The sequence below is a fragment of the Mchenga conophoros genome, linkage group LG7, assembly GCF_057382185.1.
Source record: "Mchenga conophoros isolate Kocher_MC1m ecotype Shallow Benthic linkage group LG7, M_conophoros_male_GT1.1, whole genome shotgun sequence".
NCBI lineage: Eukaryota > Metazoa > Chordata > Actinopteri > Cichliformes > Cichlidae > Mchenga > Mchenga conophoros.
The window spans coordinates 60,311,774-60,600,131 of record NC_140532.1 but is presented as its reverse complement, the minus strand read 5'-3'; the positions used below and the strand labels follow the sequence as shown (position 1 = coordinate 60,600,131).

Here is a 288,358-nt window from a genome sequence, read left to right as displayed (position 1 = left end):
ACCCCCGGGCCTCGGAAAGGTGCCGGTCCGCGAGAGTTGAGGCTCAGTTGTGAAATGTATGGTTTTCAGGGTTTTTATCGGTATTCAGAGTTATTTTGTTATTGTTTTTATCGTTAACTCGGTGTCCCTGGGTCTTTTCAAGTGTGTCATAAATAAATCTTCTTTTTTTCCGGTACCGGTACTAGTTTTATTTTGTTGTATTTATCCGCGACACCTTATGAAAATATTGTCGGGCATAAACCGGTCCGTGGCGCAAAAAAGGTTGAGGACCACTGACTTAATGCATGTTTCCTAATTATATACGTATGGGCCACTAAAAGGAGAAAATGAGCACGCAATAAAGTGGACTTGTTAGGGAGAGATTGCCACCAGAGTTAAAACACTCCAACTCAATTTTGATGATAGAAACAGCTAAAAAATGAGCGTTTTGTTGACACTGATGACAAAATCCTGATCAGATACAGACAGACACATGCATACAACACACACTACTGCTCAAAAGTTTGTGGTCAGATTCAAACATTCTTGTCTTAATTTTAAAATTATATTTGCTATAACATAAAATTAGGCAAAGTTTATCAGAAATGTTTTCACAGATGTGTGTTTAATGAATCATTTATGTTAAATCACCCATGATGCATTAGGAAATGTCTACACACTTATACATGGGCCCATTTTTAGTAACCATCACTCCTGTGTGGACAGATCACATGGTTATAAACCAGGTGAAAATTGACTTCAAACGTTTGAGCTGTAGTATAGCTTGATTGCAATGATAGTGTATAGTTATCTATTACAGAAGAATATATAGAAGTATGAGGACAGGGAGACACTGTAAAAAAGTTATGAGCTGTCTTGCTGCAGAGAAAGTGGAGTCTGTCATCCTTGAAAAGCTCCCAAGATAGGCAGCTGGCAGGTTGAATGATGCTCTGCCTCTGTGGTCAAGTACAGACATAGGCCTTAAGCAACCATGAGCCACTGATAAGTGTGACAGATTAGGAAACATGCATACAGTTCATTAGTTAGACTCCTATGAACCACTAATAGGAGAAAATGAGCACGCAATAAAGTGGACTTGTTAGGGAGAGATTGCCATCAGAGTTAAAACACTCCAACTCAATTTTTGATGATAGAAACAGCTAAAAAATGAGCGTTTTGTTGACACTGATGACAAAATCCTGAACAGATACAGACAGACACATGCATACAACACACACTACTGCTCAAAGGTTTGTGGTCAGATTCAAACAGTCGTCTTTTTAATTAATAATTTACATTTACTTTTAACATAATATTACATGAAAATGATCAGAAATGTTTTCACAGATGTGTGTTTAATGAATCATTTATGTTAAATCACCCATGATGCATTAGGAAATGTCTACACACTTATACATGGGCCCATTTTTAGTAGCCATCACTGTTGTGTGGACAGATCACATGGTTATAAACCAGGTGAAAATTGACTTCAAACTTTTGAGCTGTAGTGTAGATTGCAATGATAGTGTATAGTTATCTATTACAGAAGAATATATAGAAGTCTGAGGACAGGGAGACACTGTAAAAAAGTTATGAGCTGTCTTGCTGCAGAGAAAGTGGAGTCTGTCATCCTTGAAAAGCTCCCAAGATAGGCAGCTGGCAGGTTGAATGATGCTCTGCCTCTGTGGTCAAGTACAGACATAGGCCTTAAGCAACCATGAGCCACTGATAAGTGTGAGAAATTAGTGCACTTAATGCAGCGGTCCCCAACCCCCGGGCCTCGGATCGGTGCCGGTCCGTGAGTCGTTTGGTGCCGGGCCGCGAGAGTTGAGGCTCAGGTGTGAAATGTATGGTTTTCAGGGTTTTATCGGTTTTCAGCGTTATTTTGTTATCGTTTTTATCGTTAACTCGGTGTCCCTGGGTCTTTTCAAGTGTGTTATGAATAAATCTTCTTTTTTTCGGTACCGGTACTAGTTTTATTTTGTTGTATTTATCCGTGACACCTTAAAGGCCGGTCCGTGAAAATATTTTTTGGCATAAACCGGTCCGTGGCGCAAAAAAGGTTGAGGACCACTGACTTAATGCATGTTTCCTAATTATATACGTATGAGCCACTAATAGGAGAAAATGAGCACGCAATAAAGTGGACTTGTTAGGGAGAGATTGCCACCAGAGTTAAAACACTCCAACTCAATTTTGATGACAGAAACAGCTAAAAAATGAGCGTTTTGTTGAAACTGATGACAAAATCCTGATCAGATACAGACAGACACATGCATACAACACACACTACTGCTCAAAAGTTTGTGGTCAGATTCAAACATTCTTGTCTTAATTTTAAAATTATATTTGCTATAACATAAAATTAGGCAAAGTTTATCAGAAATGTTTTCACAGATGTGTGTTTAATGAATCATTTATGTTAAATCACCCATGATGCATTAGGAAATGTCTACACACTTATACATGGGCCCATTTTTAGTAGCCATCACTCCTGTGTGGACAGATCACATGGTTATAAACCAGCTGAAAACTGACTTCAAACGTTTGAGCTGTAGTGTAGATTGCAATGATAGTGTATAGTTATCTATTACAGAAGAACATATAGAAGTATGAGGACAGGGAGACACTGTAAAAAAGTTATGAGCTGTCTTGCTGCAGAGAAAGTGGAGTCTGTCATCCTTGAAAAGCTCCCAAGATAGGCAGCTGGCAGGTTGAATGATGCTCTGCCTCTGTGGTCAAGTACAGACATAGGCCTTAAGCAACCATGAGCCACTGATAAGTGTGAGAAATTAGTGCACTTAATGCAGCGGTCCCCAACCCCCGGGCCTCGGAAAGGTGCCGGTCCGCGAGAGTTGAGGCTCAGTTGTGAAATGTATGGTTTTCAGGGTTTTTATCGGTTTTCAGCGTTATTTTGTTATCGTTTTTATCGTTAACTCGGTGTCCCTGGGTCTTTTCAAGTGTGTCATAATAAATCTTCTTTTTTTCCGGTACCGGTACTAGTTTTATTTTGTTGTATTTATCCGCGACACCTTAAAGGCCGGTCCATGAAAATATTGTCGGGCATAAACCGGTCCGTGGCGCAAAAAAGGTTGAGGACCACTGACTTAATGCATGTTTCCTAATTATATACGTATGAGCAACTAATAGGAGAAAATGAGCACGCAATAAAGTGGACTTGTTAGGGAGAGATTGCCATCAGAGTTAAAACACTCCAACTCAATTTTGATGATAGAAACAGCTAAAAAATGAGCGTTTTGTTGACACTGATGACAAAATCCTGATCAGATACAGACAGACACATGCATACAACACACACTACTGCTCAAAAGTTTGTGGTCAGATTCAAACATTCTTGTCTTAATTTTAAAATTATATTTGCTATAACATAAAATTAGGCAAAGTTTATCAGAAATGTTTTCACAGATGTGTGTTTAATGAATCATTTATGTTAAATCACCCATGATGTATTAGGAAATGTCTACACACTTATACATGGGCCCATTTTTAGTAACCATCACTCCTGTGTGGACAGATCACATGGTTATAAACCAGGTGAAAATTGACTTCAAACGTTTGAGCTGTAGTATAGCTTGATTGCAATGATAGTGTATAGTTATCTATTACAGAAGAATATATAGAAGTATGAGGACAGGGAGACACTGTAAAAAAGTTATGAGCTGTCTTGCTGCAGAGAAAGTGGAGTCTGTCATCCTTGAAAAGCTCCCAAGATAGGCAGCTGGCAGGTTGAATGATGCTCTGCCTCTGTGGTCAAGTACAGACATAGGCCTTAAGCAACCATGAGCCACTGATAAGTGTGACAGATTAGGAAACATGCATACAGTTCATTAGTTAGACTCCTATGAACCACTAATAGGAGAAAATGAGCACGCAATAAAGTGGACTTGTTAGGGAGAGATTGCCATCAGTGTTAAAACACTCCAACTCAATTTTTGATGATAGAAACAGCTAAAAAATGAGCGTTTTGTTGACACTGATGACAAAATCCTGATCAGATACAGACAGACACATGCATACAACACACACTACTGCTCAAAGGTTTGTGGTCAGATTCAAACAGTCGTCTTTTTAATTAATAATTTACATTTACTTTTAACATAATATTACATGAAAATGATCAGAAATGTTTTCACAGATGTGTGTTTAATGAATCATTTATGTTAAATCACCCATGATGCATTAGGAAATGTCTACACACTTATACATGGGCCCATTTTTAGTAGCCATCACTGTTGTGTGGACAGATCACATGGTTATAAACAGGTGAAAATTGACTTCAAACTTTTGAGCTGTAGTGTAGATTGCAATGATAGTGTATAGTTATCTATTACAGAAGAATATATAGAAGTCTGAGGACAGGGAGACACTGTAAAAAAGTTATGAGCTGTCTTGCTGCAGAGAAAGTGGAGTCTGTCATCCTTGAAAAGCTCCCAAGATAGGCAGCTGGCAGGTTGAATGATGCTCTGCCTCTGTGGTCAAGTACAGACATAGGCCTTAAGCAACCATGAGCCACTGATAAGTGTGAGAAATTAGTGCACTTAATGCAGCGGTCCCCAACCCCCGGGCCTCGGATCGGTGCCGGTCCGTGAGTCGTTTGGTGCCGGGCCGCGAGAGTTGAGGCTCAGGTGTGAAATGTATGGTTTTCAGGGTTTTTATCGGTATTCAGAGTTATTTTGTTATCGTTTTTATCGTTAACTCGGTGTCCCTGGGTCTTTTCAAGTGTGTTATGAATAAATCTTCTTTTTTTCGGTACCGGTACTAGTTTTATTTTGTTGTATTTATCCGCGACACCTTAAAGGCCGGTCCGTGAAAATATTTTTTGGCATAAACCGGTCCGTGGCGCAAAAAAGGTTGAGGACCACTGACTTAATGCATGTTCCCTAATTATATACGTATGAGCCACTAATAGGAGAAAATGAGCACGCAATAAAGTGGACTTGTTAGGGAGAGATTGCCACCAGAGTTAAAACACTCCAACTCAATTTTGATGACAGAAACAGCTAAAAAATGAGCGTTTTGTTGAAACTGATGACAAAATCCTGATCAGATACAGACAGACACATGCATACAACACACACTACTGCTCAAAAGTTTGTGGTCAGATTCAAACATTCTTGTCTTAATTTTAAAATTATATTTGCTATAACATAAAATTAGGCAAAGTTTATCAGAAATGTTTTCACAGATGTGTGTTTAATGAATCATTTATGTTAAATCACCCATGATGCATTAGGAAATGTCTACACACTTATACATGGGCCCATTTTTAGTAGCCATCACTGCTGTGTGGACAGATCACATGGTTATAAACCAGCTGAAAACTGACTTCAAACGTTTGAGCTGTAGTGTAGATTGCAATGATAGTGTATAGTTATCTATTACAGAAGAATATATAGAAGTCTGAGGACAGGGAGACACTGTAAAAAAGTTATGAGCTGTCTTGCTGCAGAGAAAGTGGAGTCTGTCATCCTTGAAAAGCTCCCAAGATAGGCAGCTGGCAGGTTGAATGATGCTCTGCCTCTGTGGTCAAGTACAGACATAGGCCTTAAGCAACCATGAGCCACTGATAAGTGTGACAGATTAGGAAACATGCATACAGTTCATTAGTTAGACTCCTATGAACCACTAATAGGAGAAAATGAGCACGCAATAAAGTGGACTTGTTAGGGAGAGATTGCCATCAGAGTTAAAACACTCCAACTCAATTTTTGATGACAGACACAGCTAAAAAATGAGCGTTTTGTTGACACTGATGACAAAATCCTGATCAGATACAGACAGACACATGCATACAACACACACTACTGCTCAAAGGTTTGTGGTCAGATTCAAACTGTCGTCTTTTTAATTAATAATTTACATTTACTTTTAACATAATATTACATGAAAATGATCAGAAATGTTTTCACAGATGTGTGTTTAATGAATCATTTATGTTAAATCACCCATGATGCATTAGGAAATGTCTACACACTTATACATGGGCCCATTTTTAGTAACCATCACTGCTGTGTGGACAGATCACATGGTTATAAACCAGGTGAAAATTTACTTCAAACCTTTGAGCTGTAGTGTAGATTGCAATGATAGTGTATAGTTATCTATTACAGAAGAATATATAGAAGTCTGAGGACAGGGAGACACTGTAAAAAAGTTATGAGCTGTCTTGCTGCAGAGAAAGTGGAGTCTGTCATCCTTGAAAAGCTCCCAAGATAGGCAGCTGGCAGGTTGAATGATGCTCTGCCTCTGTGGTCAAGTACAGACATAGGCCTTAAGCAACCATGAGCCACTGATAAGTGTGAGAAATTAGTGCACTTAATGCAGCGGTCCCCAACCCCCGGGCCTCGGAAAGGTGCCGGTCCGCGAGAGTTGAGGCTCAGTTGTGAAATGTATGGTTTTCAGGGTTTTTATCGGTATTCAGAGTTATTTTGTTATCGTTTTTATCGTTAACTCGGTGTCCCTGGGTCTTTTCAAGTGTGTCATAAATAAATCTTCTTTTTTTCCGGTACCGGTACTAGTTTTATTTTGTTGTATTTATCCGCGACACCTTATGAAAATATTGTCGGGCATAAACCGGTCCGTGGCGCAAAAAAGGTTGAGGACCACTGACTTAATGCATGTTTCCTAATTATATACGTATGGGCCACTAAAAGGAGAAAATGAGCACGCAATAAAGTGGACTTGTTAGGGAGAGATTGCCACCAGAGTTAAAACACTCCAACTCAATTTTGATGATAGAAACAGCTAAAAAATGAGCGTTTTGTTGACACTGATGACAAAATCCTGATCAGATACAGACAGACACATGCATACAACACACACTACTGCTCAAAAGTTTGTGGTCATATTCAAACATTCTTGTCTTAATTTTAAAATTATATTTGCTATAACATAAAATTAGGCAAAGTTTATCAGAAATGTTTTCACAGATGTGTGTTTAATGAATCATTTATGTTAAATCACCCATGATGCATTAGGAAATGTCTACACACTTATACATGGGCCCATTTTTAGTAACCATCACTCCTGTGTGGACAGATCACATGGTTATAAACCAGGTGAAAACTGACTTCAAACGTTTGAGCTGTAGTATAGCTTGATTGCAATGATAGTGTATAGTTATCTATTACAGAAGAATATATAGAAGTATGAGGACAGGGAGACACTGTAAAAAAGTTATGAGCTGTCTTGCTGCAGAGAAAGTGGAGTCTGTCATCCTTGAAAAGCTCCCAAGATAGGCAGCTGGCAGGTTGAATGATGCTCTGCCTCTGTGGTCAAGTACAGACATAGGCCTTAAGCAACCACGAGCCACTGATAAGTGTGACAGATTAGGAAACATGCATACAGTTCATTAGTTAGACTCCTATGAGCCACTAATAGGAGAAAATGAGCACGCAATAAAGTGGACTTGTTAGGGAGAGATTGCCATCAGAGTTAAAACACTCCAACTCAATTTTTGATGATAGAAACAGCTAAAAAATGAGCGTTTTGTTGACACTGATGACAAAATCCTGATCAGATACAGACAGACACATGCATACAACACACACTACTGCTCAAACGTTTGTGGTCAGATTCAAACAGTCGTCTTTTTAATTAATAATTTACATTTACTTTTAACATAATATTACATGAAAATGATCAGAAATGTTTTCACAGATGTGTGTTTAATGAATCATTTATGTTAAATCACCCATGATGCATTAGGAAATGTCTACACACTTATACATGGGCCCATTTTTAGTAGCCATCACTGTTGTGTGGACAGATCACATGGTTATAAACAGGTGAAAATTGACTTCAAACTTTTGAGCTGTAGTGTAGATTGCAATGATAGTGTATAGTTATCTATTACAGAAGAATATATAGAAGTCTGAGGACAGGGAGACACTGTAAAAAAGTTATGAGCTGTCTTGCTGCAGAGAAAGTGGAGTCTGTCATCCTTGAAAAGCTCCCAAGATAGGCAGCTGGCAGGTTGAATGATGCTCTGCCTCTGTGGTCAAGTACAGACATAGGCCTTAAGCAACCATGAGCCACTGATAAGTGTGAGAAATTAGTGCACTTAATGCAGCGGTCCCCAACCCCCGGGCCTCGGACCGGTGCCGGTCCGTGAGTCGTTTGGTGCCGGGCCGCGAGAGTTGAGGCTCAGGTGTGAAATGTATGGTTTTCAGGGTTTTTATCGGTATTCAGCGTTATTTTGTTATCGTTTTTATCGTTAACTCGGTGTCCCTGGGTCTTTTCAAGTGTGTCATAAATAAATCTTCTTTTTTTCTGGTACCGGTACTAGTTTTATTTTGTTGTATTTATCCGCGACACCTTAAAGGCCGGTCCGTGAAAATATTGTCGGGCATAAACCGGTCCGTGGCACAAAAAAGGTTGAGGACCACTGACTTAATGCATGTTTCCTAATTATATACGTATGAGCCACTAATAGGAGAAAATGAGCACGCAATAAAGTGGACTTGTTAGGGAGAGATTGCCATCAGAGTTAAAACACTCCAACTCAATTTTGATGACAGAAACAGCTAAAAAATGAGCGTTTTGTTGAAACTGATGACAAAATCCTGATCAGATACAGACAGACACATGCATACAACACACACTACTGCTCAAAAGTTTGTGGTCAGATTCAAACATTCTTGTCTTAATTTTAAAATTATATTTGCTATAACATAAAATTAGGCAAAGTTTATCAGAAATGTTTTCACAGATGTGTGTTTAATGAATCATTTATGTTAAATCACCCATGATGCATTAGGAAATGTCTACACACTTATACATGGGCCCATTTTTAGTAGCCATCACTGCTGTGTGGACAGATCACATGGTTATAAACCAGCTGAAAACTGACTTCAAACGTTTGAGCTGTAGTGTAGATTGCAATGATAGTGTATAGTTATCTATTACAGAAGAATATATAGAAGTCTGAGGACAGGGAGACACTGTAAAAAAGTTATGAGCTATCTTGCTGCAGAGAAAGTGGAGTCTGTCATCCTTGAAAAGCTCCCAAGATAGGCAGCTGGCAGGTTGAATGATGCTCTGCCTCTGTGGTCAAGTACAGACATAGGCCTTAAGCAACCATGAGCCACTGATAAGTGTGAGAAATTAGTGCACTTAATGCAGCGGTCCCCAACCCCCGGGCCTCGGAAAGGTGCCGGTCCGCGAGAGTTGAGGCTCAGTTGTGAAATGTATGGTTTTCAGGGTTTTTATCGGTTTTCAGCGTTATTTTGTTATCGTTTTTATCGTTAACTCGGTGTCCCTGGGTCTTTTCAAGTGTGTCATAATAAATCTTCTTTTTTTCCGGTACCGGTACTAGTTTTATTTTGTTGTATTTATCCGCGACACCTTAAAGGCCGGTCCATGAAAATATTGTCGGGCATAAACCGGTCCGTGGCGCAAAAAAGGTTGAGGACCACTGACTTAATGCATGTTTCCTAATTATATACGTATGAGCCACTAATAGGAGAAAATGAGCACGCAATAAAGTGGACTTGTTAGGGAGAGATTGCCACCAGAGTTAAAACACTCCAACTCAATTTTGATGATAGAAACAGCTAAAAAATGAGCGTTTTGTTGAAACTGATGACAAAATCCTGATCAGATACAGACAGACACATGCATACAACACACACTACTGCTCAAAAGTTTGTGGTCAGTTTCAAACATTCTTGTTTTAATTTTAAAATTATATTTGCTATAACATAAAATTAGGCAAAGTTTATCAGAAATGTTTTCACAGATGTGTGTTTAATGAATCATTTATGTTAAATCACCCATGATGCATTAGGAAATGTCTACACACTTATACATGGGCCCATTTTTAGTAGCCATCACTGCTGTGTGGACAGATCACATGGTTATAAACCAGGTGAAAATTGACTTCAAACGTTTGAGCTGTAGTGTAGATTGCAATGATAGTGTATAGTTATCTATTACAGAAGAACATATACAAGTCTGAGGACAGGGAGACACTGTAAAAAAGTTATGAGCTGTCTTGCTGCAGAGAAAGTGGAGTCTGTCATCCTTGAAAAGCTCCCAAGATAGGCAGCTGGCAGGTTGAATGATGCTCTGCCTCTGTGGTCAAGTACAGACATAGGCCTTAAGCAACCATGAGCCACTGATAAGTGTGACAGATTAGGAAACATGCATACAGTTCATTAGTTAGACTCCTATGAACCACTAATAGGAGAAAATGAGCACGCAATAAAGTGGACTTGTTAGGGAGAGATTGCCATCAGAGTTAAAACACTCCAACTCAATTTTGATGACAGAAACAGCTAAAAAATGAGCGTTTTGTTGAAACTGATGACAAAATCCTGATCAGATACAGACAGACACATGCATACAACACACACTACTGCTCAAAAGTTTGTGGTCAGATTCAAACATTCTTGTTTTAATTTTAAAATTATATTTGCTATAACATAAAATTAGGCAAAGTTTATCAGAAATGTTTTCACAGATGTGTGTTTAATGAATCATTTATGTTAAATCACCCATGATGCATTAGGAAATGTCTACACACTTATACATGGGCCCATTTTTAGTAGCCATCACTGCTGTGTGGACAGATCACATGGTTATAAACCAGGTGAAAATTGACTTCAAACGTTTGAGCTGTAGTGTAGATTGCAATGATAGTGTATAGTTATCTATTACAGAAGAACATATACAAGTCTGAGGACAGGGAGACACTGTAAAAAAGTTATGAGCTGTCTTGCTGCAGAGAAAGTGGAGTCTGTCATCCTTGAAAAGCTCCCAAGATAGGCAGCTGGCAGGTTGAATGATGCTCTGCCTCTGTGGTCAAGTACAGACATAGGCCTTAAGCAACCATGAGCCACTGATAAGTGTGAGAAATTAGTGCACTTAATGCAGCGGTCCCCAACCCCCGGGCCTCGGACCGGTACCGGTCCGTGAGTCGTTTGGTACCGGGCCGCGAGAGTTGAGGCTCAGGTGTGAAATGTATGGTTTTCAGGGTTTTTATCGGTTTTCAGCGTTATTTTGTTATCGTTTTTATCGTTAACTCGGTGTCCCTGGGTCTTTTCAAGTGTGTCATAAATAAATCTTCTTTTTTTCCGGTACCGGTACTAGTTTTATTTTGTTGTATTTATCCGCGACACCTTAAAGGCCGGTCCGTGAAAATATTGTCAGGCATAAACCGGTCCGTGGCGCAAAAAAGGTTGAGGACCGCTGACTTAATGCATGTTTCCTAATTATATACGTATGAGCAACTAATAGGAGAAAATGAGCACGCAATAAAGTGGACTTGTTAGGGAGAGATTGCCATCAGAGTTAAAACACTCCAACTCAATTTTGATGACAGAAACAGCTAAAAAAATGAGCGTTTTGTTGACACTGATGACAAAATCCTGATCAGATACAGACAGACACATGCATACAACACACACTACTGCTCAAAAGTTTGTGGTCAGTTTCAAACATTCTTGTTTTAATTTTAAAATTATATTTGCTATAACATAAAATTAGGCAAAGTTTATCAGAAATGTTTTCACAGATGTGTGTTTAATGAATCATTTATGTTAAATCACCCATGATGCATTAGGAAATGTCTACACACTTATACATGGGCCCATTTTTAGTAGCCATCACTGCTGTGTGGACAGATCACATGGTTATAAACCAGGTGAAAATTGACTTCAAACGTTTGAGCTGTAGTGTAGATTGCAATGATAGTGTATAGTTATCTATTACAGAAGAACATATAGAAGTCTGAGGACAGGGAGACACTGTAAAAAAGTTATGAGCTGTCTTGCTGCAGAGAAAGTGGAGTCTGTCATCCTTGAAAAGCTCCCAAGATAGGCAGCTGGCAGGTTGAATGATGCTCTGCCTCTGTGGTCAAGTACAGACATAGGCCTTAAGCAACCATGAGCCACTGATAAGTGTGACAGATTAGGAAACATGCATACAGTTCATTAGTTAGACTCCTATGAGCCACTAATAGGAGAAAATGAGCACGCAATAAAGTGGACTTGTTAGGGAGAGATTGCCATCAGAGTTAAAACACTCCAACTCAATTTTGATGATAGAAACAGCTAAAAAATGAGCGTTTTGTTGACACTGATGACAAAATCCTGATCAGATACAGACAGACACATGCATACAACACACACTACTGCTCAAAGGTTTGTGGTCAGATTCAAACTGTCGTCTTTTTAATTAATAATTTACATTTACTTTTAACATAATATTACATGAAAAAGATCAGAAATGTTTTCACAGATGTGTGTTAAATGAATCATTTATGTTAAATCACCCATGATGCATTAGGAAATGTCTACACACTTATACATGGGCCCATTTTTAGTAACCATCACTGTTGTGTGGACAGATCACATGGTTATAAACCAGCTGAAAACTGACTTCAAACCTTTGAGCTGTAGTGTAGATTGCAATGATAGTGTATAGTTATCTATTACAGAAGAATATATAGAAGTCTGAGGACAGGGAGACACTGTAAAAAAGTTATGAGCTGTCTTGCTGCAGAGAAAGTGGAGTCTGTCATCCTTGAAAAGCTCCCAAGATAGGCAGCTGGCAGGTTGAATGATGCTCTGCCTCTGTGGTCAAGTACAGACATAGGCCTTAAGCAACCATGAGCCACTGATAAGTGTGAGAAATTAGTGCACTTAATGCAGCGGTCCCCAACCCCCGGGCCTCGGACCGGTGCCGGTCCGTGAGTCGTTTGGTACCGGGCCGCGAGAGTTGAGGCTCAGGTGTGAAATGTATGGTTTTCAGGGTTTTTATCAGTTTTCACCGTTATTTTGTTATCGTTTTTATCGTTAACTCGGTGTCCCTGGGTCTTTTCAAGTGTGTTATGAATAAATCTTCTTTTTTTCGGTACCGGTACTAGTTTTGTTTTGTTGTATTTATCCGCGACACCTTAAAGGCCGGTATGTGAAAATATTGTCGGGCATAAACCGGTCCGTTGCCCAAAAAAGGTTGAGGACCGCTGACTTAATGCATGTTTCCTAATTATGTACGTATGAGCCACTAATAGGAGAAAATGAGCACGCAATAAAGTGGACTTGTTAGGGAGAGATTGCCATCAGAGTTAAAACACTCCAACTCAATTTTTGATGACAGAAACAGCTAAAAAAATGAGCGTTTTGTTGACACTGATGACAAAATCCTGGTCAGATACAGACAGACACATGCATACAACACACACTACTGCTCAAAAGTTTGTGGTCAGATTCAAACAGTTGTCTTTTAATTAATAATTTACATTTACTTTTAACATAATATTACATGAAAATTATCAGAAATGTTTTCACAGATGTGTGTTTAATGAATCATTTATGTTGAATCACCCATGATGCATTAGGAAATGTCTACACACTTATACATGGGCCCATTTTTAGTAACCATCACTGCTGTGTGGACAGATCACATGGTTATAAACCAGGTGAAAATTGACTTCAAACTTTTGAGCTGTAGTGTAGATTGACTGCAATGATAGTGTATAGTTATCTATTACAGAAGAACATATAGAAGTATGAGGACAGGGAGACACTGTAAAAAAGTTATGAGCTGTCTTGCTGCAGAGAAAGTGGAGTCTGTCATCCTTGAAAAGCTCCCAAGATAGGCAGCTGGCAGGTTGAATGATTCTCTGCCTCTGTGGTCAAGTACAGACATAGGCCTTAAGCAACCATGAGCCACTGATAAGTGTGAGAAATTAGTGCACTTAATGCAGCGGTCCCCAACCCCCGGGCCTCGGACCGGTACCGGTCCGTGAGTCGTTTGGTACCGGGCCGCGAGAGTTGAGGCTCAGGTGTGAAATGTATGGTTTTCAGGGTTTTTATCGGTTTTCAGCGTTATTTTGTTATCGTTTTTATCGTTAACTCGGTGTCCCTGGGTCTTTTCAAGTGTGTTATGAATAAATCTTCTTTTTTTCGGTACCGGTACTAGTTTTATTTTGTTGTATTTATCCGCGACACCTTAAAGGCCGGTCCGTGAAAATATTGTCGGGCATAAACCGGTCCGTGGCGCAAAAAAGGTTGAGGACCACTGACTTAATGCATGTTTCCTAATTATATACGTATGAGCCACTAATAGGAGAAAATGAGCACGCAATAAAGTGGACTTGTTAGGGAGAGATTGCCATCAGAGTTAAAACACTCCAACTCAATTTTGATGATAGAACCAGCTAAAAAATGAGCGTTTTGTTGACACTGATGACAAAATCCTGATCAGATACAGACAGACACATGCATACAACACACACTACTGCTCAAAAGTTTGTGGTCAGTTTCAAACATTCTTGTTTTAATTTTAAAATTATATTTGCTATAACATAAAATTAGGCAAAGTTTATCAGAAATGTTTTCACAGATGTGTGTTTAATGAATCATTTATGTTAAATCACCCATGATGCATTAGGAAATGTCTACACACTTATACATGGGCCCATTTTTAGTAGCCATCACTGCTGTGTGGACAGATCACATGGTTATAAACCAGGTGAAAATTGACTTCAAACGTTTGAGCTGTAGTGTAGATTGCAATGATAGTGTATAGTTATCTATTACAGAAGAATATATAGAAGTCTGAGGACAGGGAGACACTGTAAAAAAGTTATGAGCTGTCTTGCTGCAGAGAAAGTGGAGTCTGTCATCCTTGAAAAGCTCCCAAGATAGGCAGCTGGCAGGTTGAATGATGCTCTGCCTCTGTGGTCAAGTACAGACATAGGCCTTAAGCAACCATGAGCCACTGATAAGTGTGAGAAATTAGTGCACTTAATGCAGCGGTCCCCAACCCCCGGGCCTCGGACCGGTACCGGTCCGTGAGTCGTTTGGTACCGGGCCGCGAGAGTTGAGGCTCAGGTGTGAAATGTATGGTTTTCAGGGTTTTTATCGGTTTTCAGCGTTATTTTGTTATCGTTTTTATTGTTAACTCGGTGTCCCTGGGTCTGTTCAAGTGTGTCATAAATAAATCTTCTTTTTTTCCGGTACCGGTACTAGTTTTATTTTGTTGTATTTATCCGCGACACCTTAAAGGCCGGTCCGTGAAAATATTGTCGGGCATAAACCGGTCCGTGGCGCAAAAAAGGTTGAGGACCACTGACTTAATGCATGTTTCCTAATTATATACGTATGAGCCACTAATAGGAGAAAATGAGCACGCAATAAAGTGGACTTGTTAGGGAGAGATTGCCACCAGAGTTAAAACACTCCAACTCAATTTTGATGATAGAACCAGCTAAAAAATGAGCGTTTTGTTGACACTGATGACAAAATCCTGATCAGATACAGACAGACACATGCATACAACACACACTACTGCTCAAAAGTTTGTGGTCAGATTCAAACTGTCGTCTTTTTAATTAATAATTTACATTTACTTTTAACATAATATTACATGAAAATGATCAGAAATGTTTTCACAGATGTGTGTTAAATGAATCATTTATGTTAAATCACCCATGATGCACTAGGAAATGTCTACACACTTATACATGGGCCCATTTTTAGTAACCATCACTCCTGTGTGGACAGATCACATGGTTATAAACCAGGTGAAAATTGACTTCAAACCTTTGAGCTGTAGTGTGGATTGCAATGATACTGTATAGTTATCTATTACAGAAGAATATATAGAAGTCTGAGGACAGGGAGACACTGTAAAAAAGTTATGAGCTGTCTTGCTGAAGAGAAAGTGGAGTCTGTCATCCTTGAAAAGCTCCCAAGATAGGCAGCTGGCAGGTTGAATGATGCTCTGCCTCTGTGGTCAAGTACAGACATAGGCCTTAAGCAACCATGAGCCACTGATAAGTGTGAGAAATTAGTGCACTTAATGCAGCGGTCCCCAACCCCCGGGCCTCGGACCGGTGCCGGTCCGTGAGTCGTTTGGTACCAGGCCGCGAGAGTTGAGGCTCAGGTGTGAAATGTATGGTTTTCAGGGTTTTTATCGGTATTCAGAGTTATTTTGTTATCGTTTTTATCGTTAACTTGGTGTCCCTGGGTCTTTTCAAGTGTGTTATGAATAAATCTTCTTTTTTTCGGTACCGGTACTAGTTTTATTTTGTTGTATTTATCCGCGACACCTTAAAGGCCGGTCCATGAAAATATTGTCGGGCATAAACCGGTCCGTGGCGCAAAAAAGGTTGAGGACCACTGACTTAATGCATGTTTCCTAATTATATACGTATGAGCCACTAATAGGAGAAAATGAGCACGCAATAAAGTGGACTTGTTAGGGAGAGATTGCCATCAGAGTTAAAACACTCCAACTCAATTTTGATGATAGAACCAGCTAAAAAATGAGCGTTTTGTTGACACTGATGACAAAATCCTGATCAGATACAGACAGACACATGCATACAACACACACTACTGCTCAAAAGTTTGTGGTCAGTTTCAAACATTCTTGTTTTAATTTTAAAATTATATTTGCTATAACATAAAATTAGGCAAAGATTATCAGAAATGTTTTCACAGATGTGTGTTTAATGAATCATTTATGTTAAATCACCCATGATGCATTAGGAAATGTCTACACACTTATACATGGGCCCATTTTTAGTAACCATCACTCCTGTGTGGACAGATCACATGGTTATAAACCAGGTGAAAATTGACTTCAAACGTTTGAGCTGTAGTATAGCTTGATTGCAATGATAGTGTATAGTTATCTATTACAGAAGAATATATAGAAGTCTGAGGACAGGGAGACACTGTAAAAAAGTTATGAGCTGTCTTGCTGCAGAGAAAGTGGAGTCTGTCATCCTTGAAAAGCTCCCAAGATAGGCAGCTGGCAGGTTGAATGATGCTCTGCCTCTGTGGTCAAGTACAGACATAGGCCTTAAGCAACCATGAGCCACTGATAAGTGTGACAGATTAGGAAACATGCATACAGTTCATTAGTTAGACTCCTATGAACCACTAATAGGAGAAAATGAGCACGCAATAAAGTGGACTTGTTAGGGAGAGATTGCCATCAGTGTTAAAACACTCCAACTCAATTTTGATGATAGAAACAGCTAAAAAATGAGCGTTTTGTTGACACTGATGACAAAATCCTGATCAGATACAGACAGACACATGCATACAACACACACTACTGCTCAAAGGTTTGTGGTCAGATTCAAACTGTCGTCTTTTTAATTAATAATTTACATTTACTTTTAACATAATATTACATGAAAATGATCAGAAATGTTTTCACAGATGTGTGTTTAATAAATCATTGAAGTTAAATCACCCATGATGCATTAGGAAATGTCTACACACATATACATGGGCCCATTTTTAGTAACCATCACTGCTGTGTGGACAGATCACATGGTTATAAACCAGGTGAAAACTGACTTCAAACCTTTGAGCTGTAGTGTAGATTGCAATGATAGTGTATAGTTATCTATTACAGAAGAATATATAGAAGTCTGAGGACAGGGAGACACTGTAAAAAAGTTATGAGCTGTCTTGCTGCAGAGAAAGTGGAGTCTGTCATCCTTGAAAAGCTCCCAAGATAGGCAGCTGGCAGGTTGAATGATGCTCTGCCTCTGTGGTCAAGTACAGACATAGGCCTTAAGCAACCATGAGCCACTGATAAGTGTGACAGATTAGGAAACATGCATACAGTTCATTAGTTAGACTCCCATGAGCCACTAATAGGAGAAAATGAGCACGCAATAAAGTGGACTTGTTAGGGAGAGATTGCCATCAGTGTTAAAACACTCCAACTCAATTTTGATGATAGAAACAGCTAAAAAATGAGCGTTTTGTTGACACTGATGACAAAATCCTGATCAGATACAGACAGACACATGCATACAACACACACTACTGCTCAAAAGTTTGTGGTCAGATTCAAACTGTCGTCTTTTTAATTAATAATTTACATTTACTTTTAACATAATATTACATGAAAATGATCAGAAATGTTTTCACAGATGTGTGTTAAATGAATCATTTATGTTAAATCACCCATGATGCATTAGGAAATGTCTACACACTTATACATGGGCCCATTTTTAGTAACCATCACTGCTGTGTGGACAGATCACATGGTTATAAACAGGTGAAAATTGACTTCAAACGTTTGAGCTGTAGTGTAGATTGCAATGATAGTGTATAGTTATCTATTACAGAAGAACATATAGAAGTATGAGGACATGGAGACACTGTAAAAACGTTATGAGCTGTCTTGCTGCAGAGAAAGTGGAGTCTGTCATCCTTGAAAAGCTCCCAAGATAGGCAGCTGGCAGGTTGAATGATGCTCTGCCTCTGTGGTCAAGTACAGACATAGGCCTTAAGCAACCATGAGCCACTGATAAGTGTGAGAAATTAGTGCACTTAATGCAGCGGTCCCCAACCCCCGGGCCTCGGATCGGTGCCGGTCCGTGAGTCGTTTGGTGCCGGTCCGCGAGAGTTGAGGCTCAGGTGTGAAATGTATGGTTTTCAGGGTTTTTATCGGTATTCAGCGTTATTTTGTTATCGTTTTTATCGTTAACTCGGTGTCCCTGGGTCTTTTCAAGTGTGTTATGAATAAATCTTCTTTTTTTCGGTACCGGTACTAGTTTTATTTTGTTGTATTTATCCGCGACACCTTAAAGGCCGGTCCATGAAAATATTGTCGGGCATAAACCGGTCCGTGGCGCAAAAAAGGTTGAGGACCACTGACTTAATGCATGTTTCCTAATTATATACGTATGAGCCACTAATAGGAGAAAATGAGCACGCAATAAAGTGGACTTGTTAGGGAGAGATTGCCATCAGTGTTAAAACACTCCAACTCAATTTTTGATGATGGACACAGCTAAAAAATGAGCGTTTTGTTGACACTGATGACAAAATCCTGATCAGATACAGACAGACACATGCATACAACACACACTACTGCTCAAAAGTTTGTGGTCAGTTTCAAACATTCTTGTTTTAATTTTAAAATTATATTTGCTATAACATAAAATTAGGCAAAGTTTATCAGAAATGTTTTCACAGATGTGTGTTTAATGAATCATTTATGTTAAATCACCCATGATGCATTAGGAAATGTCTACACACTTATACATGGGCCCATTTTTAGTAACCATCACTCCTGTGTGGACAGATCACATGGTTATAAACCAGGTGAAAATTGACTTCAAACGTTTGAGCTGTAGTGTAGATTGCAATGATAGTGTATAGTTATCTATTACAGAAGAATATATAGAAGTCTGAGGACAGGGAGACACTGTAAAAAAGTTATGAGCTGTCTTGCTGCAGAAAAAGTGGAGTCTGTCATCCTTGAAAAGCTCCCAAGATAGGCAGCTGGCAGGTTGAATGATGCTCTGCCTCTGTGGTCAAGTACAGACATAGGCCTTAAGCAACCATGAGCCACTGATAAGTGTGACAGATTAGGAAACATGCATACAGTTCATTAGTTAGACTCCTATGAACCACTAATAGGAGAAAATGAGCACGCAATAAAGTGGACTTGTTAGGGAGAGATTGCCATCAGAGTTAAAACACTCCAACTCAATTTTGATGACAGAAACAGCTAAAAAAATGAGCGTTTTGTTGACACTGATGACAAAATCCTGATCAGATACAGACAGACACATGCATACAACACACACTACTGCTCAAAAGTTTGTGGTCAGATTCAAACATTCTTGTCTTGATTTTAAAATTATATTTGCTATAACATAAAATTAGGCAAAGTTTATCAGAAATGTTTTCACAGATGTGTGTTAAATGAATCATTTATGTTAAATCACCCATGATGCATTAGGAAATGTCTACACACTTATACATGGGCCCATTTTTAGTAACCATCACTGCTGTGTGGACAGATCACATGGTTATAAACCAGGTGAAAATTGACTTCAAACCTTTGAGCTGTAGTGTAGATTGCAATGATAGTGTATATTTATCTATTACAGAAGAATATATAGAAGTCTGAGGACAGGGAGACACTGTAAAAAAGTTATGAGCTGTCTTGCTGCAGAGAAAGTGGAGTCTGTCATCCTTGAAAAGCTCCCAAGATAGGCAGCTGGCAGGTTGAATGATGCTCTGCCTCTGTGGTCAAGTACAGACATAGGCCTTAAGCAACCATGAGCCACTGATAAGTGTGAGAAATTAGTGCACTTAATGCAGCGGTCCCCAACCCCCGGGCCTCGGAAAGGTGCCGGTCCGTGAGTCGTTTGGTGCCGGGCCGCGAGAGTTGAGGCTCAGGTGTGAAATGTATGGTTTTCAGGGTTTTTATCGGTATTCAGAGTTATTTTGTTATCGTTTTTATCGTTAACTCGGTGTCCCTGGGTCTTTTCAAGTGTGTCATAAATAAATCTTCTTTTTTTCCGGTACCGGTACTAGTTTTATTTTGTTGTATTTATCCGCGACACCTTAAAGGCCGGTCCGTGAAAATATTGTCGGGCATAAACCGGTCCGTGGCGCAAAAAAGGTTGAGGACCACTGACTTAATGCATGTTTCCTAATTATATACGTATGAGCCACTAATAGGAGAAAATGAGCACGCAATAAAGTGGACTTGTTAGGGAGAGATTGCCATCAGAGTTAAAACACTCCAACTCAATTTTTGATGATAGAAACAGCTAAAAAATGAGCGTTTTGTTGACACTGATGACAAAATCCTGATCAGATACAGACAGACACATGCATACAGCACACACTACTGCTCAAAGGTTTGTGGTCAGATTCAAACTGTCGTCTTTTTAATTAATAATTTACATTTACTTTTAACATAATATTACATGAAAATGATCAGAAATGTTTTCACAGATGTGTGTTTTATGAATCATTTATGTTAAATCACCCATGATGCATTAGGAAATGTCTACACACTTATACATGGGCCCATTTTTAGTAGCCATCACTGCTGTGTGGACAGATCACATGGTTATAAACAGGTGAAAATTGACTTCAAACTTTTGAGCTGTAGTGTAGATTGCAATGATAGTGTATAGTTATCTATTACAGAAGAATATATAGAAGTCTGAGGACAGGGAGACACTGTAAAAAAGTTATGAGCTGTCTTGCTGCAGAGAAAGTGGAGTCTGTCATCCTTGAAAAGCTCCCAAGATAGGCAGCTGGCAGGTTGAATGATGCTCTGCCTCTGTGGTCAAGTACAGACATAGGCCTTAAGCAACCATGAGCCACTGATAAGTGTGAGAAATTAGTGCACTTAATGCAGCGGTCCCCAACCCCCGGGCCTCGGATCGGTGCCGGTCCGTGAGTCGTTTGGTGCCGGGCCGCGAGAGTTGAGGCTCAGGTGTGAAATGTATGGTTTTCAGGGTTTTTATCGGTATTCAGAGTTATTTTGTTATTGTTTTTATCGTTAACTCGGTGTCCCTGGGTCTTTTCAAGTGTGTCATAAATAAATCTTCTTTTTTTCCGGTACCGGTACTAGTTTTATTTTGTTGTATTTATCCGCGACACCTTAAAGGCCGGTCCGTGAAAATATTTTTTGGCATAAACCGGTCCGTGGCGCAAAAAAGGTTGAGGACCACTGACTTAATGCATGTTTCCTAATTATATACGTATGAGCCACTAATAGGAGAAAATGAGCACGCAATAAAGTGGACTTGTTAGGGAGAGATTGCCACCAGAGTTAAAACACTCCAACTCAATTTTGATGACAGAAACAGCTAAAAAATGAGCGTTTTGTTGACACTGATGACAAAATCCTGATCACATACAGACAGACACATGCATACAACACACACTACTGCTCAAAGGTTTGTGGTCAGATTCAAACTGTCGTCTTTTTAATTAATAATTTACATTTACTTTTAACATAATATTACATGAAAATGATCAGAAATGTTTTCACAGATGTGTGTTTAATGAATCATTTATGTTAAATCACCCATGATGCATTAGGAAATGTCTACACACATATACATGGGCCCATTTTTAGTAACCATCACTCCTGTGTGGACAGATCACATGGTTATAAACCAGGTGAAAACTGACTTCAAACCTTTGAGCTGTAGTGTAGATTGCAATGATAGCGTATAGTTATCTATTACAGAAGAATATATAGAAGTCTGAGGACAGGGAGACACTGTAAAAAAGTTATGAGCTGTCTTGCTGCAGAGAAAGTGGAGTCTGTCATCCTTGAAAAGCTCCCAAGATAGGCAGCTGGCAGGTTGAATGATGCTCTGCCTCTGTGGTCAAGTACAGACATAGGCCTTAAGCAACCATGAGCCACTGATAAGTGTGACAGATTAGGAAACATGCATACAGTTCATTAGTTAGACTCCTATGAGCCACTAATAGGAGAAAATGAGCACGTAATAAAGTGGACTTGTTAGGGAGAGATTGCCATCAGAGTTAAAACACTCCAACTCAATTTTGATGATAGAAACAGCTAAAAAATGAGCGTTTTGTTGACACTGATGACAAAATCCTGATCAGATACAGACAGACACATGCATACAACACACACTACTGCTCAAAGGTTTGTGGTCAGATTCAAACTGTCGTCTTTTTAATTAATAATTTACATTAACTTTTTACATAACATTACATGAAAATGATCAGAAATGTTTTCACAGATGTGTGTTTAATGAATCATTTATGTTAAATCACCCATGATGCATTAGGAAATGTCAACACACTTATACATGGGCCCATTTTTAGTAACCATCACTGCTGTGTGGACAGATCACATGGTTATAAACCAGGTGAAAACTGACTTCAAACTTTTGAGCTGTAGTGTGGATTGACTGCAATGATAGTGTAGAGTTATCTATTACAGAAGAATATATAGAAGTCTGAGGACAGGGAGACACTGTAAAAAAGTTATGAGCTGTCTTGCTGCAGAGAAAGTGGAGTCTGTCATCCTTGAAAAGCTCCCAAGATAGGCAGCTGGCAGGTTGAATGATGCTCTGCCTCTGTGGTCAAGTACAGACATAGGCCTTAAGCAACCATGAGCCACTGATAAGTGTGAGAAATTAGTGCACTTAATGCAGCGGTCCCCAACCCCCGGGCCTCGGAAAGGTGCCGGTCCGTGAGTCGTTTGGTACCGGGCCGCGAGAGTTGAGGCTCAGGTGTGAAATGTATGGTTTTCAGGGTTTTTATCGGTATTCAGCGTTATTTTGTTATCATTTTTATCGTTAACTCGGTGTCCCTGGGTCTTTTCAAGTGTGTCATAAATAAATCTTCTTTTTTTCCGGTACCGGTACTAGTTTTATTTTGTTGTATTTATCCGCGACACCTTAAAGGCCGGTCCGTGAAAATATTGTCGGGCATAAACCGGTCCGTGGCGCAAAAAAGGTTGAGGACCGCTGACTTAATGCATGTTTCCTAATTATATACGTATGAGCCACTAATAGGAGAAAATGAGCACGCAATAAAGTGGACTTGTTAGGGAGAGATTGCCATCAGAGTTAAAACACTCCAACTCAATTTTGATGACAGAAACAGCTAAAAAATGAGCGTTTTGTTGAAACTGATGACAAAATCCTGATCAGATACAGACAGACACATGCATACAACACACACTACTGCTCAAAAGTTTGTGGTCAGATTCAAACATTCTTGTCTTAATTTTAAAATTATATTTGCTATAACATAAAATTAGGCAAAGTTTATCAGAAATGTTTTCACAGATGTGTGTTTAATGAATCATTTATGTTAAATCACCCATGATGCATTAGGAAATGTCTACACACTTATACATGGGCCCATTTTTAGTAACCATCACTGCTGTGTGGACAGATCACATGGTTATAAACAGGTGAAAATTGACTTCAAACTTTTGAGCTGTAGTGTAGATTGCAATGATAGTGTATAGTTATCTATTACAGAAGAACATATAGAAGTATGAGGACAGGGAGACACTGTAAAAAAGTTATGAGCTGTCTTGCTGCAGAGAAAGTGGAGTCTGTCATCCTTGAAAAGCTCCCAAGATAGGCAGCTGGCAGGTTGAATGATGCTCTGCCTCTGTGGTCAAGTACAGACATAGGCCTTAAGCAACCATGAGCCACTGATAAGTGTGAGAAATTAGTGCACTTAATGCAGCGGTCCCCAACCCCCGGGCCTCGGACCGGTACCGGTCCGTGAGTCGTTTGGTACCGGGCCGCGAGAGTTGAGGCTCAGGTGTGAAATGTATGGTTTTCAGGGTTTTTATCAGTTTTCACCGTTATTTTGTTATCGTTTTTATCGTTAACTCGGTGTCCCTGGGTCTTTTCAAGTGTGTTATGAATAAATCTTCTTTTTTTCGGTACCGGTACTAGTTTTGTTTTGTTGTATTTATCCGCGACACCTTAAAGGCCGGTCTGTGAAAATATTGTCGGGCATAAACCGGTCCGTTGCGCAAAAAAGGTTGAGGACCGCTGACTTAATGCATGTTTCCTAATTATATACGTATGAGCCACTAATAGGAGAAAATGAGCACGCAATAAAGTGGACTTGTTAGGGAGAGATTGCCATCAGAGTTAAAACACTCCAACTCAATTTTGATGATAGAAACAGCTAAAAAATGAGCGTCTTGTTGAAACTGATGACAAAATCCTGATCAGATACAGACAGACACATGCATACAACACACACTACTGCTCAAAAGTTTGTGGTCAGTTTCAAACAGTTGTTTTTTAATTAATAATTTACATTTACTTTTAACATAATATTACATGAAAATTATCAGAAATGTTTTCACAGATGTGTGTTTAATGAATCATTTATGTTAAATCACCCATGATGCATTAGGAAATGTCTACACACTTATACATGGGCCCATTTTTAGTAACCATCACTGCTGTGTGGACCGATCACATGGTTATAAACAGGTGAAAATTGACTTCAAACTTTTGAGCTGTAGTGTAGATTGCAATGATAGTGTATAGTTATCTATTACAGAAGAACATATAGAAGTCTGAGGACAGGGAGACACTGTAAAAAAGTTATGAGCTGTCTTGCTGCAGAGAAAGTGGAGTCTGTCATCCTTGAAAAGCTCCCAAGATAGGCAGCTGGCAGGTTGAATGATGCTCTGCCTCTGTGGTCAAGTACAGACATAGGCCTTAAGCAACCATGAGCCACTGATAAGTGTGAGAAATTAGTGCACTTAATGCAGCGGTCCCCAACCCCCGGGCCTCGGACCGGTACCGGTCCGTGAGTCGTTCGGTACCGGGCCGCGAGAGTTGAGGCTCAGCTGTGAAATGTATGGTTTTCAGGGTTTTTATCAGTTTTCACCGTTATTTTGTTATCGTTTTTATCGTTAACTCGGTGTCCCTGGGTCTTTTCAAGTGTGTTATGAATAAATCTTCTTTTTTTCGGTACCGGTACTAGTTTTGTTTTGTTGTATTTATCCGCGACACCTTAAAGGCCGGTCTGTGAAAATATTGTCGGGCATAAACCGGTCCGTTGCGCAAAAAAGGTTGAGGACCGCTGACTTAATGCATGTTTCCTAATTATGTACGTATGAGCCACTAATAGGAGAAAATGAGCACGTAATAAAGTGGACTTGTTAGGGAGAGATTGCCATCAGAGTTAAAACACTCCAACTCAATTTTGATGACAGAAACAGCTAAAAAATGAGCGTTTTGTTGACACTGATGACAAAATCCTGATCAGATACAGACAGACACATGCATACAACACACACTACTGCTCAAAGGTTTGTGGTCAGTTTCAAACAGTTGTTTTTTAATTAATAATTTACATTTACTTTTAACATAATATTACATGAAAATTATCAGAAATGTTTTCACAGATGTGTGTTTAATGAATCATTTATGTTAAATCACCCATGATGCATTAGGAAATGTCTACACACTTATACATGGGCCCATTTTTAGTAGCCATCACTCCTGTGTGGACAGATCACATGGTTATAAACCAGGTGAAAATTGACTTCAAACGTTTGAGCTGTAGTGTAGATTGCAATGATAGTGTATAGTTATCTATTACAGAAGAACATATAGAAGTATGAGGACAGGGAGACACTGTAAAAAAGTTATGAGCTGTCTTGCTGCAGAGAAAGTGGAGTCTGTCATCCTTGAAAAGCTCCCAAGATAGGCAGCTGGCAGGTTGAATGATGCTCTGCCTCTGTGGTCAAGTACAGACATAGGCCTTAAGCAACCATGAGCCACTGATAAGTGTGAGAAATTAGTGCACTTAATGCAGCGGTCCCCAACCCCCGGGCCTCGGACCGGTACCGGTCCGTGAGTCGTTTGGTACCGGGCCACGAGAGTTGAGGCTCAGTTGTGAAATGTATGGTTTTCAGGGTTTTTATCGGTTTTCAGCGTTATTTTGTTATCGTTTTTATCGTTAACTCGGTGTCCCTGGGTCTTTTCAAGTGTGTTATGAATAAATCTTCTTTTTTTCCGGTACCGGTACTAGTTTTGTTTTGTTGTATTTATCCGCGACACCTTAAAGGCCGGTATGTGAAAATATTGTCGGGCATAAACCGGTCCGTTGCGCAAAAAAGGTTGAGGACCGCTGACTTAATGCATGTTTCCTAATTATATACGTATGAGCCACTAATAGGAGAAAATGAGCACGCAATAAAGTGGACTTGTTAGGGAGAGATTGCCATCAGAGTTAAAACACTCCAACTCAATTTTGATGACAGAAACAGCTAAAAAAATGAGCGTTTTGTTGACACTGATGACAAAATCCTGGTCAGATACAGACAGACACATGCATACAACACACACTACTGCTCAAAAGTTTGTGGTCAGTTTCAAACAGTTGTCTTTTAATTAATAATTTACATTTACTTTTAACATAATATTACATGAAAATGATCAGAAATGTTTTCACAGATGTTTGTTTAATTAATCATTGAAGTTAAATCACCCATGATGCATTAGGAAATGTCTACACACTTATACGTGAGCCAAATTTTAGTAACCATCACTGCTGTGTGGACAGATCACATGGTTATAAACAGGTGAAAATTGACATCAAACTTTTGAGCTGTAGTGTAGATTGCAATGATAGCATATAGTTATCTATTACAGAAGAATATATAGAAGTCTGAGGACAGGGAGACACTGTAAAAAAGTTATGAGCTGTCTTGCTGCAGAGAAAGTGGAGTCTGTCATCCTTGAAAAGCTCCCAAGATAGGCAGCTGGCAGGTTGAATGATGCTCTGCCTCTGTGGTCAAGTACAGACATAGGCCTTAAGCAACCATGAGCCACTGATAAGCGTGAGAATTTAGTGCACTTAATGCAGCGGTCCCCAACCCCCGGGCCTCGGACCGGTACCGGTCCGTGAGTCGTTTGGTACCGGGCCGCGAGAGTTGAGGCTCAGGTGTGAAATGTATGGTTTTCAGGGTTTTTATCGGTTTTCAGCGTTATTTTGTTATCGTTTTTATCGTTAACTCGGTGTCCCTGGGTCTTTTCAAGTGTGTTATGAATAAATCTTCTTTTTTTCGGTACCGGTACTAGTTTTATTTTCTTGTATTTATCTGCGACACCTTAAAGGCCGGTCCGTGAAAATATTGTCGGGCATAAACCGGTCCGTTGCCCAAAAAAGGTTGAGGACCGCTGACTTAATGCATGTTTCCTAATTATGTACGTATGAGCCACTAATAGGAGAAAATGAGCACGCAATAAAGTGGACTTGTTAGGGAGAGATTGCCATCAGAGTTAAAACACTCCAACTCAATTTTGATGACAGAAACAGCTAAAAAAATGAGCGTTTTGTTGACACTGATGACAAAATCCTGATCAGATACAGACAGACACATGCATACAACACACACTACTGCTCAAAGGTTTGTGGTCAGTTTCAAACAGTTGTTTTTTAATTAATAATTTACATTTACTTTTAACATAATATTACATGAAAATGATCAGAAATGTTTTCACAGATGTGTGTTAAATGAATCATTTATGTTAAATCACCCATGATGCATTAGGAAATGTCTACACACTTATACATGGGCCCATTTTTAGTAACCATCACTGCTGTGTGGACAGATCACATGGTTATAAACAGGTGAAAATTGACTTCAAACTTTTGAGCTGTAGTGTAGATTGCAATGATAGTGTATAGTTATCTATTACAGAAGAACATATAGAAGTCTGAGGACAGGGAGACACTGTAAAAAAGTTATGAGCTGTCTTGCTGCAGAGAAAGTGGAGTCTGTCATCCTTGAAAAGCTCCCAAGATAGGCAGCTGGCAGGTTGAATGATGCTCTGCCTCTGTGGTCAAGTACAGACATAGGCCTTAAGCAACCATGAGCCACTGATAAGTGTGAGAAATTAGTGCACTTAATGCAGCGGTCCCCAACCCCCGGGCCTCGGATCGGTGCCGGTCCGTGAGTCGTTTGGTACCGGGCCGCGAGAGTTGAGGCTCAGGTGTGAAATGTATGGTTTTCAGGGTTTTTATCAGTTTTCACCGTTATTTTGTTATCGTTTTTATCGTTAACTCGGTGTCCCTGGGTCTTTTCAAGTGTGTTATGAATAAATCTTCTTTTTTTCGGTACCGGTACTAGTTTTGTTTTCTTGTATTTATCCGCGACACCTTAAAGGCCGGTCCATGAAAATATTGTCGGGCATAAACCGGTCCGTGGCGCAAAAAAGGTTGAGGACCGCTGACTTAATGCATGTTTCCTAATTATATACGTATGAGCCACTAATAGGAGAAAATGAGCACGCAATAAAGTGGACTTGTTAGGGAGAGATTGCCATCAGAGTTAAAACACTCCAACTCAATTTTGATGACAGAAACAGCTAAAAAAATGAGCGTTTTGTTGACACTGATGACAAAATCCTGGTCAGATACAGACAGACACATGCATACAACACACACTACTGCTCAAAAGTTTGTGGTCAGTTTCAAACAGTTGTCTTTTAATTAATAATTTACATTTACTTTTAACATAATATTACATGAAAATGATCAGAAATGTTTTCACAGATGTGTGTTTAATTAATCATTGAAGTTAAATCACCCATGATGCATTAGGAAATGTCTACACACTTATACGTGAGCCAAATTTTAGTAACCATCACTGCTGTGTGGACAGATCACATGGTTATAAACAGGTGAAAATTGACATCAAACTTTTGAGCTGTAGTGTAGATTGCAATGATAGCGTATAGTTATCTATTACAGAAGAATATATAGAAGTCTGAGGACAGGGAGACACTGTAAAAAAGTTATGAGCTGTCTTGCTGCAGAGAAAGTGGAGTCTGTCATCCTTGAAAAGCTCCCAAGATAGGCAGCTGGCAGGTTGAATGATGCTCTGCCTCTGTGGTCAAGTACAGACATAGGCCTTAAGCAACCATGAGCCACTGATAAGCGTGAGAATTTAGTGCACTTAATGCAGCGGTCCCCAACCCCCGGGCCTCGGACCGGTACCGGTCCGTGAGTCGTTTGGTACCGGGCCGCGAGAGTTGAGGCTCAGGTGTGAAATGTATGGTTTTCAGGGTTTTTATCGGTTTTCAGCGTTATTTTGTTATCGTTTTTATCGTTAACTCGGTGTCCCTGGGTCTTTTCAAGTGTGTTATGAATAAATCTTCTTTTTTTCGGTACCGGTACTAGTTTTATTCTCTTGTATTTATCCGCGACACCTTAAAGGCCGGTATGTGAAAATATTGTCGGGCATAAACCGGTCCGTGGCGCAAAAAAGGTTGAGGACCGCTGACTTAATGCATGTTTCCTAATTATATACGTATGAGCCACTAATAGGAGAAAATGAGCACGCAATAAAGTGGACTTGTTAGGGAGAGATTGCCATCAGAGTTAAAACACTCCAACTCAATTTTGATGACAGAAACAGCTAAAAAAATGAGCGTTTTGTTGACACTGATGACAAAATCCTGGTCAGATACAGACAGACACATGCATACAACACACACTACTGCTCAAAAGTTTGTGGTCAGTTTCAAACAGTTGTCTTTTAATTAATAATTTACATTTACTTTTAACATAATATTACATGAAAATTATCAGAAATGTTTTCACAGATGTGTGTTTTATGAATCATTTATGTTAAATCACCCATGATGCATTAGGAAATGTCTACACACTTATACATGGGCCCATTTTTAGTAACCATCACTGCTGTGTGGACAGATCACATGGTTATAAACAGGTGAAAATTGACTTCAAACTTTTGAGCTGTAGTGTAGATTGCAATGATAGTGTATAGTTATCTATTACAGAAGAACATATAGAAGTCTGAGGACAGGGAGACACTGTAAAAAAGTTATGAGCTGTCTTGCTGCAGAGAAAGTGGAGTCTGTCATCCTTGAAAAGCTCCCAAGATAGGCAGCTGGCAGGTTGAATGATGCTCTGCCTCTGTGGTCAAGTACAGACATAGGCCTTAAGCAACCATGAGCCACTGATAAGTGTGAGAAATTAGTGCACTTAATGCAGCGGTCCCCAACCCCCGGGCCTCGGAAAGGTGCCGGTCCGTGAGTCGTTTGGTACCAGGCCGCGAGAGTTGAGGCTCAGGTGTGAAATGTATGGTTTTCAGGGTTTTTATCGGTTTTCAGCGTTATTTTGTTATCGTTTTTATCGTTAACTCGGTGTCCCTGGGTCTTTTCAAGTGTGTTATGAATAAATCTTCTTTTTTTCCGGTACCGGTACTAGTTTTATTTTGTTGTATTTATCCGCGACACCTTAAAGGCCGGTCCATGAAAATATTGTCGGGCATAAACCGGTCCGTGGCGCAAAAAAGGTTGAGGACCGCTGGCTTAATGCATGTTTCCTAATTATATACGTATGAGCCACTAATAGGAGAAAATGAGCACGCAATAAAGTGGACTTGTTAGGGAGAGATTGCCATCAGAGTTAAAACACTCCAACTCAATTTTGATGATAGAACCAGCTAAAAAATGAGCGTTTTGTTGACACTGATGACAAAATCCTGATCAGATACAGACAGACACATGCATACAACACACACTACTGCTCAAAAGTTTGTGGTCAGTTTCAAACATTCTTGTTTTAATTTTAAAATTATATTTGCTATAACATAAAATTAGGCAAAGTTTATCAGAAATGTTTTTACAGATGTGTGTTTAATGAATCATTTATGTTAAATCACCCATGATGCATTAGGAAATGTCTACACACTTATACATGGGCCCATTTTTAGTAGCCATCACTGCTGTGTGGACAGATCACATGGTTATAAACCAGGTGAAAATTGACTTCAAACCTTTGAGCTGTAGTGTAGATTGCAATGATAGTGTATAGTTATCTATTACAGAAGAATATATAGAAGTCTGAGGACAGGGAGACACTGTAAAAAAGTTATGAGCTGTCTTGCTGCAGAGAAAGTGGAGTCTGTCATCCTTGAAAAGCTCCCAAGATAGGCAGCTGGCAGGTTGAATGATGCTCTGCCTCTGTGGTCAAGTACAGACATAGGCCTTAAGCAACCATGAGCCACTGATAAGTGTGAGAAATTAGTGCACTTAATGCAGCGGTCCCCAACCCCCGGGCCTCGGAAAGGTGCCGGTCCGCGAGAGTTGAGGCTCAGGTGTGAAATGTATGGTTTTCAGGGTTTTTATCGGTATTCAGCGTTATTTTGTTATCGTTTTTATCGTTAACTCGGTGTCCCTGGGTCTGTTCAAGTGTGTCATAAATAAATCTTCTTTTTTTCCGGTACCGGTACTAGTTTTATTTTGTTGTATTTATCCGCGACACCTTAAAGGCCGGTCTGTGAAAATATTGTCGGGCATAAACCGGTCCGTGGCGCAAAAAAGGTTGAGGACCACTGACTTAATGCATGTTTCCTAATTATATACGTATGAGCCACTAATAGGAGAAAATGAGCACGCAATAAAGTGGACTTGTTAGGGAGAGATTGCCACCAGAGTTAAAACACTCCAACTCAATTTTGATGATAGAAACAGCTAAAAAATGAGCGTTTTGTTGACACTGATGACAAAATCCTGATCAGATACAGACAGACACATGCATACAACACACACTACTGCTCAAAAGTTTGTGGTCAGATTCAAACTGTCGTCTTTTTAATTAATAATTTACATTTACTTTTAACATAATATTACATGAAAATGATCAGAAATGTTTTCACAGATGTGTGTTAAATGAATCATTTATGTTAAATCACCCATGATGCACTAGGAAATGTCTACACACTTATACATGGGCCCATTTTTAGTAACCATCACTCCTGTGTGGACAGATCACATGGTTATAAACCAGGTGAAAATTGACTTCAAACCTTTGAGCTGTAGTGTGGATTGCAATGATACTGTATAGTTATCTATTACAGAAGAATATATAGAAGTCTGAGGACAGGGAGACACTGTAAAAAAGTTATGAGCTGTCTTGCTGAAGAGAAAGTGGAGTCTGTCATCCTTGAAAAGCTCCCAAGATAGGCAGCTGGCAGGTTGAATGATGCTCTGCCTCTGTGGTCAAGTACAGACATAGGCCTTAAGCAACCATGAGCCACTGATAAGTGTGAGAAATTAGTGCACTTAATGCAGCGGTCCCCAACCCCCGGGCCTCGGACCGGTGCCGGTCCGTGAGTCGTTTGGTACCAGGCCGCGAGAGTTGAGGCTCAGGTGTGAAATGTATGGTTTTCAGGGTTTTTATCGGTATTCAGAGTTATTTTGTTATCGTTTTTATCGTTAACTTGGTGTCCCTGGGTCTTTTCAAGTGTGTTATGAATAAATCTTCTTTTTTTCGGTACCGGTACTAGTTTTATTTTGTTGTATTTATCCGCGACACCTTAAAGGCCGGTCCATGAAAATATTGTCGGGCATAAACCGGTCCGTGGCGCAAAAAAGGTTGAGGACCACTGACTTAATGCATGTTTCCTAATTATATACGTATGAGCCACTAATAGGAGAAAATGAGCACGCAATAAAGTGGACTTGTTAGGGAGAGATTGCCATCAGAGTTAAAACACTCCAACTCAATTTTGATGATAGAACCAGCTAAAAAATGAGCGTTTTGTTGACACTGATGACAAAATCCTGATCAGATACAGACAGACACATGCATACAACACACACTACTGCTCAAAAGTTTGTGGTCAGTTTCAAACATTCTTGTTTTAATTTTAAAATTATATTTGCTATAACATAAAATTAGGCAAAGATTATCAGAAATGTTTTCACAGATGTGTGTTTAATAAATCATTGAAGTTAAATCACCCATGATGCATTAGGAAATGTCTACACACATATACATGGGCCCATTTTTAGTAACCATCACTGCTGTGTGGACAGATCACATGGTTATAAACCAGGTGAAAACTGACTTCAAACCTTTGAGCTGTAGTGTAGATTGCAATGATAGTGTATAGTTATCTATTACAGAAGAATATATAGAAGTCTGAGGACAGGGAGACACTGTAAAAAAGTTATGAGCTGTCTTGCTGCAGAGAAAGTGGAGTCTGTCATCCTTGAAAAGCTCCCAAGATAGGCAGCTGGCAGGTTGAATGATGCTCTGCCTCTGTGGTCAAGTACAGACATAGGCCTTAAGCAACCATGAGCCACTGATAAGTGTGACAGATTAGGAAACATGCATACAGTTCATTAGTTAGACTCCCATGAGCCACTAATAGGAGAAAATGAGCACGCAATAAAGTGGACTTGTTAGGGAGAGATTGCCATCAGTGTTAAAACACTCCAACTCAATTTTGATGATAGAAACAGCTAAAAAATGAGCGTTTTGTTGACACTGATGACAAAATCCTGATCAGATACAGACAGACACATGCATACAACACACACTACTGCTCAAAAGTTTGTGGTCAGATTCAAACTGTCGTCTTTTTAATTAATAATTTACATTTACTTTTAACATAATATTACATGAAAATGATCAGAAATGTTTTCACAGATGTGTGTTAAATGAATCATTTATGTTAAATCACCCATGATGCATTAGGAAATGTCTACACACTTATACATGGGCCCATTTTTAGTAACCATCACTGCTGTGTGGACAGATCACATGGTTATAAACAGGTGAAAATTGACTTCAAACGTTTGAGCTGTAGTGTAGATTGCAATGATAGTGTATAGTTATCTATTACAGAAGAACATATAGAAGTATGAGGACATGGAGACACTGTAAAAACGTTATGAGCTGTCTTGCTGCAGAGAAAGTGGAGTCTGTCATCCTTGAAAAGCTCCCAAGATAGGCAGCTGGCAGGTTGAATGATGCTCTGCCTCTGTGGTCAAGTACAGACATAGGCCTTAAGCAACCATGAGCCACTGATAAGTGTGAGAAATTAGTGCACTTAATGCAGCGGTCCCCAACCCCCGGGCCTCGGATCGGTGCCGGTCCGTGAGTCGTTTGGTGCCGGTCCGCGAGAGTTGAGGCTCAGGTGTGAAATGTATGGTTTTCAGGGTTTTTATCGGTATTCAGCGTTATTTTGTTATCGTTTTTATCGTTAACTCGGTGTCCCTGGGTCTTTTCAAGTGTGTTATGAATAAATCTTCTTTTTTTCGGTACCGGTACTAGTTTTATTTTGTTGTATTTATCCGCGACACCTTAAAGGCCGGTCCATGAAAATATTGTCGGGCATAAACCGGTCCGTGGCGCAAAAAAGGTTGAGGACCACTGACTTAATGCATGTTTCCTAATTATATACGTATGAGCCACTAATAGGAGAAAATGAGCACGCAATAAAGTGGACTTGTTAGGGAGAGATTGCCATCAGTGTTAAAACACTCCAACTCAATTTTTGATGATGGACACAGCTAAAAAATGAGCGTTTTGTTGACACTGATGACAAAATCCTGATCAGATACAGACAGACACATGCATACAACACACACTACTGCTCAAAAGTTTGTGGTCAGTTTCAAACATTCTTGTTTTAATTTTAAAATTATATTTGCTATAACATAAAATTAGGCAAAGTTTATCAGAAATGTTTTCACAGATGTGTGTTTAATGAATCATTTATGTTAAATCACCCATGATGCATTAGGAAATGTCTACACACTTATACATGGGCCCATTTTTAGTAACCATCACTCCTGTGTGGACAGATCACATGGTTATAAACCAGGTGAAAATTGACTTCAAACGTTTGAGCTGTAGTGTAGATTGCAATGATAGTGTATAGTTATCTATTACAGAAGAATATATAGAAGTCTGAGGACAGGGAGACACTGTAAAAAAGTTATGAGCTGTCTTGCTGCAGAAAAAGTGGAGTCTGTCATCCTTGAAAAGCTCCCAAGATAGGCAGCTGGCAGGTTGAATGATGCTCTGCCTCTGTGGTCAAGTACAGACATAGGCCTTAAGCAACCATGAGCCACTGATAAGTGTGACAGATTAGGAAACATGCATACAGTTCATTAGTTAGACTCCTATGAACCACTAATAGGAGAAAATGAGCACGCAATAAAGTGGACTTGTTAGGGAGAGATTGCCATCAGAGTTAAAACACTCCAACTCAATTTTGATGACAGAAACAGCTAAAAAAATGAGCGTTTTGTTGACACTGATGACAAAATCCTGATCAGATACAGACAGACACATGCATACAACACACACTACTGCTCAAAAGTTTGTGGTCAGATTCAAACATTCTTGTCTTGATTTTAAAATTATATTTGCTATAACATAAAATTAGGCAAAGTTTATCAGAAATGTTTTCACAGATGTGTGTTAAATGAATCATTTATGTTAAATCACCCATGATGCATTAGGAAATGTCTACACACTTATACATGGGCCCATTTTTAGTAACCATCACTGCTGTGTGGACAGATCACATGGTTATAAACCAGGTGAAAATTGACTTCAAACCTTTGAGCTGTAGTGTAGATTGCAATGATAGTGTATATTTATCTATTACAGAAGAATATATAGAAGTCTGAGGACAGGGAGACACTGTAAAAAAGTTATGAGCTGTCTTGCTGCAGAGAAAGTGGAGTCTGTCATCCTTGAAAAGCTCCCAAGATAGGCAGCTGGCAGGTTGAATGATGCTCTGCCTCTGTGGTCAAGTACAGACATAGGCCTTAAGCAACCATGAGCCACTGATAAGTGTGAGAAATTAGTGCACTTAATGCAGCGGTCCCCAACCCCCGGGCCTCGGAAAGGTGCCGGTCCGTGAGTCGTTTGGTGCCGGGCCGCGAGAGTTGAGGCTCAGGTGTGAAATGTATGGTTTTCAGGGTTTTTATCGGTATTCAGAGTTATTTTGTTATCGTTTTTATCGTTAACTCGGTGTCCCTGGGTCTTTTCAAGTGTGTCATAAATAAATCTTCTTTTTTTCCGGTACCGGTACTAGTTTTATTTTGTTGTATTTATCCGCGACACCTTAAAGGCCGGTCCGTGAAAATATTGTCGGGCATAAACCGGTCCGTGGCGCAAAAAAGGTTGAGGACCACTGACTTAATGCATGTTTCCTAATTATATACGTATGAGCCACTAATAGGAGAAAATGAGCACGCAATAAAGTGGACTTGTTAGGGAGAGATTGCCATCAGAGTTAAAACACTCCAACTCAATTTTTGATGATAGAAACAGCTAAAAAATGAGCGTTTTGTTGACACTGATGACAAAATCCTGATCAGATACAGACAGACACATGCATACAGCACACACTACTGCTCAAAGGTTTGTGGTCAGATTCAAACTGTCGTCTTTTTAATTAATAATTTACATTTACTTTTAACATAATATTACATGAAAATGATCAGAAATGTTTTCACAGATGTGTGTTTTATGAATCATTTATGTTAAATCACCCATGATGCATTAGGAAATGTCTACACACTTATACATGGGCCCATTTTTAGTAGCCATCACTGCTGTGTGGACAGATCACATGGTTATAAACAGGTGAAAATTGACTTCAAACTTTTGAGCTGTAGTGTAGATTGCAATGATAGTGTATAGTTATCTATTACAGAAGAATATATAGAAGTCTGAGGACAGGGAGACACTGTAAAAAAGTTATGAGCTGTCTTGCTGCAGAGAAAGTGGAGTCTGTCATCCTTGAAAAGCTCCCAAGATAGGCAGCTGGCAGGTTGAATGATGCTCTGCCTCTGTGGTCAAGTACAGACATAGGCCTTAAGCAACCATGAGCCACTGATAAGTGTGAGAAATTAGTGCACTTAATGCAGCGGTCCCCAACCCCCGGGCCTCGGATCGGTGCCGGTCCGTGAGTCGTTTGGTGCCGGGCCGCGAGAGTTGAGGCTCAGGTGTGAAATGTATGGTTTTCAGGGTTTTTATCGGTATTCAGAGTTATTTTGTTATTGTTTTTATCGTTAACTCGGTGTCCCTGGGTCTTTTCAAGTGTGTCATAAATAAATCTTCTTTTTTTCCGGTACCGGTACTAGTTTTATTTTGTTGTATTTATCCGCGACACCTTAAAGGCCGGTCCGTGAAAATATTTTTTGGCATAAACCGGTCCGTGGCGCAAAAAAGGTTGAGGACCACTGACTTAATGCATGTTTCCTAATTATATACGTATGAGCCACTAATAGGAGAAAATGAGCACGCAATAAAGTGGACTTGTTAGGGAGAGATTGCCACCAGAGTTAAAACACTCCAACTCAATTTTGATGACAGAAACAGCTAAAAAATGAGCGTTTTGTTGACACTGATGACAAAATCCTGATCACATACAGACAGACACATGCATACAACACACACTACTGCTCAAAGGTTTGTGGTCAGATTCAAACTGTCGTCTTTTTAATTAATAATTTACATTTACTTTTAACATAATATTACATGAAAATGATCAGAAATGTTTTCACAGATGTGTGTTTAATGAATCATTTATGTTAAATCACCCATGATGCATTAGGAAATGTCTACACACATATACATGGGCCCATTTTTAGTAACCATCACTCCTGTGTGGACAGATCACATGGTTATAAACCAGGTGAAAACTGACTTCAAACCTTTGAGCTGTAGTGTAGATTGCAATGATAGCGTATAGTTATCTATTACAGAAGAATATATAGAAGTCTGAGGACAGGGAGACACTGTAAAAAAGTTATGAGCTGTCTTGCTGCAGAGAAAGTGGAGTCTGTCATCCTTGAAAAGCTCCCAAGATAGGCAGCTGGCAGGTTGAATGATGCTCTGCCTCTGTGGTCAAGTACAGACATAGGCCTTAAGCAACCATGAGCCACTGATAAGTGTGACAGATTAGGAAACATGCATACAGTTCATTAGTTAGACTCCTATGAGCCACTAATAGGAGAAAATGAGCACGTAATAAAGTGGACTTGTTAGGGAGAGATTGCCATCAGAGTTAAAACACTCCAACTCAATTTTGATGATAGAAACAGCTAAAAAATGAGCGTTTTGTTGACACTGATGACAAAATCCTGATCAGATACAGACAGACACATGCATACAACACACACTACTGCTCAAAGGTTTGTGGTCAGATTCAAACTGTCGTCTTTTTAATTAATAATTTACATTAACTTTTTACATAACATTACATGAAAATGATCAGAAATGTTTTCACAGATGTGTGTTTAATGAATCATTTATGTTAAATCACCCATGATGCATTAGGAAATGTCAACACACTTATACATGGGCCCATTTTTAGTAACCATCACTGCTGTGTGGACAGATCACATGGTTATAAACCAGGTGAAAACTGACTTCAAACTTTTGAGCTGTAGTGTGGATTGACTGCAATGATAGTGTAGAGTTATCTATTACAGAAGAATATATAGAAGTCTGAGGACAGGGAGACACTGTAAAAAAGTTATGAGCTGTCTTGCTGCAGAGAAAGTGGAGTCTGTCATCCTTGAAAAGCTCCCAAGATAGGCAGCTGGCAGGTTGAATGATGCTCTGCCTCTGTGGTCAAGTACAGACATAGGCCTTAAGCAACCATGAGCCACTGATAAGTGTGAGAAATTAGTGCACTTAATGCAGCGGTCCCCAACCCCCGGGCCTCGGAAAGGTGCCGGTCCGTGAGTCGTTTGGTACCGGGCCGCGAGAGTTGAGGCTCAGGTGTGAAATGTATGGTTTTCAGGGTTTTTATCGGTATTCAGCGTTATTTTGTTATCATTTTTATCGTTAACTCGGTGTCCCTGGGTCTTTTCAAGTGTGTCATAAATAAATCTTCTTTTTTTCCGGTACCGGTACTAGTTTTATTTTGTTGTATTTATCCGCGACACCTTAAAGGCCGGTCCGTGAAAATATTGTCGGGCATAAACCGGTCCGTGGCGCAAAAAAGGTTGAGGACCGCTGACTTAATGCATGTTTCCTAATTATATACGTATGAGCCACTAATAGGAGAAAATGAGCACGCAATAAAGTGGACTTGTTAGGGAGAGATTGCCATCAGAGTTAAAACACTCCAACTCAATTTTGATGACAGAAACAGCTAAAAAATGAGCGTTTTGTTGAAACTGATGACAAAATCCTGATCAGATACAGACAGACACATGCATACAACACACACTACTGCTCAAAAGTTTGTGGTCAGATTCAAACATTCTTGTCTTAATTTTAAAATTATATTTGCTATAACATAAAATTAGGCAAAGTTTATCAGAAATGTTTTCACAGATGTGTGTTTAATGAATCATTTATGTTAAATCACCCATGATGCATTAGGAAATGTCTACACACTTATACATGGGCCCATTTTTAGTAACCATCACTGCTGTGTGGACAGATCACATGGTTATAAACAGGTGAAAATTGACTTCAAACTTTTGAGCTGTAGTGTAGATTGCAATGATAGTGTATAGTTATCTATTACAGAAGAACATATAGAAGTATGAGGACAGGGAGACACTGTAAAAAAGTTATGAGCTGTCTTGCTGCAGAGAAAGTGGAGTCTGTCATCCTTGAAAAGCTCCCAAGATAGGCAGCTGGCAGGTTGAATGATGCTCTGCCTCTGTGGTCAAGTACAGACATAGGCCTTAAGCAACCATGAGCCACTGATAAGTGTGAGAAATTAGTGCACTTAATGCAGCGGTCCCCAACCCCCGGGCCTCGGACCGGTACCGGTCCGTGAGTCGTTTGGTACCGGGCCGCGAGAGTTGAGGCTCAGGTGTGAAATGTATGGTTTTCAGGGTTTTTATCAGTTTTCACCGTTATTTTGTTATCGTTTTTATCGTTAACTCGGTGTCCCTGGGTCTTTTCAAGTGTGTTATGAATAAATCTTCTTTTTTTCGGTACCGGTACTAGTTTTGTTTTGTTGTATTTATCCGCGACACCTTAAAGGCCGGTCTGTGAAAATATTGTCGGGCATAAACCGGTCCGTTGCGCAAAAAAGGTTGAGGACCGCTGACTTAATGCATGTTTCCTAATTATATACGTATGAGCCACTAATAGGAGAAAATGAGCACGCAATAAAGTGGACTTGTTAGGGAGAGATTGCCATCAGAGTTAAAACACTCCAACTCAATTTTGATGATAGAAACAGCTAAAAAATGAGCGTCTTGTTGAAACTGATGACAAAATCCTGATCAGATACAGACAGACACATGCATACAACACACACTACTGCTCAAAAGTTTGTGGTCAGTTTCAAACAGTTGTTTTTTAATTAATAATTTACATTTACTTTTAACATAATATTACATGAAAATTATCAGAAATGTTTTCACAGATGTGTGTTTAATGAATCATTTATGTTAAATCACCCATGATGCATTAGGAAATGTCTACACACTTATACATGGGCCCATTTTTAGTAACCATCACTGCTGTGTGGACCGATCACATGGTTATAAACAGGTGAAAATTGACTTCAAACTTTTGAGCTGTAGTGTAGATTGCAATGATAGTGTATAGTTATCTATTACAGAAGAACATATAGAAGTCTGAGGACAGGGAGACACTGTAAAAAAGTTATGAGCTGTCTTGCTGCAGAGAAAGTGGAGTCTGTCATCCTTGAAAAGCTCCCAAGATAGGCAGCTGGCAGGTTGAATGATGCTCTGCCTCTGTGGTCAAGTACAGACATAGGCCTTAAGCAACCATGAGCCACTGATAAGTGTGAGAAATTAGTGCACTTAATGCAGCGGTCCCCAACCCCCGGGCCTCGGACCGGTACCGGTCCGTGAGTCGTTCGGTACCGGGCCGCGAGAGTTGAGGCTCAGCTGTGAAATGTATGGTTTTCAGGGTTTTTATCAGTTTTCACCGTTATTTTGTTATCGTTTTTATCGTTAACTCGGTGTCCCTGGGTCTTTTCAAGTGTGTTATGAATAAATCTTCTTTTTTTCGGTACCGGTACTAGTTTTGTTTTGTTGTATTTATCCGCGACACCTTAAAGGCCGGTCTGTGAAAATATTGTCGGGCATAAACCGGTCCGTTGCGCAAAAAAGGTTGAGGACCGCTGACTTAATGCATGTTTCCTAATTATGTACGTATGAGCCACTAATAGGAGAAAATGAGCACGTAATAAAGTGGACTTGTTAGGGAGAGATTGCCATCAGAGTTAAAACACTCCAACTCAATTTTGATGACAGAAACAGCTAAAAAATGAGCGTTTTGTTGACACTGATGACAAAATCCTGATCAGATACAGACAGACACATGCATACAACACACACTACTGCTCAAAGGTTTGTGGTCAGTTTCAAACAGTTGTTTTTTAATTAATAATTTACATTTACTTTTAACATAATATTACATGAAAATTATCAGAAATGTTTTCACAGATGTGTGTTTAATGAATCATTTATGTTAAATCACCCATGATGCATTAGGAAATGTCTACACACTTATACATGGGCCCATTTTTAGTAGCCATCACTCCTGTGTGGACAGATCACATGGTTATAAACCAGGTGAAAATTGACTTCAAACGTTTGAGCTGTAGTGTAGATTGCAATGATAGTGTATAGTTATCTATTACAGAAGAACATATAGAAGTATGAGGACAGGGAGACACTGTAAAAAAGTTATGAGCTGTCTTGCTGCAGAGAAAGTGGAGTCTGTCATCCTTGAAAAGCTCCCAAGATAGGCAGCTGGCAGGTTGAATGATGCTCTGCCTCTGTGGTCAAGTACAGACATAGGCCTTAAGCAACCATGAGCCACTGATAAGTGTGAGAAATTAGTGCACTTAATGCAGCGGTCCCCAACCCCCGGGCCTCGGACCGGTACCGGTCCGTGAGTCGTTTGGTACCGGGCCACGAGAGTTGAGGCTCAGTTGTGAAATGTATGGTTTTCAGGGTTTTTATCGGTTTTCAGCGTTATTTTGTTATCGTTTTTATCGTTAACTCGGTGTCCCTGGGTCTTTTCAAGTGTGTTATGAATAAATCTTCTTTTTTTCCGGTACCGGTACTAGTTTTGTTTTGTTGTATTTATCCGCGACACCTTAAAGGCCGGTATGTGAAAATATTGTCGGGCATAAACCGGTCCGTTGCGCAAAAAAGGTTGAGGACCGCTGACTTAATGCATGTTTCCTAATTATATACGTATGAGCCACTAATAGGAGAAAATGAGCACGCAATAAAGTGGACTTGTTAGGGAGAGATTGCCATCAGAGTTAAAACACTCCAACTCAATTTTGATGACAGAAACAGCTAAAAAAATGAGCGTTTTGTTGACACTGATGACAAAATCCTGATCAGATACAGACAGACACATGCATACAACACACACTACTGCTCAAAAGTTTGTGGTCAGTTTCAAACAGTTGTCTTTTAATTAATAATTTACATTTACTTTTAACATAATATTACATGAAAATGATCAGAAATGTTTTCACAGATGTTTGTTTAATTAATCATTGAAGTTAAATCACCCATGATGCATTAGGAAATGTCTACACACTTATACGTGAGCCAAATTTTAGTAACCATCACTGCTGTGTGGACAGATCACATGGTTATAAACAGGTGAAAATTGACATCAAACTTTTGAGCTGTAGTGTAGATTGCAATGATAGCATATAGTTATCTATTACAGAAGAATATATAGAAGTCTGAGGACAGGGAGACACTGTAAAAAAGTTATGAGCTGTCTTGCTGCAGAGAAAGTGGAGTCTGTCATCCTTGAAAAGCTCCCAAGATAGGCAGCTGGCAGGTTGAATGATGCTCTGCCTCTGTGGTCAAGTACAGACATAGGCCTTAAGCAACCATGAGCCACTGATAAGTGTGAGAAATTAGTGCACTTAATGCAGCGGTCCCCAACCCCCGGGCCTCGGATCGGTGCCGGTCCGTGAGTCGTTTGGTACCGGGCCGCGAGAGTTGAGGCTCAGGTGTGAAATGTATGGTTTTCAGGGTTTTTATCAGTTTTCACCGTTATTTTGTTATCGTTTTTATCGTTAACTCGGTGTCCCTGGGTCTTTTCAAGTGTGTTATGAATAAATCTTCTTTTTTTCGGTACCGGTACTAGTTTTGTTTTCTTGTATTTATCCGCGACACCTTAAAGGCCGGTCCATGAAAATATTGTCGGGCATAAACCGGTCCGTGGCGCAAAAAAGGTTGAGGACCGCTGACTTAATGCATGTTTCCTAATTATATACGTATGAGCCACTAATAGGAGAAAATGAGCACGCAATAAAGTGGACTTGTTAGGGAGAGATTGCCATCAGAGTTAAAACACTCCAACTCAATTTTGATGACAGAAACAGCTAAAAAAATGAGCGTTTTGTTGACACTGATGACAAAATCCTGGTCAGATACAGACAGACACATGCATACAACACACACTACTGCTCAAAAGTTTGTGGTCAGTTTCAAACAGTTGTCTTTTAATTAATAATTTACATTTACTTTTAACATAATATTACATGAAAATGATCAGAAATGTTTTCACAGATGTGTGTTTAATTAATCATTGAAGTTAAATCACCCATGATGCATTAGGAAATGTCTACACACTTATACGTGAGCCAAATTTTAGTAACCATCACTGCTGTGTGGACAGATCACATGGTTATAAACAGGTGAAAATTGACATCAAACTTTTGAGCTGTAGTGTAGATTGCAATGATAGCGTATAGTTATCTATTACAGAAGAATATATAGAAGTCTGAGGACAGGGAGACACTGTAAAAAAGTTATGAGCTGTCTTGCTGCAGAGAAAGTGGAGTCTGTCATCCTTGAAAAGCTCCCAAGATAGGCAGCTGGCAGGTTGAATGATGCTCTGCCTCTGTGGTCAAGTACAGACATAGGCCTTAAGCAACCATGAGCCACTGATAAGCGTGAGAATTTAGTGCACTTAATGCAGCGGTCCCCAACCCCCGGGCCTCGGACCGGTACCGGTCCGTGAGTCGTTTGGTACCGGGCCGCGAGAGTTGAGGCTCAGGTGTGAAATGTATGGTTTTCAGGGTTTTTATCGGTTTTCAGCGTTATTTTGTTATCGTTTTTATCGTTAACTCGGTGTCCCTGGGTCTTTTCAAGTGTGTTATGAATAAATCTTCTTTTTTTCGGTACCGGTACTAGTTTTATTCTCTTGTATTTATCCGCGACACCTTAAAGGCCGGTATGTGAAAATATTGTCGGGCATAAACCGGTCCGTGGCGCAAAAAAGGTTGAGGACCGCTGACTTAATGCATGTTTCCTAATTATATACGTATGAGCCACTAATAGGAGAAAATGAGCACGCAATAAAGTGGACTTGTTAGGGAGAGATTGCCATCAGAGTTAAAACACTCCAACTCAATTTTGATGACAGAAACAGCTAAAAAAATGAGCGTTTTGTTGACACTGATGACAAAATCCTGGTCAGATACAGACAGACACATGCATACAACACACACTACTGCTCAAAAGTTTGTGGTCAGTTTCAAACAGTTGTCTTTTAATTAATAATTTACATTTACTTTTAACATAATATTACATGAAAATTATCAGAAATGTTTTCACAGATGTGTGTTTTATGAATCATTTATGTTAAATCACCCATGATGCATTAGGAAATGTCTACACACTTATACATGGGCCCATTTTTAGTAACCATCACTGCTGTGTGGACAGATCACATGGTTATAAACAGGTGAAAATTGACTTCAAACTTTTGAGCTGTAGTGTAGATTGCAATGATAGTGTATAGTTATCTATTACAGAAGAACATATAGAAGTCTGAGGACAGGGAGACACTGTAAAAAAGTTATGAGCTGTCTTGCTGCAGAGAAAGTGGAGTCTGTCATCCTTGAAAAGCTCCCAAGATAGGCAGCTGGCAGGTTGAATGATGCTCTGCCTCTGTGGTCAAGTACAGACATAGGCCTTAAGCAACCATGAGCCACTGATAAGTGTGAGAAATTAGTGCACTTAATGCAGCGGTCCCCAACCCCCGGGCCTCGGAAAGGTGCCGGTCCGTGAGTCGTTTGGTACCAGGCCGCGAGAGTTGAGGCTCAGGTGTGAAATGTATGGTTTTCAGGGTTTTTATCGGTTTTCAGCGTTATTTTGTTATCGTTTTTATCGTTAACTCGGTGTCCCTGGGTCTTTTCAAGTGTGTTATGAATAAATCTTCTTTTTTTCCGGTACCGGTACTAGTTTTATTTTGTTGTATTTATCCGCGACACCTTAAAGGCCGGTCCATGAAAATATTGTCGGGCATAAACCGGTCCGTGGCGCAAAAAAGGTTGAGGACCGCTGGCTTAATGCATGTTTCCTAATTATATACGTATGAGCCACTAATAGGAGAAAATGAGCACGCAATAAAGTGGACTTGTTAGGGAGAGATTGCCATCAGAGTTAAAACACTCCAACTCAATTTTGATGATAGAACCAGCTAAAAAATGAGCGTTTTGTTGACACTGATGACAAAATCCTGATCAGATACAGACAGACACATGCATACAACACACACTACTGCTCAAAAGTTTGTGGTCAGTTTCAAACATTCTTGTTTTAATTTTAAAATTATATTTGCTATAACATAAAATTAGGCAAAGTTTATCAGAAATGTTTTTACAGATGTGTGTTTAATGAATCATTTATGTTAAATCACCCATGATGCATTAGGAAATGTCTACACACTTATACATGGGCCCATTTTTAGTAGCCATCACTGCTGTGTGGACAGATCACATGGTTATAAACCAGGTGAAAATTGACTTCAAACCTTTGAGCTGTAGTGTAGATTGCAATGATAGTGTATAGTTATCTATTACAGAAGAATATATAGAAGTCTGAGGACAGGGAGACACTGTAAAAAAGTTATGAGCTGTCTTGCTGCAGAGAAAGTGGAGTCTGTCATCCTTGAAAAGCTCCCAAGATAGGCAGCTGGCAGGTTGAATGATGCTCTGCCTCTGTGGTCAAGTACAGACATAGGCCTTAAGCAACCATGAGCCACTGATAAGTGTGAGAAATTAGTGCACTTAATGCAGCGGTCCCCAACCCCCGGGCCTCGGAAAGGTGCCGGTCCGCGAGAGTTGAGGCTCAGGTGTGAAATGTATGGTTTTCAGGGTTTTTATCGGTATTCAGCGTTATTTTGTTATCGTTTTTATCGTTAACTCGGTGTCCCTGGGTCTGTTCAAGTGTGTCATAAATAAATCTTCTTTTTTTCCGGTACCGGTACTAGTTTTATTTTGTTGTATTTATCCGCGACACCTTAAAGGCCGGTCTGTGAAAATATTGTCGGGCATAAACCGGTCCGTGGCGCAAAAAAGGTTGAGGACCACTGACTTAATGCATGTTTCCTAATTATATACGTATGAGCCACTAATAGGAGAAAATGAGCACGCAATAAAGTGGACTTGTTAGGGAGAGATTGCCACCAGAGTTAAAACACTCCAACTCAATTTTGATGATAGAAACAGCTAAAAAATGAGCGTTTTGTTGACACTGATGACAAAATCCTGATCAGATACAGACAGACACATGCATACAACACACACTACTGCTCAAAAGTTTGTGGTCAGTTTCAAACAGTTGTCTTTTAATTAATAATTTACATTTACTTTTAACATAATATTACATGAAAATTATCAGAAATGTTTTCACAGATGTGTGTTTAATGAATCATTTATGTTAAATCACCCATGATGCATTAGGAAATGTCTACACACTTATACATGGGCCCATTTTTAGTAACCATCACTGCTGTGTGGACAGATCACATGGTTATAAACAGGTGAAAATTGACTTCAAACTTTTGAGCTGTAGTGTAGATTGCAATGATAGTGTATAGTTATCTATTACAGAAGAACATATAGAAGTCTGAGGACAGGGAGACACTGTAAAAAAGTTATGAGCTGTCTTGCTGCAGAGAAAGTGGAGTCTGTCATCCTTGAAAAGCTCCCAAGATAGGCAGCTGGCAGGTTGAATGATGCTCTGCCTCTGTGGTCAAGTACAGACATAGGCCTTAAGCAACCATGAGCCACTGATAAGTGTGAGAAATTAGTGCACTTAATGCAGCGGTCCCCAACCCCCGGGCCTCGGACCGGTGCCGGTCCGTGAGTCGTTTGGTACCGGGCCGCGAGAGTTGAGGCTCAGGTGTGAAATGTATGGTTTTCAGGGTTTTTATCAGTTTTCACCGTTATTTTGTTATCGTTTTTATCGTTAACTCGGTGTCCCTGGGTCTTTTCAAGTGTGTTATGAATAAATCTTCTTTTTTTCGGTACCGGTACTAGTTTTGTTTTCTTGTATTTATCCGCGACACCTTAAAGGCCGGTATGTGAAAATATTGTCGGGCATAAACCGGTCCGTTGCGCAAAAAAGGTTGAGGACCGCTGACTTAATGCATGTTTCCTAATTATGTACGTATGAGCCACTAATAGGAGAAAATGAGCACGCAATAAAGTGGACTTGTTAGGGAGAGATTGCCATCAGAGTTAAAACACTCCAACTCAATTTTGATGACAGAAACAGCTAAAAAAAATGAGCGTTTTGTTGACACTGATGACAAAATCCTGATCAGATACAGACAGACACATGCATACAACACACACTACTGCTCAAAAGTTTGTGGTCAGTTTCAAACAGTTGTCTTTTAATTAATAATTTACATTTACTTTTAACATAATATTACATGAAAATTATCAGAAATGTTTTCACAGATGTGTGTTTAATGAATCATTTATGTTAAATCACCCATGATGCATTAGGAAATGTCTACACACTTATACATGGGCCCATTTTTAGTAACCATCACTGCTGTGTGGACAGATCACATGGTTATAAACAGGTGAAAATTGACTTCAAACTTTTGAGCTGTAGTGTAGATTGCAATGATAGTGTATAGTTATCTATTACAGAAGAATATATAGCAGTCTGTGGACAGGGAGACACTGTAAAAAAGTTATGAGCTGTCTTGCTGCAGAGAAAGTGGAGTCTGTCATCCTTGAAAAGCTCCCAAGATAGGCAGCTGGCAGGTTGAATGATGCTCTGCCTCTGTGGTCAAGTACAGACATAGGCCTTAAGCAACCATGAGCCACTGATAAGTGTGAGAAATTAGTGCACTTAATGCAGCGGTCCCCAACCCCCGGGCCTCGGACCGGTACCGGTCCGTGAGTCGTTTGGTACCGGGCCGCGAGAGTTGAGGCTCAGGTGTGAAATGTATGGTTTTCAGGGTTTTTATCGGTTTTCAGCGTTATTTTGTTATCGTTTTTATCGTTAACTCGGTGTCCCTGGGTCTTTTCAAGTGTGTTATGAATAAATCTTCTTTTTTTCGGTACCGGTACTAGTTTTATTTTGTTGTAAAACTAGTACCGGGCGCAAAAAAGGTTGAGGACCGCTGACTTAATGCATGTTTCCTAATTATGTACGTATGAGCCACTAATAGGAGAAAATGAGCACGCAATAAAGTGGATTTGTTAGGGAGGGATTGCCATCAGTGTTAAAACACTCCAACTCAATTTTGATGACAGAAACAGCTAAAAAATGAGCGTTTTGTTGACACTGATGACAAAATCCTGATCAGATACAGACAGACACATGCATACAGCACACACTACTGCTCAAAGGTTTGTGGTCAGATTCAAACTGTCGTCTTTTTAATTAATAATTTACATTTACTTTTAACATAATATTACATGAAAATGATCAGAAATGTTTTCACAGATGTGTGTTAAATGAATCATTTATGTTAAATCACCCATGATGCATTAGGAAATGTCTACACACTTATACATGGGCCCATTTTTAGTAACGATCACTCCTGTGTGGACAGATCACATGGTTATAAACCAGGTGAAAATTGACTTCAAACCTTTGAGCTGTAGTGTAGATTGCAATGATAGTGTATAGTTATCTATTACAGAAGAATATATAGAAGTCCGAGGACAGGGAGACACTGTAAAAAAGTTATGAGCTGTCTTGCTGCAGAGAAAGTGGAGTCTGTCATCCTTGAAAAGCTCCCAAGATAGGCAGCTGGCAGGTTGAATGATGCTCTGCCTCTGTGATCAAGTACAGACATAGGCCTTAAGCAACCATGAGCCACTGATAAGTGTGAGAAATTAGTGCACTTAATGCAGCGGTCCCCAACCCCCGGGCCTCGGAAAGGTGCCGGTCCGTGAGTCGTTTGGTACCGGGCCACGAGAGTTGAGGCTCAGTTGTGAAATGTATGGTTTTCAGGGTTTTTATCGGTTTTCAGCGTTATTTTGTTATCGTTTTTATCGTTAACTCGGTGTCCCTGGGTCTTTTCAAGTGTGTTATGAATAAATCTTCTTTTTTTCCGGTACCGGTACTAGTTTTATTTTGTTGTATTTATCCGCGACACCTTAAAGGCCGGTCCATGAAAATATTGTCGGGCATAAACCGGTCCGTGGCGCAAAAAAGGTTGAGGACCGCTGACTTAATGCATGTTTCCTAATTATGTACGTATGAGCCACTAATAGGAGAAAATGAGCACGCAATAAAGTGGATTTGTTAGGGAGAGATTGCCATCAGTGTTAAAACACTCCAACTCAATTTTGATGATAGAAACAGCTAAAAAATGAGCGTTTTGTTGACACTGATGACAAAATCCTGATCAGATACAGACAGACACATGCATACAACACACACTACTGCTCAAAAGTTTGTGGTCAGTTTCAAACATTCTTGTTTTAATTTTAAAATTATATTTGCTATAACATAAAATTAGGCAAAGTTTATCAGAAATGTTTTTACAGATGTGTGTTTAATGAATCATTTATGTTAAATCACCCATGATGCATTAGGAAATGTCTACACACTTATACATGGGCCCATTTTTAGTAGCCATCACTGCTGTGTGGACAGATCACATGGTTATAAACCAGGTGAAAATTGACTTCAAACCTTTGAGCTGTAGTGTAGATTGCAATGATAGTGTATAGTTATCTATTACAGAAGAATATATAGAAGTCTGAGGACAGGGAGACACTGTAAAAAAGTTATGAGCTGTCTTGCTGCAGAGAAAGTGGAGTCTGTCATCCTTGAAAAGCTCCCAAGATAGGCAGCTGGCAGGTTGAATGATGCTCTGCCTCTGTGGTCAAGTACAGACATAGGCCTTAAGCAACCATGAGCCACTGATAAGTGTGAGAAATTAGTGCACTTAATGCAGCGGTCCCCAACCCCCGGGCCTCGGAAAGGTGCCGGTCCGCGAGAGTTGAGGCTCAGGTGTGAAATGTATGGTTTTCAGGGTTTTTATCGGTATTCAGCGTTATTTTGTTATCGTTTTTATCGTTAACTCGGTGTCCCTGGGTCTGTTCAAGTGTGTCATAAATAAATCTTCTTTTTTTCCGGTACCGGTACTAGTTTTATTTTGTTGTATTTATCCGCGACACCTTAAAGGCCGGTCCGTGAAAATATTGTCGGGCATAAACCGGTCCGTGGCGCAAAAAAGGTTGAGGACCACTGACTTAATGCATGTTTCCTAATTATATACGTATGAGCCACTAATAGGAGAAAATGAGCACGCAATAAAGTGGACTTGTTAGGGAGAGATTGCCACCAGAGTTAAAACACTCCAACTCAATTTTGATGATAGAAACAGCTAAAAAATGAGCGTTTTGTTGACACTGATGACAAAATCCTGATCAGATACAGACAGACACATGCATACAACACACACTACTGCTCAAAAGTTTGTGGTCAGATTCAAACTGTCGTCTTTTTAATTAATAATTTACATTTACTTTTAACATAATATTACATGAAAATGATCAGAAATGTTTTCACAGATGTGTGTTAAATGAATCATTTATGTTAAATCACCCATGATGCATTAGGAAATGTCTACACACTTATACATGGGCCCATTTTTAGTAACCATCACTGCTGTGTGGACAGATCACATGGTTATAAACAGGTGAAAATTGACTTCAAACCTTTGAGCTGTAGTGTAGATTGCAATGATAGTGTATAGTTATCTATTACAGAAGAATATATAGAAGTCTGAGGACAGGGAGACACTGTAAAAACGTTATGAGCTGTCTTGCTGCAGAGAAAGTGGAGTCTGTCATCCTTGAAAAGCTCCCAAGATAGGCAGCTGGCAGGTTGAATGATGCTCTGCCTCTGTGGTCAAGTACAGACATAGGCCTTAAGCAACCATGAGCCACTGATAAGTGTGAGAAATTAGTGCACTTAATGCAGCGGTCCCCAACCCCCGGGCCTCGGATCGGTGCCGGTCCGTGAGTCGTTTGGTGCCGGTCCGCGAGAGTTGAGGCTCAGGTGTGAAATGTATGGTTTTCAGGGTTTTTATCGGTATTCAGCGTTATTTTGTTATCGTTTTTATCGTTAACTCGGTGTCCCTGGGTCTTTTCAAGTGTGTTATGAATAAATCTTCTTTTTTTCGGTACCGGTACTAGTTTTATTTTGTTGTATTTATCCGCGACACCTTAAAGGCCGGTCCATGAAAATATTGTCGGGCATAAACCGGTCCGTGGCGCAAAAAAGGTTGAGGACCACTGACTTAATGCATGTTTCCTAATTATATACGTATGGGCCACTAATAGGAGAAAATGAGCACGCAATAAAGTGGACTTGTTAGGGAGAGATTGCCACCAGAGTTAAAACACTCCAACTCAATTTTGATGATAGAAACAGCTAAAAAATGAGCGTTTTGTTGAAACTGATGACAAAATCCTGATCAGATACAGACAGACACATGCATACAACACACACTACTGCTCAAAAGTTTGTGGTCAGTTTCAAACATTCTTGTTTTAATTTTAAAATTATATTTGCCATAACATAAAATTAGGCAAAGTTTATCAGAAATGTTTTCACAGATGTGTGTTTAATGAATCATTTATGTTAAATCACCCATGATGCATTAGGAAATGTCTACACACATATACATGGGCCCATTTTTAGTAACCATCACTCCTGTGTGGACAGATCACATGGTTATAAACCAGGTGAAAATTGACTTCAAACGTTTGAGCTGTAGTATAGCTTGATTGCAATGATAGTGTATAGTTATCTATTACAGAAGAATATATAGAAGTCTGAGGACAGGGAGACACTGTAAAAAAGTTATGAGCTGTCTTGCTGCAGAGAAAGTGGAGTCTGTCATCCTTGAAAAGCTCCCAAGATAGGCAGCTGGCAGGTTGAATGATGCTCTGCCTCTGTGGTCAAGTACAGACATAGGCCTTAAGCAACCATGAGCCACTGATAAGCGTGACACTACTGCTCAAAGGTTTGTGGTCAGATTGAAACAGTCGTCTTTTAATTAATAATTTACATTTACTTTAACATAATATTACATGAAATTTATCAGTAATGTTTACACAGATGTGTGTTTAATGAATCATTTATGTTAAATCACCCATGATGTATTAGGAAATATCTACACACTTATACATGGGCCCATTTGTAGTAACGATCACTGCTGTATGGACTGATCACATGGTTATATACCTGCAACACATCTGACAAGTGCAAACAGAAAATGGAGTGATCCATCACAAACTTCAACAATTTGCTCTTTTTAATCCACACAATGATTTTGGTTTGTGCTGATATCTTTGGAAAAAGATTTCTTCACTGACAAGTTGGGATCTAACATCACAAACTGACATCTGGTGATACGATGTACCAAATAAAAATGGGCCTCAGTAGATGTCATGGTTCCCTTGCTCTCTTTTGCTGGCCTGCTTCTTTCTCTCTCCTCTTTCGGTGTATGCCTGTGTTGTTGTCCGTGTGCTTGTCTTTTTTAGGGGATGCTCCTCCATCTTCCCGTCCCTCAGTCACTTGTGAACAATCAGCTGATTACTCGCCTGTTCCTCGCGAGGTCTTCATGCTGGCTTCTAAACAACCAGATCATTGCAGTACCAAGGTAACGTATTATGCCACAGTCATGTCACATTTTCCATCAGTTCTTGCCTTTGAATTGAATAGAATAGAATAGAATAGAATAGAATTCAACTTTATTGTCATTGCACATGCACAGGTACAGGGCAACGAAATGCAGTTTGCATCCATCCAGAAGTGCTTTAGTGATATAGATATATTACAATATATATTAGCAATAATATAGATATGTGAGTATATTACAGAAATGGGTCTATTATGGTATGTTATAATGTACACGGTATGAAGTATGTTGTGAATATTCTATAACTATAAGTATGTACAGGCTGTAGTGAGTACAAGCTATGTACAGGATATGAACAGGATATAAATATGAAAAACTATACAGAATATGAAATAAATAACTTTACAGAATCTGGGATATACAGCTATACAGAAATGGGAACTATGCAAGTTGTAAACAGTTGTAGGATTAAAAATTATCGAATGTACAGAATGATTATTTACACAGAGCTATACAGTAGTGCAGTTAAGATAAGTGAGGGTGTAGATAGTTTCTACAGAGGCTGTATAAAGTGCTAGTGGTTGTGAGTGGTGGTTCAGTCCATGTTATTATTGTGTTTGAGGGTACAGTTGTCCATTGTGGGTGTGTGTATGTTCAGTCCATGAGTTTAACGTGGGTCAGATGTCAGGAGGCAGAGTTCAGGAGTCTGACAGCTGTGGGGAAGAAGCTGTTCCGGTACCTGGTGGTCTTAGTCCGGAGGCTCCTGTGGCGCCTCCCAGAGGGCAGGAGGGTGAAGAGTCCATGTGATGGGTGACTGGGGTCTTTGATGATTTTCCCAGCCCTTTTCAGACACCGCTTCCTGTAGATGTCTTTTATGGCAGGAAGTGGTGCTCCGGCGATGCGCTGGGCAGTTTTCACGACCCTCTGCAACGCCTTCCGGTCCGAGGCAGAGCAGTTCCCGTACCAGACTGTTATACAGTTGGTCAGGATGCTCTCGATGGTGCAGCGATAGAAGTTCACCAGGATGTCTGAGGACAGGTGGTTCTTCCTCAGAGTCCTCAAGAAGAAGAGGCGCTGGTGAGCCTTCTTGACCAGCTTGGAGCAGTTGGTCGTCCAGGTGAGATCCTCGGAGATGTGGACTCCCAGGAACTTGAAGCTGCTCACACGCTCCACAGCCGTCCCCTTAATGTGGATGGGTGGATGTGGGTCAGCATTCCTCCTGTAGTCCACGATGAGCTCCTTGGTCTTCTCGGTGTTAAGCAGCAGGTTGTTTCTGTCGCACCACTCAGCCAGACGATCCACCTCCTCCCTGTAGGCGGCCTCATCGTTGTCACTGATGAGGCCAATCACCGTGGTGTCATCTGCAAACTTAATGATGGTGTTGGAACCATCAGCAGGTCTGCAGTCGTGGGTGAAGAGGGAGTAGAGGAAAGGGCTCATCACACAGCCTTGTGGTACACCGGTGTTCATTGTGATGGTAGATGAGCAGCGGTTATCCAGCCGGACATGTTGGGGGCGGTTGGTCAGGAAGTCCAGTAACCATTTGCAGATGAGGGAACTGATACCCAGGTCTGTCAGTTTCCTGATGAGTTGTGAGGGGTGGATTGTATTGAATGCTGAACTGAAGTCTATAAACAGCATTCTGGCGTAGGTGTTGTTGTTGTCCAGGTGTGAGAGGACAGAGTGCATTGCGATGGAGACTGCATCCTCTGTGCTCCTGTTCCGGCGGTATGCGAATTGGTGGGGGTCCAGGGTGGGGGGGAGACAGGATTTGAAGTGTGCTAGGACCAGTCGCTCTAAGCACTTAGTGATGATGGGGGTGAGTGCTACTGGGCGGTAATCATTGAGGCAAGATGGGTTGCTCACTCTTTGTTTCTGTGCAGACGTTTCAGTGTTACGGATCTCCATGACCTTCTGTGACAGTGTCTGAGTGTGCCTCCAGACAACCTTCCCTACCTCTGCCCCGTCTCCTGGAGCCCACAGTGTTTATCCTGTATTGATAACTATCTGCAAATATACCTGTAAGACTTTACCACAGTGTCTCATCATCATTCTGTTGTTTTCATAACAGTACACTGTAGAAATAATGGACTGTCTAATAGGTATTGAGGTCATAGTGAATGTAGTTTATTAGTGTGTGTTGTAGTATGATTTTGTTGTTTATAGGATTTAAGATTAGAAAATAGAAAATAGTCCTGGGATGGGAACAAAGAACTGGGGTGCAGGGAAGTGGGGCAATTAACCCCAAACACAGGACAGTAGCAAGATTTACTGAGGGTGAGGGGCAGACAATTGCCAATGTACATTACCTTAAAAGGAGATGGGGGTCAGGGTGTCAGCACCCCAGGCCACTTTACCAGTGTTTTTCCATTGTGGGGGATTTACTGTAGAAATTGGAGACCAGAGACTATAACTGTAGCTGTTGTGTGAACCTCTTCAGATCAGCCTTTAGAGTAGGACTGCACAGGATGCAGTGTGCTGATCTCCAGATGCATCTGTAAGGAAAATGGGTAATAAAAGGATTGTGTGAAATTTGGAAACATCTCTGCGTGATCTCTACCGAGACAAAAAGAATTGGAGAGTCTCAACAACACTAAGTAGATATTCCACTAAATCTCATTTGTGATTTATGATAAATGTTACCGTTAATTATTTATATTTCTTTACGCTTCTGATTAATTTAGTAAAACTTCTAAACGATTTTTACTGTTGTCAGAAAATAAGACATTTCTAATTCTCTACAGACTTTTGAGCTGTAGTATAGATTGCAATAATAGTGTATGGTTATTGTTTATAGCAGATGAAATAGCAGTATCAGGACAGATACGAGAGAAACGCTCTCGTATTTTAACATTAAACTCATAACTTTCCTTTTTGATGGTTTGCATTTGGCCTCTCAGGGCCACTGCAGTACAGTCATCCCCCCCCCCATTTTTTTTAACTTAACCCAACAACATAGTTGGTTAAATTATACAAAAAAAAAAAATCATATGTGCCCATAAAAGAGGTCAAAATAACAGAACTCTACTCAAAGTTAGCAACAACCAATACTGATACCTCAAACAAACTGACCTCACTAAAGAAGACAACGGGGGAAACTTAAATAGTGGCTGATCAGCCCACAAAAATCACAAAAAGGGGTAAAGCACACAAAAACCTAACTGAGACCAAAACCAGTTATTTATTATCCTGTAAATTAAACCTTATATTTAAAGAAAGACCAATGTGGATGCAGTGTTGTGTGTAAGCCTCTACACTGATATTACCACTGTGTGGCTGTAACTGCAGCCATCACATCGCCTGACCACGTTAAGGTGGTAATCTCTCAGGGGGAAAACAGAAAAACAAAACAACAAAAAAGAAAATAAAATAATGCTCATCAGATTCTAACAATTCAAAACATGACATTTACCTTAACTGGATGACCTATATAATAAATATATTCTAACCCAACAATAGTACTTCACACTATTGCCAATATTAACAAAACCAAAAAGGGTAAGCCAAGTTATTTAAAAAAAGACAATTCACAAAGTCTTGAAAAATAGAAATAAAGAATAAAAATCCTCAATCCACTCTATAACAACAGTCTCCTGCTTCCCTGCAGATCAACACGTTCTCACTCCTAACTCGTCATATGTGCGATGCCCATACAGCATGTATCACTTCTCAGTTATTTATTGCACTTCTTGCTCGTCAGTGAGGCACTTTTAGTGCTTTATCTATTTTTGTGTGGGGACTTGTTATAAATCAGTCTTCAACCTTTAATCTCTCTCTGAAAATGACTGGGATTAAATGCAGTATAATAAACTTTCCTGAACGTGTGTCTTGTCATGATCTCCAGTGCTGCCATTTCATAGGATCTCCTGTCCAGGGCTTCTCAGACGTTGGTTGTTTTTATAACTCCTCTCACCTTCTGCTCTTGTGTCTGCTGTGATAAGCCTTTTATACTCACCCATTTTATTTCCATTTCTGTTTCTCACTATTTTTCTTAACAAGATTAAACCAGAATCAAGGTATGACTCAAGTATGTGAGGAAATTCTACACTAATTGGTACCTGCGGTCTTTCTTCTGTTGCATACCACACCCCAAAGAATGGACACACATAATGCAGACACATTTTCAGTGACCCAAATAACATTCAAACACGCTCCGTATCATAACCTCCTTTTTGTTTGTGTTTATTTTAAGCAGTTGATTTAACATAAGGATTAAAATAGAAAGAACAATCCTTGAAATAACACATGTGTGTGAAATACATAATAAAAAACATAAAATAAATAAAATAAATAACTATGTCAAACCTCCTGAGATCCAGCCTCACAATCACTTGTTCTATGATGACTAAAGGAAGTTTATTTACTTCACAGACCCAGTGACGCCCATTCAGTTTCATTATCCAGGAAATAACAGCTGATGCTCACTTCTGTTTAAGACACAGTCCAATCTTAGGTTCCTCATCCTGAGTGGAACAATGGGTCTATAGAATAGAATAGAATAGAATAGAATAGAATGCCTTTATTGTCACTATACAGTTGTACAGAGCATCTCATACTCAGTGTAAACATGCTGGGGGGGGGGGGGGGGGGGGGGGGGTACAGTTCTGCAGCGCTATGTACATATGGACAGTATTAACATGAGGAAAAACATATATATATATATAAAATGTACAATATACAAGACGTAAGTAATATGTAATAAATAGTGTTATGTATATAAAGTTGAGTATTGCACATGGAATTGGTATAAATAGTGTTATGTATATACAGTGTGAGTACAGCTGCCTTTTTCAGATCATCTCTACATTATATGAGTTGATGATTCTAGCATTACAGATAATGTCTTAATTATTCCAGACTGAGCTGTGGTGAGATCTTTTATTTTCTTTCTTGTGTTTCAGTGACAGCCTTAGCCATCACAGCCGGGCATTTAACAAACCTATTTGCTTATTTATTTATTTTTGTCTCTAAAACTCATAAATACATATCAATACATGTATTCATTGTGAAGCATCCTGATGATCAGTAACCAAGTGTTTCTTCCTGAAACAATTACATGTAACTGTGCTGCAGTGAGGATAATACGATGTAGTATTAGGGCAAAGTTAAGAAAGGTATTATCGATCATTTTGAGAATAAAGTCAAAATGTGGAGATTACAGCTGTCTCAAGGCAAGCTGCCATGGTTGCTACTGTATATCATCTGAGTTGGTGAAACCGTACTTCAGAATTGGTTTTAGCAAGAAGGAAACATGAGCTAAAATAACCAGAACACAACTTTAAAATGCTTTTCACAGGAGTTTTAGCTCATGAGCTAAAACTCCCTGGTTTTAGCTCATAAACGCAGTGTGGTGATAAGTATTAGGTTGTACCAAAAAAGGGCTGGTAATAATAATAATGGATTGCATTTATATAGCGCTTTTCAAGACCCTCAAAGCGCTTTACAATTCCACTATTCATTCCCTCTCACATTCACACACTAGTGGAGGCAAGCTACAGTTGTAGCCACAGCTGCCCTGAGGCAGGCCGACAGAAGCGAGGCTGCCATATCACGCCATCGGGCCCTCTGGCCTCTACTAGTAGGCGGTAGGTGAAGTGTCTTGCCCAAGGACACAACGACCAAGACTGTCCGAGCCGTGGCTTGAACCGGCAACCTTCCAATTACAAGACAAACTGCCAACTCTTGAGCCACGATCTAATGGACAGATGCAAGGTTATCGATGGTTACATCCTCGTGTAATAAAGAAGTTGAATGTTGTATCACACAATGGCTGATCAATTTGTTTCACTAACTCATCTAAATAAGGAATTTTGTAGCAGAAACAGTAATTATAGCAGTTTGTTGTGGGACAGTAATGTCCATATCAACAACTTTTTTCTTGTGGCTCTAAAACTCCATCGTAGCGTAGAGCCTCCCCGTCTTCTCTGTAGCTCAGTTACTTGATCTAAATCCTTGATCAGCTGTGTGCTGAGCTATGGCCCAGTTAGATGTTAATGTGTGTTCTTATGTTGTGTTATAGTGACAGCTGTGTGTACTGCTGCAGGAGCAAGTAAGCAGTTTATTTATCTTTAACTAATTTGAATCAAAGCCCGATCCATGTCTGATACATGTCTTGTCTTCCTGCAGTAGGTGCTGTAGTCACTGCTCCTGCTCTTCTGGGAGCTGCAGGTTTCAACTCAGCTGGAATAGCTGCAGGCTCCTGCGCTGCAGGCATGATGTCGTCTGCTGCAGCTTCTAATGGAGGAGAAGTGACAGCCAGAAGTGTGGTGGCTGTTTTGCAGTCAGCAGGTAAATATATAATTAGATGTTTTATTAGGATTTTAACTTACAACAACATGCAAAAAGAAGAAGTTCATGGCTTTGGGCCTTGGATTCCAGGCCGGAGTTGTGTCCTCAGCCTGTAGTCTGACTTGGACGAAGAAAACTAAATCTTGTGGACCCCATTGCAGTGTGAGTGTGGTGGTTTCTTACTGGTCAATAGTAGACCTTACTACAGTCTTGTACGGGAGTCATTTTGAACCGTACGTAACATTTGACGTTTGTCGACAGGATTTTTATTCAGCATACAAAACTACCTGCCTTAGACTGATCAATATGGCTGATGAACTATCTGAAACCGTTAATATGGTGTGTGTGAATATCAAATAAAGTCTTATGAATCAAATTATGTCAGTCCTTCATGACATGTATCACTTGGTTTTTTTGGAGTGTTTTTTTGGAGTGTTTTTTAATTTTGTCATCCCACATGAAAAATTCCAAAACTGCAGATTTTAGACACTTTAGACCTAAAATGTATATTCATTAGGGGAAAAAAACATTCATTTGTGATAGTAAACGTAAAACAACCTGAAAGACTCCATGTGACAGTCAGAACATTGAGCTTAACAAGTAAGGTCCAGTTATTTGTTTTAACAAACATTTCAAGCACATCCTCTAGTCTATTTGTAGGATTGTTGGCTGTCCACTCAAGAAGTTCAGAATACAAAAAGCAGAATAAGAGATTTTTGACTACCCGACTTCTGTCTGTATTAAGAGTGGCCTTTGGTGTCTTATTTCAGTTGCTGCACATGTCAATTGATTTTGTAACACCAAGACTTTAATATTTGAGACTGCTATTAAGCAGGTCAAAAATGAAATTTCATGCTCATCTGAGGCTACATATATACAAACCCGATTTACTTCACACCACATCATTTTTCATATGTAGGAAAAGGTAAGTTCATCAGATGAAACTTAAAGGATCTTTGGCTCACGTCTTCATCTGGATCAGCGGTCCCCAACCCCCGGTCCGTGAGTCCTTTGGTACCGGGCCACGAGAGTTGAGGCTCAGGTGTGAAATGTCAAGTCAATGAAAGTAGAAAAATGTTTTAATATATATTAATTTTATAGTATTTTGTAAACGTAAACAGGGGTGGCCATTTTTGGCCACGAACAAGCTGAGAGGGAGTTTTTTTGTTTTTCTGTTACTGCACCAAAAAAAAACAAAGATACATAAAACTCATTGATACTTTTACTTATTGCTATGCATCTAACCTCCATCATGGTTAGAAAATAATTCAGTTTGCATGTTTTATTTGGAAAAAAATTGGGGTTTTGTGATTTTTTCCATTTATGAGTTCCTAGGATTATGTGATCTAACTGGTATTTAAAGGGTTAGAATTCTGAATTTGAATGAAATTTTGATTTTCATGAACAGCACTGATGCTAATCTAAAAAATCAAGTAAAAAAAAGTGGAAATTTTTCTTAATATATATGAATTTTATAGCATTTTGTAGTTGTAAACAAGGGGTGGCCATTTTTGGCCACGAACAAGCTGAGAGGGAGTTTTCATGTTTTTGCTCTCTCTGCACAAAAATAACAATGCATTATAATCAATGTTGATGTGAATCAATTACATGACCCATACTCTACTATTAATAATACAAGAAATTTCAGTAGCAACTCAATTATATAAAATTGCAAGATTTGAGGTTGTCTTCCAGCTAGTCGCAGTGGACAAACAAACTGGTGTTTAAAGGGTTAAAAATGTAAAAAGTAATAATTATTTTATATTTATGAAAAGAACTGAAGTTACTTAAAAGCTTTATGCAGATAAAATGGCAAAATAAACATGAAAATAACAGACCTAATCTGTTGGTGGCCACGAACAAGCTGAAAGGGTAGTGATTTTGTACAAAGGCAAGGCAAGGCAAATTTATTTGTATAGCACAATTCAACAACAAGGTGATTCAAAGTGCTTTAGAGAGACATTAGAAACAAAAACAAATAAAAAGTATGATTTAAAATTGATTAAAACAAGCAAACAAACTAACTAACTAAACACACACATTTCACACCTGTTCGCGCGATCTGAACCCTTATCGTAAGGGGAGCTACCAGTCCTTCTGTGGACGAGCTACTTTCTATTTTAAATTCCCTGAATTTAAAATACTCTCTAGACCCAGTCTAGACCCAGCTGGGGAGCTACCCAGAGCTCTAACCCACTTAACAAACAAACAAACAAACAAAGCAGTATGTAAAATCAAAACAGATAAAATCAGAACAGTAGATAAAATCAGTAGTTAATGTAAGTTTTGAAATTTAAGCTTAACTAATTAACAAACAAACAAAACAGTATATAAAATCAAAACAGATAAAATCAGAAATAGATAAGATCAGTAGTTAATGTAAGTTTTGAAATTTAAGCTTAAAAGTGTGGATTTGGTGCTTTATTCAAATGCAGCTGAGAATAGGTGAGTCTTCAACCTGGATTTAAATAAACTGAGTGTTTCAGCTGATCTGAGGCTTTCTGGGAGTTTGTTCCAGATATAAGGAGCATAAAAGCTGAATGCAGCTTCTCCGTGTCTGGTTCTGACTCTAGGAACTGATAAAAGACCGGATCCAGATGACCTGAGGGATCTGGATGGTTCATACTGGGTCAGGAGGTCATTGATGTATTTTGGTCCTAAACCATTCAGAGCTTTATAGGCCAGCATCAGAACTTTAAAGTCTATCCTCTGACGGACAGGCAGCCAGTGTAAAGACCTCAGAGCTGGACTGATGTGGTCCACTTTTTTGGTCTTAGTGAGGACTCGAGCAACAGAGTTCTGAATGAGCTGTAGTTGTCTGACTGATTTTTTAGGTAGACCTGTAAAGATGCTGTTACAGTAATCAAGCCTACTAAAGATGAATGCATGGACTAGTTTTTCCAGGTCCTGTTGAGACATCAGATCTTTTATCCTTGAAATATTCTTGAGGTGATAGTAAGCTGACTTTGTTATTGTCTTAATGTGTTTTTCTAAGTTTAGGTCTGCATCCATCACTACACCCAAATTTCTCGCCTGGTTTGTGGTTTTTAGATGTATAGATTGAAGTTCTCTGGTGACCTGTAATCGTTTTTCTTTGGCGCCAAAGACTATTACCTCAGTTTTGTTTTTGTTTAGTTGGAGAAAATTGTGGCACAACCAGTCATTAATTTCCTCAATGCATTTACCAAGAGCCTGTACAGGGCCTCGGTCTCCTGGTGACATTGTGATATATATTTGTGTGTCATCTGCATAGCTGTGATAGTTTATTTTGTTGTTCTTTATAATCTGTGCCAGTGGGAGCATGTAAATGTTAAACAGAGGGGGTCCCAAGATGGAACCTTGGGGAACTCCACATGTGATACTTGTCTGCTCAGATGTGAAGTTACCTATTGATACAAAGTATTTCCTGTTTTCTAAGTATGTTTTGAACCAGTTTAGTACAGTTCCTGAAAGACCTGCCCAGTTCTCCAGTCGTTTGAGTAATATGTTGTGGTCAACTGTATCAAATGCTGCACTGAGATCCAGTAAAACTAAGACTGGCATTTTTCCACTGTCTGTGTTCAGACATATGTCATTAAACACTTTTGTCAGAGCGGTTTCAGTGCTGTGGTTCTGTCTAAAACCTGACTGGAAGGCATCATAGCAGTTATTCTGTTTTAAGAAGTAACTGAGCTGTTGAGAAACTGCTTTTTCAATGATCTTACTTAAAAATGGGAGATTTGAGATCGGCCTGTAGTTTTTCATTTGTGTCTTGTCAAGATTGTCCTTTTTCAGTATAGGTTTGATTACAGCAGTTTTTAGTGGTTCTGGAAACACAACTGACATTAAGGAAAAGTCGACGATCTGTAACAGGTCTGACTCTAAAGTCTTTGAGACCTTTTTGAAAAAACTTGTTGGCAGGACATCTAAACAGCAAGAGGAGGAGTTCAGTTGACCTAAGATGTCCTCCAGGTCTTTGCTGTTAATCGGGTGAAACTCTTTGATGGTGTTTAAACAGTTTTTCAGTGGACACAGTACATATCCTGGATCTGCTGTTGATGTACCAACTGCTTGTCTAATCTTTTGGATTTTGTCTGTGAAGAATTTGGCAAAGTCATTGCAGGCCATGGTTGAATGAAGTTCAGCTGCCACTGGCACAGGAGGGTTTGTTAGCCTGTCAACTGTAGAAAATAAGACCCGAGCATTATGGCTGTTTTTAGTGATGATGTCAGAGAAGTAGGACCTTCTTGCACTCCTCAGTTGTAAATTATAATTGTGAAGTTTCTCTTTATAGATGTCATAGTGAACCTGGAGGTTTGTTTTTCTCCATCTGCGCTCAGCTTTCCTACACTCTCTTTTTTCATTTTTCACTAGTGTGGAGTTTCTCCATGGAGACTTTTTCCTTCCAGAGATAACCTTCACCTTAATGGGGGCAATAGTATCCATTACATTTAACAGTTTTGCCTTAAAGCTATTGACGAGCTCATTGACTGAACCTTTGGACAGGTCAGGTGTTAATGGGAAGACCTGGTTAAAGATCTCACTACTGTCTTCAGTTATACACCGTTTTGTGATCACTGCTGTTGATATATTTGTGTGGGCTGAGATTTTACTTTCAAAGAAAACACAGTAATGATCAGATAAGCCCACATCAGACACAGCAATGTTTGAAATGCTCAGGCTTGGAGATCAGTAGGTCAAGAGTGTGTCCTCTATTATGTGTGGCCTCTGTTACATGCTGAGTCAGCCCAAAGTTGCCCAGAGTGTTACTCAGGTCTTTAGTCCCTTTGTCCTGAGGGTTGTCCACATGGATGTTAAAATCCCCAACAATAATTACACAGTCGAAATCAACACAGATCACAGACAGCAGTTCACTGAGGTCATTAATGAATCATTTCAATGTAAGCAGCTGTCTCCTGGAAGTTTTCAGTCTTTTGAATATGTGGCTTTACAGCTGAAGGCCCCATCCAAAGTTGTGTTTGTTAATGTTTACAGGCCTCCCAAATGCTGCACAGACTTTTTTAAATAAGACAGCATCCCCTCCTCCTCTCCTGCTTACCCTGGCCTCAATGATACAACTGTAGTTAGGAAGCCAGAAGATTGCATGACGTCGTCATTGAAAATAAGCGCAAACATTCCCACTGATTTTTCTTTCAACATATGATAAGGGGAGAGCGCGAACGCAGTCCCCACTACCAGAAATTATGTAGTCGAGATTCCCACATTTGGGGAATTCGCAAGCTGTCAGCAAAGCCAGAGTGCAATGGCTGAGCCTCGGCCTGAGAGAACCACCTTCGTGATCATGGTATCTCTCCTACCAGGTAAGTATGAATTTTTAAGCTCACGTATGGGGCAGTCTTTCACACACAAACCCTGCACACTCACGGTGCTCACAATCTCAAAATCAACACAAACACAGCCTGTAGGAAGCTGGGACTACACACTATTTATATATACACATGAAGCAGTTTCCAACAGAGCCCCATAAGGTTATTTAGCTTTACAAATACCGGGAGAATTTCCCATCATGCATTGCTGTATCTGCGCAACAAGAGCTAGCTGAAAGATAACTTTTTTCATCCATTTAACCTCCTTAAATCCACCAACAAACCACCAGAAGTTCAGCTAACTCAAAGGTAAAGCACGCTGCTAAACGAGTTTGTCTGATACTCGGGAAAAAGAGGATAAACGCAAAAGTTTTCTAGTTGAAGCACAGTCACTTCCGGTCTTTTCGTTAACTGCTGCTAGGCAACCAACAGTTTCCCGCTACGGTCTCGGAGTATGAACAGTGTTGCTCACGAAAACACGTCTGTGAACATGTCCGTGTGCAACAAACAACCAGAAAACAATCCAAATAAAAACACTAAAAATTTACTCATTAACAACGACTGAATTCACTCAGAGCAACTTTTTGCTTTGGCGGGAGTTTATTACCTGCTAAAGATGGCAGGAAGTCTCAAATCACGCGGGTCCGGCGCACATACACGTCTGGATGGTACAGCATAACCAGGTTAAGACATCTCTAAAAAAATATATTTTTGAGTGTTTTTCAGTGTTTTTAATTATTTGTTTTAATTTTGTTTATTTTCCATTGTTCACTGTGGCCTGATAAACATTTTATCAAAATATATTTCATAAGGCCATCGCTAAATATTTACAAGAAATCAGGCATTATACAGTGTGTAAACTTCAGTGTGATTTGGATGCTCAGCAGAAAATGTAGCCAGATATCAGCTGGGTTTAGATACATTTCAGATAAGAAAACCTTTGTTAGTCCCAGAGTTGGGAAATTCAAATTGTTACTGCAGCAGAGTACACAAGGCAGGAACAAATGAACACACACAGTATACCTAACAGCAATAATGCTATGCAAAAATAGAAGAAATATAGACTAAGAAATAGATAAGTACTTATATATGTAAGTCTATTTATCTATATCCATAGCCATCTATCTATATATATCTACATACATACATATACTTATATATGATGGCCAGAGTCTTTGGTGACATGTATTTATTGTTTCATGGCTGCAGGCGAAGCTGCGTGAGATTAACATGTCAGCAGTGTGATTTATGGAGGGGCTCGGTGAGGACCGGTTTGGCAAGGTGTACAAGGGCCACCTATATGGCACAGTACCTGGTGAGCAGACCCAAGTGGTGGCCATAAAAACTTTAAAGGACAAGGTAGATTCTGCTCTTTGTGAGGAATTTCACCATGAAGCTATGGTCCGTTTCCATCTGCAGCACCCAAACATTGTTTGTTTGCTTGGCGTGGTCATTTCATAGTGCAGTGGTTGGGTGTTAATAGGTATTAACAGGTATTGCACACTGATATGCAAAGACCCCAGTGTGTGAATATGTGGTGTACATTCATTGCTGTTGTGCAGTGTACAGTCTGACAGCAGCTGGAGGGAAAGGCCTCCACAATGTCCACTTGGAACACGGCCTGTCACTGAAGGGTGACCTGTATGGGGTGGGAGCTGTTATCTGACAGGGATAACTACCTCCACTGGGTCAAGAGGACATCTCAGAACAGAGCTAGTTTTCTTGATGAACCTGTTCAGTTTCTTCCTATCCCCAGCAGACCACACCATAAAACATGGACAATACCACCACAGCGTCTGAGGTCTTCAGGAGCTCTCCCTGCTCCCTTCCAAAAGACTTCTCTGTTGCAAATACAACCGTCTTTATCCTTTTGTGTAGATGGACACTCTGTTGTTACTCCAGATCCGTTTATTAATCAGATCACTTATATGAGTCAGCTATCTTAATGCCCATTCTCTGGATGTTCACTGGTGTAGGTGGAGTCCACTACCTGCTCCTTGGTTTTCGGAGTGTTGATCTGGAAGTGGTTCTGCTGGCACCAGTTGACAAAGTCCTCAGTCAGTTCTCTGTATTCCCTGTTGTCCTGTTGTACACATCGAGGAGATGCTCTCATTGCCCACCCATTATTTTAAAATAGAGATAGCCTACATAGTTCATACATATGAGAGACCATTATGAGCCAATTAGGAGAAAGCATTAAATGAGCTGTGGGCCACTGCTGGCACTGTCATCACATTGGAGGGTCACTTTAGTGTTCAAGTAGTATAAAAACGTTTGTCTTTAAACAAGAAAAAACTCACTAATATTTCAGAAAATGTAGTGTTTTGTTTTAATTTTCAAATATTGTATAACAAGGCAAAACTGCAAATGTGAATGCAAATTCTTTTTCCTCAATCTTAATTAACTAAAACCTTTCATTGAATAAAAAAAGAATTGGCACTCAGACATGTGGCAGCACTTTGCTATAATTTTTGTTTTATTTAACAAAATAAAAATGCAGACATAAGTGTACATTTATGTCTACTAGTGAAAATTGTTTTCTTTACAAATAACTCTCACTGAACTAACACAGCCAATCCCTCAACATGGTTTTACTCTCTGCTCATATTGCCTTCATATTAAATAATTTTTTGCTTTTTATAGAAGTTATTTTCACATTGCACTCAACAACAAAATCCCCCGTAACAAAAAGTAACTTCAAGGACCAAAATGCACAATATTTCCTCACGTCAACAGTACGGGTGGCAAGTAGGGGTGATGTGGGCCTCACGCAAGTCGGCCCCGGGCCGTGTGTTTCAGACCGCTGATTCACCTACTGTCACTATAGTGAAATTACTGTTTTTGTTTTGAAAGGTTACTAGTGGATGCTGGCAACCATCTTGGAAGAGAACAATACAATCTGTTGTAAGGCCTTCACTGGAAAATTGTGTATTTAGAATATAATACCAACATGTCATTTGAAGATAACATAGTATTTCAGTGACCAAATAGTATTTGGGTAAAAGTCACTGAATAGTGTTGGAATAAAGTGTGAAATTTGTGAAGAATTAAAATATCCAGGAGCTCAAATTGGATATTTTGTTTCAATCATATTTTATCAACACAAATTGCACAGGTTTATTGAATATGAATAACTTCACCTCAGTTGTTTAAGCTCCTGCCAAAGCAAAACATCTGTGTGCAACCAGTGTCCACTATTGAATTAAGTAAACCCAACATGTTCTTTTTTAGTGCATAATCACATTTAGTGAAATAAACTATTAAACCAGAATTACATATTAGGATTTAGCCAAGTGTTAGGATGTAATGCAGAGTAGTATTTCTAGTAGGCTTTTTTTGATATGCCTGTTTTCATTTTATTTTCTAAATTTTAAAGAAGGCTTTAGAAAGGTCAAAATAAATCTTCTGTAAGGGAGTATCAGCTATTCTAGTAGAATTTATTTTACCAATGCAAGGGTGCATTAGTACCTTGTAATACAACATATCTATTTCATAAAGGGCGAACACAAATGTCCAAAGAGACTTCCTGGCAGCTGCCATTTTAAGTATAACCTCTGGTACGGGCACGTTCAGTTTGCAGCAGCTATACAACAGTGGCCTCTAGAGGTGTTTACACACTATGACCAAATCAGACAATGCAGCACAACACGCAGGTTGCCCCAATGAATTGATTAGGCTGGTAGCAGTGACTTGTTAACTTATCATTTGTCAAGCATATCTCCCATGAATGATATGAAATAATTTAGAGACATAACATTGACATCACAAAGTAGAAGCTGCAATCAGTTTTTAGGAAAGTGAGTTTAATAAGAGTAGGTGAAATAATGCAGTAATTTTTTTAGATTTTATAATCCCTTTATAAATCATGTTGGCTACTGCCTATTTAGCAGTGCAACAAGAGCATTAGACAAACAAACAAATAAATAAACAGTCAGCAAAAACAAAAAAGTTAGTACCCAGGGATAAAAATGTTGAGTATGAAAGGGAAACCTAATGGACAGATGTGATGCCTGAACAGTGGTGGCTTTAAGTGATGTATCAACTTAAACATGCATCCACAGTTTATGTTACATAAGTACGATGATCGGTGGTGACGGCTGGCGCCACTTTGGAAGCAGAGACTGTTGGTTTGAAAGCCTTTAGTGTCTCCTTGTGGCGGGACTCTTATACTGTACTGTGAGATGTCGAGCAGTGACCCCCCCCTGTCACTCTGGCTCCTACCTCAAAGCACACTGTGCGCTGTCGATCTTACGTGCTGCACAATAATATTCAATATTTAGTATTTACTGTTATATTCACATAGATCATCGCGATGATGTTATTTATTATATTGCTCTCTTTTTTTTTGCTCGTTTTCTCTTTTTTCTTTCCTGACAGGTGATCCAGGTGATTGATATATGTATTTTTTTGTCTGTTTGTTTTTCTTTTTTGTCCTTTATCACGTTCCTCTTCCCCGCTGTTTTTCTTTCCCTCTTTCTTTCTCCATTTTCTTTCCCGCAGTCAAATCTGTCCCATGTTTAGCAAGTGAAAATAAAACAAAATAAACAACAAAAGCAAAGGTGAATCAAATAGATCATTAAGGCAAGGCTGGGATGGTCCATTTGGTAAAGTAAATCTGTTGGGCATCTTTCTTTGTCTTTACACAATAATTCTGATGGCAAAAGAACCAAACGGGACACGCAAAAAAAAGAAAAGAAGATGTCGAGCAGTGTCAGTAGTATGCTAGAAAGTGATACATTAAAATTTCTGGGGTCACCATGAAGAGCTTACTTCCTTTCTTGCTCAGTGTGTAAAATGTGGTACTTAATGGATTGAAAAGAAAAATGATGGCACCCTTGTAGTTCACACAGGTGGTGATGATTCAGGGTTTTAATTTGTAAGGTTTGAATTTTGAGCCATCATAAATTTTAAACCAGGAAAGTATAATATTTAACATATGATAAGTCAAAGCTAATATAGCTGCTCATATATAGCTACTTATAATTTGAAGAGCTGCCTACACCAATGAGTAGACTTCCCAGAATGGAAACAGCACTCTTTGTGTGGTTTGAGAAAACAGTCAAGTTGTTAAGAACTCTGACTGAGAAGAATCCGCCTGTGTACAGCAGCAGGCTGCCTTCCTAGAATTTGGATATCCCCCGTGCGCTCGTCTCTGCATTATGTGCATTACCTCTCTTGGAAAATTAAAACCACAGCAGCTTTTTATAGTTTTCTTCATTCACTATCAGCTTACACCAAAAGTCTACTCTGAAGAAGATTATTCAAAACATGCAACACAGTCACCAATCCCAGCAAATCCACCCCTAAGTCAGACTGTACAATACAGAAAATAAAAGAGCTACAGCTCAGACTCTACAGGCTTCAGTTAGCATGTTAAATGTGAAAGCTCAGTTAGAAAAAGACTGAACAAAAACGGCCTGAGTTTAGCAATTAACCAAAGTGACAAACATTGCTCTAAATAATACTCCCCTAATCCAAGTAGTCACCCAAACCTGGACGTGGATTTAGAGGCCTGAGGGCCATCTCACACATTTATTCAGAATAAAACAAGTTTCAATTAAAAAAATCAAAATCTTGTGGACGTATGCCTTTTACATGTTGGTAAAATGTTTAGGATGAGATGGAGATGTAACACTCATGCACCCTGAAAATTATGAAGGTCTAAACATGTATCAAAGGGACTCACTGAACATCAGTGGATTTCTATGGGGCAAACGTACTTAAACTAGCCACTGTGACCATTGAGGCAGAGCAGAATGAATGATACTGATGGGAACTATGAGGGTTTGTAGTTAAATTCCTGCTCTTACACACTGTAAAATCGAATTAGTTAGAACTCAAAATAATTGAGGAAACTCGTTGCCTCAAAAAAATTGAGTAAAGCTTAGCTAAAAATGACTAAATTAGGACAACTTATTTATTTTGAGTACTCTGTACAAGCTCATTTGTTCCCAGAACTCAAGAAAATTGGATCAAGTTTACGTAAGTTGACCAAGTTAGGGCAACTTACTCATTTTGAGTACACTGTACAGCCTTGTTAGTTCCCAGAACTCAAAAAAATTAAGGAAACTCATTGCCTCAAAAAAACTAAGTAAAGCTTACTTAAGATGCCTGTTAGGACAACTTATACAGTGCAAGTCTGCAGTATTAAGAATAACTTGATATTTCTGACTGTACAGTGCTAATTGTTTACTTACTGACAAACATTTCAAGTTCAACTAAATGAAAAAACAATTTGTGGTAACCTGAATATGATTAAAAATAATTAACAACACTTTTTGTAAGGATGTTAAAATCAGACCAACTTTTATTTTCAAACACAACAAAGTATAACAGCCAACATACTGGACACTGTTCTGCTGAACAACAAACAATTATATTGCCATCACTGTTATAATCTTACAATGAAACAAAGTCGCAGATGTAGTTATTCTAAAAATAAGTTTAGGCCTACCACAAGTTTGTTTTGTACTTACATTACTTATATAATCAAAATAAAAATATGTGTTGTTCTGTCACAAGTGCAGTCTCTAATTTAAACAACACATTTGTTTTGCATTCCAACACATGAGCTGGAATGTTGTAATGTTTTAAGGATGGCTTGTTTCCAGTCCAGGCATTACTGCCTGAATGACTATCATGGATCGAGGTGATCCAAATGTAGGTGCAGAAGAAAGTCTTTAACTTCCCTTAAGTACAGTGGCAGTGGATGTGGGTTGGAGATGCAGTGAGCTTGAACCTGCAGGCGACCATCTTCACTGACCACACCATCTGTGACGGAGGACTCATCTCTCCTGGTGTCCTGCAAGCAAACAATCATATTTTTTGGAACATGAACTTAATTGCTTTCTTAAAACATTTTTTTCTGCATTTGGTATAAAACAGACTCCAATTTGGACAATCTCAGGCTCCTTCCCCACCGGAGAGGTGACATTCAATGTCCCAATTGTCAGTCTGGATAGCCCTGACCCCCACCCGACACACAATAATGTCATGAAAGCATCATTTTAAAAAGGGCTATGCAAACATGGCCAATAACTTTCATTCTAATGATGTGCAAAATGATTTGGGCACAAAACAAATTTTGCTGTTAGAAAACTTGCAGACTTCACTATATTCAGTGTAGACCCTCTAAACTAAGTTTGGGGGATGTGATCTTTCAAGAAATGCAGACCAAACTGTTGTTGTTTGTTTACTTACACAGCATGTCTTGTAGAATTAACTGGAGTCACCAGCAACAGCCTAGTGCAGTCATATCTCAAGTCTAATAACAGAAGACAGGAAAAGATCAGTAAAGAAACAACTTCCCCAAACCAAAAAACAAATAAAACAATAAGTAAAACAGGCTGATCTAAAGTATGATTAAAGTTCAGCCTGATTAATATAAATGTCACTGACAGTTGCTAATATATTGGAAAACCAAAATACTTACCACTGAGTTGATGTCTTTCTGTCCAACAGCAGGAGTGCTGGTCCCGAGCCTCAAAGACAGTAAGAAGCAAGCAGAGGGAGAAAAAACAGAACATTTTTCAGAAACCGATTTGATCCTTAATGGCTGTGCAATCATTGTAACATAGAGTTTGCTTATGTTGTTAAATAAAGGCTAGATTTGACATTAATAGATGCCACAGATGTTCAAGGTGCCACAAAGCATGAAAAAATGGACATCTCAGAAAACGTCGGGGCATTTTTGCAAATATGTGATGTCTTGATAAATCGAGCAGATATTTGAACTTTCGACAGCTACATTCTCGCCTGAAAATATCTTAAAAGTTGATTTTGTGACCCAGAAAAAGCAATAAGCCGCGCTCCTCCGCCATTGGCGAGCTTACAAGTACGCACAGGCTCCGACAACCATGGCCGACATATGCGATCCTCCTTTCCCCTAGATTACCCTTTCTGGGTCACAAAATAACCTTTTAAGATATTTTCAGTGGAGAATGTAGCTGTGTAATGCTCAAATATCTACTTGATTTATCAAAATATCACATATTTGCAAAAGTGCTTCCACGTTTTCGGAGAGCTCTGTTATCCACCAGCGCGATAGCTGACCGGGAGGTCAAGGCTTGATAAGAGTCCGCGAGCACAGCTAACTCTTGGCTTATTGTTTTCACACCCCCGAAGAATTTTGTCTGGGCTCTTATCTCACTTTTTTATTTCAAACAATCAACAGAAAATTTCACAGACATATTTTTATATAAGGTTTTTAAGGCTGTGGTGTTAATTTTTAAGTAACATGAGCCCAGCCGCAGCAGCAACGCTAGGCTAACACTAACTAGCTAGCACGATTATAAACCTGGTGCTAAACTAAGAGAAGCCACAAAATCAGTTTGAATAAGAGTAAACATTTACTCACCAAGTCAGTGTATCAGGTAAAGATCCACAGCAATGACAACAATAATCCCTTGAGCTGACGCTTTTCTAGGTTTGCTCAACATATTCCATAAAAAATGCTGGCACCATGAACATGCGGACTGATCCGTGCTAGGGAGGAGGACGGTAGTGACGTGGCATTTTCAAAACACATCTTTCATCCTTCCACACTGAGAAGAAAAACTTCCATCTTACTTAGTTTTTCTAAGTTAAGACAACTCAAATAAATTGAGTTTATCAGCATTTCTGTAGCGGACAGAACCACCTGCTTTAATCTACCATGATGCTCTGTGTTATGTTGTCATGGCAATATGAAGTCAAATAAATACAAATTCATAAACTGCACATTTGAAGGAGGACAAGAAGACAGGCAACTGGAAGAGCTTTTGAAGCAGGAAAACTTTTCTGGATTACTCTTAATTTAACTGGAAATTTTGCGAATACAAGTCAAGGAGGAAACAAGGAGGCAGGTTGGATTATATTTGAGGACAGGACGCATGAAGGAGAAGCATGAGGAGAGAGAAAACAGCAGAGCGATGGTGCAGAGCTAATCGTGAGTCAAGTCGAAGAAGCAAGCATCAAAACTGTGAGTAAACATAACACATAAAGACTTAAAAATTACTGTGCTGATTAAGGAAACATTAAATTTGGTTAGTTTGGGGTCTGCAGCTTCAGGTTTGTGGGTTCAGTTGGTCTCAAAATTGAGGAAAGACAAAAAAATTTCTTTTGAAAGGTTGTTGGAGGATTTTTACTGTAAGAAATATCTGGGTGTGCAACTGCTTTTATTTAAAAAAAAATTTAATTTTATTTAGTCACATTGGAAAGGGAAAATTGGAGGATCGGGACAATAATGTGGCCAGATTTACTGTTTCCTTAATCAGAACAATAATTTTGATCTGAACTAGAAATTTTGAAATGGGTTATTTTCTTTCTTCTCTACTGATCACTGTGTTAAAGGTTGAGTTACTTGTCAGTCTACATTTATGTTAAAGGTAATTTTAAAAAATGCAGTTTATTCGTAATTTTGTAGAAAAAGGCTCCGCACCTATGAAAAAAAGAAAATGGGTATCCACACCCCCAAAATTCCTGTAGATCAGAGTAGCTAAGCCCTGGTTAACTGCAATTATATAACAGAAGATGAAAAATATTGGAATGATTGAAAGAAACAAAGATTGCTTTAGGGTTTGAAGATTTGACTTTCTTATTGAAATAGACGAAAACTAATCCATGTGTGACACTGAGAAAAAAACTGAAAGCTTAAAAGATCTGGAGGTCTGACTACTGTTATTCAAATGTGCAAAATTGTTTTAATGACATTAGAAAGAAAAATGGGATGTTTAAAAAGGTAATATATAAAGATGATTTTTATATTACTTGAAAAAATGATGTTGTTTAGCGCTTTTGTACTTAGAAAAATGCTGGGTCACTAGTAAGCTGAGATTTAATGTGATAAACTGAGGAAAGGTAATATAATCTACACACTCGCTATTATTGTTGCAATCCATACACCACTTAATATTTAATCAATCGTCATTCATAATTGGTGATCTATGCAAGTTTTAAGGAATAATATTTGAATTGAGGTTGAATGATGCTCTGCCTCTGTGGTCAAGTACAGACATAGGCCTTAAGCAACCATGAGCCACTGATAAGTGTGGCAGATTAGGAAACATGCATACAGTTCATTAGTTAGACTCCTATGAACCACAAATAGGAGAAAATGAGCACGCAATAAAGTGGACTTGTTAGGGAGAGATTGCCATCAGAGTTAAAACACTCCAACGCAATTTTGATGACAGAAACAGCTAAAAAATGAGCGTTTTGTTTACACTGATGACAAAATCCTGATCAGATACAGACAGACACATGCATACAACACACACTACTGCTCAAAAGTTTGTGGTCAGATTCAAACATTCTTGTCTTAATTTTAAAATTATATTTGCTATAACATAAAATTAGGCAAAGTTTATCAGAAATGTTTTCACAGATGTGTGTTTAATGAATCATTTATGTTAAATCACCCATGATGCATTAGGAAATGTCTACACACTTATACATGGGCCCATTTTTAGTAGCCATCACTCCTGTGTGGACCGATCACATGGTTATAAACCAGGTGAAAATTGACTTCAAACCTTTGAGCTGTAGTATAGCTTGATTGCAATGATAGTGTATAGTTATCTATTACAGAAGAATATATAGAAGTCTGAGGACAGGGAGACACTGTAAAAAAGTTATGAGCTGTCTTGCTGCAGAGAAAGTGGAGTCTGTCATCCTTGAAAAGCTCCCAAGATAGGCAGCTGGCAGGTTGAATGATGCTCTGCCTCTGTGGTCAAGTACAGACATAGGCCTTAAGCAACCATGAGCCACTGATAAGTGTGACAGATTAGGAAACATGCATACAGTTCATTAGTTAGACTCCTATGAGCCACTAATAGGAGAAAATGAGCACGCAATAAAGTGGACTTGTTAGGGAGAGATTGCCACCAGAGTTAAAACACTCCAACTCAATTTTGATGATAGAACCAGCTAAAAAATGAGCGTCTTGTTGAAACTGATGACAAAATCCTGATCAGATACAGACAGACACATGCATACAACACACACTACTGCTCAAAAGTTTGTGGTCAGATTCAAACATTCTTGTCTTAATTTTAAAATTATATTTGCTATAACATAAAATTAGGCAAAGTTTATCAGAAATGTTTTCACAGATGTGTGTTTAATGAATCATTTATGTTAAATCACCCATGATGCATTAGGAAATGTCTACACACTTATACATGGGCCCATTTTTAGTAACCATCACTGCTGTGTGGACAGATCACATGGTTATAAACCAGCTGAAAACTGACTTCAAACGTTTGAGCTGTAGTGTAGATTGCAATGATAGTGTATAGTTATCTATTACAGAAGAATATATAGAAGTCTGAGGACAGGGAGACACTGTAAAAAAGTTATGAGCTGTCTTGCTGCAGAGAAAGTGGAGTCTGTCATCCTTGAAAAGCTCCCAAGATAGGCAGCTGGCAGGTTGAATGATGCTCTGCCTCTGTGGTCAAGTACAGACATAGGCCTTAAGCAACCATGAGCCACTGATAAGTGTGACAGATTAGGAAACATGCATACAGTTCATTAGTTAGACTCCTATGAACCACTAATAGGAGAAAATGAGCACGCAATAAAGTGGACTTGTTAGGGAGAGATTGCCATCAGTGTTAAAACACTCCAACTCAATTTTGATGACAGAAACAGCTAAAAAATGAGCGTTTTGTTGACACTGATGACAAAATCCTGATCAGATACAGACAGACACATGCATACAACACACACTACTGCTCAAAGGTTTGTGGTCAGATTCAAACTGTCGTCTTTTTAATTAATAATTTACATTTACTTTTAACATAATATTACATGAAAATGATCAGAAATGTTTTCACAGATGTGTGTTTAATGAATCATTTATGTTAAATCACCCATGATGCATTAGGAAATGTCTACACACATATACATGGGCCCATTTTTAGTAACCATCACTGCTGTGTGGACAGATCACATGGTTATAAACCAGGTGAAAACTGACTTCAAACCTTTGAGCTGTAGTGTAGATTGCAATGATAGTGTATAGTTATCTATTACAGAAGAATATATAGAAGTCTGAGGACAGGGAGACACTGTAAAAAAGTTATGAGCTGTCTTGCTGCAGAGAAAGTGGAGTCTGTCATCCTTGAAAAGCTCCCAAGATAGGCAGCTGGCAGGTTGAATGATGCTCTGCCTCTGTGGTCAAGTACAGACATAGGCCTTAAGCAACCATGAGCCACTGATAAGTGTGAGAAATTAGTGCACTTAATGCAGCGGTCCCCAACCCCCGGGCCTCGGAAAGGTGCCGGTCCGCGAGAGTTGAGGCTCAGTTGTGAAATGTATGGTTTTCAGGGTTTTTATCGGTATTCAGAGTTATTTTGTTATCGTTTTTATCGTTAACTCGGTGTCCCTGGGTCTTTTCAAGTGTGTCATAAATAAATCTTCTTTTTTTCCGGTACCGGTACTAGTTTTATTTTGTTGTATTTATCCGCGACACCTTAAAGGCCGGTCCATGAAAATATTGTCCGGCATAAACCGGTCCGTGGAAATATTGTCGGGCATAAACCGGTCCGTGAAAATATTGTCCGGCATAAACCGGTCCGTGGCGCAAAAAAGGTTGAGGACCACTGACTTAATGCATGTTTCCTAATTATATACGTATGAGCCACTAATAGGAGAAAATGAGCACGCAATAAAGTGGACTTGTTAGGGAGAGATTGCCACCAGAGTTAAAACACTCCAACTCAATTTTGATGATAGAACCAGCTAAAAAAATGAGCGTTTTGTTGACACTGATGACAAAATCCTGATCAGATACAGACAGACACATGCATACAGCACACACTACTGCTCAAAAGTTTGTGGTCAGATTCAAACATTCTTGTCTTAATTTTAAAATTATATTTGCTATAACATAAAATTAGGCAAAGTTTATCAGAAATGTTTTCACAGATGTGTGTTTAATGAATCATTTATGTTAAATCACCCATGATGCATTAGGAAATGTCTACACACTTATACATGGGCCCATTTTTAGTAGCCATCACTGCTGTGTGGACAGATCACATGGTTATAAACCAGGTGAAAATTGACTTCAAACCTTTGAGCTGTAGTGTAGATTGCAATGATAGTGTATAGTTATCTATTACAGAAGAACATATACAAGTCTGAGGACAGGGAGACACTGTAAAAAAGTTATGAGCTGTCTTGCTGCAGAGAAAGTGGAGTCTGTCATCCTTGAAAAGCTCCCAAGATAGGCAGCTGGCAGGTTGAATGATGCTCTGCCTCTGTGGTCAAGTACAGACATAGGCCTTAAGCAACCATGAGCCACTGATAAGTGTGACAGATTAGGAAACATGCATACAGTTCATTAGTTAGACTCCTATGAACCACTAATAGGAGAAAATGAGCACGCAATAAAGTGGACTTGTTAGGGAGAGATTGCCATCAGTGTTAAAACACTCCAACTCAATTTTGATGACAGAAACAGCTAAAAAATGAGCATTTTGTTGACACTGATGACAAAATCCTGATCAGATACAGACAGACACATGCATACAACACACACTACTGCTCAAAGGTTTGTGGTCAGATTCAAACTGTCGTCTTTTTAATTAATAATTTACATTTACTTTTAACATAATATTACATGAAAATGATCAGAAATGTTTTCACAGATGTGTGTTTAATGAATCATTTATGTTAAATCACCCATGATGCATTAGGAAATGTCTACACACATATACATGGGCCCATTTTTAGTAACCATCACTGCTGTGTGGACAGATCACATGGTTATAAACCAGGTGAAAATTGACTTCAAACCTTTGAGCTGTAGTGTAGATTGCAATGATAGTGTATAGTTATCTATTACAGAAGAATATATAGAAGTCTGAGGACAGGGAGACACTGTAAAAAAGTTATGAGCTGTCTTGCTGCAGAGAAAGTGGAGTCTGTCATCCTTGAAAAGCTCCCAAGATAGGCAGCTGGCAGGTTGAATGATGCTCTGCCTCTGTGGTCAAGTACAGACATAGGCCTTAAGCAACCATGAGCCACTGATAAGTGTGAGAAATTAGTGCACTTAATGCAGCGGTCCCCAACCCCCGGGCCTCGGAAAGGTGCCGGTCCGTGAGTCGTTTGGTACCGGGCCGCGAGAGTTGAGGCTCAGTTGTGAAATGTATGGTTTTCAGGGTTTTTATCGGTATTCAGAGTTATTTTGTTATCATTTTTATCGTTAACTCGGTGTCCCTGGGTCTGTTCAAGTGTGTCATAAATAAATCTTCTTTTTTTCGGTACCGGTACTAGTTTTATTTTGTTGTATTTATCCGCGACACCTTAAAGGCCGGTCCGTGAAAATATTGTCGGGCATAAACCGGTCCGTGGCGCAAAAAAGGTTGAGGACCACTGACTTAATGCATGTTTCCTAATTATATACGTATGAGCAACTAATAGGAGAAAATGAGCACGCAATAAAGTGGACTTGTTAGGGAGAGATTGCCACCAGAGTTAAAACACTCCAACTCAATTTTGATGATAGAACCAGCTAAAAAATGAGCGTTTTGTTGACACTGATGACAAAATCCTGATCAGATACAGACAGACACATGCATACAACACACACTACTGCTCAAAAGTTTGTGGTCAGATTCAAACTGTCGTCTTTTTAATTAATAATTTACATTTACTTTTAACATAATATTACATGAAAATGATCAGAAATGTTTTCACAGATGTGTGTTAAATGAATCATTTATGTTAAATCACCCATGATGCATTAGGAAATGTCTACACACTTATACATGGGCCCATTTTTAGTAACCATCACTGCTGTGTGGACAGATCACATGGTTATAAACCAGGTGAAAATTGACTTCAAACCTTTGAGCTGTAGTGTAGATTGCAATGATAGTGTATAGTTATCTATTACAGAAGAATATATAGAAGTCTGAGGACAGGGAGACACTGTAAAAAAGTTATGAGCTGTCTTGCTGCAGAGAAAGTGGAGTCTGTCATCCTTGAAAAGCTCCCAAGATAGGCAGCTGGCAGGTTGAATGATGCTCTGCCTCTGTGGTCAAGTACAGACATAGGCCTTAAGCAACCATGAGCCACTGATAAGTGTGAGAAATTAGTGCACTTAATGCAGCGGTCCCCAACCCCCGGGCCTCGGAAAGGTGCCGGTCCGCGAGAGTTGAGGCTCAGTTGTGAAATGTATGGTTTTCAGGGTTTTTATCGGTATTCAGAGTTATTTTGTTATCGTTTTTATCGTTAACTCGGTGTCCCTGGGTCTTTTCAAGTGTGTCATAAATAAATCTTCTTTTTTTCCGGTACCGGTACTAGTTTTATTTTGTTGTATTTATCCGCGACACCTTAAAGGCCGGTCCATGAAAATATTGTCCGGCATAAACCGGTCCGTGGCGCAAAAAAGGTTGAGGACCACTGACTTAATGCATGTTTCCTAATTATATACGTATGAGCCACTAATAGGAGAAAATGAGCACGCAATAAAGTGGACTTGTTAGGGAGAGATTGCCACCAGAGTTAAAACACTCCAACTCAATTTTGATGATAGAACCAGCTAAAAAAATGAGCGTTTTGTTGACACTGATGACAAAATCCTGATCAGATACAGACAGACACATGCATACAACACACACTACTGCTCAAAAGTTTGTGGTCAGTTTCAAACATTCTTGTCTTAATTTTAAAATTATATTTGTTATAACATAAAATTAGGCAAAGTTTATCAGAAATGTTTTCACAGATGTGTGTTTAATGAATCATTTATGTTAAATCACCCATGATGCATTAGGAAATGTCTACACACTTATACATGGGCCCATTTTTAGTAGCCATCACTGCTGTGTGGACAGATCACATGGTTATAAACCAGGTGAAAATTGACTTCAAACGTTTGAGCTGTAGCTTGATTGCAATGATAGTGTATAGTTATCTATTACAGAAGAACATATACAAGTCTGAGGACAGGGAGACACTGTAAAAAAGTTATGAGCTGTCTTGCTGCAGAGAAAGTGGAGTCTGTCATCCTTGAAAAGCTCCCAAGATAGGCAGCTGGCAGGTTGAATGATGCTCTGCCTCTGTGGTCAAGTACAGACATAGGCCTTAAGCAACCATGAGCCACTGATAAGTGTGACAGATTAGGAAACATGCATACAGTTCATTAGTTAGACTCCTATGAACCACTAATAGGAGAAAATGAGCACGCAATAAAGTGGACTTGTTAGGGAGAGATTGCCATCAGTGTTAAAACACTCCAACTCAATTTTGATGACAGAAACAGCTAAAAAATGAGCATTTTGTTGACACTGATGACAAAATCCTGATCAGATACAGACAGACACATGCATACAACACACACTACTGCTCAAAGGTTTGTGGTCAGATTCAAACTGTCGTCTTTTTAATTAATAATTTACATTTACTTTTAACATAATATTACATGAAAATGATCAGAAATGTTTTCACAGATGTGTGTTTAATGAATCATTTATGTTAAATCACCCATGATGCATTAGGAAATGTCTACACACTTATACATGGGCCCATTTTTAGTAGCCATCACTGCTGTGTGGACAGATCACATGGTTATAAACCAGGTGAAAATTGACTTCAAACGTTTGAGCTGTAGTGTAGATTGCAATGATAGTGTATAGTTATCTATTACAGAAGAACATATACAAGTCTGAGGACAGGGAGACACTGTAAAAAAGTTATGAGCTGTCTTGCTGCAGAGAAAGTGGAGTCTGTCATCCTTGAAAAGCTCCCAAGATAGGCAGCTGGCAGGTTGAATGATGCTCTGCCTCTGTGGTCAAGTACAGACATAGGCCTTAAGCAACCATGAGCCACTGATAAGTGTGACAGATTAGGAAACATGCATACAGTTCATTAGTTAGACTCCTATGAACCACTAATAGGAGAAAATGAGCACGCAATAAAGTGGACTTGTTAGGGAGAGATTGCCATCAGTGTTAAAACACTCCAACTCAATTTTGATGACAGAAACAGCTAAAAAAATGAGCGTTTTGTTGACACTGATGACAAAATCCTGATCAGATACAGACAGACACATGCATACAACACACACTACTGCTCAAAGGTTTGTGGTCAGATTCAAACTGTCGTCTTTTTAATTAATAATTTACATTTACTTTTAACATAATATTACATGAAAATGATCAGAAATGTTTTCACAGATGTGTGTTTAATGAATCATTTATGGTAAATCACCCATGATGCATTAGGAAATGTCTACACACATATACATGGGCCCATTTTTAGTAACCATCACTGCTGTGTGGACAGATCACATGGTTATAAACCAGGTGAAAACTGACTTCAAACCTTTGAGCTGTAGTGTAGATTGCAATGATAGTGTATAGTTATCTATTACAGAAGAATATATAGAAGTCTGAGGACAGGGAGACACTGTAAAAAAGTTATGAGCTGTCTTGCTGCAGAGAAAGTGGAGTCTGTCATCCTTGAAAAGCTCCCAAGATAGGCAGCTGGCAGGTTGAATGATGCTCTGCCTCTGTGGTCAAGTACAGACATAGGCCTTAAGCAACCATGAGCCACTGATAAGTGTGAGAAATTAGTGCACTTAATGCAGCGGTCCCCAACCCCCGGGCCTCGGAAAGGTGCCGGGCCGCGAGAGTTGAGGCTCAGGTGTGAAATGTATGGTTTTCAGGGTTTTTATCGGTATTCAGCGTTATTTTGTTATCGTTTTTATCGTTAACTCGGTGTCCCTGGGTCTTTTCAAGTGTGTTATAAATAAATCTTCTTTTTTTCCGGTACCGGTACTAGTTTTATTTTGTTGTATTTATCCGCGACACCTTAAAGGCCGGTCCGTGAAAATATTGTTGGGCATAAACCGGTCCGTGGCGCAAAAAAGGTTGAGGACCACTGACTTAATGCATGTTTCCTAATTATATACGTATGAGCAACTAATAGGAGAAAATGAGCACGCAATAAAGTGGACTTGTTAGGGAGAGATTGCCATCAGAGTTAAAACACTCCAACTCAATTTTTGATGACAGAAACAGCTAAAAAAATGAGCGTTTTGTTGAAACTGATGACAAAATCCTGATCAGATACAGACAGACACATGCATACAACACACACTACTGCTCAAAAGTTTGTGGTCAGTTTCAAACAGTTGTCTTTTAATTAATAATTTACATTTACTTTTAACATAATATTACATGAAAATGATCATAAATGTTTTCACAGATGTGTGTTTAATTAATCATTGAAGTTAAATCACCCATGATGCATTAGGAAATGTCAACACACTTATACGTGCGCCAAATTTTAGAAACAATCACTCCTGTGTGGACCGATCACATGGTTATAAACCAGGTGAAAATTGACTTCAAACCTTTGAGCTGTAGTGTAGATTGCAATGATAGTGTATAGTTATCTATTACAGAAGAATATATAGAAGTCTGAGGACAGGGAGACACTGTAAAAAAGTTATGAGCTGTCTTGCTGCAGAGAAAGTGGAGTCTGTCATCCTTGAAAAGCTCCCAAGATAGGCAGCTGGCAGGTTGAATGATGCTCTGCCTCTGTGGTCAAGTACAGACATAGGCCTTAAGCAACCATGAGCCACTGATAAGTGTGAGAAATTAGTGCACTTAATGCAGCGGTCCCCAATCCCCGGGCCTCGGATCGGTGCCGGTCCGTGAGTCGTTTGGTGCCGGGCCGCGAGAGTTGAGGCTCAGGTGTGAAATGTATGGTTTTCAGGGTTTTTATCGGTTTTCAGCGTTATTTTGTTATCGTTTTTATCGTTAACTCGGTGTCCCTGGGTCTTTTCAAGTGTGTCATAAATAAATCTTCTTTTTTTCCGGTACCGGTACTAGTTTTATTTTGTTGTATTTATCCGCGACACCTTAAAGGCCGGTCCGTGAAAATATTGTCGGGCATAAACCGGTCCGTGGCGCAAAAAAGGTTGAGGACCACTGACTTAATGCATGTTTCCTAATTATATACGTATGAGCCACTAAAAGGAGAAAATGAGCACGCAATAAAGTGGACTTGTTAGGGAGAGATTGCCATCAGAGTTAAAACACTCCAACTCAGTTTTGATGATAGAACCAGCTAAAAAATGAGCGTTTTGTTGACACTGATGACAAAATCCTGATCAGATACAGACAGACACATGCATACAACACACACTACTGCTCAAAAGTTTGTGGTCAGTTTCAAACATTCTTGTTTTAATTTTAAAATTATATTTGCTATAACATAAAATTAGGCAAAGTTTATCAGAAATGTTTTCACAGATGTGTGTTTAATGAATCATTTATGTTAAATCACCCATGATGCATTAGGAAATGTCTACACACTTATACATGGGCCCATTTTTAGTAGCCATCACTGCTGTGTGGACAGATCACATGGTTATAAACCAGGTGAAAATTGACTTCAAACGTTTGAGCTGTAGTGTAGATTGCAATGATAGTGTATAGTTATCTATTACAGAAGAACATATACAAGTCTGAGGACAGGGAGACACTGTAAAAAAGTTATGAGCTGTCTTGCTGCAGAGAAAGTGGAGTCTGTCATCCTTGAAAAGCTCCCAAGATAGGCAGCTGGCAGGTTGAATGATGCTCTGCCTCTGTGGTCAAGTACAGACATAGGCCTTAAGCAACCATGAGCCACTGATAAGTGTGACAGATTAGGAAACATGCATACAGTTCATTAGTTAGACTCCTATGAACCACTAATAGGAGAAAATGAGCACGCAATAAAGTGGACTTGTTAGGGAGAGATTGCCATCAGTGTTAAAACACTCCAACTCAATTTTGATGACAGAAACAGCTAAAAAATGAGCATTTTGTTGACACTGATGACAAAATCCTGATCAGATACAGACAGACACATGCATACAACACACACTACTGCTCAAAGGTTTGTGGTCAGATTCAAACTGTCGTCTTTTTAATTAATAATTTACATTTACTTTTAACATAATATTACATGAAAATGATCAGAAATGTTTTCACAGATGTGTGTTTAATGAATCATTTATGTTAAATCACCCATGATGCATTAGGAAATGTCTACACACATATACATGGGCCCATTTTTAGTAACCATCACTGCTGTGTGGACAGATCACATGGTTATAAACCAGGTGAAAATTGACTTCAAACCTTTGAGCTGTAGTGTAGATTGCAATGATAGTGTATAGTTATCTATTACAGAAGAATATATAGAAGTCTGAGGACAGGGAGACACTGTAAAAAAGTTATGAGCTGTCTTGCTGCAGAGAAAGTGGAGTCTGTCATCCTTGAAAAGCTCCCAAGATAGGCAGCTGGCAGGTTGAATGATGCTCTGCCTCTGTGGTCAAGTACAGACATAGGCCTTAAGCAACCATGAGCCACTGATAAGTGTGAGAAATTAGTGCACTTAATGCAGCGGTCCCCAACCCCCGGGCCTCGGAAAGGTGCCGGTCCGCGAGAGTTGAGGCTCAGTTGTGAAATGTATGGTTTTCAGGGTTTTTATCGGTATTCAGAGTTATTTTGTTATCGTTTTTATCGTTAACTCGGTGTCCCTGGGTCTTTTCAAGTGTGTCATAAATAAATCTTCTTTTTTTCCGGTACCGGTACTAGTTTTATTTTGTTGTATTTATCCGCGACACCTTAAAGGCCGGTCCGTGAAAATATTGTCGGGCATAAACCGGTCCGTGGCGCAAAAAAGGTTGAGGACCACTGACTTAATGCATGTTTCCTAATTATATACGTATGAGCCACTAATAGGAGAAAATGAGCACGCAATAAAGTGGACTTGTTAGGGAGAGATTGCCATCAGAGTTAAAACACTCCAACTCAATTTTGATGATAGAACCAGCTAAAAAATGAGCGTTTTGTTGACACTGATGACAAAATCCTGATCAGATACAGACAGACACATGCATACAACACACACTACTGCTCAAAAGTTTGTGGTCAGATTCAAACATTCTTGTCTTAATTTTAAAATTATATTTGCTATAACATAAAATTAGGCAATGTTTATCAGAAATGTTTTCACAGATGTGTGTTTAATGAATCATTTATGTTAAATCACCCATGATGCATTAGGAAATGTCTACACACTTATACATGGGCCCATTTTTAGTAGCCATCACTGCTGTGTGGACAGATCACATGGTTATAAACCAGGTGAAAATTGACTTCAAACGTTTGAGCTGTAGTGTAGATTGCAATGATAGTGTATAGTTATCTATTACAGAAGAACATATACAAGTCTGAGGACAGGGAGACACTGTAAAAAAGTTATGAGCTGTCTTGCTGCAGAGAAAGTGGAGTCTGTCATCCTTGAAAAGCTCCCAAGATAGGCAGCTGGCAGGTTGAATGATGCTCTGCCTCTGTGGTCAAGTACAGACATAGGCCTTAAGCAACCATGAGCCACTGATAAGTGTGACAGATTAGGAAACATGCATACAGTTCATTAGTTAGACTCCTATGAACCACTAATAGGAGAAAATGAGCACGCAATAAAGTGGACTTGTTAGGGAGAGATTGCCATCAGTGTTAAAACACTCCAACTCAATTTTGATGACAGAAACAGCTAAAAAATGAGCGTTTTGTTGACACTGATGACAAAATCCTGATCAGATACAGACAGACACATGCATACAACACACACTACTGCTCAAAGGTTTGTGGTCAGATTCAAACTGTCGTCTTTTTAATTAATAATTTACATTTACTTTTAACATAATATTACATGAAAATGATCAGAAATGTTTTCACAGATGTGTGTTTAATGAATCATTTATGTTAAATCACCCATGATGCATTAGGAAATGTCTACACACATATACATGGGCCCATTTTTAGTAACCATCACTGCTGTGTGGACAGATCACATGGTTATAAACCAGGTGAAAACTGACTTCAAACCTTTGAGCTGTAGTGTAGATTGCAATGATAGTGTATAGTTATCTATTACAGAAGAACATATACAAGTCTGAGGACAGGGAGACACTGTAAAAAAGTTATGAGCTGTCTTGCTGCAGAGAAAGTGGAGTCTGTCATCCTTGAAAAGCTCCCAAGATAGGCAGCTGGCAGGTTGAATGATGCTCTGCCTCTGTGGTCAAGTACAGACATAGGCCTTAAGCAACCATGAGCCACTGATAAGTGTGAGAAATTAGTGCACTTAATGCAGCGGTCCCCAACCCCCGGGCCTCGGAAAGGTGCCGGTCCGCGAGAGTTGAGGCTCAGTTGTGAAATGTATGGTTTTCACGGTTTTTATCGGTATTCAGCGTTATTTTGTTATCGTTTTTATCGTTAACTCGGTGTCCCTGGGTCTTTTCAAGTGTGTCATAAATAAATCTTCTTTTTTTCCGGTACCGGTACTAGTTTTATTTTGTTGTATTTATCCGCGACACCTTAAAGGCCGGTCCATGAAAATATTGTCGGGCATAAACCGGTCCGTGGCGCAAAAAAGGTTGAGGACCACTGACTTAATGCATGTTTCCTAATTATATACGTATGGGCCACTAAAAGGAGAAAATGAGCACGCAATAAAGTGGACTTGTTAGGGAGAGATTGCCATCAGAGTTAAAACACTCCAACTCAATTTTGATGATAGAAACAGCTAAAAAATGAGCGTCTTGTTGAAACTGATGACAAAATCCTGATCAGATACAGACAGACACATGCATACAACACACACTACTGCTCAAAAGTTTGTGGTCAGAATCAAACATTCTTGTTTTAATTTTAAAATTATATTTGCTATAACATAAAATTAGGCAAAGTTTATCAGAAATGTTTTCACAGATGTGTGTTTAATGAATCATTTATGTTAAATCACCCATGATGCATTAGGAAATGTCTACACACTTATACATGGGCCCATTTTTTGTAGCCATCACTGCTGTGTGGACAGATCACATGGTTATAAACCAGGTGAAAATTGACTTCAAACGTTTGAGCTGTAGTGTGGATTGCAATGATAGTGTATAGTTATCTATTACAGAAGAACATATACAAGTCTGAGGACAGGGAGACGCTGTAAAAAAGTTATGAGCTGTCTTGCTGCAGAGAAAGTGGAGTCTGTCATCCTTGAAAAGCTCCCAAGATAGGCAGCTGGCAGGTTGAATGATGCTCTGCCTCTTTGGTCAAGTACAGACATAGGCCTTAAGCAACCATGAGCCACTGATAAGTGTGAGAAATTAGTGCACTTAATGCAGCGGTCCCCAACCCCCGGGCCTCGGAAAGGTGCCGGTCCGTGAGTCGTTTGGTGCCGGTCCGCGAGAGTTGAGGCTCAGGTGTGAAATGTATGGTTTTCAGGATTTTTATCGGTTTTCAGCGTTATTTTGTTATCGTTTTTATCGTTAACTCGGTGTCCCTGGGTCTTTTCAAGTGTGTCATAAATAAATCTTCTTTTTTTCCGGTACCGGTACTAGTTTTATTTTGTTGTATTTATCCGCGACACCTTAAAGGCCGGTCCGTGAAAATATTGTTGGGCATAAACCGGTCCGTGGCGCAAAAAAGGTTGAGGACCACTGACTTAATGCATGTTTCCTAATTATATACGTATGAGCAACTAATAGGAGAAAATGAGCACGCAATAAAGTGGACTTGTTAGGGAGAGATTGCCATCAGAGTTAAAACACTCCAACTCAATTTTGATGATAGAAACAGCTAAAAAATGAGCGTCTTGTTGAAACTGATGACAAAATCCTGATCAGATACAGACAGACACATGCATACAACACACACTACTGCTCAAAAGTTTGTGGTCAGTTTCAAACAGTTGTCTTTTAATTAATAATTTACATTTACTTTTAACATAATATTACATGAAAATGATCATAAATGTTTTCACAGATGTTTGTTTAATTAATCATTGAAGTTAAATCACCCATGATGCATTAGGAAATGTCAACACACTTATACGTGCGCCAAATTTTAGAAACAATCACTCCTGTGTGGACAGATCACATGGTTATAAACCAGGTGAAAATTGACTTCAAACGTTTGAGCTGTAGTGTAGATTGCAATGATAGTGTATAGTTATGTATTACAGAAGAATATATAGAAGTCTGAGGACAGGGAGACACTGTAAAAAAGTTATGAGCTGTCTTGCTGCAGAGAAAGTGGAGTCTGTCATCCTTGAAAAGCTCCCAAGATAGGCAGCTGGCAGGTTGAATGATGCTCTGCCTCTGTGGTCAAGTACAGACATAGGCCTTAAGCAACCATGAGCCACTGATAAGTGTGAGAAATTAGTGCACTTAATGCAGCGGTCCCCAACCCCCGGGCCTCGGACCGCTGCCGGTCCGTGAGTCGTTTGGTACCGGGCCGCGAGAGTTGAGGCTCAGGTGTGAAATGTATGGTTTTCAGGGTTTTTATCGGTTTTCAGCGTTATTTTGTTATCGTTTTTATTGTTAACTCGGTGTCCCTGGGTCTTTTCAAGTGTGTTATGAATAAATCTTCTTTTTTTCGGTACCGGTACTAGTTTTATTTTGTTGTATTTATCCGCGACACCTTAAAGGCCGGTCTGTGAAAATATTGTCGGGCATAAACCGGTCCGTGGCGCGAAAAAGGTTGAGGACCGCTGACTTAATGCATGTTTCCTAATTATATACGTATGAGCCACTAATAGGAGAAAATGAGCACGCAATAAAGTGGACTTGTTAGGGAGAGATTGCCATCAGAGTTAAAACACTCCAACTCAATTTTGATGATAGAAACAGCTAAAAAATGAGCGTTTTGTTGAAACTGATGACAAAATCCTGATCAGATACAGACAGACACATGCATACAACACACACTACTGCTCAAAAGTTTGTGGTCAGATTCAAACATTCTTGTTTTAATTTTTAAATTATATTTGCTATAACATAAAATTAGGCAAAGTTTATCAGAAATGTTTTCACAGATGTGTGTTTAATGAATCATTTATGTTAAATCACCCATGATGTATTAGGAAATATCTACACACTTATACATGGGCCCATTTGTAGTAACGATCACTGCTGTATGGACTGATCACATGGTTATATACCTGCAACACATCTGACAAGTGCAAACAGAAAATGGAATGATCCATCACAAACTTCAACAATTTGCTCTTTTTAATCCACACAATGATTTTGGTTTGTGCTGATATCTTTGGAAAAAGATTTCTTCACTGACAAGTTGGGATCTAACATCACAAACTGACATCTGGTGATACGATGTACCAAATAAAAATGGGCCTCAGTAGATGTCATGGTTCCCTTGCTCTCTTTTGCTGGCCTGCTTCTTTCTCTCTCCTCTTTCGGTGTATGCCTGTGTTGTTGTCCGTGTGCTTGTCTTTTTTAGGGGATGCTCCTCCATCTTCCCGTCCCTCAGTCACTTGTGAACAATCAGCTGATTACTCGCCTGTTCCTCGCGAGGTCTTCATGCTGGCTTCTAAACAACCAGATCATTGCAGTACCAAGGTAACGTATTATGCCACAGTCATGTCACATTTTCCATCAGTTCTTGCCTTTGAATTGAATAGAATAGAATAGAATAGAATAGAATAGAATAGAATAGAATAGAATAGAATTCAACTTTATTGTCATTGCACATGCACAGGTACAGGGCAACGAAATGCAGTTTGCATCCATCCAGAAGTGCTTTAGTGATATAGATATATTACAATATATATTAGCAATAATATAGATATGTGAGTATATTACAGAAATGGGTCTATTATGGTATGTTATAATGTACACGGTATGAAGTAGGTTGTGAATATTCTATAACTATAAGTATGTACAGGCTGTAGTGAGTACAAGCTATGTACAGGATATGAACAGGATATAAATATGAAAAACTATACAGAATATGAAATAAATAACTTTACAGAATCTGGGATATACAGCTATACAGAAATGGGAACTATGCAAGTTGTAAACAGTTGTAGGATTAAAAATTATCGAATGTACAGAATGATTATTTACACAGAGCTATACAGTAGTGCAGTTAAGATAAGTGAGGGTGTAGATAGTTTCTACAGAGGCTGTATAAAGTGCTAGTGGTTGTGAGTGGTGGTTCAGTCCATGTTATTATTGTGTTTGAGGGTACAGTTGTCCATTGTGGGTGTGTGTATGTTCAGTCCATGAGTTTAACGTGGGTCAGATGTCAGGAGGCAGAGTTCAGGAGTCTGACAGCTGTGGGGAAGAAGCTGTTCCGGTACCTGGTGGTCTTAGTCCGGAGGCTCCTGTGGCGCCTCCCAGAGGGCAGGAGGGTGAAGAGTCCATGTGATGGGTGACTGGGGTCTTTGATGATTTTCCCAGCCCTTTTCAGACACCGCTTCCTGTAGATGTCTTTTATGGCAGGAAGTGGTGCTCCGGCGATGCGCTGGGCAGTTTTCACGACCCTCTGCAACGCCTTCCGGTCCGAGGCAGAGCAGTTCCCGTACCAGACTGTTATACAGTTGGTCAGGATGCTCTCGATGGTGCAGCGATAGAAGTTCACCAGGATGTCTGAGGACAGGTGGTTCTTCCTCAGAGTCCTCAAGAAGAAGAGGCGCTGGTGAGCCTTCTTGACCAGCTTGGAGCAGTTGGTCGTCCAGGTGAGATCCTCGGAGATGTGGACTCCCAGGAACTTGAAGCTGCTCACACGCTCCACAGCCGTCCCCTTAATGTGGATGGGTGGATGTGGGTCAGCATTCCTCCTGTAGTCCACGATGAGCTCCTTGGTCTTCTCGGTGTTAAGCAGCAGGTTGTTTCTGTCGCACCACTCAGCCAGACGATCCACCTCCTCCCTGTAGGCGGCCTCATCGTTGTCACTGATGAGGCCAATCACCGTGGTGTCATCTGCAAACTTAATGATGGTGTTGGAACCATCAGCAGGTCTGCAGTCGTGGGTGAAGAGGGAGTAGAGGAAAGGGCTCATCACACAGCCTTGTGGTACACCGGTGTTCATTGTGATGGTAGATGAGCAGCGGTTATCCAGCCGGACATGTTGGGGGCGGTTGGTCAGGAAGTCCAGTAACCATTTGCAGATGAGGGAACTGATACCCAGGTCTGTCAGTTTCCTGATGAGTTGTGAGTGGTGGATTGTATTGAATGCTGAACTGAAGTCTATAAACAGCATTCTGGCGTAGGTGTTGTTGTTGTCCAGGTGTGAGAGGACAGAGTGCATTGCGATGGAGACTGCATCCTCTGTGCTCCTGTTCCGGCGGTATGCGAATTGGTGGGGGTCCAGGGTGGGGGGGAGACAGGATTTGAAGTGTGCTAGGACCAGTCGCTCTAAGCACTTAGTGATGATGGGGGTGAGTGCTACTGGGCGGTAATCATTGAGGCAAGATGGGTTGCTCACTCTTTGTTTCTGTGCAGACGTTTCAGTGTTACGGATCTCCATGACCTTCTGTGACAGTGTCTGAGTGTGCCTCCAGACAACCTTCCCTACCTCTGCCCCGTCTCCTGGAGCCCACAGTGTTTATCCTGTATTGATAACTATCTGCAAATATACCTGTAAGACTTTACCACAGTGTCTCATCATCATTCTGTTGTTTTCATAACAGTACACTGTAGAAATAATGGACTGTGTAATAGGTATTGAGGTCATAGTGAATGTAGTTTATTAGTGTGTGTCGTAGTATGATTTTGTTGTTTATAGGATTTAAGATTAGAAAATAGAAAATAGTCCTGGGATGGGAACAAAGAACTGGGGTGCAGGGAAGTGGGGCAATTAACCCCAAACACAGGACAGTAGCAAGATTTACTGAGGGTGAGGGGCAGACAATTGCCAATGTACATTACCTTAAAAGGAGATGGGGGTCAGGGTGTCAGCACCCCAGGCCACTTTACCAGTGTTTTTCCATTGTGGGGGATTTACTGTAGAAATTGGAGACCAGAGACTATAACTGTAGCTGTTGTGTGAAACTCTTCAGATCAGCCTTTAGAGTAGGACTGCACAGGATGCAGTGTGCTGATCTCCAGATGCATCTGTAAGGAAAATGGGTAATAAAAGGATTGTGTGAAATTTGGAAACATCTCTGCGTGATCTCTACCGAGACAAAAAGAATTGGAGAGTCTCAACAACACTAAGTAGATATTCCACTAAATCTCATTTGTGATTTATGATAAATGTTACCGTTAATTATTTATATTTCTTTACGCTTCTGATTAATTTAGTAAAACTTCTAAACGATTTTTACTGTTGTCAGAAAATAAGACATTTCTAATTCTCTACAGACTTTTGAGCTGTAGTATAGATTGCAATAATAGTGTATGGTTATTGTTGATAGCAGATGAAATAGCAGTATCAGGACAGATACGAGAGAAACGCTCTCGTATTTTAACATTAAACTCATAACTTTCCTTTTTGATGGTTTGCATTTGGCCTCTCAGGGCCACTGCAGTACAGCCCCCCCCCCCCCCCCCCCCCCCCATTTTTTTATTTATTTAACCCAACAACATAGTTGGTTAAATTATACAAAAAAAAAAAATCATATGTGCCCATAAAAGAGGTCAAAATAACAGAACTCTACTCAAAGTTAGCAACAACCAATACTGATACCTCAAACAAACTGACCTCACTAAAGACAACGGGGGAAACTTAAATAGTGGCTGATCAGCCCACAAAAATCACAAAAAGGGGTAAAACACACAAAAACCTAACTGAGACCAAAACCAGTTATTTATTATCCTGTAAATTAAACCTTATATTTAAAGAAAGACCAATGTGAATGCAGTGTTGTGTGTAAGCCTCTACACTGATATTACCACTGTGTGGCTGTAACTGCAGCCATCACACCGCCTGACCACGTTAAGGTGGTAATCTCTCAGGGGGAAAACAGAAAAACAAAACAACAAAAAATAAAATAAAATAATGCTCATCAGATTCTAACAATTCAAAACATGACATTTACCTTAACTGGATGACCTATATAATAAATATATTCTAACCCAACAATAGTACTTCACACTATTGCCAATATTAACAAAACCAAAAAGGGTAAGCCAAGTTATTTAAAAAAAAGACAATTCACAAAGTCTTGAAAAATAGAAATAAAGAATAAAAATCCTCAATCCACTCTATAACAACAGTCTCCTGCTTCCCTGCAGATCAACACGTTCTCACTCCTAACTCGTCATATGTGCGACGCCCATACAGCATGTATCACTTCTCAGTTATTTATTGCACTTCTTGCTCGTCAGTGAGGCACTTTTAGTGCTTTATCTATTTTTGTGTGGGGACTTGTTATAAATCAGTCTTCAACCTTTAATCTCTCTCTGAAAATGACTGGGATTAAATGCAGTGTAATAAACTTTCCTGAACGTGTGTCTTGTCATGATCTCCAGTGCTGCCATTTCATAGGATCTCCTGTCCAGGGCTTCTCAGACGTTGGTTGTTTTTATAACTCCTCTCACCTTCTGCTCTTGTGTCTGCTGTGATAAGCCTTTTATACTCACCCATTTTATTTCCATTTCTGTTTCTCACTATTTTTCTTAACAACATTAAACCAGAATCAAGGTATGACTCAAGTATGTGAGGAAATTCTACACTAATTGGTACCTGCGGTCTTTCTTATGTTACATACCACACCCCAAAGAAAGGGCACACATAATGCAGACACATTTTCAGTGACCCAAATAACATTCAAACACGCTCCGTATCATAACCTCCTTTTTGTTTGTGTTTATTTTAAGCAGTTGATTTAACATAAGGATTAAAATAGAAAGAACAATCCTTGAAATAACACATGTGTGTGAAATACATAATACAAAACATAAAATAAATAAATATGTCAAACCTCCTGAGATCCAGCCTCACAATCACTTGTTCTATGACGACTAAAGGAAGTTTATTTACTTCACAGACCCAGTGACGCCCATTCAGTTTCATTATCCAGGAAATAACAGCTGATGCTCACTTCTGTTTAAGACACAGTCCAATCTTAGGTTTCTCATCCTGAGTGGAACAATGGGTCTATGTGAGTACAGCTGCCTTTTTCAGATCATCTCTACATTATATGAGTTGATGATTCTAGCATTACAGAAAATGTCTTAATATTTCCAGACTCAGCTGTGGTGAGATCTTTAGTTTTCTTTCTTGTGTTTCAGTGACAGCCTTAGCCATCACAGCCGGGCATTTAACAAACCTATTTGCTTATTTATTTATTTTTATTTTATCTCTAAAACTCATAGGTAAATACATATCAATACATGTATTCATTGTGAAGCATCCTGATGATCAGTAACCAAGTGTTTCTTCCTGAAACAATTACATGTAACTGTGCTGCAGTCAGGATAATACGATGTAGTATGAGGGCAAAGTTAAGAAAGGTATTATCGATCATTTTGAGAATAAAGTCAAAATGTGGAGATTACAGCTGTCTCAAGGCAAGCTGCCATGGTTGCTACTGTATATCATCTGAGTTGGTGAAATCGTACTTCAGAATTGGTTTTAGCAAGAAGGAAACATGAGCTAAAATAACCAGAACACAACTTTAAAATGCTTTTCACCAGGAGTTTTAGCTCATAAACACAGTGTGGTGATAAGTATTAGGTTGTACCAAAAAAAGGGCTAGTAATAATGGATTGCATTTATATAGCACTTTTTTTTACAGTTGTAGCCACAGCTGCCCTGAGGCAGGCCGACAGAAGCGAGGCTGCCATATCACGCCATCGGGCCCTCTGGCCTCCACTAGTAGGCGGTAGGTGAAGTGTCTTGCCCAAGGACACAACGACCAAGACTGTCCGAGCCGCAGCTTGAACCGGCAACCTTCCAATTACAAGACAAACTGCCAAGTCTTGAGCCACGATCTAATGGACAGATGCAAGGTTATCGATGGTTACATCCTCGTGCAATAAAGAGGTTGAATGTTGTATCACACAATGGCTGATCAATTTGTTTCACTAACTCATCTAAATAAGGAATTTTGTAGCAGAAACAGTAATTATAGCAGTTTGTTGTGGAACAGTAATGTCCATATCAACAACTTTTTTCTTGTGGCTCTAAAACTCCATCGTAGCGTAGAGCCTCCCCGTCTTCTCTGTAGCTCAGTTACTTGATCTAAATCCTTGATCAGCTGTGTGCTGAGCTATGGCCCAGTTAGATGTTAATGTGTGTTCTTATGTTGTGTTATAGTGACAGCTGTGTGTACTGCTGCAGGAGCAAGTAAGCTAATTTGAATCAAAGCCCAATCCATGTCTGATACATGTCTTGTCTTCCTGCAGTAGGTGCTGTAGTCACTGCTCCTGCTCTTCTGGGAGTTGCAGGTTTCAATTCAGCTGGAATAGCTGCAGGCTCCTGCGCTGCAGGCATGATGTCGTCTGCTGCAGCTTCTAATGGAGGAGAAGTGACAGCCGGAAGTGTGGTGGCTGTTTTGCAGTCAGCAGGTAAATAAATAATTAGACGTTTTATTAGGATTTTAACTTACAACAACATGCAAAAAGAAGAAGTTCATGGCTTTGGGCCTTGGATTCCAGGCCGGAGTTGTGTCCTCAGCCTGTAGTCTGACTTGGAGGAAGAAAACTAAATCTTGTGGACCCCATTGCAGTGTGAGTGTGGTAGTTTCTTACTGGTCAATAGTAGACCTTACTACGTTCTTGTACGGGAGTCATTGTGAACCATACGTAACATTTGACGTTTGTCGACAGGATTTTTGACCAGCATACAAAACCACCTGCCTTAGACTGATCAATATGGCTGATGAACTATCTGAAACCGTTAATATGGTGTCACCATTTTTTATTGGTGCACCCTGTGTACCAGAATTTTGTGGCTTAACACGAATTACGAAGACCGGGAGAGCCAGATTAGTGCAATGCTCCATGCTCAAAAGTGGTCTATAGAACAGCAGTGTGATTTTGTGCTGAGTGCATTAGGAGAACCACAACGTGAAATTCTTATTTTGGAGCAAGTGGAGCGGGATACGCCAGATAAGATCTTTCTTCAACTTAAAGAACTGTACGGGGACAAAACAGCTGTGGGTACCTTGCGTGCCATGTTTTATGACTGCAGACAAAGGCCAGAAGAGCCTATTAGAAAGTTCACTTTACATTTAAGGGAGATCTGTAATTTATTACTTTGGTTTGATTTTTCAGTTTTAACGATGGATAAGCTTGGTGTTAGTCCTTTCCATCAAGTTTGCTTTGTTAAAGCTGTTTTCTGCTTACAGTATGTGAATATCAAATAAAGTCTTATGAATCAAATTATGTCAGTCCTTCATCACATGTATCACTTGTTTTTTTGGAGTGTTTTTTTTTCTTTGTTTTTTAATTTTGTTATCCACATGAAAAATTCCAAAACTGCAGATTTTAGACACTTTAGACCTAAAATGTATATTCATTAGGGGAAAAAACATTCATTTGTGATAGTAAACGTAAAACAACCTGAAAGACTCCATGTGACAGTCAGAACATTGAGCTTAACAACTAAGGTCCAGTTATTTGTTTTAACAAACATTTCAGGCACATCCTCTAGTCTATTTGTAGGATTGTTGGCTGTCCACTCAAGAAGTTCAGAATACAAAAAGCAGAATAAGAGATTTTTGACTACCTGACTTCTGTCTGTATTAAGAGTGGCCTTTGATGCCCCTGGGTGGGTCCGGGATGGGCGTGAGGTTCTGGGGGCGCTCCGTCTCTGGGCTGGGGCCCGGGCCGGGCCTCGGGGGCTTGGGTCCTGGTTGGTGTGTTGCCGGGGTTGTGGGCGGGTGGGTGCATGGGGGCCCAGCCCTGGAGCAGGGTGCCGCCGGTGCGTCGAGCCACCTGGGGGGCTCTTCAACTGGTGGGGGAGATAGTCACATCTTGCAGGAGCTTTCCTCTCTTCAGGAACTCTCTCTGCAGGAGGGGGAGATACAGGAGAGGTGGAGGAAGATCTCAGCCTGGGCGTTTATTGTCTTATGTAGTCTGGAAGATGAGTGGATGGTGGGGTGGGTGCAGTTTTCTCTGTGGTGGGGTTGGGTGGACTGTCCCGGGCTCTGTGGGGCCGGGAGGCGCTGCTGCACTGGGCCCCGGTCTGGATGGGCCTGGGCCCCCTTTCCCTGGCGGGTCGCGGAGTGTGGGAGTGCCTACTGGGGTCAGATAGATTTCGTTAAATATTTACAAGAAATCAGGCATTATACAGTGTAAACTTCAGTCCAGTGTGATTTGGATGCTCAGCAGAAAATGTAGCCAGATATCAGCTGGGTTTAGATACAGTTCAGATAAGTTGGGAAATTCAAATTGTTACTGCAGCAGAGTACACAAGGCAGGAACAAATGAACACATGCAGCATACCTAACAGCAATAATGCTTTGCAAAAATAGAAGAAATATAGACTATGCAGGTACAATGAATAGATATGTACTTATATATGTAAATCACTCTATCTATCTATCTATCTATCTACACATACACACACACACGTACACACACACACACACAAATACACACACATACATATACAGACATACATATATACACATATATGATGTAATTATACAGATTACTAGTAGAAGAAGAATGAAACATAGTGCAGTGTTTGGGTGTTAATAGTAGCAGGTATTTAGTATTGCACACTGATATATGTAAAGACCCCAGTGTGTTCATATGTGGTGTACATTCACTGCTGTTGTGCAGTGTACAGTCTGACAGCAGCAGCAGCCTGTCACTGAAGGGACTGCTCAGTGTTGTCAGGGTGACCTGTATGGGATGAATCGAAGATGGGGTATTTTAATCGAGTATATAGGGAAATGTGAACTCCTCTGACAATCTGAGTAATTGGATAACGCACTGTTATTGAAATTTCCAACTTCTGAGCCACAGAAAGACATAACAGGCTTCATTAGGTTACCTTCCACTTGTTGACAGCAACTAAATAAAACCAACATATCCACATAATAACACCTTAAAGCAGGGGTGTCAATCTTAAATGAGCTGTGGGCCACTGCTGGTACTGTCATGTCATTGGAGGGCCACTTTAGTGTTCAAGTAGTACAAAAACAAAAAAACAGGAAAACACCCACAAATCTTTCAGAAAATGTAGTGTTTTGTTTGTTTGTTTTAAGTTTCAAATATTGTATAACAAAACTGCAAATGTGAATGCAAAAAACTTCTCACTCTTAACTAACTGAAACCTTTTTATTGAACTAACAAATAAAAAGGAAAGATACTCTCTTTCTGGCCAGACACGTGGAAGCATTTCTACAATAGTTTTGTCCATATTTAACAAAATAAAAATGCAGACATAAGTGAACACATTAGTTTTTGACTGCTAGTGAAAATTGTTTTCTTTACATATAACTCTCTCACTGAACTAATACAGCCAATCCCTCAACATGTTTTTACTCTCTGCTCATATTGCCCTCATTTTAAAACATTTTTGCTTTTTAAACAACTTATTTTCAATTTCCACAAAATCCCCCGTAACAAAAACTAACTTCAAGGGCCAAATTGCATTTCCTTTCTTCACGTCAACAGTAAGGGTGGCAAGTAGGGGTGACGTGGGCCGCAGGTGGCCCCTGAGCCGTGAGTTTGAGACCCCTGGTTTACCTACTGTCACTGCAGTGATATTAGCGTTTTTGTTTTGAAAGGTTACTAGGGGATGCTGGCAACAATCTTGGAAGAGAACAATACAATCTGTTATAAGGCTTTCACTGGAAAATATTTGGAATGTAATACCAACATGTAATTTGAAGATAACATGTAGTTAAAGAAGCTTGCAAAGAAAAGCATCTGGACTTCTTTAAGTTACTTGAAGACGTAACTTAAAGAAGTTGCAAGCTCCTTTGACTATGATGACCTGGATGACTGAGAACCTTCACAGACAAGATAACATATAGTATTTCAGTGACCAAATAGTATTTGGGTAAAAGTTACTGAATAGTGTTGGAATAAAGTGTGAAAATTGTGAAGGATTAAAATATCCAGGAGCTCAAATTACTTCACCAAAACATGTTTCAATCATATTTTATCAACACAAATTGCACAGGTTTATTGAATATGAATAACTTGTGTTAATTCACCTCAATAGTTTAAGTTCGTGCCAAAGCAAAACATCTGTGTGCAACCCGTGTCCACTATTGAATTATCTAAACCAACATGTTTTTTTTCAGTGCATAATCACATTTAGTGAAATAAACTATTAAACCATAATTACATATTAGGATTTAGCCAAGTGTTAGGATGTAATGCAGAGTAGTATTTCTAGTAGGCTTTTTTTGATATGCCTGTTTTCATTTTATTTTCTAATTTTTAAAGAAGGCTTTAGAAAGGTCAAAATAAATCTTCTGTAAGGGAGTATCAGCTATTCTAGTAGAATTTATTTTACCAATGCAAGGGTGCATTAGTACCTTGTAATACAACATATCTATTTCATAAAGGGCGAACACAAATGTCCAAAGAGACTTCCTGGCAGCTGCCATTTTAAGTATAACCTCTGGTACGGGCACGTTCAGTTTGCAGCAGCTATACAACAGTGGCCTCTAGAGGTGTTTACACACTATGACCAAATCAGACAATGCAACACAACACGCAGGTCGCCCCAATGAATTGATTAGGCTGGTAGCAGTGACTTGTTAACTTATCATTTATCAAGCATATCTCCCATGAATGATATGAAATAATTTAGAGACATAACATTGACATCACAAAGTAGAAGCTGCAATCAGTTTTTAGGAAAGTGAGTTTAATAAGAGTAGGTGAAATAATGCAGTAATTTCTTAGATTTTATAATCCCTTTATAAATCATGTTGGCTACAGCCTATTTAGCAGTGCAACAAGAGCATCAGACAAACAAACAAATAAATAAACAGTCAGCAAAAACAAAAAAGTTATTACCCAGGGATAAAAATGTTGAGTATGAAAGGGAAACCTAATGGACAGATGTGATGCCTGAACAGTGGTGGCTTTAAGTGATGTATCAACTTAAACATGCATCCACAGTCTATGTTACATAAGTACGATGATCAGTGGTGACGGCTGGCGCCACTTTGGAAGCAGAAACTGTTGGTTTGAAAGCCTTTTGTGTCTCCTTGTGGCGGGACTCTTATACTGTACTGTGAGATGTCGAGCAGTGACCCCCCCCCCGTCACTCTGGCTCCTACCTCAAAGCACACTGTGCGCTGTCGATCTTACGTGCTGCACAATAATATTCAATATTTAGTATTTACTGTTATATTCACATAGATCATCGCGATGATGTTATTTATTATATTGCTCTCTTTTTTTTTGCTCGTTTTCTCTTTTTTCTTTCCTGACAGGTGATCCAGGTGATTGATATATGTATTTTTTTGTCTGTTTGTTTTTCTTTTTTGTCCTTTATCACGTTCCTCTTCCCCGCTGTTTTTCTTTCCTCTTTCTTTCTCCATTTTCTTTCCCGCAGTCAAATCTGTCCCATGTTTAGCAAGTGAAAATAAAACAAAATAAACAATAAAAGCAAAGGTGAATCAAATAGATCATTAAGGCAAGGCTGGGATGGTCCATTTGGTAAAGTAAATCTGTTGGGCATCTTTCTTTGTCTTTACACAATAATTCTGATGGCAAAAGAACCAAACGGGACACGCAAAAAAAAGAAAAGAAGATGTCGAGCAGTGTCAGTAGTATGCTAGAAAGTGATACATTAAAATTTCTGGGGTCACCATGAAGAGCTCACTTCCTTTCTTGCTCAGTGTGTAAAATGTGGTACTTAATGGATTGAAAAGAAAAATGATGGCACCCTTGTAGTTCACACAGGTGGTGATGATTCAGGGTTTTAATTTGTAAGGTTTGAATTTTGAGCCATCATAAATTTTAAACCAGGAAAGTATAATATTTAACATATGATAAGTCAAAGCTAATATAGCTGCTCATATATAGCTACTTATAATTTGAAGAACTACCTACACCAATGAGTAGACTTCCCAGAATGGAAACAGCACTCTGTGTGTGGTTGGAGAAAACAGTCAAGTTGTTAAGAACTCTGACTGAGAAGAATCCGCCTGTGTACAGCAGCAGGCTGCCTTCCTAGAATTTGGATATCCCCCGTGCGCTCGTCTCTGCATTATGTGCATTACCTCTCTTGGAAAATTAAAACCACAGCAGCTTTTTATAGCTTTTTTCATTCACTATCAGCTTACACCAAAAGTCTACTCTGAAGAAGATTATTCAAAACATGCAACGCAGTCACCAATCCCAGCAAATCCACCCCTAAGTCAGACTGTACAATACAGAAAATAAAAGAGCTACAGCTCAGACTCTACAGGCTTCAGTTAGCATGTTAAATGTGAAAGCTCAGTTAGAAAAAGACTGAACAAAAACGGCCTGAGTTTAGCAATTAACCAAAGTGACAAACATTGCTCTAAATAATACTCCCCTAATCCAAGTAGTCACCCAAACCTGGACGTGGATTTAGAGGCCCGAGGGCCATCTCACACATTTATTCAGAATAAAACAAGTTTCAATTAAAAAAATCAAAATCTTGTGGACGTATGCCTTTTACATGTTGGTAAAATGTTTAGGATGAGATGGAGATGTAACACTCATGCACCCTGAAAATTATGAAGGTCTAAACATGTATCAAAGGGACTCACTGAACATCAGTGGATTTCTATGGTGCAAACGTACTTAAACTAGCCACTGTGACCATTGAGGCAGAGCAGAATGAATGATACTGACGGGAACTATGAGAGTTTGTAGTTAAATTCCTGCTCTTACACACTGTAAAATCTAATTAGTTAGAACTCAAAAAAATTGAGGAAACTCGTTGCCTCAAAAAAATTGAGTAAAGCTTAGCTAAAAATGACTAAATTAGGACAACTTATTTATTTTGAGTACTCTGTACAAGCTCATTTGTTCCCAGAACTCAAGAAAATTGGATCAAGTTTACGTAAGTTGACCAAGTTAGGGCAACTTACTCATTTTGAGTACACTGTAAAGCCTTGTTAGTTCCCAGAACTCAAAAAAATTAAGGAAACTCATTGCCTCAAAAAAACTAAGTAAAGCTTACTTAAGATGCCTGTTAGGACAACTTATACAGTGCAAGTCTGCAGTATTAAGAATAACTTGATATTTCTGACTGTACAGTGCTAATTGTTTACTTACTGACAAACATTTCAAGTTCAACTAAATGAAAAAACAATTTGTGGTAACCTGAATATGATTAAAAATAATTAACAACACTTTTTGTCATGATGTTAAAATCAGACCAACTTTTATTTTCAAACACAACAAAGTATAACAGCCAACATACTGGACACTGTTCTGCTGAACAACAAACAATTATATTGCCATCACTGTTATAATCTTACAATGAAACAAAGTCGCAGATGTAATTATTCTGAAAATAAGTTTAGGCCTACCACAACTTTGTTTTGTACTTACATTACTTATATAATCAAAATAAAAATATGTGTTGTTCTGTCACAAGTGCAGTCTCTAATTTAAACAACACATTTGTTTTGCATTCCAACACATGAGCTGGAATGTTGTAATGTTTTAAGGATGGCTTGTTTCCAGTCCAGGCATTACTGCCTGAATGACTATCATGGATCGAGGTGATCCAAATGTAGGTGCAGAAGAAAGTCTTTAACTTCCCTTAAGTACAGTGGCAGTGGATGTGGGTTGGAGATGCAGTGAGCTTGAACCTGCAGGCGACCATCTTCACTGACCACACCATCTGTGACGGAGGACTCATCTCTCCTGGTGTCCTACAAGCAAACAATCATATTTTTTGGAACATGAACTTAATTGCTTTCTTAAAACATTTTTTTCTGCATTTGGTATAAAACAGACTCCAATTTAGACAATCTCAGGCTCCTTCCCCACCGGAGAGGTGACATTCAATGTCCCAATTGTCAGTCTGGATAGCCCTGACCCCCACCCGACACACAATAATGTCATGAAAGCATCATTTTAAAAAGGGCTATGCAAACATGGCCAATAACTTTCATTCTAATGATGTGCAAAATGATTTGGGCACAAAACAAATTTTGCTGTTAGAAAACTTGCAGACTTCACTATATTCAGTGTAGACCCTCTAAACTAAGTTTGGAGGATGTGATCTTTCAAGAAATGCAGACCAAACTGTTGTTGTTTGTTTACTTACACAGCATGTCTTGTAGAATTAACTGGAGTCACCAGCAACAGCCTAGTGCAGTCATATCTCAAGTCTAATAACAGAAGACAGGAAAAGATCAGTAAAGAAACAACTTCCCCAAACCAAAAAACAAATAAAACAATAAGTAAAACAGGCTGATCTAAAGTATGATTAAAGTTCAGCCTGAATAATATAAATGTCACTGACAGTTGCTAATATATTGGAAAACCAAAATACTTACCACTGAGTTGATGTCTTTCTGTCCAACAGCAGGAGTGCTGGTCCCGAGCCTCAAAGACAGTATGAAGCAAGCAGAGGGAGAAAAAACAGAACATATTTCAGAAACCGGTTTGATCCTTAATGGCTGTGCAATCATTGTAACATAGAGTTTGCTTATGTTGTTAAATAAAGGCTAGATTTGACATTAATAGATGCCACAGATGTTCAAGGTGCCACAAAGCATGAAAAAAATGGACGTCTCGGAAAACGTCGGGGCATTTTTGCAAATATGTGATGTCTTGATAAATCGAGCAGATATTTGAACTTTCGACAGCTACATTCTCGCCTGAAAATATCTTAAAAGTTGATTTTGTGACCCAGAAAAAGCAATAAGCCGCGCTCCTCCGCCATTGGCGAGCTTACAAGTACGCACAGGCTCCGACAACCATGGCCGACATATGCGATCCTCCTTTCCCCTAGATTACCCTTTCTGGGTCACAAAATAACCTTTTAAGATATTTTCAGTGGAGAATGTAGCTGTGTAATGCTCAAATATCTACTTGATTTATCAAAATATCACATATTTGCAAAAGTGCTTCCACGTTTTCGGAGAGCTCTGTTATCCACCAGCGCGATAGCTGACCGGGAGGTCAAGGCTTGATAAGAGTCCGCAAGCACAGCTAACTCTTGGCTTATTGTTTTCACACCCCCGAAGAATTTTGTCTGGGCTCTTATCTCACTTTTTTATTTCAAACAATCAACAGAAAATTTCACAGACATATTTTTATATAAGGTTTTTAAGGCTGTGGTGTTAATTTTTAAGTAACATGAGCCCAGCCGCAGCAGCAACGCTAGGCTAACACTAACTAGCTAGCACGATTATAAACCTGGTGCTAAACTAAGAGAAGCCACAAAATCAGTTTGAATAAGAGTAAACATTTACTCACCAAGTCAGTGTATCAGGTAAAGATCCACAGCAATGACAACAATAATCCCTTGAGCTGACGCTTTTCTAGGTTTGCTCAACATATTCCATAAAAAATGCTGGCACCATGAACATGCGGACTGATCCGTGCTAGGGAGGAGGACGGTAGTGACGTGGCATTTTCAAAACACATCTTTCATCCTTCCACACTGAGAAGAAAAACTTCCATCTTACTTAGTTTTTCTAAGTTAAGACAACTCAAATAAATTGAGTTTATCAGCATTTCTGTAGCGGACAGAACCACCTGCTTTAATCTACCATGATGCTCTGTGTTATGTTGTCATGGCAATATGAAGTCAAATAAATACAAATTCATAAACTGCACATTTGAAGGAGGACAAGAAGACAGGCAACTGGAAGAGCTTTTGAAGCAGGAAAACTTTTCTGGATTACTCTTAATTTAACTGGAAATTTTGCGAATACAAGTCAAGGAGGAAACAAGGAGGCAGGTTGGATTATATTTGAGGACAGGACGCATGAAGGAGAAGCATGAGGAGAGAGAAAACAGCAGAGCGATGGTGCAGAGCTAATCGTGAGTCAAGTCGAAGAAGCAAGCATCAAAACTGTGAGTAAACATAACACATAAAGACTTAAAAACTACTGTGCTGATTAAGGAAACATTAAATTTGGTTAGTTTGGGGTCTGCAGCTTCAGGTTTGTGGGTTCAGTTGGTCTCAAAATTGAGGAAAGACAAAAAAATTTCTTTTGAAAGGTTGTTGGAGGATTTTTACTGTAAGAAATATCTGGGTGTGCAACTGCTTTTATTTAAAAAAAAGTTGAATTTTATTTAGTCACATTGGAAAGGGAAAATTGGAGGATCGGGACAATAATGTGGCCAGATTTACTGTTTCCTTAATCAGAACAATAATTTTGATCTGAACTAGAAATTTTGAAATGGGTTATTTTCTTTCTTCTCTACTGATCACTGTGTTAAAGGTTGAGTTACTTGTCAGTCTACATTTATGTTAAAGGTAATTTTAAAAAATGCAGTTTATTCGTAATTTTGTAGAAAAAGGCTCCGCACCTGTGAAAAAAAGAAAATGGGTATCCACATCCCCAAAATTCCTGTAGATCAGAGTAGCTAAGCCCTGGTTAACTGCAATTATATAACAGAAGATGAAAAATATTGGAATGATTGAAAGAAACAAAGATTGCTTTAGGGTTTGAAGATTTGACTTTCTTATTGAAATAGACGAAAACTAATCCATGTGTGACACTGAGAAAAAAACTGAAAGCTTAAAAGATCTGGAGGTCTGACTACTGTTATTCAAATGTGCAAAATTGTTTTAATGACATTAGAAAGAAAAATGGGATGTTTAAAAAGGTAATATATAAAGATGATTTTTATATTACTTGAAAAAATGATGTTGTTTAGCGCTTTTGTACTTAGAAAAATGCTGGGTCACTAGTAAGCTGAGATTTAATGTGATAAACTGAGGAAAGGTAATATAATCTACACACTCGCTATTATTGTTGCAATCCATACACCACTTAATATTTAATCAATCGTCATTCATAATTGGTGATCTATGCAAGTTTTAAGGAATAATATTTGAATTGAGGTTGAATGATGCTCTGCCTCTGTGGTCAAGTACAGACATAGGCCTTAAGCAACCATGAGCCACTGATAAGTGTGGCAGATTAGGAAACATGCATACAGTTCATTAGTTAGACTCCTATGAACCACAAATAGGAGAAAATGAGCACGCAATAAAGTGGACTTGTTAGGGAGAGATTGCCATCAGAGTTAAAACACTCCAACGCAATTTTGATGACAGAAACAGCTAAAAAATGAGCGTTTTGTTGACACTGATGACAAAATCCTGATCAGATACAGACAGACACATGCATACAACACACACTACTGCTCAAAAGTTTGTGGTCAGATTCAAACATTCTTGTCTTAATTTTAAAATTATATTTGCTATAACATAAAATTAGGCAAAGTTTATCAGAAATGTTTTCACAGATGTGTGTTTAATGAATCATTTATGTTAAATCACCCATGATGCATTAGGAAATGTCTACACACTTATACATGGGCCCATTTTTAGTAGCCATCACTCCTGTGTGGACCGATCACATGGTTATAAACCAGGTGAAAATTGACTTCAAACCTTTGAGCTGTAGTATAGCTTGATTGCAATGATAGTGTATAGTTATCTATTACAGAAGAATATATAGAAGTCTGAGGACAGGGAGACACTGTAAAAAAGTTATGAGCTGTCTTGCTGCAGAGAAAGTGGAGTCTGTCATCCTTGAAAAGCTCCCAAGATAGGCAGCTGGCAGGTTGAATGATGCTCTGCCTCTGTGGTCAAGTACAGACATAGGCCTTAAGCAACCATGAGCCACTGATAAGTGTGACAGATTAGGAAACATGCATACAGTTCATTAGTTAGACTCCTATGAGCCACTAATAGGAGAAAATGAGCACGCAATAAAGTGGACTTGTTAGGGAGAGATTGCCATCAGAGTTAAAACACTCCAACTCAATTTTGATGACAGAAACAGCTAAAAAATGAGCGTTTTGTTGACACTGATGACAAAATCCTGATCAGATACAGACAGACACATGCATACAACACACACTACTGCTCAAAGGTTTGTGGTCAGATTCAAACTGTCGTCTTTTTAATTAATAATTTACATTTACTTTTAACATAATATTACATGAAAATGATCAGAAATGTTTTCACAGATGTGTGTTTAATGAATCATTTATGTTAAATCACCCATGATGCATTAGGAAATGTCTACACACATATACATGGGCCCATTTTTAGTAACCATCACTGCTGTGTGGACAGATCACATGGTTATAAACAGGTGAAAATTGACTTCAAACCTTTGAGCTGTAGTGTAGATTGCAATGATAGTGTATAGTTATCTATTACAGAAGAATATATAGAAGTCTGAGGACAGGGAGACACTGTAAAAAAGTTATGAGCTGTCTTGCTGCAGAGAAAGTGGAGTCTGTCATCCTTGAAAAGCTCCCAAGATAGGCAGCTGGCAGGTTGAATGATGCTCTGCCTCTGTGGTCAAGTACAGACATAGGCCTTAAGCAACCATGAGCCACTGATAAGTGTGAGAAATTAGTGCACTTAATGCAGCGGTCCCCAACCCCCGGGCCTCGGAAAGGTGCCGGTCCGTGAGTCGTTTGGTACCGGGCCGCGAGAGTTGAGGCTCAGGTGTGAAATGTATGGTTTTCAGGGTTTTTATCGGTATTCAGCGTTATTTTGTTATCGTTTTTATCGTTAACTCGGTGTCCCTGGGTCTGTTCAAGTGTGTCATAAATAAATCTTCTTTTTTTCGGTACCGGTACTAGTTTTATTTTGTTGTATTTATCCGCGACACCTTAAAGGCCGGTCCGTGAAAATATTTTTGGGCATAAACCGGTCCGTGGCGCAAAAAAGGTTGAGGACCACTGACTTAATGCATGTTTCCTAATTATATACGTATGAGCAACTAATAGGAGAAAATGAGCACGCAATAAAGTGGACTTGTTAGGGAGAGATTGCCATCAGAGTTAAAACACTCCAACTCAATTTTGATGATAGAACCAGCTAAAAAATTAGCGTTTTGTTGACACTGATGACAAAATCCTGATCAGATACAGACAGACACATGCATACAACACACACTACTGCTCAAAAGTTTGTGGTCAGATTCAAACATTCTTGTTTTAATTTTTAAATTATATTTGCTATAACATAAAATTAGGCAAAGTTTATCAGAAATGTTTTCACAGATGTGTGTTTAATGAATCATTTATGTTAAATCACCCATGATGCATTAGGAAATGTCTACACACTTATACATGGGCCCATTTTTAGTAGCCATCACTGCTGTGTGGACAGATCACATGGTTATAAACCAGGTGAAAATTGACTTCAAACCTTTGAGCTGTAGTGTAGATTGCAATGATAGTGTATAGTTATCTATTACAGAAGAATATATAGAAGTATGAGGACAGGGAGACACTGTAAAAAAGTTATGAGCTGTCTTGCTGCAGAGAAAGTGGAGTCTGTCATCCTTGAAAAGCTCCCAAGATAGGCAGCTGGCAGGTTGAATGATGCTCTGCCTCTGTGGTCAAGTACAGACATAGGCCTTAAGCAACCATGAGCCACTGATAAGTGTGAGAAATTAGTGCACTTAATGCAGCGGTCCCCAACCCCCGGGCCTCGGAAAGGTGCCGGTCCGCGAGAGTTGAGGCTCAGTTGTGAAATGTATGGTTTTCAGGGTTTTTATCGGTATTCAGAGTTATTTTGTTATCGTTTTTATCGTTAACTCGGTGTCCCTGGGTCTTTTCAAGTGTGTCATAAATAAATCTTCTTTTTTTCCGGTACCGGTACTAGTTTTATTTTGTTGTATTTATCCGCGACACCTTAAAGGCCGGTCCATGAAAATATTGTCGGGCATAAACCGGTCCGTGGCGCAAAAAAGGTTGAGGACCACTGACTTAATGCATGTTTCCTAATTATATACGTATGAGCCACTAATAGGAGAAAATGAGCACGCAATAAAGTGGACTTGTTAGGGAGAGATTGCCACCAGAGTTAAAACACTCCAACTCAATTTTGATGATAGAACCAGCTAAAAAAATGAGCGTTTTGTTGACACTGATGACAAAATCCTGATCAGATACAGACAGACACATGCATACAACACACACTACTGCTCAAAAGTTTGTGGTCAGATTCAAACTGTCGTCTTTTTAATTAATAATTTACATTTACTTTTAACATAATATTACATGAAAATGATCAGAAATGTTTTCACAGATGTGTGTTAAATGAATCATTTATGTTAAATCACCCATGATGCATTAGGAAATGTCTACACACTTATACATGGGCCCATTTTTAGTAACCATCACTGCTGTGTGGACAGATCACATGGTTATAAACCAGGTGAAAATTGACTTCAAACCTTTGAGCTGTAGTGTAGATTGCAATGATAGTGTATAGTTATCTATTACAGAAGAATATATAGAAGTCTGAGGACAGGGAGACACTGTAAAAAAGTTATGAGCTGTCTTGCTGCAGAGAAAGTGGAGTCTGTCATCCTTGAAAAGCTCCCAAGATAGGCAGCTGGCAGGTTGAATGATGCTCTGCCTCTGTGGTCAAGTACAGACATAGGCCTTAAGCAACCATGAGCCACTGATAAGTGTGACAGATTAGGAAACATGCATACAGTTCATTAGTTAGACTCCTATGAACCACTAATAGGAGAAAATGAGCACGCAATAAAGTGGACTTGTTAGGGAGAGATTGCCATCAGAGTTAAAACACTCCAACTCAATTTTTGATGATAGAAACAGCTAAAAAATGAGCGTTTTGTTGACACTGATGACAAAATCCTGATCAGATACAGACAGACACATGCATACAACACACACTACTGCTCAAAAGTTTGTGGTCAGATTCAAACTGTCGTCTTTTTAATTAATAATTTACATTTACTTTTAACATAATATTACATGAAAATGATCAGAAATGTTTTCACAGATGTGTGTTAAATGAATCATTTATGTTAAATCACCCATGATGCATTAGGAAATGTCTACACACTTATACATGGGCCCATTTTTAGTAACCATCACTGCTGTGTGGACAGATCACATGGTTATAAACCAGGTGAAAATTGACTTCAAACCTTTGAGCTGTAGTGTAGATTGCAATGATAGTGTATAGTTATCTATTACAGAAGAATATATAGAAGTCTGAGGACAGGGAGACACTGTAAAAAAGTTATGAGCTGTCTTGCTGCAGAGAAAGTGGAGTCTGTCATCCTTGAAAAGCTCCCAAGATAGGCAGCTGGCAGGTTGAATGATGCTCTGCCTCTGTGGTCAAGTACAGACATAGGCCTTAAGCAACCATGAGCCACTGATAAGTGTGACAGATTAGGAAACATGCATACAGTTCATTAGTTAGACTCCTATGAACCACTAATAGGAGAAAATGAGCACGCAATAAAGTGGACTTGTTAGGGAGAGATTGCCATCAGTGTTAAAACACTCCAACTCAATTTTGATGACAGAAACAGCTAAAAAATGAGCATTTTGTTGACACTGATGACAAAATCCTGATCAGATACAGACAGACACATGCATACAACACACACTACTGCTCAAAGGTTTGTGGTCAGATTCAAACTGTCGTCTTTTTAATTAATAATTTACATTTACTTTTAACATAATATTACATGAAAATGATCAGAAATGTTTTCACAGATGTGTGTTTAATGAATCATTTATGTTAAATCACCCATGATGCATTAGGAAATGTCTACACACATATACATGGGCCCATTTTTAGTAACCATCACTGCTGTGTGGACAGATCACATGGTTATAAACCAGGTGAAAATTGACTTCAAACCTTTGAGCTGTAGTGTAGATTGCAATGATAGTGTATAGTTATCTATTACAGAAGAATATATAGAAGTCTGAGGACAGGGAGACACTGTAAAAAAGTTATGAGCTGTCTTGCTGCAGAGAAAGTGGAGTCTGTCATCCTTGAAAAGCTCCCAAGATAGGCAGCTGGCAGGTTGAATGATGCTCTGCCTCTGTGGTCAAGTACAGACATAGGCCTTAAGCAACCATGAGCCACTGATAAGTGTGAGAAATTAGTGCACTTAATGCAGCGGTCCCCAACCCCCGGGCCTCGGAAAGGTGCCGGTCCGCGAGAGTTGAGGCTCAGTTGTGAAATGTATGGTTTTCAGGGTTTTTATCGGTATTCAGAGTTATTTTGTTATCGTTTTTATCGTTAACTCGGTGTCCCTGGGTCTTTTCAAGTGTGTCATAAATAAATCTTCTTTTTTTCCGGTACCGGTACTAGTTTTATTTTGTTGTATTTATCCGCGACACCTTAAAGGCCGGTCCATGAAAATATTGTCGGGCATAAACCGGTCCGTGGCGCAAAAAAGGTTGAGGACCACTGACTTAATGCATGTTTCCTAATTATATACGTATGAGCCACTAATAGGAGAAAATGAGCACGCAATAAAGTGGACTTGTTAGGGAGAGATTGCCACCAGAGTTAAAACACTCCAACTCAATTTTGATGATAGAACCAGCTAAAAAAATGAGCGTTTTGTTGACACTGATGACAAAATCCTGATCAGATACAGACAGACACATGCATACAACACACACTACTGCTCAAAAGTTTGTGGTCAGATTCAAACATTCTTGTCTTAATTTTAAAATTATATTTGTTATAACATAAAATTAGGCAAAGTTTATCAGAAATGTTTTCACAGATGTGTGTTTAATGAATCATTTATGTTAAATCACCCATGATGCATTAGGAAATGTCTACACACTTATACATGGGCCCATTTTTAGTAGCCATCACTCCTGTGTGGACCGATCACATGGTTATAAACCAGGTGAAAATTGACTTCAAACCTTTGAGCTGTAGTATAGCTTGATTGCAATGATAGTGTATAGTTATCTATTACAGAAGAATATATAGAAGTCTGAGGACAGGGAGACACTGTAAAAAAGTTATGAGCTGTCTTGCTGCAGAGAAAGTGGAGTCTGTCATCCTTGAAAAGCTCCCAAGATAGGCAGCTGGCAGGTTGAATGATGCTCTGCCTCTGTGGTCAAGTACAGACATAGGCCTTAAGCAACCATGAGCCACTGATAAGTGTGACAGATTAGGAAACATGCATACAGTTCATTAGTTAGACTCCTATGAGCCACTAATAGGAGAAAATGAGCACGCAATAAAGTGGACTTGTTAGGGAGAGATTGCCATCAGTGTTAAAACACTCCAACTCAATTTTGATGACAGAAACAGCTAAAAAATGAGCGTTTTGTTGACACTGATGACAAAATCCTGATCAGATACAGACAGACACATGCATACAACACACACTACTGCTCAAAGGTTTGTGGTCAGATTCAAACTGTCGTCTTTTTAATTAATAATTTACATTTACTTTTAACATAATATTACATGAAAATGATCAGAAATGTTTTCACAGATGTGTGTTTAATGAATCATTTATGTTAAATCACCCATGATGCATTAGGAAATGTCTACACACATATACATGGGCCCATTTTTAGTAACCATCACTGCTGTGTGGACAGATCACATGGTTATAAACCAGGTGAAAATTGACTTCAAACCTTTGAGCTGTAGTGTAGATTGCAATGATAGTGTATAGTTATCTATTACAGAAGAATATATAGAAGTCTGAGGACAGGGAGACACTGTAAAAAAGTTATGAGCTGTCTTGCTGCAGAGAAAGTGGAGTCTGTCATCCTTGAAAAGCTCCCAAGATAGGCAGCTGGCAGGTTGAATGATGCTCTGCCTCTGTGGTCAAGTACAGACATAGGCCTTAAGCAACCATGAGCCACTGATAAGTGTGAGAAATTAGTGCACTTAATGCAGCGGTCCCCAACCCCCGGGCCTCGGAAAGGTGCCGGTCCGTGAGTCGTTTGGTACAGGGCCGCGAGAGTTGAGGCTCAGGTGTGAAATGTATGGTTTTCAGGGTTTTTATCGGTATTCAGCGTTATTTTGTTATCGTTTTTATCGTTAACTCGGTGTCCCTGGGTCTGTTCAAGTGTGTCATAAATAAATCTTCTTTTTTTCGGTACCGGTACTAGTTTTATTTTGTTGTATTTATCCGCGACACCTTAAAGGCCGGTCCGTGAAAATATTGTCGGGCATAAACCGGTCCGTGGCGCAAAAAAGGTTGAGGACCACTGACTTAATGCATGTTTCCTAATTATATACGTATGAGCAACTAATAGGAGAAAATGAGCACGCAATAAAGTGGACTTGTTAGGGAGAGATTGCCACCAGAGTTAAAACACTCCAACTCAATTTTGATGATAGAACCAGCTAAAAAATTAGCGTTTTGTTGACACTGATGACAAAATCCTGATCAGATACAGACAGACACATGCATACAACACACACTACTGCTCAAAAGTTTGTGGTCAGATTCAAACATTCTTGTTTTAATTTTTAAATTATATTTGCTATAACATAAAATTAGGCAAAGTTTATCAGAAATGTTTTCACAGATGTGTGTTTAATGAATCATTTATGTTAAATCACCCATGATGCATTAGGAAATGTCTACACACTTATACATGGGCCCATTTTTAGTAGCCATCACTGCTGTGTGGACAGATCACATGGTTATAAACCAGGTGAAAATTGACTTCAAACCTTTGAGCTGTAGTGTAGATTGCAATGATAGTGTATAGTTATCTATTACAGAAGAATATATAGAAGTCTGAGGACAGGGAGACACTGTAAAAAAGTTATGAGCTGTCTTGCTGCAGAGAAAGTGGAGTCTGTCATCCTTGAAAAGCTCCCAAGATAGGCAGCTGGCAGGTTGAATGATGCTCTGCCTCTGTGGTCAAGTACAGACATAGGCCTTAAGCAACCATGAGCCACTGATAAGTGTGAGAAATTAGTGCACTTAATGCAGCGGTCCCCAACCCCCGGGCCTCGGAAAGGTGCCGGTCCGCGAGAGTTGAGGCTCAGTTGTGAAATGTATGGTTTTCAGGGTTTTTATCGGTATTCAGAGTTATTTTGTTATCGTTTTTATCGTTAACTCGGTGTCCCTGGGTCTTTTCAAGTGTGTCATAAATAAATCTTCTTTTTTTTGGTACCGGTACTAGTTTTATTTTGTTGTATTTATCCGCGACACCTTAAAGGCCGGTCCATGAAAATATTGTCGGGCATAAACCGGTCCGTGGCGCAAAAAAGGTTGAGGACCACTGACTTAATGCATGTTTCCTAATTATATACGTATGAGCCACTAATAGGAGAAAATGAGCACGCAATAAAGTGGACTTGTTAGGGAGAGATTGCCACCAGAGTTAAAACACTCCAACTCAATTTTGATGATAGAACCAGCTAAAAAAATGAGCGTTTTGTTGACACTGATGACAAAATCCTGATCAGATACAGACAGACACATGCATACAACACACACTACTGCTCAAAAGTTTGTGGTCAGATTCAAACTGTCGTCTTTTTAATTAATAATTTACATTTACTTTTAACATAATATTACATGAAAATGATCAGAAATGTTTTCACAGATGTGTGTTAAATGAATCATTTATGTTAAATCACCCATGATGCATTAGGAAATGTCTACACACTTATACATGGGCCCATTTTTAGTAACCATCACTGCTGTGTGGACAGATCACATGGTTATAAACCAGGTGAAAATTGACTTCAAACCTTTGAGCTGTAGTGTAGATTGCAATGATAGTGTATAGTTATCTATTACAGAAGAATATATAGAAGTCTGAGGACAGGGAGACACTGTAAAAAAGTTATGAGCTGTCTTGCTGCAGAGAAAGTGGAGTCTGTCATCCTTGAAAAGCTCCCAAGATAGGCAGCTGGCAGGTTGAATGATGCTCTGCCTCTGTGGTCAAGTACAGACATAGGCCTTAAGCAACCATGAGCCACTGATAAGTGTGACAGATTAGGAAACATGCATACAGTTCATTAGTTAGACTCCTATGAACCACTAATAGGAGAAAATGAGCACGCAATAAAGTGGACTTGTTAGGGAGAGATTGCCATCAGTGTTAAAACACTCCAACTCAATTTTGATGACAGAAACAGCTAAAAAATGAGCATTTTGTTGACACTGATGACAAAATCCTGATCAGATACAGACAGACACATGCATACAACACACACTACTGCTCAAAGGTTTGTGGTCAGATTCAAACTGTCGTCTTTTTAATTAATAATTTACATTTACTTTTAACATAATATTACATGAAAATGATCAGAAATGTTTTCACAGATGTGTGTTTAATGAATCATTTATGTTAAATCACCCATGATGCATTAGGAAATGTCTACACACTTATACATGGGCCCATTTTTAGTAACCATCACTGCTGTGTGGACAGATCACATGGTTATAAACCAGGTGAAAATTGACTTCAAACCTTTGAGCTGTAGTGTAGATTGCAATGATAGTGTATAGTTATCTATTACAGAAGAATATATAGAAGTCTGAGGACAGGGAGACACTGTAAAAAAGTTATGAGCTGTCTTGCTGCAGAGAAAGTGGAGTCTGTCATCCTTGAAAAGCTCCCAAGATAGGCAGCTGGCAGGTTGAATGATGCTCTGCCTCTGTGGTCAAGTACAGACATAGGCCTTAAGCAACCATGAGCCACTGATAAGTGTGAGAAATTAGTGCACTTAATGCAGCGGTCCCCAACCCCCGGGCCTCGGAAAGGTGCCGGTCCGCGAGAGTTGAGGCTCAGTTGTGAAATGTATGGTTTTCAGGGTTTTTATCGGTATTCAGAGTTATTTTGTTATCGTTTTTATCGTTAACTCGGTGTCCCTGGGTCTTTTCAAGTGTGTCATAAATAAATCTTCTTTTTTTCCGGTACCGGTACTAGTTTTATTTTGTTGTATTTATCCGCGACACCTTAAAGGCCGGTCCATGAAAATATTGTCGGGCATAAACCGGTCCGTGGCGCAAAAAAGGTTGAGGACCACTGACTTAATGCATGTTTCCTAATTATATACGTATGAGCCACTAATAGGAGAAAATGAGCACGCAATAAAGTGGACTTGTTAGGGAGAGATTGCCACCAGAGTTAAAACACTCCAACTCAATTTTGATGATAGAACCAGCTAAAAAAATGAGCGTTTTGTTGACACTGATGACAAAATCCTGATCAGATACAGACAGACACATGCATACAACACACACTACTGCTCAAAAGTTTGTGGTCAGATTCAAACATTCTTGTCTTAATTTTAAAATTATATTTGTTATAACATAAAATTAGGCAAAGTTTATCAGAAATGTTTTCACAGATGTGTGTTTAATGAATCATTTATGTTAAATCACCCATGGTGCATTAGGAAATGTCTACACACTTATACATGGGCCCATTTTTAGTAACCATCACTGCTGTGTGGACAGATCACATGGTTATAAACCAGGTGAAAATTGACTTCAAACGTTTGAGCTGTAGTGTAGATTGCAATGATAGTGTATAGTTATCTATTACAGAAGAACATATACAAGTCTGAGGACAGGGAGACACTGTAAAAAAGTTATGAGCTGTCTTGCTGCAGAGAAAGTGGAGTCTGTCATCCTTGAAAAGCTCCCAAGATAGGCAGCTGGCAGGTTGAATGATGCTCTGCCTCTGTGGTCAAGTACAGACATAGGCCTTAAGCAACCATGAGCCACTGATAAGTGTGACAGATTAGGAAACATGCATACAGTTCATTAGTTAGACTCCTATGAACCACTAATAGGAGAAAATGAGCACGCAATAAAGTGGACTTGTTAGGGAGAGATTGCCATCAGTGTTAAAACACTCCAACTCAATTTTGATGACAGAAACAGCTAAAAAATGAGCATTTTGTTGACACTGATGACAAAATCCTGATCAGATACAGACAGACACATGCATACAACACACACTACTGCTCAAAGGTTTATGGTCAGATTCAAACTGTCGTCTTTTTAATTAATAATTTACATTTACTTTTAACATAATATTACATGAAAATGATCAGAAATGTTTTCACAGATGTGTGTTTAATGAATCATTTATGTTAAATCACCCATGATGCATTAGGAAATGTCTACACACATATACATGGGCCCATTTTTAGTAACCATCACTGCTGTGTGGACAGATCACATGGTTATAAACCAGGTGAAAATTGACTTCAAACCTTTGAGCTGTAGTGTAGATTGCAATGATAGTGTATAGTTATCTATTACAGAAGAATATATAGAAGTCTGAGGACAGGGAGACACTGTAAAAAAGTTATGAGCTGTCTTGCTGCAGAGAAAGTGGAGTCTGTCATCCTTGAAAAGCTCCCAAGATAGGCAGCTGGCAGGTTGAATGATGCTCTGCCTCTGTGGTCAAGTACAGACATAGGCCTTAAGCAACCATGAGCCACTGATAAGTGTGAGAAATTAGTGCACTTAATGCAGCGGTCCCCAACCCCCGGGCCTCGGAAAGGTGCCGGTCCGTGAGTCGTTTGGTGTCGGGCCGCGAGAGTTGAGGCTCAGGTGTGAAATGTATGGTTTTCAGGGTTTTTATCGGTTTTCAGCGTTATTTTGTTATCGTTTTTATCGTTAACTCGGTGTCCCTGGGTCTTATCAAGTGTGTTATGAATAAATCTTCTTTTTTTCCGGTACCGGTACTAGTTTTATTTTGTTGTATTTATCCGCGACACCTTAAAGGCCGGTCCATGAAAATATTGTCGGGCATAAACCGGTCCGTGGCGCAAAAAAGGTTGAGGACTACTGACTTAATGCATGTTTCCTAATTATATACGTATGGGCCACTAAAAGGAGAAAATGAGCACGCAATAAAGTGGACTTGTTAGGGAGAGATTGCCACCAGAGTTAAAACACTCCAACTCAATTTTGATGATAGAAACAGCTAAAAAATGAGCGTTTTGTTGACACTGATGACAAAATCCTGATCAGATACAGACAGACACATGCATACAACACACACTACTGCTCAAAAGTTTGTGGTCAGATTCAAACATTCTTGTTTTAATTTTAAAATTATATTTGCTATAACATAAAATTAGGCAAAGTTTATCAGAAATGTTTTCACAGATGTGTGTTTAATGAATCATTTATGTTAAATCACCCATGATGCATTAGGAAATGTCTACACACTTATACATGGGCCCATTTTTAGTAACCATCACTGCTGTGTGGACAGATCACATGGTTATAAACCAGGTGAAAATTGACTTCAAACGTTTGAGCTGTAGTATAGCTTGATTGCAATGATAGTGTATAGTTATCTATTACAGAAGAATATATAGAAGTCTGAGGACAGGGAGACACTGTAAAAAAGTTATGAGCTGTCTTGCTGCAGAGAAAGTGGAGTCTGTCATCCTTGAAAAGCTCCCAAGATAGGCAGCTGGCAGGTTGAATGATGCTCTGCCTCTGTGGTCAAGTACAGACATAGGCCTTAAGCAACCATGAGCCACTGATAAGTGTGACAGATTAGGAAACATGCATACAGTTCATTAGTTAGACTCCTATGAACCACTAATAGGAGAAAATGAGCACGCAATAAAGTGGACTTGTTAGGGAGAGATTGCCATCAGTGTTAAAACACTCCAACTCAATTTTTGATGACAGACACAGCTAAAAAATGAGCGTTTTGTTGACACTGATGACAAAATCCTGATCAGATACAGACAGACACATGCATACAGCACACACTACTGCTCAAAGGTTTGTGGTCAGATTCAAACTGTCGTCTTTTTAATTAATAATTTACATTTACTTTTAACATAATATTACATGAAAATGATCAGAAATGTTTTCACAGATGTGTGTTTAATGAATCATTGAAGTTAAATCACCCATGATGCATTAGGAAATGTCAACACACTTATACGTGCGCCAAATTTTAGAAACAATCCCTCCTGTGTGGACAGATCACATGGTTATAAACCAGGTGAAAACTGACTTCAAACGTTTGAGCTGTAGTGTAGATTGCAATGATAGCGTATAGTTATCTATTACAGAAGAACATATAGAAGTATGAGGACATGGAGACACTGTAAAAAAGTTATGAGCTGTCTTGCTGCAGAGAAAGTGGAGTCTGTCATCCTTGAAAAGCTCCCAAGATAGGCAGCTGGCAGGTTGAATGATGCTCTGCCTCTGTGGTCAAGTACAGACATAGGCCTTAAGCAACCATGAGCCACTGATAAGTGTGAGAAATTAGTGCACTTAATGCAGCGGTCCCCAACCCCCGGGCCTCGGAAAGGTGCCGGTCCGCGAGAGTTGAGGCTCAGTTGTGAAATGTATGGTTTTCAGGGTTTTTATCGGTATTCAGAGTTATTTTGTTATCGTTTTTATCGTTAACTCGGTGTCCCTGGGTCTTTTCAAGTGTGTCATAAATAAATCTTCTTTTTTTTGGTACCGGTACTAGTTTTATTTTGTTGTATTTATCCACGACACCTTAAAGGCCGGTCTGTGAAAATATTTTTGGGCATAAACCGGTCCGTGGCGCAAAAAAGGTTGAGGACTACTGACTTAATGCATGTTTCCTAATTATATACGTATGGGCCACTAATAGGAGAAAATGAGCATGCAATAAAGTGGACTTGTTAGGGAGAGATTGCCACCAGAGTTAAAACACTCCAACTCAATTTTGATGACAGAAACAGCTAAAAAATTAGCGTTTTATTGACACTGATGACAAAATCCTGATCAGATACAGACAGACACATGCATACAACACACACTACTGCTCAAAAGTTTGTGGTCAGATTCAAACATTCTTGTCTTAATTTTAAAATTATATTTGCTATAACATAAAATTAGGCAAAGTTTATCAGAAATGTTTTCACAGATGTGTGTTTAATGAATCATTTATGTTAAATCACCCATGATGCATTAGGAAATGTCTACACACTTATACATGGGCCCATTTTTAGTAACCATCACTCCTGTGTGGACAGATCACATGGTTATAAACCAGCTGAAAACTGACTTCAAACCTTTGAGCTGTAGTGTAGATTGCAATGATAGTGTATAGTTATCTATTACAGAAGAATATATAGAAGTATGAGGACAGGGAGACACTGTAAAAAAGTTATGAGCTGTCTTGCTGCAGAGAAAGTGGAGTCTGTCATCCTTGAAAAGCTCCCAAGATAGGCAGCTGGCAGGTTGAATGATGCTCTGCCTCTGTGGTCAAGTACAGACATAGGCCTTAAGCAACTATGAGCCACTGATAAGTGTGACAGATTAGGAAACATGCATACAGTTCATTAGTTAGACTCCCATGAACCACTAATAGGAGAAAATGAGCACGCAATAAAGTGGACTTGTTAGGGAGAGATTGCCATCAGTGTTAAAACACTCCAACTCAATTTTGATGATAGAAACAGCTAAAAAATGAGCGTTTTGTTGACACTGATGACAAAATCCTGATCAGATACAGACAGACACATGCATACAACACACACTACTGCTCAAAAGTTTGTGGTCAGATTCAAACTGTCGTCTTTTTAATTAATAATTTACATTTACTTTTAACATAATATTACATGAAAATGATCAGAAATGTTTTCACAGATGTGTGTTAAATGAATCATTTATGTTAAATCACCCATGATGCATTAGGAAATGTCTACACACTTATACATGGGCCCATTTTTAGTAACCATCACTCCTGTGTGGACAGATCACATGGTTATAAACCAGGTGAAAATTGACTTCAAACCTTTGAGCTGTAGTGTAGATTGCAATGATAGTGTATAGTTATCTATTACAGAAGAATATATAGAAGTCTGAGGACAGGGAGACACTGTAAAAAAGTTATGAGCTGTCTTGCTGCAGAGAAAGTGGAGTCTGTCATCCTTGAAAAGCTCCCAAGATAGGCAGCTGGCAGGTTGAATGATGCTCTGCCTCTGTGGTCAAGTACAGACATAGGCCTTAAGCAACCATGAGCCACTGATAAGTGTGAGAAATTAGTGCACTTAATGCAGCGGTCCCCAACCCCCGGGCCTCGGATCGGTGCCGGTCCGTGAGTCGTTTGGTGCCGGGCCGCGAGAGTTGAGGCTCAGGTGTGAAATGTATGGTTTTCAGGGTTTTTATCGGTTTTCAGCGTTATTTTGTTATCGTTTTTATCGTTAACTCGGTGTCCCTGGGTCTTTTCAAGTGTGTTATGAATAAATCTTCTTTTTTTCGGTACCGGTACTAGTTTTATTTTATTGTATTTATCCGCGACACCTTAAAGGCCGGTCCGTGAAAATATTTTTGGGCATAAACCGGTCCGTGGCGCAAAAAAGGTTGAGGACTACTGACTTAATGCATGTTTCCTAATTATATACGTATGAGCAACTAATAGGAGAAAATGAGCACGCAATAAAGTGGACTTGTTAGGGAGAGATTGCCATCAGAGTTAAAACACTCCAACTCAATTTTGATGATAGAACCAGCTAAAAAATGAGCGTTTTGTTGACACTGATGACAAAATCCTGATCAGATACAGACAGACACATGCATACAACACACACTACTGCTCAAAAGTTTGTGGTCAGATTCAAACATTCTTGTTTTAATTTTAAAATTATATTTGCTATAACATAAAATTAGGCAAAGTTTATCAGAAATGTTTTCACAGATGTGTGTTTAATGAATCATTTATGTTAAATCACCCATGATGCATTAGGAAATGTCTACACACTTATACATGGGCCCATTTTTAGTAACCATCACTCCTGTGTGGACAGATCACATGGTTATAAACCAGGTGAAAATTGACTTCAAACGTTTGAGCTGTAGTGTAGATTGCAATGATAGTGTATAGTTATCTATTACAGAAGAACATATACAAGTCTGAGGACAGGGAGACACTGTAAAAAAGTTATGAGCTGTCTTGCTGCAGAGAAAGTGGAGTCTGTCATCCTTGAAAAGCTCCCAAGATGGCAGCTGGCAGGTTGAATGATGCTCTGCCTCTGTGGTCAAGCACAGACATAGGCCTTAAGCAACCATGAGCCACTGATAAGCGTGACAGATTAGGAAACATGCATACAGTTCATTAGTTAGACTCCTATGAACCACTAATAGGAGAAAATGAGCACGCAATAAAGTGGACTTGTTAGGGAGAGATTGCCATCAGTGTTAAAACACTCCAACTCAATTTTTGATGACAGAAACAGCTAAAAAATGAGCGTTTTGTTGACACTGATGACAAAATCCTGATCAGATACAGACAGACACATGCATACAACACACACTACTGCTCAAAGGTTTGTGGTCAGATTCAAACTGTCGTCTTTTTAATTAATAATTTACATTTACTTTTAACATAATATTACATGAAAATGATCAGAAATGTTTTCACAGATGTGTGTTTAATGAATCATTTATGTTAAATCACCCATGATGCATTAGGAAATGTCTACACACATATACATGGGCCCATTTTTAGTAGCCATCACTGCTGTGTGGACAGATCACATGGTTATAAACCAGGTGAAAATTGACTTCAAACGTTTGAGCTGTAGTGTAGATTGCAATGATAGTGTATAGTTATCTATTACAGAAGAACATATACAAGTCTGAGGACAGGGAGACACTGTAAAAAAGTTATGAGCTGTCTTGCTGCAGAGAAAGTGGAGTCTGTCATCCTTGAAAAGCTCCCAAGATGGCAGCTGGCAGGTTGAATGATGCTCTGCCTCTGTGGTCAAGCACAGACATAGGCCTTAAGCAACCATGAGCCACTGATAAGTGTGAGAAATTAGTGCACTTAATGCAGCGGTCCCCAACCCCCGGGCCTCGGAAAGGTGCCGGTCCGCGAGAGTTGAGGCTCAGGTGTGAAATGTATGGTTTTCAGGGTTTTTATCGGTATTCAGAGTTATTTTGTTATCGTTTTTATCGTTAACTCGGTGTCCCTGGGTCTTTTCAAGTGTGTCATAAATAAATCTTCTTTTTTTCCGGTACCGGTACTAGTTTTATTTTGTTGTATTTATCCGCGACACCTTAAAGGCCGGTCCGTGAAAATATTGTCGGGCATAAACCGGTCCGTGGCGCAAAAAAGGTTGAGGACCACTGACTTAATGCATGTTTCCTAATTATATACGTATGAGCAACTAATAGGAGAAAATGAGCACGCAATAAAGTGGACTTGTTAGGGAGAGATTGCCACCAGAGTTAAAACACTCCAACTCAATTTTGATGATAGAACCAGCTAAAAAATGAGCGTTTTGTTGACACTGATGACAAAATCCTGATCAGATACAGACAGACACATGCATACAACACACACTACTGCTCAAAAGTTTGTGGTCAGATTCAAACATTCTTGTTTTAATTTTAAAATTATATTTGCTATAACATAAAATTAGGCAAAGTTTATCAGAAATGTTTTCACAGATGTGTGTTTAATGAATCATTTATGTTAAATCACCCATGATGCATTAGGAAATGTCTACACACTTATACATGGGCTCATTTTTAGAAACAATCACTGCTGTGTGGACCGATCACATGGTTATAAACCAGGTGAAATTTGACTTCAAACTTTTGAGCTGTAGTGTAGATTGCAATGATAGTGTATAGTTATCTATTACAGAAGAACATATAGAAGTCTGAGGACAGGGAGACACTGTAAAAAAGCTATGAGCTGTCTTGCTGCAGAGAAAGTGGAGTCTGTCATCCTTGAAAAGCTCCCAAGATAGGCAGCTGGCAGGTTGAATGATGCTCTGCCTCTGTGGTCAAGTACAGACATAGGCCTTAAGCAACCATGAGCCACTGATAAGTGTGAGAAATTAGTGCACTTAATGCAGCGGTCCCCAACCCCCGGGCCTCGGAAAGGTGCCGGTCCGTGAGTCGTTTGGTACTGGGCCGCGAGAGTTGAGGCTCAGGTGTGAAATGTATGGTTTTCAGGGTTTTTATCGGTATTCAGAGTTATTTTGTTATCGTTTTTATCGTTAACTCGGTGTCCCTGGGTCTGTTCAAGTGTGTCATAAATAAATCTTCTTTTTTTCCGGTACCGGTACTAGTTTTATTTTGTTGTATTTATCCGCGACACCTTAAAGGCCGGTCCGTGAAAATATTGTCGGGCATAAACCGGTCCGTGGCGCAAAAAAGGTTGAGGACCACTGACTTAATGCATGTTTCCTAATTATATACGTATGGGCCACTAAAAGGAGAAAATGAGCACGCAATAAAGTGGACTTGTTAGGGAGAGATTGCCACCAGAGTTAAAACACTCCAACTCAATTTTGATGATAGAAACAGCTAAAAAATTAGCGTTTTGTTGACACTGATGACAAAATCCTGATCAGATACAGACAGACACATGCATACAACACACACTACTGCTCAAAAGTTTGTGGTCAGATTCAAACATTCTTGTTTTAATTTTAAAATTATATTTGCTATAACATAAAATTAGGCAAAGTTTATCAGAAATGTTTTCACAGATGTGTGTTTAATGAATCATTTATGTTAAATCACCCATGATGCATTAGGAAATGTCTACACACTTATACATGGGCCCATTTTTAGTAACCATCACTCCTGTGTGGACAGATCACATGGTTATAAACCAGGTGAAAACTGACTTCAAACGTTTGAGCTGTAGTGTAGATTGCAATGATAGCGTATAGTTATCTATTACAGAAGAATATATAGAAGTCTGAGGACAGGGAGACACTGTAAAAAAGTTATGAGCTGTCTTGCTGCAGAGAAAGTGGAGTCTGTCATCCTTGAAAAGCTCCCAAGATAGGCAGCTGGCAGGTTGAATGATGCTCTGCCTCTGTGGTCAAGTACAGACATAGGCCTTAAGCAACCATGAGCCACTGATAAGTGTGAGAAATTAGTGCACTTAATGCAGCGGTCCCCAACCCCCGGGCCTCGGATCGGTGCCGGTCCGTGAGTCGTTTGGTGCCGGGCCGCGAGAGTTGAGGCTCAGGTGTGAAATGTATGGTTTTCAGGGTTTTTATCGGTATTCAGAGTTATTTTGTTATCGTTTTTATCGTTAACTCGGTGTCCCTGGGTCTTTTCAAGTGTGTTATGAATAAATCTTCTTTTTTTCGGTACCGGTACTAGTTTTATTTTGTTGTATTTATCCGTGACACCTTAAAGGCCGGTCCGTGAAAATATTTTTGGGCATAAACCGGTCCGTGTGTCGGGCATAAACCGGTCCGTGGCGCAAAAAAGGTTGAGGACCACTGACTTAATGCATGTTTCCTAATTATATACGTATGGGCCACTAAAAGGAGAAAATGAGCACGCAATAAAGTGGACTTGTTAGGGAGAGATTGCCACCAGAGTTAAAACACTCCAACTCAATTTTGATGATAGAAACAGCTAAAAAATTAGCGTTTTGTTGACACTGATGACAAAATCCTGATCAGATACAGACAGACACATGCATACAACACACACTACTGCTCAAAAGTTTGTGGTCAGATTCAAACATTCTTGTTTTAATTTTAAAATTATATTTGCTATAACATAAAATTAGGCAAAGTTTATCAGAAATGTTTTCACAGATGTGTGTTAAATGAATCATTTATGTTAAATCACCCATGATGCATTAGGAAATGTCTACACACTTATACATGGGCCCATTTTTAGTAGCCATCACTGCTGTGTGGACAGATCACATGGTTATAAACCAGGTGAAAATTGACTTCAAACGTTTGAGCTGTAGTATAGCTTGATTGCAATGATAGTGTATAGTTATCTATTACAGAAGAATATATAGAAGTATGAGGACAGGGAGACACTGTAAAAAAGTTATGAGCTGTCTTGCTGCAGAGAAAGTGGAGTCTGTCATCCTTGAAAAGCTCCCAAGATAGGCAGCTGGCAGGTTGAATGATGCTCTGCCTCTGTGGTCAAGTACAGACATAGGCCTTAAGCAACCATGAGCCACTGATAAGTGTGACAGATTAGGAAACATGCATACAGTTCATTAGTTAGACTCCTATGAACCACTAATAGGAGAAAATGAGCACGCAATAAAGTGGACTTGTTAGGGAGAGATTGCCATCAGTGTTAAAACACTCCAACTCAATTTTGATGATAGAAACAGCTAAAAAATGAGCGTCTTGTTGAAACTGATGACAAAATCCTGATCAGATACAGACAGACACATGCATACAACACACACTACTGCTCAAAAGTTTGTGGTCAGTTTCAAACAGTTGTCTTTTAATTAATAATTTACATTTACTTTTAACATAATATTACATGAAAATGATCATAAATGTTTTCACAGATGTTTGTTTAATGAATCATTTATGTTGAATCACCCATGATGCATTAGGAAATGTCAACACACTTATACGTGCGCCAAATTTTAGAAACAATCACTCCTGTGTGGACCGATCACATGGTTATAAACCAGGTGAAAATTGACTTCAAACGTTTGAGCTGTAGTGTAGATTGCAATGATAGTGTATAGTTATGTATTACAGAAGAATATATAGAAGTATGAGGACAGGGAGACACTGTAAAAAAGTTATGAGCTGTCTTGCTGCAGAGAAAGTGGAGTCTGTCATCCTTGAAAAGCTCCCAAGATAGGCAGCTGGCAGGTTGAATGATGCTCTGCCTCTGTGGTCAAGTACAGACATAGGCCTTAAGCAACCATGAGCCACTGATAAGCGTGACACTACTGCTCAAAGGTTTGTGGTCAGATTGAAACAGTCATCTTTTAATTAATAATTTACATTTACTTTAACATAATATTACATGAAATTTATCAGTAATGTTTACACAGATGTGTGTTTAATGAATCATTTATGTTAAATCACCCATGATGCATTAGGAAATGTCTACACACTTATACATGGGCCCATTTGTAGTAACGATCACTGCTGTATGGACTGATCACATGGTTATATACCTGCAACACATCTGACAAGTGCAAACAGAAAATGGAGTGATCCATCACAAACTTCAACAATTTGCTCTTTTTAATCCACACAATGATTTTGGTTTGTGCTGATATCTTTGGAAAAAGATTTCTTCACTGACAAGTTGGGATCTAACATCACAAACTGACATCTGGTGATACGATGTACCAAATAAAAATGGGCCTCAGTAGATGTCATGGTTCCCTTGCTCTCTTTTGCTGGCCTGCTTCTTTCTCTCTCCTCTTTCGGTGTATGCCTGTGTTGTTGTCCGTGTGCTTGTCTTTTTTAGGGGATGCTCCTCCATCTTCCCGTCCCTCAGTCACTTGTGAACAATCAGCTGATTACTCGCCTGTTCCTCGCGAGGTCTTCATGCTGGCTTCTAAACAACCAGATCATTGCAGTACCAAGGTAACGTATTATGCCACAGTCATGTCACATTTTCCATCAGTTCTTGCCTTTGAATTGAATAGAATAGAATAGAATAGAATAGAATAGAATTCAACTTTATTGTCATTGCACATGCACAGGTACAGGGCAACGAAATGCAGTTTGCATCCATCCAGAAGTGCTTTAGTGATATAGATATATTACAATATATATTAGCAATAATATAGATATGTGAGTATATTACAGAAATGGGTCTATTATGGTATGTTATAATGTACACGGTATGAAGTATGTTGTGAATATTCTATAACTATAAGTATGTACAGGCTGTAGTGAGTACAAGCTATGTACAGGATATGAACAGGATATAAATATGAAAAACTATACAGAATATGAAATAAATAACTTTACAGAATCTGGGATATACAGCTATACAGAAATGGGAACTATGCAAGTTGTAAACAGTTGTAGGATTAAAAATTATCGAATGTACAGAATGATTATTTACACAGAGCTATACAGTAGTGCAGTTAAGATAAGTGAGGGTGTAGATAGTTTCTACAGAGGCTGTATAAAGTGCTAGTGGTTGTGAGTGGTGGTTCAGTCCATGTTATTATTGTGTTTGAGGGTACAGTTGTCCATTGTGGGTGTGTGTATGTTCAGTCCATGAGTTTAACGTGGGTCAGATGTCAGGAGGCAGAGTTCAGGAGTCTGACAGCTGTGGGGAAGAAGCTGTTCCGGTACCTGGTGGTCTTAGTCCGGAGGCTCCTGTGGCGCCTCCCAGAGGGCAGGAGGGTGAAGAGTCCATGTGATGGGTGACTGGGGTCTTTGATGATTTTCCTAGCCCTTTTCAGACACCGCTTCCTGTAGATGTCTTTTATGGCAGGAAGTGGTGCTCCGGCGATGCGCTGGGCAGTTTTCACGACCCTCTGCAACGCCTTCCGGTCCGAGGCAAAGCAGTTCCCGTACCAGACTGTTATACAGTTGGTCAGGATGCTCTCGATGGTGCAGCGATAGAAGTTCACCAGGATGTCTGAGGACAGGTGGTTCTTCCTCAGAGTCCTCAAGAAGAAGAGGCGCTGGTGAGCCTTCTTGACCAGCTTGGAGCAGTTGGTCGTCCAGGTGAGATCCTCGGAGATGTGGACTCCCAGGAACTTGAAGCTGCTCACACGCTCCACAGCCGTCCCCTTAATGTGGATGGGTGGATGTGGGTCAGCATTCCTCCTGTAGTCCACGATGAGCTCCTTGGTCTTCTCGGTGTTAAGCAGCAGGTTGTTTCTGTCGCACCACTCAGCCAGACGATCCACCTCCTCCCTGTAGGCGGCCTCATCGTTGTCACTGATGAGGCCAATCACCGTGGTGTCATCTGCAAACTTAATGATGGTGTTGGAACCATCAGCAGGTCTGCAGTCGTGGGTGAAGAGGGAGTAGAGGAAAGGGCTCATCACACAGCCTTGTGGTACACCGGTGTTCATTGTGATGGTAGATGAGCAGCGGTTATCCAGCCGGACATGTTGGGGGCGGTTGGTCAGGAAGTCCAGTAACCATTTGCAGATGAGGGAACTGATACCCAGGTCTGTCAGTTTCCTGATGAGTTGTGAGGGGTGGATTGTATTGAATGCTGAACTGAAGTCTATAAACAGCATTCTGGCGTAGGTGTTGTTGTTGTCCAGGTGTGAGAGGACAGAGTGCATTGCGATGGAGACTGCATCCTCTGTGCTCCTGTTCCGGCGGTATGCGAATTGGTGGGGGTCCAGGGTGGGGGGGAGACAGGATTTGAAGTGTGCTAGGACCAGTCGCTCTAAGCACTTAGTGATGATGGGGGTGAGTGCTACTGGGCGGTAATCATTGAGGCAAGATGGGTTGCTCACTCTTTGTTTCTGTGCAGACGTTTCAGTGTTACGGATCTCCATGACCTTCTGTGACAGTGTCTGAGTGTGCCTCCAGACAACCTTCCCTACCTCTGCCCCGTCTCCTGGAGCCCACAGTGTTTATCCTGTATTGATAACTATCTGCAAATATACCTGTAAGACTTTACCACAGTGTCTCATCATCATTCTGTTGTTTTCATAACAGTACACTGTAGAAATAATGGACTGTGTAATAGGTATTGAGGTCATAGTGAATGTAGTTTATTAGTGTGTGTCGTAGTATGATTTTGTTGTTTATAGGATTTAAGATTAGAAAATAGAAAATAGTCCTGGGATGGGAACAAAGAACTGGGGTGCAGGGAAGTGGGGCAATTAACCCCAAACACAGGACAGTAGCAAGATTTACTGAGGGTGAGGGGCAGACAATTGCCAATGTACATTACCTTAAAAGGAGATGGGGGTCAGGGTGTCAGCACCCCAGGCCACTTTACCAGTGTTTTTCCATTGTGGGGGATTTACTGTAGAAATTGGAGACCAGAGACTATAACTGTAGCTGTTGTGTGAAACTCTTCAGATCAGCCTTTAGAGTAGGACTGCACAGGATGCAGTGTGCTGATCTCCAGATGCATCTGTAAGGAAAATGGGTAATAAAAGGATTGTGTGAAATTTGGAAACATCTCTGCGTGATCTCTACCAAGACAAAAAGAATCGGAGAGTCTCAACAACACTAAGTAGATATTCCACTAAATCTCATTTGTGATTTATGATAAATGTTACCGTTAATTATTTATATTTCTTTACGCTTCTGATTAATTTAGTAAAACTTCTAAACGATTTTTACTGTTGTCAGAAAATAAGACATTTCTAATTCTCTACAGACTTTTGAGCTGTAGTATAGATTGCAATAATAGTGTATGGTTATTGTTTATAGCAGATGAAATAGCAGTATCAGGACAGATACGAGAGAAACGCTCTCGTATTTTAACATTAAACTCATAACTTTCCTTTTTGATGGTTTGCATTTGGCCTCTCAGGGCCACCGCAGTACAGCCCCCCCCACCCCCCATTTTTTTTTAACTTAACCCAACAACATAGTTGGTTAAATTATACAAAAAAAAAAAATCATATGTGCCCATAAAAGAGGTCAAAATAACAGAACTCTACTCAAAGTTAACAACAACCAATACTGATACCTCAAACAAACTGACCTCACTAAAGAAGACAACGGGGGAAACTTAAATAGTGGCTGATCAGCCCACAAAAATCACAAAAAGGGGTAAAGCACACAAAAACCTAACTGAGACCAAAACCAGTTATTTATTATCCTGTAAATTAAACCTTATATTTAAAGAAAGACCAATGTGAATGCAGTGTTGTGTGTAAGCCTCTACACTGATATTACCACTGTGTGGCTGTAACTGCAGCCATCACATCGCCTGACCACGTTAAGGTGGTAATCTCTCAGGGGGAAAACAGAAAAACAAAACAACAAAAAATAAAATAAAATAATGCTCATCAGATTCTAACAATTCAAAACATGACATTTACCTTAACTGGATGACCTATATAATAAATATATTCTAACCCAACAATAGTACTTCACACTATTGCCAATATTAACAAAACCAAAAAGGGTAAGCCAAGTTATTTAAAAAAAAGACAATTCACAAAGTCTTGAAAAATAGAAATAAAGAATAAAAATCCTCAATCCACTCTATAACAACAGTCTCCTGCTTCCCTGCAGATCAACACGTTCTCACTCCTAACTCGTCATATGTGCGACGCCCATACAGCATGTATCACTTCTCAGTTATTTATTGCACTTCTTGCTCGTCAGTGAGGCACTTTTAGTGCTTTATCTATGTTTGTGTGGGGACTTGTTATAAATCAGTCTTCAACCTTTAATCTCTCTCTGAAAATGACTGGGATTAAATGCAGTATAATAAACTTTCCTGAACGTGTGTCTTGTCATGATCTCCAGTGCTGCCATTTCATAGGATCTCCTGTCCAGGGCTTCTCAAACGTTGGTTGTTTTTATAACTCCTCTCACCTTCTGCTCTTGTGTCTGCTGTGATAAGCCTTACTCACCCATTTTATTTCCATTTCTGTTTCTCACTATTTTTCTTAACAAGATTAAACCAGAATCAAGGTATGACTCAAGTATGTGAGGAAATTCTACACTAATTGGTACCTGCGGTCTTTCTTCTGTTGCATACCACACCCCAAAGAATGGACACACATAATGCAGACACATTTTCAGTGACCCAAATAACATTCAAACACGCTCCGTATCATAACCTCCTTTTTGTTTGTGTTTATTTTAAGCAGTTGATTTAACATAAGGATTAAAATAGAAAGAACAATCCTTGAAATAACACATGTGTGTGAAATACATAATAAAAAACATAAAATAAATAAAATAAATAACTATGTCAAACCTCCTGAGATCCAGCCTCACAATCACTTGTTCTATGATGACTAAAGGAAGTTTATTTACTTCATAGACCCAGTGACGCCCATTCAGTTTCATTATCCAGGAAGTAACAGCTGATGCTCACTTCTGTTTAAGACACAGTCCAATCTTAGGTTCCTCATCCTGAGTGGAACAATGGGTCTATAGAATAGAATAGAATAGAATAGAATAGAATAGAATGCCTTTATTGTCACTATACAGTTGTACAGAGCATCTCATACTCAGTGTAAACATGCTGGGGGGGGGGGGGGGGGGGGGGGGTACAGTTCTGCAGCGCTATGTACATATGGACAGTATTAACATGAGGAAAAACATATATATATATAAAATGTACAATATACAAGACGTAAGTAATATGTAATAAATAGTGTTATGTATATACAGTTGAGTATTGCACATGGAATTGGTATAAATAGTGTTATGTATATACAGTGTGAGTACAGCTGCCTTTTTCAGATCATCTCTACATTATATGAGTTGATGATTCTAGCATTACAGAAAATGTCTTAATTATTCCAGACTGAGCTGTGGTGAGATCTTTTATTTTCTTTCTTGTGTTTCAGTGACAGCCTTAGCCATCACAGCCGGGCAGGTAACAAACCTATTTGCTTATTTATTTATTTATTTTTGTCTCTAAAACTCATAAATACATATCAATACATGTATTCATTGTGAAGCATCCTGATGATCAGTAACCAAGTGTTTCTTCCTGAAACAATTACATGTAACTGTGCTGCAGTGAGGATAATACGATGTAGTATTAGGGCAAAGTTAAGAAAGGTATTATCGATCATTTTGAGAATAAAGTCAAAATGTGGAGATTACAGCTGTCTCAAGGCAAGCTGCCATGGTTGCTACTGTATATCATCTGAGTTGGTGAAACCGTACTTCAGAATTGGTTTTAGCAAGAAGGAAACATGAGCTAAAATAACCAGAACACAACTTTAAAATGCTTTTCACAGGAGTTTTAGCTCATGAGCTAAAACTCCCTGGTTTTAGCTCATAAACGCAGTGTGGTGATAAGTATTAGGTTGTACCAAAAAAGGGCTGGTAATAATAATAATGGATTGCATTTATATAGCGCTTTTCAAGACCCTCAAAGCGCTTTACAATTCCACTATTCATTCACTCTCACATTCACACACTAGTGGAGGCAAGCTACAGTTGTAGCCACAGCTGCCCTGAGGCAGGCCGACAGAAGCGAGGCTGCCATATCACGCCATCGGGCCCTCTGGCCTCTACTAGTAGGCGGTAGGTGAAGTGTCTTGCCCAAGGACACAACGACCAAGACTGTCCGAGCCGTGGCTTGAACCGGCAACCTTCCAATTACAAGACAAACTGCCAACTCTTGAGCCACGATCTAATGGACAGATGCAAGGTTATCGATGGTTACATCCTCGTGCAATAAAGAGGTTGAATGTTGTATCACACAATGGCTGATCAATTTGTTTCACTAACTCATCTAAATAAGGAATTTTGTAGCAGAAACAGTAATTATAGCAGTTTGTTGTGGGACAGTAATGTCCATATCAACAACTTTTTTCTTGTGGCTCTAAAACTCCATCGTAGCGTAGAGCCTCCCCGTCTTCTCTGTAGCTCAGTTACTTGATCTAAATCCTTGATCAGCTGTGTGCTGAGCTATGGCCCAGTTAGATGTTAATGTGTGTTCTTATGTTGTGTTATAGTGACAGCTGTGTGTACTGCTGCAGGAGCAAGTAAGCAGTTTATTTATCTTTAACTAATTTGAATCAAAGCCCAATCCATGTCTGATACATGTCTTGTCTTCCTGCAGTAGGTGCTGTAGTCACTGCTCCTGCTCTTCTGGGAGCTGCAGGTTTCAACTCAGCTGGAATAGCTGCAGGCTCCTGCGCTGCAGGAATGATGTCGTCTGCTGCAGCTTCTAATGGAGGAGAAGTGACAGCCAGAAGTGTGGTGGCTGTTTTGCAGTCAGCAGGTAAATATATAATTAGATGTTTTATTAGGATTTTAACTTACAACAACATGCAAAAAGAAGAAGTTCATGGCTTTGGGCCTTGGATTCCAGGCCGGAGTTGTGTCCTCAGCCTGTAGTCTGACTTGGACGAAGAAAACTAAATCTTGTGGACCCCATTGCAGTGTGAGTGTGGTGGTTTCTTACTGGTCAATAGTAGACCTTACTACAGTCTTGTACGGGAGTCATTTTGAACCGTACGTAACATTTGACGTTTGTCGACAGGATTTTTATTCAGCATACAAAACCACCTGCCTTAGACTGATCAATATGGCTGATGAACTATCTGAAACCGTTAATATGGTGTGTGTGAATATCAAATAAAGTCTTATGAATCAAATTATGTCAGTCCTTCATGACATGTATCACTTGGTTTTTTTGGAGTGTTTTTTTGGAGTGTTTTTTAATTTTGTCATCCCACATGAAAAATTCCAAAACTGCAGATTTTAGACACTTTAGACCTAAAATGTATATTCATTAGGGGAAAAAAACATTCATTTGTGATAGTAAACGTAAAACAACCTGAAAGACTCCATGTGACAGTCAGAACATTGAGCTTAACAAGTAAGGTCCAGTTATTTGTTTTAACAAACATTTCAGGCACATCCTCTAGTCTATTTGTAGGATTGTTGGCTGTCCACTCAAGAAGTTCAGAATACAAAAAGCAGAATAAGAGATTTTTGACTACCCGACTTCTGTCTGTATTAAGAGTGGCCTTTGGTGTCTTATTTCAGTTGCTGCACATGTCAATTGATTTTGTAACACCAAGACTTTAATATTTGAGACTGCTATTAAGCAGGTCAAAAATGAAATTTCATGCTCATCTGAGGCTACATATATACAAACCCGATTTACTTCACACCACATCATTTTTCATATGTAGGAAAAGGTAAGTTCATCAGATGAAACTTAAAGGATCTTTGGCTCACGTCTTCATCTGGATCAGCGGTCCCCAACCCCCGGTCCGTGAGTCCTTTGGTACCGGGCCACGAGAGTTGAGGCTCAGGTGTGAAATGTCAAGTCAATGAAAGTAGAAAAATGTTTTAATATATATTAATTTTATAGTATTTTGTAAACGTAAACAGGGGTGGCCATTTTTGGCCACGAACAAGCTGAGAGGGAGTTTTTTTGTTTTTCTGTTACTGCACAAAAAAAAAACAAAGATACATAAAACTCATTGATACTTTTAATTATTGCTATGCATCTAACCTCCATCATGGTTAGAAAATAATTCAGTTTGCATGTTTTATTTGGAAAAAAATTGGGGTTTTGTGATTTTTTCCATTTATGAGTTCCTAGGATTATGTGATCTAACTGGTATTTAAAGGGTTAGAATTCTGAATTTGAATGAAATTTTGATTTTCATGAACAGCACTGATGCTAATCTAAAAAATCAAGTAAAAAAAAGTGGAAATTTTTCTTAATATATATGAATTTTATAGCATTTTGTAGTTGTAAACAAGGGGTGGCCATTTTTGGCCACGAACAAGCTGAGAGGGAGTTTTCATGTTTTTGCTCTCTCTGCACAAAAATAACAATGCATTATAATCAATGTTGATGTGAATCAATTACATGACCCATACTCTACTATTAATAATACAAGAAATTTCAGTAGCAACTCAATTATATAAAATTGCAAGATTTGAGGTTGTCTTCCAGCTAGTCGCAGTGGACAAACAAACTGGTGTTTAAAGGGTTAAAAATGTAAAAAGTAATAATTATTTTATATTTATGAAAAGAACTGAAGTTACTTAAAAGCTTTATGCAGATAAAATGGCAAAATAAACATGAAAATAACAGACCTAATCTGTTGGTGGCCACGAACAAGCTGAAAGGGTAGTGATTTTGAACAAAGGCAAGGCAAGGCAAATTTATTTGTATAGCACAATTCAACAACAAGGTGATTCAAAGTGCTTTACAGAGACATTAGAAACAAAAACAAATAAAAAGTATGATTTAAAATTGATTAAAACAAGCAAATAAACAAACTAACTAAACACACACATTTCACACCTGTTCGCGCGATCTGAACCCTTATCGTAAGGGGAGCTACCAGTCCTTCTGTGTACGAGCTACTTTCTATTTTAAATTCCCTGAATTTAAAATACTCTCTAGACCCAGCTGGGGAGCTACCCAGAGCTCTAACCCACTTAACAAACAAACAAACAAACAAACAAACAAAGCAGTATGTAAAATCAAAACAGATAAAATCAGAACAGTAGATAAAATCAGTAGTTAATGTAAGTTTTGAAATTTAAGCTTAACTAATTAACAAACAAACAAAACAGTATATAAAATCAAAACAGATAAAATCAGAAATAGATAAGATCAGTAGTTAATGTAAGTTTTGAAATTTAAGCTTAAAAGTGTGGATTTGGTGCTTTATTCAAATGCAGCTGAGAATAGGTGAGTCTTCAACCTGGATTTAAATAAACTGAGTGTTTCAGCTGATCTGAGGCTTTCTGGGAGTTTGTTCCAGATATAAGGAGCATAAAAGCTGAATGCAGCTTCTCTGTGTCTGGTTCTGACTCTAGGAACTGATAAAAGACCAGATCCAGATGACCTGAGGGATCTGGAAGGTTCATACTGGGTCAGGAGGTCACTGATGTATTTTGGTCCTAAACCATTCAGAGCTTTATAGGCCAGCATCAGAACTTTAAAGTCTATCCTCTGACGGACAGGCAGCCAGTGTAAAGACCTCAGAGCTGGACTGATGTGGTCCACTTTTTTGGTCTTAGTGAGGACTCGAGCAACAGAGTTCTGAATGAGCTGTAGTTGTCTGACTGATTTTTTAGGTAGACCTGTAAAGATGCTGTTACAGTAATCAAGCCTACTAAAGATGAATGCATGGACTAGTTTTTCCAGGTCCTGTTGAGACATCAGATCTTTTATCCTTGAAATATTCTTGAGGTGATAGTAAGCTGACTTTGTTATTGTCTTAATGTGTTTTTCTAAGTTTAGGTCTGCATCCATCACTACACCCAAATTTCTCGCCTGGTTTGTGGTTTTTAGGTGTATAGATTGAAGTTCTCTGGTGACCTGTAATCGTTTTTCTTTGGCGCCAAAGACTATTACCTCAGTTTTGTTTTTGTTTAGTTGGAGAAAATTGTGGCACAACCAGTCATTAATTTCCTCAATGCATTTACCAAGAGCCTGTACAGGGCCTCGGTCTCCTGGTGACATTGTGATATATATTTGTGTGTCATCTGCATAGCTGTGATAGTTTATTTTGTTGTTCTTTATAATCTGTGCCAGTGGGAGCATGTAAATGTTAAACAGAGGGGGTCCCAAGATGGAACCTTGGGGAACTCCACATGTGATACTTGTCTGCTCAGATGTGAAGTTACCTATTGATACAAAGTATTTCCTGTTTTCTACGTATGTTTTGAACCAGTTTAGTACAGTTCCTGAAAGACCTGCCCAGTTCTCCAGTCGTTTGAGTAATATGTTGTGGTCAACTGTATCAAATGCTGCACTGAGATCCAGTAAAACTAAGACTGGCATTTTTCCACTGTCTGTGTTCAGACATATGTCATTAAACACTTTGGTCAGAGCGGTTTCAGTGCTGTGGTTCTGTCTAAAACCTGACTGGAAGGCATCATAGCAGTTATTCTGTTTTAAGAAGTAATTGAGCTGTTGAGAAACTGCTTTTTCAATGATCTTACTTAAAAATGGGAGATTTGAGATCGGCCTGTAGTTTTTCATTTGTGTCTTGTCAAGATTGTCCTTTTTCAGTATAGGTTTGATTACAGCAGTTTTTAGTGGTTCTGGAAACACACCTGACATTAAGGAAAAGTCGACGATCTGTAACAGGTCTGACTCTAAAGTCTTTGAGACCTTTTTGAAAAAACTTGTTGGCAGGACATCTAAACAGCAAGAGGAGGAGTTCAGTTGACCTAAGATGTCCTCCAGGTCTTTGCTGTTAATCGGGTGAAACTCTTTGATGGTGTTTAAACAGTTTTTCAGTGGACACAGTACATATCCTGGATCTGCTGTTGATGTACCAACTGCTTGTCTAATCTTTTGGATTTTGTCTGTGAAGAATTTGGCAAAGTCATTGCAGGCCATGGTTGAATGAAGTTCAGCTGCCACTGGCACAGGAGGGTTTGTTAGCCTGTCAACTGTAGAAAATAAGACCCGAGCATTATGGCTGTTTTTAGTGATGATGTCAGAGAAGTAGGACCTTCTTGCACTCCTCAGTTGTAAATTATAATTGTGAAGTTTCTCTTTATAGATGTCATAGTGAACCTGGAGGTTTGTTTTTCTCCATCTGCGCTCAGCTTTCCTACACTCTCTTTTTTCATTTTTCACTAGTGTGGAGTTTCTCCATGGAGACTTTTTCCTTCCAGAGATAACCTTCACCTTAATGGGGGCAATAGTGTCCATTACATTTAACAGTTTTGCATTAAAGCTATTGACGAGCTCATTGACTGAACCTTTGGACAGGTCAGGTGTTAATGGGAAGACCTGGTTAAAGATCTCACTACTGTCTTCAGTTATACACCGTTTTGTGATCACTGCTGTTGATATATTTGTGTGGGCTGAGATTTTACTTTCAAAGAAAACACAGTAATGATCAGATAAGCCCACATCAGACACAGCAATGTTTGAAATGCTCAGGCTTGGAGATCAGTAGGTCAAGAGTGTGTCCTCTATTATGTGTGGCCTCTGTTACATGCTGAGTCAGCCCAAAGTTGCCCAGAGTGTTACTCAGGTCTTTAGTCCCTTTGTCCTGAGGGTTGTCCACATGGATGTTAAAATCCCCAACAATAATTACACAGTCGAAATCAACACAGATCACAGACAGCAGTTCACTGAGGTCATTAATGAATCATTTCAATGTAAGCAGCTGTCTCCTGGAAGTTTTCAGTCTTTTGAATATGTGGCTTTACAGCTGAAGGCCCCATCCAAAGTTGTGTTTGTTAATGTTTACAGGCCTCCCAAATGCTGCACAGACTTTTTTTAAATAAGACAGAATCCCCTCCTCCTCACCCTGGCCTCACTGATAAAACTGTAGTTAGGAAGCCAGAAGATCGCATGACGTCGTCATTGAAAATAAGCGCAAACATTCCCACTGATTTTTCTTTCAACATATGATGAGGGGAGAGCGCGAACGCAGTCCCCACTACCAGAAATTATGTAGTCGAGATTCCCACATTTGGGGAATTCGCAGGCTGTCAGCAAAGCCAGAGTGCAATGGCTGAACCTCGTCCTGAGAGAACCACCTTCGTGATCATGGTATCTCTCCTACCAGGTAAGTATGAATTCCTTAGCTCACGCATGGGGCAGTCTTTCACACACAAACCCTGCACACTCACGGTGCTCACAATCTCAAAATCAACACAAACACAGCCTGTAGGAAGCTGGGACTACACACTATTTATATATACACATGAAGCAGTTTCCAACAGAGCCCCATAAGGTTATTTAGCTTTACAAATACCGGGAGAATTTCCCATCATGCATTGCTGTATCTGCGCAACAAGAGCTAGCTGAAAGATAACTTTTTTTTCATCCATTTAACCTCCTTAAATCCACCAACAAACCACCAGAAGTTCAGCTAACTCAAAGGTAAAGCACGCTGCTAAACGAGTTTGTCTGATACTCGGGAAAAAGAGGATAAACGCAAAAGTTTTCTAGTTGAAGCACAGTCACTTCCGGTCTTTTCGTTAACTGCTGCTAGGCAACCAACAGTTTCCCGCTACGGTCTCGGAGTATGAACAGTGTTGCTCACGAAAACACGTCTGTGAACATGTCCGTGTGCAACAAACAACCAGAAAACAATCCAAATAAAAACACTAAAAATTTACTCATTAACAACGACTGAATTCACTCAGAGCAACTTTTTGCTTTGGCGGGAGTTTATTACCTGCTAAAGATGGCAGGAAGTCTCAAATCACGCGGGTCCGGCGCACATACACGTCTGGATGGTACAGCATAACCAGGTTAAGACATCTCTAAAAATATATATTTTTGAGTGTTTTTCAGTGTTTTTAATTATTTGTTTTAATTTTGTTTATTTTCCATTGTTCACTGTGGCCTGATAAACATTTTATCAAAATATATTTCATAAGGCCATCGCTAAATATTTACAAGAAATCAGGCATTATACAGTGTGTAAACTTCAGTGTGATTTGGATGCTCAGCAGAAAATGTAGCCAGATAGCAGCTGGGTTTAGATACATTTCAGATAAGAAAACCTTTGTTAGTCCCAGAGTTGGGAAATTCAAATTGTTACTGCAGCAGAGTACACAAGGCAGGAACAAATGAACACACACAGCATACCTAACAGCAATAATGCTATGCAAAAATAGAAGAAATATAGACTAAGAAATAGATAAGTACTTATATATGTAAGTCTATTTATCTATATCCATAGCCATCTATCTATATATATCTACATACATACATATACTTATATATGATGTAATAATACAGATTACTATTAGAAGAAGAATGAAACACAAGAAAACCCCAGGAAGGAGATCCTGTTTATTTTAATACCTGCAGTTGCCATCCCATTGGTTATCGCTTGCCTCTTCTTTCTGGTTTGCTTGTGTCGCAATAAACATAAGGCTTCAAATGACACACCACCTCGTTCCCAGCTCAGCAGCTCACCCTCCCAGGACACGGAGCTGTCGCCCCCGAATCATCAAAAACAACAGGTAGCAATAATAATAACAAGGTAACATTAAATATGGTCACAGTAAATGTGATTTACATACATTTGTTTAAGTATTGTTGAATTCTGGTGGCCAGAGTCTTTGGTGACATGTATTTATTGTTTCATGGCTGCAGGCGAAGCTGCGTGAGATTAACATGTCAGCAGTGCGATTTATGGAGGGGCTCGGTGAGGACCGGTTTGGCAAGGTGTACAAGGGCCACCTATATGGCACAGTACCTGGTGAGCAGACCCAAGTGGTGGCCATAAAAACTTTAAAGGACAAGGTAGATTCTGCTCTTTGTGAGGAATTTCACCATGAAGCTATGGTCCGTTTCCATCTGCAGCACCCAAACATTGTTTGTTTGCTTGGCGTGGTCATTTCATAGTGCAGTGGTTGGGTGTTAATAGGTATTAACAGGTATTGCACACTGATATGCAAAGACCCCAGTGTGTGAATATGTGGTGTACATTCATTGCTGTTGTGCAGTGTACAGTCTGACAGCAGCTGGAGGGAAAGGCCTCCAAAATGTCCACTTGGAACACGGCCTGTCACTGAAGGGTGACCTGTATGGGGTGGGAGCTGTTATCTGACAGGGATAACTACCTCCACTGGGTCAAGAGGACATCCCAGAACAGAGCTAGTTTTCTTGATGAACCTGTTCAGTTTCTTCCTATCCCCAGCAGACCACACCATAAAACATGGACAATACCACCACAGCGTCTGAGGTCTTCAGGAGCTCTCCCTGCTCCCTTCCAAAAGACTTCTCTGTTGCAAATACAACCGTCTTTATCCTTTTGTGTAGATGTACACTCTGTTGTTACTCCAGATCCGTTTATTAATCAGATCACTTATATGAGTCAGCTATCTTAATGCCCATTCTCTGGATGTTCACTGGTGTAGGTGGAGTCCACTACCTGCTCCTTGGTTTTCGGAGTGTTGATCTGGAAGTGGTTCTGCTGGCACCAGTTGACAAAGTCCTCAGTCAGTTCTCTGTATTCCCTGTTGTCCTGTTGTACACATCGAGGAGATGCTCTCATTGCCCACCCATTATTTTAAAATAGAGATAGCCTACATAGTTCATACATATGAGAGACCATTATGAGCCAATTAGGAGAAAGCATTAAATGAGCTGTGGGCCACTGCTGGCACTGTCATCACATTGGAGGGTCACTTTAGTGTTCAAGTAGTATAAAAACGTTTGTCTTTAAACAAGAAAAAACTCACTAATATTTCAGAAAATGTAGTGTTTTGTTTTAATTTTCAAATATTGTATAACAAGGCAAAACTGCAAATGTGAATGCAAATTCTTTTTCCTCAATCTTAATTAACTAAAACCTTTCATTGAATAAAAAAAGAATTGGCACTCAGACATGTGGCAGCACTTTGCTATAATTTTTGTTTTATTTAACAAAATAAAAATGCAGACATAAGTGTACATTTATGTCTACTAGTGAAAATTGTTTTCTTTACAAATACCTCTCACTGAACTAACACAGCCAATCCCTCAACATGGTTTTACTCTCTGCTCATATTGCCTTCATATTAAATAATTTTTTGCTTTTTATAAAAGTTATTTTCACATTGCACTCAACAACAAAATCCCCCGTAACAAAAAGTAACTTCAAGGACCAAAATGCACAATATTTCCTCACGTCAACAGTACGGGTGGCAAGTAGGGGTGATGTGGGCCTCACGCAAGTCGGCCCCGGGCCGTGTGTTTCAGACCGCTGATTCACCTACTGTCACTATAGTGAAATTACTGTTTTTGTTTTGAAAGGTTACTAGTGGATGCTGGCAACCATCTTGGAAGAGAACAATACAATCTGTTGTAAGGCCTTCACTGGAAAATTGTGTATTTAGAATATAATACCAACATGTCATTTGAAGATAACATAGTATTTCAGTGACCAAATAGTATTTGGGTAAAAGTCACTGAATAGTGTTGGAATAAAGTGTGAAATTTGTGAAGAATTAAAATATCCAGGAGCTCAAATTGGATATTTTGTTTCAATCATATTTTATCAACACAAATTGCACAGGTTTATTGAATATGAATAACTTCACCTCAGTTGTTTAAGCTCCTGCCAAAGCAAAACATCTGTGTGCAACCAGTGTCCACTATTGAATTAAGTAAACCCAACATGTTCTTTTTTAGTGCATAATCACATTTAGTGAAATAAACTATTAAACCAGAATTACATATTAGGATTTAACCAAGTGTTAGGATGTAATGCAGAGAAGTATTTCTAGTAGGCTTTTTTTGATATGCCTGTTTTCATTTTATTTTCTAAATTTTAAAGAAGGCTTTAGAAAGGTCAAAATAAATCTTCTGTAAGGGAGTATCAGCTATTCTAGTAGAATTTATTTTACCAATGCAAGGGTGCATTAGTACCTTGTAATACAACATATCTATTTCATAAAGGGCGAACACAAATGTCCAAAGAGACTTCCTGGCAGCTGCCATTTTAAGTATAACCTCTGGTACGGGCACGTTCAGTTTGCAGCAGCTATACAACAGTGGCCTCTAGAGGTGTTTACACACTATGACCAAATCAGACAATGCAGCACAACACGCAGGTCGCCCCAATGAATTGATTAGGCTGGTAGCAGTGACTTGTTAACTTATCATTTGTCAAGCATATCTCCCATGAATGATATGAAATAATTTAGAGACATAACATTGACATCACAAAGTAGAAGCTGCAATCAGTTTTTAGGAAAGTGAGTTTAATAAGAGTAAAATAATGCAGTAATTTCTTAGATTTTATAATCCCTTTATAAATCATGTTGGCTACTGCCTATTTAGCAGTGCAACAAGAGCATTAGACAAACAAACAAATAAATAAACAGTCAGCAAAAACAAAAAAGTTAGTACCCAGGGATAAAAATGTTGAGTATGAAAGGGAAACCTAATGGACAGATGTGATGCCTGAACAGTGGTGGCTTTAAGTGATGTATCAACTTAAACATGCATCCACAGTTTATGTTACATAAGTACGATGATCGGTGGTGACGGCTGGCGCCACTTTGGAAGCAGAAACTGTTGGTTTGAAAGCCTTTAGTGTCTCCTTGTGGCGGGACTCTTATACTGTACTGTGAGATGTCGAGCAGTGACACCCCCCCCCCCCCCCCCCGTCACTCTGGCTCCTACCTCAAAGCACACTGTGCGCTGTCGATCTTACGTGCTGCACAATAATATTCAATATTTAGTATTTACTGTTATATTCACATAGATCATCGCGATGATGTTATTTATTATATTGCTCTCTTTTTTTTTGCTCGTTTTCTCTTTTTTCTTTCCTGACAGGTGATCCAGGTGATTGATATATGTATTTTTTTGTCTGTTTGTTTTTCTTTTTTGTCCTTTATCACGTTCCTCTTCCCCGCTGTTTTTCCTTTCCTCTTTCTTTCTCCGTTTTCTTTCCCCCAGTCAAATCTGTCCCATGTTTAGCAAGTGAAAATAAAACAAAATAAACAACAAAAGCAAAGGTGAATCAAATAGATCATTAAGGCAAGGCTGGGATGGTCCATTTGGTAAAGTAAATCTGTTGGGCATCTTTCTTTGTCTTTACACAATAATTCTGATGGCAAAAGAACCAAACGGGACACGCAAAAAAAAGAAAGAAGATGTCGAGCAGTGTCAGTAGTATGCTAGAAAGTGATACATTAAAATTTCTGGGGTCACCATGAAGAGCTTACTTCCTTTCTTGCTCAGTGTGTAAAATGTGGTACTTAATGGATTGAAAAGAAAAATGATGGCACCCTTGTAGTTCACACAGGTGGTGATGATTCAGGGTTTTAATTTGTAAGGTTTGAATTTTGAGCCATCGTAAATTTTAAACCAGGAAAGTATAATATTTAACATATGATAAGTCAAAGCTAATATAGCTGCTCATATATAGCTACTTATAATTTGAAGAGCTGCCTACACCAATGAGTAGACTTCCCAGAATGGAAACAGCACTCTGTGTGTGGTTTGAGAAAACAGTCAAGTTGTTAAGAACTCTGACTGAGAAGAATCCGCCTGTGTACAGCAGCAGGCTGCCTTCCTAGAATTTGGATATCCCCCGTGCGCTCGTCTCTGCATTATGTGCATTACCTCTCTTGGAAAATTAAAACCGCAGCAGCTTTTTATAGTTTTCTTCATTCACTATCAGCTTACACCAAAAGTCTACTCTGAAGAAGATTATTCAAAACATGCAACGCAGTCACCAATCCCAGCAAATCCACCCCTAAGTCAGACTGTACAATACAGAAAATAAAAGAGCTACAGCTCAGACTCTACAGGCTTCAGTTAGCATGTTAAATGTGAAAGCTCAGTTAGAAAAAGACTGAACAAAAACGGCCTGAGTTTAGCAATTAACCAAAGTGACAAACATTGCTCTAAATAATACTCCCCTAATCCAAGTAGTCACCCAAACCTGGACGTGGATTTAGAGGCCCGAGGGCCATCTCACACATTTATTCAGAAAAAAACAAGTTTCAATTAAAATTAAACAAATCAAAATCTTGTGGACGTATGCCTTTTACATGTTGGTAAAATGTTTAGGATGAGATGGAGATGTAACACTCATGCACCCTGAAAATTATGAAGGTCTAAATATGTATCAAAGGGACTCACTGAACATCAGTGGATTTCTATGGGGCAAACGTACTTAAACTAGCCACTGTGACCATTGAGGCAGAGCAGAATGAATGATACTGACGGGAACTATGAGGGTTTGTAGTTAAATTCCTGCTCTTACACACTGTAAAATCTAATTAGTTAGAACTCAAAATAATTGAGGAAACTCGTTGCCTCAAAAAATTGAGTAAAGCTTAGCTAAAAATGACTAAATTAGGACAACTTATTTATTTTGAGTACTCTGTACAAGCTCATTTGTTCCCAGAACTCAAGAAAATTGGATCAAGTTTACGTAAGTTGACCAAGTTAGGGCAACTTACTCATTTTGAGTACACTGTACAGCCTTGTTAGTTCCCAGAACTCAAAAAAATTAAGGAAACTCATTGCCTCAAAAAAACTAAGTAAAGCTTACTTAAGATGCCTGTTAGGACAACTTATACAGTGCAAGTCTGCAGTATTAAGAATAACTTGATATTTCTGACTGTACAGTGCTAATTGTTTACTTACTGACAAACATTTCAAGTTCAACTAAATGAAAAAACAATTTGTGGTAACCTGAATATGATTAAAAATAATTAACAACACTTTTTGTAAGGATGTTAAAATCAGACCAACTTTTATTTTCAAACACAACAAAGTATAACAGCCAACATACTGGACACTGTTCTGCTGAACAACAAACAATTATATTGCCATCACTGTTATAATCTTACAATGAAACAAAGTCGCAGATGTAGTTATTCTGAAAATAAGTTTAGGCCTACCACAAGTTTGTTTTGTACTTACATTACTTATATAATCAAAATAAAATATTTGTTGTTCTGTCACAAGTGCAGTCTCTAATTTAAACAACACATTTGTTTTGCATTCCAACACATGAGCTGGAATGTTGTAATGTTTTAAGGATGGCTTGTTTCCAGTCCAGGCATTACTGCCTGAATGACTATCATGGATCGAGGTGATCCAAATGTAGGTGCAGAAGAAAGTCTTTAACTTCCCTTAAGTACAGTGGCAGTGGATGTGGGTTGGAGATGCAGTGAGCTTGAACCTGCAGGCGACCATCTTCACTGACCACACCATCTGTGACGGAGGACTCATCTCTCCTGGTGTCCTGCAAGCAAACAATCATATTTTTTGGAACATGAACTTAATTGCTTTCTTAAAACATTTTTTTCTGCATTTGGTATAAAACAGACTCCAATTTGGACAATCTCAGGCTCCTTCCCCACTGGAGAGGTGACATTCAATGTCCCAATTGTCAGTCTGGATAGCCCTGACCCCCACCCGACACACAATAATGTCATGAAAGCATCATTTTAAAAAGGGCTATGCAAACATGGCCAATAACTTTCATTCTAATGATGTGCAAAATGATTTGGGCACAAAACAAATTTTGCTGTTAGAAAATTTGCAGACTTCACTATATTCAGTGTAGACCCTCTAAACTAAGTTTGGGGGATGTGATCTTTCAAGAAATGCAGACCAAACTGTTGTTGTTTGTTTACTTACACAGCATGTCTTGTAGAATTAACTGGAGTCACCAGCAACAGCCTAGTGCAGTCATATCTCAAGTCTAATAACAGAAGACAGGAAAAGATCAGTAAAGAAACAACTTCCCCAAACCAAAAAACAAATAAAACAATAAGTAAAACAGGCTGATCTAAAGTATGATTAAAGTTCAGCCTGATTAATATAAATGTCACTGACAGTTGCTAATATATTGGAAAACCAAAATACTTACCACTGAGTTGATGTCTTTCTGTCCAACAGCAGGAGTGCTGGTCCCGAGCCTCAAAGACAGTAAGAAGCAAGCAGAGGGAGAAAAAACAGAACATTTTTCAGAAACCGATTTGATCCTTAATGGCTGTGCAATCATTGTAACATAGAGTTTGCTTATGTTGTTAAATAAAGGCTAGATTTGACATTAATAGATGCCACAGATGTTCAAGGTGCCACAAAGCATGAAAAAAATGGACATCTCGGAAAACGTCGGGGCATTTTTGCAAATATGTGATGTCTTGATAAATCGAGCAGATATTTGAACTTTCGACAGCTACATTCTCGCCTGAAAATATCTTAAAAGTTGATTTTGTGACCCAGAAAAAGCAATAAGCCGCGCTCCTCCGCCATTGGCGAGCTTACAAGTACGCACAGGCTCCGACAACCATGGCCGACATATGCGATCCTCCTTTCCCCTAGATTACCCTTTCTGGGTCACAAAATAACCTTTTAAGATATTTTCAGTGGAGAATGTAGCTGTGTAATGCTCAAATATCTACTTGATTTATCAAAATATCACATATTTGCAAAAGTGCTTCCACGTTTTCGGAGAGCTCTGTTACCCAGCTGACCGGGAGGTCAAGGCTTGATAAGAGTCCGCAAGCACAGCTAACTCTTGGCTTATTGTTTTCACACCCCCGAAGAATTTTGTCTGGGCTCTTATCTCACTTTTTTATTTCAAACAATCAACAGAAAATTTCACAGACATATTTTTATATAAGGTTTTTAAGGCTGTGGTGTTAATTTTTAAGTAACATGAGCCCAGCCCGCAGCAGCAACGCTAGGCTAACACTAACTAGCTAGCACGATTATAAACCTGGTGCTAAACTAAGAGAAGCCACAAAATCAGTTTGAATAAGAGTAAACATTTACTCACCAAGTCAGTGTATCAGGTAAAGATCCACAGCAATGACAACAATAATCCCTTGAGCTGACGCTTTTCTAGGTTTGCTCAACATATTCCATAAAAAATGCTGGCACCATGAACATGCGGACTGATCCGTGCTAGGGAGGAGGACGGTAGTGACGTGGCATTTTCAAAACACATCTTTCATCCTTCCACACTGAGAAGAAAAACTTCCATCTTACTTAGTTTTTCTAAGTTAAGACAACTCAAATAAATTGAGTTTATCAGCATTTCTGTAGCGGACAGAACCACCTGCTTTAATCTACCATGATGCTCTGTGTTATGTTGTCATGGCAATATGAAGTCAAATAAATACAAATATATAAACTGCACATTTGAAGGAGGACAAGAAGACAGGCAACTGGAAGAGCTTTTGAAGCAGGAAAACTTTTCTGGATTACTCTTAATTTAACTGGAAATTTTGCGAATACAAGTCAAGGAGGAAACAAGGAGGCAGGTTGGATTATATTTGAGGACAGGACGCATGAAGGAGAAGCATGAGGAGAGAGAAAACAGCAGAGCGATGGTGCAGAGCTAATCGTGAGTCAAGTCGAAGAAGCAAGCATCAAAACTGTGAGTAAACATAACACATAAAGACTTAAAAATTACTGTGCTGATTAAGGAAACATTAAATTTGGTTAGTTTGGGGTCTGCAGCTTCAGGTTTGTGGGTTCAGTTGGTCTCAAAATTGAGGAAAGACAAAAAAATTTCTTTTGAAAGGTTGTTGGAGGATTTTTACTGTAAGAAATATCTGGGTGTGCAACTGCTTTTATTTAAAAAAAAGTTGCATTTTATTTAGTCACATTGGAAAGGGAAAATTGGAGGATCGGGACAATAATGTGGCCAGATTTACTGTTTCCTTAATCAGAACAATAATTTTGATCTGAACTAGAAATTTTGAAATGGGTTATTTTCTTTCTTCTCTACTGATCACTGTGTTAAAGGTTGAGTTACTTGTCAGTCTACATTTATGTTAAAGGTAATTTTAAAAAATGCAGTTTATTCGTAATTTTGTAGAAAAAGGCTCCGCACCTATGAAAAAAAGAAAATGGGTATCCACACCCCCAAAATTCCTGTAGATCAGAGTAGCTAAGCCCTGGTTAACTGCAATTATATAACAGAAGATGAAAAATATTGGAATGATTGAAAGAAACAAAGATTGCTTTAGGGTTTGAAGATTTGACTTTCTTATTGAAATAGACGAAAACTAATCCATGTGTGACACTGAGAAAAAAACTGAAAGCTTAAAAGATCTGGAGGTCTGACTACTGTTATTCAAATGTGCAAAATTGTTTTAATGACATTAGAAAGAAAAATGGGATGTTTAAAAAGGTAATATATAAAGATGATTTTTATATTACTTGAAAAAATGATGTTGTTTAGCGCTTTTGTACTTAGAAAAATGCTGGGTCACTAGTAAGCTGAGATTTAATGTGATAAACTGAGGAAAGGTAATATAATCTACACACTCGCTATTATTGTTGCAATCCATACACCACTTAATATTTAATCAATCGTCATTCATAATTGGTGATCTATGCAAGTTTTAAGGAATAATATTTGAATTGAGGTTGAATGATGCTCTGCCTCTGTGGTCAAGTACAGACATAGGCCTTAAGCAACCATGAGCCACTGATAAGTGTGGCAGATTAGGAAACATGCATACAGTTCATTAGTTAGACTCCTATGAACCACTAATAGGAGAAAATGAGCACGCAATAAAGTGGACTTGTTAGGGAGAGATTGCCATCAGAGTTAAAACACTCCAACGCAATTTTGATGACAGAAACAGCTAAAAAATGAGCGTTTTGTTGACACTGATGACAAAATCCTGATCAGATACAGACAGACACATGCATACAACACACACTACTGCTCAAAAGTTTGTGGTCAGATTCAAACATTCTTGTCTTAATTTTAAAATTATATTTGCTATAACATAAAATTAGGCAAAGTTTATCAGAAATGTTTTCACAGATGTGTGTTTAATGAATCATTTATGTTAAATCACCCATGATGCATTAGGAAATGTCTACACACTTATACATGGGCCCATTTTTAGTAGCCATCACTGCTGTGTGGACAGATCACATGGTTATAAACCAGCTGAAAACTGACTTCAAACGTTTGAGCTGTAGTGTAGATTGCAATGATAGTGTATAGTTATCTATTACAGAAGAACATATACAAGTCTGAGGACAGGGAGACACTGTAAAAAAGTTATGAGCTGTCTTGCTGCAGAGAAAGTGGAGTCTGTCATCCTTGAAAAGCTCCCAAGATGGCAGCTGGCAGGTTGAATGATGCTCTGCCTCTGTGGTCAAGTACAGACATAGGCCTTAAGCAACCATGAGCCACTGATAAGTGTGACAGATTAGGAAACATGCATACAGTTCATTAGTTAGACTCCTATGAACCACTAATAGGAGAAAATGAGCACGCAATAAAGTGGACTTGTTAGGGAGAGATTGCCATCAGTGTTAAAACACTCCAACTCAATTTTGATGATAGAAACAGCTAAAAAATGAGCGTTTTGTTGACACTGATGACAAAATCCTGATCAGATACAGACAGACACATGCATACAACACACACTACTGCTCAAAGGTTTGTGGTCAGATTCAAACTGTCGTCTTTTTAATTAATAATTTACATTTACTTTTAACATAATATTACATGAAAATGATCAGAAATGTTTTCACAGATGTGTGTTTAATGAATCATTTATGTTAAATCACCCATGATGCATTAGGAAATGTCTACACACATATACATGGGCCCATTTTTAGTAACCATCACTGCTGTGTGGACAGATCACATGGTTATAAACCAGGTGAAAACTGACTTCAAACTTTTGAGCTGTAGTGTAGATTGCAATGATAGTGTATAGTTATCTATTACAGAAGAACATATAGAAGTCTGAGGACAGGGAGACACTGTAAAAAAGTTATGAGCTGTCTTGCTGCAGAGAAAGTGGAGTCTGTCATCCTTGAAAAGCTCCCAAGATAGGCAGCTGGCAGGTTGAATGATGCTCTGCCTCTGTGGTCAAGTACAGACATAGGCCTTAAGCAACCATGAGCCACTGATAAGTGTGAGAAATTAGTGCACTTAATGCAGCGGTCCCCAACCCCCGGGCCTCGGATCGGTGCCGGTCCGTGAGTCGTTTGGTACCGGGCCGCGAGAGTTGAGGCTCAGGTGTGAAATGCATGGTTTTCAGGGTTTTTATCGGTTTTCAGCGTTATTTTGTTATCGTTTTTATCGTTAACTCGGTGTCCCTGGGTCTTTTCAAGTGTGTCATAAATAAATCTTCTTTTTTTCCGGTACCGGTACTAGTTTTATTTTGTTGTATTTATCCGCGACACCTTAAAGGCCGGTCCGTGAAAATATTGTCGGGCATAAACCGGTCCGTGGCGCAAAAAAGGTTGAGGACCGCTGACTTAATGCATGTTTCCTAATTATATACGTATGAGCCACTAATAGGAGAAAATGAGCACGCAATAAAGTGGACTTGTTAGGGAGAGATTGCCATCAGAGTTAATACACTCCAACTCAATTTTGATGACAGAAACAGCTAAAAAATGAGCGTTTTGTTGACACTGATGACAAAATCCTGATCAGATACAGACAGACACATGCATACAACACACACTACTGCTCAAAAGTTTGTGGTCAGATTCAAACATTCTTGTTTTAATTTTAAAATTATATTTGCTATAACATAAAATTATGCAAAGTTTATCAGAAATGTTTTCACAGATGTGTGTTTAATGAATCATTTATGTTAAATCACCCATGATGCATTAGGAAATGTCTACACACTTATACATGGGCCCATTTTTAGTAACCATCACTGCTGTGTGGACAGATCACATGGTTATAAACCAGGTGAAAACTGACTTCAAACCTTTGAGCTGTAGTGTAGATTGCAATGATAGTGTATAGTTATCTATTACAGAAGAACATATAGAAGTATGAGGACAGGGAGACACTGTAAAAAAGTTATGAGCTGTCTTGCTGCAGAGAAAGTGGAGTCTGTCATCCTTGAAAAGCTCCCAAGATAGGCAGCTGGCAGGTTGAATGATGCTCTGCCTCTGTGGTCAAGTACAGACATAGGCCTTAAGCAACCATGAGCCACTGATAAGTGTGACAGATTAGGAAACATGCATACAGTTCATTAGTTAGACTCCTATGAACCACTAATAGGAGAAAATGAGCACGCAATAAAGTGGACTTGTTAGGGAGAGATTGCCATCAGAGTTAAAACACTCCAACTCAATTTTGATGATAGAAACAGCTAAAAAATGAGCGTTTTGTTGACACTGATGACAAAATCCTGATCAGATACAGACAGACACATGCATACAACACACACTACTGCTCAAAGGTTTGTGGTCAGATTCAAACTGTCGTCTTTTTAATTAATAATTTACATTTACTTTTAACATAATATTACATGAAAATGATCAGAAATGTTTTCACAGATGTGTGTTAAATGAATCATTTATGTTAAATCACCCATGATGCATTAGGAAATGTCTACACACTTATACATGGGCCCATTTTTAGTAACCATCACTGCTGTGTGGACAGATCACATGGTTATAAACCAGGTGAAAATTGACTTCAAACCTTTGAGCTGTAGTGTAGATTGCAATGATAGTGTATAGTTATCTATTACAGAAGAATATATAGAAGTCTGAGGACAGGGAGACACTGTAAAAAAGTTATGAGCTGTCTTGCTGCAGAGAAAGTGGAGTCTGTCATCCTTGAAAAGCTCCCAAGATAGGCAGCTGGCAGGTTGAATGATGCTCTGCCTCTGTGGTCAAGTACAGACATAGGCCTTAAGCAACCATGAGCCACTGATAAGTGTGACAGATTAGGAAACATGCATACAGTTCATTAGTTAGACTCCTATGAACCACTAATAGGAGAAAATGAGCACGCAATAAAGTGGACTTGTTAGGGAGAGATTGCCATCAGTGTTAAAACACTCCAACTCAATTTTGATGACAGAAACAGCTAAAAAATGAGCATTTTGTTGACACTGATGACAAAATCCTGATCAGATACAGACAGACACATGCATACAACACACACTACTGCTCAAAGGTTTGTGGTCAGATTCAAACTGTCGTCTTTTTAATTAATAATTTACATTTACTTTTAACATAATATTACATGAAAATGATCAGAAATGTTTTCACAGATGTGTGTTTAATGAATCATTTATGTTAAATCACCCATGATGCATTAGGAAATGTCTACACACATATACATGGGCCCATTTTTAGTAACCATCACTGCTGTGTGGACAGATCACATGGTTATAAACCAGGTGAAAATTGACTTCAAACCTTTGAGCTGTAGTGTAGATTGCAATGATAGTGTATAGTTATCTATTACAGAAGAATATATAGAAGTCTGAGGACAGGGAGACACTGTAAAAAAGTTATGAGCTGTCTTGCTGCAGAGAAAGTGGAGTCTGTCATCCTTGAAAAGCTCCCAAGATAGGCAGCTGGCAGGTTGAATGATGCTCTGCCTCTGTGGTCAAGTACAGACATAGGCCTTAAGCAACCATGAGCCACTGATAAGTGTGAGAAATTAGTGCACTTAATGCAGCGGTCCCCAACCCCCGGGCCTCGGAAAGGTGCCGGTCCGTGAGTCGTTTGGTACCGGGCCGCGAGAGTTGAGGCTCAGGTGTGAAATGCATGGTTTTCAGGGTTTTTATCGGTTTTCAGCGTTATTTTGTTATCGTTTTTATCGTTAACTCGGTGTCCCTGGGTCTTTTCAAGTGTGTCATAAATAAATCTTCTTTTTTTCCGGTACCGGTACTAGTTTTATTTTGTTGTATTTATCCGCGACACCTTAAAGGCCGGTCCATGAAAATATTGTCGGGCATAAACCGGTCCGTGGCGCAAAAAAGGTTGAGGACCACTGACTTAATGCATGTTTCCTAATTATATACGTATGAGCCACTAATAGGAGAAAATGAGCACGCAATAAAGTGGACTTGTTAGGGAGAGATTGCCACCAGAGTTAAAACACTCCAACTCAATTTTGATGATAGAACCAGCTAAAAAAATGAGCGTTTTGTTGACACTGATGACAAAATCCTGATCAGATACAGACAGACACATGCATACAACACACACTACTGCTCAAAAGTTTGTGGTCAGATTCAAACATTCTTGTCTTAATTTTAAAATTATATTTGTTATAACATAAAATTAGGCAAAGTTTATCAGAAATGTTTTCACAGATGTGTGTTTAATGAATCATTTATGTTAAATCACCCATGATGCATTAGGAAATGTCTACACACTTATACATGGGCCCATTTTTAGTAGCCATCACTCCTGTGTGGACCGATCACATGGTTATAAACCAGGTGAAAATTGACTTCAAACCTTTGAGCTGTAGTATAGCTTGATTGCAATGATAGTGTATAGTTATCTATTACAGAAGAATATATAGAAGTCTGAGGACAGGGAGACACTGTAAAAAAGTTATGAGCTGTCTTGCTGCAGAGAAAGTGGAGTCTGTCATCCTTGAAAAGCTCCCAAGATAGGCAGCTGGCAGGTTGAATGATGCTCTGCCTCTGTGGTCAAGTACAGACATAGGCCTTAAGCAACCATGAGCCACTGATAAGTGTGACAGATTAGGAAACATGCATACAGTTCATTAGTTAGACTCCTATGAGCCACTAATAGGAGAAAATGAGCACGCAATAAAGTGGACTTGTTAGGGAGAGATTGCCATCAGTGTTAAAACACTCCAACTCAATTTTGATGACAGAAACAGCTAAAAAATGAGCGTTTTGTTGACACTGATGACAAAATCCTGATCAGATACAGACAGACACATGCATACAACACACACTACTGCTCAAAGGTTTGTGGTCAGATTCAAACTGTCGTCTTTTTAATTAATAATTTACATTTACTTTTAACATAATATTACATGAAAATGATCAGAAATGTTTTCACAGATGTGTGTTTAATGAATCATTTATGTTAAATCACCCATGATGCATTAGGAAATGTCTACACACATATACATGGGCCCATTTTTAGTAACCATCACTGCTGTGTGGACAGATCACATGGTTATAAACCAGGTGAAAATTGACTTCAAACCTTTGAGCTGTAGTGTAGATTGCAATGATAGTGTATAGTTATCTATTACAGAAGAATATATAGAAGTCTGAGGACAGGGAGACACTGTAAAAAAGTTATGAGCTGTCTTGCTGCAGAGAAAGTGGAGTCTGTCATCCTTGAAAAGCTCCCAAGATAGGCAGCTGGCAGGTTGAATGATGCTCTGCCTCTGTGGTCAAGTACAGACATAGGCCTTAAGCAACCATGAGCCACTGATAAGTGTGAGAAATTAGTGCACTTAATGCAGCGGTCCCCAACCCCCGGGCCTCGGAAAGGTGCCGGTCCGTGAGTCGTTTGGTACAGGGCCGCGAGAGTTGAGGCTCAGGTGTGAAATGTATGGTTTTCAGGGTTTTTATCGGTATTCAGCGTTATTTTGTTATCGTTTTTATCGTTAACTCGGTGTCCCTGGGTCTGTTCAAGTGTGTCATAAATAAATCTTCTTTTTTTCGGTACCGGTACTAGTTTTATTTTGTTGTATTTATCCGCGACACCTTAAAGGCCGGTCCGTGAAAATATTGTCGGGCATAAACCGGTCCGTGGCGCAAAAAAGGTTGAGGACCACTGACTTAATGCATGTTTCCTAATTATATACGTATGAGCAACTAATAGGAGAAAATGAGCACGCAATAAAGTGGACTTGTTAGGGAGAGATTGCCACCAGAGTTAAAACACTCCAACTCAATTTTGATGATAGAACCAGCTAAAAAATTAGCGTTTTGTTGACACTGATGACAAAATCCTGATCAGATACAGACAGACACATGCATACAACACACACTACTGCTCAAAAGTTTGTGGTCAGATTCAAACATTCTTGTTTTAATTTTTAAATTATATTTGCTATAACATAAAATTAGGCAAAGTTTATCAGAAATGTTTTCACAGATGTGTGTTTAATGAATCATTTATGTTAAATCACCCATGATGCATTAGGAAATGTCTACACACTTATACATGGGCCCATTTTTAGTAGCCATCACTGCTGTGTGGACAGATCACATGGTTATAAACCAGGTGAAAATTGACTTCAAACCTTTGAGCTGTAGTGTAGATTGCAATGATAGTGTATAGTTATCTATTACAGAAGAATATATAGAAGTATGAGGACAGGGAGACACTGTAAAAAAGTTATGAGCTGTCTTGCTGCAGAGAAAGTGGAGTCTGTCATCCTTGAAAAGCTCCCAAGATAGGCAGCTGGCAGGTTGAATGATGCTCTGCCTCTGTGGTCAAGTACAGACATAGGTCTTAAGCAACCATGAGCCACTGATAAGTGTGAGAAATTAGTGCACTTAATGCAGCGGTCCCCAACCCCCGGACCTCGGAAAGGTGCCGGTCCGCGAGAGTTGAGGCTCAGTTGTGAAATGTATGGTTTTCAGGGTTTTTATCGGTATTCAGAGTTATTTTGTTATCGTTTTTATCGTTAACTCGGTGTCCCTGGGTCTTTTCAAGTGTGTCATAAATAAATCTTCTTTTTTTCCGGTACCGGTACTAGTTTTATTTTGTTGTATTTATCCGCGACACCTTAAAGGCCGGTCCATGAAAATATTGTCGGGCATAAACCGGTCCGTGGCGCAAAAAAGGTTGAGGACCACTGACTTAATGCATGTTTCCTAATTATATACGTATGAGCCACTAATAGGAGAAAATGAGCACGCAATAAAGTGGACTTGTTAGGGAGAGATTGCCACCAGAGTTAAAACACTCCAACTCAATTTTGATGATAGAACCAGCTAAAAAAATGAGCGTTTTGTTGACACTGATGACAAAATCCTGATCAGATACAGACAGACACATGCATACAACACACACTACTGCTCAAAAGTTTGTGGTCAGATTCAAACTGTCGTCTTTTTAATTAATAATTTACATTTACTTTTAACATAATATTACATGAAAATGATCAGAAATGTTTTCACAGATGTGTGTTAAATGAATCATTTATGTTAAATCACCCATGATGCATTAGGAAATGTCTACACACTTATACATGGGCCCATTTTTAGTAACCATCACTGCTGTGTGGACAGATCACATGGTTATAAACCAGGTGAAAATTGACTTCAAACCTTTGAGCTGTAGTGTAGATTGCAATGATAGTGTATAGTTATCTATTACAGAAGAATATATAGAAGTCTGAGGACAGGGAGACACTGTAAAAAAGTTATGAGCTGTCTTGCTGCAGAGAAAGTGGAGTCTGTCATCCTTGAAAAGCTCCCAAGATAGGCAGCTGGCAGGTTGAATGATGCTCTGCCTCTGTGGTCAAGTACAGACATAGGCCTTAAGCAACCATGAGCCACTGATAAGTGTGACAGATTAGGAAACATGTATACAGTTCATTAGTTAGACTCCTATGAACCACTAATAGGAGAAAATGAGCACGCAATAAAGTGGACTTGTTAGGGAGAGATTGCCATCAGTGTTAAAACACTCCAACTCAATTTTGATGACAGAAACAGCTAAAAAATGAGCATTTTGTTGACACTGATGACAAAATCCTGATCAGATACAGACAGACACATGCATACAACACACACTACTGCTCAAAGGTTTGTGGTCAGATTCAAACTGTCGTCTTTTTAATTAATAATTTACATTTACTTTTAACATAATATTACATGAAAATGATCAGAAATGTTTTCACAGATGTGTGTTTAATGAATCATTTATGTTAAATCACCCATGATGCATTAGGAAATGTCTACACACTTATACATGGGCCCATTTTTAGTAACCATCACTGCTGTGTGGACAGATCACATGGTTATAAACCAGGTGAAAATTGACTTCAAACCTTTGAGCTGTAGTGTAGATTGCAATGATAGTGTATAGTTATCTATTACAGAAGAATATATAGAAGTCTGAGGACAGGGAGACACTGTAAAAAAGTTATGAGCTGTCTTGCTGCAGAGAAAGTGGAGTCTGTCATCCTTGAAAAGCTCCCAAGATAGGCAGCTGGCAGGTTGAATGATGCTCTGCCTCTGTGGTCAAGTACAGACATAGGCCTTAAGCAACCATGAGCCACTGATAAGTGTGAGAAATTAGTGCACTTAATGCAGCGGTCCCCAACCCCCGGGCCTCGGAAAGGTGCCGGTCCGCGAGAGTTGAGGCTCAGTTGTGAAATGTATGGTTTTCAGGGTTTTTATCGGTATTCAGAGTTATTTTGTTATCGTTTTTATCGTTAACTCGGTGTCCCTGGGTCTTTTCAAGTGTGTCATAAATAAATCTTCTTTTTTTCCGGTACCGGTACTAGTTTTATTTTGTTGTATTTATCCGCGACACCTTAAAGGCCGGTCCATGAAAATATTGTCGGGCATAAACCGGTCCGTGGCGCAAAAAAGGTTGAGGACCACTGACTTAATGCATGTTTCCTAATTATATACGTATGAGCCACTAATAGGAGAAAATGAGCACGCAATAAAGTGGACTTGTTAGGGAGAGATTGCCACCAGAGTTAAAACACTCCAACTCAATTTTGATGATAGAACCAGCTAAAAAAATGAGCGTTTTGTTGACACTGATGACAAAATCCTGATCAGATACAGACAGACACATGCATACAACACACACTACTGCTCAAAAGTTTGTGGTCAGATTCAAACATTCTTGTCTTAATTTTAAAATTATATTTGTTATAACATAAAATTAGGCAAAGTTTATCAGAAATGTTTTCACAGATGTGTGTTTAATGAATCATTTATGTTAAATCACCCATGATGCATTAGGAAATGTCTACACACTTATACATGGGCCCATTTTTAGTAACCATCACTGCTGTGTGGACAGATCACATGGTTATAAACCAGGTGAAAATTTACTTCAAACCTTTGAGCTGTAGTGTAGATTGCAATGATAGTGTATAGTTATCTATTACAGAAGAATATATAGAAGTCTGAGGACAGGGAGACACTGTAAAAAAGTTATGAGCTGTCTTGCTGCAGAGAAAGTGGAGTCTGTCATCCTTGAAAAGCTCCCAAGATAGGCAGCTGGCAGGTTGAATGATGCTCTGCCTCTGTGGTCAAGTACAGACATAGGCCTTAAGCAACCATGAGCCACTGATAAGTGTGAGAAATTAGTGCACTTAATGCAGCGGTCCCCAACCCCCGGGCCTCGGAAAGGTGCCGGTCCGTGAGTCGTTTGGTGCCGGGCCGCGAGAGTTGAGGCTCAGGTGTGAAATGTATGGTTTTCAGGGTTTTTATCGGTTTTCAGCGTTATTTTGTTATCGTTTTTATCGTTAACTCGGTGTCCCTGGGTCTTTTCAAGTGTGTTATGAATAAATCTTCTTTTTTTCCGGTACCGGTACTAGTTTTATTTTGTTGTATTTATCCGCGACACCTTAAAGGCCGGTCCGTGAAAATATTTTTGGGCATAAACCGGTCCGTGGCGCAAAAAAGGTTGAGGACCACTGACTTAATGCATGTTTCCTAATTATATACGTATGGGCCACTAAAAGGAGAAAATGAGCACGCAATAAAGTGGACTTGTTAGGGAGAGATTGCCACCAGAGTTAAAACACTCCAACTCAATTTTGATGATAGAAACAGCTAAAAAATGAGCGTTTTGTTGACACTGATGACAAAATCCTGATCAGATACAGACAGACACATGCATACAACACACACTACTGCTCAAAAGTTTGTGGTCAGATTCAAACATTCTTGTTTTAATTTTAAAATTATATTTGCTATAACATAAAATTAGGCAAAGTTTATCAGAAATGTTTTCACAGATGTGTGTTTAATGAATCATTTATGTTAAATCACCCATGATGCATTAGGAAATGTCTACACACTTATACATGGGCCCATTTTTAGTAACCATCACTGCTGTGTGGACAGATCACATGGTTATAAACCAGGTGAAAATTGACTTCAAACGTTTGAGCTGTAGTATAGCTTGATTGCAATGATAGTGTATAGTTATCTATTACAGAAGAATATATAGAAGTCTGAGGACAGGGAGACACTGTAAAAAAGTTATGAGCTGTCTTGCTGCAGAGAAAGTGGAGTCTGTCATCCTTGAAAAGCTCCCAAGATAGGCAGCTGGCAGGTTGAATGATGCTCTGCCTCTGTGGTCAAGTACAGACATAGGCCTTAAGCAACCATGAGCCACTGATAAGTGTGACAGATTAGGAAACATGCATACAGTTCATTAGTTAGACTCCTATGAACCACTAATAGGAGAAAATGAGCACGCAATAAAGTGGACTTGTTAGGGAGAGATTGCCATCAGAGTTAAAACACTCCAACTCAATTTTTGATGACAGAAACAGCTAAAAAATGAGCGTTTTGTTGACACTGATGACAAAATCCTGATCAGATACAGACAGACACATGCATACAACACACACTACTGCTCAAAGGTTTGTGGTCAGATTCAAACTGTCGTCTTTTTAATTAATAATTTACATTTACTTTTAACATAATATTACATGAAAATGATCAGAAATGTTTTCACAGATGTGTGTTAAATGAATCATTTATGTTAAATCACCCATGATGCATTAGGAAATGTCTACACACTTATACATGGGCCCATTTTTAGTAACCATCACTCCTGTGTGGACAGATCACATGGTTATAAACCAGCTGAAAACTGACTTCAAACCTTTGAGCTGTAGTGTAGATTGCAATGATAGTGTATAGTTATCTATTACAGAAGAATATATAGAAGTATGAGGACAGGGAGACACTGTAAAAAAGTTATGAGCTGTCTTGCTGCAGAGAAAGTGGAGTCTGTCATCCTTGAAAAGCTCCCAAGATAGGCAGCTGGCAGGTTGAATGATGCTCTGCCTCTGTGGTCAAGTACAGACATAGGCCTTAAGCAACTATGAGCCACTGATAAGTGTGACAGATTAGGAAACATGCATACAGTTCATTAGTTAGACTCCCATGAACCACTAATAGGAGAAAATGAGCACGCAATAAAGTGGACTTGTTAGGGAGAGATTGCCATCAGAGTTAAAACACTCCAACTCAATTTTGATGATAGAAACAGCTAAAAAATGAGCGTTTTGTTGACACTGATGACAAAATCCTGATCAGATACAGACAGACACATGCATACAACACACACTACTGCTCAAAAGTTTGTGGTCAGATTCAAACTGTCGTCTTTTTAATTAATAATTTACATTTACTTTTAACATAATATTACATGAAAATGATCAGAAATGTTTTCACAGATGTGTGTTAAATGAATCATTTATGTTAAATCACCCATGATGCATTAGGAAATGTCTACACACTTATACATGGGCCCATTTTTAGTAACCATCACTCCTGTGTGGACAGATCACATGGTTATAAACCAGGTGAAAATTGACTTCAAACCTTTGAGCTGTAGTGTAGATTGCAATGATAGTGTATAGTTATCTATTACAGAAGAATATATAGAAGTCTGAGGACAGGGAGACACTGTAAAAAAGTTATGAGCTGTCTTGCTGCAGAGAAAGTGGAGTCTGTCATCCTTGAAAAGCTCCCAAGATAGGCAGCTGGCAGGTTGAATGATGCTCTGCCTCTGTGGTCAAGTACAGACATAGGCCTTAAGCAACCATGAGCCACTGATAAGTGTGAGAAATTAGTGCACTTAATGCAGCGGTCCCCAACCCCCGGGCCTCGGATCGGTGCCGGTCCGTGACTCGTTTGGTGCCGGGCCGCGAGAGTTGAGGCTCAGGTGTGAAATGTATGGTTTTCAGGGTTTTTATCGGTTTTCAGCGTTATTTTGTTATCGTTTTTATCGTTAACTCGGTGTCCCTGGGTCTTTTCAAGTGTGTTATGAATAAATCTTCTTTTTTTCGGTACCGGTACTAGTTTTATTTTATTGTATTTATCCGCGACACCTTAAAGGCCGGTCCGTGAAAATATTTTTGGGCATAAACCGGTCCGTGGCGCAAAAAAGGTTGAGGACTACTGACTTAATGCATGTTTCCTAATTATATACGTATGAGCCACTAATAGGAGAAAATGAGCACGCAATAAAGTGGACTTGTTAGGGAGAGATTGCCATCAGAGTTAAAACACTCCAACTCAATTTTGATGACAGACACAGCTAAAAAATGAGCGTTTTGTTGAAACTGATGACAAAATCCTGATCAGATACAGACAGACACATGCATACAACACACACTACTGCTCAAAAGTTTGTGGTCAGATTCAAACATTCTTTTTTTAATTTTAAAATTATATTTGATATAACATAAAATTAGGCAAAGTTTATCAGAAATGTTTTCACAGATGTGTGTTTAATGAATCATTTATGTTAAATCACCCATGATGCATTAGGAAATGTCTACACACTTATACATGGGCCCATTTTTAGTAACCATCACTCCTGTGTGGACAGATCACATGGTTATAAACCAGGTGAAAATTGACTTCAAACGTTTGAGCTGTAGTGTAGATTGCAATGATAGTGTATAGTTATCTATTACAGAAGAACATATACAAGTCTGAGGACAGGGAGACACTGTAAAAAAGTTATGAGCTGTCTTGCTGCAGAGAAAGTGGAGTCTGTCATCCTTGAAAAGCTCCCAAGATGGCAGCTGGCAGGTTGAATGATGCTCTGCCTCTGTGGTCAAGCACAGACATAGGCCTTAAGCAACCATGAGCCACTGATAAGCGTGACAGATTAGGAAACATGCATACAGTTCATTAGTTAGACTCCTATGAACCACTAATAGGAGAAAATGAGCACGCAATAAAGTGGACTTGTTAGGGAGAGATTGCCATCAGTGTTAAAACACTCCAACTCAATTTTTGATGACAGAAACAGCTAAAAAATGAGCGTTTTGTTGACACTGATGACAAAATCCTGATCAGATACAGACAGACACATGCATACAACACACACTACTGCTCAAAGGTTTGTGGTCAGATTCAAACTGTCGTCTTTTTAATTAATAATTTACATTTACTTTTAACATAATATTACATGAAAATGATCAGAAATGTTTTCACAGATGTGTGTTTAATGAATCATTTATGTTAAATCACCCATGATGCATTAGGAAATGTCTACACACTTATACATGGGCCCATTTTTAGTAGCCATCACTGCTGTGTGGACAGATCACATGGTTATAAACCAGGTGAAAACTGACTTCAAACTTTTGAGCTGTAGTGTAGATTGCAATGATAGTGTATAGTTATCTATTACAGAAGAACATATAGAAGTCTGAGGACAGGGAGACACTGTAAAAAAGTTATGAGCTGTCTTGCTGCAGAGAAAGTGGAGTCTGTCATCCTTGAAAAGCTCCCAAGATAGGCAGCTGGCAGGTTGAATGATGCTCTGCCTCTGTGGTCAAGTACAGACATAGGCCTTAAGCAACCATGAGCCACTGATAAGTGTGAGAAATTAGTGCACTTAATGCAGCGGTCCCCAACCCCCGGGCCTCGGAAAGGTGCCGGTCCGCGAGAGTTGAGGCTCAGGTGTGAAATGTATGGTTTTCAGGGTTTTTATCGGTATTCAGAGTTATTTTGTTATCGTTTTTATCGTTAACTCGGTGTCCCTGGGTCTTTTCAAGTGTGTCATAAATAAATCTTCTTTTTTTCCGGTACCGGTACTAGTTTTATTTTGTTGTATTTATCCGCGACACCTTAAAGGCCGGTCCGTGAAAATATTGTCGGGCATAAACCGGTCCGTGGCGCAAAAAAGGTTGAGGACCACTGACTTAATGCATGTTTCCTAATTATATACGTATGAGCAACTAATAGGAGAAAATGAGCACGCAATAAAGTGGACTTGTTAGGGAGAGATTGCCACCAGAGTTAAAACACTCCAACTCAATTTTGATGATAGAACCAGCTAAAAAATGAGCGTTTTGTTGACACTGATGACAAAATCCTGATCAGATACAGACAGACACATGCATACAACACACACTACTGCTCAAAAGTTTGTGGTCAGATTCAAAAATTCTTGTTTTAATTTTAAAATTATATTTGCTATAACATAAAATTAGGCAAAGTTTATCAGAAATGTTTTCACAGATGTGTGTTTAATGAATCATTTATGTTAAATCACCCATGATGCATTAGGAAATGTCTACACACTTATACATGGGCCCATTTTTAGAAACAATCACTGCTGTGTGGACCGATCACATGGTTATAAACCAGCTGAAAATTGACTTCAAACCTTTGAGCTGTAGTGTAGCTTGATTGCAATGATAGTGTATAGTTATCTATTACAGAAGAACATATAGAAGTCTGAGGACAGGGAGACACTGTAAAAAAGTTATGAGCTGTCTTGCTGCAGAGAAAGTGGAGTCTGTCATCCTTGAAAAGCTCCCAAGATAGGCAGCTGGCAGGTTGAATGATGCTCTGCCTCTGTGGTCAAGCACAGACATAGGCCTTAAGCAACCATGAGCCACTGATAAGCGTGACAGATTAGGAAACATGCATACAGTTCATTAGTTAGACTCCTATGAACCACTAATAGGAGAAAATGAGCACGCAATAAAGTGGACTTGTTAGGGAGAGATTGCCATCAGTGTTAAAACACTCCAACTCAATTTTTGATGACAGAAACAGCTAAAAAATGAGCGTTTTGTTGACACTGATGACAAAATCCTGATCAGATACAGACAGACACATGCATACAACACACACTACTGCTCAAAGGTTTGTGGTCAGATTCAAACTGTCGTCTTTTTAATTAATAATTTACATTTACTTTTAACATAATATTACATGAAAATGATCAGAAATGTTTTCACAGATGTGTGTTAAATGAATCATTTATGTTAAATCACCCATGATGCATTAGGAAATGTCTACACACTTATACATGGGCCCATTTTTAGTAACCATCACTCCTGTGTGGACAGATCACATGGTTATAAACCAGGTGAAAATTGACTTCAAACCTTTGAGCTGTAGTGTAGATTGCAATGATAGTGTATAGTTATCTATTACAGAAGAATATATAGAAGTCTGAGGACAGGGAGACACTGTAAAAAAGTTATGAGCTGTCTTGCTGCAGAGAAAGTGGAGTCTGTCATCCTTGAAAAGCTCCCAAGATAGGCAGCTGGCAGGTTGAATGATGCTCTGCCTCTGTGGTCAAGTACAGACATAGGCCTTAAGCAACCATGAGCCACTGATAAGTGTGAGAAATTAGTGCACTTAATGCAGCGGTCCCCAACCCCCGGGCCTCGGAAAGGTGCCGGTCCGTGAGTCGTTTGGTACCGGGCCGCGAGAGTTGAGGCTCAGGTGTGAAATGTATGGTTTTCAGGGTTTTTATCGGTATTCAGAGTTATTTTGTTATCGTTTTTATCGTTAACTCGGTGTCCCTGGGTCTTTTCAAGTGTGTCATAAATAAATCTTCTTTTTTTTGGTACCGGTACTAGTTTTATTTTGTTGTATTTATCCACGACACCTTAAAGGCCGGTCTGTGAAAATATTTTTGGGCATAAACCGGTCCGTGGCGCAAAAAAGGTTGAGGACTACTGACTTAATGCATGTTTCCTAATTATATACGTATGGGCCACTAATAGGAGAAAATGAGCATGCAATAAAGTGGACTTGTTAGGGAGAGATTGCCACCAGAGTTAAAACACTCCAACTCAATTTTGATGACAGAAACAGCTAAAAAATGAGCGTTTTATTGACACTGATGACAAAATCCTGATCAGATACAGACAGACACATGCATACAACACACACTACTGCTCAAAAGTTTGTGGTCAGATTCAAACATTCTTGTCTTAATTTTAAAATTATATTTGATATAACATAAAATTAGGCAAAGTTTATCAGAAATGTTTTCACAGATGTGTGTTTAATGAATCATTTATGTTAAATCACCCATGATGCATTAGGAAATGTCTACACACTTATACATGGGCCCATTTTTAGTAACCATCACTCCTGTGTGGACAGATCACATGGTTATAAACCAGGTAAAAATTGACTTCAAACGTTTGAGCTGTAGTGTAGATTGCAATGATACTGTATAGTTATCTATTACAGAAGAACATATACAAGTCTGAGGACAGGGAGACACTGTAAAAAAGTTATGAGCTGTCTTGCTGCAGAGAAAGTGGAGTCTGTCATCCTTGAAAAGCTCCCAAGATGGCAGCTGGCAGGTTGAATGATGCTCTGCCTCTGTGGTCAAGCACAGACATAGGCCTTAAGCAACCATGAGCCACTGATAAGCGTGACAGATTAGGAAACATGCATACAGTTCATTAGTTAGACTCCTATGAACCACTAATAGGAGAAAATGAGCACGCAATAAAGTGGACTTGTTAGGGAGAGATTGCCATCAGTGTTAAAACACTCCAACTCAATTTTTGATGACAGAAACAGCTAAAAAATGAGCGTTTTGTTGACACTGATGACAAAATCCTGATCAGATACAGACAGACACATGCATACAACACACACTACTGCTCAAAGGTTTGTGGTCAGATTCAAACTGTCGTCTTTTTAATTAATAATTTACATTTACTTTTAACATAATATTACATGAAAATGATCAGAAATGTTTTCACAGATGTGTGTTTAATGAATCATTTATGTTAAATCACCCATGATGCATTAGGAAATGTCTACACACATATACATGGGCCCATTTTTAGTAGCCATCACTGCTGTGTGGACAGATCACATGGTTATAAACCAGGTGAAAACTGACTTCAAACTTTTGAGCTGTAGTGTAGATTGCAATGATAGTGTATAGTTATCTATTACAGAAGAACATATAGAAGTCTGAGGACAGGGAGACACTGTAAAAAAGTTATGAGCTGTCTTGCTGCAGAGAAAGTGGAGTCTGTCATCCTTGAAAAGCTCCCAAGATAGGCAGCTGGCAGGTTGAATGATGCTCTGCCTCTGTGGTCAAGTACAGACATAGGCCTTAAGCAACCATGAGCCACTGATAAGTGTGAGAAATTAGTGCACTTAATGCAGCGGTCCCCAACCCCCGGGCCTCGGAAAGGTGCCGGTCCGCGAGAGTTGAGGCTCAGGTGTGAAATGTATGGTTTTCAGGGTTTTTATCGGTATTCAGAGTTATTTTGTTATCGTTTTTATCGTTAACTCGGTGTCCCTGGGTCTTTTCAAGTGTGTCATAAATAAATCTTCTTTTTTTCCGGTACCGGTACTAGTTTTATTTTGTTGTATTTATCCGCGACACCTTAAAGGCCGGTCCGTGAAAATATTGTCGGGCATAAACCGGTCCGTGGCGCAAAAAAGGTTGAGGACCACTGACTTAATGCATGTTTCCTAATTATATACGTATGAGCAACTAATAGGAGAAAATGAGCACGCAATAAAGTGGACTTGTTAGGGAGAGATTGCCACCAGAGTTAAAACACTCCAACTCAATTTTGATGATAGAACCAGCTAAAAAATGAGCGTTTTGTTGACACTGATGACAAAATCCTGATCAGATACAGACAGACACATGCATACAACACACACTACTGCTCAAAAGTTTGTGGTCAGATTCAAACATTCTTGTTTTAATTTTAAAATTATATTTGCTATAACATAAAATTAGGCAAAGTTTATCAGAAATGTTTTCACAGATGTGTGTTTAATGAATCATTTATGTTAAATCACCCATGATGCATTAGGAAATGTCTACACACTTATACATGGGCTCATTTTTAGAAACAATCACTGCTGTGTGGACCGATCACATGGTTATAAACCAGGTGAAATTTGACTTCAAACTTTTGAGCTGTAGTGTAGATTGCAATGATAGTGTATAGTTATCTATTACAGAAGAACATATACAAGTCTGAGGACAGGGAGACACTGTAAAAAAGTTATGAGCTGTCTTGCTGCAGAGAAAGTGGAGTCTGTCATCCTTGAAAAGCTCCCAAGATGGCAGCTGGCAGGTTGAATGATGCTCTGCCTCTGTGGTCAAGCACAGACATAGGCCTTAAGCAACCATGAGCCACTGATAAGCGTGACAGATTAGGAAACATGCATACAGTTCATTAGTTAGACTCCTATGAACCACTAATAGGAGAAAATGAGCACGCAATAAAGTGGACTTGTTAGGGAGAGATTGCCATCAGTGTTAAAACACTCCAACTCAATTTTTGATGACAGAAACAGCTAAAAAATGAGCGTTTTGTTGACACTGATGACAAAATCCTGATCAGATACAGACAGACACATGCATACAACACACACTACTGCTCAAAGGTTTGTGGTCAGATTCAAACTGTCGTCTTTTTAATTAATAATTTACATTTACTTTTAACATAATATTACATGAAAATGATCAGAAATGTTTTCACAGATGTGTGTTTAATGAATCATTTATGTTAAATCACCCATGATGCATTAGGAAATGTCTACACACATATACATGGGCCCATTTTTAGTAGCCATCACTGCTGTGTGGACAGATCACATGGTTATAAACCAGGTGAAAACTGACTTCAAACTTTTGAGCTGTAGTGTAGATTGCAATGATAGTGTATAGTTATCTATTACAGAAGAACATATAGAAGTCTGAGGACAGGGAGACACTGTAAAAAAGCTATGAGCTGTCTTGCTGCAGAGAAAGTGGAGTCTGTCATCCTTGAAAAGCTCCCAAGATAGGCAGCTGGCAGGTTGAATGATGCTCTGCCTCTGTGGTCAAGTACAGACATAGGCCTTAAGCAACCATGAGCCACTGATAAGTGTGAGAAATTAGTGCACTTAATGCAGCGGTCCCCAACCCCCGGGCCTCGGAAAGGTGCCGGTCCGTGAGTCGTTTGGTACCGGGCCGCGAGAGTTGAGGCTCAGGTGTGAAATGTATGGTTTTCAGGGTTTTTATCGGTATTCAGAGTTATTTTGTTATCGTTTTTATCGTTAACTCGGTGTCCCTGGGTCTTTTCAAGTGTGTCATAAATAAATCTTCTTTTTTTTGGTACCGGTACTAGTTTTATTTTGTTGTATTTATCCACGACACCTTAAAGGCCGGTCTGTGAAAATATTTTTGGGCATAAACCGGTCCGTGGCGCAAAAAAGGTTGAGGACTACTGACTTAATGCATGTTTCCTAATTATATACGTATGAGCCACTAATAGGAGAAAATGAGTACGCAATAAAGTGGACTTGTTAGGGAGAGATTGCCACCAGAGTTAAAACACTCCAACTCAATTTTGATGACAGAAACAGCTAAAAAATGAGCGTTTTGTTGACACTGATGACAAAATCCTGATCAGATACAGACAGACACATGCATACAACACACACTACTGCTCAAAAGTTTGTGGTCAGTTTCAAACATTCTTGTTTTAATTTTAAAATTATATTTGCTATAACATAAAATTAGGCAAAGTTTATCAGAAATGTTTTCACAGATGTGTGTTTAATGAATCATTTATGTTAAATCACCCATGATGCATTAGGAAATGTCTACACACTTATACATGGGCCCATTTTTAGTAACCATCACTCCTGTGTGGACAGATCACATGGTTATAAACCAGCTGAAAACTGACTTCAAACCTTTGAGCTGTAGTGTAGATTGCAATGATAGTGTATAGTTATCTATTACAGAAGAATATATAGAAGTATGAGGACAGGGAGACACTGTAAAAAAGTTATGAGCTGTCTTGCTGCAGAGAAAGTGGAGTCTGTCATCCTTGAAAAGCTCCCAAGATAGGCAGCTGGCAGGTTGAATGATGCTCTGCCTCTGTGGTCAAGCACAGACATAGGCCTTAAGCAACTATGAGCCACTGATAAGTGTGACAGATTAGGAAACATGCATACAGTTCATTAGTTAGACTCCCATGAACCACTAATAGGAGAAAATGAGCACGCAATAAAGTGGACTTGTTAGGGAGAGATTGCCATCAGTGTTAAAACACTCCAACTCAATTTTGATGATAGAAACAGCTAAAAAATGAGTGTTTTGTTGACACTGATGACAAAATCCTGATCAGATACAGACAGACACATGCATACAACACACACTACTGCTCAAAAGTTTGTGGTCAGATTCAAACTGTCGTCTTTTTAATTAATAATTTACATTTACTTTTAACATAATATTACATGAAAATGATCAGAAATGTTTTCACAGATGTGTGTTAAATGAATCATTTATGTTAAATCACCCATGATGCATTAGGAAATGTCTACACACTTATACATGGGCCCATTTTTAGTAACCATCACTCCTGTGTGGACAGATCACATGGTTATAAACCAGGTGAAAATTGACTTCAAACCTTTGAGCTGTAGTGTAGATTGCAATGATAGTGTATAGTTATCTATTACAGAAGAATATATAGAAGTCTGAGGACAGGGAGACACTGTAAAAAAGTTATGAGCTGTCTTGCTGCAGAGAAAGTGGAGTCTGTCATCCTTGAAAAGCTCCCAAGATAGGCAGCTGGCAGGTTGAATGATGCTCTGCCTCTGTGGTCAAGTACAGACATAGGCCTTAAGCAACCATGAGCCACTGATAAGTGTGAGAAATTAGTGCACTTAATGCAGCGGTCCCCAACCCCCGGGCCTCGGATCGGTGCCGGTCCGTGACTCGTTTGGTGCCGGTCCGCGAGAGTTGAGGCTCAGTTGTGAAATGTATGGTTTTCAGGGTTTTTATCGGTTTTCAGCGTTATTTTGTTATCGTTTTTATCGTTAACTCGGTGTCCCTGGGTCTTTTCAAGTGTGTTATGAATAAATCTTCTTTTTTTCGGTACCGGTACTAGTTTTATTTTATTGTATTTATCCGCGACACCTTAAAGGCCGGTCCGTGAAAATATTTTTGGGCATAAACCGGTCCGTGGCGCAAAAAAGGTTGAGGACTACTGACTTAATGCATGTTTCCTAATTATATACGTATGAGCAACTAATAGGAGAAAATGAGCACGCAATAAAGTGGACTTGTTAGGGAGAGATTGCCACCAGAGTTAAAACACTCCAACTCAATTTTGATGATAGAACCAGCTAAAAAATGAGCGTTTTGTTGACACTGATGACAAAATCCTGATCAGATACAGACAGACACATGCATACAACACACACTACTGCTCAAAAGTTTGTGGTCAGATTCAAACATTCTTGTTTTAATTTTAAAATTATATTTGCTATAACATAAAATTAGGCAAAGTTTATCAGAAATGTTTTCACAGATGTGTGTTTAATGAATCATTTATGTTAAATCACCCATGATGCATTAGGAAATGTCTACACACTTATACATGGGCTCATTTTTAGAAACAATCACTGCTGTGTGGACCGATCACATGGTTATAAACCAGGTGAAATTTGACTTCAAACTTTTGAGCTGTAGTGTAGATTGCAATGATAGTGTATAGTTATCTATTACAGAAGAACATATAGAAGTCTGAGGACAGGGAGACACTGTAAAAAAGCTATGAGCTGTCTTGCTGCAGAGAAAGTGGAGTCTGTCATCCTTGAAAAGCTCCCAAGATAGGCAGCTGGCAGGTTGAATGATGCTCTGCCTCTGTGGTCAAGTACAGACATAGGCCTTAAGCAACCATGAGCCACTGATAAGTGTGACAGATTAGGAAACATGCATACAGTTCATTAGTTAGACTCCTATGAACCACTAATAGGAGAAAATGAGCACGCAATAAAGTGGACTTGTTAGGGAGAGATTGCCATCAGTGTTAAAACACTCCAACTCAATTTTGATGATAGAAACAGCTAAAAAATGAGCGTCTTGTTGAAACTGATGACAAAATCCTGATCAGATACAGACAGACACATGCATACAACACACACTACTGCTCAAAAGTTTGTGGTCAGTTTCAAACAGTTGTCTTTTAATTAATAATTTACATTTACTTTTAACATAATATTACATGAAAATGATCATAAATGTTTTCACAGATGTTTGTTTAATGAATCATTTATGTTGAATCACCCATGATGCATTAGGAAATGTCAACACACTTATACGTGCGCCAAATTTTAGAAACAATCACTCCTGTGTGGACCGATCACATGGTTATAAACCAGGTGAAAATTGACTTCAAACGTTTGAGCTGTAGTGTAGATTGCAATGATAGTGTATAGTTATGTATTACAGAAGAATATATAGAAGTATGAGGACAGGGAGACACTGTAAAAAAGTTATGAGCTGTCTTGCTGCAGAGAAAGTGGAGTCTGTCATCCTTGAAAAGCTCCCAAGATAGGCAGCTGGCAGGTTGAATGATGCTCTGCCTCTGTGGTCAAGTACAGACATAGGCCTTAAGCAACCATGAGCCACTGATAAGCGTGACACTACTGCTCAAAGGTTTGTGGTCAGATTGAAACAGTCATCTTTTAATTAATAATTTACATTTACTTTAACATAATATTACATGAAATTTATCAGTAATGTTTACACAGATGTGTGTTTAATGAATCATTTATGTTAAATCACCCATGATGCATTAGGAAATGTCTACACACTTATACATGGGCCCATTTGTAGTAACGATCACTGCTGTATGGACTGATCACATGGTTATATACCTGCAACACATCTGACAAGTGCAAACAGAAAATGGAGTGATCCATCACAAACTTCAACAATTTGCTCTTTTTAATCCACACAATGATTTTGGTTTGTGCTGATATCTTTGGAAAAAGATTTCTTCACTGACAAGTTGGGATCTAACATCACAAACTGACATCTGGTGATACGATGTACCAAATAAAAATGGGCCTCAGTAGATGTCATGGTTCCCTTGCTCTCTTTTGCTGGCCTGCTTCTTTCTCTCTCCTCTTTCGGTGTATGCCTGTGTTGTTGTCCGTGTGCTTGTCTTTTTTAGGGGATGCTCCTCCATCTTCCCGTCCCTCAGTCACTTGTGAACAATCAGCTGATTACTCGCCTGTTCCTCGCGAGGTCTTCATGCTGGCTTCTAAACAACCAGATCATTGCAGTACCAAGGTAACGTATTATGCCACAGTCATGTCACATTTTCCATCAGTTCTTGCCTTTGAATTGAATAGAATAGAATAGAATAGAATAGAATAGAATAGAATAGAATTCAACTTTATTGTCATTGCACATGCACAGGTACAGGGCAACGAAATGCAGTTTGCATCCATCCAGAAGTGCTTTAGTGATATAGATATATTACAATATATATTAGCAATAATATAGATATGTGAGTATATTACAGAAATGGGTCTATTATGGTATGTTATAATGTACACGGTATGAAGTATGTTGTGAATATTCTATAACTATAAGTATGTACAGGCTGTAGTGAGTACAAGCTATGTACAGGATATGAACAGGATATAAATATGAAAAACTATACAGAATATGAAATAAATAACTTTACAGAATCTGGGATATACAGCTATACAGAAATGGGAACTATGCAAGTTGTAAACAGTTGTAGGATTAAAAATTATCGAATGTACAGAATGATTATTTACACAGAGCTATACAGTAGTGCAGTTAAGATAAGTGAGGGTGTAGATAGTTTCTACAGAGGCTGTATAAAGTGCTAGTGGTTGTGAGTGGTGGTTCAGTCCATGTTATTATTGTGTTTGAGGGTACAGTTGTCCATTGTGGGTGTGTGTATGTTCAGTCCATGAGTTTAACGTGGGTCAGATGTCAGGAGGCAGAGTTCAGGAGTCTGACAGCTGTGGGGAAGAAGCTGTTCCGGTACCTGGTGGTCTTAGTCCGGAGGCTCCTGTGGCGCCTCCCAGAGGGCAGGAGGGTGAAGAGTCCATGTGATGGGTGACTGGGGTCTTTGATGATTTTCCCAGCCCTTTTCAGACACCGCTTCCTGTAGATGTCTTTTATGGCAGGAAGTGGTGCTCCGGCGATGCGCTGGGCAGTTTTCACGACCCTCTGCAACGCCTTCCGGTCCGAGGCAGAGCAGTTCCCGTACCAGACTGTTATACAGTTGGTCAGGATGCTCTCGATGGTGCAGCGATAGAAGTTCACCAGGATGTCTGAGGACAGGTGGTTCTTCCTCAGAGTCCTCAAGAAGAAGAGGCGCTGGTGAGCCTTCTTGACCAGCTTGGAGCAGTTGGTCGTCCAGGTGAGATCCTCGGAGATGTGGACTCCCAGGAACTTGAAGCTGCTCACACGCTCCACAGCCGTCCCCTTAATGTGGATGGGTGGATGTGGGTCAGCATTCCTCCTGTAGTCCACGATGAGCTCCTTGGTCTTCTCGGTGTTAAGCAGCAGGTTGTTTCTGTCGCACCACTCAGCCAGACGATCCACCTCCTCCCTGTAGGCGGCCTCATCGTTGTCACTGATGAGGCCAATCACCGTGGTGTCATCTGCAAACTTAATGATGGTGTTGGAACCATCAGCAGGTCTGCAGTCGTGGGTGAAGAGGGAGTAGAGGAAAGGGCTCATCACACAGCCTTGTGGTACACCGGTGTTCATTGTGATGGTAGATGAGCAGCGGTTATCCAGCCGGACATGTTGGGGGCGGTTGGTCAGGAAGTCCAGTAACCATTTGCAGATGAGGGAACTGATACCCAGGTCTGTCAGTTTCCTGATGAGTTGTGAGGGGTGGATTGTATTGAATGCTGAACTGAAGTCTATAAACAGCATTCTGGCGTAGGTGTTGTTGTTGTCCAGGTGTGAGAGGACAGAGTGCATTGCGATGGAGACTGCATCCTCTGTGCTCCTGTTCCGGCGGTATGCGAATTGGTGGGGGTCCAGGGTGGGGGGGAGACAGGATTTGAAGTGTGCTAGGACCAGTCGCTCTAAGCACTTAGTGATGATGGGGGTGAGTGCTACTGGGCGGTAATCATTGAGGCAAGATGGGTTGCTCACTCTTTGTTTCTGTGCAGACGTTTCAGTGTTACGGATCTCCATGACCTTCTGTGACAGTGTCTGAGTGTGCCTCCAGACAACCTTCCCTACCTCTGCCCCGTCTCCTGGAGCCCACAGTGTTTATCCTGTATTGATAACTATCTGCAAATATACCTGTAAGACTTTACCACAGTGTCTCATCATCATTCTGTTGTTTTCATAACAGTACACTGTAGAAATAATGGACTGTGTAATAGGTATTGAGGTCATAGTGAATGTAGTTTATTAGTGTGTGTCGTAGTATGATTTTGTTGTTTATAGGATTTAAGATTAGAAAATAGAAAATAGTCCTGGGATGGGAACAAAGAACTGGGGTGCAGGGAAGTGGGGCAATTAACCCCAAACACAGGACAGTAGCAAGATTTACTGAGGGTGAGGGGCAGACAATTGCCAATGTACATTACCTTAAAAGGAGATGGGGGTCAGGGTGTCAGCACCCCAGGCCACTTTACCAGTGTTTTTCCATTGTGGGGGATTTACTGTAGAAATTGGAGACCAGAGACTATAACTGTAGCTGTTGTGTGAAACTCTTCAGATCAGCCTTTAGAGTAGGACTGCACAGGATGCAGTGTGCTGATCTCCAGATGCATCTGTAAGGAAAATGGGTAATAAAAGGATTGTGTGAAATTTGGAAACATCTCTGCGTGATCTCTACCAAGACAAAAAGAATCGGAGAGTCTCAACAACACTAAGTAGATATTCCACTAAATCTCATTTGTGATTTATGATAAATGTTACCGTTAATTATTTATATTTCTTTACGCTTCTGATTAATTTAGTAAAACTTCTAAACGATTTTTACTGTTGTCAGAAAATAAGACATTTCTAATTCTCTACAGACTTTTGAGCTGTAGTATAGATTGCAATAATAGTGTATGGTTATTGTTTATAGCAGATGAAATAGCAGTATCAGGACAGATACGAGAGAAACGCTCTCGTATTTTAACATTAAACTCATAACTTTCCTTTTTGATGGTTTGCGTTTGGCCTCTCAGGGCCACCGCAGTACAGCCCCCCCCCCCCCCCATTTTTTTTTAACTTAACCCAACAACATAGTTGGTTAAATTATACAAAAAAAAAAAATCATATGTGCCCATAAAAGAGGTCAAAATAACAGAACTCTACTCAAAGTTAACAACAACCAATACTGATACCTCAAACAAACTGACCTCACTAAAGAAGACAACGGGGGAAACTTAAATAGTGGCTGATCAGCCCACAAAAATCACAAAAAGGGGTAAAGCACACAAAAACCTAACTGAGACCAAAACCAGTTATTTATTATCCTGTAAATTAAACCTTATATTTAAAGAAAGACCAATGTGAATGCAGTGTTGTGTGTAAGCCTCTACACTGATATTACCACTGTGTGGCTGTAACTGCAGCCATCACATCGCCTGACCACGTTAAGGTGGTAATCTCTCAGGGGGAAAACAGAAAAACAAAACAACAAAAAATAAAATAAAATAATGCTCATCAGATTCTAACAATTCAAAACATGACATTTACCTTAACTGGATGACCTATATAATAAATATATTCTAACCCAACAATAGTACTTCACACTATTGCCAATATTAACAAAACCAAAAAGGGTAAGCCAAGTTATTTAAAAAAAGACAATTCACAAAGTCTTGAAAAATAGAAATAAAGAATAAAAATCCTCAATCCACTCTATAACAACAGTCTCCTGCTTCCCTGCAGATCAACACGTTCTCACTCCTAACTCGTCATATGTGCGACGCCCATACAGCATGTATCACTTCTCAGTTATTTATTGCACTTCTTGCTCGTCAGTGAGGCACTTTTAGTGCTTTATCTATTTTTGTGTGGGGACTTGTTATAAATCAGTCTTCAACCTTTAATCTCTCTCTGAAAATGACTGGGATTAAATGCAGTGTAATAAACTTTCCTGAACGTGTGTCTTGTCATGATCTCCAGTGCTGCCATTTCATAGGATCTCCTGTCCAGGGCTTCTCAGACGTTGGTTGTTTTTATAACTCCTCTCACCTTCTGCTCTTGTGTCTGCTGTGATAAGCCTTTTATACTCACCCATTTTATTTCCATTTCTGTTTCTCACTATTTTTCTTAACAAGATTAAACCAGAATCAAGGTATGACTCAAGTATGTGAGGAAATTCTACACTAATTGGTACCTGCGGTCTTTCTTCTGTTGCATACCACACCCCAAAGAAAGGGCACACATAATGCAGACACATTTTCAGTGACCCAAATAACATTCAAACACGCTCCGTATCATAACCTCCTTTTTGTTTGTGTTTATTTTAAGCAGTTGATTTAACATAAGGATTAAAATAGAAAGAACAATCCTTGAAATAACACATGTGTGTGAAATACATAATAAAAAACATAAAATAAATAAAATAAATAACTATGTCAAACCTCCTGAGATCCAGCCTCACAATCACTTGTTCTATGATGACTAAAGGAAGTTTATTTACTTCATAGACCCAGTGACGCCCATTCAGTTTCATTATCCAGGAAATAACAGCTGATGCTCACTTCTGTTTAAGACACAGTCCAATCTTAGGTTCCTCATCCTGAGTGGAACAATGGGTCTATAGAATAGAATAGAATAGAATAGAATAGAATAGAATGCCTTTATTGTCACTATACAGTTGTACAGAGCATCTCATACTCAGTGTAAACATGCTGGGGGGGGGGGGGGGGGGGGTACAGTTCTGCAGCGCTATGTACATATGGACAGTATTAACATGAGGAAAAACATATATATATATAAAATGTACAATATACAAGACGTAAGTAATATGTAATAAATAGTGTTATGTATATACAGTTGAGTATTGCACATGGAATTGGTATAAATAGTGTTATGTATATACAGTGTGAGTACAGCTGCCTTTTTCAGATCATCTCTACATTATATGAGTTGATGATTCTAGCATTACAGATAATGTCTTAATTATTCCAGACTGAGCTGTGGTGAGATCTTTTATTTTCTTTCTTGTGTTTCAGTGACAGCCTTAGCCATCACAGCCGGGCAGGTAACAAACCTATTTGCTTATTTATTTATTTTTGTCTCTAAAACTCATAAATACATATCAATACATGTATTCATTGTGAAGCATCCTGATGATCAGTAACCAAGTGTTTCTTCCTGAAACAATTACATGTAACTGTGCTGCAGTGAGGATAATACGATGTAGTATTAGGGCAAAGTTAAGAAAGGTATTATCGATCATTTTGAGAATAAAGTCAAAATGTGGAGATTACAGCTGTCTCAAGGCAAGCTGCCATGGTTGCTACTGTATATCATCTGAGTTGGTGAAACCGTACTTCAGAATTGGTTTTAGCAAGAAGGAAACATGAGCTAAAATAACCAGAACACAACTTTAAAATGCTTTTCACAGGAGTTTTAGCTCATGAGCTAAAACTCCCTGGTTTTAGCTCATAAACGCAGTGTGGTGATAAGTATTAGGTTGTACCAAAAAAGGGCTGGTAATAATAATAATAATGGATTGCATTTATATAGCGCTTTTCAAGACCCTCAAAGCGCTTTACAATTCCACTATTCATTCACTCTCACATTCACACACTAGTGGAGGCAAGCTACAGTTGTAGCCACAGCTGCCCTGAGGCAGGCCGACAGAAGCGAGGCTGCCATATCACGCCATCGGGCCCTCTGGCCTCTACTAGTAGGCGGTAGGTGAAGTGTCTTGCCCAAGGACACAACGACCAAGACTGTCCGAGCCGTGGCTTGAACCGGCAACCTTCCAATTACAAGACAAACTGCCAAGTCTTGAGCCACGATCTAATGGACAGATGCAAGGTTATCGATGGTTACATCCTCGTGCAATAAAGAGGTTGAATGTTGTATCACACAATGGCTGATCAATTTGTTTCACTAACTCATCTAAATAAGGAATTTTGTAGCAGAAACAGTAATTATAGCAGTTTGTTGTGGGACAGTAATGTCCATATCAACAACTTTTTTCTTGTGGCTCTAATACTCCATCGTAGCGTAGAGCCTCCCCGTCTTCTCTGTAGCTCAGTTACTTGATCTAAATCCTTGATCAGCTGTGTGCTGAGCTATGGCCCAGTTAGATGTTAATGTGTGTTCTTATGTTGTGTTATAGTGACAGCTGTGTGTACTGCTGCAGGAGCAAGTAAGCAGTTTATTTATCTTTAACTAATTTGAATCAAAGCCCGATCCATGTCTGATACATGTCTTGTCTTCCTGCAGTAGGTGCTGTAGTCACTGCTCCTGCTCTTCTGGGAGCTGCAGGTTTCAACTCAGCTGGAATAGCTGCAGGCTCCTGCGCTGCAGGCATGATGTCGTCTGCTGCAGCTTCTAATGGAGGAGAAGTGACAGCCGGAGGTGTGGTGGCTGTTTTGCAGTCAGCAGGTAAATAAATAATTAGATGTTTTATTAGGATTTTAACTTACAACAACATGCAAAAAGAAGAAGTTCATGGCTTTGGGCCTTGGATTCCAGGCCGGAGTTGTGTCCTCAGCCTGTAGTCTGACTTGGACGAAGAAAACTAAATCTTGTGGACCCCATTGCAGTGTGAGTGTGGTGGTTTCTTACTGGTCAATAGTAGACCTTACTACAGTCTTGTACGGGAGTCATTTTGAACCGTACGTAACATTTGACGTTTGTCGACAGGATTTTTATTCAGCATACAAAACCACCTGCCTTAGACTGATCAATATGGCTGATGAACTATCTGAAACCGTTAATATGGTGTGTGTGAATATCAAATAAAGTCTTATGAATCAAATTATGTCAGTCCTTCATGACATGTATCACTTGTTTTTTTTGGAGTGTTTTTTTTCTTTGTTTTTTAATTTTGTCATCCCACATGAAAAATTCCAAAACTGCAGATTTTAGACACTTTAGACCTAAAATGTATATTCATTAGGGGAAAAAAACATTCATTTGTGATAGTAAACGTAAAACAACCTGAAAGACTCCATGTGACAGTCAGAACATTGAGCTTAACAAGTAAGGTCCAGTTATTTGTTTTAACAAACATTTCAGGCACATCCTCTAGTCTATTTGTAGGATTGTTGGCTGTCCACTCAAGAAGTTCAGAATACAAAAAGCAGAATAAGAGATTTTTGACTACCCGACTTCTGTCTGTATTAAGAGTGGCCTTTGGTGTCATATTTCAGCTGCTGCATTGGTTAAGTGATTTAATACTTTAATATTTGAGACTGCTATTAAGCAGGTCAAAAATGAAGTTTCATGCTCATCTGAGGCTACATATATACAAACCCGATTTACTTCACACCAGATCATTTCTCATATGTAGGAAAAGGTAAGTTCATTAGATGAAACTTAAAGGATCTTTGGCTCACGACTTCATCTGGATGGTACAGCATAACCAGGTTAAGACATCTCTAAAAAATATATATTTTTGAGTGTTTTTGAGTGTTTTTAATTATTTATTTAAATTTTATTTTCCATTGTTCACTGTGGCCTGTTAAGCATTTTTATCAATATATATTTCGTTAAATATTTACAAGAAATCAGGCATTATACAGTGTAAACTTCAGTCCAGTGTGATTTGGATGCTCAGCAGAAAATGTAGCCAGATATGAGCTGGGTTTAGATACAGTTCAGATAAATTGGGAAATTCAAATTGTTACTGTAGCTGCCCACTTGGAATTACCACTCGTGACGCAGAGAGCTTCAACTGATGCAACTTTATTCTCTCCTCTTTAAACCACCGACAATATGGCACCGTGAAAACTATAAAGATGCACAAACAAATACCATTAAACATTCAAGTAGAAAGTGCAGAAATGTTCACATTTTACTATAGAAAATTATTTTGATTAACTCAAATAGTGATATTGACATAAATCAATAGTTTTTAAACTATTTATGTTACAGCATTTAATAAAATGAATTAACGACAACCTTTCTGTCTCTTAAATACATCAATTCAATTCAATTCAATTTTATTTATATAGCGCCAAATCACAACATAAGTCGCCTCAAGGCGCTTCATAGATACAGAGAAAAACCCAACAATCATATGACCCCCTATGAGCAAGCACTTTGGCAACAGTGGGAAGGAAAAACTCCCTTTTAACAGGAAGAAACCTCTGGCAGAACCAGGTTCAGGGAGGGGCGGGGCCATCTGCTGCGACCGGTTGGGGTGAGAGAAGGAAAACAGGATAAAGACATGCTGTGGAAGAGAGACAGAGGTTAATAACAGATATGATTCAATGCAGAGAGGTCTGTTAATACATGAGAAAGGTGACTGGAAAGGAAAAACTCAATGCATCATGGGAATCCCCCGGCAGCCTATGTCTATTGCAGCATAACTAAGGGAGGATTCAGGGTCACCTGGTCCAGCCCTAACTATATGCTTTAGCAAAAAGGAAAGTTTTAAGCCTAATCTTGAAAGTAGAGATAGTGTCTGTCTCCTGAATCCAAACTGGAAGCTGGTTCCACAGAAGAGGGGCCTGAAAACTGAAGGCTCTCCCTCCCATTCTACTTTTAAATACTCTAGGAACAACAAGTAGGCCTGCAGAGCGAGAGCGAAGTGCTCTAATAGGGTGATATGGTACTACAAGGTCATTAAGATAAGATGGGGCCTGATTATTTAAGACCTTGTATGTGAGGAGCAGGATTTTGAATTCAATTCTGGATTTAACAGGAAGCCAATGAAGGGAAGCCAAAACAGGAGAAATATGCTCTCTCTTTCTAGTCCCTGTCAGGACTCTTGCTGCAGCATTTTGGATTAGCTGAAGGCTTTTCAGTGAGTTTTTTGGACATCCCGATAATAATGAATTACAGTCGTCCAGCCTGGAAGTAATAAATGCATGAACTAGTTTTTCAGCGTCACTCTGAGACAGGATATTTCTAATTTTAGAGATGTTGCGCAAATGGAAGAACGCAGTCTTACATATTTGTTTAATATGTGCATTGAAGGACAAAAATGACTCCAAGGTTCCTCACAGCGTTACTGGAGGCCAAGGTAATGCCATCCAGAGTAAGAATCTGGTTAGATACCATATTTCTAGGCTTTTCAGGGCCGAGTACAATAACCTCAGTTTTATCTGAATTAAGAAGCAGAAAGTTAGCGGCCATCCAGGTCTTTATGTCTTTAAGACATTCCTGCAGTTTAACTAATTGGTGTGTGTTATCTGGCTTCATGGACAGATAGAGCTGGGTGTCATCTGCATAGCAGTGAAAATGTATGCTATGTCTTCTAATGATACTGCCTAAGGGAAGCATGTATAATGTAAACAGAATTGGTCCTAGCACTGAACCCTGTGGAACTCCATAATTAACCTCAGTGTGTGAAGAAGACTCTCCATTTACATGCACAAACTGGAGTCTATTAGATAGATATGATACAAACCACTGCAGCGCAGTACCTGTAATACCTACAGCATGTTCTAATCGCTCTAATAGGATATTATGGGCGACAGTATCGAATGCTGCACTAAGGTTTAATATCAGGGAAACAATCGTTTGCAATCATTAACCAACCTCTTTCTGCTTCCAAGGGTGCTAATCATGCTGAATCAGCTAGCCAACCTCCTCCATGCACATCTCTTAGCCAGTCTTTCCACACCACAAACAAATGACATGCATATACAATAAAAAACGAATTCAACCACATTGAGTAAACTTTCAAAGTTATAGCATGTGACAGATAAATAAAATACATCATTTTGCATGAGTATTTTCAAATTAACGTTTTTACTCACTCTGAAGCAACGTGTTTGTGTCGTTCCACTGAGAACAGAACAGGAAGTCTGACACAATAAAAGAGGAAGTGCTAAGGTACTCTTCAAAATAAACGCGCAAAGTAAAGTGGCTTTGCCGGCATTTACAGTTATTGCAGCAGAGTACACAAGGCAGGAACAAATGAACACATGCAGCATACCTAACAGCAATAATGCTTTGCAAAAATAGAAGAAATATAGACTATGCAGGTACAATGAATAGATATGTACTTGTATATGTAAATCACTCTATCTATCTATCTATCTATCTATCTATCTATCTATCTATCTATCTACACATACACACACACACACACACACAAATACACACACACAAATACACACACATACATATATACACATATATGATGCAATTATACAGATTACTAGTAGAAGAAGAATGAAACATAGTGCAGTGTTTGGGTGTTAATAGTAGCAGGTATTTAGTATTGCACACTGATATATGTAAAGACCCCAGTGTGTTCATATGTGGTGTACATTCACTGCTGTTGTGCAGTGTACAGTCTGACAGCAGCAGCAGCCTGTCACTGAAGGGACTGCTCAGTGTTGTCAGGGTGACCTGTATGGGATGGATCGAAGATGGGGTATTTTAATCGAGTATATAGGGAAATGTGAACTCCTCTGACAATCTGAGTAATTGGATAACGCACTGTTATTGAAATTTCCAACTTCTGAGCCACAGAAAGAAATAACAGGCTTCATTAGGTTACCTTCCACTTGTTGACAGCAACTAAATAAAACCAACATATCCACATAATAACACCTTAAAGCAGGGGTGTCAATCTTAAATGAGCTGTGGGCCACTGCTGGTACTGTCATGTCATTGGAGGGCCACTTTAGTGTTCAAGTAGTACAAAAACAAACAAACAAGAAAACACCCACAAATCTTTCAGAAAATGTAGTGTTTTGTTTGTTTGTTTTAAGTTTCAAATAATGTATAACAAAACTGCAAATGTGAATGCAAAAAACTTCTCACTCTTAACTAACTGAAACCTTTTTATTGAACTAACAAATAAAAAGGAAAGATACTCTCTTTCTGGCCAGACACGTGGAAGCATTTCTACAATAGTTTTGTCCATATTTAACTAAATAAAAATGCAGACATAAGTGAACACATTAGTTTTTGACTGCTAGTGAAAATTGTTTTCTTTACATATAACTCTCTCACTGAACAAAGACAGCCAATCCCTCAACATGTTTTTACTCTGCTCATATTGCCCTCATTTTAAAACAGTTTTGCTTTTTAAACAACTTATTTTCAAATTGCACTCAACAACAAAATCCCTCGTAACAAAAACTAACTTCAAGGGCCAAATTGTATTTCCTTTCTTCACGTCAACAGTAAGTGGCAAGTTGTTAGGGTCCCTGGGTCGTTGACCCAGTGTTTTGTGTTTTTTGGTTCTTTGATTTTGCTATTTCATTATATTCTAGCTTTGCTTTACAGGTTTTAGGATTATTCTTAGTTAAGGTTCTCTGGGTGGGGTTTGGAGTTTTAGTGTTCTGGTTTTCTGTCTGTGTTCCTTAGTTGCTGTCTCCCCTGTCTGCTGTATTCCCACGTCCAGTCAGTGTCTGTGTCTGCCCTGGTCCCATGTCTCTGTTCCCTTTGTTATAGTGCCTGCCTGTGAGTCTGTGTTAGGTTTCCTGTTTTACGCTTGGGGAGTGTGATTGTGTGTACAGCGTCTCTTTATGTCTGTCTCCACGTTGGTTGAGTGTGGAGTGAGTGCATATGAGAGCATGAGGGTGGGAATGGATGTTTGTGTCTGTGTGTGCCTGTATGTCTGTGTCTATATGTCAGGTTGGGTATCAGACGCCACCTCTCTGGGGACACCTCAGGCCCTCCAAGGTTTGGAGGCCTATCTCCACCCACCACCACTTCCCCTGCCGGTGGCGGACTCCCTCAGGTGTCGGTGTGTTGGTGGTTCTTTGTGTCTGGGGGTGGGCGTCCGGGTACACACCGGCTCACTCCTTGGCGGCCGCTTGTCGGGGCCTGGGGCTCGCTCGGGCCCCTTTGGAGGTGGGGTGCCCCCGGCCTCTCGGCCTGGGGCTCGGTCACTCAGGCGCAGCTGGGGGCCGGCGGAGCTCACGGGCGCGTCACTGCAACTCCCCCTGACTTCTGCTCCGCGGCTGCTGGGCGAGCCCTCATCTGGGACTCTCCTCAGCTCTTACTGGAACAGTGGCGCGGCTGCCCCTCTGTTGGTCTTCCATGGTCTCTTGTGTTCTGGGGGCCTCTGGATGTCTGGAGTTTTGATCTCCTCCATACCCGCTTCACACCCTGGAGGACGGGGCTGTGGCCCCCCCACACTCCCTAGCAGATCATTACATGGAGAAACCTTTGGAATGCAAGCATGCTGATCCACACAGGTATGCACACATGGGTATTCACAGACGCGGACTAAAGCTTTCTTGGCTGCTACCTCAAAGCACACTGTGCGCTGTCTATCTTGCGTGCTGCACAATATCGTTTATTATTTAGTAAATATTGATATCTATGACTAGCTAGTTTATTGTGATGGTGCTTTGTTTTCTCTATTATTATGTTGCTCTTTGTTGTTTGCTGTCTCCTCTGTTTGTTTTTTTTGTTTGTTTTTTTTTTTTTCTCCATACAGGTGACCCAGGAGTTCTTTTTTTTTTTCTCTCTCTCTCTTCCCCCCCTTCTCACCGTCTCTTCTCCCCTTTGGTTTTCTTTCTTTCTCTCCCCCTCTTTCTCTCATTCATTCCCCCTGTCCTATTTATTTAAAAAAAAAAAAAAAAAAAAAATGACAAAGGATGAACTGAAGCTCTGCCATCACGTAATGTCGCATACTGCTGTTTCTGATGTCATTTAAAAAAAAAAAAAAAAAAAAAAAAAAAAAAAAAAAAGGTTTCCTGTTTTACTTTGAAAGTCCATGTCTGATGTTAATGTGTCTGGTTTTGCTTCCCCTTGTCTCGTTAGGCCTGATTTGTCCCAGCTGTGTTTCCCTCCTGTTACCCATTCCCTGATTGCTCCCTCTATGTATTTAAGCCCTCTTTCTTTGTGTCTGTGCTGTAATCTACTCTCATTTATGCTGTGTGGTCCGCCTGCCTGTTCATGTAAGTTTATTTGGATTTTTGTTACGGTTGCCACTTTTTGCCATCCAGCAATAAAAGCTGAGTTTTGAGTTACTTTCCACTAGTGATGGCCAAATGAAGCTTTCCGAAGCACTGAAGCTTGTATTGAAAAACGGTTCATTACTCGAAGCTTTTCAACACAGTCCTCTCCGGTGACATCTGGTGGTGAAAATTTTGAAGAGCAGCTTGAATCTGCAAAATAAAACGGACTGCTCAATTATCACTGCTCACTCAAGAGTGGAGTTCTCTCTGATATTGGGCCACCGTTCCGTTGCTTTGAACATGTAATTGGTTTTGTTTTCTCGATTGGGGGGCTGAAAAAAATGTAATGCGTATCTGCGTAATACATTTTGATCAATAAACTTTCCCTATTTAAACATGCACTATGGTGGCCTTTCTTTGCTCATAACTCCTTGATGTTGGTAAATACAATAAGTGAGCAATATATATAATATACATATGATAATGCACAGCACATTATGGAGTATGCCCCTGCTGTGAAGTCCTGCCTCCATCTACTTGTCGTTTAATCACTGGACAGCTGGACAGGTTCATACAAAATATTAGATTAGGCCAATTGTCCTATACATATTTTTGACCTAGGGGTGGGATTGATTGTGAACTGGAAAGGGAAAATGCTTAGGAAGCTGAGTAGGGCTGCATCGTCACTGATTTGTAGAATCATTTTGATTCGATACAGGATCCGATTCAATTTGATTGGAATCTGGAAAGTTTTGCCTCAGTCAGAAATATTACAAGTCTGATCATTTAACAGTATATATCCATAATTTCGTATCTATTAAAAGAAAGCTGACACATGTGAGACTTAATTAGAGATGTAAACAGAGAGTTATGAAACCTGCAGCTGCAGAAGCCAGCGGGAAAAAAAAGAGGCAAACACAGCGCGGACCCGCCGACACATCAAAATCTGACTCTGACGCGTCGGGTCCGCGCTCTGTGTTCACGTTTGTATGCAGAATCCGTAAACCTGCTCCCAGTTACTGTTTTAGCTGCATGGTGTTTGACGACATGTTGTGAGGTTTAACCTGAGATGCTGGCGTTTCAGGCATAATAACGTTAATTTACAAATCGACACGGGATTTTAATGAATCAATATCACTTTATTCAATTTAGCATGGATTGTAATCAGAAAGGCGATAATCAAAACCCACCCCTAATCAAGAACTTGCAAAGTAAAAACATGATCAATGTAAGGTAGCCCTTTTGTTATTTACAGTTAACAAGAGGATTAGTGTTACTGTGCGCTGGCTGAGTCTGTTTCTTTTCTTAGAAATAGTTTCTCCTGCCCTGAAGAAAATCCACTTGCATGGAACAGAAGAGGCTGTGGAGTGCAGGAACTACACTGCAAGTTGGTAGATATGCAGGTATTCCTGGGTCCTGCAGACTATCACCTAAAAACAATAAACAAAATGATTTTCTAAACTGTGTAGCAATGTCATGTACGTATAGTGTCAAATACATTTTTGTAGTCTTCATCAGCTTTATGCTGTAATGATATTTACATTATGAAAACATGATTTTGGACATTTCAAGTTTTTCACTTCGGCAGATAAAATGAATTTGAGCAAAATCAACTCAAAATATTCCCACACGCCAGAACGTCCTCTCTTCCTCGCTGGCTCCATATCTGTCAGTGGAATGATCACCTCGTCGCTATCTGTCACCATCAACACACTCCACGAATCCCGTGGATGATTCACTTCCTTATATCTGTTTGAATCAGGTACCGAAGCAGTTACGTGCGTAATGAAGCTTCGGACGTCACTGGTCACGTGACTTTTGCCAAACGAAGCAAGCCTCGACACAGTGCTTCTGAACCAGTGTGTTGTTTTTTTCGACACACGCTCCGGAGCGTCAGCTTCAAGCGGGCCATCACTACTTTCCACCTCCGAGTGTCTGCACATTGGGTCCTTCTACTTCCACTCCTGCCTGCACACAGCCTTAACCTGACACAAGTAGTGCTGACATGGGCCGCAAGTGGCCCCCGAGCCGTGAGTTTGAGACCCATGGTTTACCTACTGTCACTGCAGTGATATTAGCGTTTTTGTTTTGAAAGGTTACTAGTGGATGCTGGCAACAATCTTGTAGGAGAACAATACAATCTGTTATAAGGCCTTCATTGGAAAATTGTGTATTTAGAATGTAATACCAACATGTCATTTGAAGATAACATAGTATTTGGGTAAAAGTTACTGAATAGTATTGGAATAAAGTGTGAAAATTGAAGGATTAAAATATCCAAGAGCTCAAATTACTTCACCAAAGCATGTTTCAATCATATTTTATCAACACAAATTGCACAGGTTTATTGAATATGAATAACTTCACCTCAGTTGTTTAAGCTCCTGCCAAAGCAAAACATCTGTGTGCAACCAGTGTCCACTATTGAATTAAGTAAACCCAACATGTTCTTTTTCAGTGCATAATCACATTTAGTGAAATAAACTATTAAACCATAATTACATATTAGGATTTAGCCAAGTGTTAGAATGTAATGCAGAGTAGTATTTCTAGTAGGCTTTTTTTCATATGCCTGTTTTCATTTTATTTTCTAATTTTTAAAGAAGGCTTTAGAAAGGTCAAAATAAATCTTCTGTAAGGGAGTATCAGCTATTCTAGTATTTATTTTACCAATGCACGGGTGCATTAATACAACATATGTATTTCATAAAGGGCGAACACAAATGTCCAAAGAGACTTCCTGGCAGCTGCCATTTTAAGTATAACCTCTGGTACGGGCACGTTCAGTTTGCAGCAGCTATACAACAGTGGCCTCTAGAGGTGTTTACACACTACGAGCAAATCAGACAATGCAGCACAACACGCAGGTTGCCCCAATGAATTGATTAGGCTGGTAGCAGTGACTTGTTAACTTATCATTTATCAAACATATCTCCCATGAATGATGTGAAATAAATTTGAGGCATAACATTTACGTCACAAGTTAGAAGTTGCAATCAGTTTTTAGGAAAGTGAGTTTAATAAGAGTATAGGTAAAATAATGCAGTAATTTTTTAGATTTTATAATCCCTTTATAAATCATGTTGGCTACAGCCTATTTAGCAGTGCAACAAGAGCATCAGACAAACAAATAGAATATGTATAGTGACAGTCAGGTCTCGGCAGCTGATCATGGCATCTGGTACAAGACTCCACCCCCCCCCCCCAAAAAAAAAAAAAAAAACCCACTCCGTCTGGACTGACGTGTATGTATACTTACAACCAAACAGCTGAAATTAACTGTATTAACCCCGGTTATCTTTTTTCACGTATTTACTACTATTTCCTTTTTGGAAATAGACTTTTTAAAATCACTTTTAATTTTATTTCAAAATGAAATATACAGTATTAAAATTAAAATGTAATTTGTTAATAAGACATATATTCAGCAGTGGAAATAAAATTAAAACAGACTTATACCTACATTAAAAGACAACAGAACATCAAGGAATGGCCTAAGTCTGTTAATGCAACAGTGCGTAAACAGTGTGAATTATGTAGTAGCTAAATTTGACTATAAATATAAACCAATGTGACAACCTTAAACGTTAGACGCACGGAGCTTCTACAGCTTCTTGTGCTGTTTTAGAAGTGTACGCCCCATTTGCAACATTGTTGGGAGTAAATGTGCATATTTATGCCATGGTAAAAGTAGTATAAGCAATAAATACATCGGAAATATTTTGTTTTCGTAATATGAGGACAAATCCGAGCACGGTCTGCGAGCCGATTGTCGCAAATGCTTCACTCCCACTGTGAATGACGACAGACATTCTTAAATAAGATTTGAGCTCTGGTGAAGCCAAGAGTCATTGGCTAAAGTTAGAAAATGCTGCATGCCGATTGGATGCAGTAGCTGTCATTTAATTTCACGCTGCCAATGCACTCAACCACTGACCTACTAACACAGATCCATGAGTCACTAGCCACCTTGAAAGGAAAAAGCCAAGGGAGGAGAGCAAAGTACTTTATAACTTGTAGGATTTTCTTGACAATCATTTCCTTATTAGCTGATGGAAAACCTATGCTGCTTCTGTGTGCATCATACGCGGTGGAAAACCAAACCAATCCCCACAAGCAGGTGATAGAAAAGGTACAGTTTTGATTTGCGGTTAATATTAAATGTCTGGGATTAACATTAAGCGTTGTACAGGTTTGTAGAGGATGGTGCCTGATCACACGCCCAGAAATCACAGGGGCGTTTAGCTAGCTTATATTTCAGTCAGCTGGCTACCTTCTGTGTGTCCTCGCACAAAACCTATTTTAAATGTAATAACAGCCTCGGTAGTTTCCAAGTTAAAAGTGCGACAAAGCTCACGTTCGAGTGTGTGCTTTTTAAAAAAATATATAGTTATAACCGGTATAATAGATGTTTAATTTTATTCAGGCACACGGGCCTACCAGTAGCAGTGATTCATAGATTACAACACTGTGTTGAAACACAAGAATGTGATGTGGCTTGTAGAAACATTATCAAAGCACTGTGGCTTCTGTCGATGTGTGGACAACAGAATGGGTCAGTCCACGTCGGGACAGCAAAGTAACGCTTTCTTCTCTGTAATGTTGTAACAGTTTACTTTTCAGGGCGTAGATGGACCTCGCGCTTCAGCCGCCAATGTCATGAGTAACGAAGACAATGATGTCATGTACAGAGTTGAATGCCCACATTGTCTTAGTAAAGTCTGTTACATACAGTGTTAGCTACCTAACACATGTGGACAATTTTAGAGCTATTTTACTTGGACGCAGAGCTGAGCAATCACTGGTCCATATTGTTATTGCCACACAGGCAAACATTGCATAATGTCTGCACCAATAGAAATTGCTGGCACTCGGGATGGCAGGAGCGGGGCTTATTGTATAATACCGACACAATGAAGGAATCTGGGGCAACAGGACGCGTTGACGGCCCGGTGCTGGAACGCCGAGTCGATCGCTCTGTACTGCTTGTCGCGACTGAACCAGCAGCAAACACTCGGTCAGCACCCACCCTCCAAGTGTCGCACGTTGCGATAACATCGCCACCGTTTTTAATCATGTATGATCCAAATTTAGGCACGATGTTTTGTTGCCTCGTTAAAAAAAAAGACAAAAGGACGCGTTCGTCAACGCCAGCTGGGGTTTGCACATCGGCACCATAAAATCTGTAGTAGACTGCGTAAGGGGTTCAAGTAAATGAAAAGAGAAATATTTCTCCTGTATTTCAAATGGATTTGTCGGGGATACAGCGCCTTCTTGCTTCTAAAAAGTGGGAGACCAAATTGTAACACACAAAGTTAGTGTCTGAAAGTTACCAGACTATAATGTATACACAAGTCTGTGACCTATTAGTCATGTCTCTCTCTTCCTAAATGTAGACCCAAGTCAAGGACAAAACGAGGGCACAGAGTCAAGAAGAAACATTTGAGGAAACTGTATCACACCCTAAACATAAATTTTTCTAATTAAAAATCTTTCTGCTCCTCTTCTAAATACCACTGTTTGCTGCAGTGAGTGTGAAAGACTAGTTCAAAAGAAATTATTCAGGTTACAGGCTTCGTGTTTCTCATTTTTTGTGATATCATGCCTTTATGTCTATTTTCATCATTTTGAATAAAAAAGTTTGTTTACTTCAATTTCCTAAGCTTGGCATGTGCAAAAGAACTGCTACTTTAAATTTTAATCAAGGTAAATCATGGGGAAGCACCAATTTATTGGCCAGGCATTGGAACTGACTGATATACCTTGTTGACTGGTATCAGGCTATTGGTAAATAAGATGACATTCACCAATGACATCTTTAAATATTTATCTGTTACACAGCATGAATTTTGAAATCTGTTGAAGGAATCCAGTTTCTGAAAGTTAAATGATTATATGTTTTCTTCATGTTTTTTTTGTACTTTAATGAAGATTTCTTTGTTTCTCTGACACAAAGTAGGAAATGGTAATAGCAAAACTAAAAAGTAATTACCTTGATATTAACTCTCCCTATTAACCACATTTTACTCTTCTACAAATGTATTTTCAGAAATATATTGGACTCATAATTGCAGCCTTAATGTTTTATGTGTAGAGCACAAAAATCTGAATAAGCTTTAAGTGGATGATAATATACAATCTTTGATCAGCACAAGTAAATATTAAAGTATCATGGTAACTTGTTTGACATTGTTTCAACTAAACTCTGACAAAAAACATTTCTGTTGTGTCTTATTCCACAGATTTCTTCAACTCAAGCGGATTAATTCCATGTGACAGTTAATTTTGCTCGATACAAGCATTATGGTATACAGTTGAAGATCTTTTAGCATGCTGACAGTAGCAAACAGTAATAATATGCAATCAATAAAGCAAGAAGTGGACTCCAATCAGTCCTACAGTGGAGAGGATGCCCTGTGCCTGGCTGTGGCTTTACAAGGGACCAACAGAGACCTCCTGAGCCACAAAATCTCTGCACTTCCTTTCAAGGCTAAATCTGCTTGTCGTAGGAAAAGGGAGTTTATCCCAGAGGAAAAAAAAGACACCCTGTACTGGGAGAGGCGTCGTAAAAACAACGAAGCAGCCAAGCGTTCAAGGGAGAAGCGACGCATAAATGATATGGTGCTAGAGAACAAATTGGTAGCACTTGGCGAGGAAAATGCCTCCCTCAAGGCTGAGCTGCTGTCATTGAAGTTGAAGTTTGGATTGGTGAGCTCGACAGCATATGCCCAAGAAGTCCAACGGTTATCCAGCTCCGCCACTCTTAACCTCCACCAAATGTTTATTCCACCCAATGCTAGCCAAGGTTTTACCAGCAAAGAAAAGGAGCCTATTCACCTGCGCAGCAGCTGCATATCAGTCATCAGGCATTCACCTCATATGCCCAAGACATTTACCGCAACTCAGGGTAGCTTTACTGTCTGCAGGAATGCAGAGGTCAAGCAGGAACCGGGAGAGAATGGCAGCTATAGACAAGAGCAAGGTAGTCCCTATGAACTCTACAAACCTGGCATAGCCAGCCCTTTGTCTGGAGTCTACACTCAGTCTGCATCATTCATGCAGATCATGAGGTCATCTAGTAACTCACCCAGGAGCTCGGATGATGGTGCAGTTAGCAAATCATCTGATGGTGAGGATGAGCAGCAGGTCCCCAAAGGGTTGATGCCATTTGTAGTAGACCCAAGAAGCATCATTGTCTCCACACATAAAGTGCCAGATGGTAGTTCTTCAGCTTTACCCCATAAACTGCGGATTAAATCCAGAACCGTCCAAATCAAAGTGGAGGCAATCGACCCCGAATACGAATCCTCTGGAAAGTCCTCTTCTCCTGTCAGTATTTCAGAGGGAGAATGCTACCAGGCCACAAAAAGCACTTTTGGTTGCACACAGGCTTCTCACTGCCCTTTGTCAGTACAGGTCACCAACATGCAAGACTGGAGCCAGCAGTCTGAGCAATGGCATGTAAGCCACGCAATGACACTGCAGGGTGGGTGCACGAATAATGATGAGTCCTCAAGCCCCGTGTCAAACAAAACCATTGTGGATGTAAAAGACTCTTCCTATGCACACTTGAATGCAGAAGACTGGTATGTAAAACAGAGCTTTGGCACCCTGTCTCCCAGAGCAGTCGCTTCCAAAAGAGAACAGGTACCTGGAATAGATTCTACCAAAAGCGTCGCTGATCATCATGAGACATGAGTTTCTCTGAATGACAATTGTATGCTTAGCATTATATTTGCTGTTTCACTGTGTGGACATTTGGGTTAAACAATGTTTTCTTTTGGTAAATTTTCAAATGGGGGTAGGGACAAATAAGTAAATACTTCAGCCTACTCCTTTTCAAACAAATAATGGAATGATATTTTGTAATGATTGTGAAGGCACATGTTTGAAATGTTTGAAATAAAAATGAACTGAACTGAACTGAACTGAAATAAATGAGTTTGAATAAAATACTAGAGTCACAAATAATAGTTTTTGTGTATCCAGGCTATTTTCCAGTGAAGGTTGAGGAGAAATGGAATTACCCACATTGTCATATGATAAATTTAGTATAATATTCCTGTTCCTCTTACAAAGGCTATTTCACTTAATAATGCCAGTTCATTGTACTTTGGCTTTTTCCAATCCAAACTTACTGTTAATGAAACCAACACTTTATGGCATTGTTTGTGTTAAATTACATCATTAACAGATGGGTTTTATGTCATTTAACAAAGCAGGAAGCTATTTAATGTGAAGTGAACAGTGGAGAAGACTGGAATGTTGAAGTGGTAATTGGAACTAGTCTATGTAGCAGCAGAGTGGTGAAAACTGATAAAGGTTAAACTGTACGTGACAAATTATTCAGCATCATGTCCCTCCACGTTTTGCAAAGTAAAATAGGATCACATGCATAAGTAGCCTAAGTAAGGATTTTCTGGGTACTTTGAGAATTTGCTATAGACTGTTATTGTGTAAAACATTGTGAGTGAAAGGTTTTTTTTGGTTTGTTTGTTTTCAAGAGTCCAAACTGTTCATGATTGCTATCATAGAGCGTTGCCTATTGATATGTACCTGCTGTTGTTGAGCGCTGCTTTTTTCTTTTATTTTGTGGCGCTGAAAAAAGGTTCCAGTTGTTAACAGCAGCCCTCCCCCCTGCTGTCAAATTTGTGGCCAGGAGCAGCCTGGCCATTATTTGCCTTGAAGCTGAAATTCTTCATGTTTTAAGTCATATTATTGGTTTGTATGTTTGTGTAGTGCCAGATTACTTTTCTTTTAACAACTTCCTTAAAGTGAATGAAAGTTTTATACTTCTTTTCAGAATTATTTTGAGGAATTGGTTTGAAAGTTACAGATTGTTAAGAGAGCATTTGTGTTCAGCCTTGTTCTTTTGGTAATGTAAAGCCTGCTTATTGACATTAAACATTCATTTAACAGCACCTGGAGGCTTAAACATTTAGTCAATAACATTGTCACAAACTTCCACCAGTGGGCTGAAACACAGCCACATCCCTACTGGAGTTTAAGAAAAGAATGATACAGATTTTGACTCAAACTTTAGTACAACTTTTAAATAGGCTCTGCTTCACTCACTGTTTCACTGTTTGCCAAACTTTGTTTTGCTTTTTCATTATTTTGTTGATTACTTAAACTTTCCAGGCTGCTGGTTAAAGCGAGATTGTGAGTGACATTTGCTGGAGAATTGTAAATTTCCTTAACCTTGACAGGACTGTAGTTGGATTTTACAAAGCTTTGAAATATTTTTGAATTACACAATGCTCAGTTTATGGAAGAAAGGATCTCAACCCTAAAGTTTCTGTTACTATGTAGAATCCAGAGCCATCAGTAATCATCATCATCATATATGCCTTGTTTGCTGTTTGTAGCAAATTGGGGTGGTCACATATTACTATGTGACTTTCTATATAGTTAATATAAATGAGCAAGTTAAATCAAACATAGCTGGTATCATGTCAAATAATTTACTTTATTTCAAATACATTGTATGTGCATATTATGCCATAGTTGGAAATGATAATCATAACTCATTTTTTCCAGCAGCTTCAAGCTTTATTGTAATGTGAGCTTTTATTCACAATAAATGTCCTGTCATTAAATATATGCTTTCTTTCTTTCTTTTTCTTTCCTGAAGCTAATACTAAATGTGATATTTGTGATTGAAAATTATATTTTGGCTATATTTTCAGCTATGTCCCTTTTCTTTTATAGTATTAGGTCAATCATTAAGCAGTCATGTTGCCATAAGTCAGATCTCCCAGCATCCAAGTGGCTTTCAGTTTTTATTTTTACTCAGTGAGGAAAGACTTTCTAGTTCTTTTCACGTAATATGGCTGGATTAGGAAACACACTAGAAAATAATGCTACAGTAGCAAATTCATTTAGATGTAAAACCAACCTCTTCAGTTGTGTTAAGAATGCCTAAAATCCATCAATCCATTTGTTTTATGACAGAACAGCAAAGAGAAAAATTCTCCAAAAGTTGTTGATTCAAGCTGAAACTGTGTGGATAGCATACTGCCATTGGGAATAGAGAACACTCACCAAAAGAAATGGGTTAGTCATGTTTGTAAATCATCATACAATTAAAAACAGTACAGTTAAAATAATCTGAGTTAGGATTTAGCATTTGCTTTTGTTTGTTACTGGTTTAGAGAAATCACTGCAATAAGAAACATAATTGTTACAGCTTTAATGTGTAATTTTATATAAACACTACTCTATATAAACACAAAATACGTTTTCAACTTAAGGGACTCTTAAAGTAGAATTTTCAGTTCTGAGTTTAGCTTTCCAATGAGTTCAAGAACAAGTGTAACTTCACCTACTTTTTCTCCTGGTCTCTCATTTTCCTCCTTAGACACTGGTGATCTAATCAAACATAAGAACTGTCAAAGAGATTAAGATCCCCCCATCTTTATCCAAAATATAAATAACAGTACTTAACATCCAGTCTTTTCATCAATAAAGGGATACAGAGTTTTAAAACAGGGTTTATCTGAATGCAGTTTTGCTAATAGTTAATTATGCTTAATTCTAATCATATTATATCCAACTACAAGTTTAATTAATATCCATCGGGGGCATTCACCAGGGCATACCCGGAACACCACACCCAGGAGGCATCCTAGTTAGATGCCCAAACCACCTCCACTAGCTCCTTTCGATGTGGAGGAGCAGCAGCTCTACTCTGAGCCCCTCCTGGATAGCCAAACTCCTCACCCTATCTCTAACAGGACATATTAGCTGCATTTAACCTTCAGTTACTCTTTATATAGTTAGGTAGGAGTCAGACCATGTTTCTTTTTAGCTGAAAAACATTACACCAGGTAACCTGCAGTGTTGAAAACGTGTTTTCCGACAATGTTTGCTACCCTACAATCCGTCCTGCTCTGTAGTAAATTCAGCGACATTTGACCGTCCTGTTGCTCCCATTGAAATGTATACAGCCTATTTAAAATCTAAAACTTTAAATTGTCTGCAGCCTGCTGTTGTTACCACTGTCCTGTTTGACATGGATACTAACTAGCTAACTGACTGAATGCCCATTAACCTTAGAACACCTGTTTTGTGTGTGTGTGTGTGTGTGTGTGTGTGTGTGTGTGTGTGTGTGTGTGTGTGTGTGTGTGTGTGTGTGTGTGTGTGTGTGTGTACAGAGAGACAGCCAGGTTCATAATAGATATAAGGAAGTTTTTTTTTCAAAAAAAGGACCCACATTCAGGTAAAAGTGTAAAATCAAATGATCCGTCAATCAAGAATAATGTTGGATCAGTGTTTCAATGTTTATATCTCTTATTAGATGTTCATGTGGTTTGGTTATTTGCCTTTTGGTTGAAAATACACTGAGAGAGGACTTTTTGTTAGTGATCTTAATAGAATTTTTTTCATATTAATGTAATTTTTCATCTAATTGAATACAATCTATTTGTGTATGATTGCCAGCCCAAAGAGGGAGAGAGGAAAGAGGGGAACGTGAGGAGAAAGTACAAGGTCAGGAAGAACCAGGTAAGAAAACAGACAGGGAATAGTGACAGGCACAACAGAAACTGTTAAACTGGCAAAGAGAAAAAAAATCTGATTTTACTCACAATCTGGAAGTTGTGTCCTCCCTATATTAAAGCTGCTATACAGAATCTGCAAAACAAACTGGGTTGAAACATTTTTGACCCTCTTTAACAACATTCCAACATAACATTATAATTGATTGGGGAGATTAAAATTAATGATATATTTTTATGTGGTTCAGCCACAACTCTACTAAAACCTCAGCCAGTAATAGGTAGGCCAATTTTTGGACCGTCCAATTGTCTGTATGACTGCCACAGTAGGTACATCACATTATCAGAAAGTGCCAAACAGCCCTGGTGGAGTGAGGAGCTGTAAAGAGAAGCAGATGTTCTGTTTATATTCTAAAAATGTTTTAAGCTTGTTTCAAAGATTCTGTACAGCAGCTTTAAATGTTTTCCAAAAGCACACACACACTTAACTTATCAGTGTTTCTCAAACTTTTTACAGTGTGTACCACCTGATAAAAATGTCAAGCTCTCCCAAGTACCACTATGAAAGCATGAAAGTCATAAATCTTACAACACAAAATTATTATTATTAAATTAGTAAAATTAGTATCTGCAATAAAGCTTTTTTCATACATTGTATACATTCAACCACGGGCAAAGTTGCCTCCATTTCTATAGTTTTTATTAATATTTTTTAATAATTAATTCTGTTTTGGGAGTGTTTTTTATTTATCTGTATTATATTAAACACACACATTAAAAGTGAATCTCTATCCAAAAAATGCACTCAGTTTACTTTTTACTCACTATGAGCATCATTCATTATTCTCCTCCAGTAATTAAGGTTAGGATATGTACTTTTTCTATTCCAATCCATTCTTCTTTTGCAGCATTTAAATAACCTTTATCAGATTTGATGGTTTTGTTACAGACTTTTCAAAAAAGTGTTTTGCTTTTCTTTCACAAATGTGGGATTAAATTGTGTTAAAATGCCACAGCACCAATTCGCCTGTTGATGGTAAATGGTAAATGGCCTGCATTTGTATAGCGCTTTTCTAGTCCCTAAGGACCCCAAAGCGCTTCACACTACATTCAGTCATTCACCCATTCACACACACATTCACACACTGGCGATGGCAAGCTACATTGTAGCCACAGCTGCCCTGAGGCGCACTGACAGAAGGAAGTTGATCTCCAACTTCCTTCCCCCCTCACTCGTGAACCTATCTATATCACGTTATATCACGTTATCCAAGCCAAAATCGATTTTAATCAATAAATCGATAATCAAAACCCACCTCTAATGGGAACCACCACTCCGGTCTGCCAATCCAGAGGTACTGCCCCTGATCTCCCATGCAACATTGCAGTAGCTTGTCAACCAAGACAGCCCTGCAACATCCAGAGTCTTCATGAATTCAGGGCAAACCTTTTAACCAGAAAGCCAGTTCTAGACTTTCCTGGATTGGGGGTATGGGCTTGAATCCACAGAATACGAAAAGTTTAGCATGCAACTTTTCATTCCCCCTTCCACTTAGAGTTATTTGGCCAGCTGTACCATAATGTTAATATTTAATATTAAATAACATCAAGTGTGAACAGCAGAAAATGTTGCCAATTTAAAAACCAAACAAAAACAAAAGTCTAAATAAATATTCCACTTATATATTAGATTCCTCCACATCTTCTGCACTTTTTTTTAATCAACATCTGTAAATCTTAGTACAGGGAAGGAGGCAGTGAGATCAGCAGCAGATCTCAACTTCCAGTCTGAAAGTTAATAAATATGTCAAAAGGAATTAGCTGGTGTAAGTTAGCTATGTGTTCTACGGAACTGTGAAAAATAGATTCCTAAATTGTGGTTGATGCAGTAAATGATGGGGAGATTTCATCCCCACTGTGAATTAAATGTATTGTAGAAGCAGGGGTGTCTGGACTGGGGGGGGGGTAATCCCTGAATGATAATTTGAAGCTGGGGGTCAACATAAAAGGTACTATTTCAATCTGTGAAAATCATAGAATTCAATGCAGTACACATACTGCAACTACCACAGCCATGGCAATCAGGGGCGTAATTTCCAGGGGGGTTAGAGGGGTTATGACCCCCCCGATAATCAAACCCAACCAATATCACCCCCCCAATAAAATTATGAATTATCTTGTGTAAATAGCCTTTTTTTTTCTTTACTCATTTAACTTATTACGAGCAAAATAGTTGCATGTTAAATCATCTGGAAATGTACCCAGATTTATTTATTTATTTAGACAGAGGACACAAGTTACAAATGATTTGCTTTCCTGCTTTTGGCAATATCTCTAAAATGAGAAGCATTCTGTCTCAGAGGGGTGATGAAAAACTACTTCATGCATTTTTTAATTTCTAGCCAGGACTATTGTAATTCATTATTATCAGGTTGTTCTAAACCCTCCCTGAACAGCCTTAAGTTGATCCAAAATGCTGTAGCGAGAGATTCCCAGCCAGCCGTGGCAGATGCTGCAAATCCCTGAGCCTGGTTCTACTGGAGACTTCTTCCTTAAAAGGGAGTTTTTCCTTCCCACTGTCACCAAATGCTTGCTTAAGGGCCAGGTCTTTCTTGGAGATGAGATTTAAATCTCAATGACACTTTTTACTTAGATAAATAAAGGATACGAAGAATAAAGAGGGGGATGTCTGACTGCTGGAGTTTTCTCTGTGTTATTGTAATGTCTTTTGCCTTGCAAAATAAAGCACCTTCAGCCAACTGCTGTTATCTTCCTCTATAAATAAAACTAAATTGAACTTTTATTGTGTATATAAACAGGGAATCGTATGAATCAAATCTAATTGTCACGTTCAAAAAGTGAGTAATTATTTTCATCATATTTACTATTGGGTTTTAAAATTAGTGATATATTTTGCACCACATTTATAAATTAAGACAACGCGCGACACGAGTAAAATAAAATTAAGAATTAAATTCAATATTTTTATTTTTCTGCCATGCAGACCGCAAATAAGTCATGTGATCTCATCACGTGACTGGGTTCAAAGTTGAAAGTCAAACAGCATTACAGCTCCTCAGTATGGCGGTCTTGGTAGGTTGCAGATCCTTTTGGCAATCTTTTCGCGTACAGGCAGCGCATCGACAAAGTGCGTGTAGGCTAGCCGCTGCCTTCTTCTCCAGACGGTATGTTCTGTCTAACAGAGTCGTGCTTTGTCCTCGCCTGAACGGCCACGGTGCTGTTACGCGATACTACAGCTCCGACTCAAAGGATGACCTGCGCGTTAGATACCTAGACGGAGAAGACAGCGGTAAGTTCTTGTCACAGCCTGCATTACCTGGAATGCGAGTTTGTCAGGAGAAAGCTGGTGTTATTGTCGAAACGGAATTCCAAAAAAGTCAAAGTAAAAGGTGGCACTCACATCACTGTGTAACATGATGTCATCCTAGACCGTAACAAAACACCAGAAAAGGTTCAAATTCATTTAATGCAGGTACATTTCCAAAAAAGAATTTGATAATCCCTTACCTTTAAGGCGAACAGAATGCAGTTTTGAGATTGTTTACTGGTAATGTTTAATAATTATGAGGAATTTCAAGTTAGTCGAATTTTCTCGAAAAGCTAGTGATATATATATATATATATGCTCTCTGACCATCTCGGCTATTCTTATATTTATCTTCTTTTTCAATTATATATTTATTTTGTTTATTGATTTCATTGTATGCTTAAAGTATGGTTTTAACTGCTATCTCTGTTTTATTATTGGAAAGCACTTTTGTCAACTTTGTTGTTTTTAAAAGTGCTATATAAATAAAGATGGATTGGATTGGATTCTGTTTTGGTGACATTAACGTGTGTGGCGTGGTCAGTCAGCAGGATGTCACATCTATCTTTCAGGTATTGTCGTCGTTGGAATAAATCGACCAAAAGCCAAAAATGCCATAAGCAAAAATCTTGTGAAAATGGTATGTATTGCTATGTGCCTTTTAGTCTATTTGTATTTTTTAAAATTATGGTTAGAACCAAGCAAACAATTCATAAGTTTCATCTAGAATTCTACTTGCCTGCACTACACATAGGCTTCTTTGTGCTTAGGTCATTCAGAGAGCTTGGCTACTTGAATTATACATTATATGTAGTTATGGGTCATTATGGCTCAGGGGTGGCGATCTTTTTACATGTGTGAGTGAATTTAGTTTAAAAAGTTTTCAAGTGGTTAAAGATCTAAATGCCAGTCAATACTACAATTTCCTTTTCCACTCTTAATCTCCTCTAGTCACAACTTCTATAAACCAATTAACTTTCTTGATGAACAGTTTTAAAATTAAACGGCTTTAAGATCTGGAAAGAGTGCACACTTGTCTCTGTTCACCAATAACAGCTAACTATGACTAAGCTGTCCATGTTGTTTATGTCCTCATATAACTCAGTAACAGAAAAATAGACTTCTGCTCTTTAAATATCTGCTGAGCCTAAGCACTCAGTAGAAACTTAAGAGCTCAAAAGTATTTTACTAAACTTTTAATATTTCTTAAGTACTAGTTTATCCTGAACTGTGCTTCAAGTTATTTATTTTCAGTTGTCATAATTTATAAAATGTTGACAGACATTTTTTGTTGTTGTTGGAAAACTTTTTTGTCTTTCAGATGTTTGAAGCTGTGGAGGACATCAAGAAGAATAAAAAAGTGCGCAGTGTAATTTTATGCAGTTTGGTTCCTGGTATATTTTGTGCAGGTATACTGTCCTTGCTAATTGGGCTATTTTCTTTTTGAACCATAATTGGAATAATAATAATAACATTAAAAATGCTCTATGTTTTACTTGTCATTCTTCAGTTGTTGATAAATTCCCACATCACTATGATCCGGAATCTGAAATACCCATCTTGGGTCTTGTGAGCGAAATTCGGCTTTAAATTCAGAAACGGTAGCAGATGCCAAAACTGTGTGTGCTGGTAATGCACTCCTCTGCTGTATGCCTCAGGAAGCCACTTACCTCTGGCTGAACGCTTTTCCTTTGTGTCTATTGGCAGGTGCAGATCTGAAGGAGAGGGCCAAGATGCACCAGAGCGAAGTGGGACCATTTGTATCCAAAGCAAGAGCCCTCATTACAGAGCTAGGTAAAGTCTGAATCATGCAAAATGAATTCGTGAATTGTTTATTTATTGAGTTGGAAGTGCTTTAATGGTTGTTTGAGGTTCATGCCACACTTGCACAAATCTCTACTTAAACTGTTCACACAAATAATTTATGGACAAATCCTACATTCATCAATATTTATTTACCACAATTTGTAAGTAATGTGAATACATTTTGTTTGAACCAGTACTTTTCTTAAATTCAGTTCACTTTTTGTTATATATGGCAGTTCCCAATGATGGTCAGTCCTGTATAAATACAGTGTGCGTCTCCTTGATTGATAGAAGATCATTCTTTTCATAGGAAGCCTGCCAGTACCAACAATTGCTGCAATTGATGGTGCTGCCTTAGGAGGAGGTTTGGAAATGGCCCTTGCTTGTGACATCAGAATTTCATGTAAGACTCAGAGGACTTTACTTTGTGCCTGTGTTTACTAATATGACATTAGTAGCGCCCCATAGTAAACCTGAAAGGGCTACACTCCAAGGAATGTATGAAAATCAAATATATATTATGAAATGTGTTTGTAGTACATTTTACAACTTTTATAATCTTTGAGTGAGAACCTGAGTTATGGCATGCTGCTAACACGGATGCTAAACATGCAGTAGAACATATTTTAACCAACTTAAAAATCAGTTTAACTGTGGCTTGAATTTAAAGTTTACTTGGCACTTTAAGCTTTACTTTTATGAAGATCTGAAGCACTATTGGTCTCATTAAAAATAAAGATGTGAAAAAAAAATTAAATAAATGCTTTCTTAATCCGATGTGTTTGAGAAATTTTGCTGCACATTTTCCAAAGCCACTAAATGCTACTAAGAAAAGTAGTAATTCCACCTCAGGATTGACCACTTGTGATTGGTTAGTTTATGTCACTCTTAAAATACATTAATATGCTGAGATGGAACAGAGTTGCAGTTCTCACTGTTCTTCACTTTAGTGGTTTTAATGTTTTGTATGTTAAGAGCGTACATCAGTAGTAGTGGTAGTAATAATTTTTCTCTTTAATCTTTCTAGCCAATACTGCCAAAATGGGACTAGTTGAGACTAAACTTGCAATTATTCCTGGAGCAGGTACAGCATGTTTTATTTCATTTCTTTGTAAATTTTGTAGTTTCATTTTATATTATGTTGTCTATAAAAATGTAGTGTGTAAACAGAGCACTTATTAGATTTAGAAACCTTGGGAAGATAACTTGGGGAATTGTTTCCACAACTTGTCCTATAGTTTCTCCACAAGGTGGTCATTTTTACATTGAATTTCTACTACAGATGGAGGGCAGTATCAGTGTATCAATGGGTGAGGCCATATTCTATCCAGGTTTCTCCTGTGCCCTGTGCAGGTGGTACACAACGTCTCCCTAGGGTGATTGGCGTCTCTCTTGCCAAGGAGCTCATCTTTGCTGCACGAGTGGTTGATGGAACACAGGCGCAACAAATGGGTCTTGTCAGTCATTCTGTGGAGCAGAATGACAGTGGAGATGCTGCCTACTTGAGGGCTCTGGAGCTTGCACGGGAGATTAACCCCCAGGTAAGAAGATCATGTAACTGATAAGCAGATCTTTGTATCAATAATTTCAAGACCCTATTTTTACAATGCACTCTTACCCAACTGGACACTACTCCTTCGAGGTCTGCTTGTTGCAAAATGTGAGCACTCCATTGCGACTGTTATTTTTAGCTCTCTGTCAAAATTGCTATTCTAAACACCTGAATATTCACACTTGAGTTGCATGCCAGATTTCACCCTCTCTGAAAACAGAATCTCTCAGCTTGACTTTGAGAAAGTGGAAAGTCTCAGTGATTCAAATTACAGATAGTGAGTGGTCTTTGTGCTGGTATGGAAAGTCTTCTATTTTATTAATGTAGTGAGAGCAGTTCAGTTCAAGCTGTTTCACCCATAGTTGTCCCCTAGAACTCTCATCATGTTGCAGTAGAGCTCTTACAATGTGACCTAGGGGATGAAATTATGGTGCACAACCCTATAAATTTGTAAGAAAACTACAACCCTGGTGCTGGTTGGGCTTCTGCTCAGTTGTACCTTCTTCAGGCTTTCTCCCTGAACACAGCAGTTTAGACGCGGTCAAAAAAGTGCTTGAGGTGTTTAGTGCCAAATTGAAAGGATACATTTTTGTTTCCTTTGATCATTCATATTTTAAAAAATGAACATTTTGTGCAAAACAACCTGACTAAAAAAAAACAGCGAAACGTTTTCTCATATTAACCATTTCAACCATGGCATATAAAACTTATATACATTTTTGATTTTTTGACTCCACAGGGCCCAATTGCAATAAGGATGGCAAAGTTGGCAATTAACCAGGGGATAGAGGTAAGTGTGGTCAGTGGATGGGTGCCTTTACGGTTCTTTATTTTGTTGTAATTCTGTAATAAAATGTACATTTTCAAAACTTTACACCTTTTAAAGCTCTTCAGTTTAACTCTTTGCGGACAAAGATATTTTTTGGCTATATTGCAACCCTAACTGAGAATTCCCACATTCCCTTTCAGGTGGATTTATCTACAGGTCTGGCAATAGAAGAGGCTTGCTATTCCCAAGTGAGTAATGAAAAAGTGTGATTGTGCAGGTTGAAGATTGTTGGCATAAACGAAAGGTAGAATGTGAGGGTCAGGAAAACCTTATGTTATTCATCTCAATTATATAAAGTAGAAGAGGCTAGAGGCTATACTGCCCACCTCTGACAGAGATGTCTCTTTATTTGTTTTTACAACCAGCCAGTTTATTTCTTGCAGTAAACTGAGCAGTTTGCAATGTTACAGAGTTTTAGGGACATTTGTACCTGGAGATCTGTGCATTTAAAAAAAAAAACAACAACAACAAAAAAAACCTGTCTAACCAATAGGGTATTGTGAAACCATTGGGAGGGTAATTTGTGTCTTGTGTATATACAAGAACACAGAAGTGGCCACGGTGCATGGTTTTTACTACTCACATGCTTTTGGTGTTTTAAGGTGATACCAACTAAAGACCGTTTGGAAGGCTTGGCTGCTTTCAAGGAGAAGAGGCAGCCTCATTTCAAAGGGGAATGAAGTCATCGTTCCAGAATCGATCAGTTCTGCCTTCAGCTCTGCTACTGTTCACTGCTTCCAACATAAATTACGGGTCAGACTGAACTCGCCAATACATTAGCCCATACAGTACCCATAGGATAGTTGACAGCTGGACCTTAGGGGTTATTGTGGGCTGATGTTTCAGGCTAAAGCACTTTCTGACTTTGTCGATTCAATTCACTTTTATTTATATAGTGACAGTTTATGACAGCAGTCACCGCAAGGCGCTTTAAATTGTAAGGTAAAGACTTTGCAACTAACCACATTAAGATTTGGAGAAACAAAGCAAACTAACCTAGCTAAGTTAAATGTGTCCTGCTGTGTTCATGTCTGCATAACAGTTTTTGATTCACTTTACCAAAATGAAGTGAATGAAGATAGTTTGAGGCCCCCAAAGGAAGAAATCAATGTGCTAGTAACAAAAAATCCTTCAGATCAACTGGTTGAAAATCATTGTTATTTTTCTACAAGTCAGTTTTTGGTGCCAAATTAATCTGATTAATTAAAAAAAAAAAGATCTGAGCAAGTTGATTACTGCTCAGAGCTTGATACGTTTCCACATTTGTTTCATAGCAAACATAACCTAAACTATTTTGTTTACGTGTCATCTTTACTTTCTGTCCAATTTTGTTACTTAAGACAACATCATATTAAAGTTGTTTTTGTTTTGTTTTTTTTTAATACAAACCTTCTTTAAACACATGAGGGGTGCTTAAAGCTTACACTGTCTGAAACGATCTGAAATCGGCTTGTCTCCCTTTACAGTAACTTTGTTCTGCTTGGCTATCCCTTGAACAGGACAACAGTGGGTTGTGCTTCTCTGCTGAAAGCCAGAGCCACACCTGAGATAACGATATTATGGATATCAGTTCTGACATCATACAAAGCTAAGAGTAGAGCAAAACGCCTCAAACCTATAGTTTTTAGTCTAAAGCCAGATCTTTTGGCTTATATTGATTAAAATAATGGGATACCTGCTGTCATTATTTGTAACTGGCCATGTTCATTACGACTGTCCATCATTAATTTAAGAAGTGAATATGACAGAAAAGGAAAAGCAGAGTAAGTCCCAGGGAGACTGTAGAAGCAGCATGTTGAATGTGAATTTAAATGCATCGCAGAGCTCACTACGAACTCCAAGTCACTTAATTATTTTTAACGTATACTACATTGAAAGATGAGTGGTTTTTCTTGCAGTATACATCTGTCCATAGTACTGCTGGAAAGGTCAAAAGCGTGGGATTTGACTCTACACACATCACAAGTCTGTTCGGTTTTTAGTGTATCTGCAGAAATTGAATACATTTTCAGTTTGACTTGAGAAATGTGAACTACACTTAAAACTTTTTTTTAATTATATTCTGAAATAAAAAATAAAAAAGGCTTATCAGTGTAACTTGTGTTACTGTGGTTTTTTTTATATAAATGATATTCATTTTAAACGTGCATTAACACAGAATTTTGTTAATCATCAACTTTTTGGCTGCTACCTTCAGGAGTTGTCACAGCGCGTGATTTGCTCTCATCTCACCTTATCCCTAGTATCCTTCCTTGTTACGCCATCCCTCTGCATACCCGCTGTCACCACATCCATGAATCTTCTCTGTGAGCCCGCCCTCCGCTTGAGCTGTCATATTGATATACTCGCTTTAAATTTTGTAGGCTCTTTACCTTCTAATACAGTGGCGTTAGGCAACTGGGAAAAAAAAGGAATTGTCCTGTCCATCTTGATCGCTCACAGTGAGTGTCATTTTAAACTCTTGCCTCAAACTCTATCTTCAGACTTTGGGTCAGTACCACCATCCCCACACCATACATCATAGCAGGTGTCCCTCCCATCTTGTAAATCTCCCTTTCACGCTTGCTGCTATCCTTCTGTTGCAAATCATCCCTACTGTTACTACAGATCAGAGTGGTGCTTATAAACACCTTAGACAATGGAGACTCCTGCCTGAGTTCATCTGTCAGCCTGTCCAACACCTTTGCAAATAAGAAGGGGTGATGATGTAATGTAATACCACCTCCACCCTGAACACTTATGTCACTCCAACCACACACCTCACCACTCTTTCACTGCTGTCCTCATACAAATTTCTCTGCTACTACTGATTTTCTAATGCACCACTGCAGTTCCTCTCTTGGCACCCTATCATATACTTTCTCCAGATCAATGACACTACAACTCTTTCTGACCTTCTCTATACTTCTCTATCAACACACTCCACCTTTCTTCTTAACATAGCTTCAACAATGCTTTCCCAAATCTTCATGCTATGGCTCATCAATTGTATAACTCTGACCATCACTAGATCTGCTTTCTGGACCTCTCCTATATGGTTTCAGTTTGTGAAATAGTATTTCTTTCTTGATTTCTATTTTTTTTTGTTACATTTTATACTTACCTGTTTCAGTTTCTCAAACAAATTTTAATTTTAAACAGATAATTTAAGTTAATATAATGCAGATTTTAAATTGCCAACCAACCCTAATAACTGGTTCTGCAATCCTGCTAAGCAAGAACTGCAATCAAATATTTGCAATACCTGGCAATGTGACTTTCACAGTGCTGTTGGGGAATTGTGGCAGTCTTCTTTATTAATTTTCTTTTGTTTGGTGCTGTGCTTCAGATCACTGTCCTGCTAAATAAACCAAGTTCACTTGAGTTAGAGGGCATAAACTGCTGGCCAGACATTCTTTCAGGATTTTCTGGTAGAGAGGACGATTCATGGGACAGTCACTGCAAGTCATCCAGGTCCCATAGCAGCAAAGCATAGACCATCAAACAACCACCACCATGTTTGACCATTGGTGTGATGTTCTTCTTATGAAATACTGTTAGTATTACATGAGATGTAATAGGACACAAACCCTCCAAAAAGTTCAGCTTTTGTCTCATCAGTCCACAGGATATTTCCCCAAAAGTATTGGGTATTTTGAAGATGTTTTTGCAGTAGTTGTGCCTTAAAACTCTCCCATGAATGCCATTTCTACCCAGTTTCTTACTTTTGAATCATGAACACGGACCTTAACCTGAGGCCTGCAGTTCTTAAGATGTTGTTCTTTATTCTTTTGTGACCTCCTGGATGAGTCATTGATTACTCTTGAATTTTGGTAGGTCAGCCACTTGAAGGTTCACCACTGTTCCAAGAATTCTTGATTTGTCCATAATGATCTCACCTTAGTTCATTGGATTCCAAAGATTTAGAAAGGTTTTGTAAACTTTTCCAGTCTTATAGATGTCATTGACTTTGTATCTAATCTGTTCATACCATAATCTAAAGAAACTAATGATGTGTTACTTTGAGATGGTGTCAGTGAGTGTGGCTGGCCATCATCTGTAACCTGTTCTCTTTATGGCCACTCAGTCTACATCTGTTTTCCTGTCTTCTCATTTATGACCACCAACTTCTCCTAAATATTTTAGTCACTGTTGAAGAGTAGTCCCAACTGGTCCCAGGATATCAGCAATTTTGTATTGAACTTGTACTAGCAACCATACCTGTGTGTATTTGCCGCAGTCCAGCTTGCCTTTCTTTCTGCAACAAATACAGAAGATGGGTAAAACACTGTGTCATTATGCCCTGGAAGTCCCTGAAACCTAGTTATCAATGGATCCCACCTGTGACTACGCATCTCATTGTCCAGCCTTTACAGTGTTATGTGCAATCTCGTGGTTGTTGGTCTTGTCCCTTAGGGTTGAAGTCAGGGTTGGCTCGGGTCTCTAGCATGGGAGAGGGTGTCTATTCTGGGTGTCGAGTGGTTCTTGGGCGCCTGGGGTCCTGTGGCCCTGATTTCAGCTCCCACAAAGATGGCTGGCCTGTGGTTCTCTGGTGCTCTTGCCCTTTGGCTGTGAGGGCTCCATCTAGGGCCTCCCTTCTTCTAATGCTGGGGTGGGCATGCAGCTTTTATCAATATGTGTGGCCTGGGGTCTTCAGTACTCTGGGGGTGCTGTGGATGGCCCGGGTCTTTTTTCTGTCTGCATCTGGCCTCACATGTTGGTCAAGTTACTTGAAAAAGTAATTAGTTACTAATTACTTCTCCAAGAAATTAATCCCATTACTTTACTGATTACTCATTTTCAAAAGTAATTAGTTACTGTATTACTTCGTTACTTTTTTAAAACATGATACACAACCTGAATAAGTTATAAAGCAAAAGCCCTTTCAGGCCAGTTCTATTTTTTCTGCATAACCCATAGGCTAATTATGTTTAAGGTTGAAGCATTAGTTAATGGCAGGACTTCTTTGAGCAGTTTTGTAGGAATGGGGGTCTAAAAGACACATTGATGGTTTGGAGGAAGTAATTATTGAAGTTAACCCAGAAAGATCAGTTGGAGAAAAAAGACTAAATGAATATCAATGATGAATAGTAAGATGTTCTAGCCTAAGAAGGCTTTCTTATAAAGCAAAATACTATTTCTCCAGGCTATTTCCCTGGCTGCATGAGTATCATTTGCACCACTTACTGGACTATAACTGGAGAGCTTTCTCTAACAAACAGATTGAGCTTCTCTACCAGAACAAATACAGGAAATCTGGCATGCATTATACAATATCTCTCTACAATGCAGCAGATAATCATCTTGACTCCCACTTTAACCTCTTTTTCCCTTTCTGATTTTGAAATATTTTGCTATGATGATAATCCTTATTATTACTACTATAGCAAGAGAATTTCCCAAATCTGGAATAAATGAAGTAGATCATATGTTAATTTCAGCTTTTAAAAAGTTCTGTATAATATAAATATACACAAGTGATTGTTCATGGTAGGTCTTCCGTTGACAGATGAGTAAAGGTGTACTAATACACTAATATGGATGCATTAATAGCTAAACGTTCACATACGGGGAATAGACATTTTTGTACTGGATTCAACAGAGATGATGCTTGTGGTTTGCACACTGCTGAGAAAAAGACATCTCAGTTTAGTTAACTTCTGCTCTGTTTTATGAAAATACTTGTGCTATTTAGGAGCAATAAGTGGGCCTTGTGTTATGGATTCATCACTCCAGCAGACATCAATTATAACACTCAGTTGCAAACTTTTCAACATAGGAGTATGTTGTACCACAGAACACCACCACATCCAGAGTGAAGACTGAGTGAAGACTTTTAGGACAGAGAGTTTTGGCACTGAACTCACAGCTTTTTCCTCTTTTCAGATCATCAAACAAAATTAAATATTAGACAAAGATAACACAAGTAAATTAAAATGCAGTTTATAAATACATATGCCACAAGACCAGCCCCCAAAATACTCCTGCTCAGAAGAGGGGTTGCAAAACTGACACTGTGCCTCTTTAGCAAATCCAAGTAGCTTTTTAAAAAAAGAAGGCTTTGCACTACTGCAGGTGTTAGTAAATCTGGCCCTAAATCTTTGTTTAAAAAACAAAACAAAACATTGCACACTGTAGTTTCAACATGGCGGCCATCTGGGATTGCATTGTTAAGGACTAGGTTAACCTTGTTAACCTTGCCCCCTTCCTGATTTCCTCTTTTTGTTGTCACACTTAAATATTTCAGATCATCAAACAAAATTAAATATTAGACAAAGATAACACAAGTAAATTAAAATGCAGTTTCTAAATGAAGGTGTTAAAAGGGGAAAAACACTTTTGAAAAACTGGAGAAAAAATTCCAACCCTACATGGCCCTGTGTGAAAAAGTGATTGGCTCCTAAACCTAATAATTGGTTGGGCCACACTTAGCACCAACAATAGCAGTCAAGCATTTGTGATAATAGGCAGTGAGTCTTTTACAGCCCTGTGGATGATTTTTGTCCCACTCATCTTTGCAGAATTGTTTGAGCATGAACCATCTTTTATATGGTTAAAGGTTATGCCATAGCATCCCAGTTTGATTCACGTCAGGACTACAACTCATCAGTCCACATTTTCCCATCAAGATGTTTTCTGGCAACAGTGAGAAGAGCCTTTATATTCCTTTTGTTCAGCAGTGGTTTTTGACTTGGAACTCTGCATGCAGGCCATTTTTGCCCATCTCTGTCTTATGGTGGAGTCATGAACACTGACCTTAACTGAGGAAAGTGAGGGCTTCAGTTCTTTGGATGTTGTTCTGGAGTCTTTTGTGACCTCATGGATGAGTTGTCACTGCCCTTGCCATTTGTGTGGCAGTCACTTTTTCACACAGGACCATGCAGGTTTGGACTTTTACCTTTTAATAATAAAGTCCTCCATTTAGAAAATGCATTTTGTGTTTATTTGTGTTATCTTTGTCAATATTTAATTTGATCTGACACATTTAATTGTGGTAAACATACAAAAAAAAAATCAGGAAAGGGGCAAACACTTTTTCATCCCATTGTACATGGTGGTCTCGCTTTGCACAGCAGAATTTGTCATTTCCGGACCTGTAATCCACAATTATTGCTGTCTGTCATGAAGTGCAGGTAAATTAAAACAGAACAAAACCTCAACCGGAGAACCATATATGAAAATCAAAATGAAAATCAAAATACAAATGTTTTTATTTTTTCCACATTTTTAAAAAAATGTATCATATTTATCTTAACCTCAAGAACAATCTACACAATCAATACATTTTTCTAGTACAATGATGGTGATCATCGGGCTCAGTCTGGGGGCGACATCACTGCACTTGCAGCCATGTCTTTTTTTCTTTTGCATCCTGTGATTAGGATTTGTTGTTTAGGGTTAAGTTAGGCTGAAGGTAGACATGCATTGCTTATGATATAGAATAAGGGTAGTCATTTGTGCAAGGCTGTGAACAGACTGTTGAGGCCCTGGCCAGCAGTTACGTGCAGACCTGGCCTGTGGCTTAATGCTGCTTGCTCAGGGCCTGACAACAGACTGAACATCCCCACTGTGGCTGGCCTCCTTCCGGCAGATGTCCCAACTCTAAGCCGGGGGGAATCCCACCACAAGTCAGAGTTGCGTAAAGAAAGACCGGTTCCCCAATACTGGAAACCTGCACCCCAGACGCTTCTCATGGGAAACATAGAAGGTGCAAGTGTAACGGCATCCTTCACAGATTTCTTCTTTTTTTTTAAGGAACATTTTTTGTCACCGCAGGACAGTTTGGAAGATGTGGCTCTTCCTCCCTGAGCATGTTTTGTGGGGCTGTTTGCAACTGTTTCTTAACATGTGGTTTGGGCCTCAAATTGTCGAATTGAAGGCCATCTCAACAGTATTTACACTGAGCAAACACTTTAAAATTTTGTACAACCAAAGTAAAGCCAACATTAGAAAATATTATTAGGTAGAACATAGTTAGGTTTGTGATGTTGAATAAAACTATCTGCACCAAATTTCACTAGAGGGAAAAATAATATTTGTAATTTTTAAAAATTGGATGAACTGAGTCCATAAAACTGGATTAACTACAAATTATATCAGTTGCCAAGTTATGAGTCATTAATAGGTGTGTCGTGTATTATAGATATAAAGGCAATAATAAAGTTATGAGGAGAAGAAATCTGGAGCTCCTATTAGAAGGAATTCAAGAATCAAGGCTCCTCTTTTCTAATAAAACAAAGGTAAACTTTAAAAAGCCAACTGCAGTTATAAAGGGCAACACATTACCTTAAAAGCAGTTATATTTCTTAATTGGGATCAGGCAGCTTCTAGAAGTTCACAGATGAGCTAAAAAGACAAATGAGTACATGAAAACCCTCAGTGTTATTCATGGAGAATGAAGCAGTCCTAGTTCACTGGAATTGAAATGGGTCAGCAATCTGACATGATCGTCATTCCTGATGTGCAGCCCAATGAAGATGTTTAATGTGTGCAAAAACCTGCTACTTAACATCCTGCTTTTGAAATCTCTTCGACCAGATTAAGCAACACAAAAAACACTTGATGGATTTTTCAAAATTGCACATTGTACACAAAATCCACACAATCTAGTCTCTCAGTTTAAATTCCTGTCTTCTTTAAGCTCTGTTTAAAATACAGAGTAGATCTGTCTTATCCATTTTTCACCAAGCTTTTGGAACTAAACATAACTAGCAGTGTCACAACAGACGGAATACCTTTTACTCGCTCCAGCTTTTTTAGTGGAAATGCATAACATTTGTGTGACGTGATCTTACATTTTACCTCAGGTCATCTTAAATGATCTTAACCCATTTTTGTTTCTTTGACAGCTTGCAACAGCTGTGGTGTTCAAGTTGTCAGTTTAATCAAATTTGACTCAAGCATTTACTTGAATGTATATAGTCAATAGAGTTTGACAGTCAGAGATAAGAGACAGTGTGTACCCAATTTCTGTTTCTGACAGAAAATAAAAACAACAACAACAAAAACAAACACATAATAATAGGTCCAACAGCTGGGCTACTCTAAACCTACATAGTAAATTAGTTGCATCTCATCACTGGTCACTTTGAATAAGTAGATTGTCAAATTTAAGTACACCATAAAATGTAAATGCTTTATCATTTTATTTTACAGTTGTTTGCCAGCTTTTCAATTGATGTCCAGTAAAAATGGACATCAATTTTGAAATGTACCAAAGTGAAAGCTATCTATCTCCTCTCATCTCAAGCAGTAGTCTGTCATCAAGCTTTTCGCCTGTTTTGGTCCTTTACATCACTCCATCTTGTGGTCGTAGTTGGCTATTGCGACTGGAATTACACCCTCCTTGGATCCCATTGGAAACTGTAGTATGTCTACTTTTTACAGGCATTTCAGTTTCACATTATCAATCGCTTGTCAAGCTGAGAGCCAAGCAGCTTTTTCTGGTTGCTTGTGCAGGAGACTGCTGGGAGATTAGCATCCTAGACACTGGCTCTGCTTTTATTGCTCTGAGAAAGGTTACAAGCAATGGAAACAGAACTACTCTCAGTAAAATAGATAATCTTGTGTGATTTATCATAATAACAGAATCGTCTACTTTTACTTGACCTTGGCCAAAATGTGTGTTATATAAACAAAATAGAGTGCAGAGTTTAAAAAAATACAGTGATTCTATTAGCATGTTAGCAAGAAAAATCTTGATGATGACGAGATGTCAGATCTTTAATAAAGCAGATAAGTGAAACAGGTGCTGGCACACTTGGCCTACTATAAAAGTCGTTGCATCCGAGCAATAGAGACCAGATCCATTTTTGTACCTGTGAGTCTGGGGATTAACTGGCTTTTCTGCCCATCCCCAAGTGTCTACTAGAGAAGCTACAGGTTTTGGCCATTTTTCCTTTTTTTAAGTTCTGGAGGTTGACACTTAGTTCTGAGCTGAGTGCCACTTAATGACATTTTTTCAAGAGGAAAAGTGTGGAAAAAAATAGGAGTAATGTCAGCATATAATCTAACACTTTCTAAAACAAAAACAGTTTTATCTTATGATGCTCATATGGCCAAACAGGAATGTGACTAGGGCAATGTGACTGGTTAAATAATAATGTAAGAAGTTCAGCTGCATTGCCTGAAAATTTTAAAAGCTATCAGTGCAGACTACAGCCTTCAGGTCATGGTGTTCTGGAAACTAATATTTTAATCCATCAGAAGTGAGTCAGTGAGAAACTAAGATGTTTGAATGGAATTCAAGCTAATGACAATAACCACTTGATAGCGGGTATGTTACCCAGAATATGTTGTGTGTGTGTGAGGTGTCCTCAGACACTTTTGTGGCTGCGGTTTTATGTGTTTCAAGTTGTCTTCACGGCACTTCTCTCTATAGGGTTGAGTGCTGTGTGACTGGATTAACTGTCAAGATCCAGAGATAGATTAACCTCCTAAGACCCGAACTCTTTCATGTCATGCATTTTTAATTTCTCTTTGCTATTTGGGCTGATTGGGACCTGACGAATGTAAAAACAAAGAATTACCAGATTTTTTTTACCAGATTTTTGTTTCTGAGAGAAATGAGATCCACATACGAGGACATTCGTTTTAAATTTTGATAGAGCAGCAGCAGTATAATGTCCTTGTAAGTGGATATCAGGCCCTTGTAAAGCAAAATTTTGTATTTTGGTCTAGACAACCCAAAATGTGATGTCCACATATGTGGACCCAGGTCCTAGGAGGTTAAAAATTCAAATGAAAAATTGTATAACTAGTGTATTAGCAAAACACTTAATTAAAGTGGGGGCATTTGGCCAACCAGGTAGGGCCTGCATCTTTTGAACTTGCCTGTTTGAAAACCAAGCATGAATTGAACAGGAATTGATAAGAATATAGCAATTTAGATTCTGTTATCAAGATCACTTATTGATTTGATTCTATGAGTGATTCTCTTATTGATTCTCATTGGGTTCTCATTAGCTCTACATTCATGCAAACTAATTACATGCTATGTGGTCAAATGTTTGTGTTGGTAATGGAATGTAGTGCACATAATATACAGAACACCTCTCTTAAAAGTAATGCAGTATGTTATTTAATTACGCCCAGGATACATTAATTCATTGTACAACTTGTTATGTTACTTTTGCATTACTCTGTAAAATGTCCTGAAATGCACTGTCACATAATTACCATTTACCAATAATATAAAATAACACAAATCTCTATTATAATGAGGACAGAGACATGATTTTGTACTCCAGTAGTTAGGTATGAACACAAAGCTGCCAGAGATGCAAAAGCAAAGCGAGGATGAAAACATGAACAGGCAGAAACAGATGCCTGACTGCTCATCCACTTGTTACCTGTTAAGGTCAAGCTCTGCTGCTGGTTTGGCATTTACTCAGCTTTAGCATAGACCTGGCTTCTTGGCTAGCTTAGCGTTAGCATGCAGGTGTCTGTGCAGATGCTTGCAAAGAGCCAAAGTTTTTCTGCTCTGCTTCTGTAATAAAAATGAAATGAATGTCCATATCCATACTTCAGACTGACAGTAGCAAAGTCCAAGAACTGACACGTTTTTTCTGGATGCTTCTGCTATGATCATTTGTAATGTTTGGAGAGCAGCCAAACTGCGCTTTACACTTTGGAGTTGAAAGCCCTGAAATCTTTATCTCTATTGGTGCCAGACTAATATAATGTAGTTTTATTATAGCAAAATTCTACTTATAGTGAATAAAACGAGGTAAGGACTTATATGCCATACATGCTTTTGTCAGGTTTAGTTTGTATGTGGATTATGAGCATATGCAGCACTGACTGCAGTTCACTTAGAAGGGGTGTCATAAAGTTTTCTAGAGACTATACAGAGAGCACTGACAATGTTAAAATGTCCAGAGGTCTTTAAAAAAAACACTCTTTTGTCAGACTATATTGAAAAAATCGCGTTGTAGATTTGATCAAACCTTTTGATGTAAGCGCAATATTGACTTTTATTTTGACCTGATGGTGGGAGTGTTGCATCACCATTGCATTAGTCCCATTTAATCCCAGAATTCGCCTTTCACTAACAGTGCATATGCACAAATGTGTGTGCAAACTTTACATATGAATGTTTCATGCATAAATGCACGATTTATCAGTATTTTCTTATATTCATTTGTTTGTGCTCTACGAACAACTCTGGAACTGCATTAGGCCATACGTGCAAACAAATAATCATCAGCCAAGAGCTTTTAGGAAACAAAATCTCACAAAGACAAACCATTGCAAATAGACTGCATTAAATTCCCTTTCAGAGTCTCTGTCTGTGTGTTCTGCTGGGTTCCCTTTGTAGTCATAAGTGTTATAGTGGCACGGTTAGCTCCCAGCTGGCACATCCCTTAATTCTGGGAATAGTTTGGCCAACAAGTTAATAATAATTTAATGGGGTATTATTTAGGCATGCACTCATAACTGCTAAGGACATGTGATGTTTGTGCTGCACTCAGCTGTGACATGGGGTTGTCTGACACTGACTCAGGGGAGGAGGAAACGGTGAGCCCTTCTCAGGAGACCCCTGCTGGTTCACTCCTTGGAAAATATTTCTACTGGACCAATCTTAGGACCATGCTCTACACTCAGCCTTTGACTAAGTAATAATGATGGCCAAATAGTGCACCCCAATGTAGCACTGATATTTCCTAATCTCTTAATGACTATATTATATATATTATATTATACAGACTACATTAAGTGAGTCATGACACTCACACAGAGGATGAGCATACCCAGTTGTTGGTGTCAAAAAGCTGCTGGGAAATTATTTTTCAGTTGGCTCACTAAAACTCAAAAGCAGCATATGGAGTATGACAAAACTCTGGGTGTATGTACCTCATTAGTCCATTTCACCAGAGTGCAAAGGGATATTGCTTTGTATTCTAGTGCATGCAACGTGATATCCTGAGGCAGTGCCAGATTAATATTACTGCTTGTTGTGCTATGTTTAAGTTTAATTCCATTTTAAATACTTTATTTCTATTTAATGTTGAGCATCATATTCTAAATATCACATTTGTAGTGACTGTCCTTTAAGGACCAAATACCTGTGAAAAAGAATTAGTTGTTCATGAACTCAGAAACACAGGTCTACATTTTGATTTTTCAAAAAGTATGTTAATATATAATTTTTTAAAAATCAGCTGAATTAAATGGCATGAGGAATGAGTGATGTGGTCAGTATCCACAGGTTAATATTCACAGGGAATTCAAAATATAAATGAAAATTGCCAAAACAGTTGGTTAAGCTTATGTATGTATGTATGTATGTATCTTTATTTATTTCAGACATAATAAAAAAACAAAAAAACAAAACAATATATACTCGTCTACATGTATTTTCATTTACGAATACGAATATATGTGTAGATATACACACACACATGTATTTGTACAGACAAACAAGAAAGAAATATAATAAAATAAAACACATTCGTCTAACATGAGATAACAGTTGTTTGATCTGAAAAGGAGTAGGAAGAAGTATGCACATACTTATTAACTCCTACCCCTGCTCGACATCTTATTAATCCCACATATTTACCTAATTCTCCTCATCACATACTCCACACAATACACAAGAAAACTTATATCAACAAGGCTGGCACGATATTTATAATTTCAATACGAGTTGACATATTTATACATACAATGGGTGATTGTCTTTTTCAATATCATATCCTTCCAAAAGTAATTTTTGAAGTGTCTTTATGAACTTGCCAATTCCTGAGCATTGCTGTAATTCTGCAGTAAAGCTATTCCACAGTTTTACTCCATAAATAGTTACACAAAACGTTTTAACATTTGACCGTGCTTTAAGGATCTTCAGATTCAACTTACCCCTTATTCCATTCAGTCATTCTCATTAATCTGTTAATCTGAAAGTGCTGATGAGCCTGGACCTGCAACAAGTTTTTCCTGCTCCATCAATGTGGTTAACAAGATGAAACTCATCTGTTATGATGGCAGATTTCTGAAACTTGTTGATTTGCTACTGTGTTTCCACACTGCTAGTAACTGATGACAGAACAGTGAAAGGAAACCAGCAGCAGCTTGCCTGGCACTCTCTTTTCCCATCAGTCTACCATAAAACACCAGAGGGTTATCCACAATGTGGATGCGCAAACCACCAAAAACAAGCTGCTGATCTCTCAGCTTGCCTAGCTCCAGTTATTGTTAACAGGAGACCGACAGCAAGCCCTCAGAGGCAGAGATGCCAGAGCTATGAGATGAAACGTAAAATAAATGCAGCTTTCAGCGACAATAGCCAACTCTGGAAACAAGATGGCAGTATTGTGCATCCTCTTTAATGTAGTCTCCAGGTTGAAGTGATTTGTCAAGTCACTAACTGGCTGTGGTAGATAGCTGCCCCTCCCTTAGCCTGGTTGCCTTTGTAAAATCAAACACCTAGGCATGCAGACTGCTTCCACAAACTCCTGTGTAAGAACAAGTCACTCTCAGGAGCTCAGTGGATTACAACATGGTACACAATAAAGTGTGGTTGCTTACTCATCTACCTTGTCTGACCATCTGAAAACAGTCATCTTTGTTGTTTACAGGAAGATTATTTACCTTGAACCTTGCCAGATGTGATTTTGTAAACCTATGGTCATATACTTAAGGCACTGCATAATTCAACAAGTAAATGATAAACTGCATACTGCATCTATAACAACAGCTTGACTTCATAGTAGAAGAGCCTGGGTACCCAGCTTGCCCACCTGCAGTCCAGACCTTTCACCAGTTGGAAAACATCTGGTGTATCATGATACAAAAATGGAAGAACTGGGATTGTTGAGCAGCTAGAATCGTATATCAGAACAATATTCCTCTGCCAATATTCCAGCAACTGGTCTCCTCAGTTCACTGATATTTATAGATCAAGAGGAGGTGGAGCTAAAGATAAACATGTCCTTGACCTAGCGTTTCTCAGTTTAAACATTTGATATAGATAGAGAGCAGATAGTCTGTCTTTCACATTACAGTATGTATCTGTAGGTAATATAAGCAGACATTCTTAGCATTCCAATCCTCTGTTAACCATCTCCCTCTGTTGGCTTTTATTGGTGTCATTTGTGTTCGCAATGCTCTAATTCTCTGATTAAAAAGGCCTCAGTAACTTCCAGATTTGAATCTGATGCCATGTCTTTTTCTTTTTGAACTGTTACAGATTTACATATAACTTTACTACCAAAAACTGTACTTGTAACCAAGAAAAAAACAAATATCACATCATAAGATGGCATTGTAGTTGCTTCATCATCTTTCTTCACTTCCAATCTCTGTGGCACAGAGAGAGTTGTTGATACCTTTGTTAACATCTTGTTTTAATCAGAATCCTAGGGTTGTGTGATGTGTTGCTGCCATGTTTCATTTCCACCAGTTCTTTAGAGTAATTTGTTCTGGTTTGCTACAATCATCTGTACCAGGTATAGAGGCTTAAGATTTTGGTACCTAAATAGATAGGTTTACTTTTGAAAAAGATTTGTAATGCATTTATGAAGCTCTAGCTCTAGTCACTTGTTTGCCGATGTTTTTCTGTTCAGGAAGTGGCTCAACAATCCATTTGAATTGTTCTACTTTATTGCTCTTAGCTGAGGTAACCAAAAGCGCAAAATAGCAGCAAATCCTTCGTCAGATTTTGAGTTACTCTAATGTTTTATATGTCAACCAACCACTTGGTCACTGACTTTGACAATGTATATATATAAAATAATTTGAAGGCATATGAATGTAATTTATTCATCTTAGAATTGTTTATGCAAGTACAGAAACTCAGAGTGCTGAAGATGCTTAAACAAGGTCGGATTGTATGTTGATATTAGGAAGCTTATAGGAAAACAGTAAGTTATGTAGTTTTTAGGTATAACATCAGTGATTGCCGTGAAATAAGATAGACTTGTAACAGTTTATTATCATTTTCATATGGCTTACATTCAAGAACAAATAAATGTAATAGGAATTATATTTGCATAATCAGAGTTTATATTAAAAGAGAATATATTCCAGTTAAAGTCTATATTTTACAGCATTTATTATCCATAACAATCTCTGAACCAATATGTGTAAAAGCTCATTTTCATCATCAGCCACTAGTTTGCATAGTCTCATAACATTCAAGTGAGCAATCACTGTGCAATGTCGTAGTAATAATCTCGTAGTCTTGGCTCAACAACATTAAATCCAGGCCTCTCATTTGCCCTGGAAGACATGAAAATAACATGCAATAATCACAAAAGATGTCCATAAAACATAAACCGGTTTGCTGTTTGTTCAGCTAATGCCTTATGATGAACATGTTACTTACTTATATGTCCAGCAGGTCTTCATGAGCTCATACATCTCCAGTGGACACTTCTCTGGGGAGTCCATACGCTTACCACTTTCAATCATCTGCAGGACATCATTTCCTTTCATTCCCTGTAAGGAGTTAAAAATTCAGAACAAATAAGACGCCATCAAATAAATTAAAATGTAAAGGCATAGAGATTATCAAAGTCATAATTTTTGTGTTGCAACCATTATTTTTTAATAGCAATAAGAAGGTTAGTACATAATTCTAAAGTCACACACTAAGATTATTATCCATCTATCCATTCGCTTATCCTTTTCAGGGTCGCGGGGGGCGCTGGAGCCTATCCCAGCTGTCATAGGGCGAGAGGCGGGGTACACCCTGGACAGGTCGCCAGTCTGTCGCAGGGCCAACACACAGGGACAGACAACCATTCACACTCACACCTAGTGGCAATTTGGATTATCCAATTAACCTATCCCCACAAGCTGCATGTCTTTGGACGGTGGGAGGAAGCCAGAGTACCCGGAGGGAACCCACGCAAACATGGGGAGAACATGCAAACTCCACACAGAAAGACCCCGGCCTGATGGTGGAATTGAACTCAGGACCTTCTTGCTGTGCGGCAACAGTGCTAACCACCGTGCCAAGATCATTATGATACATGCAATTCATAGGTCAAGATTTCATAGGTAGACAGTGAGTACACATCACAAAATTATTCTATAAATTACAACTAAACAAATCTGAAACATTTGTTTTGTAGTCATTTAGTTTACATAAGACAGCAACTATAAAGAATAAAAATTAACAAAATAAAGGCTGCAACAGCTGTTTGAATATTAAACTAATATTCAAACAAAAACACAATGTGTGAGTGAGTGAGGTTACATGTGTCACCATAACTCCTTATATTCAATAATAATAATACCTTGTATGGTTTTTGGCCATAGGAGTAAGCCTCCCACATGAGCACCCCAAAGCTCCACACATCACTTTTGGATGAGAACTTGAAGTAGTTTATACATTCAGGCGCGTACCATTTCACTGGCCACTTCCCATGACCTTTTGCCTAAAGGGAGAGACACGCAAACATAACTAGTTTTAATTTCATGCCACACTGGTCATTTTGCAGCTTCAAATAACACAATGATTAGGACTGGTTCCTGGCAGTAGTGTTCACAATATGATAACAGATACAAGTAAGGCAGATTGACTGGTGTTAGTGTTACAGTTATTTTAATGCTTTACAGCAGGGATGGGCAAATCCAGGCCTCGAGTGCCGGTGTCCTGCAGGTTTTAGATCCCACTCTGGGTCAGCACACCTGAATCAAATGATTAGTTCATTACCAGGCCTCTGGAGAACTTCAAGACATGTTGAGGAGGTCATTTAGCAATTTGAATCAGCTGTGTTGGATCAAGGACACATCTAAAACCTGCAGGACAGTCCTTGAGGCCAGGAGTTGCCTACCCCTGCTTTACAGTAACACTTTCATTGAGAGTGACTTACTTTTAAACAAAAATCTAAGAGTGTTGATGCATGCTCAATCATGAAGATAAGGAAATCCCAAAAAGTTTGTGGGATTCTGTTCATGAGGACAGTTTTTTCAGTGGGAGAAATATTTTGTCAGTCATCAAAGTGACTTCTTTAGACAAAATGTTTCTCTCACTGAAAACGCTACGTCCTCACGAACAGAATCAACTTTTTGGGAAAAATCTAAGACGTTCATAGAGATGGACCATCAAGGCTTTTTGAGAGTATAAGGACAGATGACGTGTCATCCTATACCATATGTTACCTTGTAGTAGTTTTGATCCTCAGCAACAGCTTTAGAGAGGCCAAAGTCACTGATCTTGGCATAGTGCTGTGTGACCAGCAGTACATTCCTTGCAGCAAGGTCCCTGTGGACAAAGTTATGCTCCTCCAGGTACTTCATCCCCATAGACACCTGATGGACCAGCTCTGTGATATTCTTTATGGCCGTTTGCCTGGAGATGAGTTGTTGTTACTTTAACTCTAAAAGCCACCATAAACCTCACACAATATGAGAACTGTATTTTGAAATCTTTGATTTTTTTATATACTGTTATTTTGAAACTAAAACTTATAAATAACTTCACATTTAGAAAAAAGTGATTTGTCACTTCATTCTCCTAAACTAGCAGATTACAATATTGACCACAATACTAGAGTTTTGATTAAGAGTGAAATGGGATGTGTAGGTGTTTCAGAGAACACTGAAACAGAGAATGGAGAAGTACGGCATTGGATAGGATGTGTTTCTCAACAGACATTTGCACATATCTTAGCTGATGTGAATATTGCAAGCTCTAATTGCTACTGTGTAGTGCTCTTTTGTAGCTAATGTAGATACTTGTAGAATAACTTGTTATTCTACAAGTTACTTGAGTTACTTGTAGAATAACTCAAGTAACTTACCACAAAACAGTACCTTTATAAATAAAAATTCAGACTCTATCATAATGTACTTGCATTAATGTGAAGAAAAAAAAAACAATGTTCAAACAAACCAAATTGAGGAAAGAGCAAGACCAAGTCGCAGTACATACTTATTTTTCTGCAGGAACTTGTGGAGGGGTCCCAGCTCAGCCAGCTCCATAACTAGCATGAGGTTCTCTGCTTCACAGATACCAATCATCCGGACAATATACGGATTGTCCAGCTGCTGCATTACATTGGCTTCCCGCAGCATTTCGTCACGTACTGACTGGTTATTATCATCATTCTTCAAGACTTTAACTGCAACTGTCTTCTCTGTCCTGATATGCAACATGGATTAGTGTAAGTATTAATATGTTACTACAACAGAAATGCATTTTTCAGACATTTTGACTCATCCACAGTCAACATTCATCATCAGCAAAACAACATAGTGGTACGGATATCAATAGACACAACTGTCAATAAAGTAAACCAGTAAGACAAAAGCAGTATACACTTGCATTCTGTATAAAGGGGGGGGGGGGGGGGGGGGTGCTATAATGAAGCCATCTTTTAATGACTGCAGGGACCAAGACTGTGATATTTGTGTCCTGTGGACTTTGCTTGGTTTTGATTTGTATGATATGAGCTGTGTGTTTTTGGAATTTGAATAACCGATTGAATATTTCTTTGGGAAAACAATGAAACAAGATGTGCTGAACTCATGTTTTATTTTTTGGGTTATATCAGTGAATCACTGACAGTGAGTTTGCCTGCTGCAGTCAGCAAATCATAAATATCATTTATGATAGGGAGAATATTTTAAATTTGTAAGTCTGATCATTTAACAAAGCATTGTGGTGCAATGTTTGTATGTAGTAATATGGTTTAATGTAGCATACTTTCTCATCTTGTAGGTGCCTTTCATGACGGTACCAAAATTCCCAGAGCCCAGTTCTCCATCCTCCAAGAAAAGATGTGAGCGATCCACTGTAGAACTCCGCAGTTCATCTGGATCCGCATAAGGACTCTCATATACCTCTGTGTCCATTGGCATGGCCTCTGATGAAGAATTCAACATGTCAAAATTAGGAAGCAGTGAAATATTAAATGAAAACATGTGAATTTGGATTTTACAAGTTTAGAATGTTCTCTAGCCAAAATAATAGCTCGTTATTCAGGTAGATTTTCCCTATTCAGATTTTTCATAATCTATCTGTCTACACTGTAAAAGAAAATCCTAATATAAAAGGATTTTACTGTGTATTTTACAGTTTTGTACTGTTCTTCTAGAATATCATTAAATTTACATCAATAGACTGTGATTTCACATTTCAAGTGTAAATTAACGTAAAATCACTGTAATGTAATAAAACACAATTTTCTTGTTTTTTAAATGTATTTGTCTGTACATATGCATATTTAGATTGTTAAAATACATTCACAAATGTATCATGATTTCACAAATATTTGTCCGTTATTTGAAAGATTGAACTGTTAAATTCAAATGTAATGCTATGGAAAAATATATAAAATGATTCTTATAAACTTTTTTTACATCAAATAATTATTATTATCATTGCTATTTAGGGCGATCGTGGCTCAAGAGTTGGCAGTTCGCCTTATAATCAGAAGGTTGCCGGTTCGAGCTCCGGCTCGGACACTCTTGGTCGTTGTGCCCTTGGGCAAGACACTTCACCTACCACTCACTGGTGATGGCCAGAGGGGAATTATAAAGTAGAATTGTAAAGCACTTTGAGGGTCTCAAAAAGTGCAATATGAATGCAGTCCATTATTATTTAAACCAACTGTTAAGTGTATATTTCTGTATATTTAAATATTATTATTCATATTGCCACATTAATTGACCTTGTTTATAGGTAATTTCATTAAATTGTTCCAAATTTAATGTTTCAAAGCACTTGAAAAAGGTAAAATCCCATGTAAAATTAGGGCAACAAATTGTATTTTCATTAATGGAAATAACCGTATTTTTATGAGTAAGTTATCTTCTGTTAATTTACGGTATTATTTTGGCGCCCCAGCTGCCGGAATATTACTGTTTTTTTAAGATGTTTTCTCTAACAGTGTAGTATGTCCCCTATATGAAAGCATAAAACTGATTTTACTTATTTTTGAAAAACATTGTACTGGAAAAAATATTGAAGGAGTACTGTACCTTTAGCATCACTCATTTGAAAGTGAAAAGAAATGCATTTTTTAAATCCGATTACTGTAATCCAAAAAATCTGTCATTTCTGACAGATTCAAGTTAAAGTTCATCCTAATTTTCCTTGAAGACTGGTCATCTCGAGTTACATTTTCAGGGTAAAGGAATAGTCTTGGTTTTTGTTAAACAAACAAAAATTAAAAGTATCCCTTGTCTTGTCTCATTGATATGGAGTCGTAGTGAGAGGCTTTCCTTTTTTGGTCTGGATCAGGTGACCTGGATGCTCTCTTGGTTAGGTCTATTCTGCTGACAGCACTAAGTACTTTCCTTTCACTCTCTATAGATTCATATGCCAATATTGCATGTGATTATCTTTTGTCTGCTTGTGTTTTGTCCCGTTTGTTGTATGCTTTTGTTACACAGAGCAGCTACGTGAACGGTACTCACACAGAGGTCAGTTATCTTTTTCATTTCTTTACATCTTCATGATATACAACTCTGGATACTGTAGCTCCCCAGAAAAAAAACCCTCAAATATACCAGGGAGTCTGAAATACTTGATCCCCTGGTATAATTCTCAATACACACCTTTAAAACCAATAACTAGTAAGCTAGAGATATTAAAATAATTACGTAGTCTGGAAAAATTGTTTGCTGCTTTATTTAAAAATAAGCCCTCACAAAGCTGGAACATCTTACTATTCATCGCTGGTTGAAGAAAATAAGGACAACCTTAGGTTTCTCTTAAGCACAGGCTGAAAACAAGTTTGTTTTGAGCCAACCATTCGTTTAACCTTAATGACTTGATGAATTTCTTTACAAATAAAATTGTCACCATTAGAGAAATATTGCTTGTAACCATCTCACAGACATAATATTATCTACAGTTACTTTCAGTACCATTGGTATTCATTTGGAGTCTTTTTCTCCAATTGATCTTTCTGAGTTAACTTCCGTAATTACTTCCTCCAAACCATCAACATGTCTTTTAGACCCCATTCCTACAAGACTGCTCAAAGAAGTCCTGCCATTAATTAACGCTTGAATCTTAAATATGATCAACCCATCTCTAATAATGGGCTATGTACCACAGGCCTTCAAGCTGGTAGTAGTTAAACCTTTACTTAAAATAGTAACAGTTTTTACCCAACTCTCTTAGCTAATTATAGGCCAATCTCTAACCTTCCTTTCATCACAAATAAATTCTTGAGAGAGTTGTTATCAAACAGCTAACAGATCATCTGCAAAGGGAAAGTTTATTTGAAGAGTTTCAGTCAGGTTTCAGAGCTCATCACAGCACAGAAACAGATTTAGTGAAGGTTACAAATGATCTTCTTGTGGCCTCTGACAGTGGACTCATCTCTGTGCTTGTCCTGCTAGACCTCAGTGCAGCGTTCGATACTGTCGACCATAATATTCTATTACAGCGATTAGAGCACGCTGTAGGTATTACACGTACTATGCTGCAGTGGTTTGTATCATATATTTCTAATAGACTCCAATTTGTTCATGTAAATGAAGAGTCCTCTTCACACACTGAGGTTATTTATGGAGTTCCACAGGGTTTCATGCTAAGATTAATTCCTTTTACATTATACATGCTTCCTTTAGGCAGTATCATCAGAAGGCATAGCGTACATTTTCTCTGCAATCCAGATTACACCCAACATGACATAGAATCTATGCTAAATAATATTTACACAGTATGGAACATGCACAAGCAAGTTAGCAATTGAACAACAGTACATCAATATAGGGTTTGACAAAGGCAGTCTTACCTTTACCTTTACCGGGTATCCTAGTTTCATAAGGATTGGAGTTATCTGGAGGCCTGGGACGAGATGGTCGGTGCTGTTATCATCAGAGGAGACAGTGTTAAAGAACATTCATTATGAGAATGCATGAAGTATAGCTAAATAGCACTTACTGCTGAAAGTAACCTGCAATAAGTGAACACATGATTTCAAAGAAGGGGTTTAAGACAAGTTTACAGTCAGGGGGTATTTTGACTCTCAAACATCTCAAGCATAAAATCTCAGAAAAAATTAGGAAGAAGACTGTACAAGATAAAACTGCAGGATTCAAAAAGGGAAGAAAAAAAGACATCTGATCCAAAACTTAACTGTAACAAAGCCAGGCAAAAACAAGAATAAAAAAGAAAACAAAACAAAAGAAAAAATGGCAGAGGGATTTTAAAGGATGGAACATGTGGACAATATTATCACAAGCACATATAGAAAGCTACCAAATGGCTGCTTGTGGTTCTATAATGTAATTGCACTGGGTAACCTCTGGATGGTGTTAAAACATAATTACAAATACACCAACTAAGATGTCACACCAATTCAATAAGCTTGTGTGCACTGACATCCATTATTTACTTGGATGTGAGATCTATCAGAGGGATTAGAAAGGACATAATTCAAAGGACTAATATTGCAAGAAAGAGTTAGTAAATAGAAATCCACATTCCATTAGTGAAGAAGTGCAGAGGTAGAAGGAAGGTGGAGGTTACACACTGCTGTGAGCAACTATGACTGAGGAAACAGGATGTGTGTAATGCACCTTTTTTATGCCGGGAACTTTACTGATGATGGTGAAAAATCCATCTGTCGCACTTTGCTAAAAATCAAAATGTCAGAGAGGTTATCATTAATGGTAATATTAAAATCATGCATGAAATTATTACAATAGGAAAAAGATTAATGGGAAAAATAGCTCCAAACGAGGATGTGTGAAGTCGTCTGACACACACATTCATCTACACATTACAAGAAACATTTCTATGTTTGTTTTACCATACAGGGCTTCCTGAAGAAGCCATATCATTCTAATAATAAAAAACAACCCTTGTCGTAATGGTTAATGGTAACCCATACAGGCTGACTGCTGAGGCCAATTTAACCAGCATTTCTGTTTCAGTTGAATGTATTAATGCACATAGATGGAACTTACAATGGCAGAACCAAGTCTAGGATGGCCCGGTGGAAGAAAAGGCCGTCCTATCAGCCCTGTGAACATGGAATAAGACAAATGTTAATCAGCTGTGTATACAGTGTTATAATTTAGATTATTAGATATTAGTTAACATGCAGTGAAATTTGCTTTCAATGAAAGTCTTCCTGTAAACACATTTCGATTAGTTGTGTTTGTGTTTCTCACCAATATCTCCATCAGGCCTTGGACAGGGCTCTGTTAGTACTCGCAAAAGACCATCTGGTTTGTATGAGTAGTGCTCCACCAGCTGTGTTTAAACAGAGGTGTAGGCAGAGTACACACATAAGTTTTACCACCTCACCTTGTAATACATTATACAATTTCAAACAGATTAAGATTGTTGAAATGTTCTAAGTAGCCCATAAATATAAAGCACACTGGGATTACCTGCCACAAGGTGTCAAATTTCTTGCCCTCTGGAATGGAGAGCTTGCCAGCCGAGTCCTTGTCAATACGATAATGCATGACTTGTCCTTCATGCAGTAAACACAGAGCATAAGATCCATTCGCATCTCTCTGCCGAATCCTTCACATAGAAAAAAAAGGGAGAATCGTTTGAAACAGTTTTTGTTTCTGTAGTTCATTATAAGTGGCGGAGGGCTTTCACTTTGGTGGCCTCAGAATCTCATCTCTGATTTTTGCAGATGATGTGGTTCTGTTGGCTTCATCGGGTGAGGGCCTCCAGCTCGCACTGGAACGGTTCTCAGCCGAGTGTGAAGCAGCGGGAATGAGGATCAGCACCTCCAAATCTGAGGCCATGGTTCTCAGCCGGAAAAGGGTGGAGTGCCCACTCCGGGTCGGGGATGAGTTCCTGCCCCAAGTGGAGGAGTTCAAGTATCTCGGGGTCTTGTTCGCGAGTGATGGGAGAAGGGAGCCGGAGATCGACAGACGGATTGGGGCTGCAGCTGCAGTAATGCGGACGCTGCACCGGTCCGTCGTGGTGAAGAGGGAGCTGAGTGTAAAAGCGAAGCTCTCAATTTACCGGTCGATCTACGTCCCTACCCTCACCTATGGCCACGAGCTGTGGGTAGTGACCGAAAGAATGAGATCGCGGATACAAGCGGCAGAAATGAGCTTCCTCCGAAGGGTGGCTGGCCTCTCCCTTAGAGATAGGGTGAGAAGTTCGGCCATCCGGGAGGGGCTCAGAGTAGAGCAGCTGCTGCTCCACATCGAAAGGAGCCAGCTGAGGTGGTTCGGGCATCTGACAAGGATGCCCCCTGGGCGCCTCCTGGGTGAGGTGTTCCAGGCATGTCCCACCGGGAGGAGGCCCCGGGGCAGACCCAGGACACGCTGGAGAGATTATATCTCTCAGCTGGCCTGGGAACGCCTTGGTATTCCCCCGGATAAGCTGGAGGAGGTGGCTGGGGAGAGGGAGGTCTGGGCCTCTTTGCTTAGGCTGCTGCCCCCGCGACCCGGCCCCAGACAAAGCGGATGAAGATGGATGGATGGATGGATAGTTCATTATATACATATATACCATTAAATAACTACAAAAATGTTCACATCTGACTGCAAACTGTGAATCAGTGATTAGGTGGTTTTTCAACTCATCTGATAGCTATTATGGAACGCAAAAGCAATGAATATCTTTTTTTACAGTTTCAAGATGTATTAACATTATTCATGCACAATACTTCAAGGTCACAAGAAAAAATGTCTATAAATGTAAAAAAAATCCTACTTATTGTAGAGTCTTTACCTTATGCACCTTGAGGCAACTGTTGCGATTTGAAGCTATACCAATAATACTAAACTAATTCAGAAAATTATGAATATTTTCCACTGCTGCGTCTGTATTGCTTTTTATTTATCTACGATGGCTCACTAAGCACAATGAAACCAAATATTAGTCTGAATTTTCAATTGAGAAATCATGTTACCCCGCCTATTACCACATACTGTGTCAGATGTGATAAGTTGTGGCTAAGTGCAACTTTTTTCATAGACTTGCATTTTAAAAAAAAACCTCATCACATGGAGACATTACAGTAAATAAGAAGTAAGGAGAACTAAACAGGAAGTAAAACTAATAGCCTGTGTGCTATTATCAATAACTGTGCTCCAGAATGCTATGTGTGCAGTATGTGATTCACTCTTAACAAAATTTCAATAAAATTTAGAGACATAAGCATAACATGATGATGTGTTTCAGTGGAAAGTAAGTTTCCTGCTAGATGTTACATGAGAGAAGGGACAGAACAGTTACATTTTGCCTTGCTGTTAGTCTCCCTCTTGTTTGGCTACTTCAGGAAGTCCTTTGCAAACTGCCAGAGCGGAAACCACAGTGTGTTTGTGTGTTTGTGTCTCTCTGTGTCTGTATGTGTGTGTGCATGTGTATGTTCCTCTCTTTCTTCAAGCGAGACCACAGCCGCTCAACTGAAGCTTGAGGTTCTATAAATACTTTACAAACTTTATTCAGTGGTTTCAAAGCAAAAAGACATTTTATGCATTTGACAAATGAAATGTAATAAGATGGAATGGAAGCAATACAGTGCTAACATAGCTGTGTTTGTTTAGACTGCTTGCATTTGTAGAATTTGATGTATTTCACTACTCACACAGTTACTTTATACTTGTAACCTAGAATTCTAAAATCTTGCTGTGTAGAGGGAACACAGCATTGTTCTGCTTGGGGTCTGCTGTTGACATGGTCTGAATCGCAATAAGTCACTATTGTTAATGTTTAGAGCATAAAACAATATAGTAAATTAATTATTGCAAACATCTGTTCAAGATCAAATTGAACAATCGTTGTTGGTAGTGTGTGTGTGTGTGTGTGTGTGTGTTAGTAACAATCAGCTTACAACCACTCTTTTCATTTGCAGAACCAGTATTAATTACATTACAAAACCATATTAGAAAATCATATTTAAAAAATACTTTAACAACGAACAAATTGACATAATATGTATCTTTCAGTCTTCATCTATTCTCCACCTTTTTGAGAATAAAAGTTACATAAGAGAACTACTCAATAGGAAATACTCAAGAGTTCTGCCCCAGAGGAAAGGAAATTTCTAAATATTTTCATTGCCCAACCTATTTCTCAGACACATAACTGAACTGAGTTTCGTGTCATTGTGAGAGTTTAATCATTTGCTATCTCTGAAAGGCAGAAGCTCCTGGAGGGAAAAAAGCTACCCTCAACTTTAATAATTTCTTTGCTTTTTCTTTTCTCACTTCACTGATCTTGAGTTCACAGCTCTTGAGATAACACTCAGAAAATGCAACAAAAAAGGATGACACTGCACAATCTTAGGAGTTCTAGTTTCAGTCCTGTACTTGCCCTGCTTGTTATTGTGTTTCTTCAGTATTTGGATGTTGTAAGTTGTCTGAGACTGTATTCTTTTGCTCACTAATTTTGTAAAGCTGCAGATAATATTACTATTTTACTTTACTTTTGCTGCTCACCATAGTCTTTCATTTGTCTCCTCTGAAATAAACATATAGTTAAGTTAGGTAAAGTAAAGGCAAACCAAATGGAAACCTCATGAGGTTATTAAAATGTCAAGTTCTGAGAGGATTTGGGTTACAGAATATTGTATGGCTTTCTTGAAAATAAATGAAAAGACTCTGTTGATGTTGTCTTTAAAACAGTGAAATAAATAACTGACTCAGTCCAATTCCAGGTGATGTTGCAGTGTTGTGTGTATAATGAATTAATTTACTGTTTTGGCCAGACCTCAGCAATATGAAGTAAGACAATGAATCTGAATAAGACTTCTACTGTCATTGAAACAGCTGAACGTTTGAGTCTGATTTCACTGTTTTACAGGGTTAAAACAAACAAACAAACAAACAAACAAACAAACAAACAAACAAAAAACCCAAAAGCATCCTTTTCTGAGTGAATTAATACATTAATATTAAATAACAAAACAATTTACTGTGCATGAACCACTTGTAGGTTTTGTCACATTTCTACCAATGTGGTAATGTTTTTTTACTCTAGTTTATCCTATTTAGCAGTTAGGAATGCTATGAACACAATGAACATAGTGAACGTTAAACTAAAATATTTTTAAAATGCAAATGTAGTTGAATAATATTTTTTTACCAGCTAACTTCTTACAAAGTGAAGCTAAGAGGAACTGAAATATTAAAACCACATTAAACCAATGTCATTTGTTTGTAAAACAACACCTCGTTACATTTTTCAAGGTCTTTTCTAGTGCCATGAGGGCCATTTTGTCACGGGCAAGAATGTAGAAGTTCAGCACGAGAATCACTGTATGAAAAATACAAAAAAAAGCCATTTTAAAAGCAATTAGTCCAGAGTCAGACAGATGTTTTAATATTTTGTCTTCCATCATGGTTAAGGTCTCTTCAGCTGTGTCAATTCAATGCACACTATTTGCACACACTATCAGTGGCAGGTTTCCCAGCTAAACTTGTACAAGTGATTCATTTTATTGAATAGAAAAATTATGAATATAAATATGGAATCGTAAAGTCCATAAAGAGGTTTTCTTCCAAGCCATAACTCTAAATGCTCTTCAGTTAGATTTTTCTACCCTGTCAGATAGAACTCAAATTCAATCCATGTAGTAACCGCAAGCAGTTCTTTAAAACTATGTTTTAACTGGTTTTCTAAAATTTATTGATCAGGACTAACAAAACATGAACATGAAACATGAAAAGACAATTATTTTTCAGACCAGAACCAAAAGACGCAGTGTAAAATTTTACCATGAGAGGAATGATATTATTCTTCTGGCTTTTTATAGGATTTTATACTACTGCCTGCAAACACAGCAAATAATTTAATAAAAAGAGAATTAATATAATACTTACAGAAACTTTCCATTTGCACGCGGGCCACATTGAAGCCTGGGCTCAGAGTCTTCTCGTGTTATTGTTCCATGAAACCAGGGCATTCTTTCATGAGCAGTGGTAGCGATGAGCTTCTCCAGCTGAGGTCGCTGGCTGATGATGGCCTGCTCCAAAGCTGCACCCTGCAAACAGGCAACACACTTAGCTGCACTTGTAATATAAAGCTAGATTAATGCTGCCTACGTCCACCCAGAGCACACTCGTAAAACTCACTTTAACTCTAGATTTATCCAGGTATAATGGCTGACTTACATATTGCGCCTGTCTAAGAAGTGGTTTTGTACATACATCCATGTGCAATTGAGAACAAGAAGTGACGCACAAGCAGCAGAGTCTGAGGAATAGTTGAGATAACCATTTATCTGGGCGACCATGGCTCAGGGGGTTGGGAAGCGTATCTGTAACCGGAAGGTCGCCGGTTTGATTCCTGGGCTCTCTGTCCTGGTCGTTGTGTCCTTGGGCAAGACACTTTACCTACCGCCTACTGGTGTTGGCCAGAGGGGCCGATGGCGCGATATGGCAGCCTTGCTTCTGTCAGTCTGCCCCAGGGCAGCTGTGGCTACAACCGTAGCTTGCCTCCACCAGTGTGTGAATGCGAGAGTGAATGAATAGTGGCATTGTAAAGCGCTTTGGGTGCCTTGAAAAGCGCTATATAAATCCAATCCATCATTATTGAATTTTCAGTATGGAAGAGACAGATTGGATACCACTATTGTTGTGGTGGAGATACTAGAACATCAACACAACCTGAGCTATCAGTTGCTATTTGGGCCTCCTGAAGTGAGCAATGCTTAAATGGAAATTTTGTTGATTCCCTTCAACATTACTGGGAGTCCATGATGGTCTTATCTGGTCTGGTCTACTAATGAGGACAATTTTTAAAGGTAGCCTTTTGATCAAGATATGGTAACACAGTAGCATTATTTAAAAGAAGTCAAAGTAACATTATTACCAAAATTGGAGACAGACCAAAGTGACTTACCTCTGACTTTCTTTACTTCCTGCAATTATATGCTTTTTCTAGGCCTAGGGTTTATTAACAAAATTTAATGTGTGTAAAATGTAAAATACACTTTTAACATCTCAACAATTATGTTGGTGACTTTTATCATAAATGTAAATAAAGCCCAAACTGCAAAAAACCATCATTTAGTTTGCTATGGTATTCCATAAAGTTCTGACTTCTCATTTCAAATATGGTTTTCTTATATTATATAATAGAGCTGAAACTTACCTGCAGGTTCCAGGTCTGCTTTACATACTCCCGTATGAGTTTTTCCTTCAGGTCCTCAAACGGCCCAACTTTCGGCTGCATGTTCTTGGGCCTGTTACAAGGCTTCTTCAGCAGACACACAAGACCGTCTGGTTCTTGGGAATGGTAGTCGATCACATCAACGGGACTTCTGTAGCTCTTACCACCAGCAATAGCATACATGTCATTGGGCTGTCTTTCAATTGTGTAGTGGTAACAACGGCCTGCATTTGACACGGACAGTGCAAAGCCTCCAAGATAGTTTCGGCTTTGGCGTAGGAGGTACAGGCCATTGCTTAGGCCTGTCTGCCGCAGGTAGTCCTCTGCCTCTTCCCTGGTAATATTGCCATAAAAGAATGGCAATGAATTTACATTGTCAGCCATACTGGCTTTTGGTGAGTGGCTCCCTTTAAGGAAGTCCCTTCACAAACTTCTTCCACTAGGATGAAATTCACCTAAAAACAAAAATTGGAAACAAATAGGAAATGAGACAGATTTCAAGTAGAATTGCATGACATGATAAATCATTTAGCACTGAATCCCACAATCGAATCACAAACAATAAACAATCCCAGCATATGGTGACTGAAAAGTCAACATGTGTGATGATTTTCTTAGTTTGCAAATGTGTATTCCATTTTGTGTTTTGAGTCTTTCATAATGCAAAAATGGTGATTAGTTTCTGCCTGTTTAAACACAGCAGTATTTTTGTTTCCGGGGAATTTTTTGTTTTGTGTTATTTTTAACTCTGTCTAAATTTGCACAGCACAGCTGCTCTTTTGCATGAAAACTAAAATCTGAAAAAACAATAAATTTAACCATTTGAAGCACAATATTTAAATGGCTCAAGCTCACTTTAAGTTCCCAGAAGACATGACATGATAGTGTTTATAAAATTTGGATACTTTTTTTTTTCGTGTAGAGCTGCCTACCTGCTTTGCAATGTAAACTAAAGCACATAAAGCAAGTTATCACTGGGTTTCAGCAGCATTGCTTTTTGAACTCACAAAGGTCAGAAATAAGTCTGAGCTGTCAAAGGTTTTGGCCATGTTTTAGCCATAAAGACACCACATAGACAGGTTCCTGACTTTTTCACCTATTATTGTCTTTACTGTGTTTTTAGGTTCTTATGTGGAACTAACCTGACCAAGTCACCAAAATATAAGGATTCATTTGCCTTTACTAACATTTTAAAGATACCAAAGTATATCCTGGACACCAACAAGTGATAGATCAACTTTGGGAAGAAAATAACTTTGACAAACCACTTCCTTCTTTGAGAGAAATATGAATCTATTTTAATGCTGAATGCAGACTGCAACTGAAAGTATGACATTTTTTTGCTGGTTAGACAGAACCATTTCAAATTCAACAACCATTAATGTACACATAATGAAAACTAAAACTCAGCTGAAAAGTTGCAAGGATGGTGACCTTAAAAACCTGACCATCATTGGTAGGCCTTTTTTTCAGATCACTGTGCGCATGATTAGTTTCAGCAAGACAATTCTAGCTTTTCTTAAAGTAAAGTGACCACAGTGATTATAAAATGAAACCTTAGATTAACCGATTAAATAAAAGAATAAATAAATAAATACAAGGTTTAGACATTTTTTTAACTGTTGCAGATATTAAGACAGTGCACTGACCTTGTTTTTATGACCCCATTGTTCCATTTAACAGTTAACAAAATCTTTCCTGTTTGTAATGCACAACAGTCTAACATTGAAAATAAAAATTTAAAAGGGAATAAGCTGCACATTTGTGACCTAAAATAAGCAGCTTCTGGTATTTCCTGACAATGTCATCACACTACAGACCTCTTGAACTCTGCTCTCCTTGAGAATCTACCTTCCTTTCAGACTGTTTGATGTTATTTTTGATTGAGTTGTACTTTGTATTTTTTGTTTTCAATGAAATGCTAGTCACTAGCAGTTAATCCTTTTTAATCATTTTACTTGCTAAGCAGGAATGTACAAATAGCTTTCAATGTGCAGAAAAAACAATTAAATCTAGCATCCATAACTTCACACGTAGAGATAGATATATGGTAGAACAGCTACTAAATGGAGTAGGGTTTTCCTTTTCTTTAACGAAACACGAGGACTACAAATAAATTTCCCTCAAAAATAGAATTAATGTTAGAGTACTTTTGTATAAAAGCTGTCCCGGATCTCATGTCATAAATATGTCACACTAAAATGCTGTCACTGTCTCTGAAGACAGTTCAGATAGTTAACTGTAACACTTTTGTTTACAGATAAATTTGATGATATTTTTTTTTAAATCCAAATTTCAGTACTGGGCATCCTTTAATGTGTCACACCCAAACTCTGTGGTGTCATTCAATGGCTTATGCAGTTGGAAAGAACCCAAAGACACGTGCCAGAAAAAAAAATGCTATGCTAGACACAATTATTTTTATTTCTTGATCAGTTTTTAGCTGAGGCAGTTGTTTCAGTGAAATCATGCTGAGTATTTGAAATGTCTGGTGTTTTTTTTTAGGCTCAGAAGTGGAATTAAGCACTTTGGTCAAATGTATTTTATTATTTTCCACAGCTGAAAAAAGATGCTAAAAGTGCCTCCTGATAATCTGACACTGTAGATAACACGAGATCCAGAACATTCTTTTCTCTTTTCTTTAAAAACCCTATTAGAATGGTAAAATAAGAAAACAATGGCCAAATCACTTAAATGATTTTAAATGTGTTATTCATTGAACATAATTATTACTTCCCAAAACAAGCACAGCAGCAAGTGACAAATGAACAAATGAAAATGATCTCACACTGTAGGGCAGATTTTTTTTTCTGATCAAAAACAAGTCAGCAGTTAGTGAGAAATGGTAAGCCTCGATAAGACAGTAAAAAAAAGAGGAAGTATAATTATTGTCGTTAACGAGACAGTCAAATGTAGCTTACTGGTAAATTTTAAATAGTCGTTTTTGAAAGAAGACACAAAGACTACACTTACTGTAGATATTGTTGTGAACTAGTTCCACTGTTCAACTTCAGAGCCCAGTTGAGTTTTTCAGCCCTTCAGTATATCAACTTCCAACAGTCTGAGCAATACATGAACAGGTCATCTTAAATTCAGTCAGCTCCTGACAAAAAAAAAAAAAAAAGTGCTGTCAATATCTCATAAAACCAGGGAGCTTACACTCACGGGTATCCTGGTTGTGTTTTCCAGCTGAAGCAGGTTAACCTTTACTTTAAGTACTGACACACAGTAAAGCGGTGGAGCTCTGAAGCTTCCTCATTTCAACGACTTCCTTGACAATTTAACTCTTATACTTCCCTTTTTTAATCTGCACACTGACCAACAAGACAACAGGAAATGATGTGGCAACACCAAAAACGCAAATAAAATGTGTAATTCAAATTCATCGTTAACTCGGGTGGAACGTTATTTTTTGGGGGAAATTACTGTTTGATATTTTCTTTCTGGCCTGTAAAAAATGTGAGATTATCTAAGAGAATGTACTTGTTAAATATAGTTCTTTTTCATCTATTTCTTGTATTTAAAAAAATGTTAACATTTGGCTTTTTTTGGTATGTGCTATGATGTATTTCACATGTTTTATCATATCTCGAAAATTCTAATCTTATAATGAATTTTAGAGCTGTTTTTTCCGAGCTTGGTGGGTCTTCAACATGTTTATGTCAGTCATGTTGTTCCATGTTATCTTCAATCTCATCATCTTTAGTTTTAAAAATTATTCTGGATAATATTATATAAATATTTCTTCATAAGTGAGCTTGGCTGTTACCTGCATGTATTTACTGTTACCTGTGTTCCCAATTGAGAGTTTTATGTATTTTTTAAAAACAGGTAATAAACGTGATACTTCGAGTTTTCTGACATCAACACTTTGAAACTCTCGATGTGTGTGTGTCAGTATAAAATAGCACAGGGTGGTGGAAAGCAGACAGGGACAGTCAGTCACTCGTGTTTACCACTCAGGAAGCGCCAGCTAGCATTTGGTGTGTGTAAAACTCGTCACATACTAAAACAAAGACACACATGCATGCATATGTACATCCTCGATCGTCCTTGAAGCTGCAAGCTCTGGCTGATGTGGTCATGGCCAAAATGTTTCCAATCAGTTGCAAGTAAGCTGAAAATTGCACAAAAATGTAAAATGCATGAACTACAACTGTAAGGAGGTGGTGTGTTTCTGTAACTTTGTCAAGACCGTTTAAAACATTTCCTTTCAGAAGTATAGTGTGATCACACCAAGTTTCTCACCTACTACTTATACTTACGTTTCTCTTCATCTCTAAAATGGGCTGGTTTAACTATCCTGTTTGACCTGTGGATTTTAATTGGAACAGAATGAAATATCCGTCTATAGTTTAAAACATTATTAAACAAGGATGTAAATTTATGAGTTTATGTGGTTATAAAACTCTTTGGTGTGTAGAGTTATATCTCAGACTCTTAGTGGGTTATGGTTTACACACATAATGAAAACTTTACAGTACATTACAGTAAATCGTTTGCAAACATGACTAAATTCTGAATACATTTAATGCTCTACTAGACTGTAACTGGGTGGTTACCAAAATAATTTGAAAACACAGTTATGCATGAAAATCAAAACACAGAGCTAACTACTGTTTTAGTACTTAGTACCTTTATTTATCATAATGATCTTTATCTCTGCTTTTTTTTTTCCTTTCTTTACAATTTGATAGCACATATCAGAATGTATCTAAGTGAGTACAAAGGAAATTCAAGAGTGTTTTTGAAGTTATTGAAAAAATACCAGTCATGATTAAAATGAACAGACATTATTTTTTTCATCAAGAAAAGGCTCGTTTTTGTTTTGGGTTGCTTTTACAGTTTCAGATAGTTATAGCCAAATAAAGAAGGATTTTATTTAAAAATAAAACTGTGATGTTACAAGTATAGAAAAAAACTCTGAATCACTTGATCCTACTGCAGTAATCTCTGTGACTGGGTCTGAGTAAAAGTAAAAGAGAGAAGGGCATGAAAGAGATTGTGTAACACTGACATTTCAAGCTAAAGTTGTTTTATGCAGATTTAACTTTAACTTCAGGGCTAAGGAGGCTAAGGTTTCTTTGGAGTTGATGCTCAGGGGAATGGAAAAAATCTCAACCTATGATGTCAATTGTACATTTAGTGGTCTTTGTACTGTAACCTTATTGCAACTATGTCAAACTTATGTGTCTTACCACTGTGGAGGAAGTGAACTGACTTCACTTTCTCAGCTGTTTTTACACAACTTTTAATTGTTACCTTCTGGGTGTAAATTAAATATTAAGAGTAACATTTAAGTGCTTGCATGTATCCAAAACGGTCAGGTAATACAAACGTGACTTCACCGGTACCTTCTGAAATGCAGTGACATACACATACACAGCTTTAGTATGCATTCTGACCACTTTTAATTTTAGTGACAGTTGGGAGAATTTTTTTAAAGGTTTTATTTTGAAAGTTTGATTATCAAAATTCTGTTAACATAAGCATCACTACTGGAAGATTTCATTTACCTACCGGTATATACCATATGGCTCCACCTTGTGGAGAGCCATACCATCTCAACATTGCACAAACCTCATATATGCTACAATAATGATGTATACTCTTTAGATTAAAAACCATCATACACGTTAGCACTACACTGAAAAAATAATAGTGCACACTCGGTTAGCTTAACATGCTATGGTTATATGATCTATAAATACCACAAACAAAGCTCAGATTAAACCTTTAAATGTTTAATATCTGTCTAAAATACTAATGTTTTAACCAGTACATCTGAACAGTGACATGCTCATATTCTTCAGGTTGGTCAGATAAAAATAAAAAGAAATTTAAAATGAACTGGCAGCAGGTCTCTACTTTAAATATAAATAGTGTCTACCACTTGCTTCTTCTGATGGTTTCCTAGTGTACTATCAAGTATCTTGTGTACTTTTCTGTACATTATTTTAAACTGTACTTTCATGGACGAGTGCTAGTGTGGGTGTGCTTAACTTGTATATGGCATAAATGCTTACTGAGTTCTTCTGCCTATGTTCACACTGCAGTAGAGCTGCCGTATTCATGTTGTAATTATGTTCTCCTTTTTGTTTCCATCAAGTTCGTGTTTTCTATAATTAAACATTCTCAAATGGTGTGTTGCACCATGTCTTAAATACATTTCTTTCCTTTTCTGTTCAGGCATCTGTATGCTGCATATTTAAATGATCATTATTCACCATATTATTTTTTTCTTATAGTCATTTTACTTTCAGAAACAGATCAAAGAACAGTGTTTCTTAAGAGCAGTGTTGATCATTTATTCCCAACCTTTTTTTTACTGTCTCACAACTTGATTTTAAATGTTTAAAAAAAATTATAGGTGTTTACTGATTTACCTAATCTAACTCCACCTCATCCAAAACTGATCCACACCTTCCTTTCCATAGAATAAAAATAAATTGCAAAGACCAGAACACGCAATCGTAAAAGTGAAAGAAAGAATCTTAATTTGTTACATCTGTAAGACAAAAACAACTTGTAACTAAGGCAAAAACAGGAGAAACATGACCAAATAAAATGGAGAATGTGTAAATTGACCCACAATATGATCAATATCAACATCAATATGATTACCATACCGTCTTCTTACTATGACTCTTGTTAGTATTCTCCACAAAATTTCCCTTAATTTTGTTACTTCTGTATCTGTAACACACACACACACACACACACACACACACACACACACACACACACACACACCAGAACAGAAAAAAACCCAAGTGGGCCATTAAGACACAACTGTGTCATACTGTGGTATAAACGGATTATACGGAGAAGCAGCAAATCATGCGCAGTGGAGGAGCCCACAGTTCACTTCTGTGTTACTGCTGAACACAAGCTCCATTTTTGCATTTGTAACGTGTGTTCTGCTAAAGCTAAACTGTGATCCGTGCCTTTTAATCATAAAAATATCCTTACATGTGCGACAGAGCATAGCGAATAATATGCTTGCCCCTGCAACAGAAGGGTTCACGCCAGTGATCTTTTGGGACACGCCTCTGTGTCACATTTTATCCGCATCATTTGCAAGGTTTAATTCCTGTCCTGGAACATTATCATCGGGTCAACTCATGTTTTTTCTGTCATATAAATTCTATCTAAATGAAGCTGTTACAAAGATGCGGCGAAATGAATCGATATTTGCGGTCATATACTCACCCTCTGGAGCACAGTCCGTTTATCTTATCCATCAGTCACCCCATTGCTTTTATTCTGTTTGGTCGCCTATAACTTTAACATCACTATGCTGGATAAATTTGATGGCGATCTGTGGACACAAATGTGGTATCCTCGGAGCTCATCAGTAGCATCCTTACTGCTTTGAAATATTTACAGATGCAGAATATGAGCTTCCGGAGCTTCGCCATCCCTGGATCACCTCCTATTGGTCCATACCCACAAACACATGCAGTGATTCTGCCGACCTAATGCCCCCTTATTCCCTGAAGCAGATCATCTTGTTGTCAGAGTTAACAGGCATATCTGTCATATTTCTATCAGTGTATGCACTATCGACCAATTCATATCTGTTTAATGTCAAATTTGTTACAGAAGTAAAATGAGGTCCATTCAGCATGCAGTAGACAATGTCGCCAGCAGGTGGTGATGTTGCTACATAAGGGTTTAATTTTCTGCTGCTTGCGGATAGTTTTTCAGATAGCGCGCGTGCGGCTGTCACTGCCTCTAAAACAGGCATGCTTATTTAAAATAATCTCTATTCTAAATAGCTATTTTGTTTCTGAAAGCCCAGGTGACTGTACGTGTGAGTTTGTATTGGATTCACGTACTTGTTTTTCAAAATGCATTTTTTTATATATAAGGAACACTCGCCAAGAGCAGAGAAAGCACGTTAAGTGGATCAAACACACACACGGTCTGGAGAAGGGTTGTACGTTTCAAACTACAAAAACTATGGTTGACGGCTATCGTAATTCCTTAAACAAGACGGACTTTTATGTACGACCTTGTATATGTATAACCTTGTTGTTGTGATGACCTAAATTATCAGACTAGCTTTATTTCCATTTGTTCCAATAAAGATAAAGACGACTTATGAGAAACCGACGTTTCCTGCTGCTACAGTGGAGGAGTAAGGAGCAGAGTCGTTACGTCACTGTCCGGGGTTTCCTGGAGAAGTGAACCCTACGGCGTCATGGCGGAGGCCGGTTGTGGAAAGACACTGGATTGAAATGCTAGCTTTCTACAGTCGCTGCTTATCAACGGGCACTGTATTTTGTAACTTCTAAAACGGCAAACGGGACTTTGGTTAAGAAGAGGAAAACCAACATTCTACCAGTTCTATCGACCGGAGTCTTTCGGGCTGCGCTCCCTAACCGGGAGATAGCTAGCAAGTTTACGGTAGCATTAGCTACCAGCAGCTGCTAGCTCGCCAGTTAAATAAAAGAAGAAAGGACCCCTGGACTGGAAAGGCTGGTTTAGACAAATATTTTATCGGAGTTTCACGAGTAACCTAAACTAAAGACAGGTAACACACATCATTTAGTTACTTAGTCCTTACGCTAGCGAAAAGTAAGCTAACGTTGCATGTTGATGTTGTAAAAGCCGCGAGAAGTGAACAGCGAATGAAAACAAGATGGGAGAGGGTGAAGTTGGTTAGCTAATTTGGTTTTGTGGGTTTAATGATGAATACTAAATTTGTTTAACTGTTCATCCCAATCCACTGATTGCGCATATATTTACATAGTTAAATATTATTGATGATTAACTTTGAGTATCATCTGTAACTCTAAAGTTATCATTCTATTGGTTTCCTATTAGAGCAAAGTTTTCTCATTTTGTTAGCTTCTGTGCTAGCCTCGTGCTTCATAGCGTTAGCTAATGCTGTTTGCCTTGACAGCCCTTGTGATGGCCTGTGAGCCAGTTCTCCTCATGTTTATTTCACCCACATTGACACAAAATGAAACAAAGTACCAAAGGTACGTACAGTTTGAGCTACTTGGTTGCGGTGCATACCGTAAAGGTATAAAGTTCACAGTTGTCACGTGTAGGATTTTAAATCCAGAAAACAATAGCACAGCATAAAGCGGCTAGCAAACTGTAGCTAGATAAACATAGCAAAGTGGTTACAGGTAATCAGGTGGTTGCAGGTTTTGTGCTGAATCTTATTTTGTATATTTGTTCTTTATAGCTGGCTATGTCTGCATACGCTACTACTACCCGCCAATCGCTAATACTGCCATCGTTAGCCGGTAATAGCTAGTTAGCTTGAGCTACTTGCTAAACTGTAACCATAGTGATAGTGTACCCAAGTGATGACTTGAGGGTGTCCTGAAACTATTTATTCTGATTTTATTTTTATTTATTTATTTAGTTTTTCATCTTCTTCGGGTACACACGGAGCTTCATGTGTACATGAAAACACGCTGGTATAGTGCAGGCCTGATAGGCCTCTGCGGTGTGGGATAAATGACGTTCAGCTAAGTAGCATGTAGTGACAGCCATCCACACAGATCACACTTTTCTAGTTTTAACTTGAAATAGTCATATCTCAACACGTTTATCTGTGTTTCAGACGCGGTTCACTTCTCTCAGGATGAAACCACAGACCTGATAGATGTCTTGAAATGGTTTCAATTGAAACTAATTTAGCGAAAGTATATTTGCGTCCCTGCTTGCATGGTTCACAGGACAAGCTTTGATGCATTGGTTGTAGTCAGTCACGGGTGGTACACTAAGCTTGTACTTTGCCATATGGATCTGAGTTTTATCAAGCTCCACCTAATCAGATATTTTAATGCATGTTGTTGTGAAATTCTATTCCTGATATTATTCTTGTTTCAACGAGTAATAATATAACCCCAAGTATTTGTAGCATTTGTAGCATACAGTTCTTTTTAAACTTGTGTGTATTTTTGCTCACAGGTTAAACACGTGGACCGTACTACTACAGGTTGCCAGGTTGAAGTCTATATATTTTTGACTTCAGCATGGCTGGACGCAGTGAGGATGAAAGTGTAAGCAACAGCAGTGGAGAATCCAGGTATTGATTATTTATTTTTTTATCACAAATAGAAATAACAGTTTGTTGTTTACTTATTTAGAACATCATCTCATACCTTACATACTAGATTGTCACCATACACCTGACCGATAGTAACAACCGTCAAAAGGTGTCTGTGATGGAGAGATCTAATTTTGGTTGTTCCCTTGTGACAAGGGGTTGCCACAGAAGGTGGCAGCACATGCTTGATTTGGCACAGTTTTTTCTGGATGCAACCCCAATCAAATCAAAAGCAATTTTTTGCTTGCCAGGCAAATGTGTCAAATGTTACACCATCAGAGGCCCTTTGTCAGTAGCCAATACAAATGTTTATGTCATTTGTTATGCATTTTATATTTTTTACTTAACTGAAAAATATGTACACAATTACACATTTATTATAATTCAGTTTTATAAAATCCTGTATATGTGAGTGTAGAAAGTAGTAGAGAAATGAATACCTGAAACCTAGCTAGCTTTAGCTGCAGTGAAGCACTTAAAGCTACATAGAGACAGTATAGCATTTCCCTAATACTAATCTATAACTGTTGGTTATAAATTGTTGTTAAAGGTACCACACGTTATAGTCATCCCTCAGCATCCAAATTCAGAAACCTTGGTGTTATTTTTATTTTTTTTATTTAGCCATGTCTTTGGAGAGCCATTCTCGTGGATCAATTTGAAACTGTTTTGTTTTTTCAAATGAGAAATATTTCTAAGCTTTGAATTCTTCTGTCAAAAGCTGAATTAAGGATGATTACCCATGCCTTTATTTCAGCTCGTCTTGGTTAGTGTGACAGTCTGTTTACGTGTTTACGTGACCGTCCCCAGTCGGTACAGAATGCTGCTGCTAGGCTTTAAACCAACACATGAAAGAGACTGCACATTACTCTAGTTTTAATCTCTTTACATTGGCTACTGGTTCGTTTTAGAATTAATTTAAACATTTTAGTCCTTACTCTTCTTGCAGTCTGAGATCTTCCAGTCAAAGATTGTTAATGATCCCACAAACTCACTTTAAGAACAGAGGGGATAAATCCTCTAGAGCTGTGGCCCCTGGATTGTGGAATGCCTTACCTCCGTGTTTGCGCTGTTTTGTGGATTCTTTTAAGAAGCAGCTGAAGACTGATTTAATTAGACTGGCTTTTAACTAGTTTCAGGTTGTATACTGTTTTATGTTTTAATCTTCTGTGTTTTTGTTCATGCCTGTTTTTATTGTAAAGCATTTTGTGGTTTTTCACCTGTGAAAGGTGCTGTATAAAAAAGGTTTTCTTACTTGCATTACTTTATTAGTCCCCTTGGGACTAATAAAGGTATATCAAATCAAATTACAAATTCCCCACAGCTCTCGTCTATGGGTATAGGATTGACTGAGTTCCAGTTCCTAACGGTAAAAAAAACCAAACAACTTGTGTCAATTTATATTGCTTATTCTGAACAAAAAAAAAAGTTTTTGTCTAAGTCTGTTGGTTTTGACAAGTCCATGAGAATCCATCAGGGCTGTCTCATAGCAGTTCATTTTTGTGTTCTTGGTCATTGTCCTGTCCCCATTCACATCATTACATTCAGTGTCCATGTTAGCAGCATGCTATGATACTTTTGCCCTGGAAATGGAATCGTGTGCTTTCCTGGGTATTGGTATCAAACTTTAAATTCTAATAATGTGACAACCCTGATAAATAGAATTGATAATGATAAAATCCCGATGCCCATCCCTGTCACAGGCAGGATTTCTTGTACTGCTCCACTATTGTCACTAATGGCTCTCTAAAGCTGGAGATATGAGTGATGCAGGTGGTTTCATATTGTGACATGATATATTTACTGGAGAAACAGTTGATTATTGCTGTTTATGACAAAATAGTCTTATTTATATTTGCATAGAAAATCATTCATGGTATAGCAAGAATTTTTAAATATAGAATTCTTTGGAAGGCATTGCTGCACCTCTTTTTGATTCCATACACCTATGTGTCATGTGTCAATCTCCACCTTCAGGCTGAGCAGGAGAGGGGTTGGAGAGTGAGCAGTTGAGACTCCAAGGGGTTAAATGATTTCTGTTTCTGATATGGGAAACCCAACTTTTGTTATGTTATTTCTGCTCAAGTATGTAAAACCTGTTGTAATGTTTTGCTTTGAGAACTTGATTCATCTAGTAATTACTAATGTCTTTATATGTAACAGTAATTCTGATGATGAATCCGGTTCTGGATCGGGTTCAGCTTCAGGATCCGGCTCAGGCTCGAGTTCCAGCTCTTCCAGCAGCAGCAGCCAATCAGGGAGCAGTGACTCAGGAAGTGGCTCAGACTCTGGCAGCCAATCCGATTCTGACATAGAAAAGTCAAAGGAGAAGATCGAACCACCAAATAAGTCAAACATTGATGGAGCTGAGGTAAAAATAAAGTTTTAAATTCCCAAAAGGTGGGCTGCTATTTTCTATTGCATATGTACAAACATGATATTATTTAGAGAAGCACTTGTAAAAATGTTGCCTAAGCTTTTTGGTTCCCACTGTCAAGTTTACTTAAAAGTGAAGTTGATCGCTATTTATTGAGTTTTAAGAATTATCAGTTTTATAGGTGGTTGCAATTAAAGCATTGATTGAAAAGACAAATCATCCAGCTGTCTTTGTTAATTAAAAATCATTTTAATAGCACATAAACAGTACTAGTGAAGGTCTTACTGCCATACTATCATACAGTGCTAGTATGATCTTTTTATGACCTTTGACAGTGGACTTGTCTCTGTGCTTGTCCTACTAGAGGTTAGTACAGCATTGGGCTAGGCGATAAAATGATAAAGATAATTATCACTAAATAACTTTTCCTTCATATAAATCTGAGACATGATCAATATAATCTGGACAGAACTCAATCTATTCATGTTTTGACAGACGACATGACAGGCCAATAAAATAGTGATGAAAATAGTGCTGCAGGCACTTGATGACATGTAATTTTCTACTTTTAAAATTTGAAAAAAAACTGAGGTTGTTATATTTGGCCCTAGCATTACCTTGGCCTGTACTACTACAGGGAGGAACCTTGAAGTCATTTTTGGCTAAGATATCTCCTTTAACCCGCACATAAAACAGACTAGCACTGTCTTCTTATTGTTAAAAGCATCCGGTCTCAAAACTATTTAAAAATGGTGTGTTAATAACAAAGTTACTAACACACTGTTCTAAAAACTCCCTGAAAAGCATTCAGTGGGTTTAAAAGGCCTGTGCTAGGGTGCTATCAGTTTTTTTTCCATATTCTTTTCATTTTCTCCATGTTAAACCCAAAATCAATATCACAAACAAAGTCTTGTTAATAAGGTTTTATCATATCTTAAGGATCTCATACAACTTGCCTTGTTGATGTGGTTTATAGATGTACTCTTTTCCATTACCGTAGTACCTATTTGGCTCGACTCCATTAGGTGATGGTATCTGGTACCAGTTTTGTCGTCTTTTTTTGTTTGTTTGTTTTTTGTTTTGTTTTGTTTGTTTGCTTGTTTGTTTGTTTTTAAACACCTACCCGGTCGGGGTTCTGAAGAGTCTGAGGAAATCTGAAAATTTGACATCAACAGACACTTTGCTATAGATTGGCCAGTCAATGGCGTAACTTGATGCGTCATTAAAGTGACTCCTTCACTAAAATTAAACCTGCAATTCTTAAAACCCAACAATGAGGACAAAACACACCCCTGTGGTCCTTGGGTCTGACAATAAGCCGTACGCCAAGTAGTGTATACTATTGCTTTGACATGCATGTGTTTGTGTACCGTATAAATGATACCCTGAGACTTTTGGCCACATTGCTATATTGACCGTGCTCACATTAGCTGATAATGAAAAACGAGTCGCGTTGAGTCAATCCGAGTAGGTACTCATGGAAAAGGGCTATGGCTGTATATCATCACACTCTGACCCTTGCATTACACATTAGCTTAGAACAGCAGGGTTGGGCAAAACCCTGGACCATTCAATAAAACGTAGATTTTATTTAACCGGTCTGGCACATTTGCAGTGTACTGTTCCTGTTTTTGCTAATCTTTGAGTGCATTCATTGGTTGCAGTTCTGGAAGTCGAACCCAAGTATCCTAGCAGTGCAAAGATCTGCTATGCTCAGGAGACAGCAGCTTCAGCAGCAGCAACAACAACAGAGACAAAGCTCATCAAATAGTGGATCGGATGAGGTTTGTTTTATACTCTTATAGACCCTAACCCTTCCCCAAAAACATTTTTCTTGCTATTTGAATGGAAGCTAGTCAACAATTAGATATTGCATAAGTGTACCTAAGTCAAATGATTATAATCTGACTTTTCATGCATTTTGTTTTGTTTTTTTAATATTTTGTGGTATGTTTTTCCAGGACTCTTCAAGTAGTGATGAATCGGACTCCTCCAGTGGATCCAAAATGAGAAGAAAATCTGGTTCTTCTGACTCTGGATCAGGTTCAGAATCTGGTAGTGGTTCTGGGTCAGACTCATCAGCAGAAGAGTCTGAAACAGCATCAGACTATGAGCCAAGTCACAAAATCAAAAGCAGGAAGCCTCCAACCAAGTGAGTTGATAGATGGTCTTTAATTATTGCTTAGATACGCTATTTTATACTATTCTTTTAACTATTTCGTCACAGTAACTCACTTCAGCTGTTTAGCTCTGGATCTGATGTTTTGTGAAGGAATGTAAAGAGTTAAACTTCACTGCCTCTTTATCTATTATTCATGTCTCAGGATGAACTTTCGAAATGGAAAAAAAAGCAACACCCAGAGAAAAAAAGCCCAGAAAAGTTCATCATCTGACGATGAGGATGATAACTTTAAGAAAATTACATCTGGAGGGCCACGGCGGCAAGCCACGGTCAACATTAGCTATAAGGAGGACGAGGAGCTGAAGACTGACTCAGATGATCTGGTTGAAGTTATGGGTGAAGATGTTCCACAGCCTGAAGAAGATGAGTTTGAAACACTGGAGAGAGTAATGGACAGCAGGATAGGGAGGAAAAAAGGTAAGAAACACAGTCAAGATCAAATATGTCATACATTCTGGTTAAATTGACGCTGAAATAGGAATCGCCCAGAATTATCACAGTGGTTTTAGGTGCAAAGTCAATGAGGTAAATTTTATTATTTTGATCTTTGTGTGACACAAACAGCTCAACATTCCTTATGGTCTATTCAAGTCTTTAAGTAAATACATTTTAAGCACTGTTTCTTTATTTTTCCTAACAGCAACGGGCAGTTCAACAACTGTATACGCTATCGAGGCAGATGGAGATCCAAATGCAAATTTTGATCCCAACAAAGAAGCTGGTGATATCCAGTATTTGATAAAGTGGAAGAACTGGGCCCATATCCATAACACCTGGGAGACTGAGGAGACACTCAAGTTACAGAATGTCAAGGGCATGAAGAAATTGGACAATTTTAAGAAGAAGGACCAGGAGAAGAAAAAATGGTAAGCGTTTTAACTTGGCACTGCTGATTTAAGAAAGCTTTTAAAGAGCTCTTTGCATGCTAAAGTGTTTTAAACATTGAGCAGCAGGAAATGTCATAATCATATTATTGAATAAAAGACAATAATGTAAGTGAAAGAAACTGTTATTGGACTGAAAATTCAAAATAAACCTGTCAGAAAGATGGCAAAAATCCCCAAAAGAAAGGAATACAAACACTTTAGCACTAACTAGGATGAGAAGAAAAAGAAAATTAGTTGCTGTCTTGTTCTGGAAACTATTAGAAATAACAGTAATCCACCAGCTCTGCAGATTGTGGGGGTTGCCACAGCACTATATCAACTTTCTAAAGTTTCTTATTTTTTCTATGGGGATTAACACTGCTCGCAGAAATTTGCGGTCTTTTATTTTGCTTTATGCTTTATATTGTAAGGTAGACCCTACAATAAAACAATACATACATTGTTAAATTTCAATTTTATTTTTTTCCATGTCACCAGGTTGAAGGCAGCATCTCCAGAGGATATTGAATATTTCAATTGTCAGGAAGAATTAATGGATGACCTGCGTTCTCAGTACCAGCTTGTAGAGCGAATAATAGGTATTTTTGCATATATAAAGCACTCTGCTCTCAATATAATCTGCAACACTGGATGTGTATAGCTTAATAAGTCTGATTTTTTTTTTTTTTTGACCAGGACATTCAAACCAGAAGTCAGCAGCTGGTTATCCAGACTACCTGTGCAAATGGCAGGGCTTACCATACTCTGAGTGTAGTTGGGAAGATGGTTGTCTGATTGCTAAAAAATTCCAGAAATGCATCGATGATTACATGAGCAGAAACCAATCTAAGACCATTCCATTCAGAGACTGCAAGGTAACTTACTCAAAACTTTATTCTCTTACATTTTCTGATTTGAAATATACTGAGCTTTGAGTTTTGGTTCAGAAAGGAATTCTCCAACTTCTGTTCTGTCACTTAGGTGCTGAAACAGAGACCTAGATTTGTGCCCATGAAGAAGCAACCAGCTTACATAGGAGGTGATGGTTTGGAGCTCAGAGACTACCAGTTAGACAGCTTGAACTGGATGGCCCACTCCTGGTGCAAGTAGGACAAATATCCAAGAAAACATTGTCATTATTTGGATTTTGGGGTTTCTCCTAGATCCCCACCAAATTTTATTGGGTTATGTTCTGTTCTTACATGCTGAATGTTCTATTGGTCTGCTCTGTCTTAATTCATAGAAGCAACAGTTGCATCCTTGCTGATGAGATGGGGTTAGGGAAGACGATCCAGACCATCTGCTTCCTGAACTACCAGTTTAATGAGCACCAACTGTATGGGCCCTTCCTGCTGGTTGTGCCTCTTTCAACACTAACATCTTGGCAGAGAGAAATCCAACTGTGGGCCCCTCAAATGAATGTTGTGGTCTACCTGGGAGACATCAGCAGCAGGAATATGGTATTGTGGTTTTAAACACCTGTTAAACGGGGCTTATCAGAGAAAAGCAATTGTTTGTTTGTCTTAATTCTACAATTTAATGTTGTCTTCCTTTTCTTTTGTGAATAGATCAGAACACATGAGTGGATGCATTCTCACAGCAAGAGACTGAAATTTAACATCCTCCTTACAACATATGAGATTCTCCTCAAAGACAAGGTCAGCTGGCTTACTTCATTATAGATCCTAGGTTGTGTATTTTGCCCATTTTTATAGTTATAACACATGAAATGATAGAGCTCGACTCAGAAGATGTTAAAATTACTTACTTTTTTTTTTTTAAACAACTTTTGTCTCCAGTCATTTTTGGGCAGTGTTAATTGGGCCTTCATTGGTGTGGATGAGGCGCACAGACTGAAAAATGATGACTCCCTCCTCTACAAGACAATGATCGACTTCAAGTCCAATCACAGGCTTCTGATAACGGGAACACCACTGCAAAATTCCCTGAAAGAGCTCTGGTCCCTGCTGCACTTCATTATGCCTGAAAAGTAGGCCATGGCTAATGTTACTTTCAAGCAATAACTCTTAGTATGTTAAGTATGAATTTGAATTGAATTAGTATGTCAGTACCAGTAAATTTGTTCATTTACATTAACTGCATAGGCAAAGGTGTGAGTTATATGTGCAGATAATGTTTATGCACTTTTTTCTTTGTTTACATTAAAGCAAAATAGTGGATAATGGTGACAGACAGGGCAAAATAGTTTTGACAGTGGTATAATAATATAACAAAAACACAATAGATAAAAATTTAAAGGCATTTAGAAATGAAGAATAATCACACCTAACCAGTTTGTTCCTGTTTTTCTTTTCTGTATCACTATAAGTCAGTTGATTTGTGTAAAATTTGTCATTTCAAAAGGTTTCATTCGTGGGAGCTGTTTGAGGATGAACATGGCAAAGGTAGAGACTCTGGCTACACCAGTCTTCACAAAGAGCTGGAACCTTTTCTACTGCGCCGTGTCAAGAAGGATGTGGAGAAATCTCTTCCAGCTAAAGTGGAGCAGATTCTCAGAGTGGAAATGAGTGCCATTCAGAAACAGTATTACAAGTAAGAGCTGGATGGTGCCTGCATTTCAAGAAACATGGGCAGGGATGTGTAGCTTGGGCTCAAAGTTTAAGCATCACTAAAAATATTATAGCATTAGTAATATATGCATGTGTCCTGTTTGCCTGTTTGTGTTCAGGTGGATCCTAACAAGGAACTACAAGGCTCTGAGTAAAGGTACCAAAGGCAGCACGTCAGGTTTCCTCAACATCATGATGGAGTTGAAGAAGTGCTGTAATCACTGTTACCTTATTAAACCTCCAGAGGACAATGAGTTCCTTAACAGAGCTGAAGCTTTACAGGTATGTTTTATGTAGTAACAATATTAATATTGATGCTGAGGTTTTACTCATTTAAAATAAATACATTTACAATATTTAAATGTATTTAATTTTCCTAAATGTGTTACCACATTTAATTATTCAATTCTTGGTTTTTGAAACCCAAATAAGAATCATGCTTACTGCAATAAATGTTAGCTGTCCATTTCATATGATAAATTCTATTCAAAACCAGATTTAGATTGTGTGTCTAAATGTCTGCAAAAGTGAAGAAGAAATGGACACGCTGCTCTAATTTAACACTATATGCTTTGTCAGCGGTGCAAAAAACCATTTTTGCCATTTGAGGGTTGACTGGTTCTCTCTATAAACAAATTCTCTAACATTTATATTATATGTTAGATATATAAATTATATCTAATTATATTTGCATGTGAATAATTGGAAAATATCATGCTACACATTTTCTTTTGCTTTCTTAAAAACTGAGGTCAAAATTCTGCAACTTAACATACGTAATACCTTTTTTTTAAGTTATTATTGTATGGAACAGGATGCATTTTAAATTATTTTTAAGGTGATCATGTTAGAATAAAAATAACAACTATTTTGTGTTGTGTGCTCCAGAAGTGTATCAGGTAAACCGTTACCTACTATATATTCAGTTTATGTCATGACTGTTGAGCGCTGTTGTCCTCCTACAGCATCTGATCCGCAGCAGTGGAAAGCTGGTTCTCTTGGACAAACTGTTGGTGCGTTTGAAAGAACGGGGACACAGAGTTCTCATCTTCTCCCAGATGGTACGAATGCTTGATATCCTGGCTGAATATCTGAGGAGCAGACAGTTCCTGTTTCAGGTAAATATATGCTGTTTTTCCAATACCATAATACATATTGTAGATACAGTTGTGGTCAGAACTTTACATCAGTGACATATCATGTCATTAATCGTGCCATGGTAATTTGGTAATTTGCTTTTAATGCTTTATTTAAACAGTTCTCTTTCCAAGATGAAATGATTGCACAGCATGCATCTTTAAAGACTTTTTTTTTATAAACATGATTTACGTGGACAAGTTTCAATATTTTTGGCTTTTCTCTAACCCACACAAAGTCAAAAGTATGCATGCATGCTCAAATATATACATACATTCACTTAAATCTTTCAATAAGTGGTGCTGAATGTTCCACAGTGTCATTTTTTTTCCTTCTCGACAGAGCTATGGTGGGTTAACGTAATTAGTAATCATGATTGACTGCAACTGGTAGTCTCTTTGCCAGCATAAGCATGATTTTATTAAAAGCACTCAATTGATTGACCAGCAGTCAGAATAATGGGAAAGATCAAGGAGAACTGTAGATTCACACAAGTTTGGAAGGTCTTTTGGTGCCATTTCCAAACAACTGCAGATTCCAAGATCATCAGCTCATACAGTTGTAGCAAAGCCTAAAAATTTTCCAGACTTTGCCATGGTCTGGAAAAAGACCTAAACTGTCAACCTCAGATGAGAGGACGGTTCATGGTCAGATAAGACTTAGACTAGTGGAGTAAAGGTGAGGCTTTTAAACCTAAGAAGTAAGAACACTGTACTGTCAAACACGGTAGCAATATCCTGCTTTGAGGATGTTTTGCTGCCGCTGGTTCTAGTACATTGCACAAAGATACTGAATGATGGAGCACTATGCCAAAATTCTTCAACATCACTTCAAATCAACATCTAGATTTTTAAAACATAAACACAGCTTGGTGTTCAGCAGGACAAGGACCCCAAGCACATATCAAAACTGGTTTTGCAATGGCTTAAACATACCAGTATTATGCTTCTGGAATGCCTAAAGCCCTGAGCTTAACTGTGAACTCGGCACCACTGCTGCCAAGAAGACTGATCAAATATTCAGTCATAATTATGCCAGAATATTGTTGAAGACTACCAAAAGTGTCTGGTCAAGGTGCAATATGTAACCAGTAGTAATAGAGGTATATATTTGAACCTGCATGTATACTTTTTACCCTGTGTGGATTAGAAATGAGTTTATTTTATGTGTAAATTCATTTTTGAATTATGCACCCATGTATATTGTGCAAAAATTAGTCTACGGTCGAATTCGGTTCAACTTCAATTCAATTTTTTTTATATGGCACCAGGTCACAACAACAGTTGCCTTAAGGCAATTGAGGCCATGGCTTGACCTCCATTCCCATGATTAATGTATAGAAACTTCTGACCACAACACTACATACACATAAAAATTGTGAATAAAATTTGTATATCCATTCTAAATATATTAATAATTTTGAATGTTGTAAATTTGTCTAGCGATTAGATGGCTCCATCAAAGGGGAGATGAGGAAGCAAGCATTGGACCACTTTAATGCAGAGGGTTCAGAGGTACAGTAACTCTTAATTATTTTAGATGCTGTTTAGGAAGGCCTGTACCTAATATCAGTTTCTATGCACAGGATTTCTGCTTCTTGTTATCTACACGTGCTGGAGGTCTGGGCATCAATCTGGCTTCAGCTGACACAGTGGTCATCTTTGACTCAGACTGGAACCCCCAAAATGACCTGCAGGCGCAAGCCAGAGCCCACAGGATTGGACAGAAAAGACAGGTAAGAAGAAACTTAAATCATTCAAATTCATTATATTTTTTAAACTGTATTTGCATTTGTAGAGTTTCGTACACTCTCACTAGTATTAATCAGTATTAATGGACCTAAGTCTACACCAAGCTGCAACTGCTGAAAATTTACCAGTGAATTAAAAACAGTGTTCATTGATTCGTGCAGTATATGAATCAGTGAACTCGGGAGGTACAGTAGGTCATCTGCTAATCAGAAGGTTGTTGGTTTGATGTCTAGCTGCTCCAGTCCGTTTGCCAAATACCCTTTGGCAAGATTGTGACCCCAAGTTACTCTCTGTGTCCAGAATGTGAATGTGTGTGAATGTTTGATGGCTACTTAAGCATAGGAAAAAAGTGTTTGTGGGGCATGTTATATAGAGCGTAAGGGAGCACAATACAAAACCAGTCCACTTATTCTTTATCATTATCTTGCCTATCTTACCAATTGTTATGGACCGGCAGGTGAATATCTACCGACTGGTAACAAAGGGTTCAGTGGAGGAGGACATCATTGAGAGGGCAAAGAAGAAAATGGTACTAGACCATCTTGTTATTCAGAGGATGGATACGACTGGGAAAACTGTACTCCACACAGGATCTGCTCCGTCCAGGTAAGTAACTTTATGTGCTTGTTCCCATATTGTTTCTGGCAGCGCTGCCAAGTCCATTTCACCCCAAAATTTGAGTGACTTAATCTCGTGTGTGTGTGTGTGTGTGCGCGTGCGTGTGTGCGTGTGTGTGTGTGTGTGTGTGTGTGTGCGCGCGCGTGTGTGTGTGCGCGCGTGTGTGTGTGCGTGTGTGTGTGTGTGTGCGTGTGTGTGTGCATTACTGCATACAGTTCAGCACCATTCAACAAGGAGGAGCTCTCTGCAATCCTGAAGTTTGGGGCTGAGGAGCTTTTCAAAGAACAAGAGGGGGAGGAGCAAGAGCCTCAGGTTTGTACCACAGTGCAAATGTCTAAATGTATTTAAAAAGCATTGCATGAAACAAACGTTTCATCAAAAAGAGAAAAAATATTTCAAAAGTATGTTAACACTCTTTGCCTTTAAAATAACATTTAATTAATTTAATTAAATAAAACAAATTTCCCATCTGTGGGACTAATAAAGGTTATTTATCTTATCTTTATTGCCCCAGTACACTTGTACATTGACCTACTCCAACTATCAACTGGCCAGAGACCAGAATTAGTCGATTAGTTTGTTTTTTTTACGATTTACATTAATTTACGATTCCAAACTGGTCCATTATACACATGCACAGCACTTTATGATCCATTCTTGATCATGCTGCAGCAAGAGTACCTGACATGGACTAGAAAGAGAGAGCATATTTCTCCTATATTGGCTTCCCTTCATTGGCTCCCTGTTAAATCCAGAATTGAATTCAAAATCCTGCTCCTCACATACAAGCTCTTAAATAATCAGGCCCCATCTTATCTTAATGACCCTATAGTACCATATCACCACATTAGAGCACTTCGGTCTTGCACTACAGGCTTACTTGTTGTTCCTGGAGTATTTAAAAGTAGAATGGGAGGGAGAGCCTTCAGTTTCCAGGCCCCTCTTCTGTGGAACCAGCTTCCAGTTTGGATTCAGGAGACAGACGCTATCTCTACTTTTAAGATTAGGCTTAAAACTTTCCTTTTTGCTAAAGCATATAGTTGGGGCTGGATCAGGTCACCCTGAATCCTCTCTTAGTTATGCTGCAATAGGTGTCGGCTGCTGGGGGATTCCCATGATGCATTGAGTATTTCTTCTTCAGTCACCTTTCTCACTCACTGTGGTTTTATATATCACTCTGCATTCAGACAGTGTATTATTAATATCTGTCTCCCTTCCAAAATGTGTCATTACCTTACAATATAATGCACCTTGAGGCAACTGTTGTTGTGATTTGGTACTATATAAATTCATTTGAATTGAAGTCTCTTGTAATCAACTCTCTAGGAAATGGACATTGATGAGATCCTCAAAAGAGCTGAGACCAGGGAAAATGACCCCGGACCTTCAACAGTTGGAGAAGAACTGTTGTCTCAGTTTAAGGTTGGGGGGAGGTTGTCTTTCTCCTTTCAGAAACTTGATAACCAGTGTTCAATATGTTACATTATTAAAGTGGTCCGTGTATTTAGTTTGTGCAAATCTGTGCAGGTGGCCAACTTCTCCATGATGGAGGATGAGGAAATAGACATCGACTCTGAGCGAAGTCAGCGGAGTTGGGATGATATCATTCCAGAGGAGCAAAGGAGGAGAATGGAAGAGGAGGAAAGACAGAAAGAGCTGGAAGAAATCTATATGCTACCACGCATGAGGAATTGTGCCAAACAGGTACCCAAGGAGTCACAACAAATACACTATATACTGCTGGAGAGAGAAAAAATGAAGGGATCACATAAGATACTCAATGTTTTATCTTGATCAGAAGTTAGAATGCGTTTACGCTGAAATCTTTCAGACATGCTCGTATCGAATCTGATCAAACTGTTAAGAACTGTTATGCTTGCAATATGAGACTGTAAATTAAATTCAGGTGATTTTTAATGGTTTGTTTGAACAGATTTATCAGAATGCAAATGAGGGCCGGCAAAGTAGAAACAGGAGATACTCTGGTTCCGACAGTGACTCCACATCTGATCGAAAGAGGCCAAAGAAACGAGGGCGGCCCAGAACCATTCCAAGGGAAAATATCAAAGGTTTTAGTGATGCTGAGATCCGGAGGTAACTATGTTAACTATGTTTTGTGTGTGTGTGTGTGTGTGTGTGTGTGTGTGTGTGTGTGTGTGTGTGTGTGTGTGTGTGTGTGTGTGTGTGTGTGTGTGTGTGTGTGTGTGTACATCTAATCAGCCTGACACATTCCTTTTTTTAACATATCTGTACACTATTGACAGGTTTGTCAAGAGTTACAAAAAATTTGGAGGACCACTGGAAAGGTAGAGTGCGCTACACTTTCATCTTGTTGTTTACATAAATGGCAGTCTGCTCAACATGTGCTGTCTTTAGGTTGGACGCGATTGCTCGTGATGCTGAACTCGTGGATAAGTCTGAGCATGACCTAAAACGCTTGGCAGAGACTGTTCACAATGGATGTTTGAGAACACTACGAGAAAACCCCTCTGGGCCAGAGAAAAATTCAGGTAACTAAAAAAAAAACTTTTCGTCCTTCTTATCATAATGTCTATTCCTCTGGTGGACATGTGGCATCTGTATTCTTTTAAAACAAGACATTTATATGAAAAAGGTATATTAGAATACAAATTAAAATACTTACATTCACCAAAAAAAGGAGTAATTTCAAAGACTAAACAAATCAGTATTGTGTGGTTTACAAACAAGACAATTATTCCAAATAATTTCAAGTTCTAAAACAGTTTACTTCTCTCTACAGGAAGATTTAAATCTGAAAACTAACATTTGTTGTGTGTGTTTTCCTAGATACGAACTAAATAAGTAGCTTTGGTTTGAGTGAATTTCATTTAAAATATCTGTGCTGGGGATGTTACTGCCAACAAATTTCTTGTTTAACTAATTGGGGTTGAAAAATGAGACTGACTAGTCTAAAAATAACACTCAAGTTGCATTTGGGGCCCCTTTAATGGACAATCTCCAAAGCTGCATGAACAACAGCATGATGTGGTCATTTTGAGCCCTGGAATCGTGTATTCAGGCTCAATATATATATTTCTGCCTTGAGCAAAACTGAAATATCTTCTGCATTGCTGTCATGAGCTGTTTGGTTTTTTTTGTTTGTTGTTGTTGTTTGTTTGTTTGTTCTAAACTGAGCGGGATCATAGCACCTTTGGGTAAATGATGTCATACTGGTTTTCTGAGGTGGCTAACATTAGCATCAGAAGTCTTCTTTCCATGCAAATTAACATCCACATGTCTGTTGAGTGGTTATATGCCAGTTTATTCTGCTGTTTCCTGGACTGCCACTCCATCTAGTAGTAGATGGCTGCATGACATTTAGAACGCAATACTTCACTCTCAACAACTACATTCATTGACTAGTGCGGGTTGTGCCAACTAGCAACATCAGCATCATTTAGTTGATTAATCGCGCACATCCCTAATCTGTGCATTTAATGCATATATGTGTGGTATATTTTTATTGTAATGATAACATGGCCGCGTTTCTATTAATTTCCAGTCATTTGTTGAAATTTCAGTTTGTTCCAAGCAATAAGGTTATAATTTGAAGTCTGTGTCAAGTGTCAGTACTAATCTTGGGAGTTGTGTTGTGGTTTTAAATTACAGATGTGCTCTAATAATTTAAGAAAATATTTGCATTCAGATTAAATTTGCACAATATTCGTTGCTGGGCTATGCGGGATCTTTCAGATATTTTTGTATTTGACAAGTTATTTTGAAATTGCTATGCTAGGATTTCAGTACAAGTTATTATTTTGTTTAGCCACAGTTTAACTTCTTGTCATTGAAATTACATGGCATCACACAGGATTAGATGAAGAAATCATGAAATAGTTTCTGTTCCGCTTCTTTGATTATCAGGGGGCAGAAGAGGGAAGGTGAAAGGCCCTACGTTCAGGATCTCTGGAGTCCAGGTGAATGCAAAGCTTGTGATCTCGCATGAGGAAGAGCTGGCTCCACTGCACAAGGCTATTCCTGCTGACCCAGAGGAGAGAAAGAAGTAAGACTGATTATTTATTTAATTTTATTTAGTAATTTTTTGCTCACTGTATCTTTTAACCATTTTCTGTCACGCTCACTCCTGATGCAAACATCAGGGTTCAGAACCTTGGGGCTCAGTATCTTTCCCAAAAACATTTCATATATGGACTGGAGGACCAGGGCTTCAGTCATTACCCGTCCAATTAGCTGATCAAGTCTGCAAGGCTTCGTCCACTAGAGAAGTCATAATCAAGATGACTGGAGGAGCAGGCAGCTAAGCTTAGAAAAAATCATTTGCTGCAAAGTGTGTACGTATGTGTCACATATCAGTATGTATTATTGTCCAGTGTGGAGTCAGTGCAGTATGCAGTCAGTCTTCAACTGAAAATGTTAAAGGTATTAACCTCCAGAGCATCAGCATTAAGATGTGATTAATACATAATTGAAATCAACTATGATCAGCAGGATTGATCATAACTGATTTTAGTTTTCAGAGCATTCTTCTCTCCATCACCTTGATAATTCTGCCTTCTTCATAAGTTCGTCCACGCTGTTCTTGTCTTTTGTGTAGACACCTTCTCCTCAACAGGCCACAGCAAAAAACAGAGCCCTAGCCACTAGAGGTGGGAATCACCATACATCCCACGATACGATATTATCACAATACTTAACGCACAATACGATATTATTGCAATTTTTAAAAATATTTTGCAATATTCAGATTCTGTACATAAAGGTAAACTTTATCAATATTCATTTTATCTAATATCAAAGTCTGCACTGAATCTTTCTCTCATTTCAGTCAGTTTTACTGTTGACAAACTGAACGGTTTGTATTACAGTCTAGTCCAACTTAATTGAATGCAACCATCTGGTACAATTATAGCTATTTATGAAAACTATGCAGCCCCTTCAGCAACTGAAGAATTTGAAAGTAAATTAAAACAAAATATAATTTTACATTAAATAAAAAAAGTTTTAAACTTAATTAAAATAAAACATGTCTTAAATTAAAATAAGTAAACTGTCGTGTTTATTGCTGCCAAAAAACAGTTAAACACATTTGGACAGTGAAGGAATGTCAGGATTCTTGCTCAGAAAAAGGATCAACATGCTCTTGAAATCAGAGCACAAAAACCTTTTTTTGTAACAAAATATCGATTTCTGCTGTCCCTGTATCGACACATTATTAGCAAGCAAAATATCACGATACTACACAGTATCGATTTTTTTCCCCCACCCCTACTAGCCACCACTCTATGGGTGAATGACCCATAAAGAAATGGATTTATTACAACAATAGTGCTGCCAAAATCACGTTGTTTTTCTAAAAATAAAAACAGGTTTAAATCTTTCAGATCTCTAATGTCACATTACAGTTCACTTAACCAATCCAACTAGATACAAACTGGCTGTATCTTTCTTTTTATAAAAGGTCCCATTTAAAAGATCTACATACTTATGGATTTCAAAAAATAAGTTAAATATTTCTATTTTCTTTATTTAATAACTGTATTAATAGTAATAACTGTATGTTTGCATACGTAAAGCACTTTATAAAAGAGAACAATGACCAACGAGTCTTACACTCCAGATTTTCCTCATCTGGCTGATTGTACCGAGCCACGCAATCAGCTGGCAGAGCCGATGCTTGCAAAATGCAATCGGTGCCATTTCAATAAAACAGTCTCTTGTTTCCTAAGCACAACCAAACAGTTTACAACATCACAGTACTACATGCACATCACACCACAAACATAACTGTTTCTTACTGAAACAGTTAAGTTTCTGTTTCTTACTGAAACAGTTAAATGCGAAAATTCTGACATCCATCTGCATGTCCACAGGGGGGGAAAAATCTCCACGTTGCACATTTAGGCAGTTTTACTGTCAAACCAGAAGTATGACTCAGTCTGATTTGCTGTCTAAGCTGTTGGTCTTTTAAACATCAAAAATAAATCAGTAACACACACATTCTCTAACAGGTTTTTCTGCATACACCAACCGTGCCCCTAGAGGTGACTAACTGTATATTTGTATGAATTTGTATATTTCTGTTTCTGTGATATTAATTTTATATTTTTGAATAGGTATGTCATTCCATGTCACTCAAAGGCAGCACATTTTGACATTGAGTGGGGGAAGGAAGACGACTCCAGCCTCCTCATAGGAATCTACGAGTATGGTTATGGCAGCTGGGAGATGATTAAGATGGACCCAGACCTTAATCTCACACACAAGGTCAGTCCATGCACAATAAATGTCTAATCTCATGTATATAATTATTTATGAATACATAGATGCTCAGGAATACGTGTATTTGCTTCGATGCTTCATTTAATACACAGCTTTGCAATGTGCAAAGTGTTTCACCCACATTTGCTTCTAAAAACAGACCTGCAATACAAACATATTTAGAAGGAGCATGTGTTTAAAAAGTGTGACAACATGAACAGTGTGCAGTTTTCACTGGGGATATTTCACTGTGTCCATTGTTGAACAGCTCCTGCCAGATGACCCTGACAAGAAACCACAAGCCAAACAGTTACAGACCAGAGCAGACTACCTCATCAAGTTACTGAGCAAGGACTTGGCCAAAAAAGAAGCACAGAAACAAGCAGGAAATGTAAGTCTTCATATAACTTTACATGTCATCTGTGTATCTTGATATTTATTTATTTTTTTGTAATTGTTTTATAGATTAATTATATCTATCTCTAAGTAGTCTGACTTTCTCACACAGTCCAAAGACATGTTAACTTGGATCAGGGCAGTTGGTGATTCTAAATTAGTGCACCTGTCCAGAGTGTACCTTGCCCTATGGCAGCTGGGATGGGCTCAAGGCCCCCCAACCCCTCAGGATGGATGGAAGGACAATTAAGTTTTCCAGAATCTATAATGCTTCTTTGTATTTAGGCCAGCTCACGAAAGAGGAAACCCAGAAGTAAAAAGAGCAAAACTCAAAAGTCAACAAAGACAGATGAGATGGTTAAGAGCCCATCCTCAGATCTCCCATCAGACAAGAGGTCAGATGATGAGGATGAAATGGAGACAGACAAGGTACATTTATTAATTTATCTATTTTGCTTTTTTTTGTGCGCTGTGCCTAAGATGAATATATTGAATTTTCAGTTTGAAAGTAAGTTGCTAACATGCTCTAATGATCAGGATCTGGCACCTATGAAGCTACCAAACCGACGAAGCCGAGCAGACAGGTTGGTGGTTAAAGAGGAGGATGACGAGGAAGACGACGAGGAAGAGAACTATGATGAGGAATGCGAGCAGGAAGCTTCCTCATCAGGGGAGCAGGAAGTCAAAGAGAGGGAGATAAAAAAAGAAATCAAAAAGGAGAAGAAGGAGGAAAGCTTTGAGATTAAGGACACAAAGGAGCTAAAAGAGAAAAAAGAAACAAAACCTCTTGAGGTTGTACATAAACAAGAGGAAAGCAAAGAAAAGGTGATTTATATTTTATTGATTGATAATTATACTAAGAATAGAATTGTAATTTAGTCAAGAATTAACTCTCAGAACCTTTTTACATCAGAATGAAGCCAAAAATGAGGTACGAGAACGGACAAAGAAAACTTATGACACGCCGGTCCACATAACGGCTAGTGGAGAGAATGTGCAAGCAGCTGAAGATTCTGAGGAACTGGATCAGAGGACCTTTAGTGTGGTATGTTGGGCTAATAATCAAATCTCTAAATAGAAAATAGTTTCATGATTAATGTCATGGATTAACAGATGAGCATAATTCAATTCCAGCAACAACATGGATTTCACTTCCTGAGGTGCATATTTGCTTTTGTGTTGCAGTGTAAAGAGAGGATGCGCCCAGTAAAAGCAGCTCTGAAGCAGCTGGACAGACCGGAGAAAGGGCTGTCGGAGCGCGAGCAGCTCGAACACACACGGCAGTGCCTCATAAAGATAGGAGACCACATAACCGAGTGTTTGAAGGAGTATTCAAATCCGGACCTGATCAAACAGTGGAGAAAGTTAGTTTACGTGGCCTCTTCTAGTTAAAGTCTTGATTAACATGTCAAGTTAAGCAGCTGACTAATGCCATTTGAACCTTGGACACTTTGTCATGAATGTACCATGTGGGTCTGTTCACTAAGTAACATGCCCGCATGGTAGATTTGTAGCTTTGAATAGATGTGGACATGTTTCTTCTTTTTTAAATAAATGAGGCATCTTTGTACATTTTAAGACTGTCATAAACACTGTTACACTCAATGTCTCACACAAGTGTTATTTGAGTAATTTATATTTGCTAAGCAGATGGAAATGTTTTTTGTTTTTATTCCAGAAACTTGTGGATATTTGTTTCCAAATTCACTGAGTTTGATGCAAGAAAACTACACAAACTTTATAAGCATGCAGTAAAGAAAAGGCAAGAGAATGCCCAGGTATGTAAAAGCACTGTCATTTCTTATAATTATAATCTCTACTGACGTTAGAGATCCACAGTGATGATGGTGATGATTTTTCTTAGGCATTGGAGCAGAACACTAGAAGTATAAACACCCATGGCTACAGACATGCAGGTATAGTCTATTGTCTCACGCACACACACACACACACACACACACACACACACAGAATAGGATGAAAAGGTTGACACTGCTGTCACTTTTTCCCTTCTTTGTCTTCAGATATTGAAAGGCTGAAGGACAGCTCTCACCAGGACGAGAGCAGCAGGGACAGCTACAGCTCTGACAGGCATCAGCCTTCAGGAAGACACTTTGAGAGCAGCACCAGTAAGGAGAGACACAGCTCTGACTCCCACAGGAAATCCACAGCTGGAGAGTCCCGAAAAAGACCGTATTCCTCTTTCAGCAATGGAAAAGACCACAGAGACCACTACAGACCAGACAGCAGGGATAGAGACAAACAGGACAGGTGAGGGATGAGAACTGCTCAAAGTTCTTCTTCCAGAGATAGAAATGTCCTCAGTTGATTTTTACAGGCTACACAAGTTCTTTAAGGCCCAAACATGAAATGCTCCACAAGTAGGTTTTAAAGAATTCAGAATTGCTTTTGCAAGACCTTCATATTCAGGGAGGAAGAGAGCCAGGTGGAAAACACCACTAAAATGCTTTGATTTGTATTGGAATTAGACTGAAGTTAAGGTCATAGTGAAAGAAGTGGCCGTTTGTGTTGTTTAGCCATACTGACACTAATGTGTATGTATGCGCAGATACTATGACGACAGCAAGCACAGGAAGTTAGAGGAATTCCGCAGTAGCCGAGACCACCGGCTGGACATGAAGGATCATCACTCAGACCACCGCTCTTCCTACCGCTACCACTCAGAATGGCAGACAGAGCAGCGAGGCTCAGCCAGTGGGCAGCGCTCACCCTACGACTCCCGGTCACCACTGGGGCACCGCTCACCTTTTGACTACTCATCAGACCACAAGAGCACACCAGAGCAGATTTGGAGCAGCCGCAAAACATAACAGGAGTTGCCCAGGTCTGCAAGTAGCAGCCATAAACTCGGAAACACAGCAAATGCCTTACACAGACTGTGGACTCCAACCTGAAGCTGTTTGAAGCACTGCGTATCAGTCAGTTCAGCATGACTGTCATCTCCTCGCTTCAGCAGCAGCTCATCTCGGGAACCCGGCAGGGAGCGGCTCAAAGCAGGCAACAGATTAGAAAAATAAATAAATCAAAGCTTATTTTTGTATTTAAGAGTTTAAAGCTGTAGTGTCGTGTATGCTCAACAGCATGCGCCACAATTTTTGTTATTTTTATAAAACGTTTTTTTACACAAATGGACACAATTGACCCTGAGTGCTGCCTCATATGTCACCAACCTATGACACTGGATCCTGTATTTGACTGTTAGTTGTCTCTGTGTCTCAATCATTCTTAATGTGATTATCTACCTTATTTAAGTGTTAACTGAACAAGAAGTTGGTTGTCACATGAATAATGTTATAAGGTGATTTTTAAGGTGTCTGGACTCAGGCTCACCACCTGAAGTACCTCATTTACAGCATTTGTCATTTCCTCAGCAGTTTTCTTTTTGTGTGTGTGTTTTTGTAATTCCCCCACATAAGGCATGCATTATTTAATAACACATCTTAGCTGTAAAAAAACAAACAAACAAAAAACACATGGATGCTTTTTTCCCTTTTTTTTTTTTTTAGCTATCATGTTTGTTTTCCTTAAATACTACTATTGTAAATTTTTTGTAAAATAGTAAATCGATGGTCTTTTTCCTCAGGCTCTTTGAATTTATTATGACTTGGCTTACCCCATCAACTCAGGCTTTTTGTCATTCTATAAATGAGTTTCTGTATATTTCTTTAAGAATGTAACTTTTGGTAAAGGGAAAGGTCTTTTAAGCATACCCAGTGTTCATTCACTAGTGCTTAGTTCTTTGATCTCTGTCGTGAAATGAGTGAGTTGGCAGGAACTGACTTGTCACAGTCTGGAAAATAGAAGCATCTGTTAGATGTTAAATAAAATATGCTTTTTACATGACTTTTTTTTTTCTTTACCTTTAATAGTTTATTTGTAGGCAATAATAATCTTTCTATGCAGCCAAGTATATTTGTGGTGAACCACCCAACTGAATGAAGTCACTGTTACAGTTCGCTCTGTTGTAGATAAATTTTCTCTATATTTCCAAAAGAATTTACACTGAAAATGCATGAATTTTTATGGACTGTTTTATATAGTTGTTTATGAAGCCATTAAAATCAATCACTGTACTCCCTCCTACCACCTCAACAGTGTGTTACATTTTTGGTTTTGCCACAAGTTAACCTTTTTTGGAACACACTATTACAAGACGTTGCTCAAAAAAATAAATGAACACTTTGAAAATATCAAATCTCAATAGGGGGGAAAATTGCTTAATATCTATGTTGCTATGGACTGAATACTGCTTTAGGAATGGATGCCTGTCATGGTGACTGATGGAAATTTAAATTACCAAACTACACATAGCTGAATTTAAATACAACCTGAAACCCAAAGAATGAAAAAAATTATGCGGCAGACTAGTCCATTTTGCTGGAATTTCGTTGTATAAACTTAAACTGGTACTCAGTATGGACCCCATATACTTTTATGTAAGCCTAACAACACTGGAGCACGCTCCTAACGACATATCAGATGGTTTCCTGGGGGATCACCTCCCAGACCTGGATCAGAGCATCTCTGAGCTTGGTGGCGTCAGATGGACCAAGACGTGATATATCCCAGATGTGTTCTGTTGGACTTAAGTCAGGTGTGGGGGAAGTCAATGGTGTCAATTCTGGTGCACCAGGAGGAAGTCAGGTACCACTGCACCAGTGTTGGTCTAGCACTGGATCCAAGGACTTCATCCTGATATCCAGTTAGTGTCCCATTGCCTGGCCTGTAGAAGTCTGTTCATTTCTCCCCCAGAACATTACTAACCCACCACCAGTGGGTCAGTCATGTAATATGAGTGATGTTACGCAGCATAATGTTCTCCACAGCTTCTCGCATCCATCACTGCTGTAGGACTTGCCAGTTCTAGTATTCTATACAAGGACCTTCTATAGCCCAGTCCACTACTCTTAGGCAAGGCAAGGCAAGGCAAGTTTATTTGTATAGCACAATTCAACAACAAGGTGATTCAAAGTGCTTTACAGAGACATTAGAAACAAGAACAAATAAAAAGCATGATTTAAAATTGATTAAAACAAGCAAATTAACTAACTAATTAACAAACAAACAAACAAACAAACAAAACAGTATATAAAATCAAAACAGATAAAATCAGAACAGTAGATAAAATCAGTAGTTAAATGTAAGTTTTGAAATTTAAGCTTAAAAGTGTGGATTTGGTGCTTTATTCAAATGCAGCTGAGAATAGGTGTCTTCAACCTGGATTTAAATAAACTGAGTGTTTCAGCTGATCTGAGGCTTTCTGGGAGTTTGTTCCAGATATAAGGAGCATAAAAGCTGAATGCAGCTTCTCCGTGTCTGGTTCTGACTCTGGGAACTGATAAAAGACCGGATCCAGATGACCTGAGGGATCTGGAAGGTTCATACTGGGTCAGGAGGTCATTGATGTATTTTGGTCCTAAACCATTCAGAGCTTTATAGGCCAGCATCAGAACTTTAAAGTCTATCCTCTGACGGACAGGCAGCCAGTGTAAGGACCTCAGAGCTGGACTGATGTGGTCCACTTTTTTGGTCTTAGTGAGGACTCGAGCAACAGAGTTCTGAATGAGCTGTAGTTGTCTGACTGATTTTTTAGGTAGACCTGTAAAGATGCTGTTACAGTAATCAAGCCTACTAAAGATGAATGCATGGACTAGTTTTTCCAGGTCCTGTTGAGACATCAGATCTTTTATCCTTGATATATTCTTGAGGTGATAGTAAGCTGACTTTGTTATTGTCTTAATGTGTTTTTCTAAGTTTAGGTCTGCATCCATCACTACACCCAAATTTCTCGCCTGGTTTGTGGTTTTTAGATGTATAGATTGAAGTTCTCTGGTGACCTGTAATCGTTTTTCTTTGGCGCCAAAGACTATTACCTCAGTTTTGTTTTTGTTTAGCTGGAGAAAATTGTGGCACAACCAGTCATTGATTTCCTCAATGCATTTACCAAGAGCCTGTACAGGGCCTCGGTCTCCTGGTGACATTGTGATATATATTTGTGTGTCATCTGCATAGCTGTGATAGTTTATTTTGTTGTTGTTTATAATCTGTGCCAGTGGGAGCATGTAGATGTTAAACAGAAGGGGTCCCAAGATGGAACCTTGGGGAACTCCACATGTGATACTTGTCTGCTCAGATGTGAAGTTACCTATTGATACAAAGTATTTCCTGTTTTCTACGTATGTTTTGAACCAGTTTAGTACAGTTCCTGAAAGACCTGTCCAGTTCTCCAGTCGTTTGAGTAATATGTTGTGGTCAACTGTATCAAATGCTGCACTGAGATCCAGTAAAACTAGGACTGACATTTTTCCACTGTCTGTATTCAGACATATGTCATTAAACACTTTGGTCAGAGCGGTTTCAGTGCTGTGGTTCTGTCTAAAACCTGACTGGAAGGCATCATAGCAGTTATTCTGTTTTAAGAAGTAACTGAGCTGTTGAGAAACTGCTTTTTCAATGATCTTACTTAAAAACGGGAGATTTGAGATCGGCCTGTAGTTGTTCATTTGTGTCTTGTCAAGATTGTCCTTTTTCAGTATAGGTTTGATTACAGCAGTTTTTAGTGATTCTGGAAACACACCTGATAATAAAGAAAAGTTGACGATCTGTAACAGGTCTGACTCTAAAGTCTTTGAGACCTTTTTGAAAAAACTTGTTGGCAGGACATCTAAACAGCAGGAGGAGGAGTTCAGTTTACCTAAGATGTCCTCCAGGTCTTTGCTGTTAATAGGTTGAAACTGTTTCATGGTGTTTAAACAGTTTTTTGGTGGACACAGTACATATCCTGGATCTGCTGTTGATGTACCAATTGCTTGTCTAATTTTGTCTGTGAAGAATTTGGCAAAGTCATTGCAGGCCATGGTTGAATGAAGTTCAGCTGCCACTGGCACAGGAGGGTTTGTTAGCCTGTCAACTGTAGAAAATAAGACCCGAGCATTATGGCTGTTTTTAGTGATGATGTCAGAGAAGTAGGACCTCCTTGCATTCCTCAGTTGTAAATTATAATTGTGAAGTTTCTCTTTATAAATGTCATAATGAACCTGGAGGTTTGTTTTTCTCCATCTGCGCTCAGCTTTCCTACACTCTCTTTTTTCATTTTTCACCAGTGTGGAGTTTCTCCATGGAGACTTTTTCCTTCCAGAGATAACCTTCACCTTAATGGGAGCAATAGTGTCCATTACATTTAACATGTTAGCATTGAAGCTATTGACGAGCTCATTGACTGACCCTCTGGGCAGGTCAGGTGTTAATGGGAAGACCTGGTTAAAAATTGCACTACTGTGTTCAGTTATACACCGTTTTGTGATCACTGTTGTTGATATATTTGTGTGGGCTGAGATTTTACTTTCAAAGAAAACACAGTAATGATCAGACAGGCCCACATCAGACACAGTAACCTTTGAAATGCTCAGGCCTTTGGAGATCAGTAGGTCAAGAGTGTGTCCTCTATTATGTGTGGCCTCTGTTACATGCTGAGTCAGCCCAAAGTTGCCCAGAGTGTTACTCAGGTCTTTAGTCCCTTTGTCCTGAGGGTTGTCCACATGAATGTTAAAATCCCCAGCAATAATTACACAGTCAAAATCAACACAGATCACAGACAGCAGTTCACTGAGGTCATTAAAAAAGTCTGTGCAGTATTTGGGAGGCCTGTAAACATTAAGAAACACAACTTTGGATGGGGCCTTCAGCTGTAAAGCCACATATTCAAAAGACTGAAAACTTCCAGGAGATAGCTGCTTACATTGAAATGATTCATTAAATAAGACAGCAACCCCTCCTCCTCTCCTGCTCGCCCTGACCTCACTGATAAAACTGTAGTTAGGAGGGGTCGTCTCGATGAGAACAGCTCCACTGTTACTTTGGTCCAACCAAGTTTCAGTTAAAAACATAAAATCAAGGCTGTGCTCAGTGATTAAATCATTAATTAAAAATGTTTTCCCAGCTAGAGATCTAATGTTTAATAAAGCCAACTTAAGTGTTTTAGAGGTATTACTTGTCCCCTCGTGTTTGGGAGCAGTCTGTGGCACACAAGGTATGTTTACTATGTTTAAAGATCTTTTAGAGTGCAGCTCTCTGTGTTTTGACCAGGCCACATGTCTCCTGTCACCTAAAAGTACAGAAATTTTAAAACCTTCTAGTAAACAGGGTCCCAGGGTAACTAATCTCAGCAAACCTTATTGCAGTGGCACATGTTGCTATGGTAAATGGACTGATTCCTATATAGCGCTTTTCTACTCTCCTGGAGCACTCAAAGCACTTTATACAACATGCCACACTCACCCATTCAGCACTTTCTTCTATGCTTTTCAGTGCTTCCTAGCTAATATTTGCTTCGATGGATGCATCAGAAAGCACACTGGTATCTTATTGAAGCATCAAACCACTAACCTTCGATCAGTAGATGACCTGCTCTACCTCCTGAGCTACAGCCAGGAGAGGAGTCAAACTTAGAGGAATCTTAGAGGAGTTGAACTACCTTTGCAACCTGTAGGGTCCAAGTCTCGCCTCATGCTACAAGTAGTGACCCGGACTCTGGACTTCTACACAAAAGCAAAACTAGTGAAAAACAGAAAAGAGGTAAAAAGTCAGTGGCCTGTAACACCATTCCTGTTTTGGGGGTTGTTTCATTGTTCTACCTGTAGTGCACCTATTGTTAATTTCATTAACATCAAAACAGCTGAAACTGAATAACAACCCCTTCTGCACCTTAACTGACCAGCTAAATAACCAAGAAGTTTAATTGACTTGAAGCTACACTCTGATTAATTCAATTCAGTTTTATTTATACAGCGCCAAATCACAAAAGCAGTCACCTTGAGGTGCTTTATATTGTAAGGTAGACCTTACAATAATACATACAGAGAGAAAAAACAACAATCATAAGACCCCTCTATGAGCAAGCACTTCAGCGACAGTGGGAAGGAAAAACTCCCTTTTAACAGGAAGAAACTTCCAGCAGAACCCGGCTCAGGGAGGGGCGGAGCCATCTGCTGCAACCAGTTGGGGTGAGAGAAGGAAGATGGGATAAAAGACATGCTTTGCAAGAGAGCCAGAGATTAATAACAAGCATGATTCAATGCAGAGGAGTCTATCAACACATTTTGAGTGAGAAGGGTGAATGATGAAGAAATACTAAATGTATCCTCCAGCAGAGCAAAAAACCCATTGCAGCATAACTAAGGGAGGATTCAGGGTGACCTGATCCAGCTCCAACTATATGCTTTAGCAAAAAGGAAAGTTTTAAGCCTAATCTTAAAAGTAAAGATGGTGTCTGTCTCCCGAATCCAAACTGGAAGCTGGTTCCACAGAAGAGGGGCCTGAAAACTGAAGGCTCTGCCTCCCATTCTACTTTTAAATACTCCAGGAACAACAAGTAAGCCTGCAGTGTGAGAGTGAAGTGCTCTAATGTGGTGATATGGTACTACAAGGTCATTAAGATACAATGGGAACTAGTTTCTCAGTGTGGATATGGAACAAATGGAAGAAGTAGTCGTAAATCTTTGTTTAATATGTGCACTGGACATATCCTGGTCAGAAATGACTCCAAGCATTACTGGAGGCCAAGGTAATGCCATCCAGAGTAAAAATCCAGTTAGATACCATATTTCTAAGATTTTCAGGGCCGAGTACAATAACCTCTGTTTTATCTAAATTTAGAAGCAGAACATTTAGAGGCCATCCAGGTCTTTATGTCTTTAAGACATTCCTGCAGTTTAACTAATTGGTGTGTGTTATCTGGCTTCATGGATAGATAAAGCTGTGTGTCATCTGCATAGGAGTGAAAATGTACACAATGCCTTCTGTTGATACTGCCTAAGGCAAGCATGTATAATGTAAACAGAATTGGTCCTAGCACTGAACCACGTGGAACTCCATAATTAACCTCAGTGTGTGAAGAGGACTCTCCATTTACATGCACAAACTGGAGTCTATTACTCACTCTAATAGGATATTTTGGTCAACAGTATTGTTGTATTTTTACATCCCTGTACAGTGACAGCTAAAAACACACTAGTAAATGAACTGGTTCTTATATAGCAGTTTTCTAGTCTAACTGAGACCTTAATAAAGCATTTACAGAACCTGTCCTCATTCACCCCCATTTATACAAGCACTTTTTTCCCTCTATGCGTTTCCTACATAAGTGCTCTTTATCAGAGTATAAAGCAACCTAGGGTTACTGTCTTGCCCAAGGATATTTGGCATACAGGCTGGAGCAGACAGGGATCAAACCAACAACCTTCCAATTATTAGGTGACCTGTTCAACCTCCTCACATCCCAGCTGGATTTACACTATATATAAGGCCAGACCGAAAGTGAATAGTTTTAACCTTCTTTTTTTTTCAAAACATTTCATTAAGGGGATATAAAACACACAATTTGTTCCATTTGAAGTCTCTTACTAGTTAACTTAACATCTTTTCAATGAGCTGATCAAACTGGCACCAAATATTACTTAGGCAGCGATAAAGGAAAAACAAAAGAACAGCAAAGTACATGAGTTGTCAGTAAGACCTGAGTCATATCAACTCCTCAACAGCAAACTGAATAATCTCCATCAAATCTGTTGTACGATCATTAACATTAGGAAATGGTTTTAGTAAAGTAGTTTTTATTTGGTTCAAGAAGCATACCAGGACTACCATACAGTTAAACTGAGAGCCTTCCAGAAAAACCAAACAAAACATGGAGCGGCTTTGACTGCTACAGTTTTACATTTAATATCACAGGCATGAAGCTTACAGATGTGTTCTGAATAGGTGCTGTAAAAACTGACATTTTCAAGGCAAAATTTCTTCAATGAGTCAGCTACAGAGCTGGCACTGTGGACAGACTTCATTCTTAGGAGCTCTTCTTCTCCTCAAATATGAGGTTTGCTGTGGCTTTCTTAGCTGTGGACAAATCACAAACAAATACAAAGATACTGTCAGTGAAACGTAGTACATCAGCACTGCAGATGTTTGACTTTAGAAACCTGCAAAATGGAATCCAAGATCAACTTAATTTAAATTTACAACTACAAAATATAAACATGTCTACTATGAAACTATTTTAAATTATGGCCCACCCCTAGTTTTGGGGATTTGGACCTTGTTGTGCTGTTGTTGTGTACGTTTGGTACAGTGGATGATATGTGAAAATCTCCTGTATTTTTTACTGAAAATGTTTCAATCCTTTTTTTCTGTTTTTGGTTGACTTTATTATTGCCTTTTTTTTTTAAAATAACTGAAATGTATACAAATTCACAAAATTACTCCCAAGCTAGAGAAAGAACTCAAGTTGGAGTATTGTCTGAGGTTTGCTGTTCTTACATTTAGCACACAACATGTTTCACTTCAGGGATGCTTAGTAGCTGCCTATCCAGGCAATGTGGGAAGCAGGACACGTGTTTCTTCCCTCTCGTAAGAGGGAGACCATTATCTGCATTACACTCACATGAATACAAAGTGGTCTCTGCTAGGAGGTTTAAGTCTGTTTAATATCTAAGGAGCTTGAAAAGAAAGGCCAGTAGACTTTTTGAGTTTCTTGAAGACGTTTCACCTCTTATCCGAGCTTAGCTAGCTGAATGTGAGCAGCTACAGTTAAATCTCTTGAAGGCAATTTTTCATTGCATCTTAAATAGGATCTGATATATCATTTAGGCTCTTTTAGCAAACACTACACAATTATGATGATTTAGTCACCCTCATCCTTGAACTTGTCTGCAGCTTCTGATGCCTTGTCCTTGATGTTATTCACTACATCATCAATCTTGGCCTCGTTCTTGAGGAAGAATGGTCGAATGATGCGGTTATATATCTGCACCGATCCATTAGAAGGAGTTGGAGCCATACACCACACCAAGAAGGCACACTGGGGAAAAAAAACAAAATTTCTCTCAAAAAATTAAAACAGGTATAGAATTTGGCACTAAACAGAATAATAATAATATAACTTTCAGGCATTATGACCACCTGCCTAAATTGCTGGTCCCCCTTTTGCTGCCAAACCGGCCCTGAGTCATTGAGGCATGGACTCCACTAGACCCCTGTAATGATTTTGTTGTATCTGGCAGTATGATATTAGTAACAGAACTTTTAAGTCGTGTAGGTTGGGAGGTGGGGCCTACATGGATCGGGCTCGTTTACACATTACATTCTACAGATGCCCGACAGGATGAGGGGAATTTTGAATCCAGGTCAGCACCTCAAAGTCATTGTTGTGCTCCCAACCATTTCTGCTTTGTTGCAGTGTACATTATCCTGCTGAAAGAGGCCCACCCATCAGGGACTACCGTTTCAATTAAAGGATGCACACGGTCTCGTACAATGCTTAGGTAGGTGATATGTGTCATGGTAACATTCACATGGATTTCGGGACTCAAGGATTCCCAGCAGGGAATTGCCCAAAGGATCATACCGTCTCTGTCAACTTGACTTCTTCCCTTAGTGCATACTGGTGCCAGGTGTTCCCCAGGTAAGCAACACACACACACACACACACACACACACACACACACACACACACACACACTAGGCCATCCACGTGATGTAAAAGAAAATACGATTTTTCAGGCCAAATCACCTTCTTACATTGCCTAGCGGAAAACATTCAACATGACCCTGACTGGTCTGTGGCTTTGCAGCCCGATGCACAACAAACTGCGATGCACAGTATCCTGACAGCTTTCTATCATAACCAGCATTTTTTCCCTCTCCTATCATGACCAGCATTAATAGCAATTTCAGGTACAGAAACTCATCTGTTGAATTGGACCACATGGGCCAGCCTTTACACGTGCATGAATGAGCCTTGGATGCTCGTGACCAATGTTCCCTCTAAGCTGCGCGCGTGTGCAATTGCGCACTGCTGGCACGGTCGCTGCGCACAGAAAATCTGCGTTGGGCACAAAAAAAAATCTAACCTGAATTGAAATTAAAATTAATACTTTAAGAATTCTTTTTTGCAGTGTTAGTCAATAAGCTACTGGCTGCTCCCGTATGGAATTAGCACGATGCCACCTTATCCCATAGTCCAGCCAATAATGCGATTCACATTCGTATATACGCAGCTAATCAACGTCATTGACAGTCTATGACAGCGTCCTTATGTGCCGACACCGGTGTTTTAGCTAGCAAAGCAGCGTGGCTGATGTGGAGTGAAGCCACGTTAATGACAACGTGTACAACCACTGGAGATGTGAGCAGGACAGACGGAAGAATTAACGGAAAAAGTGTGGACTTTATACCAGTTTTTAAATTGTGTTGATAAAACCAGAGTTATAATAAAAATGTATCTGCAATGTTTGGTTTTCTTCCTGAATACTATCGTTGTTTATATTTACTGCGGGAAGAAACGGTAAAAACTGCATTTTATAAGGAAAACACTCAAAAGCATTCTCCGCCTGTGAGCAAAGACAAAACCAGAAAACCCCACCCTTTCTTATTGGTCGAAAAATGTACCATATCTACCAATCAAAAAATGATATGGCAACAAGGCATTTAATTGTTTAGGAAGGGGGGAAGTTTTAGGAGTAGAGCGGTGTTTTGAGATGTGAGAGATTTGCGACGTTTAGCGCAAATCTTGTGTAGTTAGTGTGTAGTGTAGTCGATAGTTTTGTTGTGTGTGTCAGAACAATGAGGCGAGTGCTGAATGTTACAGGTGTTACAGCAGTGATACATCTCCTGTTGTCAGGCCTGCAGATATCAGGCTGTTGTTCTCCTTCATCTCATAGTGGACAGAAATTATTTTTTTGGACTGACACAAATAATTTGTGTGGCATCAGATTTGATGCAGAACAGCTGATTGTTCTGTAAATAGTTTGAAATGTTTATTTAAAAAAACGCCTTGGCTGCATTTTAAGGTAAACAGCTGCAAAAAAACTTTGTTGTTTGCATAACTCAGTTACTTTTTTGAAGAAGTAACTATATCATTAACTGCTCAACATTGGTCATTATATACTGTATTTTGCTGACAGAGAGTTACAGGACTCTCTCCCAGACCACAGACTCAGACTCATAATACAAGTCAGAGCTTTATAAAAATAATATTAAAAAAAAAAAAGAAAGTTGTGTTTTCAAAAAATACTACACAGGTCACGAACAAGATTTATTTAAATTTTCATTGTAAGTGGGCTAAAGCAGTTAATTAAAAGTAGTCTAGCATAAATGTAAATGCTGTAATTTGATTATTTTAATAAACCATGTAACTTGGATGGATTTGATGCTGGCGTGACCACAGTGCACACGTCTGCTGTTGCTCACAGTGGTCCAAGGGACCGCTCAGGGAGTTTGTGTGTTCGCTCAGACACATGAAAAATTAGAGGGAACATTGCTCATGACCCTGTTGCTGGTTCACTACTGTTCTGTCCTTGAACCATTTCTGATTGACACTGACAACTGCAGACTGGGAACATCCTACAAGAGCTGCAGTTTTGTAGATACACAGACATCACAATTTGGCCTTTGTCAAACTCGCTCAAATCCTTGTAACAGATCAACTTCAAGGGCAAAATTTTTATTTGCTCCCAAGAGATTCTCCGTGTTATTTACTTCACCTGTCAGTGGTCAAAATGTAATGCCTTATCAATGTAAGTGCCAGGAGGACAGGCACAGAGACCAACTGGATTACCTTTCCAATATAGTAGAATGGGAACCAGGAAAGGAAGATGTCAGCAAAAAACTCTGCCACACTGAAGACTCCATACACCACCCAGTAGGTCAGCCACTTAGTATCATCATCTTTGGTGGCACTTTCAATGGCCTTAATCCTGGGAAGAACAAAGACATGTTTGGTACTTCTTTTACACATACCTGTAAGCACTGTTCTGTAAGGACCATGAATGTGCACATGGATCAAGCTCATATCTCGCTTTCAATATGCAGCATGTATTGATGTATTCAAGCATCAATAATAAATTGAACAGACAATACCACCTTGTGAATGCATAGGATGAATACACAGAAATCGGGCTGTTAATCAATGGCTCATGAATTTTCATTTTCCTCCAGTAGTACCAACACATCCATTATATGTCATTAATACTTAAACTCACTTAGTCTATATGGCCATTTGGTGAAAACGTGCATGTTGAGGTGTTCACAGAATACATCACAACAACATTTATACACACCATTAAGAATTTATCACACAAATGAGGGGTTTATAAATCTTACAGCAGTGGTTTGATTTATTTGTGTGACTACAAGGCACACAGACCATGCCATGCCTTCCAATATTACAGCCATACTCGTCATTTTCATGGGAGACTAATGTTACAATCAGTTTAACTCATATGTGAAAAGGGTCAACTCTGAAACAAGTTGTTTTTTTTTATTCTATTATTGAAAAGCACCAGAACTCTACAGTGATGAAACAGAAGCTACAACATTTTGATCATGCTGTTGATACAGATTTTGTCTAATTTAGACATTTCGTTGCCATTTAAAATTATTAAAATGAAGCACAGCTACCATGCTCCACTTGCAAGGTGTCGCCTGGGATTCACAGTATTCACAGTAGTGGACAGCCTGAACTACAGCCTTTTCCAATTCTCATCCTAGCTAATCAAGCAACCAACCAAACTTTTTTAACTCTGCTGCTCAACCCACAAATGCATTTTCCTTACAAATGTAGTACTATTTAAGGGGGGAATAGACAGGATTTCCAACACCACAAGATTTATTGCAACAAACAGAAACACTGTTACACAACTAAGAAATAATCACGCAAACACCCAGGCAACCATGTTGCAAGTAATTGCTTAACTTTTAAAGAGCTGCTAGCTCTAGAGATTTCAGTTTAGTTTCGAAAGGATGAGTCATTTCAAATAAGATTTACAAAATCAGGATAAAATAACCTGTTATAAACAGAGTTACAGTGAAGATAACATATGTTTGTACAAATAAACCTATGCAGATTATTAGCTCCACTCTGAGCTTATTGTTTAACATTATTACTCTTTTCTTCTCTTGTACCAAATAATGTAACACCCATACTTTTGACTTGAGAAAATACTGATATCTTAAGATTAATAAAATGTATCAAATGTTGAGGACAATTCTGGTTACTTTCTATCAAGCTGTTTCTCAAAAAACTTGAGACAAGGAAAACATTCATAGTGACGGCAGCAGGCCAACATGTGACACTATGCTGACTGCATGTAGTATTAGCCCTGAGATTTTACTAGATAATATCACAATGATAAGAACTGTTTTAAAACTTTTGATGACAAAATTTTTTAAATGCTTTCTTTGTAAGTCACAGGGGAAATCCACTAACTTTATAGATGAAGTTCAGTTTACAATTAATAGATGATAAATCTGTGTAGGTTCTCAGTCATCCAGATCATGGTAATCTTTCAGTTCCCAGAACTGATGAAGCTTCAGAACTGAAGAGTCTTGGATGAGAGCTGAAGCTTCTTCAAGAATCTCAAAGTAGTCCAGTCGCTTTTCTTTCCAACTGCCTTAGATTAGTAGCCCGTTAAACATTTTTGTAACTCTGTGCAAGAATTGCTATAAAAAAGGCAAAACCTTACATCGCTGATACCCCGTTATGATGAATTATTTCCATGGGTCAAATGAAAATAGATCATCTATATCTATCTAGCAATGTTCCCCTGTGTTAGCAGATGTTAAACCAAAAAGCTAGAAGCCAGGGGCTAATTAAGGGCTAACTACGGCAATAATTGATAAAAAGTCACCTCACATTAAAGAAAGTTCCTGGTTCAAAACTGGGCCTGTCTCAGTGTTGGGCCTGTGATGGACTGGTACCTTGCCTCTTATCCCATAACAGCTAAGACAGACTGCAGCTCCCTGTGACCCCAAATTGGATAAATGTTGGGACGTTGACAATGCAGGAAGACTCAAATCAGCAGTAGGGCTGGGTATCGTCACTGATTTCAATAACTGATTTGGTTCCGATTCACAAGGTCCCCATTCGATTCAATTCAATTTAATTTTGACTCAGACAGTCAGAAATATTATATTCTAATCATTTATCAGAACATATCCATATTTTTATATCTATGTGGGCTATAAAAACAAAGCTGACACTTGTGAGACTTAATCAGAAGTCTAAGCATCACAGCAGATGTACTTGTGATCGTGGAATTTCTTTATTAGGGGAGCTACAATATCTAGAGTCGTAACCAGTGAAGATGTAAAATTATTAGCAAGAAAATCGACCTCTGTGGGAGTAGAGTTCAGGTAGCTGCTCTGCACTATGCTGGCACATGGCATTGAAGAAGAGAAGAGTGGATAATTTAAATCCTTAAACTTCATTACAACACTTTTAGAGAAACACCTACTGTGATGAAATCCACTCCCCACTGCTGTGTAATGACTTATTGTAAATTGAAATGTTGTTAGGAAATGATAAGACAAAACTGGTTCTTTTACATTTTGAGATAAGCCAGTTGAGTATAAATAAATTAAATACCATCAATGAATCATTTGTTTACTAATAGGGACTTAGAAGACAAAGACCTATACAGTTTAATAATCCACAGTTCACTGTTTTACTCTTTGGTGCAGTTGTGGATATTATATTGTTCTCCCTTTGTGATTTTTTTAATGCTTAAATTGTTCTTTTTCTTAAAACTAACATTTTTGTAGGTGCTTATGTATTTTATTGTCATTGTTTGTTTGCGGGAAATGATAATTAAAGACTGGTGGAGGGCAAACGCACTCAAAAATTAAAAACTTTGCACAAAAAAGAAGCTTAAATATTAAGTAAGCCTACAGATCTATATCCTTTTGGAGCTTAAGCGCTACAATACCCTAAATAAATCTCACAGGTGTGGTCATCTCGATTAAAGGAGGTTGTCCTTAGCGCTGACATGAACGCAGGCCTTTTTATAGATTCAGTGACTTGAAAGCACAACGACAGGAGCAAATAACAGGCGATTAAGGCCATTTCCAAGTGTTCTGAGAATAACATATACTTACGATATGTAGGCTGGATACAGAAACCCGATGAGGTTACATAGCAGGGAGGCTCCGTATCCAAAGACCAAGTAAACTGCGATTACACCGATGACAGCTGAAACACATCACACCACACATTTGTCAAGATTTTCTTCCCACGAATACATTAACCGGATCATACCTATATACCTATGTTACAACCAGTAACTACATTATGGAGACTACTTTTATAGTATCGAGCTGGTGATGTAAAATAAACACAATTTCTTTTGTGAGCTTATGGCTAAAGGAAACTGCAGCTAAATGTGAGTCTGTCCATCGGGCTTTTATTTCCTTTATCTATGCGTCCCTCAGTGATGCGGACAGCCTCTGCCTCTCTTTCCACCCGTCAACACTCACCGAGAGCAATGTAGGTCCTGCTTACTCCGACTTTTGCTTCCACCTTTGCCAGGGCATCTGTCAGCAGATTCTTTTCATGGAGAAATTTTTCAAACCTTTCTCTGAGCCCCTGCGCCATGGCTGCACTTCCTGCTTAGCGATGATGAATTACGAAACGATCAGAATCAAACTGCGCCACGCCTGTAACCTGACACGCCACTGTTCTCAGACCCACGGGCGTCAAAGTCAGAAGAAGGGATGTGTGGCACATGCATCAGATCATATCCTTCAAAATAAAAGCAATGGCGCTGTAACGCAAACAACCACTTAGTACAAAAAAACAATAATACAGACAACTGCTAGTAGGTCGATGTTTTGTGTGTGTGTGTGTGCTGCGCGTTTAAAATAAAAACAACTGGCACTGTTCACATGCTCTGTTAATTATATGCGGTATAATAATTAATCAAGGATAAAATGTGTATTTCCCACTATTGCATTAGATTTTTTTCTGACAATTGTAGGGAGCATGCAAATTTACTTGAACAGTAAGCGGAAGTAAATGTGGTTACATGTACTAACTGCAGTGAACTTGATGCAGCTGGTAGCAACCAAAAAAAGGATGCGGGTTGATTCCACCAGTCTGTAGTCTTACAGGCATTGCAATAGTGTTATATACTCGGTAGAATGCTCAGAAACCTTTAGTTTATGGATTACAGACTTAGATATACGTCAGATATAGGTTAAGTCAGAAACTGCTGTTGCTACTGAAGAACTACTTAAATGAGAGAAATAGTGCCTAAAACGCTAAAGTCAGGGCGCAAATACAATGGTAACTGCAGCCACACCCTTCCCTGCTTTGATGACATTGCAAAATACAAATAGGGACCTATTCCAAGAAGCATGTTCAACAAATTCTGAATTTTAAAAAATAAACTCAGAGTTGATTAAATCTGAGTTTGGCCAGTCTAGAAAGCTGATCAGTGTTATGTCAGTGAGCTCTCCTTGAGGTTGTATGGTCTCCTTGAGGTTAGCGATTGTGTGACTAGAGAAAGACATCCATCATCAACAGAACTCCATTGTCCGATTCACCAAGGCAAGGGGTGAATAAAGACTAGTGCATCCATTTTAATCCAATAGACACATGAATATTAAAATCTGCTAATGTGGGCCTTTTGATAACAGCAACTTTTAAAAAGTTATTTAGTATACTTCATAGTAAAATTAATAAATAAAATGTCCAAAATTATACCAAAAGGTTGAAGTCACAGAATGATACTCAAATAAACCATCAGTGCAATTTGAGTTATTGTGTGCTGCTGTTTTTTATATTAAGCAGAATGAGTAACGTCAAGAAAAAGAAATTGAAATCCTGAGGACATATTTATTTAGAAGAGAGTATGGAGACGGTCCCAAATTTTGCCAGCCCTTGCTTTTAGTTTCTGCTTTTATTGTTCCATAATGGCTCCTTTTAAATTGGGTGCCCTCTTACTAGTCTTTTTGATGCTCACCACTTCTTCACCTTTTCTGCTCTTTTGGAAGGCTGGACAGGTAACTGTGGGTGCCCTGTATACATGCGTCGCACTTTTCTCCTCTCCTCCTCACCCTTATCTTCCCTGCTTAGCCTCTATGTCCTTGTCTTGTCTCGTGTGCATTACTTTCCCTGGAACAGCCTCCCACTGTCGTTCTCTAAAACCTAAAAGAGAATTATGGATTTGATCAACTGGTCTCTGAATGCTATTGACACCCTTTTCTCAACGAGAAGTCTGGGCTCGGGAGAGCCTGAGTGCCCTGGAGGGACTTTCCCTGCCGGATACACAATGGACGGGTGGCAGAACTGGAGGATCATGTGCCTGGCGGGACTGTCGATCGAGGACGCTGAAGATATCTATCTATTCGGAACCGTGATGACAGGGTTCTTGCTGATCGGAGTTGGCTTAGCCCTGGTTTATCGGAGAAATAAGAGAGCGGAACCGGCTGTTCAAACCCCCCCAAGGCTGCCAGCTGGAATCGAAGCGATGGGACGAGGCGCGACCTCTCACAACGAACGTAATATGGTCAACGCCTTGGAGACGCTTACAGCTGCTGTGAAGGCTCAAAGCAACAACATTGAGCGTATGGGGGGATACATCAGAGAGAGGCCTGCTCAAAATGAGACCCTTGAGCGGCAGTTGGAAGACATCGCGGAACGGATCACTGCAGTTGTGAGGTCTCAGAATCAAAAGAATGACAACACCATGGAACAGAAGTTTGATACCATCATGGGGAGGCTCGCGGCTCTCCAACGGAGATTGAGAGACCAGTGTCAGAGTGTTAAAGAGCAGCCTGAAAATTCTCCTGGGCTGCTCGCATGGAAATTTACAAAATCAACATCAACATTGCGGATCCCCATCACGGCGCCAGCTGCAGGCCCAAGGCTGGAGCCGAACAATCACTCCCTGATAACGACTGTGTTACGGCTATTCTTCCCATCCCATGCAAGGACACCTGGATTGGCTGGAGGACTGTTTACTTAGCCTGATAGGCCGAAGGACACTGTCTCAGCTGAACTATGGACACGCACACACATACACTTACACTGATAAGCACTCACTCATCCCCCCTCCCTTTCCAACGCCTTCGATGCTTGTTGCCCCCTGGGAACACGAGGTGGGTCCGGGCACGCGCTGTCGAAGAGCGGGGCGATGTCTTACGTCGCCCCCGGCTTAAAGACGGCGCCGTTGCAGGATGGCTGCTGTGTTGCCTGGGGTTACTCCTCATCCCCTACCCATCCCTGTGGTTTGTCATGTCTTCCACAATGTTGTGCTGTGGACATTTATGTGCTTTTTTGTGCAGAGGAGTTTTTTTGTTTCCTGTTCTCGTGCTGTCCTACCATGGAAGCACAGCATGAGTGGAGGTCTCTTTTTTTTCTCTTGTACCTTCCCGTTGTTGTGTACATTTCAGTGTTTTTTTCTGTAATGCTACCGATCTCCGACTTGTAACCCCATGTGATGTCTGTGTTATGTGTGTAAGGTGGGGGGGGGTTCCCATCTCGCTGCATGGGCAACCTGCTTGTGACAAATAAAGCTTTCATTCATTCTTTTGGTGTCTCATCAACCTGCTGCACTCTTCATCTCCTCTTCTCTCATCTTTCCTGGTTATAATAAGAATGCAATCAGAATTTGCCATTCAAACTCCATCCAAACCTGTGAGTAATTAAATAATGTAAGAAAAATGTTCTGTGTAATATGCACAATACATGATTTTTATTTTTATTTTTTATTTTTGGAAGGACTCCAAAACTTGTCACAACAAAGATGGGAAACAACTCCAACATGCACAAATATTTGATCACACAGCATGCAATTAATTTGCACAAAATGTAATGTCCATTGTAATATCTGCTACTCAGAGATGGTAATGACTCTCAAAGTGGTGCCAATGAGAATGGATAAGAGAACTGATAAGGAATTAAATCAATAAGCAATAGTGATAGTGGAATTGGAATTGCTAAGTGCTTATCAATTCTTATCTCATAGTACTATATCACCCCAATAGATACCTCACTTTCAGACTGATGGCTTACTTGTTGTTCCTAGGATAATTAAAAGCGGAATGGGAGACAGATCTTCAGCTTTGGGGCCTCTCTTCTTTGTAGCTGATTGTTTTTCCCCTGCAGAGAGAAATTACAAAGTTGGAGGGAGCTGCATGCATAAAGCTGACACTAAAAAATTAACAAGCTCTGATAGTAAGCTACAAAGTACAGCAAGCTGCCCATACCTGAGGCCCTGGAAACTGCCAAAAAAGACTCATAGCCTTGGCCATCTGCTTGAAGAGGTATACCAGGGAGCTGGAAGGCAGGAGAAACCAGCTGTGCTCCACAGAACCATCTGAGGTATACTACCATTGTCAGGGGAATGAGAACAGCCCCACCAAAGCTGGAGACGAAACACTACTGGAAGAGTATATGGGAGAAGGACGCAACCCATAACAGTAATGCACACTGACCGAAGAAGCTGACTGTACTCCAAGAGTTCAAATGAACTGAAGCATATATTTTGTAAATTCAGTCAAACAGAATAAAGAACAAACAACAAAAATAGTTATCAAGGACTCAGCAGCCAATTTTTATTGAAAAAAAAAGCCCTTCAAAACAAAGTTCCAAACTAGATTTTTACTTAGATTATCAATCAAATACCTCACTAAATTAAAGCCTTCAGTTAATCCAAAATGCTGTAGCAGGAGTACTGACATGGACTAGAAAGAGAAAGCATATTTCCTTATATTGGCTTCCCTTCATTGGCTCTGTGTTAAATCCAGAATTGAATTCAAAATCCTGCTTTCACTCATGTGTTTAGGCACCTCTCTACATTTAACTGTTAGTTGGTAGTTATTATCTCTGGCTCTCTTCCACAGTGTGTCTTTGTCCTGTCTTCCTTCCCTCAACCCCAACAGTTGTTGTGATTTGCCATTATATAAATAAAATTGAATTGAATTGAATGGCTTGCTAGAGTACTCCCACTCAAATTCAAATTTAATTAGTAGGCATCTATTGGCTGATCACGTAGGTCAATCACACCCCAGGGATCATTACAAAAGGGCAGCTTGACCAGCTGTGGCTGCGTCTTACTCTCTTTTGTTTCGCACTTTCTGTATGTGAATAGAGTGTTTGTAGTGAAAGGCTGGACAGGTAACTGTGGGTACCCTGTATACATGCGACAATATAGTTTCTAGCGACAACTGCTAGAAACTAGTGATAGCCAAATGAAGTTTTCTGAAGCATTGTATCGAGAAAAAAAAGGGTTCATTGCTTGAAGCTTTTTAAGAAAATCCTCTTTGGTGACATCTGGTGGCCAAAAATATGAAGTGCACTGCTTCAGTATGATTGGCCACTCTACAGAGCTGGGTGTTCAGCTTCTGTTTAATATCATGTGAGAGTTCAATGAAATATCAGGGTACTTCTGTGTTGCTTTGAACTTCTTTTTGTTTGTGTGGAAAAAATACACATATCAATTTGATTAATAAATAATTTTGACGATTAACATGTTTAATCACGTGCCTTTCTGTGTTTGCGTGTGATTTTGTTTTGTTTTTTTTGTCAATAGATAAAATAAAGAAGGCATTATATAGACAACACAATCTTCTGATAGGTTGGGACCAAGTATTTGTGATCACTACAAACTTTAAATACCAAAATATGGTGTAAAAAAACAAACAAAAAACATAGTAAGCAGGTGTTGCTGGAAAGACTAATCGAGTTAGATGTCTTTATTGACCCTACTGTGACTGTGATTGATGTCTCCTTTCAGGAAGCTTCAGCTCCTCCTGGAAGCAGTGCTTATCTTGTTTCACTTGATAGAACTGAGCACCATGCTGTACTTGCTACACCTCCAGGTGCCCAAATCAAGCCCAATGCAGCTCCAGCAACCCTGCCTCGCTTTAAGCTTTTCTTTCAAGAATCCCATGGACCTAGCAGTGATGCAAAACTTGAAGTTTCATGGTTGGGTCTTAACAAGGTTCCAAGTAGAGCTTCAGCATGCAACAAGAAGAAATGGGAGTGAGACAAAACATTTTATTGAGCTTGCAATTTATTGAAAACAGGCTGTTTTACAGCTGATCAAAAGTTTAGGACCACACCTCCAGTGCCAGGATGATTGCCATGATATATGCACCAGGGACACCAAACAACCTCTGAAGAAGTGGATGGCACAACACAGAAGAGCTAACTTGTCCGGCCAGGACTCCACAGTCTATTTACACCTACAGGCCATTGGACACTCTTTCAATGTTGAGGATGTACACATCCTGGACAGGGAGGAACGCTGGTTTGAGCGCGGAGTCAAGGAGGCCATTTATGTGAAAAGGGAAAGACCATCTCTGAATTGAGGAGGCGTTCATCTTTCACCATCTTACAATGCTGTGATTGCAGCCATTCCCCAATTTTCTGTGAACAGTACTCATGGCCATTGATCAGTGGTCATTGATCATTGGCTGTGTCATAGTCTGCGGTGGCAGGCCGTGGGGGTGTGGGGAAGAAGGACCCAAATGCAGAACTCTTGTGATGAAAGCAGTGCGTTTATTTACAGTGCTGTAAATATTACACAATAAATCCCCATGCACTCCCGTGTTGTGTGTTCTGCTCCCGAAGTCAGTGCTTCATGTTCTCCACTTCTGTGTCCGCACACCCCGTGCTCGCTGCCTCCTGGGGGGTGAGGGGATAACATAGGCAGCTGTCAGGACACTCAACTACAGCAGGCATACACTCACTAAACTTGGCTCACTAGGAAAACTCACATGGAGTTTCACACAACGAGTTTCTCCCCCAACGAGGCTGAGCAGCTGCAGGTGCGTGGCATGAACTTCAGGTTTGGCCAGCCACCTGGCAGGGCCACACCCACCAGGCCTGAAGGTGCCTGTCACCCAGCCTGTCAGCCTTACAAACATGGGAACACATGAACAGCAGCACAGTGCAGCAAAAACACATGTAATATAATATGAGTCCACACTGCTCATGGACCCTGGGTCCCTGGAACTGACCTCACAGCCCATTGTTCATTCCATGGGCTGGTTTCAGTCATTATGCAAATATACTGTTTATAAGATTGGGGAAACCTGCAGTCAGCTGAGACAGAATAAGTCACTTGGATGAGTGACAAAACGTTTTTACCACTGAAAATGCTACGTCCAGATGAACAGTATCAACCTTTTGGGATTCACTTACCTGGATGATTCAGCATGCATCAAGACATTTTACCTTTGTAATAAAATGTTATACTGGAGTTTTGATCTCCTGACATTTTACTGTGATTTAGGGTGTGTGTGTGTGTTCTTCTTTGCTGGGATTTTTTTGTACCAAAGGAGAATGCACACATGGCACACAGCCCAGATCTTGTGTGGGGGAGAAAAGCCTTCAGTGTTTGGTCTGGATGACTAAGCAAAGTCATCCTTAGTCATCCTGCAGTGTGGCTTGTAGCTGCAAGGGAAGGGTGGAGCAGTGGGTTCAAGGAACAGTATCAGGGGAGGCTTGCTGGCATCCATCACGCTAACCATCAGTGTTAACTGACTTTAACATGCATGATTTAAAAAGAAGTTATATTGAGTATATTGTGATTGACAAGGACAGAGTCATGACGAGAAAAAGTTTCTATGGACTGAGTTAAAAGGAGATCATGCTGAAATAAATATTCAGGAATATGTGAAATGGCAGAGGCCAGAGGTAATGGCGGGACTTGAGACCACTGGCTTAAGCTGTGAACCATGGAAAGTCAGATAGATTTGTAGTGAGGCAGTCAACTTCAATCGGACTGCCGAGGGGCTATTTAATAGCCCCTCAACCTGGACA

General features: G+C 38.9%; 6 protein-coding genes, 3 long non-coding RNA genes and 2 other non-coding genes across 16 annotated transcripts; 4 read left to right on the top strand and 7 right to left on the bottom strand.

Moving 5' to 3' along the window:
* Positions 1-64,399: 64,399 nt before the first annotated feature.
* On the bottom strand, positions 64,400-64,563 carry LOC146571379 (U1 spliceosomal RNA). Its single transcript, XR_014893484.1, has one exon. It is a non-coding gene; the product is annotated as a U1 spliceosomal RNA (small nuclear RNA).
* A 6,304-nt stretch (positions 64,564-70,867) lies between these two features.
* LOC146571378 (uncharacterized) lies at positions 70,868-73,177 on the bottom strand. Its single transcript, XR_014893237.1, has 4 exons — positions 72,918-73,177; positions 71,994-72,042; positions 71,762-71,825; positions 70,868-71,363 (listed from the first exon to the last, which is right to left on the bottom strand). It is a non-coding gene; the product is annotated as an uncharacterized LOC146571378 (long non-coding RNA).
* A 29,442-nt stretch (positions 73,178-102,619) lies between these two features.
* LOC146571377 (uncharacterized) lies at positions 102,620-104,950 on the bottom strand. The gene is made up of 4 exons (XR_014893236.1): positions 104,691-104,950; positions 103,766-103,814; positions 103,534-103,597; positions 102,620-103,135 (listed from the first exon to the last, which is right to left on the bottom strand). It is a non-coding gene; the product is annotated as an uncharacterized LOC146571377 (long non-coding RNA).
* A 33,985-nt stretch (positions 104,951-138,935) lies between these two features.
* LOC146571376 (U1 spliceosomal RNA) lies at positions 138,936-139,099 on the bottom strand. The gene has a single exon (XR_014893488.1). It is a non-coding gene; the product is annotated as a U1 spliceosomal RNA (small nuclear RNA).
* Positions 139,100-145,731: 6,632 nt separating this feature from the next.
* On the bottom strand, positions 145,732-148,042 carry LOC146571375 (uncharacterized). Its single transcript, XR_014893235.1, has 4 exons — positions 147,783-148,042; positions 146,868-146,916; positions 146,636-146,699; positions 145,732-146,237 (listed from the first exon to the last, which is right to left on the bottom strand). It is a non-coding gene; the product is annotated as an uncharacterized LOC146571375 (long non-coding RNA).
* Positions 148,043-148,179: 137 nt separating this feature from the next.
* On the top strand, positions 148,180-179,468 carry LOC146571374 (interferon alpha-inducible protein 27-like protein 1). Of its 3 annotated transcripts, XM_085281284.1 has the most exons (6): positions 148,180-148,385; positions 172,689-172,807; positions 177,703-177,731; positions 178,824-178,853; positions 178,931-179,092; positions 179,183-179,468. In XM_085281284.1, exons 2-6 carry the CDS (start codon positions 172,692-172,694, stop codon positions 179,206-179,208), a joined length of 363 nt encoding a protein of 120 aa, XP_085137410.1. In that variant the 5' UTR covers positions 148,180-148,385; positions 172,689-172,691; the 3' UTR covers positions 179,209-179,468. The 3 variants fall into 3 exon arrangements, 2 of the variants coding, with proteins under 2 accessions (XP_085137410.1, XP_085137409.1); XM_085281283.1 differs by lacking the exon at positions 148,180-148,385 and having other exon boundaries at positions 171,695-172,807; XR_014893234.1 differs by lacking the exons at positions 148,180-148,385; positions 177,703-177,731; positions 178,824-178,853; positions 178,931-179,092; positions 179,183-179,468 and adding an exon at positions 174,685-175,307 and having other exon boundaries at positions 171,695-172,807.
* A 10,004-nt stretch (positions 179,469-189,472) lies between these two features.
* nfil3 (nuclear factor, interleukin 3 regulated) lies at positions 189,473-195,150 on the top strand. Of its 2 annotated transcripts, none has more exons than XM_085280557.1 (2): positions 189,473-189,646; positions 191,769-195,150. In XM_085280557.1, the coding sequence occupies exon 2, from the start codon at positions 191,857-191,859 to the stop codon at positions 193,222-193,224; it is 1,368 nt and encodes a 455-aa protein (XP_085136683.1). In that variant the 5' UTR covers positions 189,473-189,646; positions 191,769-191,856; the 3' UTR covers positions 193,225-195,150. The 2 variants fall into 2 exon arrangements, with proteins under 2 accessions (XP_085136683.1, XP_085136682.1); XM_085280556.1 differs by having other exon boundaries at positions 189,473-189,658.
* A 4,910-nt stretch (positions 195,151-200,060) lies between these two features.
* On the top strand, positions 200,061-206,636 carry auh (AU RNA binding protein/enoyl-CoA hydratase). The gene is made up of 10 exons (XM_085280555.1): positions 200,061-200,334; positions 200,925-200,992; positions 201,674-201,761; positions 202,060-202,146; positions 202,469-202,561; positions 203,186-203,242; positions 203,512-203,699; positions 204,450-204,500; positions 204,680-204,727; positions 205,142-206,636. The coding sequence occupies exons 1-10, from the start codon at positions 200,106-200,108 to the stop codon at positions 205,217-205,219; spliced, it is 987 nt and encodes a 328-aa protein (XP_085136681.1). The 5' UTR covers positions 200,061-200,105; the 3' UTR covers positions 205,220-206,636.
* A 13,798-nt stretch (positions 206,637-220,434) lies between these two features.
* On the bottom strand, positions 220,435-241,951 carry syk (spleen tyrosine kinase). Of its 2 annotated transcripts, XM_085280554.1 has the most exons (16): positions 241,738-241,951; positions 238,791-238,837; positions 237,499-237,628; positions 234,508-234,980; positions 233,235-233,395; positions 228,828-228,966; positions 228,606-228,687; positions 228,399-228,454; positions 228,009-228,065; positions 227,222-227,294; positions 224,176-224,335; positions 223,402-223,611; positions 222,630-222,819; positions 221,762-221,902; positions 220,846-220,958; positions 220,435-220,739 (listed from the first exon to the last, which is right to left on the bottom strand). In XM_085280554.1, the coding sequence occupies exons 4-16, from the start codon at positions 234,907-234,909 to the stop codon at positions 220,667-220,669; spliced, it is 1,857 nt and encodes a 618-aa protein (XP_085136680.1). In that variant the 5' UTR covers positions 234,910-234,980; positions 237,499-237,628; positions 238,791-238,837; positions 241,738-241,951; the 3' UTR covers positions 220,435-220,666. The 2 variants fall into 2 exon arrangements, with proteins under 2 accessions (XP_085136680.1, XP_085136679.1); XM_085280553.1 differs by lacking the exon at positions 238,791-238,837.
* Positions 241,952-242,662: 711 nt separating this feature from the next.
* chd1 (chromodomain helicase DNA binding protein 1) lies at positions 242,663-266,839 on the top strand. 2 transcript variants are annotated; one of them, XM_085280551.1, is made up of 36 exons: positions 242,663-243,064; positions 244,462-244,579; positions 246,764-246,971; positions 248,642-248,761; positions 248,939-249,129; positions 249,302-249,576; positions 249,800-250,025; positions 250,524-250,624; positions 250,722-250,900; positions 251,007-251,131; positions 251,269-251,485; positions 251,594-251,683; positions 251,825-252,015; positions 252,390-252,578; positions 252,715-252,877; positions 253,561-253,713; positions 255,175-255,246; positions 255,318-255,467; positions 255,941-256,089; positions 256,317-256,413; positions 257,428-257,523; positions 257,629-257,805; positions 258,035-258,195; positions 258,366-258,407; positions 258,478-258,611; positions 259,987-260,125; positions 262,197-262,347; positions 262,610-262,732; positions 263,023-263,166; positions 263,275-263,562; positions 263,651-263,782; positions 263,923-264,101; positions 264,416-264,515; positions 264,602-264,653; positions 264,762-265,008; positions 265,307-266,839. In XM_085280551.1, the coding sequence occupies exons 2-36, from the start codon at positions 244,527-244,529 to the stop codon at positions 265,566-265,568; spliced, it is 5,376 nt and encodes a 1,791-aa protein (XP_085136677.1). In that variant the 5' UTR covers positions 242,663-243,064; positions 244,462-244,526; the 3' UTR covers positions 265,569-266,839. The 2 variants fall into 2 exon arrangements, with proteins under 2 accessions (XP_085136677.1, XP_085136678.1); XM_085280552.1 differs by lacking the exon at positions 242,663-243,064 and adding an exon at positions 243,415-243,515.
* A 4,678-nt stretch (positions 266,840-271,517) lies between these two features.
* reep5 (receptor accessory protein 5) lies at positions 271,518-281,276 on the bottom strand. Its single transcript, XM_085280550.1, has 5 exons — positions 281,062-281,276; positions 280,684-280,777; positions 277,367-277,505; positions 274,441-274,609; positions 271,518-273,648 (listed from the first exon to the last, which is right to left on the bottom strand). The coding sequence occupies exons 1-5, from the start codon at positions 281,177-281,179 to the stop codon at positions 273,599-273,601; spliced, it is 570 nt and encodes a 189-aa protein (XP_085136676.1). The 5' UTR covers positions 281,180-281,276; the 3' UTR covers positions 271,518-273,598.
* Between the last annotated feature and the right edge of the window lie 7,082 nt (positions 281,277-288,358).

Bases quoted from the DNA above. Each gene is read 5' to 3' on its own strand.
- auh (XM_085280555.1), top strand. From the start codon at position 200,106: ATGGCGGTCTTGGTAGGTTGCAGATCCTTTTGGCAATCTTTTCGCGTA. The intron at 202,147-202,468 runs GTAAAGTCTGAA...TTCTTTTCATAG, and splicing joins AGCCCTCATTACAGAGCTAG to GAAGCCTGCCAGTACCAACA. The intron at 203,700-204,449 runs GTAAGAAGATCA...TTGACTCCACAG, and splicing joins CACGGGAGATTAACCCCCAG to GGCCCAATTGCAATAAGGAT.
- nfil3 (XM_085280557.1), top strand. From the start codon at position 191,857: ATGCTGACAGTAGCAAACAGTAATAATATGCAATCAATAAAGCAAGAA.
- chd1 (XM_085280551.1), top strand. From the start codon at position 244,527: ATGGCTGGACGCAGTGAGGATGAAAGTGTAAGCAACAGCAGTGGAGAA. The intron at 255,247-255,317 runs GTACAGTAACTC...TTCTATGCACAG, and splicing joins TTAATGCAGAGGGTTCAGAG to GATTTCTGCTTCTTGTTATC. The intron at 264,654-264,761 runs GTATAGTCTATT...CTTTGTCTTCAG, and splicing joins CCATGGCTACAGACATGCAG to ATATTGAAAGGCTGAAGGAC.
- syk (XM_085280554.1), bottom strand. From the start codon at position 234,909: ATGGCTGACAATGTAAATTCATTGCCATTCTTTTATGGCAATATTACC. The intron at 228,967-233,234 runs GTAAGTATTATA...TTCTATGTGAAG, and splicing joins CGTGCAAATGGAAAGTTTCT to GATTCGGCAGAGAGATGCGA. The intron at 222,820-223,401 runs GTATGTACTGCG...ACTCATCTCCAG, and splicing joins AAGTTCCTGCAGAAAAATAA to GCAAACGGCCATAAAGAATA.
- LOC146571374 (XM_085281284.1), top strand. From the start codon at position 172,692: ATGCTCCTCCATCTTCCCGTCCCTCAGTCACTTGTGAACAATCAGCTG. The intron at 172,808-177,702 runs GTAACGTATTAT...CTTGTGTTTCAG, and splicing joins CAGATCATTGCAGTACCAAG to TGACAGCCTTAGCCATCACA. The intron at 177,732-178,823 runs GTAACAAACCTA...GTTGTGTTATAG, and splicing joins TAGCCATCACAGCCGGGCAG to TGACAGCTGTGTGTACTGCT.
- reep5 (XM_085280550.1), bottom strand. From the start codon at position 281,179: ATGGCGCAGGGGCTCAGAGAAAGGTTTGAAAAATTTCTCCATGAAAAG. The intron at 280,778-281,061 runs GTGAGTGTTGAC...GATGTGTTTCAG, and splicing joins CAGGACCTACATTGCTCTCG to CTGTCATCGGTGTAATCGCA. The intron at 274,610-277,366 runs GTAATCCAGTTG...TTTTTTCCCCAG, and splicing joins CATTCTACTATATTGGAAAG to TGTGCCTTCTTGGTGTGGTG.